This window comes from Platichthys flesus, chromosome 6 (genome assembly GCF_949316205.1).
Source record: "Platichthys flesus chromosome 6, fPlaFle2.1, whole genome shotgun sequence".
Lineage (NCBI taxonomy): Eukaryota > Metazoa > Chordata > Actinopteri > Pleuronectiformes > Pleuronectidae > Platichthys > Platichthys flesus.
In genome coordinates, this window is record NC_084950.1 from 19,446,671 (window position 1) to 19,655,457 (window position 208,787).

General features: G+C 41.2%; 4 protein-coding genes and 1 long non-coding RNA gene across 12 annotated transcripts; 4 read left to right on the top strand and 1 right to left on the bottom strand.

The window, feature by feature from the left end:
• The first annotated feature begins 32,204 nt into the window (after positions 1 to 32,204).
• Positions 32,205 to 52,977, top strand: LOC133955080 (protein inscuteable homolog). The gene is made up of 12 exons (XM_062389732.1): positions 32,205 to 32,295; positions 32,972 to 33,363; positions 34,086 to 34,138; positions 34,227 to 34,350; positions 35,527 to 35,640; positions 41,862 to 41,987; positions 47,388 to 47,559; positions 48,296 to 48,474; positions 48,703 to 48,769; positions 49,707 to 49,862; positions 50,840 to 50,916; positions 51,938 to 52,977. Exons 1-12 carry the CDS (start codon positions 32,205 to 32,207, stop codon positions 52,064 to 52,066), a joined length of 1,680 nt encoding a protein of 559 aa, XP_062245716.1. The 3' UTR covers positions 52,067 to 52,977.
• Positions 52,978 to 68,663: 15,686 nt separating this feature from the next.
• zgc:113516 (uncharacterized protein LOC541449 homolog) lies at positions 68,664 to 100,715 on the top strand. Of its 5 annotated transcripts, XM_062389408.1 has the most exons (10): positions 68,967 to 69,031; positions 70,185 to 70,231; positions 71,758 to 71,834; positions 72,358 to 72,620; positions 73,901 to 74,053; positions 80,567 to 80,715; positions 81,199 to 81,282; positions 82,838 to 82,998; positions 86,298 to 86,371; positions 97,759 to 100,715. In XM_062389408.1, exons 4-10 carry the CDS (start codon positions 72,451 to 72,453, stop codon positions 97,889 to 97,891), a joined length of 924 nt encoding a protein of 307 aa, XP_062245392.1. In that variant the 5' UTR covers positions 68,967 to 69,031; positions 70,185 to 70,231; positions 71,758 to 71,834; positions 72,358 to 72,450; the 3' UTR covers positions 97,892 to 100,715. The 5 variants fall into 5 exon arrangements, with proteins under 5 accessions (XP_062245388.1, XP_062245389.1, XP_062245391.1 ...); XM_062389407.1 differs by lacking the exon at positions 70,185 to 70,231 and having other exon boundaries at positions 68,907 to 69,031; XM_062389404.1 differs by lacking the exons at positions 70,185 to 70,231; positions 71,758 to 71,834 and having other exon boundaries at positions 68,664 to 69,031.
• A 79-nt stretch (positions 100,716 to 100,794) lies between these two features.
• Positions 100,795 to 201,815, bottom strand: LOC133954866 (transcription factor SOX-6-like). 4 transcript variants are annotated; one of them, XM_062389402.1, is made up of 16 exons: positions 201,470 to 201,815; positions 185,953 to 186,022; positions 165,205 to 165,421; positions 162,620 to 162,830; positions 147,120 to 147,209; positions 138,759 to 138,931; positions 135,945 to 136,013; positions 128,158 to 128,278; positions 127,016 to 127,098; positions 119,588 to 119,737; positions 117,769 to 117,943; positions 115,982 to 116,178; positions 109,287 to 109,395; positions 108,149 to 108,319; positions 105,558 to 105,771; positions 100,795 to 103,715 (listed from the first exon to the last, which is right to left on the bottom strand). In XM_062389402.1, the coding sequence occupies exons 3-16, from the start codon at positions 165,418 to 165,420 to the stop codon at positions 103,373 to 103,375; spliced, it is 2,322 nt and encodes a 773-aa protein (XP_062245386.1). In that variant the 5' UTR covers position 165,421; positions 185,953 to 186,022; positions 201,470 to 201,815; the 3' UTR covers positions 100,795 to 103,372. The 4 variants fall into 4 exon arrangements, with proteins under 4 accessions (XP_062245386.1, XP_062245384.1, XP_062245387.1 ...); XM_062389400.1 differs by having other exon boundaries at positions 109,287 to 109,398; XM_062389403.1 differs by lacking the exon at positions 147,120 to 147,209 and having other exon boundaries at positions 109,287 to 109,398.
• On the top strand, positions 161,340 to 165,387 carry LOC133954869 (uncharacterized). The gene is made up of 4 exons (XR_009920834.1): positions 161,340 to 161,474; positions 162,666 to 162,791; positions 164,327 to 164,390; positions 165,268 to 165,387. It is a non-coding gene; the product is annotated as an uncharacterized LOC133954869 (long non-coding RNA).
• Positions 201,816 to 203,903: 2,088 nt separating the features above from the next.
• c6h11orf58 (chromosome 6 C11orf58 homolog) lies at positions 203,904 to 207,839 on the top strand. The gene is made up of 5 exons (XM_062390379.1): positions 203,904 to 204,082; positions 204,968 to 205,051; positions 205,192 to 205,252; positions 205,472 to 205,581; positions 207,355 to 207,839. Exons 1-5 carry the CDS (start codon positions 204,029 to 204,031, stop codon positions 207,577 to 207,579), a joined length of 534 nt encoding a protein of 177 aa, XP_062246363.1. The 5' UTR covers positions 203,904 to 204,028; the 3' UTR covers positions 207,580 to 207,839.
• The last annotated feature ends 948 nt before the right edge of the window (positions 207,840 to 208,787 follow it).

Below are 208,787 nucleotides of genomic sequence, written 5' to 3' on the forward strand. Positions count from 1 at the left end.
GGCCCTTCAAGTTCGAAATTAGATGGTTCGTATAAGAGAAAACTGAGAAGCAAGCCCCCCATCTCCAGAGGGAAGATTTGCCACTAGTCCAGTTCCCAGAAATGTTCACCACAAATGCTTTTTAAGACCTGAGGCTTTGGAAGAAGCTCCTTTTTAATGTTTAAACATTTTGGGGAAAGTAGAAAGTCAAAAGTTCTGACGTCAAATCCAGACTGGCTTATTTTCCACAGCCCGTCTTCCTGGACTTTACTTTCCTTATCCACAGACAAACTGGCTTTAGCAGTAATACTTACTATTGACAACTGAAACCAGAAGAACCAGTAATAAAACTACTCTAATTTAGTTCCAAATCTCACTCTTTCAGTCCCTGTTGCTTCTCGTTGGTGAGTCCAAACACGTCTGTAATATACTGCTACTTTTTAATGTTTGACTGCTACTTTGTGTGCAGAGTGAAATTAGAAATCTTTGTGTCCATCCGGTTTATCAAGATTTTAAAGTTAATCTTTGGGATCTCATTGCCCTCTATATATTTTTTGCAAAGAACTTGTGTTATATTATTGTTTTATCTATTTCCATAATCCCTTGACTATCAAGAGTTAAACCTTGACAACACATTGTGTTCCCCCTTGTAGCTCTGTGTTTCTTAAATTGGGTCATGAGGTCAAATTTTCACACAATTTGGTTTAACTCCTGAACTGACCAATCAGCATCTTACGTTAGAAAAACTTAGGAACATTCATATTTTTTTATTAAAGTCGAAATCGATAAATAAATGACTTTTTTGTCGAAGCAGGTTTAAACAATGATTTGTGCTAAGCTCCATTTCATCCAATTCATGGAGGATTACCTCACTGTGGTATTAATATACAGAGGAAAGCCTGATGGGAGGCTAGAAGTGAACTGTCAAGACTTTCTTTCCCATAATATTGAACTTTTTCCTCTATTCCTCTATCTGTCTCTATAACAAAATAAATACAAATGTTGCCTGGCAAAGGGTTACGATCAGGTATATGGAAATGTGCCTTCATTACCATTCCCTTGATGCTTTTGCCGGGAAATGAGGTAACCTTTGTCAGGAAATTAGTTGTTTTCATTCAGATTTAAGCTAAAGCTAATATTTATTGACTCTATACGCTGTAACAGGCCCTTGTGTGCACATGGGAGAAAGTGTGTGGTACACCCCCTACACATAATCACATGGTAATTATTCACTAAAGAATACACAGAGATATTAACTGCAGCGGCACAGACCAGCTGAGTCTTGCTCATAATGGGAAACAGCCGACTGGCGTTTATATTTTCATTTTCCTTCCCCATTTTTAAAGCCCCCAGTTTTTCCATAAGGTAGTCATTTCCAAGGCTGACGTGAAACCAGACACCCGGGAGCACTCATGGTTAAGGGCCAGAAACAACACGAGGCCGGGCCCGACATCCTCTCACCTACCCCAATCCCCCTTCCCGTCTTGTGCGAATGTTCCTGGGAAGGTAAACACCTCTGTGCCGTGTCAGAAACGGGATTTCATTCTGCTGTCACGGCAGTTCCTTAATCTGGCCCACGTTTCTGTCCCGCCCTCTCTTTCTTCTCCTCCCCTCACTCTCTCTGCCGCCACATCTGGAACCCAGCCTCCCATTTATTTATGTGGTCTGTGTTGTTCCTTCTCTTATTTTTTTTTAAAAGTCTTATTTAAAAGTCCTTTACCTTGTCTTGCTGGCATCTCCATTTGATGAGGGCTGCAATTACATCTTGCCATAGCTGGTCACTCTGCAATTACATGCTGCACCACAGAATCTTTCTCCCCCCCTCTTCTTTGAGCAGCACCACTGCTCATATGGCAGACCGAAATAGAATAGTTTCATGTCTGTTTGGATGGCGGCCCAGCTGCAACTATGCTCCGCTGCTTGACTGACAGTGGGATGTGAGCTTTTTTCTGCCGTAGAAAAAAACCTTTAAGGCCAGTCACGTTTAGACGTTCAGAGCAGTCTTACTCCGGCAGGCTTCGGTGGTGGTTGGCCCCAGCTGGGCTCCAAGAAGGGAAACTGCAGGGCAAGTCAGAGACGCAGTCAGAGTGTGTGAAAGAGAGGACAGAGACAGACAAGCGGAGAAGACAAGAACCTCGAGCTGAAACCATGAACCCTCCTGGGAACACTTAATCTTTTAGTGGCCGACAACGAGAATGGGTAAGTTTGGAGACTATAGTTCTGTCTTATCTCAACTTCTGGGAAAGGAGAAATTATGCTGTGAATAAGTTTGGGATAACAACGTTTTTTATATAACTTAATATGCATAACTCAGTAGTCCAGCATTTAGCACTTTATATATGAACGTTAATGCAGGATATCCCTGTGAAGTCATCCAGACATCCTCAGTGCAGTTGTCCACTGGTCCAGGGGGCTGACAGACATTACAACAGAGCATTTTCTAATTGGAGATTTAGTTATGTTGTTGTGCTAAAAGCTGGCAGTACTTTCAAACCCCTGCATTTACTGTAAATGGGCGCTGAATAAATTGATGTCAAAGCACTTTTTCTTCATGAGAGTGTTCTTGACCAGAGTCCAACTCAGCTTTTTACCACATAAACCTTGAAGATTTTCTAAAGATGTCAGTGGAATTCTCGCGTAAAAGCTTGTGATTTAAGATGGCAGCGGTACTGATCATCTGGACACTTAAAGGTCATATGAGCCCCTCTGGACAGGACTCGTTCTTTTTGTTTGAGTTCAAGAGGCTCTCGAGTTTTATGCTTTACAGTGTCAATCTTGCAGATGAAAAGCATAATAAAAGAAAATTATAAAACCAACTTGTACAGAGTGGAGTAAAACAAATTAAAAGAAAAGGCAGTACAGTTCAGTAAAGTTAGCCATGAAGTGATGCCAGTGGTAATAATTTAAAATCTTTAGTATGGAGGGTAGTATTTCAGTGAAAATTACGGCATGTAACGCTAAACACATCAATTCCATACCACCATCTTTCAAAGTTGCGATGGCCAGCATTTAGCAAACATGGTGTTTCTGGCCACCTGTTCCACCAATATCGGTCTCTTTAGCTGCTAGCATGCTCCACAATGTTTACTGTTAGTTGCTAAGTTTGTCAGTCTGATCGGTTGGTTGCATGCAGTGGGTTCAAAAGAGCTACCTTCTTCTGCCGGATATGATGAGGGTGATGAGAGCTGCCAAAACAGTGAGCTGAAAGGCGGTAAAACTGCTGAGTCATGTGCAGCGTCTCTTTTCAAGTTCAGCTCCTGGCTTTGCGAACATGCATTGGCATCCAAACGACAAGTCAAAAGCTTGTTGGTCTTTTTGTCTTATTCCTCATGATAACCCTGCCTGCAGTCCCTGATAGAAGTGATTATTTCTCAAGACCTGCAAAGTGTTGGTGCCAGTTGCTAACCAGTTTGTCTGGGTGAGAATCTGTTCTTTGGCAACTGAAACACAAAGAACTGGCTCGAGATAAAGCACTGGGGCTGGACCGGTCCTTGAACTGCCTTGGTGGGAAAGGGATGATGTGAGTATGCAGCGTCAAAGCTAGCAAGATCAGGCTACACTGACCCATCCGATGCAACCCAAACATACCAACACCTTTTATTAAAGCTACGACCCCAAAACCCATTGATGTGCACAACTGCTAGCAGGCAACTTTTTGCCATGAGTCCCTTGCAAACTCCTGTCCATGGTCTTTGCTTCAGTGGTGTGTGTCTCTCCAGCTGAGAACTCCAGTCATTTGCAGTGAGAGCACTACAGACAGGAAGCTCAGTTAGTGACAGACGGGCATGGCAGGTTGTGTTTATTACAGTCCTGTGAGGGCCACAGACGCCATCTTTTTTTTCTTTCAGACAACTTTAGTTCTTGATGTGTATCTGTAAGTGGATTTCAACAAATAAGATCAATTGTTTTTCATTAACAACTTAGCAACCCTACATTTAAGTTGTGTAAAGCCTTTTCCATTAAAGGACTCTACCAACTTTGCAGTGTCCCATCCTTCTGTTTAACCCAGTGACAAAATTGAAAGACTGAAATTATACTTGTGTGGTAAGTTGGTTAACTCTCTATCAGACGCTCAACCATGTCAGCTGAATGCACCTGTGTGTTAATCACTGACACAGTGTGGTAAACACCCATCATGTGAGAACTTGATCTTTCTTACTGATGCTATGGAGGTAAACAAGAACGTTCCCTTGGGGATGCTGCTCAGTGTTCTCAGTGGGAAAATATGTTATGCATTTGTTCTGAGTCATGCTGGAGCTGAAAACCATAGTGGTCTATAACTGGAGTAAAGGCTGAATCTGGTTTAAGTGGGAGTGGTGGTAGCTGAGACTGTGGAAAACAAGAAAACAAGAAAGATCACAAAGAGGCTGACGGTAACGATGAGCACACAGTTACCGCAAATCTTTACTACAGGCTTCTGTGTGTGTGTTGCAGAGATGTGTGTGTGAGAGCGAGAGACAATTAGAGATTTCAGGAGAGCTAAGTGATGATGTTTTTCTCCACATGTGCTCAGTGTGCATATCAGACAGTTAGAAATTATACATTTGAATGGATATACAGTGTAAGTCTGTACACAGGTGAGGGAATAAGACTCAGATATTTACATCTGATCTTCATCAGTCCATCATCTGCTCTTCAAGCTGTGATCTTTTACACACTTAGACGGACAACACCTGTTATTTCAGCGAGTGGAAAAGCAGGAGAGGCTGTAAATAATTGCAATATATATATGTATATATATCCCTTGTACCCCACAAGGGGCGGTATGTCTTCCCTCTCAAACTCTGATCCTCTACCTCTATCTGTAACTCTCTAGGAGTTTGAGGCTTCTGCCCAGTGTCTTAGCTTTTCCTGACCTGCGCTTGTCTGGAAAGAGGCTTCAGATGTTGTACCTGGGATCGGCTGGAGCCACTCTAATAAATGTTTCTGGCAGACACTGAATGTTTTTGTACAAACATGTTTTTTCCCTCCTTGAAAGTCTCCCCCAATGCCACCATGAGGTTGACATTTTCATTTTTTCATTGAGATAACTTGACAACGGTTTCGCAAGTTGCCATTACACAGTGGCTTACACATCACAATTCCTGATTCAGTAAGGTGCCCATTTACGTCATTCCTTGTTTACTGTTAGCTCTATAGCTTTGAGCAGAACACACATCTCTGAATATATATTACAAAAAAATGTTCCTTGTTAAAGCACATTATGAAGTTCAAAAAAGATTAGAAAATAATAATTCAGGACTAGCTAGGGCCAGTGACTCCTTTCTCTTGGATCCGCCCGGCTCCAATTCCACCATAAAATGTTCACGTTCCCATTTTTCAGTCCCAACTGGATATAGCTTAAAAATTACAATTTTCATCAACAGTTCAAAAACATCTCCAGTTCTCAACTAAACTAATGTTGTTCCATTAGCGTCAGCTGTCATGTTGTTGCTAAATAGCAAATATTGACAAGCTGTCATGCTAAAATAAACCGGGCAATGTTGGTAAAGCAGGAAGAAGCATGATTGTGGTGTCAATGTGAGAATGGTAGCATTCTGATCTTTGCATGTTCCTTTTGGGGAAGTTGAGGAATATTGTGATGCAATCTGTGGATTTTACCTTCCATCAAACTCTCATTTGGTCAGATCAATCACATTTTGGGATTTGGACATTGGACGACTTGTGGGACATGACAGACTCTGAACTTCACATGAAGAAGCAACTGAACCATCACCACTATCTTGCTCTGTTCTTATTTGACCCGTCATGATCCTTACACATTGACAAGCCTTCAATTTAGTGACTGAATGCTTCGCACAACTTTTAGAACATGACTTTAAACACTTAGATATGATAATATAATAACCCTACGTGACGCCATCCAGTATATGTGATGTGTGGCTTTCCTAATTTCTCAGAGGAAATTACAACGTAGCATCACTTGTCCTTAGTTAAATAAAAACAGGTCCGTCCGTGAAACTGGTTTAAACGGCTCGTTTAACGTCAGTTGATGACAAGCTGTGACAACCGCTTCCTTCAAACATCTGTAGAGCTATTCTATCTAATAATACATGACTGGTTGAGGGTAAATGTGGATGCACAGTGACTCTGCCATGCATTCTGCTCTTGCCTGCCTGGTGAACAGCTGAGGAGGGCGTGGCGTGGTTAACACAAACCGCACATGCAGGTGTGGCCCTCACTGTGCCGTCAAAATGTTTAATTTGTTTTTTTCTCCAGAGGCACGAAATCTCAGAGTAACGGCTGTTAAGGTCTGAGCTCTCCTCGTTCTAATTGCTGCAGTCGTTGTCTGGAGATGTTAAAAGAGTGCAGTGACTGCACCACTGAGGGTGTAACTGGACTTTGTGACTACAATTATAACAGGAAACACGACGGCTACACTTGGTTCCACACAACTCTGGGTTTTGAGGAGCAAGTGCCAAAGCATTGTCTACTGAAACTATACTGGTTACACTGAATTGGCTTCATGCTCATTATATCTGCTTCAAGACACACTCTAACCTCCGGATGATCGCCTGACATTATCCAGAGTGAGAACGCAAATGTCAGTCAGTTTCTCTGGACAATCTCCAGAGTTTTCCTGCCAGTCCCCTTGTCGCTCAGGTTTATGTCCTTATGAACCCGTGTGAGAAAACAGCAGGAGATTATCAGGAGGATTCACTGTGAGAGAATTCGATGACGTTTCAAACACACGGCGGACGCCTATTTAAACTGAAAAAGCAAAAAAAGAATATGTATACGACGTACAGGATCAAAAACAGGGGTCATAGTAGACACAGACAAAGAACAAAAACATAAATGTTCTGGAGATTATTCAGTTTTGAAAGTATCCAACTGGAGATATCCTGCTGCGTTGTTCATAAGCGATGACAAACTCCTCACAATATCTGGAGACCATTGTTTGGACATTTTTCCAGAGTTCTGGACAGCTGCTGATGGGCTGATTCACAGTCAAGGACTCTACACGGCTGAGATCTCACTCTTGGAGCTGTACAAGTGTCTGTCTCTCTGCATTAGTAGCCTCTTTCGTCTGGCTGATGTGGTTTCTTTCTCTCTTTGTTGCTATTTTTCCCTCCTCATTGTGCCTGTGTGGCCTCGCTGGAGTCAGGGCTGGGTCATTTTGGTTCTCCTCCCACAAGTCCCCCAGACGCTATTTCTCAACAACTCGGCCTCAGTCTTCAGACTGTTTCGATCCAGAGACCGAGTAATTGCATTTTCTTCAGGGAAAACAACAGCGTCAAGATTGTTTTTTAAATTATTATTATGTTGCCTGTACTTTTCTTTACTTTTTTCTAACAAATGGAAAATCTTACAAGTGCGCAGCCAGTAGCTTTAGAGTGAGTGGGCTGACTTTCAAAGTGATTTTTAAGATGCTAAAAACAGTCTCAGTAGGTAAATGTATGAATTTATTGGAAGTTTGGCCAAGTGAAATATTACAAACTTACCTTTTGTTCTAAAGCTGGATGCGGCGGTGAGTTATCATTGCAGAAATGTAGGCTTCTTTCAGACATGCACCGAACTCTGGACATGTTCCTGAAATCTTCTAGAGCGGCAGTATGTGGAAACATAAATGTCCGAGCCAGTCCGGGATGTCAATTAAGATAACAACCAATACATTAGAGAGCATTTGGCCATGACGGCCATTGCCAATGTTGATGTGATGTCATAAAAACACATGATTTTTGCAGCAGAATTGATAGGTCATGACCTCCCTCTTGCATGCTCTACACAGGCGCCACCTGTCACCTGAATCTTCTGGACATTTTCCTGTTGTAAACAAATCTGACCAGGACAATTTCCTTCTACATTCTCCATATGGGAAACGGCTCCTTCAATCATTTCATTCGAGATGGCTTGGTCATTGTCTGTGTCCAGCTCCCAGAAATAACATTAGAAGACGTAAAAATGTTCGTAAGAGAACAACTTTTACAAATATTCATGTTCTTCCTGCTCCATCAACATCTCATTCTGAGGAAAGGTACTTTTCCTCAGCTCATACAATGGTTTCAGCTGGTCTGTTTAATTCCTATGCTACCCATTGCTAAGAAGGATTTCCATTTTATCGCATGAATTCTACATACGTCATTCAAAAGGTTTCTGCTGCTTGCTACATCTTGGTGCCATTTCAAGATGCCATAACAAACCATTAATCCCCCTAAGCCAGGACATTCTGTGACAAGAACTTTTACATTTCCTTTGCATCTCTCCGGCAGCATCAGTGGCTCTGGCTGCTACCATTTAGGTGCTGACCTTTGACCCTGGCGGAGTACAGAACAACATCTTCCACCACATGATGCCACCCGCCTGGATTGACATTAATCACAGATGCAGCTTTTGTCACTTACATGATCAAAGATCAAAGAAAGGTCTAAGAATAGTTCAGAAATAGTAATGAGAAAGATGTTATAATTTAAAAATTGCGAACACATTAGTCAGCAGATTTTTGTGGGTAAGTGTGGACATTTCTGACAGGCTTGGCAGAGATGATGACATGGCATTTAAATAATGTGGGAGCGAAATGTGAAGCAACGCCCATGAATCTCACGAGAAAGCTCCACTTTAATCTTCCTTACATCGCAAAATATAGACGCTGCATGTGCGTCACGTGTGCATCTTTGACGCTGCTTTGCTGTGGGTAATGGTGGCTGTCGACACGTCTCCGCAGTGGCGATTGTGACTCAGTGGAGGTTCTCTCTTTGGAGTGGAGACTCAATTAGGAGAGTGCAGGTATAAATTTGTGCGTAGGTGGGCCCAGTATGGCAGCCACTCTGGGGCCCAAGGCTGGGGGATAAATCAATATCAGACTGGTTGGAATTAGAGCGTCAGCTCAGAGCGTCTCTTAAGTTGACCTCTTTTTCTTTGCTCTTTTCTTTTCTACACATCTCCATCTGCTAATTGGAGGGAGGTCATGGCTTTGTGAGCTTCAGTAAATGTATCTGTCTTCTCTGGGATTGTTGTCTAACACATTTGCTCTGTGGCCCTTGTTACGGTTCGTTGGGGAGATCATGAGAGGAAATGGAGGCTTCAGTACATCTGTGCATCTGTTTGCTGTGTGATCCACAGAAGGTAGAAAGGTCACCACTCCCTCCCCACGTATATGTCTTATTGCTGTTGAGAGCACATCAGGGAGCCTTGAGCAGTTATGACTCCTTCTCTCTGGTGGTGTCATTTTCTGTTTGGGTAACCTCCACACCAACACTACTACTGTCTACTTTGGCTCGTACGGCTTCATACAACAGCAATAGTAACTGAGGAGAAGACAAATGTGAAACCAAACATTTTCATTGAATTTTTGGAAGGTATTAGATAATTATGACATCCACACAGTCAATTTTGATTAGGATTCTAACTTATAGAACTTCATCTCTTTATTTACAAGTCTTACAGAGCCACCTTACCTTTACTTTAATAATTCAGTTTGTCATAAATAGCTACAGCAATTATTTAAATTACAGATTCATTTATTATTAATCTTCTCGATTAATTGGTTACTCAGTAAATGATATCTCACAAAATCGTGAAACAAGCCAAGGTGATTCTGTTTGTAAGACTAACTTTAAAACCATTAAAAACGCTTCAACAGTAGCACAGTAAAACAGTTACTTGATTATCAAAATAGTTTTTCGTGGATTGTATAATTGATTAGTTGACTACCTGTTTTCGCTCTTTGAATATCTTTTGTACCTTTGTGTCTGTGGTGAATCGACCATTTTTGGCAATAAAAGCCAAATATGTTGTGAGTATAAAGGCTCGATGAATACACCTTTAAAATAACTTATATCTCATTTTGAAATCACACTTTTAAAGTATTTTTTTCTGAGGGTATTCTTTGTATCTGAAATGAGACATTGCATTGCTGTTTTTCAGACCTAATTACCCAGAAAACCCTCATGTTTACTTTGTGCTTGAAGTGGAAAAATAGCACTGAAACGGCTTTTTTGCAGCCTATATTTACTTATCACCCTGACCCCATGTGTATCTCATTAACCATTTGCCTTAGTTTGGCGTTGGAATAACAGTCGAAGGACAACGCCTTGAAAAATTCCACCCTGCCCTGAAGTGCTGCCTGTGTTCTTCGGCTTAGATCTGGGCAGCAGACCTATCCTCCACCCTTGATTCTTATTCTTCCATTCTCCCCCTAAACCCACCCACATGCACCCAGCCCACCTCATTTACTCCCACCTCCTAATGTCAAACAGCTGTAGAGTCGACTTGCAACGAATTGCTGCTATTACGTCCTCCTCCCTTCCCTCCCTGCTCTTATTCTCAACCATTTTGTGTGTGGCCCCTAATATCGGGTCACTCATCTGCCCAAATGTGGCGTCTACACCAAGCACCCATCCGAGGATTTATTTATGATCGTCACGTTGGATATGAGGTCATGAATTTACATCATAGGGGCCTGTGTGGGCGGAGATGGATAGAGAGACAGCTGGCTATAAATCGTGTGTATGGATCGTGTTGGACTCCTCGTAGCGTGGTCTTTCTGACATGTAAAGCTGGGCCGTAACTGGTCAAATGCCTTTGCCAAGGCACTCCATCTAACTGAAGGACCTGCGTAACATAAATGCCAGTGAGGTCATTCACCGCATGATTGACAGGAGAAGATCAGGCAATGATGCTGGAGGGTGGAGAGTTCCTGCTGCTGTCAGGAATCTGCTTCAAAGGTTTTTGGCCAAGTGATTGAGGTCCGACCGACAAGCTGATGTTCACAATTTCTCAAGAATTTATCGCTAACTTTAAAACTTTAAAGTCAATGATGAAAATGCAATAAGCATGTATAGTACTGATAGCTAAATAATAAAGCAGCCCCAAATTAATCAAAACATAGCTTATAACATAAAATCAAAACAACGTGTCCAAGACGTAAGACATCGGATAAATGTGTAAACAATGTTCTTGACCTTGATCAAACCATGTGTTTGGTTTGGACAGTTCATTTAAGTCGATTTGAGGTATAATTTAAAAAGGCAAATAAACTCAATACTCAGGTGTTTTGGAACCAAACAAAAGGTCGGCTGAGCCTCGTTGTTCTGTGGTTGTTTTTATGGGGTTTTCTCATTCAGGTTACACAAGGTCTTGCTGTTTTATGGAGAACTCATGCAGCTCCACTAAAGCAAATGAGAGACCATGTGCCCCTTGATAGCACCACTCAGGTAGAAATCCGCTGTGGCTGTTGAGCTGACATTTTTTATTTTACTCTGTGGGACGTCACCTTGCTCTGCTGCTCTGCTGAGTTTTGAGGTGATCCTGCTGGCAATACTACAATACAATACTTTTAACCCCCTGTTGGAGCCTACAGGTGGATGCTGGGGAGGTGGAGGGGCTGAAGCAACTGGAAGCAATACTGCAGCAGCAGTGCGAGCAAAGGGGGTGATGGGCAATTTCTCTCTGCTAGACCACCTAATAGGGTGGGTGTGTATTATAGATGGTTGTGGAGAGTGAGGTTTGTACGGCTAAATGCGGGAAAAGGTTGTGGCTATGGCATACAAAACATAGAAACGATAGGGCCACACAACGAAAGAAACACTTAAAGTTGAGAAAAGATAACGGATACGGTTAATGAACTTTAACTTTTTTGCTAAGGGCACAGAAAGCTGTGCATTGCACCAGAACTTTGGCAACACATTGGGCCTCATGCAAGAACCATTCGTACAAACAGACGTACAGCGTGACATATAGGAGAATTTGCAACATTCACCAATTTTCTCGTATTTTGAGTTTTCTTACAGAATTTATGAGTGGTCCTGACCTGTTGTAGTAGGCACTAGTCTGCTAATTGCTAAACTCACTTTCCTCTCTGGATCTCAGAAATAGGGACTTAAACCTCTGAACGCGTAAAGTTCTTCATTCTTCTCTTTGATCCCATTTTCATGGATGAACCCTTCTGACATGGGGCAGGTAGTATGGCCTTATATGGTCTCATTGGGGCATAAATATGGTCATTTAATTATTCTGTCTATGTGCATGCTCACACAAAGGTAGAGTCAATCATGTTTACATGTCAATTACCTTTCTGAAATTAAAAAGCCTTTGTTGAATAGAACGTGCCATGTTTGTACAAATTCACTGCACAAACAAATGCACGGTAAATTAAAGTTAAGATGAAGAGATTTAGGATTAGCATCCTAGTTTTCTGTCCAATTCTCATTTAGATTTGATTTTGGATCTGATTTTTGAAGTTGAACAGTTGAAACCTGTTAAATCATATCCATCTGGAGCCGTACATCCATGTTTCCCAAAACCAGAATATGGTGGTTTCCCACCATTTAACCAAGGTTTGTGTATATACACGCAGTGGGTAAAAACACCAACTCCTTGGTGTTGTGCAAAATTGTTCTGCAATTTAACTGCATAAATAGTCCTCTTATGATTTTAAAATATGCGGGGAACTAACATTATATTATGTTTAACACATATCGTTTTTTTCCCAAACACCAGCCGCATTTCTCATTAGACTGTGGTTCTATTTGGTGCTGGGTCAGTTTTGGTTTGCTATCCTACATCAGCGTGATCTGGGTTCTGACAAAAGGCCAGTCAGTAAAACCACAAAGTTTCAAATTGATGCACTTCTGTCTCCTGATTTTAACCTCAGTGTTTGTTGATACTTTCCCGGCTCCAAGATGACTCAGCTGATGTTTCATAGGAGAGAAGCGGTTTCTACTTTTCTTACATGGAGCTGGCGGCTGCTCACCCCTGATTTGGTTTTCCCCTCTCCTTTGAGTGTTGCATCTCAGCCAATCATATTCTCTTTCTGAGCCGGGTTGGGTTAGAGTGCCGTCATACATGACAACACCCATTCATTTTGTTATTTTCGACGCCACACTGGGTTTTAACTTGCTGACTTCTAACATCAAGTCTGTTTTTATGAACTGCCGTCACACTCAACATTAATGGAACAAAGTAAAAAGGAGGTTTTACAAGACTAGTGTAAACGGCCATGTGTTACATGCAGAGTTGAAGGGTGGTGACAGAACACTTCGTTAGCTGCATGTGTCAAGTTGCTCCAACTGATTATAGTCGTACGCCCTACTTTACCTGACCATGCTGTAAGCCTGTCTCCAATTATGTCATTCTGACTCCCCATTAGCCATGTGGTGCGTGTTTGTGCCTCTCTGCAGGCCTTACTCCTTCATTATTAAGCAGCTCCTGATGTTTAGCTGGCTGCCACCGCTCCGGTTTCAGGTACCCACATGATCCCCTTCAGTGAACCACACTGTGCAAGGATCCAGTTCCAGTCCCTGTGACCCGCTGGAGCTGCTCCTGAAGCCACGGCGCTCCACTCCGAAACCTTTTGTTGGCTATGGATGTCCTCTCTTCCCCGGTATTCATTCGGTTAACTGTCGTCGAGCCAGGAAGCTTAAAATGCACTTGGATATTTCTCTTGGCCTGACGCTGGGGCTATTTGAGCTCTGAGGAGGTAGGGTGCTGCTATCGTCTCTTTTTTCCCCTGAAAATTTGAATTACGTGTACTTTTATAGCTGACCATAAAGTACCAATGCGACAGTGCATTTAGCAGGCTTGTGGTAAGGCAGTGTTACTATGTATGCAGCTAAATTTAATGTTTCTGGGGGAAATGTGTCACAGGCTCCTTTTAGAAGAATGGGGATTTAGCAGAAGCTGGTCTGATTACTCCTGCACTGAAGTGCAAAGAGCAATCTGTCCACTTTTATTAGTGTGACATTAAACAGGGTGGGTGATCTTGGACCATGCTTGGGGTTACAGGTCTGTTTGTGTTTGAGTGTGTGTGTGTGTGTGTGTGTGTGTGTGTGTGTGTGTGCAACTTGACTCCATCTGATCTCATCTCAGTAAACTAAGTTTGTTGCCTAGGAACTCCACGAGGGCAACGCATTCGTCCTCCATGTTATTATGCCAAAGGATAGAATGCCCACCGACCCTAAATAGAATGAGGAGTTTTTGGCCTTACAAGGGAATCTCCTCATTTCATCCAGTCAGGAGTGTGACGGGGATTACCCAAAGCTTCCATATCTCAAACCAGTGCACACAGAGACTCTAGGTTAATTTAGGGCCAGCAAGACAAAACCAACATTTCCAGTTAACTTTTTTATAGAGTGCTTTTATTGTATGCACTGCTAAAAATATACCTCTGTGTGTTATTTGTTTGGATAGAAAAAAGAGCATTGTGCTGTGTGCTGTTGTTATCATGTTGACGCAGACTGCTGGTAAAATTCATCAGTTGATTGTGGTGTTGATTTTGTAACTGAGCACATGGTTCATTTTGTTAAGACTCATGCAGATTGCTCCAAACGACGGGAATATTTATAGCTGCTCCACAGTCTTGTTAACAATGGACAGGTATGAGTAACCCAAGTATAGTTAAGCTGTCAGTTGAGCGGTTGGGAGCATTTCATGTCAACCAAGTCCATCTTGGGTTCAGAGGCTGCTGACAGATGCTGAAAGATGACAGTCAGAAAGACTCAAATAACCCATTTGGAGACATCAATACTTTCTCAGCACCTCCACCATCACTTTCCAACAGTTCTTACACTTTTATGTTCCAAAACCGTCAGCAGTGGAACCAATATAGATCAATAGAAACTTTCTACCAGCTCTAATTCACTCATCATTTATTTTTAAATCATAATCCATTTAACTATCTAACTACATGTAACTACAGAGCAACATCTAACTATGAAATCCTTGGAAAGGGACCAATACTTCTTGTTAGTATACTTTATAATAAAAGTACTCTTTCATTCAAGGTGTTTAAGCAGCATCAGCTTTGAAGTGAATAGTTGCAAACATTAAAAGACAGTTGAAAGATAATTAGAATTCAAGTTAAAGTCTCGCCCATAAAAGTATGTCTGAGGAATGGACTGTTAGCTGACCTGGTTTCCTCGGGCAGATCGTTCCAGAGCCTCAGGTTCCGACTGTGAAGGCTCTGTCCACTTCAGTTATCAACCGGGTCGCTGTGACAGATAGCAGACCTCTGGATCTTAAGCTATGAACTGTTGAGTAGGGAACTAAAAGGTCAGGTATTTACTGCAAGGCAATTCATTTATATAGCATATTTTAACAGCCAGGCAATTCAAAGTGCTTTATATAAAATATAAAAAACATCACAATGTACTTCAGATGCCACATAAAGCAATACAAAAAGGAATTTATGAATAGAAATCAAAAAGAGAAAACAAATATGTGACGCACAGGCAGCGAGTGTGAAGATCTCACAACAGGAGTTGTATGGTCCACTGTTTTTTTTTTTTTGCATTTTCAATCAGCTGCAACCTTCTGGTCGATTTCTTTGAGAGACAAGAATCTCTTACATTCGTTATGTTTATAAAGTGGTAATAAGCTGAATTTGTATTCTGATTATAAGTAATCGATAAAATCTACTAAAATCTGCTTAAGATAGCACACTAGTGAGTCATTTTCATGGTATGATGGAATGTACTGCATGGTGACTTGCTTGCTGCAAATAAGAGGTAAATTATAAAGCACTTTGAATAAAGGCACTACACAACTGCGGTCCAAAGCAGTTTTTAATTATAATTTTTGTAAGATTTTCTGCAGGATACAAAAGATGATGTAGAATCCTGTCTTATTTCACTTTTGAGTAGGAGTCTGAGGCTTTTAAGGATGTCAGCATCTTAGACACCAAAGTCACCAGGAGGCCCCTCGAGGCAACACCTTATGAAATATTCAAAATATAAAGATGACAGCACATCTTATGTGATGTGAGGAATAGAGCCAGACAGCCCAAAGATAACCTGACTCTTAAAAACAAGTATAACACATCTGATCCTCTCATGCTGAAGAAATATTTTGGCTTTTACATAACTTTACTTTGAAAACCCCATCTATTTGGACAAAGGCTATTGTAGCAGTAGAAGTGTGCAGCCCCATACCCACAGTCCATCCCCCACAGTTCCCCTTGTCATATTCCTCACTTCTGTCGACTGCTTCAATATCCTTTCCAAACAAGGTAGAGTCACTTTTTATAGTAAAAGTTATGGAAACGGAAGCAGTGCTTCCTCTCCATCCGCCTACATATTTATTCCTGATTCACTCAAACCTGTGATGCGCCTGAGCCCCCGTCCCCGCCACCCTGAGACGTCAACCAGATGTCAAGATAGTGACATTGTTTTTCTATCATTAGCCACACAGCTGTGGAATATAGTTCTGTGTGACTTTCAAGATTATTTTGTGTTTCAGTGTCTCTAAATGAACTAGAAGAGCTACAAGATGATGCAGACTGAGACAACACACAGCTTTGAATGTAATATTCGGGGGCTGTTTCATCTACACATTAAAACAAAACTCATGGAATGAACCTGGAGATACCTGCGGAAGCTTTCAGTGTTTTCAGTGGTGGTTCCCAGTGTGTTTGACTCCGGTGTCAGGAATCATTGAGAAGAAGTGTGAAGGATGTTTAAATTATTATTATATCTTTATTTAACTTTGTTAGCAAAGCTAGTGTCAGTCTGGCAAAACAAGAACCTAACTTAAAATAAATTGCCCATGCCAGTGTTATCTGTGGAATGCTCTGCATTTAGACTCACTGTGATAATGTGGGCAAGAGTGCTGTTGTGTCTGGAGAGAAAAGTCTGGCTCAGTGTAGAATAAACATATAGATGCATGATTTAACAATGTGTGCATTCAGTAACATTAGGATGTTCATCATAGACTCTGGTGGTAAAATCCAGTCAACTAAGGGTGCATTAGTTCATGCTGTTTTAGCTGACACAGCTCCTTCAATATTGTGCTCTCAGCTGGTACACATTATCGCCACCAATTTTTCAAATATTACAGGTTTTCTTAGTATATTAGCAATTATCATAGCTATTAGACAGCTTGCTTTAAGGTTCTAAAATATCAATCAAAAGGGAAATATTATGCAAAGTAATAACCATGACACAGTGAAGTAATTAGTGGAGTGTAAAAGTAGTTTTATTATTGTAATATATCAGGAGAAACTTGATCTGACTGACACACACTCAAGCAGTAGCAGTTCACAGCAGGCAGTATCTGCTGGCCTGTGTGGGTCTCTGTCCAAGCACAAGAGCCAAGTTTAAGCCAACCCACTCTGTGTGGGATGGGAATGTTGGGTCCATGGCTCAAGCACAGCCTGCTTCCAGCTTGTTCCCACCCAACCACCCATGTGGTACCCAGCCTGCTCTGCCTTTCTCTCCACATGGCAGTTCTGTGGTGAGACGTGTCTCCTCCTGTGAACCCAGTATCCAGCTCACTGACTGGACATGAGCAGTGGGGCACCCTCAAGTCGCAGACCCAGAGCGTGTCGACTGTATTTTAAGGCCAAAGGCCAGAGACGACTTCTTTAGTCAACGCTTTTTTCAGTCTGTGTGAGTTAGGACGGCAGCAGGAGGAGAAACATTTTGTACTTAATCAGCAGTTTTGAAATCAAGCCAAACCATAAGGAATCACTCCTGAAAAAACATGGATATTAAACTCACTCCATCCTGAGCTCCATCACATTGACGCCACTCGGTTTTGGCCCCCTCAAATGGTGAGTGGCTTCGCTTGTTTCTTCCGTTTGATTTCTTGTGTTTTTGTCAAATAAAAACTGTATTGCTTTTGGCACAACAACACAGCTAAGCCCTGATGGAGTGCTGCTTTGTTTTCTGCAGACCAGTCTTTGAATTCATTTGGTGGTTTTGCCCAGAATCTGTGAGAGGCATTCTACTTCACCGCAGAATGTTATAAAAAGCTCTGGAAATGTATTTTAACCAGTGACTGTGCAGTTATGGAGCACCCTCACAGTGAGGTCAGTTTACAATGAAATCTTGGTGGTACATTACCATGCACATGTGAGCATTTTATTTGTTGGGACAAAAACAGTGGTTAAGATTTTACAAGCATTTAGAGACGTAAAAGAAGAAAGAAAAAAATTAATGACCAGTATGTAGGTTTTAGGGGGATCATTTGGTAGAAATTGAATACCATAACCAGTAAACGATTTACTGATTTCTACTTCTTATATGCCCCGGTGTTGCCCTCCCTGTGTGTGTGTGTGTGTGTGTGTGTGTGTGTGTGTGTGTCTGTGTGTTTGTGTGTGATTTTCACAAAATTTTGTGTGAGAATTACTGAGTGTTTTCCCAGATTAACAACTTTTGGAGCCACCTGGTCATGTCTTGGGGTGTGTGTGATGACACCTCTCCAGAACTCTATAGTGAAAAACAAAATGAGTTTATTCTAAATCTTGCCTGCCTGCAAAGGACGGTCACATCTTTATGGATGTTTTAACGAAAACTAACGCAGTAGGACCTGACTGTGACAGAGAGAGGAGGAAAGAGTGCACTGCTCTTTATCTTCAAACACCACAGCTCTCTCTCTCTCTCTCTCTCTCTCTCTCTCTCTCTCTATCTCTCTCTCTCTAAAGGGTGTTTGGGGAATTTTCTGTTATTCAGGTTTCAAGCGGATGGCTACTCCCCTCAACCCCCTACAGATTGGCTACCATTTGCTCAACAATCAGCTGCTGGTTAGCTTTGTTAAAGCGACATGGTTATTGTGTCCATCATGGCATGTATCAAACTGTGCATAAACTTTCTCTTCTAGGAAAAGGTCTGAAGGTGTGCTATTGTCACAGCTACATTGGACTATGGGGTTTGGCTACTGCAAATTGCTTTGCAGAGCTTAGAAATCCGCCTGGCTTCATGCTGTGTCTATCTTGGATCATTGACACCAGAATTATGGTGATATCAACAATCATGGACAACTCACCTCAGGCAAAGACCAAAGGTTGATGAACATAGACAACGCACAGTAATTTTACCTCTTCCCCAACAACTATGTAATTACACAGCCACACTGAGTTTGCACATGTTTCCTAAGTTGTTTGCGTCACTACCATCTCTACCATCAACCCCATGATGTGAATTTGTTATCGTTTAACCTGTGGCATGTCATGAGTACACCCAAGTTGATAAATATTAAATATTAAATAAATGCTAACATTCCCAATGCCCTGTCAAAAGAAAAAGGGTGGTGAAAGGGTAAATCTATAGTCCTCGATGTTGTGTAACTTTTGTTATCTCAAATTTAATTTAATCTTTACACTATTTAGGCCTTCTATTATTACTATTACCAAGCTTAGTTAGACTGTTGAACTACACAACCAGAGTATGCGAAGGCTTGTGGGCTCACATCAGATATATCCTTTTACTTAATGCAAAGTTAGCATGACTCTAACTAGGACCGGGCATCACCCAAAACATTATTTGAAAACTGCAAGTGACAGTAACATGCTCACGAAGACACATCGACATTTAAATCCCACCCTGCACACATGTAAGGAATAAATACCAGTGCTGCAGTAAATCTGGAACGCACACCCAAGTGATTTCCCTTACACACACAAGTCACTGAGTGGTTGTTATTTTACCCGGTGTGTGACATGAGGCTGAGACAGAGGTGTCCTTTGTTTGGCTCACCTACTACCGACACATTCTCCACGGCAACCGACGGGGTAACCCGCGGGGCAACTCAGGTTTCAGCCCAGACATGAAAAGAAATGTCGAGCACAGCGAGAAAATTAGCCAGGATCTGGTCAAAGCTGAGCATCTGCTGAGGAAACTCGTATTTCTGTAGCACTTGGGGGATGTTGTGCCTGCAGCTCCATGAAAATGTGGTGTTCACTTAAAACAAGATGGCTCAGCTTTAGCTCTTAACAGTTACATCACATCAATTATTACAGCCCATTCCTGCACCACAATCATCCGGAACACTGTGATGGAAACCGTCTCAGAGACACAGATGACGAGATGTGATCTTTGACTAAAGCCTTTCTCTCTCCTCCCTCATGTATCGTTTGCAGTGGCAGGCCACAGAGATCACCTCCAGTGAAATGGTCCTTAACACAGCACTTAGTGGCGCATTCACAGTGCTCAGGATAAAATTACTTGATTGGGCAACTCATCTCCATTTGTATGGTAATCCACAGAAGAGCGCTGTAACGAGCTGGAGGCACATGTAATGGAATCTGCTGGATCTGTGTCTCGTTGGCCATGACCCTGTGTCCAATTATGATTTACTGTAATTTATCATCACCTCTATTGTAATAATCTAATGGTGCAATGCTAGTATGCACTTATTCAAGGGTTTTCTATTGAGCTCTATTTTAACTGCAAGTGTTCGATGTAGGCTTTTCCCCAAAGACAGTTGTTTTACTGTCAGTCGTCCCGGCTTCCATTGTCCGGGCACAGAACTGATATCATTTCTGATTCGCTGTGATGCTCTCTCTGGAAATGGCCCCAGAGGAGCCATGCCAAGACTGCAGTTACAGGACCCCCTCCTCTCCCCCTCTCTCTACATCTTCCGCTCCCTACTCTCTCCCTCTTCTTTTTCTGCCTGCATTCAACTATCTCTTTCACCTATTCATCCATCTGGGTGTGTCTTTATCGAAGTCAATGGCTCAGTCACACCCTGCCTAAAAAAAAAAATCGTATATTTCTTTATCCATCATCAAATAGTTCCCTTGTAGCTAATAATTATGTAACACGGGGAGTTTCGGAGCCATTGAAGCAGTGAAACCAATTCGGTGATTCCGGTGACTCCACAAAGAGGATCAGTTGTTCTGTCATCGAAGCGTCTCGGCTTGAAAGCTGTAGCACTTAAAAAGCAGGTCAACATGGGATGGAACGAGTTACTGCTCGCCTAAAGCACTCTGGTCTCACTTGCTTTATTGCGAGTCCTCCTGTTTATGTATGAAATATTTTGTGTAATAGCAGTGATGCAGAGCTGAAATCTGCATTGTGCATTGCATTGCAGGGTGTGTGCATTTGTGATCGTGGGAGAGAGATAGTCTCACTTTGTAACTACCTGCTAATTATACTCCACAGTAAACATCAAATTTGTAACCACAGCACTGCAGGATATCATTAACTAAAAGGATTAGAGTGTGGCTCAGGCAGGAGGGCATCCATGTCTTGTCCCGGTTGAAAATGGACTAATCTAAATGGGATACATCAATAAAACGGTGGAATAAAGTTGTGGGCACTTAAGAGCGTCAGCCTCTTTTTCTCAGGCTCAAAGTAGAGAGGGGAGTCACTGGCTGGCAGCCAGCCAATAAATTAGACGTTAAGAAATATTATTCCACTGGCACACCAGCGGCTTGCAGCTATTTAAAACAGGGAGGTTTATTGATAATTGAATTACTTGGAGGGAAAAAAAGACAAGACAAGAATAGAAAGGTTGGAGGCGGATCAATAACACGATATTGTAGTGGATAACGCTGCAGAGGCAAGCAACGCAGCCAGGAGGAGGCAAAGCATGCGCTCCTCTGTGAGTGATGCTGCATTCAAAGTGTGTATGGTGAATGTTGCTGTTACCTTAAATGAAATAGAACACTTCCCCAAACATATTCTCACAGGAGAATAAGTTGATTTGGAAGGTGCCACCTCATTCATATCCCACAGTGTTGAGCTTTATCTTGCACGTGTTGTGTTTCAGGTGCTGAGCTGAAGTAAGATGGCCTCTGACAGAATGGCGACTCCTCAGGGCAGCTCCAGGCAGAGCAGCTCGCTCTCTTCATCTCCCATGAGGCAAGTAGAAGCAGTAGTCTGCCCACTGTGGACACACACATACACAAGACAGTGTCCATCAGTACAGTGGCTAGTCAGGGAATAGGTCAATCAGAATAGGCAGGGTCATTATAAATGCAATCTTAGGTGAGAAGCAGAAATGAAATATCCTGAGAAATGCAGTAAGTAGTTGTTTGTTATATATCATGTGAAATCCTGTTGAGAATATGTACATTAGGATAGTTGCAGGGAAAAAATGATTTTTAGTTTGCTCATTTATTTACATACATACATACATACATATGCGTTGATATTTTGAGTGCAGACATATGTTCAATCTGACACGTATGGCATTGTGCAGTACAGCAGTACCTAGATGTTGCAGCTCTGGAGTTCAGACAAAAGCCAGAGAGAAGACCCAGAGGATCTCGCTACATTACTTGGTTACAATAAACTCTTCAACTGCTTCTCGTTTGCGAAGCGTCTGATGTCAGCTTGTAGTGACAATGAAGCTCCTGGCAACTCACCTTTGATAGTGCCATGCACGGCTTGTAAAGACAGTAATTCTCGCTCAAACTCTTCAAAACTCCTTCTGGTGTCCTCCTGTGTGATGTAAATATCTTCTGCCATATCCGTTATCCACTCGCAGCTTCAAAGTCTCCCTCTGAATGGGGCCTCAGCTTATTTGCTTTTAACTTGCCCGCTACAGAACCTGCCTGCGTAACAATGACTGTCACTCTTCACCATGTTTAAAGCCATTTTCTTTGGACAACCCTCCAGAGACACGTTACATACATGTAAAAACACACATACACACTAAAACAACATTCTGACAATGTTAACGGTGATAGTAAGAAATAACCCCACAATTTTCTGGTAATGCACTGTAATGGTGGCTGTTGTGTGAGAGACACTGGTTTCACGGCAGCTCTGACTGGGGCAGTGGTTTTCAGAGGTGATGGGGTCTTGTTGTCTTGTCAGTCATCCTCTGTGGTTCGTGCAGAGATGTATGATGATGAATCACAGAGATGTTTGGTAACAGATTAGAAAAAATGCAAGGTATAGCCAGTCTTCAGTCAGGTTTGGTTTCCAAGTGGTTCATGAGTTGGAAGACACAGAAACATACACACACACATATTTATAAGGAAAATACGGGAATGATCAGTAATCAGGGAGAGCCACAGAGAACGCAGCAGCAGAGCTACGCTCAGGTCTGTAGGTTTAGCTGCCAACAGCCGCTGCATTTTTTCCACACAATCACCCTGCGTCGCTCCACATTACCCAACACAAACCACACAACATTAACATTCATTCAGAGTCGCGGTTTTGGTGACCCTGCAAATGTAAGTCAGATGACTTTGGAGGGGTGAATATGAAAAAGGAACTATAGCCTACTCATTAGCTGACAAATGGTATATTCACTAAATAGTGACTTTGGCTCAGGTAGCCCGCAGATATATCAGAGCTGTTCATGTGAATAGTAATGTTCACACAGAAACACTGTTACAGGCCAGATATCCAGCATAGGGCAGAGAGATGTTAAAGGGATAGGTCACAAAAATTGTATTCACTGATTATTTACTTATGACTTTGCCAATGGAGGGTGAAGATTCAACAAACATTTTTGGAGTTTCAGGGGTGGACAGTGTTGCAGCCAAATCTAATACAATTTACGTAACTGGTGACCATGTCTTCAAATTAAAAAAAACACCTGAAAAAAGAAATAGCAAGCTTCTATGCTGCTGGTGTGGTGTCAACCCAGGCTTCATTTACACCATGTTTTTAGACTCTGATATCTCTCCGGTTAAGTTGAGGTTGAGGGATGAATCCATGTGGGTTCGTCCTGCATTGAGACTTATTATCTCCTGACATTCTCCTTATGTGAGTACGCAAATGACATTCTGCAAAGTTGACTTGCCGCGCATCCAAGTGCTCTTGGTAAAGTCCAAAAGTGTCCATGTGAGAACACAGCAGGAGAATAAGCGATTCAAGTGGGAGCACATTGATGATGTTTCTTACAAAAGACAGATGTGAAACTGAACCCCCCCCCCCGTCCCAAAAATAATACAATTATCTCAGGGTGACAAAGAAGTGAGACTCTTAGAAGACAGCAATGAAGATGTCAACTTGCAAGGATAAGATTCGCCGTCATTGTTGTGCACGTGTAAAGAAAAACACGTTTGAAAAATGCATTTGAATTTATACATTGTGTCCTGCGTGCTGCATCACTCTTTTCCTAAAGCACCATAGATGTTGGTGTTGATGCGAACATGTCTTCATCTGTGAAAGGCAAACTGCGCAAACAATAATAATACTTTATTTAAATAAATGTGTTATGATCATCATGGAACTGAACGAAAACTGAGACCAAATGAACTTTACTTGATTCTTCATTATGTTGAGAAAGGCTGGGGCTGCTTGCTCTTATTAAGCAGCCTCGCCTTCCCAGTAACTGCCAGGGGAAATATTCACCGGCTAATGTGTCAATAGATTATTTGGTTCAACATCCCCAAATCAATTGATCAGTCTTAGTCGCCCTTTCTGGATAACACGTGAGAGATAGACAATAGCTAGAGGGGCAAAGGTCAAAACCTTAGTGACAATGCAAACACATTCGCCAACATGCACCTTCTCACTCCCTCTTCACGCACACACACGGGATTTCAGTCTGTTTCTTGTTTGAGGTGCACATCGGCACAGGAGAACATCAAATTGCAACCAAATGAAAACCTGAAAAGTCTGTCAGACACATGTTTCCACAAGATACAAAAAAACCGGACAGAACAATCAGACATTGAACTAAAGACAAAGCAGCTGTGCTTCCACATGGTCAAGCAGTCACGGACAGTTGTCAGGAAGCACAAACCTGCCAGCTGACCTGAACTGGGCTCTCTGCATCCATCCAGTGCTCTGCCTTCATGACCAGCTTGAGATCTTTCAGATATAAAAGTAAGAAATCTGTCATTTATTTCATTTCACATCTTTCTTTTTCATGAAAAACTCATCTGAAACCCACTAATGTGTTTTCAAACCTTCATGGCTACCAGTCTTTAAAGATACTGCTGCTCTCGAAACACACACAGTCATAAACCGCCTATCACACAGCGGTGATTTATATCTTAAATCGCCAGATTTAGATCTTTCTTATTAAAAGGGAAAATTATCTGCATCATTCTGCGGTAATTGAGAATATTAATACATGTGATAATACATTTGAATATATTTCTTCTGACAGTTTTGTGTTTTTCAAATGCTTACATGGCATTGCAGAGGATGCACACTGAATGCCCTCGCATATCAAATCTGTTAGGCCATGCATGCACACACACACACGCACGCACACACACAGACAAACAAACAAATAATCTCTTACTTGATTTCTCTGTCTCTCATACACACACTCAAACATCCTATTCGTGCTGCACATGGTTGTGAATCAGATGGGGAAAGAAGCCAAATGACTGAATTGTATTAAAATAAATTGCAAACACAGATGGAAAGCATACGTGCACTCAGCTGACAAACATCTCCACAATAGAACCAGTGCTTTGCCCATGATCGGCTTGTCTGGACAATCTGGGCTTCAGGTTACAGTCTGAAAATGGCTGGAGAATCATTACACGGTGAGCCTGGCAATCCAGATTTCTGTGCCGTCAATTACTCTGTATATTAGTCTTTGTATGTCGCTGCTTTCTGTTTGCAAACCCTTGTAGGAGTGTTGGAAAAGTAGCAAAAGTTCGGATTTGCTGATGCAAGGCAAAGAGACAGAGAGGAAAAAGGGAGCAAACCAGAAGAGTCAGCTGGATGTGGTTTGAAACGCATAAAGACACAGAGCGGAACCACTGAATAATGTCTTGCACATATGCCTGCAATGTCTGTATTTGAATTCCTACAGTGCGTGTAAGCGTGCACGTGCTCTCTGTGATTCAGACAGACAGAGCACAGATAGCAGAGGGAACGGGGTTTTGACGACTGGGAAAGAAAGAAACAAAGTTAGTGTTTGCTGTTCTAGGTGAATCGGGTCTTGGCTGCACATCAGAGGCCATCTGAAACATCTGGAAATCAGATGTCTGCCCCTGCTGCCAGCCGTAAAGTGTGCCCGTCTGTTGCCACAATATCCTCTTACCCTGTGCTACTTCAGGAGGAGTGCAGACTCCACTTCCACCCAAGAAACCAAGGCTTGTGTTCCCTAAAAAGTACCATGAACTTTATTCTTTTACCAGTTTCTTAGCTCGTATGCGATCTTTCAATAGAGTGAGGCTGTGTAATGTGAGTTTTCAGTGGATCTGTAGCCTTGAGTTGAGCAGACGAGGTATCCATTAAATCCTATTTGGACTTTCTGTATATACGCCTGCATATTTAATTCTTTTTGGGACAAGGGCGTCCTTGTTTCCTCTGTCAGCTGAAGCCAAAGCCACAATGGTCTGGTCCTCAAATCTCACAGCTCATTCTGCCCACATTTCCAGTCACTGTGCTCGGCTGGACTGTGGTTCTGTTGTGGTATCTGAGAAATATTTCCATTTCTTCATACGTGACATCAGACATCACACAGTCATGCAAATCAAACACTGGACAACAGTGAAGGGCATCTTCCTGCCTATTAAGTGTGGACTGACAACACAAGCGAACACTCTGAACTTAAGGCAGTAACATCCGGCGCAGAAAGTAAAGCATGTTTCTGTCCAAACACGCTATTTCACTGGATGGTGCTGCTTGCAGCTGGCAGACCATTCCAGATGTTATTTGAAACCTTTTGGAAAATAATTGTTTTGCAAAAACTCCTCAGTGTGCTGTACACGGAATATATAAATGTAATGAATGGATTTTATAGTTTAATACAGGAACAAACCACAGAAACTGTTGTTTTCAATTAAAAGGTTTTTGTTGTATTGTACAAAGACAGTAACACAAAAGGTCAAAACATTTTAATTTGAAAGCGTGAAAAAAAAACAAGCCTATTTGGGCAAATTGAAAAAGTTAATTTAACCTGAACAACATATTCAAATCCCCAAGTTGTGTTGACTCTTGATTTATCAACATACAGGAGATGAATGAGAGAGGTCTGATGGAAAATGACAGAATGGTAACTACTGGGATTAGTTTAAGTCTGAGGTGCAACGGACATACAGAAGACACATGGCTTCACTCTGCACATACAGTCAGTGTGTAGACTTATGTCACAAGCTAACAGCTAATCTGATTTATCCACGTAAAGGAGAGGTAAGTTTCACGGTCTGAATTTCTCATTAAGTAGACAGTCAATTTGATCTATATTCATATATTAGACTTTCTCCTGCCAGCCCACTTGTGTGAATTCAGAATAATGTCAGAGTGAGCCTATGTGAGATTATAGTGATTATCTGGAGGATTCAGCTCTAGTGATTGTGTGTGTTGATGACGTTTCTAACACCTGACACATGCGAACCCCAAAAAGAAATTGAAAAAAATTAAAACATCTCAGGATGAAAACGATGTTCACATTGAAGACACTAACAAACCTGCAGTAATCTCCTGCTGCTTGGCTCATGTATAGAAGGCAAATACTGGAAAAAGTCCTGAGTTCACGTCTAGAAAAACTCAAAAAATATGTTTTCATGAGCTGAGGTGAAGCCAAGTCAGAGTTAAATGGCTTAAACATATCACTTGAATTCTTTAATCAGGGATGCAACAATTACCATTATCATTGGCAAATGAGAATGTTTAATTAATCAATCAATTGTTGGCCTGTAAAGAATCAGAAAATAGTAGACAGATCTTAATCTCCTGAATTCCAAAGGGAAGTCATCAAACTGTGCATTTCATCCTACCGGCAGTCCAAAACCTAAAGATAGGGTCCTTTTTTTATTTATTTTCTCACCATACATGACTTGATATAAATTGATAAACTTCAGAAACAGTCATTACTATGACAACAGTTTGTTTTGTCATTTGACTGAAGAGTTCATCAACTAATTATTCCAGCTAAGTCACATTTAAATCTACCACAATACCCTTCTAAAACCTCCTGCTGTTCACCATAACAATCCACAACTGTGCATGGAGCCCATTGTATTTTTAGGTCCTTGTCTGATCTTAATATTTGGATATGGGATGTCTTAACCAGCCTGAGCTACACAGAGAGTCTCCACTTTTACTCACCACCATTTAACATGTGTAGGGCCCAAGACAAAGAGACATTATGTAAGGTGTGCTCAAGATGTGTGAAGTGTTGTTCACCGTACCTGACTCCCCAGAAGCCTCTAGCGATATGAACAACCCCTGTAAAAGGCAACCACCCCTGAAGAACAAATGAGTTCCTGCTGTCCAATAACTGCTTCACTTGAGTGACACCAGGTGCTGTACCGTGTGGCGTGGACCCGCCGCCTGCTGCTCCATAACTAACAAGCACTACGCCCCACTTTGTTAGCTGATGCAGTGAGTGAGGCAAACGTGCGACTGTCACTGTGGTTTAAAGTGCATGTTTACTGTAATTTATTTTCATTATCTTCATGTTGCGATCAGTGAATGACCCCCAGACAGCACACGCTAGGAGAGGAACACTCACAGTGTGTTTTCATGCGGATACAGCTGCTGTTTTTAGCCTCAAACAAAGTGACTCACATCGTGTGATGAGACATTCTCTAAGAGCTTCATATGTGCGCCACATCAAGTGTCGCCTCCGTGTTTTCTTCCTCTTTGCTCAGCGAGGGTTTCCCTCAGCACCGAGCTGCTGTCAGCAGAAGATTCCCTCTGTAAAGCGGCCGGATGTCACGGAGCGAAAGTTTTTGAAGATGCACTGGGTTGGCGTTTGGTTCATACGAATGACAAACCGTTTAAAGTTTTTAACTTTTAAGCATGAAAATGGGTAATCTCCTGAATTTTCACTTGGTAGTCTGGAGCTGGTTTCACCAGCTATTTGTAAAGGTAAAACTTAGCCTAGTTATAGATTAGTTATATTCTTATGGGATTCACAAATCATGAAATTAAAAGAGGTTGCACCACACAAGCTGACAGTTACAACCGTAATATTTCGAGGAAATATGTGTAAAATATTAGTGGTTCTCTGCAAAACATTTAATGAAATGTAAATTGTCTATTTGAATAAGTATCATTTACTCACAGTTTTGCATTTATTTTGCAGTTTTTGTTCAGCAGCTACTTGAACTTTTTTAATTGTTTTAAGTCTAGGCAATAGTTACTATTCAGTAATATTTGTACTGAATATGATGCTAAACTGTTGTGTTGGCGACTGAACCACATTTCAACAGTAGCCTGCTAATACAATTCTGTAGAGAGCAAATTGGAAGGTAACATATTTAGTCTAACAAAAACGATGCAGTAAACATGATGGAAATGTGGCATTTAGCCAGTTTGTGTATGTGTTGACATGCATTAATATGCACATATATCTGCCCAATAACTTAGAGTCTTACTAACTACTTCAGCTACTTCAACCTTCAACCCAAGGGTGATCTTAAATCTGACACACACCCACACACAGTGCTCTCCTCTCTAGCAGCAGCGTCTCAGTGACTCATCCCACAGAACAACTCTATGTGTTAGAAAAGAGAGAATCATCTAAGAGCCTGAGTTATCGTTTCACCTGATGTGTTACAGGAATCGTGAGCCCTCTGTGACACTCACTGAACACAGCGACCGGGATTCTCACGTCGGTCTGTGTGTGGGACTCGACCGTCTCTGATGCTGAGCAGCCAACTGCTGCAGACGTTTCCATTTGAAAGTTAGATCATTTCTATACCTGCAAACCTTCACTGCACAAGTTCAGGAATATTTCCCCCCCCCCAAGGTTATGTTTGTTATAGAACACGTTGGCCCCTACACCAGCTTCATCTTAATTGTATTAATTATTTATCATCAGTATTAAACATGTTATTACTTTTTTAGAACGCAATCCGGAGCATTACTTTTAAATAATAAGGAAAATTATCATCTTGGTTTTCCCTTCTGTCAAAAATATATATCCTAAGGTACAAAAACTTAATATGCGTAACAACATCTAGTACTTCTAATACTTTATATCCTTTTCTGTGTATAATGTCCTTTACACCCCTTACACAGCTGCAGGATACAAAACTGGTGACTGAGAATGTCACTAATCCCCTTCTTTAAAATACCCCCTAATAATATATTTTGATATGAATAAATTTAACATTCAAACTGATCCTGATTCACAAAACAACACAACAAGTCTAATACGTTTTAAGTACGGTACTAACACTGACTTAACATCTAATTCAATATCATAGAGAGAACAGCACAGTTAGAAAAAATATTGCAATCGATTTCCAAGTATCTTAGAAAAAACATCAACATTTTGCAATAACCTCTTTCCACAGATTCCAGAAATATGTATCTGGATTATAGAAATAAATATATATATTTTATTAAAAGAAAACAAGCGCGTCTCCTGCAAAGCGGCTCGTGTGTCTGTTGCTGCCTCTGCTCCTCGGTTCGGTGTCAGCCACCAGCTGATGAGGACGAGCGGTGCTTCATCTCCACAGAATCCCTGTCTGGGATAATGGAGCCGCTGTCGCCTGACCCGTCTCTTGGCCCTGCATATAAATATTTGTCATTCCCAGTGAGCTGAAGTGCACTGCTTCCCCTCCTTTGGAAAACAAACCTATTATTATAATCTTTTCTTTTTTCCACAGTGGTGAGGGGAGCATTGTGTGGCTTGTTTGGCGAGTAAATCAACATCGGTTCATCCTTGTGTAATCCTGTTATATAACTGGGGAAATTATGGTTTAAAATTGCCACATCGGGACTGATATGAGGAGAATGTGACGTGTTGCTGGACATTTTCATCCCCAAGATTGATTTGGTTGTTTGTTTATGAGTTTTCAGAATCCCCTTGAGGGCCATTGGGACACATATCACAGATCTGTCATCAGAAACAAAGAGATGCTACAGGTTAATTGGGGGAAACATGGAAGAAAATTATCCCAATTATCAACAAAGGGCTCTTTCCTTCTCCTCTTCAGCCGAGCCTTTGTCAGGCAATCAAACCCTTTGTGGCTAATTTGATTCACTCAGTTTTAGTCCCAGTGTTTCTTGGGTTATTCATCTTGAACAAGAGATATTTTCAGAAGTGGAGTTGGTTTTAAGAGCTTGTCCCTTTTGTGAAGTAAAAAAAATGGAAATGAAGCTGAGTTCAGTAGTATCGTTTTTGCAAGGGACATATAGGAGAAATTAATTTCTTTAATCACTTAGCGTTAAACTGAAACTTGCATGCCATCCATTTTCAGAAGTCATGAAGATCACCATGGAGCCATTTAGCCCACTTAGCAGAACCGGCTCCACATTAATGATGAGCATGCAGTGGAGCACAGTGCAGTTATTTATTCTAGTCTACATTCACAGCTAATTACGTCTTGATCCTCTTTCCGGATGGAGGGAGATTTATTTGCTGGAGAGTTTTGAACTTGTGAGCTTACATCCTGCTGTAACCAGCAGATTATGCTACTTTTCATTGTTAGGTCACCTCTTTAGCTGACAAATGATCGACTCACTGTGCAATTTATATGCAGTACATATGTGCATAGCGTTGCTCTGTGTAAGTATGTGCAATTGTGCCATATACGCAATTTTCAGGAAAAAAGGTTCCTCTCTTTTTTGGAGACAATGTGTTGCTAAAGTTCTTTTAAATCTAAAGTGAACTGGAAATGCAAAACTAATTTCCCATACATATAGATATTACATTAATATATTCTAATATATTTATTTCTATGTTTAATCATTTTAATTTAATATTTTCTTCAATGTCAGTTTGTAAGTATTTATAAAATGTTTTTCATCTTTATAAATGTGGAGGCTTTATGTTTGTGCCTGCAGTTGCCAGATGGTTTAATATGCCTCAACTTTTAATGAGACCTATTTCTACACTAAACAAAACAAAATATTAATTTTCTTCAGTAAACAGCCTCCCCGCTCATTGTTTGATATTTGATTGGATATAACTAAAGTTGTGGCTTTTTAATGACCCGTTTGCCCAGCTCTGACTTACAGTTGAAACCCGATACCTGGCTTGAGGATATTGATGAGGTTGTTTACTGCTGCTCAAGGAGAAACGATTGTTTTGAGTGTACACACAACCACAAGGCCTCTCATCAGACCAGAATATCCAATATACAATACGATTGCAATAACCCTACAGGTCTCAGATGACCTGCCATCTCCCATAAACTGCTGACAGTACCTAGAGAGGCCACCAGGGAAATTATTTCATTGGTGGCTGTTGTAGCCATTGACCTGTCCACTTCAGGGAGTTTGGATTCACTGGGCGTAGGACTTTGAGCTCCCATCTTAACCCCACCTTAAGCCGCTCAGAAGTGTGTGTGTGGGTGTGTGGTTTAGAGGTAGGGGGCTAAGGGTTGTTAGACAGCGTTAATTGACCTCCAGTACACATCATTGATTTCAGTAATGCTCATTTCTCATTTGTGCGCTGTGGATCAACATTTTATAACGTTTTTACCCTGGGCTCATCTAATATAGGATCATCTGGTTGGAATGTAGATTATATTCTGTCCTTGTTCGTTGGGTTTTGTGATGTGATAAAACCCGGTGGGCTCTTGATGAGGGTTTGGCGGACAGGAATGGCAAACTGACCAGCAGGCAGGTAGTGACTTGAGGCAAAAAAGGGCAGTGAGTGTGGGAGGGCAGACAGAGCACTGAGACAGAGATATAGAACTGGAGCCAATACAGAGTCGATACTATAGCGTGCCAGCTATGGACCCGCAGAGGGAAACCACACCCATGCGCAGACCTGCCAAACCATTCATACACACACTGACACTTACCAAGAATGCCAAACCAATCAGTGAATCATACATTTGAACACATTCACTCAGGGGCAGCCAAGGTGTGGATCATGACACCCTAAAAATCCAGCAAGTGAGAAATTTGGGTATTAGCACAAAAATATCCAGGAGAGAAAATGAAAGAATACAAAACAAAATAATCTGTTAAGTCCAATCTCTATAAAACCTCTCTCAGTTAGCCAGCTACCTGAAAAGTCAACAGGTGCAGCATGTGTAGTTCACGTTCAACATGCTGCCTACATTTTCTATAACAGAACAATTTCCTCATAATCAACCTCTTTACCTACAGACATATCTACTCCAAGCACTCAAACAAATAGAGATAGCTGCTTTGTTCAACTGGATAAAAAATGGAGAATTGACAGCGAAAAAACAATGCCTGATATTATTTGGATGTGTTTCATCAATGTAACTAGAATCAAAAAATTTGAAATTCTGACCTGAGGTGTCTTCTTTGTGAGTTGGTTGGTTGACAGAAATCCATGCAAGTAAATCAAATTATTTATTTGTGTCAGTTATTGCCTCTTTTAGTGGAACAAGTTTTTATCATGCTCACCGTGCACTAAAATCCTAATTTATATCCTAATTGAAAGACTGGTGTCTAAGTCTTATCTTGATTTGGGTACACACAGAACACAACTGTAATCTAACACAAAACCTTTCTTTGTTGATAAGCTCCTAACAATGCTTCCTCCCCCAGCACCCGGATTCAATCCTTCCAGGTCGACTCTGTGCAGCGATGGATGGAGGACCTCCGCCACATGACGGAGGTGGAGTGCATGTGCGTCCTCCAGGCCAAACCCATCGGGGTGGAGGAGGACTCCCAGCAAGGAGAGCTGATCGTGGGCGCCGGGGTCGGTGCAGGGGACCATGTGGCCAGGAACAACCTGCAGATCCTCCTCCGCCGAGCGCTGGTGGTCAGCACCGAGCTCGGCAAGATGTTCCAGCGGCTGGAGAAAGGACGCTGGCAGAGAGTCCACAGCACGGCCGTACGAGCCAACTGCCACGTTCGCTCGCTGGTGCATGAGTACAGCGCCGCCAGGAGTACCCCACCTGAGATGCAGAAGGTAACAGGGGGGTTTTGAAGTGGTTGAACTCTACAATGTACAACCAGCTTTTAAAGTTAAGAAGGAAAGTTATAAGTCTTCCTGATATTACGGTATACACATTTTAATACTCGTACATACTGATCCATTTATATCAGTCCACGAATAGAGGCCTTGGTAGACTTCTCCAGGACCCCAACATTTCCCAAGTCTGGTAGTTTCTCACGTCATCAATTACTAAATACCAATATGGAAAAATACAATGCAAATCTGATAGTGATCAGACCTTTGTGGATGAATAATTATTAATCTCTCTGGGTTTGTACCAACTTTTTGATCTCAAAGATGGCAGGAAAAATAAGTTTGACTGTTACATTGGACATACCTGAAGCTGATGATGACAAAGATACATTTGGATCTAAATGTACCTTCAGAAGAGATTAATTACATTTTTAGTTAAGATGAAAAGTTAATTGTGTTAATAACTTTTCTTTCTAATAGTTATCCCTCTGCTGTAATTTTATTTACAGATGATGAATTGATTTTTTTTCATCTGCAGTTTTACAGCAAGAAAATGTGAAACCTATGCATCAGAACTGAACTCACATTAATCCAGTCCACTCTTAAGTTGTCTACATTAGTTTGCTTAAACAGTCTTGTTATGTTCATTGTCACTGATCAGCGAGAAATGTTCTTCTATTCATTTTGGCGTGTTTCTTTTCTGTGTGTCTCTTTTGTTGCAGTATGAAACAACTTTACTGGAGAAGTGCATGGAGCTCACTAATATTACAGAGAGGTAAAACACTAATAAGAAAAAAAAAACCTTTAAAAGGGGATCGATGAAGGGCATGCCTCCTAATGCTAAATCTCTGCCTCACCCACAGGTGCCTTCACACCGACGATGAATTCTTCCTTAAATCCATGAGAGAGGCCATTCATGAGATCCTCACTGATGTCAGTGACTCATTCAGCAACATGATCGACATGGCCTTAGCCAATGAGATCAGGGTATGTAATCTGTACACGCCACATATGCCTCTAATAGACAAAAGGTTTATATTCCTAGGATCAGTTAACGCACAAGAGTTTGTGTCACGTAATCACCTGCTGTTTGCAAAGGGAGGTTGAGCCCCTCCAGTGGACCGTCCAACCAGCGTTTGTGCTTGGTTTATTTTGGGGTTTCAGTCGGAATTAGACAATTGCGTGTGTTTCCCAGTTCAACCAACATGAAACGGTCGAGTAGAAACGCAAACATGGGTTCAGCATTGTGTGGGCTGCGCTAATGGATGATTACATCATCTTTGTATGACTTGAAGATTTAAGGTTAAGGTTGAAGACTATTTTATTATGTCAGTCAGATGATGGATGATTGGATTTCATATCCTGGATGTTGTACAGTGGGTCAAAGGCTATTTATATGCACTCACTGTGTAATTGTCATTATTTAAAGGTCTAATGTTTGAGGATTGCCTGACATATGAGTTAGCCAGCACATGCAGCTCACATAGCTGAGTGGAAAATCAACCACTGATGAGACAGTGAGACGCTTGGCAAATAAACTCAACCTTTTAACCCTGACATCATGTGGAAAACAAGTCTAAATTATCTTACCTCATGAGATGAAATTTCTTTCAGTGTGCAGAACTTTTTCATTTGTAACACTTGCAGAGAAATCATGGATAAACTACCTCTGTGGTGCCAGTGTCATGGAGTGTATGCCAAATTATGAATTATTATTAATTTGGGTGGAACACAACCTAAGGAAGAACCCATTAAATGTTGGTGTGGATCCATATAAGGGGGCAGATCCGGGCTTTTTAATTTTTTTTTATTTTAACATTGTGAGATAGGGTGATTTTCATCTGTGTGCAATTCAGTGCAGATTAAATTTAATTTCATTTAGCTGACGCTTTTATCCAAAGCAACTTGCAATAAGTGCATTCAACCCTGAGGGTACAGACCCAGAACAACAAGTATCAAGAAAGTACAATATCTTCAAAAATAAAGCAAAACTACAGATCCAAGTAATCTAGTATATTATAAGGGGACTGTTGGCAGATGTGTTGCACTCTCATGTCGTTCTAGTTTCTTATCTGGATTTTAAGAATTTTGAAACGTTTGCCAATACAAATACATACTATATTAAATTTGTAGAATCACACAGAATATGGAATCTTCTTTCAGGTCCTGATCAAACAGATTGAATCGTCGGACAGCGTTCACATCATCGGCAGTGCCATTAGCAACCTGTTGTCCCTCACTCAGGACGGACCTCAGCTCTGCAGCATCATTGCCAAGGTACTGTGAACATACTGTTGGAATCTGTCCTGTCTTGTCCGTCGTTAATACTGTGTTTGCTTAGGGGTTTGATTTGAGTGGAAATTCATCTCACGACTGGGACCATTACATTGAAGTGTGTCTCTTCATTGAGATGTGCGCCTGTGATTAATGCTCCTTCACTGACGCCTGTGATCGTGCTGAGACCTGAGGAGTGAGATCCTGGCGTCAGTGACACGTCAGCAGCAGCAGCGTGCATTTTATTTTTATGGTTTTCTGTCAGACCTTCCACAGAGTCTTTGGCTGAGGTGACTTCATTTAATACTTGGTCTTGCTTCCATCTTTCTAGCTGCACCCCTGTTATGCTCTGCTCCACTTCAACGTCATCAGAACAGCAGCCATCTCTTTATGCATGCCTCTAAAGAGCTAGAGTATTGTGAGATAAGACGGACCAGACAGCAAGTCTCAGTTATCCATTAGTTAGCTGCCCGCTTCCAGGATAATCTTGATAAGACTCTTCCTGATGCCCCCGCCCACATACAAACACACACAGACACGCACACACACACACACACACACACACACATTTGTTCCCAGGTTGTCAGATCAATTGTCAGCTCCCATTAGGAGTAAGCATTGATCACAAATGCAGGTTGTTCAGGCGTCTTTACCGTTCAGTCCGCTCTGAATTGACCTCTCTCTTTAGCTCCGCCGGTCGACCAGTTAATGAATACCCAATACAATACACCGTCCACCTGCCACCAAATTAAATAGCTTCCATGCACCAGGCTGTCTGTCACACTGTCCCGTGCACATCATCTACAGTGTTGCGCATCATCTGGCTCTTCTCCAAGCTCTTCACTCATTATCATTTTCCGCAGCTTGCACACACTTGTTTTGAGCAACAGCAATTAGCCGTTGAAATGCTTGGGTGGAGGACCGGGTATGTCGGCCTCCTCTACCCCTTTACCTGTGCTGCTGCTGACAGACAGTGCTCAGTGAGTGAGCAGTGTGCGGGTGTGGAGAGCAGAAGGGAGGTATAGGTTGAATATGTGGTACTGAAGCAGACAAAATGAAAACGAGAGATGAATCAGTGTAAATATATCCAGACTGGAGTAGATTTGAAGTATTATTTATTTAACTGCATCCTGGATACCTGACAGTTTAAGGCAGAGGCAACTCCTCAGGATAAATGAGTCTGGTCTCATATTTATGTATCATTTTGTAATTTACAGCCAGCTTACATGATGATGACAGCAGATCACTTTTGCTCACTTTGCTTGTTATTAGTTGCTCATACATTAGCGTGTAAGACAGGCTTGTCGTAGGTCATAAAGTGTCTCTCTGGGTTTAGTGGAAAAGGACCAAAAAAATCATCCTGTCAAAGGACTGTCGAGCAGGAACCAAATTAAATGAAAAATCTGGGTGATAATTATTGAGGTAGTATATTTTTGTGACACTTGAAGGCATCAGGAAGGCCCTTTTCAAGCTTAACATTTGAATTATTTGTGGATTTGTGGAATCTTCCATCTCGAATCATACTATTTCATAATTTCAAAACATTTAATATTTCATTATAATGTTATCATATAGCTCATATATGAGGTTTGAACAAAAAACACACATCTGGCATCTTGTCAAACTGAGTAATACCACAATTGTGAAGGATTTTTAACAAGTGAATAAACCACAGCCATCTGGTATACAAACAAATGCTAAAAACTACTTTCGATTCATAGAATCTTTTTCACCTGAACTCTGGACTCTTTAGCAAAAACACCAAAAAACATCTGTGTCATGATGTACAAGTGAGTTTGAGTGTTTACCTACTGTCACGATGGATACTGATCTAAATGTGTCCATGGCAGACGCCTCATGTGTGTGTCCTTGCTGTCACACACATAAGATTGCAGGGTGTGGGGCGGCGTGATGTGGCAGTAACTCAGGCCTACAGTTAATCTGTCATCAGAACTATACGTGGGTAGAGAGGGAAGAGGTATTTAGAAATAAAACAAAAGAAGAAGAATGAACCTAGTTTTTTGGGGGAGCGTTATGGTTTCGCTTCAGATCCAGACTTAAACTGCCTGCATCCTCCTGCAGCTCCAGAAACTGCTGCCTTTGTCTGAGCAGAACAGAGTTGAATTCAGAAAATGATGAGATGTAAAGAAATTACACGCTGTGTAGGCATTTGCATGCAAGCCCACGGATAGAGAAGCATTTATAGATGAGTAGTCAAGTTTCAAATGATGATGTTAGTGCAGCAAGTAACAAAATGCATGAGTGTGAGGGGAAATGTGCTCTGTGGGCTTCGTTCAGGGGATGAGTATGAAGTCAGCGGAAACGATAGACTGCAAGTTGTTTGACGGAGAAGGGAAAGCCCAACGACAAGCTCAACGATCTGTGAAGAGGAAACACACAAGAAAGTCAGATTGTCTCCTTGTGTCAGGGTTTTATTTCCTTCAGGTCTATTTTTTCTATTTAAGGAGGATTATAAAGGTGGTCTTATTGTGTAAATAATAATTTATTGATGGTTGTCTTCGTGTTTAACTTTCACTGATCAGGCTTATGTAGCGGTATCACACATGTCCCATATATCTTATGCTGCTGTAGCTAAATTATCCAATCAGACAACTGAAGAAATAAGGTAGTTCAAACACGAAGATGAGGTATTGGCCGTTCAGAAAGAGACCAAACAGGCCGACTAGGTACAACAATACATTTAGCTAAATGCTTACACCAAAAAGATTCTCAAAATGACAATGTGAACATGTGAATGCAGGTAACACATTTGTCATGGTGGTTTTTTTGTGTTTGTTTGTTGTATTAGCATACTAACATTACTATTACACAAACTGTAGCACAGTACAACTTAGGCTGATTGGAATACCTCCAGACATCTTTCGAAAAGTTTCCAAAGGCCCTGTATGAGAGGACATAATTGTCCGAGTCATTTGCTATGGACATTCGCCAGAACTATTCCTGGCCATTTCCCCCCCCCCCCCCCCCCCCCCAGCTTAATATCCAGTGGGCGTGTTGACATTTTTTCCAACAGGTGAGGGAAAATGGGAAAAAACAAAAAGAATACAAATGCCACACATGTATAAGATGCTAATGAAGATGTCAACTTAGAAAAATAACGAGATTTAACCACATTGAAGAGCTTTTGATGTTGCGGACTGACCCCAGTGTTGATGTGCTGGTTTCCACAGTGGAATTTAAACATTATGTTCTGCCTTCGGCTCTACCCCACCCCTTGCCAGAATATGCTGGACATGTTCCTGATGTGAACCCATCTGACTCTCTCCTCCTGCATTCTTCATGTAAAAAACTCGCGAATTGGGTGTGGATGTGTGGGAAAATAGTTTATTTTTGCAGCTAGGTGTTGTTTTGTCCTAAACCAAAGTATATTGGCATGGGATGAAAAGTCAACATCTCAAATGATTACAACTCATCCTACGAGAAACAAGAATGTGTCTACCACATTTCATGGCAATCCATCGAACAGCTGTCCACAGTAGTTCACTCCAAACCACAAATGTGAACCTCATGGTGACGGGAGAGGAAAGGTCAGGGGAAAATGTGAAGAAACCATGCTCTGTGCACTGTAGGGACATCTGCACCAAAGTTCGTGGTAGTCCATCCCAGAGTTGATAAAATGTTTTAGTTTAAAATTAAGTGTGGAAAATAATACATGAAATATTACATCGTCAAAAGCTTGAACGTGACTATGTTAAGGTTTTCCAATATATTTGATTAGTATTTTGATAATGATGGAAGGATAAAATGAAGCGCAGAATGCTTAAATTAGACAAATGCAAAAGTGTCCAGTTTGACATGGTGGTTCTACTGTCATGTGTATTTCTTTAAATCTCTTATACCCAGGGGCAGCTGAGCTTCTCCACGGACTCACTTACTTTTGAAAGCTAAAGCAACATTTGCGTCACATGAAACATCAGGATCAACAGTCTCTTCGTCACTCTCTCTCCGGAGGTTCACTGAAAAGTGTCTGTCCGTGTTGGCAGTTCTTCCTGTTGTGCCGGGCCAATATTGTGTAGGCAGTGAACAGGGAGGCGCGGTCAGGCTAGAGAGCACAATGATTAGCCACTCCAAGCCCCGGCAGCATGGCCTTCGCAGAGCATGAGACATACCAGCCCAGTATAATGGCCTTATTAGGATAATGGTGGTAGTTACCGGCTTCGTCTTCCTCCTGGTAATTCTGCACAGTGAATAGATTTCAATACCTGCAAGTGTTTTTTTGTGAGGGATGCGTTAGTGTAGACATGGAGCCAATACAAGAGCTATTTTTGTTTGTTTACACCAGCATAATCCAGCAGAAAATAGAAAATGCTCAGCTATTACGGCGAGCAAATCATCTTTTTTCCTACTCAATGTTTTCCATTCATGAAATGTGTATATTTTGGCCGTTTTTATCCGTCATGATAAATTGCCTGAGCCATTTGATAGGCTCTGGGGTTGGCAGGCTCGCTGCGTAAAGCCGGCCAAATCCATCGGTCATTTCGGTTCCCCTGGGCTCTTTAAAACCACCATGCTGCTATTGGCTTAGATCTGTGGGACCTGATGAATGTCACGACACAGTCTAGCATGAAGCAATGTGATCCATAATTGTGTACAATCACGTGTGCTTCAAGACCAGAGCACATTGTGATGTGGAAAATTTGGTGGCATCAATCCTAATATCAGGCCTTTGAAAGTTTACGAGAAGTTGAAGTTTAAATGAAAGTTGTTTTCAAGACCTAAACACCTTCATGTCCTTTAATTATGCTCCTGAGACATACAAATAATTCACTGCAGTGAACACTGTACGCTAAACCAAAAGCTCACAAACTAGGAGACACCTTGATGGGGTCGAATGACATACAGGGGGGGGTCATGAATTAAAATAAAATGTAAAAAAAGCGTAATTTAAGTTACAAAACATAATAATAGGTCAACTTAAGATAAGACCATGCAAATTGTTCGACATTTCATCAACCTGCTGACTCTTGACAGATTAGTTATGGCGTCAGTTGCAGCAGGTAGATTTAGAGCATGATACGGTGCACCATTTGAACAAAGGAGATTATTTTTTGTGAACAATTTCTCTGACATCACTGGCAGAATAACTCTGGGGGTCAGGGCTTGAAAGTTTGGGAACTCCTGCAGTAGACAAATAAACTAATTTAAAACCTGCTTATGCAACAGCAACTCAAGAGACAAAACATCAAGTATGAATATGATACACACATTGCCCGTACAGGTGTCAGGGATATGTGACCTGTTTTGGGGCATGTAAACGGTGGGTGTCGCGAGCTGGGAGCCAGGTTGTATCAAGCTGAGGTAGCAACCACAAATTAAAGTCAAGCGAACAATGCTGCTGGAGGAAAGTAGAGCAGCAACAGGGAAATTTGGGACCGTATGACCTCAACGTTTAATGCTGTGTGATTGTTTAACAACGGGACTGGATTAACACACACTTAACTCCAACCTGCCTGTGCTGAAGAAATACAACACTGCCCAGCAAATTATTATAGCTTTGATGCTGTAGTAATGTGTGTGTACACTCACACACACACACACTCTCTCACAAACACACACACACACTTGAAAACCAGATGATGAAGTTCAAAAGTGTATCCTAATAAACTAACCTTGCCACCACCCCACACACCCACATGTTTGCATATAGGTATCCTCATTAAGGTTTTCCATTGACTTCCATTCTTGTGGACAGCCAAATCCAAACATATTCCTTGACCTTAAGAAATTGAGTATAGTGAAATTAATAAAACAAACAAGAGGCAGCCACTTCAAGTCTGGTAAAGTGTCTCACTGTGTCTCTGGTGGAATACAAAAATGAAATGTACCTTATGAAAACACTAAATTAAACCTGTCGATACGGTTTGTGTATTTACTCATAAAGGGGAAGACAAATCAAGTAGGCTTAATCACATAAGGCTTGTGAGAACAATGAACATTTATGGGTGAGGTAAACCACATTCAATAAGACTGAAAGCAAAACATAATTCATCCGTACTGCATCATATCCATATTCACATTTAACCATGTATTGACAAAAGAAAAAATTGTCGTTTCACAATTAAATAGAACTGATGGCAAACCACGGATCTGGCTGGATTTACCTGGATAAAGTCACCTTAACCTCAAAATGTTGCATGATGTCTAAAGACTGGTTCCTAATTTCCAAAGGATTAAACATAACATTGGATTTTGTCCCTCCACAGGAAGGAGCTGTGGTGGCCCTGTTTAAGATCTGCAGGCAGGACCGCTTTAAAGACCTCTACGCTCACGCTCTGAGAACTGTGGCCTCCATCTGCTGTGTGGAGGAGGGCATCAACCAGCTCGACAAGGTAGGTTATAGCAACGTTTTAAGTCAACCTAAAACCTTAACGCAGTGTGTTAAAACTGCTCATTACATAATTATTTTTAGGGAAATAGGTTTTAACCAGGGACAATGCCAGCAGATCACTGATAAAATGAGCCACGCTTGGCCTTAAAGGCAAGTTGTCATGTGAGGTTCGTGGCCAGATGTGAGAAATCAATTGAAATAGAAAGGGAATACAATTAGTGGGAGTCAAGGGAGTACATGAGTACTAATCCAAGTATTCTTGTCATAGAAAAAAATACAGCATTTGGATATGTATGTGGGGGGGGGGGGGGGGGGTAGAGAGAAAGAGAGAGAGATGACATTAATCAAAAGTAAGTACAGTACTTCCAGTAAAATACCTTGGCTACCTCCGGTCCAGACTGATTATATTTACACTAATCAGCTGAAAGTTGTAGCTCAGACAGGCAGTTGTTCCTCTTCCCAGCAGCACAGTATACTCTGTCTCGCACATACTCAGGCCCGCTCCCACTCATGCTAGGATACGGGAAGCTAGGTTGGTTTTCCCAGTCGAACGTGTGCCAACGATGGAAGCAGCAGCAGGAGGAGGGGAAACAAAGTGTGTGACCGTGGAATCAACAGCTGGATGAAAGAATTAACTGGAAAAGAAAAATAGCTTTATTTTTAAATAAATCCTACAGGCTTTATCTGCAAAGGGGATTTTATAGTCAATGTGTAGTCAAAAAATGAAGCAGAATTCTGCTTATTACTCATCATGTATGGTTTATATATAATTTTATTTGATTGACTTATCTCCTGTTATTTATTCATACATTACATGTCGGCTATTTCAGAAGTCTGTTAAGCGAACAACACAAATTGCATACATAAGCTCCCAACTTTTCAGAATAAAAACTCTATAATTCAACTGAAAGATTTCAGTGATAAAATGAACATTGCACTTTTACTCTGAAGACAACTTGCTATAGAGCAAGTGTTGTTATGAATGCTGTTGCCATTACAGAGATCGTCACTAACGACTCCTCGGAATGCCTGTGACCCACAGTTAGTTTCAGTTACTGCCTGTTGTTGTTGTTTATCAGAGGACGGAGATGAAGACATGCTCAACTGGAGGTACACGGCCCCGCCCCCACTGACTGCTACTGTTTATTACATTTTTGAGAATATTTAAACGTATTATGTATCTAAATCACATCACACTCGGCCCTGCACTGTCCCTGGCAATTCACAAGAGTCATGGCAAGTGTTAAACCGATTAGATGGACAGATCATGAGATACATGTTCCATACACAGACAGACTAACTGACAGAATAACAGACAGACTGATGTTTGTGGAATTAGCAGGCAGACAACCTGTGCCAGTGCAGCTGATGGTAAAGTAAGTACACTTTTCTTAAACCTTCTCTGATTACTGCAGGAGGACGCATCCTCTGTGGTCATTTAATCTTAACTAAAACAAAAAATGCAGTGTAGAATCTTCTTGCCAAACTTAAAACTTTATTTGTTTGTGTCTTCTCATAATGAATAATTGATCACTTAACTCCTTTATAAGGAGACAAACATTGACTCACACAGGCTGCTTGGGTTTATTACTTTACCTCTGTCTTTGAGAAACTTCCAACTGCGGCAGCTGAGTTTCCCAGCTGTCTGTTTATTTGAATGGATGACTTCACCCAATCCAGTCACCTCAGGGTTCGTGAACCACCATTAAAATCTCACTGTATATAATTGCAGGATGGGAGGCGGTGAGAAAATACACGTCACAGTGTGTGAGGTCAAACGTGTTGTTCTCTCCCTGCTGACAGAATTCTATAGTACACACAGATGAGTCATGGGTTACAGTGAGGCTCCGGTATCCAGAGAGGACATTATTAAACCGGACCTCCTGACCGCTGAGCTGACCGTTTAGACCTGCATGACTCCTCGCTGTGTTTGTGTACGTGGAGGGAGGAGAAAAAAGAAGGGGTGAGGCAGCGAGAGAGAGAGAGAGAGAGAGAGCTAATGATACAGCCTTCTTTGTTTGTCCTTGTCTGTTCCCTTTTGAGAATTCTACCAAAATAAACAACAGACGCACCTGTGTCAAGCAAGCGTTTAAAGAGAGACAAATATAACCTGATTCCGGCGAATAATGATGCCACAGCGGTATCTGTGTTCGCATATAGAGCAGCTGGGACGGCATGAATCATCCAAGTGTGAAAAGTTTTTAAACAGGAACCAAAGTCCGCCCCAGATTAGCAGCCCCGTCCCCCGGGGGAGAGGCTGTCAGGCAAGTCTGCGCTACCAAGCGCTCACTGGCGGCCGCTCAGGCTTGAGAAACACAACTGTCACTGTCGAAGGGGCCGGTGTGCACCAGCACTGTTCACTGGTAAAGATACAGCACACTACTTAGTTTTAATTCCCCGCAGGAACATTAGGCAATCTGAACATGGTGAATGGGGAAAGTATTGATTCAAAAAGAAAAATACCCCCCACATGATATAGAGGATTGATGTTCAGTGTTGAATCATTTGACATGGCACACAACAAATGTGATACAAACTGAATTCAAGTCGTCAGGGTATGGAAACCTGGATGTGGCGAAAAAAGAATCAATCAGTCAATCATTAATTTGTATTTGTAAAAGCCTGTATTCACAAATCCCAATTTGACTGATAGGGCCTGACGATGTGGAACATTTCTTTGTCTTTAACCCTTGACAAGAGTGGTGAAAAACAGAGAGTGTTACAGAGCAAATCAACAAAATAACATTATTAACTAAATTCATGACAAAAGATTGTGTATAAATGGAGTAAATCTTAGTTGACGTAGAGGAAAAGTTACAGATTTTCATTTTGTGTGTATGTTTAAGATCCCGAACTTTTCTGCACTCTCAAAAGTGCAGAAAAGTTATTTCTGACGAAAAACTGAATGAGATACATCCGTTGTGATGTGAGTGGGGAGGTATAGGGAACATTCTATTTTTGGGAAAGAGGGAAAGGGGGGGGGGGGGGGGGGGGTGAAGAGTGGATTGTTCCACGTCAGTGGGTTGTGCTGTCATAGTGCCAATGACGTCCAAACAGACTTAAACAGGGAATTACCCTGTGAAGCTTGGTGCCCATCAGCAGGTATAGGGCCTTAAATGTAGATTTTCAGGGGGAAGCTTTATTCTACTTAAAGGAAGCACCGACAGATAGAGATTATCCTTTGTTCCTTCCAGAGCTACTTCAGAATTATTCCTTGTCTTTATTTAATTTTCCTAAACAGTCTATGGCACAGAGAGAAGAGGAAAACTTTGCGTCTATCCTACCTGGTTTATCTGCAAGGATGAATTTACCCTCAAAAACTTTCATTACATTTAACTGAATTTGATTTATTACTGTTCACGTGTGGGGCTCAGATATAAGTTTGATTTATTTCCCATTCATGTCGTCTATTTCAGAGGTCTGTCCAGCAAGAGACACAAACTTCAAACACATGTTTACAGCTTTTCAAAAAAAGTTTTTTCTCATTCTTTCAATTTAAAGCACTACAGCAATGAAACATACATTGTGTTTTCACTTTGTAGACAAATTGCTAAAACAGTTGTGGAATCAGTAGATAGATACCTATCATTATTTCTTATACTATATGATGGCTGTTGACTAAAAAACTAATTGCCTCTCAAGGACATTTCTGTTTTACACTCTACTGTAAGACTGTTAGGTGTGGCAGCTGAGAGCTGACCCATGTTTGTCTCTAAACTTTTATGTTTCAGCTGAGGTGGCTGGTGGTGACAGAGCACCAGAGGTATTAATGTACTCATTACTAAATGATATCAATAATGACAATGAGAGCAGAAGTCAGTGTTATAAAAATGAATGTCATGCAGCAGGTGATGCATTTCATTCGCCGGAGATCACCACCCTGCAGTTTATGATAGTTAATGCATTTTTATTGTTGGAGCATTTCCAAAGTATGTGCAGATTTTCACACTAATGCATAAATGCAAGACTTGCTCATGGTGCAGGGTCACAAACAGCAGCAGTGAGAGAAGCTGTGCAACACTGTCCCCAAGTGGATAAATATCTGTTCTACAGCTCCATCATTTTCTGAAGCGTTGACGCATGAATATCAAATCACTTAGCCGATCACAATGATTAAACACAATGATGCTGGCTAGAAGACCCACTATTCATGGTAAATGGTCTATAATTTACCATTTACTAATGGTACATGTTTTATATACATATATACATAATATGTATATATATTTACTATAGTCTTATAGTGTCAATGATCACTCAAAGTACTTCACAGTACACTTTTGCCCTTCACCCATTCACACACACACATACAGTGCAAGTATGAGCAGAACTTTCTCTTTAACACATCAATCACACAATGGCAGCACAACCATCAGGGAACACTTCTCTAAGGACACACATAAGAGACTGAGATCGATCCGTCGGTTAGTGGATGACCCACTCTTCCATCCGAGCCAAATATGCGCACTCACACTCCATGTTGGCAAAAAACATATAAGCAAACACAACACTTGCTCTGGTCTAATGGGTATTAAAATGCAATCATGGTCTTGGTGATTCATTGACACCAATATGCACTCAAATACTAAAGTATGGTGATATATTATTAAAGTTCCACTATCCTGGCAACTTGTGGCTTTCATTTAATTTCTCACAATATAGAAATTTCCAACTAGTACAGACATCAGACGTAAATGGAGGCTCAGCAGTTCAGACAGGCACTGATGTCATGTATAGTCACATATTCCATACACCCTCCACTCATGTCCAACTCCAACTCCATGATCTGTCTCTCATTATAGTTTTTGTGAGCTTATTTAGTCTGTTTACAACAGTGCTTACAGAGAGCTTTCTCCGGTTCGGCTTTTTTTGTGTGATTTCAGTCAGACAACTCACATTAAAAAACACAATGAGCTTGATCGAGGAACAAATATGTGTGGCTTTGCTGAAAGGAATGACTTAAATGTGCACCCTGCTGAATTAGGAACTGTATATGGATTTTGGACATATAATTGACCCCTCTGTGTAAATTATGGCCCCTGACTCAGACAAATCCCATAACCACCACTGTGTTCCTGCTCAGTAAAATGTTTTGCAGCAGGTTGTCTGTTGTGTCCCGACAAAAAAATATCAGAAACGAATCGAGTTTTGCTTTTTGCATTTTAGTAAATATGTAAAGAAGAAGTAACTTCCACATAGATCACACACACCAGAGAAGACTGATGCCTAGTATTGTTCAACATATCTCAAAAGAATAATCAGGCACAGAAGTTACAGCTAACTTGTAATTAAATCAAGATGGGCTGATAAAGGTCAAAGTGTCACAAGTTGACTGTTCAAACATAAACAGTTCATGGTAAATTATGATGTGGGGCCTAATGTGTATTTATCTAATTTGCAGGTGGATGGGATCCTGTGCCTGGCGGACATCTTGACCGATGACAGCAGTGTGGAAGCAGCCCGGGCCGAGGCGGCGGCGGTTGTGGCTCAGATCACCTCGCCTCACCACACGTCCACCCAGCACCTCGCCAGCTTCCTGGAGAGCATGCACGACATCGTCACCTCGCTCATCAGTGAGTGGACTTGGCACTGATGATGTCACGGCTGACCATTGACTTTGACAAAAAAAAGAAACATCATTGAGATTTAATTGTGGAGGAAATAAAATGATAGGGTTGTTAAATTCTTTATTTATATTTTTTATCGCAGCCTTATCATTAGTAGGGATTTAGTGTTGGAATATTTTGTGCATAATAACAGAGGTTCAGAGCACGTATTTCATATGTACAAAGACGTCAGTTTATTAGGTACATGTTCTAAAACGAATGCAGTCGAATTCAAGCCGCTAGTTTGTGGTGCTGTTAAATTATATTATATTGAGAAGCGTTTCAAAAATTATGGCCATGCGACTCTGGCTCCAAATGCACCAGACAGATGCATTCTGCAGGATATTGTGGTTTCATTTCTGGAAACTGGGAAGTTTCCATTTCTTTGATACAGTCAGAATAGAATCTCAGGGGGTGGTGATCCTAAAATTATAAACTCAATAAATAGACACAGGATTTTCTACGAGAATGAACTTTTACCTAGCTAGACCTAAAAAAACAGGGTATTTGCCTCGAATCTGATATTCTGTAATAATACAAGTACAATTTACTATTTTCTTACAATGAGTGAGCAGCCTCAAACTGATTTAAAGACTACCGTACTCAGGCAGTACACCTCCAGGCTGAGGCTGTTGTTTCAAGTTTCCCCTGGCATTACATTTGTTACTGTTTTTGGTTGAACAGTGAGCGTTTATTCCCTCAGAGTTGTGTGAGAGCGCCTCCTGTGGAGAGGTGTTCCTCCTTGCATCTGCAGCCTTGGCCAACATCACCTTCTTTGACAGCATGGCCTGTGAGATTCTCCTGCAGCTCAACGCTGTCCACATCCTGCTGCAGGCCTGCAACGACAGACAGAGAGTCGACACACCCTACTCCAAAGACCAGGTGCAAATATGCATTCAGCTTGTATTTATTCATTGCTCTTAGGGACAGTGAGTGCGGAGGAACTCAAGTTAATGGTTTACATGAGCAAGTCCGCAGCATGTCACGATTTTATTTAAATTTAAATGTACATGTAAACTGCTGTGAGACAAAACATCTCGAATTTTCAATGGCGTCTGTATGTTTATATGTCATCATGTTGTTTTGTATTCACTGTTGTTTCAATCTAAGGTGGTGACCATCTTGGCGAACCTCTCAGTCTTAGAGCAGTGTGCTGCTGAAGTCCTGCAGGAGCAAGGTAAATAGTTTTGCAAACCCAAATTTTAAGTGGAATTCAACATAACAGTTCCTTATTTTAGGCAAACATTTTTAAATACATTATAAACATCTGAAGTACTCACGAATAGCCATTTGGTGAGGACGAGTGATAAAAGTTTGTGTAATTCTTCTTTAAACCTCAAGATGGAAGCACCAAGCAGTAACTGTGAAGCAGTGTTACAATAATGCATCAACCAGTGAGCAGGTTCATACTCATTATGCATTTGCTTTCTTCAAGTTAACAGTTTATATTTTCTGCTTTTATACAATTCATATATATAGAGGATAGATATGTTTTCAGTGTGAGTCTGGGTCATTGAGTTATAGCCTGATTGTGCCTGTATCATCACTATTCTTCCATCTTGTCAGTAAGTATTTCCAAATACAGTATATGTTATGAACAGATAATATTACTATTCATATTATTGTACTGTAAATTATTTAATTATTCTGCACAATTTATTTAAATATCAGTTTGTTATTATCTTTGTACCAGCAATTAAAAACAAAACATTTTTCAACCAAATTTAAGTGAGCTAGAATGACACTGCTTCCACCAAGGCCCAACACTCACATTTAAATACACTAGATCAAGTTTTTTATTTAGATCTACACCAAATTTCACATTCAGAAATATCAGTCCTGCAAACCTGCATTTCTTTCATCGAAATAATCCATTAATTATTGTCTAATACTTCGACGAAAGTTCGTACCGTAGTTTTTGTGTTATGCTGCTTACTTACAAAAAAGCTAGATTTTAGCTGCCTTCATTGTAACGCTAATCTAAAATGTGTTCTTATGGTATTGCGTCCAATCTGACTGTTTGCTGTACCTGTTTTCCTCTCTAGCCTTCCTGATATCCTTGTCTCTTTGGTTTCTTGCTTGGCTAATATGTATTGTGCATTATGGTGTTTTAGGAACTGAGCGGTTGCTGCTGCTGCTGGGAGAGAAACCATCCTCCTCCAGTCCATCAGAGGGCGCCGCCTGCGAGCGAGTCCAGCAGAAAGCTGCCGTCACTCTGGCCCGTCTGAGCAGAGACCCTGATGTGGCCCAAACAGCCATCCAGCTGAAAGGTACTTCAGCTTTTTAGTTTTATATACACAGGTAGGATAAGTACGAAATAAACGCAGAAAACTAATTTTAATTGCGAAGGATTAGCACAACATACTGTATGTAATATTCAATTCTAACTAATATTTTCTCCTGTCTTCAGCACCGTTAATTACAATTTGGTTTGTATGATTTGTATTATATGACTTTAATTGTATCTATTAAATGATGGTCTGGGGACCATTAACACTTAAGCTTACAAATATGAGAGACAAAACAAGGGAAATTTATCATAAAACAGTTTATTTTAATTGAGGAAGAAATTATTTATTGGGATGCTCGAAAGTCTGACCAAGGAGAAGGCAAAAGGATCAATGAGCATAATTACGATAAAGGTGGATATTGAATGGAGCCTGGAAAATTGTAAGAAGTGAGGCTAAATATACAAAATTAACAAGTAGACAGGATTCTCTGATTCTAATGGTAAAGCTTCTCTTGAAGATTTACAATTTACTTACTTATTAATATTAATATTATGAATAGTATTCATATTTATTTACCTAACTTTCAGAATAATTTCACGGGCCGGTGAGGTCTGTATCTGATCACCGACATACTGAGCATACTGAGCATACTGTGTATACTGTGCATACTGTATGTACTGTATGTCCATTCCCCTGCATACCTCATCGTCTCATGGGAAGCAGCTCTTTATAAATACTTGATGAAACCTCATAATTTTATCCGCAGAGTTTCACATACTTTACAATCCATAACGAGTCACACATGAAAAGAGTGACTCTTCTTTGATTAAGAAAATAACTTAAAAGCAAATAATATCACAGAACTTGAATGCACCGGAAAACTAACACAATTACACACAGTAATTTTAGAGTAAATACCTCCTGGAAACAAGTAGAACTGCTTTGCACATGCATTTGACATCAATATCTGAGAAGGTGACAAGATTTTAACTGAACATTTTTCCCTCTTGTCTTAGCGGTTCCTCTTCTCATTGAGCTGTGTCGTTCCCCTACTGAGAGAAATAACAGCGATTCAGTGCTGGTCGCCTGCCTGGTGGGTGTACAGTGTGTGTGTCCATATGCTTGTGTGTGCACAGACCCTCAGATATGTATAAATAACTCCATGTCCAGAATACAAATGTGTAATTTAAACATTCAAACTGTCTATGTCAGTTGAACCCCTGAATCAACATGCTCAACTGTGCTGCGCTGCTCCGACTTCAATAGAACAAACTGAGGGCATTATACCACCGGCCTGCATGTGTAACATCAGTGCAGCAATTGACTGTCCAATTTAATTACCTCCAAAGTGAAAGAATATATATCACAACCTCAGTATCTTTGAGCTACGTTGAGAAAGCTGACTGATTCACATCATCTCAAATGTCGTATGTTTAAATATGTACATATCATGAATAATATCCCTGCTCGCACGTATAATTCCCTCAATCTGGTCATGATTATTAAAACCAGTTCTTAAGCCCGTTGAGGGGATGCAGAGCGCATAATGGTCGGGAGCTTAATTGGGCTGCCTCTCCGCGCTGAGCGATGTCCTGTCTTCACTGTAACCACACTTGTCAGTCCATTCAAATTAATGGGATTCTATTTTATCCTTCTAGCCAAGGGTTAAGTAGTACACTTGTAGGTGTTGAATTTTCATCTTCAAAGGACACGGCGCTGTCACTGATCGTTTGTAATCTTAAATGTAAAAGTTGGAGGTTCTCCTGACTGAATGTGCCTGAGACGTCACACACGCTACTCGTCTGCTTTAGAACAAAATCACGCTGCATTACAGAGCTTCTGGTCAAGAAGGACTGAACTCATTTTTACAGTTTCATCAGGTAGAACACTATTACTAGTTGGTGGTTTGCTGCTTAAATAAAGGATAATATTAGATTATAACATATAAATCCTATAGAGTTACAGTTCTCCAGTGTTGTAAAAAATATGCGATTGCATATGTTTCTAAATGAGTTAATGTTTGCACACAGCAATCCTGTGAAACGCACACTGTGTATGTCTGTGTGTTTTTTGTCGTTATGCACTTTTACTGACGTGTGTGTGTGTGTCTCTAGGCTGCCCTGAGGAGACTGGCAGCAGGGTGTCCAGACAGCATCGAGGCAGCGGACCACCAGCAGCTCATCAAACCGCGGCTGGTCGACTCCTTCCTGCTGTGTTCAAACATGGAGGAGAGCTTTGTATGACGGCCTGCACACCGAGCACAGAGAGCGGAGTGCTGAGCTCGTGCACCAGATCATGTACACATAATGTTTCATATCACAGAGACGACTAAATAGCAGGTTCACTCCAAAACATTCTGAGTGAGAATTTGTTTTTCCCAAAATTGCCTCCTGGACCCTTTGGATTTGGGTAAAAGGAGCGGAGCTGCAGCAGATATGCAGATCTGTAAATGTACATTCACGTTCAGCCGAGGGCAACTCAGTGGCTACATCAAATCCAAGGAATGTGTGCGAGTTCAGTAGTTATGTTTTTGATAGTGGTTATTCAATAATTATTGTGTATGAGGGGGTGCTACTCTTTGAAAAAAGGAACGTATAAGCTGTTGTGAGTGAAACACACTTTACCACTGTGGAATGTTTTTGTTCCTGTCTGAAGATGTTGTATCCGAATCATTTCAACTATCTGAGAACAGGGGACGATGTTGACTTAGCGAAGTGGATGATACAGTAACATGCCTCCGTTCATCGTCTGGAGCATTAACCATTGATGGTGTTGGTCTGAACTATTTACTCTCAACTGTTCATAAGCAGGTTTGTTAAAAAACAATTAGCCACTTTATTCAGTCAACTCTTAAAAACTAAATTATTGCAGTTAGAACTATTATGTGTTTCCAGTATGTTTGTTATCTGTGTATATTAATTGACAAGGCACTATTAGTATTTAATTTTTCAACTGAAGCATGATCTATTTGTCCTGGCGTGGAATATATTGGCTCATAAAGAGCTTTGAATGGAATTTTGAACTTAATTTTCCATAATCTCTATTCTGACATATTTGCTACTCGAAAATGAATCTTTTTTTATAAAGTCTTGGTTTGAATATGAAGTTGCATTTTATTTAAATAGAATTACCATTATTGTATGCCATACATGGAATAAAGACAATCATCCATCTAAAGCTCAGTGTGTTTCATCATGGTCAATAACTGCCTTATTAAGCCTTTTTAAATGTTCCATGGGAACATGTGCATTTTACTTTTGGAATTTAAAACTTTGGCCAAAACCTTGGAACGCATTAAGAATTTGATTGAACAAACGTTTTAGGGATTTGTTGAATTGCATAGTACTGATGATGATGGTAATCACTAACTTGCTCACATTACAATATTAGAAATCTTTTAATAATAAACGCTGTAGGTAGATTCCAGGCACAGTGAATACTGATCAGCTGAACATTGGTTAATATATGGAGATTATGTTTCACTCCTGTCCATCTGTTTCCTGGTTTGTTTGTAAGTACGATCACACAAAAATAACAATGGATCTCCACAAAACTTGGTGGAACGATGAGACACGGGCCAACAAAGAACTCCTGATTTCGTTTTGGAGCACGGATCAAGGATTTTATTTTCACTTTCTAAGACATTGCGAGATAGGATGGGTTTTATCATTTTCAACGTTTTCCCAGAGGATAATTCATGGATCTGACAGAAACATCAGGCACATCCAGTGAACTGATGGTTCAGCTTGATTGAATCAAAGGGGACTGTTGTGCACTACAGAGATTTAATTCTGAACCATCAGTTACATTTAATCAAACTTAATAAAAAAATCTTATTTTGGAGTCTTATATTTGTTGCTTTTGTGATGTAAAGGCTGGCACGCCTCTTAATGTCATGACATACACAGTTGATTAAAGCATTGGCACTGCAAGGTCCAAGATGTGTTTAAACACTAGGTGGCCTTAGGAGCCGTGTTCAACCAATTTGGTAATAAATTTGATATTAAAACCCAGCAGTGATGTATTCCATAAAAGAACAGTGATGTAATTTAGTTTAAAGCTCAAAGGAACACATTTAAGTGTGCGGTCTGTCTTTAACTCTACTCCTCTCGTTGCATCGTTTTCAGCAGCAAGCAGCTGTTTACAGCTTCAAATAGCTCCTAGCAGCTGAAGAGCTGGACATGTCCCTCGGCAAAACAGGGGTAAGAGAGAGAGTATTAGACTTAACATTCACCAGATGGACACATCTGAAACACAACTCTAGATAAATTATAATGTTGCTCCACAACTGTTGGATGTGGAAATGATCAACTCTCTGCTAACTACATTATTATATCTAGTTGTATACTAGCAATGACTTGGTTACACAACCTTTTTCTGCTGCCCCAAGTGGCCAGCACTTTAAAAAAAAGAGTCTGAGGTTCAACTTGTGCTTATCTCTACTGTGGTCACACAGAGCAGTGCTGAACAACTGGTATAGCAGCCAAACAAGGTCAGGGTCCATGCAGCTAAAGTCCCACAGTTGGCCCCAATGACCGGAGGCTCTCTTTCGAGGACCTACACTGTCACATCTGTCATGTCACAAATGCAGGCATAGGAATGAGAAGAGCCTTTGAAAGAGAGAAAGAAAGAAAGAGGTTAAGAGCCTGAGAAAAGGTGGGCCCTTTTGGTGCTGCATGATCCACCAAGGGCATTTGCTATTTAAGCCTCCATTTTCCCCCCGAAAAATTGATTCTCGTCGGGAGGAGTACCAGGGCACAATGCCGCTGTGCACATTAGAAAAAACGATCAGCTTTTCACGGCGAGACTCTTGCATTGATGCACAATAGCTTTGAAAAAGGAGTTTGCAAGCCTACGCGCTGGAGGATCTTTTAGTATTGTGCGACATGTTAGCTCACAAGTGACTTGAGACAAGATGCAGAAGGTGATCAGAATCAACATGTGAGGGCTTGTCTGCGAAACTTGTCCTTCGTATTGTCATCTCTCTGATGAAAACACTCTCAGGGTTTTTTCTCACTCCAAGGAGCCTTCCACTCCTTGGAGAGACAATTGAGGGCCTTCTCACTCGCTCTGTAGCTTCTTTTTCACCTAAGGGCACAAGCTGAGCCTGGACTTGTTACACTCTTACACCCAGTGTTGGGACAATTGAGCTGCTTTGTGTGAACGCGCGTGTGTTGTCCAGCATTCACGTGGGACCCTGTTCAGAGGCCTTTGTGATAGAATATGCTCCTGCCTCGCTTTGTTGAGGCCCAATGAAATATGTATGGACGCAGAGGAGAACTAAACAGAGGGCCTAAAAACACAGGTTCCTTTGATGTTGTTTTGGTTCGAGTTTTCAGCTTTTCTCAGTTTCTATACTCTTCAACTTTCACTTTCCTCCTGCTCCATATTCATGTCTGTTGTTGTTATCCTTATAGTTTTCACTCACTGGCAATTTCAGTTTCTTATTTTTATATTTTTTATATTTATACTTGCACATAATACACCACAGCAAATTCCTTGTGTGCGTAAACCTCCTTGGCAATAAAACCAAATTCTGATTCTGACCCTAAATAGATAGATCCATAGATTGATAGATACATACAAAAGAACAATTTTGAAATTCCGAGTGTATATACTATCACTATCAGTTTAATATAGGAAATATGCATCATAAATAAACTTCATTAGTCCTTAAGAAGGGCTAGTTGTAGTACAGAATTGTTTCTGTTTCATCTTCAGTTTCTCAGACCATAAATCAGAGGCATTTTGTGTAAGAAAAGGATCTGAGGACTTGTAGTCTAATTGAAGAAGACACTTCACTGTGACTCTCCAGAGATTTTAATATTTCATGTGTCACATCTTTTGCTTCCGACTTGGAAAAGTTACTCTCTGTCTTGCTCTTATAACTTCAGGGGGCCAAACATGTATGGAAATGTCTTCCTTCTTTTAAAACTGCTTTCAGAGGTTGATACATTAGATTTTACTTTTGCTCACAAATTAGTATGAAGTAATTTGGCCAAACTTAAAAGTCAAACTCTGTTGGCCAAGAGATTTAAAGTGGTGTAAGACTCATATGTTTAAGAGGCACACAGAAAACTGTAGATCTCTGTCTCTACTTTAACTGTGATGGACTGGACCGTAACAAACCCTTCAGACAAGTTTAAAAAAAATCATTTAAGTAGTTTTTGTGGAATCCTGCTGAAAAAAACCCCACTAGAAGCAGCAGTGCATACCACTGCCAACGTCCTCATGAAACCACATTTAAATTCACTAGATCTGGATTGTTTTGGCTAAGTATGAATCCATCCAATCAATGGCAGGGTCACTGAGGCCACAACCTCCAAAGCCATATATAGTATATTGGCTCTACTGCCCATTTGTGGTATTTGTAATGCATCCATCAAATTAAGTTGAGCTTTTATCCAATAAACCGACCAGTCCTGTTGTCTTGGCTCTGAGTTCAGTCGGCTCAGCTCAACATGCAGAATGATCTGATGACCGTCTCATCCTAGTGTCATTTCAGCTCATTTCCCACCAAACACCAAATTTCACAATCTTGAAGAAAGTTTTTATTTTCCCTTAGCACATACCCCGCCCTCCCACCAAGTTTCAAATCATTTCAGAATTTTTCGCATAATCCTCCGAACAGACAAACAGACAAATGGATTAATGGCAATGAAAACACTAAACAGTCCCCATTTAAAAGTACATTAGAAATCATTTCATCTTGATTTTGTTATGGATCAAATTGCACACACTCACAAATATTAGTGTCATCGTAAAAACAACAAATACCTGAAATAAATTACAATGTTAAACAAAAGTGAAAACCTGGATCTGCACAAAAGTTGATTGGGTTCCTTTCCAAAGCATAGTGCATCTTTCATCCCGCTTGGCAGCTGTGGCTCAGGGGGTAGAGGGGGTCATTCACTAAACAGAGGGTCAGCAGTTCAATCCCAGTCTACCCCCTTCCGCGTACTGACATTTCCTTGGGCAAGACACAGAATTCTGAATTGCTCTTGACAGCTGTTCCATCAGTCTGTGATCGATGAATAGAGAAAGTGCTGCAAATAGATTTACTGTACCAATATGTGTGGATGACAAAAGAGTACTGTTAAGTGCTTTTGAGTTGACTAGAAAATGATTATATATAAATCCAGCCCTTGCACCAAGTTTTGTGATAATTTCCTTCAGTAGCATTTGCATAACCCTGCGGTAAAGTAACAGACAGACAAAGAAATGTTGACAAACGCATTACTTCCTTGGCATAAGTAAATACTAATCCCATCACCCTCTGTCTCTTCTTGTCCTTATAAAGCAAACTCTTATATTAGGAGCTCACAGCACACAGACACCTGTTGGACAGCCAATTAATAGTTTACTGATCTCTGTGCTCCAGTCCCCAGCTGACTCCTATTACAGGACCCACTGGGATTTTAATTGCTCATTTACAACCACAACACGCAGTGTAAATTAATATCAGGACTTTGTGCTCGCAACTTTTGGCCAAAGTCAGTGAAGGGTAAAGGCTTAATGCCAAAAATGTACTGTGGCTTGTGTATAGTGGTCATATGGATTCATCCTTTAGCTGCCATGCATTAGCACATCATCTTCTTACCCAGTGGACCATAGAACTCCACTTTCATGATTTTATTCTTAGTGTCTTTATACTACAGATAAACTTTTATGCAATAAACTTTCTAAACCAATTTTGCTGCTAAGAGGGTTAGCAGGAGTTAATTAAACCTTCACTAAAAATGCCACCATCTGTGTATATCTCTAAGCATCTCCATGAAATAATACATTTAAATCATTCTGGATTATTGTTATTGGCTGAAAACCCTGATGGAAGAATGGTAGGACAGGAAATATGGAAAACATAACAAGGAGATATTGCTCTGTATGTGCATATTAAGCTCTGCAGGGGGTCAAATCACCTATCCATAAAAAGCAGTTCCAAGATTATAGTTGCCTTGACACTTACCTTGTATGTTCCAGTCCTTCAGACTTTTCAGTTTGTACAGAACCAAAAAAACAAGTGTAAAAGAATGTCTTACACGCGCCCTGAATAACAATATGAAAAAAAAAGACATTACACAGGTTTCCATTCTTGTTCCTTAATAATTTTGCTTATGTAGTTTACCACAGGGAAAAAGTATTAGTGATCACAGTGTGTACTATCATTATTATGCTGATGATACTCAGCTATATCTATCCATGGCGCCAGATGAATCTGATGCTCCAACTCAAATGATAAATAGCCTTTCCAGCGTGGAACAATGTATGAGCATTTTTTATCAAACAATGGTCCTACCCATTGCCTCAGGTCTAGGATATTTAGCGAGCTTGCTAAATATCCCCAAAATGATCTACAAAAGGATTGGGGAAGCAGCAATCTGCTGCTATGCACCAAAGTTTTGGAACACACTCCTTCCCCACATCAGACACGCTACCATCTGTTGATAGTTTTAGAACTCTCTATACCCTTTTCTAGTTTTAATCATTGTTTTATTGGGAACGCATTCTTATTGATCTATCTTATTTCATGTCTTTGATTTATTGTAAAGCACTTTGAGTTGCATTTTATGTATGAAAGGTGATATATGAATACAATATATTCTTATTCCTATTCTTATTATTATTAATTTGTGCTCAAACAACCATTTAAAGCGAGTCAGTAAGTACGTGCTTTACACTAAACTTTACTTTCACAGACATTCAAGGTAAAACAAAACACCTTCTTTTAAAACAGAATTCCTGGTGGACTGCCATGAATTTGTTCAATTGTTGCTTGAGTGCACCTTAATTTGTTTGTGGCAGGCAGGACGGTGGGAGGTTGCTCTGTGTGGGTCAGAATTGACTCTCAAATAAAAGCAGCGCACCAAGGCTAAAGCAGCTCCTTTTTGTCTCAAGACATGCATCCTTGATCAAATGTTCGGCACATTCAGGGCTGCAATTTATTTTTCACATTGTAAAGTAAAAGATAAACAAAGGTGATTAATTTTCAGAGAAAGGAAATGAACAGTTTCAATCTTTTTCTTGCACTAAAATAATTTGTCGAGCGTGGTGTACAGTAGCTTATTGGACAGAGAGCTTGTGGAGAAAAGGAATGAATTAATGAAATGTGGTGATTAAAATGTGAGCACCCACAGTCTTGATAGTTTCAAAGGCTGTTTTTATTACGTCTGTATTTTTGCATTTTAATGTGTGTGTTTGTGAATGTGTGTGCCTGTGTGTGTGTGTGTGTGTATGTGCATGTGTGTGTGTGTGTGTGTGTGTGTGTGTGTGTGTGTGTGTGTGTGTGTGTGTGTGTGTGTGTGTGTGTGTGTGTGTTTGTGTGTGTGTGTGTGTGCGTGAGCGAAAGAGAGCTGAGAGAGACCGCTGCTCTTTCGGGACTGGAGCAATTCCAGCAGAGAAAAACTGCTTTGAACATCTAATGTACAATCACACAGACACACACACACACACACACACACACACACATACACACACACACACACACACACACACACACACTCACACACACACACACATTGGTTTTAACCTTTAAACTGATGTGGTTTTAGTTACAACATTTATTGTAATCCTTCAACTTTAACTATCATGCTTTGATAACACAATTTTTCCTCACTTAACTCCAATGATATAATCATGTATTTATTAGGAAAGATTTGGTTTTGTTTGTCCCTGCTTTCAAATTTCTCTTTCAGATGTATTTTGCTCACCATCTGAAATGTGAGCAGTGATGCAACATTTGCGTCCTACATTTGAACCTCGTCCTCCAAACCTCAAGTTAGCAAAACCCAAACATACAAGCTGCCTTACTTCCAGCCTTAAAGTCTTCACTTTGGGTGCTGGACTTTCAAATTGAATCTCAGATCGAATAAGTCCTCTCATACCTGGGTCATTTATCTGAAAGCTGTTTCACTCTTTTTCATAGAGCTGTTAAATCTATCATTAGGGTGCTGTTCAAAGAAAAAGTTGGGATAACCTTTTGCAGGTCATGGTATCCCAATGGGAAGGTACTGGAGCAGGTCAGTCTTTGACTTGTTGAGGGGTTGCTCCTCAGGCAACTTGTTGTCATACACCCAGAAGAAAGATGTAGAGAAAGTCTTGCTTGTGAGAGTGCTCAAGGATTGTTGGTTTGAGGAGAATTGAAGGTCAAGGTGCAATGTCCAACAGACTGCTCTTCCAAACTCTTACTTGCTATTTGAAGTGTGTTCAGTGCAGTATAATAACCTGGATGGTACACTCGAAACAATCCAAAAGTTGGGTGTTAAATGATGGACACAACGTTGGCCATCTGTTCTATGTAGCAGAAAGAGAGGGTCCACCAATGTATTTTCAAATTTGTGAAAGTTTTCATACAATGGTCCTGTTTGCATTAGGATCCAGTGAGAATTCACACTCCATGCCGACGAGCACACTGTGTTGTGTAGGCTACTGCATGTGTCCGATTTGAGACACGGTATGAGAAGTGCTGACAGAGAACTTCCCAGTGTGAAGGGGTCTTGGTAGCGGGGTGGTTCAAATCCTGACCTTTGTCAAGACCTGCTCTGGCCTCTGGAGAGTTAGAAGCAGGGGATGATCTTGTGGAAAATAGTCTCCAGTCGGCCCAGCACTGTGCCCCCACCCCATTGTAAGCAAAGCAGGCCTGGATCCGCATTCTCCCAGTTCACTGGTCCACTTTTGGTGTGTGTGTAAGGATGGCCAGATTTGCTGCTGGATAGTTATGCAAACACACACACAAACACACACTCATCCCACTCTGGTCCTCTGAGCCCCCCCCCCCCCCCCCCCTTCATTAAAAGGCCACCGCAGCACGCCTTCTCCATTTAGTTCCTGCCGTCTGACCAAACCCCCCTTGCACACGTACACACTCGCAGACTCTTCTTTCCTTTCTGTCTCTGGGGATTTCGGGAGAGATTGTTTCTCCTGCAGACGACCAGGCAGCAGAATTGTATTTGTTTTTTCTGTACCGCTGCCCACGACTGCAGACGGTAGCAAACCGCTGGACTGTGTGTGTTAACTGTCTGTGTCCACAGTTATGACGGCGTATATCATGTAACAGCCTCGAGAATTCCTAGCCTTTAGGTTTTACAAGTCTAACAAGCCAGAGTGTCTTTGACACAGTTTAGGATTGGCAGCGTCCATTTCTGGTCTTGAGGGCATTTATACTTTGAATGGCATGTTGTGTTTTCCAAAACTTCACTGAATGCCAATTGCTTAAAAATGCCCGTGTTTTTTTTTCTTTTTCGTATAGTGACTTTTTTCCTTGTCCGAGTTGGTTTTGCTTTAGCGTTTGAATGATTTTTGCTTTGAAGTAGCTTGAATCTCATTTTTCCTACTTACTGTTATGTTTGGATGCTTAAATGATGCACATAATAATGACAGTTTATTTTTGTATCTTTGTAACCCTTAAATGCCACTGCTGGTTAAATATTAAAAAGGATGGCTGATAGTGTTTGCCCTCTTGGAGTGTATGTTTGAACATATGTGTGTGTGTGTGTGTGTGTGACTGTCTAACTGTGTGTACAGATATTTCCCCATCAAGAACTCAAAAAAAAGAAATAGAGATGTGTTTGTGACAATGTCCTGATGAATAACTGATCAAACTTAATTTGTCTATATTGGAATCAGACTCAGACTGACCATGTATTTCTTTAACCTGGAACAAGGGGCCAAACAAGACTAGTTACATAAACATGTATTACATTTACTCACTATGTTTATAGTACCATTCAGCATTGTTATGTTAAATATCTCATACCAGGAATTGAATTCATCGCAACAGGAATAGAGAGAGAAACAGAAATACAGCTGTTCCATTACATAACCTTTAAACAAACAGAAATGTCCAAAAACCTTAAAGAACTTTTCCAGGAAAGTTCTCGGGTCATTGGGACTGAAAGCTTACGTAATACATTTGGTGCCAAGGAGATAAAAGTGGGAACTATATATTAAAAAAATCGAGAGAAAATAATCCAGTTGTCAAATTCCAAATATGGGTCCCCATTTTATAAAAAATTATTGAGACCAGAATTCAACTTCTGATAGGAGCTTCCTACCTTTTTGAAAACCATTTGACTCCCAATACCTGATGGTCATTGATTTTACTATTTTCTCAGCTCTTGCTTTGTAAAACAAATGCAGTTATATTTCAACATATCCCAGTAAAAAGTATCTGTTGTTGAGCTCCGCTGCTTCCTCCTCAGAGACGTTCTGCCCTGCTGTCCAGCAAGGCATCGACGTTACCATCTCCGCGTTAATCGCTCTCGAGGGGGGTACGTGGGATAGACGGGGCGGCATGTTTGTTAAACCCCTCTACCTCGTCCTCTTCACCCTGACAGGGGAAATTACAACACTCGCTAAACAGAGCACCGGTTTTGGCTATCAGAGGCACTTATAGACAGAATATAAGAGTCTTTCTTTAAGAGAGGAAGTGAGTGAGTGCGAGAAAGTGTATGTCATGTGATTAACATATCCTCACAGATGTTGCTGTTGCAGATGTTGTATAAAAGGGAACATGTCTATTATGTATCCTGTTAGTACAGATTCCTTCAAGTACTCATCACTCTCTTCAGGTATGTCATGCAAACATCAACTTGGCTCCCCCCACATCTCTGAAAGATTAAATCTGAGCAGCACTTTTTACCGAAACAGGTAAGGACCAGAAGATAGTAGAAAGGGCACTTGACAGATGCTTTTCAGTTACAGTGCAGCGCTTTTTTCCTTCCATCAAAAGAGACCCAACAGCAGCATTGAGAGCAGATCTGTTGATTTTCTAGCAGATGAAAGTGAATATTTAATTAACATGCTATAATTGCTGCCAGTCTCTCTTTTTATTTCAAGATGAAATGATACGAGCTCTCTCCAAAGCCAAGGTCAGAGGCCCAAGCCTATGCATTACATGTTTAATTGAGGAAGACAGAATGTGAACATTCATATGTGGCTGGATCTTGGGCTATACTGTTTTTTAAATATCGCCCACAGCTGATGTTGCTCATTTTGGCCTGCGGAATAAATTAGCCAGTCAAATAAATCCCTGCATAGCATCTTTACACAGCATTATTTATCATGTTCAATGTTTCATTAATAAGACATTTCTTTTTTTATTATGCGGGGCGTAAATCCAGAGAATGATTGTTTACTTCCAACACAATTCAGTAGCCCGACCACAAATAGAACGCAGTCTACTTCACATGAAAGCGATGACGTGGTTTTGTGGCTCATTCTTTTCATTCATTTCTAGATCGTTTCAGCCATTAAAGTTATTCCGCCTTGTTCTATTAATGCTGCCCGACCACCACGCCGCTGCCTGCAAATGGCATCACAAGCACCAGCTCTTTATATGTACTTCGAATTTATGAGATTTGATTCAGCTTTATGAGCCGCCTCTAAGAATCCATGCAGGCTGAGACAAGACAGCATTGTTGGATGGTGAACACCCCCACAAATACTGTGGTGAGAGATGGAGCTGGTTAAGCGTCTCGCTGCCAATATATCAGATTAAGCAGAGCTTTCAGGGCTCGTCCGGTGCTGGCTACACAGATGACCTCATCCGCTGCGGCTGTGTGGCTTGGCAGCGAGGGACCGTGTATAAGCTGTGGCAGAGGATGACAGAAAGCGCAGCAGAGACGTTTTCTGCAAAAGGAAAAAAAAGTTGGTGCTGACACTGGTATCAGTTTGTTTCTTAGGTGCTTGATTTGGTTAAATTAAGTCGACAAACAGAGAGATATGCAAAACAACTAAGTCAACCAATCGCTTCGTAATAGTGTGTCGATAAAGTAATTTGTTTAAATTGATTTCGAATAATGTCCTCTATGTTCTTTTATCTGATCTCTTCAGCTAAGTTTCTAAACGATTCCTTGATAAAGAAAACATTGACTATAAAATTACAGCCATAAACTGTAGCATATTTGTGGTACATACAATAACTGTTACAATGTTTTGAATTTAGTTTATCATTTTTTCAACAGTGGAAATCTGGCACCATCGATTTTTTATGGATATGTTTTACAGTTAATTATATATCTATTTGTAATCCTCAGACATTGATTATCTATATTTGTCTTAATGAAGATTAGTGACTGGGCAGGAATGATGATGGCTAGACGTCAATTCCAAACAAAGTTTGATTTACAGGATATTGTCGATCAACCAAACCTGACCAAAATTAAAATTAATTAGTAATCAGGAAATGCTGGTTTTCTTAATTCTCAGCAAAACTCTAAATTGTGGTAAAAAAGTAAAGACTGCAGTGCACTGACTAAAGAGGGGAGTTTTTCCCTCCCAAGAAGTGACAAAGTAAATGTCACTTAAATGACAAACAGGAACTACAAGCACAACAAGTATCCTGTCCTCCTTCAAGATGTGACACACACATGTCCCAACCACAAACAATTAGGGAGTACTTTCTTTCACCATGAACATAAAAAATGTCTTGGACAATTAGCCCCCTCTCCCAAGGGCGGAGGCCTGAATCCTGCTTTTCACCCTCTTCACATAATGAAGAGACAGAGGGTGTCATGTCTGGACTTGGCAATGTGCTCCAGACATTAGAGTTAGAGTATTAAATGGACTAACTGCCAGCTTTATCGTCGAGGAACACCGGTGTCTGAGCCCCATGATTACAGCGGCCCCACACAAAAATGACATTTGTCTGACAATAAAATTGGATACTAACCTGTCTGAAAGCTGTCTCCATTTGCCTAGAACAAATGTTGGCGTCGCTGAACAGTTTGACACACTTTCCCCTTGAATACATAGAGAAGGCGAAGCCATCCTTTGGCTCACGGTAATGGCCCCTCATTGTTGGCCGCAAAGGATGTGGCGCTATTCATATTGATGATTGAAAAGAAAATTGAATCCCTTTTGATGTGATAAATGTGTCTATTACTGCATTTGCACACAAGCTGTCCGTGGAAATTATAGTGGGGAGGCAAGGCTCAGAGGGGAAAATACATAGGGATGGCATATTTGCTATCCTTGATTTGAGCTGAAATATAAATATACTGTACCGGCAGATGAAATGAGTCCAGCCTCCCGGACTTTTCCTCAGGAACTTTACAAATGAAAGGCCTTGAGAGCCCCAATTGTAAGACTATATAAAAAGGTTAAATGTCTGCATAGCTCTTTCTATATTTTTCTCTCCAAAGAGCTGTCTGATAAAGGACACCAGCAACTGTTTGCCTCATAATAAAAGGGAATTTTCTCCTTTCAGAGACGTCAGATGAAGACGTGTACACATTTCTAAACACATTGGCATCTCATCTGCACACATTATTTTTACGTGGGGACAACACTGGTTCATACTTTGACTAATGACATGCACAAAAAGCAACCTTCTCCTTCAAAACACACCTCCACTATATTTTAATAACCATTATTCCATCGGAAAGACTCTGTTTTGGTGTTAATGAATCTAACCTTCCCTTGAATAAGAGTTCAGAGTTGCCTAAAAACTTTTTAAGAAGTTTTCCCCAAAGAATGTCAAGCAATAATCAACATTCACAACATTTTAATGTGCGAGAAACAATTTACTCACAACTGGACAGGATAACTGTTGTTGTTGAAAGATCAAGGTCGCCCACACAAAATTCTTCATTACAGTACACACCCACCATATTAACCAGTACAAGTCCAGTATGACCTCAAAAGCAAATAGTAGATTTTTTTAATATTACTTTAAAAAAATGTTTTAATCAAATTATGTTTTTCCCCCCCTTTTTCTGTTTCACAATTCAAATCTTTTATTTTCTATCATTCTAATCATCAGAAGTGCCACTTTAAATTTCTAACAGCCAGATTTAACATCAGGGTTGTTTGAAATATCTGAATGTGTGGTCATAACATGAGGTGATGCAATAGGTTGGCAAATAAGCAGTGTTGGTCAAGTTACTTCTAAAAAGTAATTAGTTACAGTTACAAATTACTTCTCCCAAAAAGTAATTGAGTTAGTAACTCAGTTACCACATTGTTAGAGTAATTAGTTACTCAGCAAAGTAACTGTGGCGTTATTTTTCATGTTTTATAACGCTGTTACGTTCTGTAACATCTTTAACATCAAAGATGTTCATATTAACTGATTGAAGAATAAAAACACTATATACAGTATTTTAGAACATTTGGTATTTATTTGAACTCAATAGATTGCAGCCTGCCATATGATGCATAGAATTAAATCATATAAAAATAAATATTGATGTGTTGAATGTGTGTAAATAGCGTGTTTATGTTTACGGGGCCGCCATGGTTTGCGGGCTCGAGCACGGGGATATGTGGGATTGATGTGGGTTTTGTTTAAATACACTTATAATACGCAACCTTTTTGTGTCGAATTCGTTTATATTTATATTTATTTAATTAGGGGTTAGACCGATAACAAGGTCATCCGTCCAACCAGGGATCTTTCGTTTATAATAACTTGGTCGGGCAGCGCGCAAGGTACACAGCGGGTCGAGTCTGCCCGTGTCCTTAAAATTAAAAGCGTAGAGCATTTCCCCTGGGGTTTGAACAGGGTGATTTGTAACAACCGCATGCTTCATTCAACCAAATTGTAGTAACGCGCCACTTTACATTATCAATAACGATAACGGCGTTGTAACGATGACAAAAGTAATTAATTAGATTACTCCGTTACTGAAAAAGAACCCCGTTAGTAACGCCGTTATACTTAAACGCCGTTACTCCCAACACTGCAAATAAGGCAATTGCCTCGGGCCCCAAACTGAGAAGGGCCCCATAAAATGGCAGTCCAAAGAAACAACAATATTGTTGAAACCCCTGAAGAATCAATGATCAGCTCGGAGAGGGCAACAACACCATACATTTTGGAGATTTGGTCGAAGTCTAATGTCTTTCATGTAAATAACTGTTTTATGGATCAACAGGAAATGGACCACAGATCCATCCTAATGACCCCTTTTTTTCATAACTGACTTGTTATCTCAGGCCAACTTTGAGTTATATCCAAAATTCTTTACTTTTTGTACCCATGACAAAAACCTTAAGGCATTTTCATCATCCTCAGCCTACTCTGTGTTTAATGTTACTTAGCAAACTTAGCATGCTAACAAACTGATGGAGGACATGGTGTTCTTGTCATTCTCTGGGCTCATCTGTTAGCATTTTCGCTGTATTGTATTGTATTTTTGTTTAGTGAATTTGTTAACAATAACCAAAGTATGGAATATCATTCATTTTACCCTTTAGAAAGTCAAACATGAAAAACTGCTGGTATATGAATTTCACATTTATAGACTCAATCGTTTGTTTATCCAGAATTCATGGACAACAGTTTGTTTCCATATGAAACAAAAGTGAGTGGACATAATATTGTATCAGCAACAACATACAAACTGCAAGGAATTAAATCACACTCTCCTCTTGTTCTTATTGTTTTACTGCAACACTTTGCTCAACAGACATAGTTCATGATTCATTTGCCTCATGACCCTTAGTCTAGGTAAAGTTAAGAAGTCAAGAGAAAACTCCAGCAACATTAACTTGTACTGGTAGCCTACTTTGTTGATCCTTTCATAAATGATTAATTTTCAAGGCCCAAAGGCTAAATGTTAATGTTTGCATTCACCGTATTACATCGAGTGAGGAAGAAGAAAAAGGAGATAAGCCACACATACAGACAGAGAAGTGTCACAACAGTTTATAGATGTGTCTGCATGGACGATATGTGGTGAGAGTATGTTTGTGTGTTTGTCGTCTTCCTCTTGTTTAGATGTACTTGAAAGTAAATAGTGTAACAAGAACACTGACTCCACTATTTTATTCTGCTGCCTGCCCCTTACATTTTTAATCGAGACACTCATCGCTCCTTCAATACACAACATCTTTGATGATGAGATGCTCTTTGATGGCAAGTGAATTTAATTTGCGTCTAAAAGCTTGCAATGCATTCAGTTCAAGTCCATCACCACATTCGTGACTTTCAGGCAATTATGCAAAATGGTAAACATTGGCCCAACTTCTAAATAATTTAACAACTGAAAACATGCTGCTCCAATGTTTATGAAATTCGTTTTGTGTTTACAGAGTGATCATGTTGAAATGTTCCATGGCATTGCGCGAGGATAAAAGGCCATGTTTGAATCAACTAATTGTATCATACTGAAATGGGTGCTCTGGATCACACGATGACTCAGGTCAGACAATGGACTCCACCCTGTGTCACTGCTGGTGCACACAAACCAAAACGAAACACATCTGCAAAGCATTTAGAGACGAAAAAGTCATTTTGTTGGCCTGATTTTGGCCTAGACTTGCTCTTTAGCTTGAATTGAGTTAAATGAAGTAAACTGTAACCTAAATTCTGCATATGGCATGACACGCTGTAGAGAGGTTTGCAGCGTACTTAGTTGGATGTGGTGGGGCTGTGCTAAAAGTGGCTTTAGAGAGAGTTCAACTTTAGGAGAGAATATTAAGCCATCACACTGCAAACTGCTATTTGTTGGAATACATACAAACCCTAACCAGCAATGAAGAAAAGTTAAATAATTGCAGGTCTATATTTTGTTTGTATGTGGCAGTTAAAAGAACACTCAAGTTCTTTTTTCTACCGATTCATTTTACATATTGTTTTTTGTTTTCATTGCCTTCTTTAAATTATACAGTAAAACCTGGTCTTTATTTCATTTAGCACTGTGTCTCCATCATTCCTCTGTTAATTGCACCTTGGAATGGCATCGATGCAGCCTGATAGAGTAGTTAGGCAAGTTAGTAAACACTAATGTTTCATTCCAAAAGTCAAACTCAACATTTGTGTCAGTGTAACACTTTACGTTGCCTGCTGCAGAGCTCCTACCAGTGGTGGTTAATATGTAAACTGTGCACCAGTTGGGATGAAGATGCCCATAGGAACATTGGCCACTGATAAGCAAGCTGGGCGGCCGCTGAGTCACTCAACACACAAGGGGACAATTTCAGTGACTTGCAGACTCCACTGACGGCTCTTGAATAGTTGTGACGAAGTAGATGTTCGCGCTCTGTTGTCTATTTTCACCAATAACTCAGCTGGACATAGAGCAGAGAACGACTTTGGTCTGAAGTTCTGGACATCAAAGATTTCTTTGCTGAAAATGGATGCTGGTGCTGGGAAAAGGCTCCTCCATGTGGACATCCATATCGATGAGCTTGAACCTTGGAGAGGAATCCTGGAGCTTCTCAGCAGACTCCGTCCCCATTGGAAGGCACAGGACATTCAGATGAAGGTAAGTGAATGTTTGTTTCTCCGAATGTATGTGTCAATGGAATTCGTTGAATCTGTCTCTAATTTTGACGAAAACATAGAGTTTGTAAGTAATCAGTTAGCAAAATATTCGCCGGTTGTTGGTTCAAGTTGAAGAACATTAACTTTTTTTTTTTTTTTAAAAGACGGGTCCTGGAATAAGTTTTCACTTTCTTTAATATAGCAGATAGGACGTTAGATTTGCCTGAGGTAAGCGGTACGCTAAATAATTAATGCAATTGACTACTTTCATTTTGATACTGTATCTTAGTGTGAGATAAATGCCAGCTGTCGTACATCTGCAGCCATTCTGCCTAAAGTTTGTTGATGTCCATGCTGTCGTTGAAGTTGTGTCTCAATCATGAAGACACTGAATTAAAATTACAAGTCAGAGGCTGATGAGTATAGGTTTTGATAATATGACAAAATTATTTAGGAATCCAAATGTTTTCCTTTTTAATTTGTTTTACCTGATATCGTACTCAATGTATGAATGTCCAACAAACTGTGAATTTAAAACAACAGAACACATGACAAGGCATTTGTCAAATCAATTTGACTGAAATGATTGTTAGCCTATCTATCTTCTATCCATCTATCTATCTATCTATCTATCTATCTATCTATCTATCTATCTATCTATCTATCTATCTATCTATCTATCTATCTATCTATCTATCTATCTATCTATCTATCTATCTATCTATCCATCCATCCATCCATTCATCCACCCAACTATATATCTATCAATCTATCTATATATATATATATATATATATATATATCTGTCTATATATATATATATCTATATATATATCTATCTGTCTATCCATCTATCTCGATAGATAGATAGATATTGATCCCGGTTTTAGTAGAAACCACTGGGATGATTGGGTTTGGGAGCTGAGAGCCATTGGTGTAGAAATCAGAAGATATTGCGAAACACTCAGACAAAGCAGTGGCCTCAGAGTACAGATAGCTGGAATTGTCTTATGATATTAATTAACATGAGATAATACTGTAGATTTCTGTGTTGAATACTTGAACAACTGATATTTTCGGTTAAATAAAAATAAAATGTTACATTTAGTTTTCGAAATAGAAAACCTATCTAATGTCTCATATCCTGGTTGCAGTTAATAAAAAGAAGCTTTGAAAATTGTACAAAAGCAGAAAACCCAAGGTAAGTTCTTTTTTCTTTTCTTCTCTAAACCCTGGAAACAGATGTGTAGATGTTGTCAGAGCATCTGTTCAGAACAGATTAATCCCATTCTGGTCCCATGTGCAAACACAAGGTCCAATCTTTCAGAGAAATTGGGTTTATGTTTGTTAGGTGAAAGCACATTGGACGGGTGACCTCTCAATCTACACCAGGTCCAGTAATGTACACAAAGGAGTAGATGTTTCCCTTCAGCCGTCGTGTCGCAGCAGCCTCTTTAATGATGTATTGTGCTCATCTGATTGGAATATGCAGGGGGAGGACAGACACGTCCTCCTGCTGTGCCTGTGCTTTTAAATCTTAGTTCTTTCTTTCAAATTACACTCTGTAATGGTATGTATTCATATTTCAGGATCAGAGTCAGAATGAAATTACTTTATTGATCACCGGGGGGGGGGGGGGGGGCATTGTTTAATATTCAGAGATTTCCCCGACCTTTTTTTCAATGCGTTCCCACAACACACATTGTAATAAAGACAAAGACACAATATATCAAACTCTAAGCCAAGTCACTTTATAATTTTGAGTGTTTCATACACGACATTGTAGGCATTGTCAAAGATGTTACCTACTTAAAATAATTTGTTTTTAGAGAGATTTAAATTATAACATTTACATTTGTTTTACATAATTTATAAATGTTTATAAATACAGTAAAATTAGATAATTTTTCCTGTAAATATATACAATATCTACAAGTCGTAGACAAAAATGTTTTAAATAAAATTGTCAAAGCTGGTGGATAGGATCAAAGTGACCCAGAAATTCATTCTTAGGTCTGTTTGATAATTTTCCATCTAGATGAAAACCTTTTATCTGCAGGTCCGATCAGAGGCTCAGAAAATGCCTCGGAGACTGTGGCAGAGAATGAGAGACTTAGAGAAACCACTGAAAGACAACAAATGTGTGACAAGGCTTTGGCAGGCAAACAGTGGTCAATGTGGGAGTGCTGTGTACACACACAGAGCCGTGTGCTGGAAGTGTGATCTTTAAAGACAAAAACCAAGTTGAGGCAGCAGCTCGAGCTGGATGTTATTAACACACTGTATGATATATCTGTGCATATGGTTCTGTTTTTATGCATGTCAGTTGAATCCTAATATTATATATTAATGCTTGTTTTTTGCTTCAGGTTGGAGGAAAGAAGAATAAATCAATTCAATAATAAAGGAGTTGTGCAAGCCTTTATGTGTGACAGGTGTTTCGATATTTCAGAGTATAGTGATTATCACTTTCCGATTTTTTATTCAGAAATATACAGCATGTTAATTCCTGAGGTTATTGTACTTTGTTTACATATTATTATGTTACTCTTGGACATTTGAAAATGATATGATAATAATATAATAATACTACCTCAATATTTCTTACACAACTTCTAATCCTCCCTCTCTGGTGGACATTGTATTTTGCATAATAGCGAATTTAAGGATAAAATGTGTTCTTATGCTAAGTACACTATTCATGTCTTTTTTTTAAATGATGTCTAGGTCTCTGTTGCATTTCTTGTTCTTTTTGGATGGCAGCATGGTGAAAAAGTTGAAGTAATGAGTCATAACAGTGACACGTGAGTGGCCTGTTAAATGATATTGTACCAAAAGCTTTTAATTCCTGAAACTACACATATGGCATTTGTTCACTCGATCATTTGTTCATCGTATAAAGCTCTGTGTTTATTGTGATTTTCCCAGATTGTTATGGATAAACAGTAACTGAAACCGTGTTTTTTAGGAGAATGACTCATTCTACTTTACAAAGTAATTACATTCACTGCCTGTCATATTAACTACATATAGGAGAGTTTGTGATGTAATTTATTGTCCACATGACAGTAATTTTGTCAACGCTATCATAGTGAAGACCTTCCCCTTTGTTACAAGATGTTGTATTTTCACTAAATTGTCATTATCTGTAAAAATACACATAAACACCACTTTACAATGTTTTCTATAAATCAGCATTGTGTTCAGGATGCTTCGTTACATCTACTGTTTGTTGAAATGTATGCCATATTATAAGTGATTTGTTTGTTTTGTTCCAAGATGAAAGAGTTTCTTTGCATCATTAAGTTTGACTTTCCTTAATTCCAGACGTTCACCGGGGGCATCACCAACCAGCTGATCGGCTGCCACGTGGGCTCTTTTAAGGAGCCCGGTTGTGTTCTGGTGCGACTCTACGGCCGGATGACGGAGCTCTATGTGAACCGAAACAAGGAGGTGGAGATGTTTCAGGTCTTCCACGCCCACGGATGTGGTCCGCAGATCTACTGCAGCTTCCAGAACGGCATCTGCTACGAGTTTGTCAGAGGAATGGTCCTGGAGGATGAGCTACTCCGACAACCCTCCATTTACAGGTCTCTGCCAGGAAACCCTCAACATTTACATTTATTTATTTTGCTAAGTTGATTTGGTCAGACAACGATGTGCTGAGATTGTATGTGCTTTCAGGGATACAGTCCTGCAGCATGTTCATGGAGCAATATGATGACTGAGATTTAAAGGAAAACAGGGTGAAATAAAGAACAGACATAGAATATATTATTTATCCATAATTCATTGTTCTCAAAAACAAATCAAACTTATATTTAAGAGAAGTATAAAGGAATGAAAAAATGATTTACCATGACATCGGAAAAAAAACATTCACATACACTAATTGAATGAAACATACCACTTAAGAGTTTAAGAGGTATACAAGGTAAATAAAATACTGTCATATATACTAACAAAATTTGAATAGTGGCATTCACACTCAAATGTTTCAGATTATATAGAATCTATTATGTTTGTTGTTTTTTGAGACTGACTTTTTGCCAAAAGCACCTTGAATTAAGTGCAATTACACCATTATCTGAAACAAATCACTCAAAGTCAATGACCTGTGAACTGATAGATACATCTAAACAAAACAAAAATTTAGTCATATATTTAAACAGACAGATAGAATAGCCCTATACTTATTTGATGTTTCAATTTAAATATAATATGGCGTTGAAGATATCAGTTACTCTGCACATTTGATCATTATTATATTATTGTGGGTTCTATTCTGTGGTCAAAGCTCAACAGGTTTATTGATAATGATGTGAAACCTTGAACATTTTTTGTAAGAAAACAGCGAGAGGTCATTGTTGGGGGCATTATGTGTGTGTTTGTGTGTGCATGTGTGTGTGTGTGTTGGGCATTTGAATTGTGCTGATGCAGGTGTTTTTCTTGATTATTTCCGTTGACTGATGTTTCGTGTTGAGCAATGTTGTTTACCCATGGCCCCTGTTTCATTCCTCATTCTGATGATAACAGGCCAGCATCATTATTCTCACCACAGGCCAGTAGGATACTACCCAGTCTACCAAGGCTGATGAGCCAGGGCCATGACAGACATCAATCACCTTGCTTTGCCTGATACCCTCTGTGGGGAATACCCAGAAAACTTGATGTTACCACTAAGATGCCTAAAGAATGAGCACTCAAGTGGTCAAAAGGTCACAAATTCAGCATAGCCTCTTCTTTTTTCGGAAAGAAGAACAAGATAAGAGTGCTAAATGGGAAGGGAGTTGTGTCTTCTCTGATAATGATTGTTTGTGCAATAACAGCATCAGCCAGGCTCATCTGAGAAAATGTTTTCCCTCTGCAGATTGATAGCAGCAGAGCTGGGGAGAATCCATTCTATCCAGCCAAAATGTGGTGTGTCTGTTGAACCTCTGCTCTGGACAAAAGTGTCCCACTTTCTCACACTGGTGCAGAGCAGTATCAACAGCAGCCCAGCAGAGCAGCGCTGCACAAAAAGGTACAGATCATCACACAATTACCACAATGTATTTGTATTCAAAAAATATAAATTTAGGTTTGGAAAATTGATTAGTTTTTAGTGATTTGTTGGATTATATTAGCAAACTGTTTTTTTGTTCTATAAAATTGACGATTACTCTGGAATTGACTAGTTTATTATTTCACATTCGATGAAAGCGTGACAGTGACTGTGTTTATTATTGGCAGTGATGAAGCAAAAACTGAGAAGAGTTACTGCCAACTGATCATTTGCCAAACCTATCCGTTCAACGGCTATCGCCCAATCACGCCGTAGCACCTAAAACCAAGAACTGCAGGTCTGGCAAGTGTCCACATGCCAGACCCAACTTCCGTGAGAAATCAAACAGTCTGTGAAGGTGGTGCAAATAAGCTTGAACCATTACCATGTATAACTAACAAGCATAACACAAACTGTAGCGTTACTTCCAAGGACAAGGAACACATGACTAAGTACCTCTATTAGTTTCGTGAGTTACAAAAAAGTTCCCTTAACTACCCTCATACATGTTGCTACTTCTTTCTTTGCTCTGATTACGGCTTGCAAAGCTTATTTTTCGTTGTTGTACTATACACTGTAAGACACATTAGTCCTTACTTGGCTCAGCAGGCTGTCAAATTTTTGGTACAGGCCATGGTTATCTCCTGCTTCGACTACTGATATGCCCTACTGGCAAGCTTCCCTTCATAAAAGCAAAATCCATGAATGTACCGAAATGTTTTCGGCCAATCTGGTCTGCAAGCGGCCTAAACGGTCACATGTTACTCCTGTAGTCATCAACACAAGCTGACTCAAATCAAACGATGCCCAGTGAGCTAGCAAATACTATCAACACAGGAGCGCCCCCCTCTTGAAAACTTTCTAAACACTTCAAATACCCTACCATACCAAACTAGCCCTTTTTAGCCTGATCTTACACACTTTATCGTATGAAACATATTTAACATTCTGTGCTTGCCTCAAGTTATTTCTACACTATCATCATCTTTAGAAACATTCTCCTCTTCCACTTTACCACGTGTCTCACTCTCTTCCAATATTAGCTCCAAGGCCCTCTGAGCAGATAATCTTTTGCTCATATTGCTGGTGGAGGATTGTAGCTCAAGTGACCTACACACCTGTGCTGAGTTATTCATCTGTTTTGTCCCCTTCTGAAGTGCAAGTGTGAGGGGTGCTGTGCAATAGAAGGAGAGATCAAATTCTACAGCGTTTTGGAATAACTGTGTTAAGGTTACCACTGATGGAGAAAGAAACAGGAGAGGAGGGGAAAGCAGAAGCAGTTGACTTCTCTGTGCCTGTATTGATACAATGTGGCAGGTGGGTGTGATCCACTGTCAATGGGATGTTTGAGGGTTAAGACTTTCTTGAAGGATTAGGGTTAGAATTAGAAGTAGGTTAGGGTTAGGCTTTTATAGCTGTGATGGTTACGTTTAGGGTCAGTGAATGCACTGTGCCAAGGTGCCTATGCCAGTGAGTGTTTGTTTTTCTGTGTGTCCACATCTCTATGTGGGTCAAATTGACCTTGACATTGAATTAAGGGGATTAATACGTGAGGACATTGTCATAAGCTTTTCACGTTCTTCAAAGAAATTAAGCCAAGGCAATGCAGTTTCAGTTTTAACAATGTATACTTGTAAAACTGTTCTATTATTTTCTTTTAGTACTAACATACAGGTGAATTTTGCCTGAGCAGCCTCTTAGGGTTAAAGAAATACGTATCGAGATGTTGTTGCAAGGCTAACTCAGTGGTAGACATCACTATGATAGAAACCAGCCCCATTTTCCACATTTTTATCTTTTAGGCCACAGCACTTCCACTGATTGGAAGTGAGTTATCATTTTCTCGATAGCCAAAGACACATTTCTTAAACCTGCCCACAGTGCTTCTGTCCACCCATTTGTTGTCTTACAAGTAACTGGACAGTCTGTACTCAAGTTGTTATGTTGGCACATTCACCTCTCTCACTGTTTCGACGGAGGCTGTCTGCGAGCTGTCATTGGTCAGAGGGACGAGGCGGGGGAGTGGTCTTTGTGGCAATGACATTGCATTATCCCTGACACGGGTCACGGGGTGAGAGGTGAGAGGGCCCACCAGACACTACAAAGAAACAGACGCTTGGCCACAAGCTTCCTGCAGAGCTCTCCCTTATCGGTCAAACGTTCAACCTTGTTTACGTTTGCAGAGAAGAGGTCGGAAGTCGACCCAAACCAAAGCAGGAGTATCCGAGTTGCTGTTTTAAAGAACTTGTGTTTCTGCTATGTATTTTAGCAAGTGGGTAAAGCATTTTGTTTCAGACTGAGTCATCCATAAAGAGAGCCAATGTGGAGGAAATGATCTGTTATGATAAGAACTTTCCTGGATTCAAAAATACAAAAGCCCCACAAAGATCTAAGAGAACAAGAGGATGACTAAACTTCTTGGTCATGGAAGACAAAAAACAGACAGATATGTTATTTTCCAGGCAATATATTCTGCTGCACTTGCTTTCTTATCTTCTTCATTTTTGAGCACTTCTCTTTTATTTGTTTTTGTGTTTGGATGTTATTCAGGGATGCTTTTAGTAAATGCAACCTGCAATATATCTCAAGGTGTGTGAAATAGTCCCAATAATAAATTTCACCAAACATTGAATCTTCAGTTCAACATCGCAAATATTTAAAACAGTTAAATGTTTGATCTCTGTATCATTATCGAAAATAATGATCAATTAGCCTACGAAATGAAGAAACAAGAAATTAATTTTATTTACCATGTTTTCCTTTAACTGATACTCAAGATTTATCTTCAAACAAAACTTTCCAACAAAACTAACAAGTATTTTTTGTTGCATATCGCATAGCAAATGGAACAAGAAAAGACTTATAAAACTCAAATATGTATCTGCAGGAGCAGACTGCACCAGATTCAGAGGCCCAATAGATGGTGCTATACTGTGAGACATTTGTGTGACTCAGTGGGTTGGTTGACACACTCCGCTGCTGCTCAAACACAGAGAGATGCAGAGTGACTCAAAATGATTTGGAAAATATTATCTATTCAGGCTTGAATAAAAGTAAAGAGCATGAGAAAAGTATGATAACGAGATTGAAGAAGGCTACGGCAAGGATTATTTTAGATTTAAGACTCAAAATAAGCGATTTTAGAGGTTTATTTATGGTTACAGGGTACACTGTACTGTACATGATGTGTGTGTTTACACGTTCTTTGGCCTCTTGAGTCTGCAATTGTGTGACATGACAACACACACACCAAGGCACATTAAAGAGGACATTACATTGACTTTCATCAATTTCCTGTAGTTTATGCTTACCCCAAGCATAACTAATTAAACCTAAGCCGTACCCCAACCTTAACTTTCACCTATAGCGTTAACTGTTAAATATGTCTTCACACAGGCAGAGAGAGAGAGATAGATAGAGAGAGAGAGAGAGAGAGAGAGAGAGAGAGAGAGAGAGAGAGAGAGAGAGAGAGAGAGAGGGAAAGAATTGCAGACAGAAAAGACCAAGAATGGGGGAAAACAAGCAAAAGGCTTTTTAAACAGGCATCAGAGAAACTTTTGTACTCGAGCATGTGTGAGTGCTGCTATGAATGTGATCTTCAGAGGAAATGGTAAAAGAAAAGGCTGAGTGAGAGCAGGAAGAGGCTGCACCTGCAGAGGAGGTCTTCAGCTCCTAAGCCACCCGCTGTGCTAAGAGAGAGAGACAGATAGAGTAAAGAAGAGAGAGATAGAGGAAAGAGGCTCCGGCAGCTGCGAGGTTCGAAGGGAGAGAGAGAGACAGAGAGAGAGAGCATAGTAGAAGTCAGAGAGGGGAGAGAAAAGAAAGAAAAGCAATGGAAAGCAAGAGTGCAACCTCTTCTTCCTCCTCCAAAGGCCCCCTGCCACGTCTCCCGTTTACACTCCCAGGAATGGTGTAAAACCACAAAAAGGAAAGAAAAGTCAGCAGAGCTCGGCTGGTGTTTGAAATCATATGTAAATAAGGCACATGGATAATGAAGCGCCAGAGGAGGATATTCCACTAATTACCTTACAGGGACTTGACAGGGAGCAGGAGGCGAATGTACTTGATGCAGTATGCTCCATGAAAAGGACAGAAAAAGAGAGAGGAAAAAGATCTGATGGCAAGACGACAGGTTTCCATTTAAAGTCAATGGAAGTCTTTCATTTAGCCTTTGAGGGTTTCTATGATAAAGTCAGTTTTTTAAGTTAGAAAAATGAATGGGTTTGAAAAGGAATCAGAGTTATTCAACGTTAGACTAAGTGTTTTAATTCATGTCAGAGAGGAGGCTGGTAAACTATGCATTTCAGAGCAGGTCGCTTTCAAAAATTCGTAGGTGAGTAGATGTGAGTAAAAAAAAATGAAATTAGGAATTGAATATTGATGTCTTTTGATCATTTATTGGCTAGAAGAATAAAATAAAAGGTTTTTTTTTTATAAGAAAAAATCAGCTTCAGTCAAGTTTATTTCATTGTCTGGATCCAAACCTGATTTCATTTCTTTAGTCTCCCCTCATTCTGACTACCCACAGCAGGAAGAGAGGATGAGTGAATGAAGTGGAGGAAGATGATGCACATAAAGGACTTGTTGCAGATGTGTGGAGGAGGAGGCTGCGTAGCCCCGGTGGCACGACTATAAACAAGACTCAGCTCCTCTGCTTTTATTGTGCATTCCTAACAGGCCTCATTAAATTACGTCTGCTAGTGTGTATAATACCGGAGCGTCTCTTTCTTCCTATTTGAATATATAGGCAGTGTTTAAATTACTCTACCCTCTTGTTGTGGCCCGATAACTGGAAAGAAAAAATGAAAAATTAATTAGGAGTGGGATAGTTATTCAGCGTTTCTTCAACGGGCTTTTTGCACTGACGTCCAAGGACATTAGCGCCTTCTTTGATACATCAAGTAATCAACAGAGCGCAAACAAGGCCTAACCTTACAGGGGTCCCTGATCCGCTTCAGTCCACAAATACCTTCATAGAGAAAAAGTGATCCGTTCATGACAAGTTTGGTCTCCTTCTCTTCTGCAAACTTTATCGCTCCCTCCTCCAACTGTGCCATACTTTTCCCCTCCAATCGATTTATGTTAGGTTGGAGCAGCTCATACAAACTACAAAGTATTAGAGCCACTTAAAGGGTAAAAATATCAGCGATTTCCAGAATAAAGACATAATAATATGACAATAAAGACCTGCATGAAAGCCTCACCGTCAGCCGCTCCCAAACATTTCCTTCTCAACAAAAGCTGCAATTTCCTCTAAATCTGTGTGCTTCTATCTTCAGAATAGACTCAGTTTATTACACAATCCTTCCAGAGTTATGATTATATAATATTATGACTTAATTTGCATACATGTAAAACTTCTTTTCTTGTAAATTTATGACCTCCAATTTTCAAAATCTCTGATACAGTTTTTTCCCTTTAAGTGCTCCCATTTCTCAATCGTTTCTAAGTGCAGGTGAGTCACTGCATTTCAGTGGAAAAAACAGGAGTCGACAACGAGGCAGAGAATTTTCTAAATGTTTTTCTAGTTAATTTACTTATTCTTTCAATATTGTATTTTTTGTTCTCTTTTTAGCTCAGTTGACATTAAGCTTGATTGAGAAGAAAACTATCTTTGCCAGAAAGAACTGTTTCGCTAAAATATGTAAGAACTGAGATAATATGTTAATGTGGCCACAGTTAATGATTTGTTTGCTGATCACACTTTACTTAAACTAATCAACTCATAAAATAGGAAAGTGTAATGTCGATAAAATTAGATTATCCAACACTAGATCACTGGAACAATCATGGGGCCATTTGCCTGCAATGATGTTTAATATTGATACTTAAAATCTGTAACATTCAAATGGTAACACAATTTAATGTTTTTTCTCAATGTTGCATTTTGAATCCAAGATTTTTACCTTTGGAATTATTTATATGAAAAGAGTGTGCATCGATCAAAATTCATACAAGGTAAAATGTCGGTAGGCATCCTGTAGTGGAGGAAAATATGTGGCTTGCAAGATCATCTCACTCTGTTACATCTATTGAAGTAAGATGTTCTCTTTCACCACCATCCACTGTAAAATAAACCACCAGGGTTGCAAGGGAAGAAAAGCTAGATACAAAATTAGGCAGGGGTGTATTTTAAAATGTTAAGTTGCTTAAATTGTATTTTTTCCTTCATTGTTAATCCCCCAATAATGCTGCAAATTTTTTTAGAAGTGAAGAATACTGACTGATTGTATTGATAGGCTTCACTGTATCAAATATTCCACCCTAACCCTAACCCTTTGTTTAAGTGCATCTCACAGTGTATCGTGTTTGCCTCTGCGATTCAAAGCATGACACGTGGGCGATTTGATAATCACGAATGTGCTGAGTTCCCTTCAGTGACTTCCAGGTGTTGAACCTGTGTGGCCAATCTCGCCCCCGGCCTTTTACAGCTTCCAATCCAAATCTCTGCACTTTCATGAAACCTTGTCCACAACATATGGTATCTTACAGTTCTTTGACTCGAGGAGAGATGCCCAGCTTTGAGACTCTGTCAATGGAGATGGAGTCGTTGAAGAGACACCTCTCGCAGATCGACTCGCCGACTGTCCTCTGCCACAACGACCTTCTGACCAAAAACATAATATACAACAAGACAGAGGGTGAGGAACAGCGCCACACATCAGCGACAGTGGAGCGGGTGGTGGCGAGAATAGTGAAATGAAGTGATTTGTGGTGATGTTATGGGGACGTGAAGCAGATATTCATCAATCAGAATAAAATTTGGTGAATTCAGTCAAGAGTCTCATTCAACACTCTTAAATGGTAGATGAATTTTTTTTTAAATTGAGTGAATGTATCTCTTTTCCTCAGTTTGAAATAATGAAGTTCAGTCGTCATATCACTTCCCTTTATTTTACAGACAGAGAAAAACCTTTGCATCATGGAAAAAAAAAATTGTTTATCTTTTTTATTATGATTTTATTTTCCTCATCTCATTTTCTGAAGAGAGTCCACAGTGACTCTCGCTCAAAAGAGATTCCTTCGACTCCTGTTCTTTCAATAAAAGGAATTTGCTGTCCCCGAGATGTGTTGGTCATGATGTTGTGCTAACAGCTGCTGATTTCCCTCTCCTCCTCCGTCAGGAATAGTGAAATTCATCGACTACGAGTACGCAGATTACAACTACCAGGCCTACGATATTGGCAATCACTTCAACGAATTTGCCGGTAGGTGTGTGTTGTGGTGGTAGCAGTTCTATTATCTGGAAACATTTATCGAGGAACAGAACATTTAAGATTGGCTAATGCCGTGGATGCTGTGTATTCTCTTTGAGTTTGTGCTCTCGCTTTAACTATCACATCATTTTATCTTTATTTGCAGCGTGAATCCTGTCCTTGACAAATATTACTTTTATTCTGTATGCACACCTGGGGATAAAAGTGACATTGATGTATCAGCTGTGTCACACTAAAGCTTCAAACTATCCATTTGAACATTTGTGAAATTATCCTCTAAAATATAAGTTCTCATGCCAACGTTTGCCATCGCCAAATGATTGACCTCGGAGAATGATCAAACTGTGGGTTTCTAGACCTCCTGTGTCCTGGTGAATCATATGAAACTGAAAAAAAAATGTTTCTGTTGTTCAGAAACAGACATATATTGTGCAAGGAATTTTGTTTTTTAATTTTCAGCATATTTTAATCGTTATCCTCACATGCACGAGGAAACAATAGCGATGCTTGTAACTGAAGAAATGTCCATCTTAAGCAAACCTATGCTGATGTCAAATTATCACTGAACTAAGACAAACACAGATATTCACAAGTGGTGACTTTTTCTGTAACACAAGCAGCTATATTAAATTGTCTTAATGAAGGGACAATACAGCTATATAAATATTCTACTTCTAATACTTAATTGAAATATTGCTGTTTTCACTAAGATTTTAAAATCGGGTTTCAACTGAAAGTGCACATATCAATTTCCACACTTCTTACTCTCTGCTTCTGTATAAAATGTAAAAAGTAATTATAGTTATTTTAGTGTAGAGACTTTATTCAAGTAAAAGTAACAATAACACATTGTAAGATTACTTTGTCCAGCATGACAAAAATTGACACTTTAATATACGATGTAAATTAAATGCATGGAATTGTCCCAGTGAGTGTAATACATTAACTTTGTAATTGCTGTCGCAGTCGGTCAATGTTGAACTAATGTTGAACTAATTCAAACATAACACATAATGGTGAGTAGTTCTCATAACAATGCATATTATATAAGTAAACTCTTAATTTTAAAGTAATTAGGTACCGTAGCAGAATGAAAAGGAAATAGTTACTGCAATAATAACACTCAATAACAATTAGATTCTCATTTTTCTCTCATTTGACGAAAGTATTGTGAAGGTATAATCACCAGCTGTTAGTTATTTATACCAGAATGAGAAGGAATGAAGATTAAATAATCATGCCCATGTTTTACTTTTCATTTGCACCACATCAATCTCAAGATTCATAGTGAGCTGTATAAATATTACAATATAAATATAACATAAATCTATATTAACATAGACCATTTACCATGAGTTAAATGTGCTCAGTTGAAGTTCAGCTTTTTTGTGTTCAGCAATGTTTGTGTTTCAAATGAAAGAATTGTATTTGACTGAAAACAAGATTTCTGTGGCAAAACAAAACAAAACAAAAAATTGGGGCGGGGGTGGACTTTGTGTGTTTTTTTGTTTTTTTTTAAGTTTAATGTATGTGTTGTGTGTTGAAGGTGTGAATGACGTTAACTACAGCCTGTATCCGAGCCGGGAGCTGCAGAGGGACTGGCTGATGGCCTATCTGGAGAGTTACAAGCAGAGCACAGGGCGTGAGGTCACTGCTACCAAGGCAGAAGTTACACAGCTTTACATCCAAGTCTGCAAATTCTCATTGGTAAGTGTCCGCTCCCGTCGACTCTGTTGAAATGCTAATATGTGTCATTATGCAGCACCTCGGCAGTTTGTAGCGACAAATCTCTAAACAGTTATTTCCCTTTTTCAAGTTTGGCTCTCGGAGGGGCTCGGATGTGTGCAGACCTCTGTAACGTAATGACACCTCACCATCATATTTGAACAATTTACTTTTCCAGCAAAACAAAAAAAAGAAGGCTCCTCAAAGGGAAACCGATCCACAGCTGACACACCGCTGCTCAGAGTCTGATGGGCTCCATCTGACGTGATTACAAACTGCCTTAGGGGAAAAGTGAAAGACAGAAGCCAAAATAATTTTTTCTCATTACCACAATTTTCATTCTTTGGTGGCTCAAGTGGTGCCAAGCTATCCGTCTAAAAAGTGCTTCCACAACTCAACACAATATGTTGAATTGTGCGACCAATTTGGGGCTGGTGTGAATGTCTCTTGAAATAGCCCAGAAATGATGAGGAGGCATATTACTTTTTAAAATAACCCGTGCCTCGGCCAGACAGAGAGGGAGAAGTGAGAAACAGAGGGGAAAGAAATACGGCCTGGAATGGAGTGAGAGGAGCGATAACATCACGCTGATTGAAGTCAGGTTTTCTATGACAAACCGAGGAGGACCCGAGGGATGTTGGGGAAATTGATCACTGACGCTTAACAAGCCAAGTTTCCAGCTCCACTCGTTTTGACGAGCCGTGTTTCAAAGGGAGGGATACTGAGCCTGTTGATTGAGAAAATCACTGGGTGTGTTTTTCATGGTTTCAATCTGGATAGTTTCTGAAAAACAATCATGTATAACTTCATTTTGCCCAATAAATGTTGAGTTTATGTAAAATTATCCAGAGACAAAAGATACAAAATATCCAAGGTCCCTTTTATTGTTTCTCTTCTCATCTTATGATAATACCAAATATTATGATGACTTGAAAACAGTTTTTAGAATCAATTAAATGTTTCTCTTTTTTAGTGCCAAAAAATGCCAAACATTTACTGGCTCCAGCCTCTCAAATGAAAGATTTGGTTTTTTATGACGTTAAATTAAATGCCTGCAGGTTTTCAATAGTTTTCCCTATGAAAATAATTGAATTCAAAAAGACGGCTCCTGGAAACTGATGAACATTTTTCACTCTTTTCTGACATTGAAAAAGATCAAACAAGAAATCTTTTGGATGTTCTGATTAATTGCTTCTGAAAATAATTGTTATCGCAGCCTGTGTTATGCAGTGAAAGTCGTGTCCGTGCAGTATTTGACAGTTAATTTGCTCCAAATAGAAGATCTCATTAGATTTGAACATTTCTCTCATCACATTTGGTAAGAGCAGATTTTGTTCATTACTTTTTACCGACATTGATAATTTTTAAAACAGCCGTAATTATTAATTCAATCTGTTGCCTTTTTGTTTTTTTTTTATCTGTTTTTTGTGATCGTTCTTTTATGAATTTGATTAAAAGTAATTTTATCCTTTTGTATCCCTTTGGTGTCACTATGTAATTGCTCGTAGTAATCAAACTACATTGAATTCACGCAATAGTTCCGTCTCGGTAGATGATAAAACACATGAATGGTGAAAACTGAGTAGCCAAGGAAACCAGTGAGCTCTGAGGGAGGCTGTGTGGCTCCGCTGTGCGGCATTGACAAAGCCTGGCCAGATGCCAACACTTAAATCCTGGGTGAACTGTGCCAAGACACCGAGGGGTCTTTACCACTCATCCTGTCTTCCGCAGGGATCCCCTGTGATGTTCGGGGCTATGGCCTGGGGCTCTGTGATGTCACTCTCCCCACACGTCTCTCATCCTCGTTTTTCTCAATGGCTCCCTGTCACCGACGGCCTCTGCTTAGTGTTAGACTAATGCCCACTTAATGGAGAGTAGTTATTAATCATAATAGAAACACGCTCAATCTCTCTCTCTCCAGCTAAAGACAGAGATTAGAGATGAAAATCTGCCAGGGAGGGGAAGAAAGCCAAGGGGAAACCGCACATCGTTCTTCAAATATTTCATTCCCCCCTGTATTTGATTATCAAATAAAAATGTGATTATATCGCTGGGCCGCAAAACAGAGGCCTGTCTGGATCTTATTAGGACTCGCTATTAGTGGTCCTACCATGAAGATTTACAATAAGGGTGGAGAACAACAACAATTTATGGAGGCATGGAAGTCCGCAAGCCTAAGTGAGCAAAGCCATTAAGGAGGGAACCATTCAATGTGGAGGTTTGTCATTCTGACGGAGTAGCATGCGTCTGGAAGCAGCAGCTATAACACAACAACTGGAGGCCAGTGTAGCTCCACAGTTCCGGTCTATGGCACAGAGAATTGTACCAAAACATGACGGATATAAGTGAAACCACACAGCACCTGCGATATTTACCTAAAGGAAAATGAGATACCGCTAGAAAAAAATCTTCCCTAGAAACTCTCAGAAGTGTGCCACAGTGTATACCACCAACGTAAGCCAGATGTTACCACTTTAAACACATTCCAGTCCCATACTGCATGTACTTAATAATTCTGTAATTTAATTAGATGGCTCCTGTTCAGGTTGTGTGAGCGAGCACCTGCCCTGCTGAAGTGTTCTTGAGCAAGATGCAGACATGTGACCCCGCTGTGACCTCCCTGCAGGGGGGTCAAGAAGAAGTGTGTTTTTTTAGATTAGATTAAAAGGGTGCCTGAGAATTGCAGCATCATTACATTGTGATGTTTTATGCAGTGGTGGAAAGGAACAAAGTACATTTCCTAAGTCACGGTACTTAAATATATTTTCATCTGAACCAGTAGTTTTTAGTTTAGGTACTTCTCACTTTTACTCCACAACATATATATGAGCAAATAGTTAAATGCGTGAGCACTTCCTACACCACTGGATTTATGTTTTGGCTGTAGTTAATAAACCACAATAATGTAAAAAACAAAAACAAATGCAGAATAAAGTACTTCACTTAGAAGGCAAGCTGAAGCTGATGAAAACAATGCTGTGTAAATCAACACTATTCATAACATTCACACATATAACTTGCGTTGGCTATCTGTCTGCTTCTGCAGTGCTCTATGTAATTCTATCTTTTCAAATCAGTACTTACATGTATTGCTCTGCAACTTTGACAGTGACAAAAGCCGACGTGAGGTTCACTGCTACAGAGTATAGCAAGCACATTTTCTCTTTTCAAGAATTGTCTTTTTTTATAAGTGATTGATAACAGCCACCTTGACAACATGCTGTCGGAGCCAGTCACCAGTACTGATGTGGTGCTCTGATGTTTTCTATCTCCTCTTTCAGGCATCCAACTTCTTCTGGGGTCTCTGGGCCATCCTGCAATCACACTTCTCCTCTATTGACTTTGACTTCCAAAGGTTTGTACTCCTCACGCCAGCAGCTTAAAGCTCCCTTTAAACTAGAGCGTGTGTCTGGTTGAAACTTTGCATTAACTCTGTTGTATGGTTGATTATTATTCGTGCTCAATGCTGCACAAATCACAAAGGTAACAAACTGTCAGTGTATAAATCAACATCCTCCTGACACGAAGCAACACCCTCACATTAACACCACCTCAACAACCGTTTAATGTGGAAACACATGAAACTAACCATCTGAGTTAGAACCTCAGAATCTCATTGGACCAACTTATTGCAGTATGCTATAATCATACCTCACTCAATGCACACGAATGGAAAAATGCATCCTGCAGACGCGCTCAGTATTTTAATACAGTGTTTAGAAAAACAGGAGCTTCAAATAATTTGTTGGCAGAGAAATTCCAATAAAAGATCGAGAGCTTGAGCCCAGCTGAACTCGGGTGTGGAAATATTCAATTTTTTTTCCAGCCGTGTTTTAAGAATGTGTGTATCTAGAAATTGGCGTAAAACCGGCAGCATCAGCAGACGTCTTCAGCTCCTCTTGTCACTACTAAATGCAGACAAAATATTTACGCATGAAATTCTCTTTCCTCACTGGAAAGATGAAAGGCCGAGCTTTCACAAAGACTTTCAGAAAAAAAAGGCTTTTCTTTTATTTCTAAGTGTATCATGATGGTTATCTTTAAACAAGTCCAGGAGACATTCCTCACTACCAGCAACCAGACAATAAAGTTCAGGAGGGCAAAAAAAGTTTCCCCTCCACCCTTCTTTTCCCCCCTTTCTACCTTCTCTGTGCGCCCCACACCCGCCACAGTTGTGATGGTGATCATAATCACTATTGACATACGGCACCCTCCCCTCTGTGTGGCTTTCTCTGCCCACTTGTTAGATCAGCGACAGGGCCCCCGCCTCATTTCGATCTGGACCTCGGAGGAAATGTGATCCAGAGGGGTGCCGAGGCACAGAGGCACTATTGTTCCTGCGCCGCCGGTCCTCCCTTACATATACGTCTCTCATCCCCGGCTGAGGCCACGTTCGCCTGCTAGACGTCTGCTCCCCTAAGCTGCTGGCTGAGGTTGTCCTAAAGTGCACGGCGAGGGTCGGGTTACGCTTCTTTAACTGGAGGGTTAAACTACGAAATGAGCTCTTAGAGCACCAGCGCCGATGGGGAAGCAGACCTCACTTTTGAAGGTATCGCTACCCTGCCAACCTCCTTAATACAACACTCATGCTTTATGCCATTTGAACAACATGGACGATCAAAAATCTCTTTTGTTCCTTTATTGTTTGTGATGCAAATTCTGACTTACCATAGTCGAAAGATTCCAAAACAACTGGCCCTTCTTGTTTAACTTCCTGAATGAAGAATGTGTTTAGCTCAGCTGATTGTTGTTGGTGAGTTACTGAACATCGAATGCACAACGTTCAAGTCTCCTTACCGCTGCTGCTGGAGATGATGTTGAGAGCATTAGGATTGAACTGTAAAACCAAAACAACACGCTGAAGGAGGCTAAAAGGTTTGTGCAGAGTCAGGTAACAATTCTCTGTTTGGAAATCACTGCAGGAGGCCTCCTTCATTCATTTAATGTAATTAAAAAAGAATGGCTTTAACTACATTTACTTGTTAGGACTACAAGCTTTCCCTGAGCTTATCCATGTACTTTTATTTCCTTTATCTGCTGAAAGAAAACACACACAACACTGCTGCCTTATGCTTTTGTGATAAACAAGTTCTGTTGAGGAAAGAGATAAAAAGTTAGAGTGAGACTCTCTCTCGCTCTGTGTGTGCGTGCGTGCGTGTGTGCATGTGTGCGTGCGTGCGTGCGTGCGTGTGTGTGTGTGTGTGTGTGTGTGTGTGCGTGGTTTTCCTCCCACTGTTATCCCCCTGAGCCAAATCTCCGCCGCCTTCCCAACAAGTGACAGGCGTCGCCCAGACCTTGTGCTTTAACCAGGGCCAGATGTAGATGTGACAATAGGGAGCCACAAGGGGAATGCACACCCCGCCCTCCCTCCACCTCCCGTATTTACTTTCCTTGCATGATTTTATTCATGTGTTGAAAGTGTCTGCGAGTCAGCGGTTTAGATTTGTGGACGTGTTGGCAAGGCGAGCCGTAATTTGACAAAGACATTATTATGAGGAAATGAACGAGGAGGAGGCCCACTGTTTGGAATAGCCTCACTGCGAAATTGGGGGAATCGTGCACAAAAGCACATTGTGAAACTGAATACCTGTGCGGAAGGGAGTTCATTTTCCCCTTCTCCTGCTAAATACAAAAACATCTCAATTTCATCTCTGCTGATGATAAACGTTGAGCACGCCAGTTTTAGGTGTCGACCTCAATGAAGACACGGTTGAATGGGATTGTCTGTGAAGGTTGCTGTCCTTTAAAATGGTTACACTCAAGTATAATTTCACTTAGGCAGGGTGTAGATGTGACAATTAATTTGATTATCAGAACAAAAGGCTAGGACCAAAACTTCGTTATGGGGTTTTTCTTTTCTAGATAAGCTGACACTGAAACTCTTTTCACTTTACCGGAGTGAATGACCATTTAATGACTTTTATAGTTATCACGTGGTATTTCATTGTTTTTCATCTGCTAGTGTAAACATTATTATTCACTATAATTAATGTGACAGAGGGCCGGTCATTTGGTGTTTTGTTCAAAAGTCAAGTGTTTTTTATGCGTTTCTAACTGAGGAGAGGGAAAGAAACAGATCATAACTTATTATAAAGATAAAAACTTGTAGTGAACAGAATAATAGTGAATAGTGAGTTTGTTTCAAATCAAATATCTCAATGAGACTCGGTATTTGGATGTCTCTCTGCAAACCAACACCTCAGTAGAAAATACATTTTCTGTCTGTTCTTCATAGTATCTGCCACAATTCTGTTAAATCGGTCACAGTTACTGAGAAGTCAAGTTTGAGAATGATTACAGGGACAAACCATTCCATCTGTTAAATATTTAAAACCTCAATAAGTGGTTTTGGCTCTTTGAACATTGTGTTCATCCTAAATCCGATCCAATATTTATTTAAATGTTAAATTAATGTGTCTTGAACAATCAAATGAAAAACAATACTCCTACTACATTTTAAGAAATCTTCAAGTTTCTCCATCAAAATATCAGACATCTGGATATCAGACATTGTGTCACTCAAACCCACTGTTGTGATCAAATACTTTTCCACATTCACACACAAATTGCAGCAAGGAAGAGTGTGCTGCGACCAGGGGGGGGGGGGGGGGCGGAACACAAACACACAGTCAGGATCAGCATTTGATTGAGTTTATTTCAGTAAATACTTGTTCTTCCAGTCTTTTGACTAATAATAACAAGAGACTGTGATGTTCTTTGCAGAACATTGGCCATGAACCCTTAGCAACGGCCCAACAGGTGCTGCTTTTGTCCAGTCAGGACTCAGCTGTCAATCATCCGCTGCAGCACAAGGTTTACTTAGAATCACGACTGTCCAGAGAAAACACGTATCTCAGTTTGCCAAGCCACAATGAGCGAGGTGAAAACCGTCTGCTGGATCTGCACGGCTACCAGCAGGGATTTTTACCCCTCTAAAATTCTCTCCAACATGTGTAACTGAATAAAAACAACATTTCTAAGGGACTGGGATGAAGGGAGACGCATACTGTACAACATATCTCTATCAACATGACCCTTAAGTGAAGACAGTACGAGAGGGAAACTGCATACAGCAGACAAGAGTAGCCAGACTGACACAATAATTAGAGAGCAGTTTTACCCAGAGACACAGGTGAGGAACAGAGGGATGAAACACAAGTAGCTAAATGGCATGTGTCTGAATTATATTTCTTGTCTCACTGAGCAAGAAGTGAGAGAAAACGGATTCTGCATTGAAGAGTTCAATGAAAGCACTGATTAAAGGACAACCTCTCTGTACCTCCATTTTCTGTGCTTTTGAAACTCCACTTAATTTCAAAGGGTAGAGTATAATAGCCAAGGGCAACAGCATACTCAGACATCAAATTTATTGAAGCATTAATAATATGGTTGAAAAAAATAAATACAAAAAACACTTTTTTTTTGCAGTTAAGCTCTGAAATGCACCGAGGCTTTGGCAGAGCTGTCAGACACACGTGCTTTATTTAAGAGGGAGTTGATGCTATGTTTTTCAGGTTTTGCAAACAACAAACACAGGAGCACATTGTGCGGCAAGCACGGCCTCCTGTGTGACCGGTGGAGAACACTAGAAAAACACATCAAGGCTCAATGAATGTTCTGAAAGCTCTTGGGCTGTTAGTTGCAAGAAGAGGCGGTCAAAGAGATTTTCAACTAGTGCTACAAACATCAGATACACATTGAATTTATTCTACCGATTTAACATTTAGTATTTCAATATGTGTGAAGTGTTGAGACAAATGTCATCATGCATTTAAAATTACCAGGACCGGTCCTCAAATTCTAATATTGTTGTATGTATTGAAGGTTATTGCATTGCGTGGATTGCATATGATAATGATCATTATTTGATATGCTTTATCAGATTAAATACAAAGGAATTTTTCTTGATACATATTATTCTTGCTCATATTTTTGTTGTATAAAGTTACAAGCTAGTAATTAATATGAGAGTGTAAAGTATAATAAATAAGACACTAAGATGGTGCCTCCATCTTAAGGACCAATTACTTTTGTGGATGTCGCAATATTTACAAAGTGCAAATGTGGAGGATGATCATGTTCTCTCATCACGTTCTTCTGTCCTCTGCTGTCCTGCCAGATATGCCGCGGCACGACTAACCTTCTACTTTGAGAAGAAAGAGGAATATTTTGGACTGACAGCGAGCTAGGGACGGAAACCAGAGGCACCAGTACATTTCAGCATTACCTTTTCTGTTAATCCAAGGGTAGATTTCATTGATGTGAACCACGTCCATCTTTGATGCATTGTACAATATCCACTGCAGAATGAAAGGCGCAGACTGAGCTTATAATAGTGCTCCCCATTGTTTGTTGTTTGAGGCTGCAACGTGACTTAATATGTTTTCCTATCATTGTGATTCTTTAAATATTTGTTTACCACAGTCAGTATACCAATAAGGATATTTGGCCAATTGAAATTAAGCTCACGCCAGACACACATTAATTGTTCCCACATTTCGCCGGATCGCACAAAGCCACACATACTGATCCTGATCATAAAACCAATGACAGGGTTATTTTCTGCCTTGTTCGGTGCCTGTAACAATTCTGATCGAAAACAAATTTTCATTTAATTGAATTTCTATTTTAGTTCTGTTTCTGCCCTAACAATTTGTCTTTTTCAAATGTATCAACCCTTATTCAATAGTGTTTGAAAACAGTGTTAGAATAGTTTAAGCTGGTGTGTGTATAATGGTGTGTATATGAATCGTCTAAGCAGTGTGTTTTAAATTAAATAAGGTGACTGGAGGCAGCCTAGCTTTTCGTGTTCTCCGTGGACTGTTAGTGGGTCCAACAGCAGCAACAGCTGGAGACTCTTTGAGCCAAACAAAGCAAAACTATCTTTCACGTTTATTAGTCTGATTGAACAGTTATTGATTCAAGTTAGCATGTGTTTATAGAGCTTGTTTTTTTGGGGGTTAAATTAATTTGCTAATTTTGACGTATAAGAAGACCTTGAACTAGTTATTTAAATTGAATTGAGAAACCAGATATAATGGATTTACAGTGCAGGAAGCCTTTTATATGGCAAATACTTAAGCTTGGGGTTTGGTTTATTGCAGGAACAGTACAGGAAATCTTTTATAATATTAGTGACGGCACCAGTAACGTTCATTTGGGTTTTTTAAAAGAGCGGGCATATATTCCTGGCCCCCAAACTGAAAAAACATTCAGCTCAGTGTGTAACTGAAAGGCATGTTCTAATGATTGAGTCATGCATCTATAATGGTTGGAAAGGTTTAGCATGTTTAGATTGATGGCAGAGGAGGCGGGACTCTGTGTGTGTTCCTGAATCCCCTCGATTGTCTGGTTTTCACCTCAGAGGAACACACATGTCAAAGCTTTGTTAAACTCGTTCATCTATTTACATTTCTGTTATCTGTGCAGTGTGCTAACATAGCATGACCAATTAGAGAAAATGTCAGTCGCTCCAGGCAGTATATGGCTGACAGTAACATGTGTGAACTGAAAGCTTGAACAATATGTGTAGCCTACACGATACATCAACTCCAAGGCCAAGTGTGTATGTGTTGATATTTTACTCAAGTATGAAACTAAGTGTGATGAATAAAACTGACGACTTAAATACTGTGTCACAATATATGCTTCTTATTTTTCAAATATAGACTTAAAAAAAAGACTTTTATGAATTCATGTGCTCATCATTTTAAACAATGACAAAATGAACACTGTAACCTAAAAAAATGTTTTATTCTTCAGACCTACGTCAAATTGAGCGATTACAGATAAATAAAAGGATATTAAAAGACAGAAGTGAGCAGTGTAATTTATAGGTTTCACGTATGTCAAATTTTACTTTGGTGATCTGAGGCTAGAATAAAATTGAGAGTTCCTTTCCCCATTAGAAAACACTAGTTCTGAAGCTCCTGAAACTACATGTATGACACATCAGGATCATCATGACTTCATGTGACATCATAATCCCCTACAATTGCACAATTTACAATTACTATCTAGTCTGACATGCCCCCTAACAAAGCCAGGTAAAGTGAGAGCCGAAGCAGACATTTCCTACATGCACTGGGACAGGTTGACCAATTACAACAGAGTGGGCAGGATAGTGATGTGTCTTCTGAAAATAAGAGCATTTATACCTTTTCAAGTTATAACCCAAATTAAAATGAACAACAATTTGATCTAAAAATCATATTCACAAATTAAAATTTGTCTAATCGTGTTAAAAAACAATTGAAGCCCAAACAAGGGAGGAATCCCCCTCCCAGACTGCACAGAAGTGGATTATTTGCCACTTGTAACCAAGCACTTCAACAAAATGTGAGCAATATATGTCCTTTAACAAAGTTGTCAAAGCTGCTGTGTTGTATGAAGTTCACGCTCAAATCCTGTTGATTATGAATCATGCTCAAACTAGTTTTTCATACGACGTTCAGTAGGAAATGTAATGCCACCTGGATTATGTTGACTGATGATGGTTTTGCTCTTGTGCAGGACACAGTGCTGTTATACTGCAGTGAAACTTTGTGGGGAGGAAGGCGGAGTGGATGCAGACAGTACAAAGCTCATTAGTTCGACAGTCTAATCCTCCAAATCACCGCTGACTTTTTCAATATTCTACCAAGACCATAACCTTTCTCTATATTCAACAAAGTGCTTTGGTTGCCTAACCTTGTGATATATTTGTCATAACCACAATGTTTCCTGAACCTTAACCAAGTGCTTTCAGTTGCCTAAACATAATCATGAAGCCCTTAATCAGGCTTTAGTTGCCAACAGCGGATACTTAAAGGAAAACAAATGAAAAAGTTAGACAGTAAAACGGCACATGAAAGTTCACTCTTAACTATGGAAAAAGAAGTTGACAAAAACTCCCCACACAGTCCAAGGTTTAGTAGCTGTTCTAGAACTTTTGATCACATCACATGACATTTTTCATTAGAGGATGGAGTTTGCCCATTTGCAATGGGATTTTCGATGAAGACACTTTATCACCACACATGAATAATAGTTCTGAGTATCTTGATCCTAACATTATCTTTAAAACCATCTCATTTCTACACTGTTTGAGTCGTTGTGACTTTGGTTCGTTATCATTATTATGTTGTGTTATAATTCTCCAGTTCTTTTGGTTGTAAAGTTACCTTTAAAATGAGGCTGAGATTTACTGAAAACAAAAAAGTTTAAAGAACATCAAGTCACTTTGAAAACATGCAACTGATACATCCCACTCTGTCGCCCTCATGTCAAAGTGTTGAAAATAACTCTGGCTGTGAGCTAGCAGTGGTGCATAATATATACACAACCTACCACGACTTCAATTTCATTGTCGTCGTTAAATACAACTTCCCTCTCAGATCGTTGCTCTATGAAACAAGGTCTTTGGCTTTTGAGGCTGTCAGGGTGCCACAGTTCAACTGCAAGACTGGGGTCATATTGTTTGAACAATCAGGATGTGAGTAGAGAAAATGTGTCCCCATTTTTAATGTGACTCCCTCACAGTCTGATGTTGCACTTGCATATGTCTGTCCACGAGTTCACCAAGGTTCCAGAAATTGGTCTCCAAACCTGAAAAGACCCTGAAATGTTCTACCCGAACCCAACCCATGGTTACACATCTCCAACCCAGCCGGGAGACACAGACCTGATTGGACCAGATTTCGAACTTTGCTTATTTTGGACCACTGTACTTGCAGTTGAACCTTCACATTCCAAGCGTAACGCCTCTCAATTATCGCTTGAGAAATATTAGCAATAAAGGTTTAGGGTTAAAAGCATTGATTTTGTAGGAGAAAAGGGTGAAATAACCCAAACAGCTAATATGAAGTGTTGTTGTAGTGTGTTTAAATGCTGTTGTTGTCATGGGAAGAGAGATTCAGGGTTGATGTAACACAGACAATCCAAGGTTGTTGTCTACAAACTGGTAGCCTGTAGTGCTGGACACCATTTAGAATAATGAACAATAAGTTGATGAAATAAACACATTAGAGCATGCAAAATGGATGCAACATGCTCTGAAATGTCTAAGTTTCCTCCTCTGCGTGACTGTGTCTAGTGTCTTCCTCTGTGAGGCAAGCACAAAAGGATGACAGCAGGTCAAATGAGGGGCGCACTAGCAACAATGGCGTTCTTTACCTCTTCATGGTCGCACACAGTTCCACTCATCAAGGCTGCAGCCGAGTCTTTGAGTCAAACAATCCAACTGCTTTCAAAGTGGCATTTTTCGTTAAACATATAATATTTAATTTGCGGACTAATGCACTTAAAATGACAAGGACTTTGCCTCAAAAAGGAAAAAATTGGCCTTTTGTCCGTTGCCTATTTTCCTGAATAAGGGATGTAAGTTTTATTTTTTTCATTTCTAACTGCATTAAAAGAAGCTGTATAGTCCTTTATGCAATGTTTCAAAGACTGGGAAACAGAGACACAGCTGAAGCAACTCTTTTCAAAGAGTTTTTTTTATTCGATTTCCTTTTATTCAGGAGTTTCATTTAGCTTTTTAGTTATTGTTGAAGGCCTCCCAAGGCTACTGACCTTAGGGATTTTCATAAACCCCATCCCAATTTACAATCTTTGTCAATTTTCATTAGCTAAGAATTGTCCAACAATGCATTCAAGGGGAGGTTTTACAATGACGCTCACATACAGTACAGTGTTTCTCAAAATTAAAGTAATAAGTTTAGCAGTGCAATCAAATGAGGAGAAATATTTTTCTTTGGTCACACTTTTAATTTCAGGGATACAATAAACACATGCTTTATCCATCCCTTAATTATAATGCTTAACCTTGAGCCCACGGCCAGCTATCATTGGGCAAGTAGCCGGGCACACATATCATTCAGGTTGCCAGTGGATAACATGGCTTCAGACAACAACCAATCACGACACACAAAGGCAGGTGGGTTTGAATTTCTACTAATTGTCTGTAGCAATTACTTGAATTAAGTGTTTATATTTAGAGCTAGGGTTTGTAAGACTGGAAAAGCTAGCCAAAGCAGGCTGCACTGTGATCAGCCCTCATGTCATAGCTATGCCCCCATGCTAACATGAACGTGCACTGACTGACAACTGCTAGAGGCTAGGAGAGAGACCAAAGAGGAGCTTGACATCAACTATTCCGTGTCTGAATCACCTCAAAGAAAACATTTAACTCTATCATAATGAACCCAACCAATCATTAGTACTAAAACTAGCATGTTAGCATTGGGGATTTTTTTATTCATAATTTTGTTAGATGCTGTTACATATCAACATAACATTACATGTCATTTGGCTGACGCTTTTGTCCAAAGCGACCTACAATTAGTACACCATTTAGGGGTTCAGTTTCTTGTCAAGGAAACTTTGGCATGCAGATGGGGAAGAGTGGGGTTTGAACCGGCAACCTTCTTGTTGGAGTACGAGCACTCTACCCCCTAGGCCACACCGCCCCTATATATATATTTACCGCCCCTACCGCCCCTATATATATATTTACAGTCTTATATGACATATAAGGCTGACCCATCATTTCAGCCGGTCCAAATTAAGTTATTATTAGTGTTTCAGATACAATTTTGCAACCCTACCTTTGAGGCGATGTCAGGGTGTTTGACTGTCAGTCAGATGTGATCCATATCTTAGATTTATAGTTGTGTATTTATTTATTTAATTTGCAGATCTTCATAGTCCCCAGAGGATACTTACTTTAGTCTTCACCTGATCTATCCTGGAGCAACACCAGGAGGTGGAGATTTGTGGGTTTCAGTGATATTGGCTGGATTTCACTGAAGGATATTCTTAATTAATAAAAGCTAAACTGTTATCATTTAGGATTCTTGCATTCATGTTCCACCTTTGGTTGAATTGTTCCAACCTAATTTTCCTAATCTCTTGAGTGATCTACCATAGAGTTGTAAGTTTTGGGACGTTTTGCAGTAAGGTCCACGAGAGAACAATGCTTGGAACAGTACGAACTAGCAGTGTGATGTAAAGTCATAGGAAAGAATCAGTTCTTAACCACTACAACCAAAACCTTTTAGTGTTTTTGATCTATGCGTTACGTGGAAATCCATCATCACACCAGTTAGTCTTGATTTCAATAAATAAATGCAAACTTCTACTCTTTATCTTTAAAATCAAAAACACAGTGCTCATCCTGACATACGATAAACTCAAGGCAAGTGCAAGGGGTCAATTATTCCCTTTTTGAATCAAGAGCATTGAATGGTTAAGCATCATCAGCTCTCAGCTCAAAGAGGATGACTGTAACCAGTGAGTGTAATTTAATGACTAGTGGAGCCTCCATGATCATAAACAGTGTGGCTTTGATGCCTCATAGATGGAGCCTCCCCAACACATTTGAAGAGGGCTCCTCCTTTGTAATAGCAAATTGTTATTCTCTTGATCTAGAGGCCTGATCGGTAAGAAGAGAAAAAAAGATTTTGTTCTCTGTACTCTTCAAGATGATTTTTAGAAGCCAAAAAGTGAATTTGCCTGGGGCTTCCATCTACAACCGAGCTTTCATGAAGAAAGAGTGTCATTATGCCTCATCATCTCCACACATGCCAGAAACCTGTGAGAAAAGAAAGGTGAAATCAAAGCCTTTGTAATTACTGCTCAATTGATCACTATGTCAATGTCTTCCTCACTTGAGAAAAAAAAAATTATCCTGATAACAAGGCAAACCCTCTCTCTTTACCATGCAATATCTAGTTTTAACCTTTTTCTTTATTTGTATGTTAGGTATGAGCAAAGACCAGCCCAAGGCTGCGTTCAAGTTGCCCACAGCGACACCCCATTGACCTGCAGAGCTGCCAAAGGATCCAAGGATACTCTTCGGCAAGTTACTGAACCAAAATTTCCCCTGTGCCGCTAACGCTTGGTGCGTGTTAGAGAAAGTGTATAATGGTTCCACCATCATAAAATGGGTGTTATGTCCAGGGGGAAGCTAAATGCAGAACACAGGTACAAGTGATTAATTCATGATTGATTGAGGAGATGAGGGTTCTTGCAGGCGGAGGCTGGCGGCAAAGCAGGAACGGAGGTTTGCAAGATGGAGCCAAAGACAGCTGAGCTTTGAGCGGGAATGTGTCACTGGCCAGACGGCAAGAGAACCAGCAGATCTCTGAGTGCGACGCTCCGTAGTTTCTGCAGACTTTATCCACCAGACCTCCTAGTATATCGTCTGTAGAAATCCAGGAGAAGCCAAAGTGTGAATCCAGTAGGGGTTCCCCCTCAATCGGCTGCTCCACCTCTCGCCTGAATAACGCAGAGGATCTGATGCTGTTGAGAATACATCTGTGCGGAGAACCTTCCGCTTTGTTGTACATGTGTGAAATGCAAACTCTGGGTGAACTCCGTAGCCAATTATCCAGACTTTACCCATAGGTCAAGTCTGAAAACTGCGCTAGAGAGAGAGAGAAAGTTTGAATTTTCCGTAGATGTCACCAGTTACATGTGTAGTGATTGATTCACAAAACCTGGGCATCACCTGCGATTGTTTTTTTTTTTGTTAGAGATAAAAACATATGAATCAACTCGATTAGAATTTAAAGGATGGGCATTGTTGAATACAAAAAGTGTATGTGAGTTACTTGCTGTTTAAGAGTTAAGTTTAACAGTGAGCAGGCAACTTTGAATGAAAAAAGCTGTTGACATTTGGTGCGATTGCTGATTCTAATAATTCAATTCAAGATGAAAGACAAACACAAGTTTCAAGACCAGATTGGGATGGAGAGCATGATGAGCATCAGACTAGTCAAACAGGTACATGTGAAGGTAGTAGGGGCCAAGTAGTAGGTAACCAAACAATAATTAAAAATATATTTATATTTTAGCACATCAGGCACATGGAGTTATGGTTGTCCCTTTTACAGGTTGGAGCAACAGCCCCATTAAAGGGATGGTTCACCCAAAAATGTAAGAAGTAAATGCGTACCACTTCTTTAAATGTAAAAAATCAACAGGAAATAAAAAGAAAATGCCTCCATACTGCTCCTCTTGTGTCATCCGAGTCACCGTAAGCCCCAACATTCATGTTTGACTTGAAACAGTGTAATTTACACAATGTTTTTAGTCTAAACCTCTGATATCCTCCTAGTTACTGCTGCAGCTATCGTGATAACTTGTGAACAATGTGAGAACTCCAGAGAGCTGCACAGAAAGGCTAAAAACATGGTGTAAATGACGCTGTCCAGAGTTGAATGTGAATGCTGGGGCTCACAGACAGTGGGAAGGCAGTATGGAGGCTGTAATGTTTTTTTTTATGTTGATTTTAAATGTTTGAAGAAGGGGTCGCCATTTACAACAATTGTTTTTCATTTGGAAAATAATAACATATCATTTTATTTTATTTTTCATTTTTAACAAAGGAAATTCAACTTTTTGGTGGAAAACCCTTATTACTTTGTTTATGTGTCAAAACAAGCTGAATGGAATGTTAACCAAAATGTGTTGAAGCCACAGCTATGACATTAGGTCAACATGACTATTCTGCTGTTCTGACACCTAATCTGTATGTAGCAGCCAGCAGCTTTAACAACCGGGAAACTAAGTGGAACTTGAGGATTACATCAGTTTCTTTCAGAGATTAATAAAGCTTGTATGTGCAGCACATACTACGATTGTGAGTTTTGAGCAATTGCATTGAGCTAGTTTAAGGTGCTGAAAGCTCAACCAAGCACAAAGAGAAACATTCTGTTCACTTGCAAACAGCTAAATGTTCATCCTGCAGATAGGGAGAAGGAAATGTATATGATGATGACTTATTTAATGAGATTAACATTGCAACAGCACAAATCTGATTTTAAACACCCCTCCCAAATAAATGGAGTGTGTGACAAACTTGCAGGCGCCCCTCACAGGGTGACGCTACAGTTGATTTGGGAATTACAATTAGATTTATGATGTGGCTGCATATGGCTGAGCTCTCTGTTTCTCTCTCTGAAAACGCTGGGATTGGCTGCAGCGAGTGCCGGCGCCATGGCGTATACACCACAGCACATTCAGAATGTGTGGCGTTACCTCACACACACACACACACAATGGAACAATAGGCCACATTTACGGTAATGGGCCACCAAAATATAAGACCAAATGGAACAGCTTAATATTAAAAACAGAAATCCTTGTGTTGGAAATTATTAGATCCTTGGAAAGTTAGGGCACTATCTAGAGTAATGGAAATAAGAATTCATGCAGTTACCTGAAACGTGGGCACGGCACTTTCAGACACAAATGACACACTGTTTCACTGGGGAGATGCTGAGCCTCGCGTTGTGCACGCGCCGCCATCTTGGTAATTCACTGAACATTTGCACATCCACTGAACATTTGCACATTTGAACATTTGTACATTTGCACATTTGCACATTTGCACATTTGAACATTTGTACATTTGCACTTAACTTATTCCTACTGTATTATCCCACCTATGGTGTATTCATATTTTTATATATTTATCTTGCTCAGTGTATTCATCCTTCTTATATCATACCTTACCTCTTAATACTGTTTATATTCCATTTATATTTCCATTTATATGCCATGTATATTTCTAACTGTACTTCATATTTATTTACATTTTCATCTCTGCACTTTATTTGCCATTTTTTTGCACTTCTGGTTAGATGCTAAACTGCATTTCGTTGTATATGTACTTGTACCGTGCAATGACAATAAAGTTGAATCTAAATCTAAAAGTGTTTCACTACAAATAATCGGTTTCATGACATGTTCATTTCTCAATGTTGCACAAAAGTCAAAGAAGCATTTTAGTAAAGAAAATGTCACCTTAACTTTTTATTTATTTATTATTATTTTTTTGATTGTCTTTCTCACCAAGTTTGTACTGACACTTTTTAGAGCCAAAGCTGGCTAATAAATACAATGAAATGTTAAAACGCACAGTTGAATTTCAAATACAATACTCATCACAAAAACAAAAAAAATGTGTGTGTGACCAAAAGACGTCAGAAACTGGACACAACTGACAAGAGCATGAGGTTACCTGAAAGGGATCAGAGGTGAAGGGACCACTTTAGGCAACATCGTTTGTTTAAATAAATGAAATGCTTCTAGAGAAAATGGCATTATACTGGTGCCTGGCATGTACGAGGCTTCCTCAAAAGAGACTTTTGACTGTTCTAATTTAGCATGTTGAAAATCAAACAACAATTTCACATTAGTCAATACTGGAAAGAAAATAAAAAGGAAAAAAAAATACTATTTATATCCAGTGCTTAGGATGTGTATGACACTAACTGAAATCTATATGTATGAGACCTTTTCCCCGGGAGCAAAAACCAATGTAAGAATTGCCAGATAAGGTCACAAATAGTAATATGGAGTCAGAACGCAGCTGAACACAGCACCCGGAAACCACCTGAGGTCACAGGTGTCCAAAATGGAAACGTGTTCAATTTGCAGAGAGGATGGTGAAAATAGACAAAAGAAGTAAAAAAAGAAAAAAAACGTTTTAGAGAAAGAATGTGACATCTGAGTAAAATGGAGGAAAAAATCGTTCAAACCCAGCATTGTGCTAACCACTGGGCCTCGCCGCGACGAAAGAGGAACATCTCGCCCCAGACTGTGGAAAACTTGTGTGATCCCACCAATGGTTGCGACTGAGAGAAAATGATGCACCATTTTTTCCTCCATTCTTCTCTTAATAATTTACTTGTCTTCAAAATATACATGCGATGTAGAAAAAGGTACCCTTTTCGAAATAACAGACCTATAAGTACCATTCATTTGCAACTATATAATTTTTTTTTTCAAACAATTTGGTGTATCTTTCCCACATGATGCAGAGAAGACGTTAAACAAATATTAACAAACTAATACAAATATTAACATAATGAACATCTTTGTACCGATTGAAAACACAGTTAATAACTCTTATCCTACAGTATATGTTCTTCGTGGGGCTGCTTCTTCCCCTTCGTTATGATGCGGAAGGTTCATTTTTAAGACTGAATTATAATTATATATTAAGTGTATATTAAGGTAGAAATCAAACCATAGCATGACTCAACAAATGATCGAAGTCAGGCTTCAGTCCGCCATACTGCGCTGCATTTGTTGCATATCGTGATAAGTGTTTGGCCTCAAGGAACTATGGGCAATGTGGTTCTGGAAAGCACTTCTACAATGGAATAGAGGAACAGACTCATTAAAAATGCTACTCTTCTAAAAGCCGGAGGGTCTGCCACTGAGTGACGCGAAATGTGTGCATGTGTGTGAATGACTGAGGCAGTGCGATGAAAACAAATCTTCCCTGAGGAGGGAGTCCAGCAGGTACCAAGCAGGAATTCATCTCATCAGATAGAGACAGCTGATTGTATAAGACTTTTTTGCAGCATTAGAAGTTAAGACTACGACATCCAGAGTGAATGTGAATGGAGGTTTGGCACATTTTAATTAAATCCGTACAATGTCTGGGTACTAATAATAATAATAATAATAATAATAATAATAATAATAATAATAATAATAATAGATATATAAGGGATGTTGCTCCCCATATTTCTTGACAGTCTAAAAAAGTCCTACCACTCTTTTTATATGAACACAAACAAAACAAAACACATTCACAAGCTGGCACATCATACCTGAGCTGGGATATTTAAAAAAAAAGATCTAACAGTTATGTAAGCAGTTTGTCAGAAACAAGATGTCGATGCACTGTAAATGTAAGAAAACAAAAGTAAGACTATAAGATTACAAGAGCTAAGATTTATATTAAAACTTTTCAAATTTCAAGTTCCGACAGTCCAGAGTTTGTACAGGCAGTGACCTGTCAGAAAAAAAGTCTATAGAACAAAAACAACAACAAAAAAGAAAACACAAAAAATGTAAATACATAATGATAAAAACGAATTCACTCCTTAAACATTTAAGACCAAATAGAGTTTGAAGACCAATTCCTGATGCTTCAAAATCTATGCATGCTCTTTACAAACCACACAGCAATGTGTTTGTCGTTCATTTGTTCTGTTTCCCATTCTCTCTCACTCTCGCTCTCCTAGCTCTTGTTTACTCCTGTTAAGATTGTCGGCGTGTCGGAAAACTGAAGGTCGTCGTCAGCTGGATGTCTGAGTGTCTCTTCGGCTTGTGCTCTCCGGTCACATTCTCCAGCCGTGTTCTTCAACTTGACATCCATCAATAAACTGTCCATAACTTTCTGAGCATGTCCGCTGAGTGTGTGTCCTGTGTGGGCATGCTCAGCGCATGACGCAGCATGTCCTAAATGTTTGCCTGAAGGTCTCTGTAATAAACTATGTTTCTTAAAAAGTGTTTCTGAGTATAACAGGAGTTTTAAACTTTTCTCTTTTTACAACTCACACCCTGAGAACACTCAGTTGGCACTGATGACCTCCCGCGTCTCACGGTCACTGCTATAGTCTGACTTCGGCTCATCATCGAAGTCTTCGTACATGTCCATGTCCTCGTCTCCATTGGCAGGATCGCTGGGCAGAGCCAAGGCTCTAACTCTGCCGCCATTGCTGCCTCCAACTGGCTCGGACTTCACCACGTATGTGCTCTGGATGACGGGGATGGCCGGTTCAGGGCTGGCTGAGTTGCTGGAGCAGTCTGAGGTCAGGTGTGGGGAGGGCGTGGCTGTCGTCGCCATGGTTATGGCACCGGGGTAAACTCCTACCCCTACTGGGCTGTTGCCAAGAGGAATTTGTGGCTGAGGCCTGGGAAACAGGGGAAGATAGAAAAGGAAGGATGTAAGGAAAAAATGAAGGTATTAGACAAAAATTATTATATTTAATTAAAATAAAAGAAATATTAATAAAAGAAGTATACACATCCTCAGGGGAACTTGAATTTCTGTATATAATTGCACGTCAATCGATGTGACATGTGAGGGGTGAAATTAACTCACACAAAATAATAGGTAACACACAAATCAATTTAGTTCTTTCAAATAGATTTAACATCTGCATTTTCTAAATGTAGGTTTAACAAATTCAATTCATTTGTGTGTTACACATTGGAATGATTTTTGGAGTTTATATTATTTGGCTGCATACAGAGACATAGTAACAGTTGTGCTACAAGGCTGACAGCTTTTGACTGATCTGTGATCCACAAGTCTTTTTCTATGCTTTGAGCCGAGCCCTTTGAACAGAATATTAATTCCGAGGCCACTTAAGTTAACAGCGACGCTTCTCATCGGGTCGGGCATGTCCTGACACCGAGCTCTTCCTGCCAGCTCACAGCAGCATGGAGCTTAATAACCTGTTAAGATACAGTCGGAATGGGGGTGAACGTACATCACTCAGCCCGGCCCTCTGGCTCCTCAAATGAGACGCATAAAGCAGGAAGATTGCTGTCACTTTTCTCACCTCACACTTCTCCCTCCTCTGTCTCCCGAAACAATTACCGCCGCACGGCCTGACAGACCCATTTGCACATTAAAACAACACTGGATTACTTGTATGGAATGCGCCAGAGCCTTGCTGTGTACCGGCTCCTAGACGCTGGGTGATTTAGCTTTGATTGAAAGTCCAGGCCTAAAGAATCATAAGCCCAGTTTCTCTTGCATTTCCTTGACCACACACAGTAAATGTGGCATTTAGCTTGTGACGTCTGCCTCTCTCTTGTTCCCTCTCAAACATCTGCTTACATTTCATATTCCACTATGTCTGTCTGTGTTCAATTTCACTGCCCGCAAGCGCCCGGCATTGTCCTAATTTAATAAATGACAAGCTATTAAAAATCGCTCCTATTCAAAGCCGTGGCCTCTGGTAAATCCATCTCGAACACAGGCCACTGTGATGGCTTTAAACACATCCATGGCTGGTTCCCATTAAGACAATGCCACTGTTATTCCCCTCGCCGCGCTCGCTACACTCGAAAAAATGTAAAGCTCTTCAGAAAACGTTTAAAGGGTTTTGCAGATAGAACCACAGGAGGCTCAGAGAAAAACCTTTCATAACGGCTCCATGAACCCTGATAGTCAGTCCACAAGCCTCCAACAAATGGATAATAAAATAGGTAAATACATAGTGGATTATATGTTGGTGCTTCATATTTATCTCTGCAATTCTTTCCTTTTTTTTCCTTTTTTTTTTCAAAATAGCCCTATTCAGGCCAAAGAGGCTGACAGGAAGGTCTGTTTATTAAAGAGACGACCGCACTGAGAGGTCACAGGTGCAGTAAGAGAGTCACGGTCTTCTTGAGCAACACACAAAGCCAGTCTGTGATCCAAGGCTCGTGTCTGTCAATGCACAATGGTCTGTGAACTGTGCAAATGGCTTATGCATATACTGCAGTGATGGACAACGTGTGCTGGACAAGCCACGTCTGAGAAAATACACCTTGTATTAAAAACAATACTGATGTAATACAGAGAATTCAGTTGTTAACAGGATACTGTGCTGTAATTCTGCTCTATATATATCCTCAGTAAGCCGATCACCAGGAGAGAAGAAATATGCTGAACGAGCGGCTCCTTATTTTGGGATATAAATCAAACGACAATTTTAAAACCACACAAAGAGGGGGGGGGGGGGTCTCGCACTGCTACTCACCCCACAAAGAACTGCCTCATCTCCTGACGTCGTGACCTCATCATCTGCTTGTACTCTCCGATGCGCAGCTTCTTGCCGTCGATGATACAGGTTCTCTTGGGCCGCGGCTTGTACTTGTAGTTGGGGTATTTCTCCAAGTGGATCTTGCTCAGGCGGGCCTGCTCCTCATAGTACGGCTGCTTCTCCTGGTTGGTCATGGATTTCCAGCGAGAGCCTGGAGCGAGGGGTTGGAATGGGAATTTAGTCTTTGGTGTCGTTTTACTTTGAATAGCTATGTTGTAAAACATTTGATATCTGTGTAATACACTTTATGCACATTGAATGTGCACAATTTTTTTTTTATATCTGTATATTAGCTGCCCTGTCCATATGGCAGAATTGACTTCGAGTTTTGAGTGTTGAAAAAGGTTTTGACAAGCTTTTGTAAACAGTGAGTCTGCGGTGAAATAGTTGAAATGGCCACTGAAACAGCGATCCAGCAGTGCTAACACACTGTCATTTCAGCTGCACATTACCTCAACCCTTCAACGGAGGCCCTGGTAAAGACACAAAAGCTGGCGTTTCTCCCGGTTTATCAAGGTGGAAAATTATCATGTGAACAGACACAACTGACTCTTGAACCAAGGAGGCTGTTTAGAGTCAGGAGTGGATTACACTCGGCTCCCTCTTCGCCTAAGAAGAATGATTCATTGTGTACTTGTTATATTCCTTGGTGAGAGCACCTTCTGAACAAGTGGACGGGGCCATTACTGCAGGAATGCAGGACATCTGCGAAGCACTCCGGCAACTCATTATACACGCTGCCTCGCTCCTCTGTTTATCAAGGTTTATCAAAAACTGCTCTTGTACTTTTCTGACACAGGAAACAGGGAGGTGGTTTTTTTTAAGCGAACCACTCCCGGACATCCAGCTGTGTTATTATATTGGAAAGACGTACATTGTGCACACACACATGCAGCGATGTTCAAGTACACAATTGTGCACTTTGAGCTCTGCTTTTTGTTCCAGTGTTGCCACAGACGCTTGATGATTATCCAGAAAATTATCAGTGTTTCATACCAGCGGGAGCTCCTTGTTCGTATTTGACTGTAATCACGGCTATTTGAATTCGCATTTGAATTTGAATCCTGTCACTGATATCCTTGGATATCTATAAATAAGTAAAAACAATTTATTTGCATGACACAAACCTTCCCTTCATCAGAGCCTGTTCGAAGCTGTAAGTCAGTACCACAGCCCGACCTAAGAAAAAGCACTTTGTTAACGCTGCTCAGGAGGAGCATTTACATTCAGCCACCCTCAAGTTCACTGGAGCCCTGCGCTGGACAGTGGAAGCCTTACCAGCGTTTCATGAAGAAACGTTACGCTCGGCACCGTGTGAATGGCTATCTGTGTCGAGGAGGTTAGTATCAACACGGCTGCTTTTTAACTGAATGCATCCATCACACTAGTCAGGCCGACACAGTGGACCTCTGTGTGTGGAGCGTTTCAGGTCGAACAACACTGGTGCTTCTTATAGTGCGCAGAATATTGGTGAGAAACCCTGTGAACTGTAGAAAATGGTGGCAGAGTGAGCTAATGAGCCGAGAGGCCGACCTTGAGAGAAATTCACAGATTCGAGGGGACATCAGCGGCCCTGTCATTGAACAGGATAATGGAAGGATGCAAAAGCACTCCTGTGGCCCAACGGTTTTTTGTTCATTAAGTGTCTGTGAGAGTGCATCTGTAAGGTGTGCAGCGTATGAGAGCATTGTTCTTGTTTTTATCCAAAAAGTGTTTCAATTTGTCTGGCATCATTCATTCATATTTGCAAATGGGTCCCTCTTGATGGTGGATTCGACAGACCACTCCACATCAGGCCGCCATCTTGGATGTAAAAAAAAAAGCCTCATCTCCACTCCCATAGGAGCAGCTTAGAAAATGCATCAAGCGGCAAAATGTTGGCGCACAAATGGGAGGATAATACGAATGGGGTGTTGATTTTGTCCCCTAGTTCTTCTTATAAGTAAAAAACAAATAATTAAATTACAGATTTATTTCTTTAATAACCAAAAGAAACACTTTAAGGTCAAAGCACAATTACTTTACCCCATTAGAAACTCTGAGAGCACAAACCTTGACTGGGGCAAATCCCCTATCCCATGTCAAAGCAGTGTTTCCCATTAATTATCTAGACTGTGGCAGACCGCCATGTTCTAATTTGTCCTGCCACAGTTTCATCAAAACAATTTTGACACTTCTCATTATAACATAACAGATCTCTAACTTGCTGCTTTGCACTGCTGCTACATTGTTAAGCTGTGCGCCTATTCAATCTGCTGTGTGTTCTGTCGCACTATCATCTTAAAAGGTTTGTGTGTCCAGCTCAAAATTTCAGCTGAAGTTGTTCACGTACATGTCTCTGTCACTTGATAACTTGTCTTTCACTCTTTGGTCTGTGAACCTATCACTCAGAATCTGTTGCATGTGAGAGGCTCATTTGGGTGTGTGCACGTGCACCCCCCCGTCCCAACATAGGTTGAAATAATTCTGTGGGAAACGCTGCAGAGAAAGTTTCTGATGCTCTTTCTTGTAAAGATATAAAATCTCACCGAGGATCTTGCTGATGTTAGAGTTGTGCATGTCGGGGAAAGTCTGCAGGATCTTCCTCCTCTCGTCCTTGGCCCAAACCATGAAGGCGTTCATGGGCCTCTTGATGTGGGGCTCGGCGCTGTTCCTGCCTCGCGCCTCCCTGAACACTCGGGCCTCCGTGACATTATTCCCTATGTGACGCACAGAAATGTCATTTTCTACATGTTTGTCACCGTCACATACTTTCACACTTTGAATGTTCAATGCAGCAATGGTAAGGATGAGCTCTTCCTGTTTGTTTCTTCCCTCCTGAGGCCCCTTGTAGGAGGATGTATAATAAAAGTCTGATGGGGGTCTTGTCGGGATGCCCTCAACATGTTTGCACAAACAGACGGTATCTCAATGCCTATGCTCCCATATTTACTTGTCGGACTCTAAACTAAACCACGACGAGCACTCCTCAACCCTGTAAACAGTGGTGCTTTATGAGAAACAGATGGGTGGAGGGAAACAGCCAGTGTCCTCACACCACTTTCAGTGAAATACAGTGACATAGTTCTTATTTGCGCTAAACTCTCTGGACCAATACAGACTCGCTGCCTGTCTTCACCTGCTTTTGTTTGCATATTTGTACCGGGTGGGATCTTGTGTCACAAACATTAGCCGTGGAGAAAAGGAGGAGAATTCAGCCTCTTGTGTACTCGAAGGAATAATAACAGTGTAAAAAAAAAAATGTCAAGAGCGTAAAATGTTGACATTGAGCACTCTGTTTAGCTGTGGAGGGTGTCCTTCACCTTCCTGTCCCTCCTAGCTTCCTGAGGAGCACAATAAATATTTGTACTTGCTAAATACCTGTATGTTCTGGCCCTTTGTCGTCATCAAAGCTCCATGATACAAAGTCACTAGAAATAGGGCCTCTTCTGTAAGGGGCCCACTGAGTTAAGGGTCACTGGTATTAATTTAGTCTGAACAGGATGCGACTGCTTCTAACTATGCTCCTCAATAGTCCAGCAACTCGTTTCCCTTCAGGCTTCCATTATCTGTCCTGCTTTTTGGAATTCCAAATTACCGAGATTGTAAGGAACAAAAACGCAAGAGACAGATGAGGATAAAAGGGAAAGGGCAATAAAAACCCAGATGGGCTGCAGAAGTGCTCACCATCCAGATCCTCTGGTCTCGTCAGGTCGATGACCCGGTGGACCATCTTCCCAGCATCCTCTCCGAGCTTCCCCAGGTGCTGGCTCAGCGTCTCATAGTGCAGCCGCTCCTGCTTTTCAAGAAGAGGTTTCAGGGGTTAGCACATGCAAACTGAGAATCTGAATCGAGTGCTTAGTAAATGTCCCCCAGATATACATCTTTATGAAGTTTTCATTTTCAATCAGTTGCTTAATATTTAGTGTCTGGATCAACATGTCTGGCATCTGTTCGTCTGGGGGACCCCGGACGACTTCAATCGCGATGACAATATAACTAATTGCTGGTTTGAATTGGCATGGAGGACATTTTTTTGTTACTGTATCTGAGCTAAATGAGTAATGATGTTGGTTATGCCATTAGCTAATAGACAAGTCATAGCTGCTTCAAAGTGGTGCTAATCATCGGCGTCCTCCCGAACCTCTCTGGCTCTCTGTCCTCTTGCCTGCCACTTCGCTTCTGAGACAAATAACTTCTACCAGCAGCCTGCCTCAGGGCCTTCCAGCTAAAATTACCCCACCACACTCCCAAACTGTGGTGGAAAACATCGAACCCTCCGCACAGCCACCGCACATCCACACTCCTCCTCTGCTCTCCCCTCATCTTCTCCTCTGCCCCCAACCGCCCCCTCAGCTCTCCTCCTTTTTTCTGGTGACAGAGGCATTTTGTTTGACGCAAGGAATGGTTGCCGGATGAAGTCATGCCACGGTAGCCGCTGGCAGAGTTGGTGGAACTTAAGCGCTGGTGTGTATGTGAGTGTGTGTGTGCGCGCGTGTGTGTCTGTGTTTATAGATGAGGAGTCGGCGCGGGCCAATGTCAGCACTACGGCAGGGCTGTAATCAGGCCCACCACAGAACATGTGCCTGGGCAGTGCCATGCTCACCGCAGGAAGCAACCGCCTAACAAAGGACTAAAGAAACGGGAGAAAGAGGGAATGACAGAATGAGATGGAGAGAGCGGAGCAAAAGAAAAAAAGAAAAAGGAGTGGAATGGAAAACTATAGTCCAGAGACAAGAATAGGGTTCAGAGTCGAATGAGAAGTCCTTTAAACGCTTGGAGTGCTAAACAATAGCTTGGGGAAAGAGATGACTCCTCAAGATGATGCTGTCTGACTTCTGGAAGTGAGTCTAGCTTTGGTTCTCTCCATTAAATCAGATTATAAATTAATGTAGCTTAAAAAATGATGTTAATAAAAATGACCAAATTGTGCATAGAATCTCTGTCGCACCACAAGACATCCTTTTCAAACCTATAATAAGTTTTGAGACTGTTGCTGGTAACTGGGAGGAGGCCGACGGAAAACTAATGCAGAGTATAAAGTCAGGACTTTGGAAAAATGAACCAGGACAGCTTCATCGGAGGTGGACCGATCCAAAATGCAGATTAACAGCAGACCTGGGTCAGAATTTGCAAGTATTCTCTGCGGTTGGTCGACTTTGGTCTACTTGAAAGTCCTTGTGGCGTATGCAATAAGGAACTGTCTTTGCTTTGTTAAGGCAAAATTGGAAAAAGGTCTGGCTCGTGTTGCCTGCCGGTCTGATACTGGACAGCTGCCTTCTGGACCAACATTACAGAGCAGTTTTTAAACTCCATTTGTATTGTCTGCTCTATTGAATAAGGCTCCACTTCTTTAACACTGCGTACAGGGGAAACTTTTGCCTGGCACCACTTTGGCTTTGGCACGGTCAAACTCACCCACGGCACGTTTGATATTCTGTCATTATTTAAGCCAGGTCTGAATTAGCGAGCGCTTAACTTGGAAGCTGACTAACCAAGGACATAATTAATTAAGCACAATGAGGGACACGAGCATGAGCAGAGATGAATGAAACCAAGGAGAAGACTAATTTAAAAACATCAAGTTAAATTAAAAAACAGAAGTAAAGAGAAGTTTCCCGTTAATCAGTACAAACAAGTACTGCAGAAACAAATCACATCTGCGCTGCTCACGTATTTTCAAACACACTATTCCTTTCACTGGGTCCGGAGATTAATATTGCTGCTGAATGTATATTTCTAAATTGAAGAGACACTCAACTCTTTTTGTTCCGCCCGGTCTCTCCTCGCTTTGGCATTTGCTTCTCTCCCGTTGCTGGGGCGACGCGCTAAACTTCACTGTATTTCTTTTAATCCAGGACGTATTGAGCTCATTACCACAGTTACAACTCGCCTACCGCCAGCACGGCCTGCCTCCAACTGACCCGCAACCGTTTACTGTCTCCTCCCGGACCAATCAAGTTTGGCAACCTTGTCTGTACCCCCCTCCCTGCTCCCAGCTTTCCCTCTCTCCTCTCATTTTCTTCATCTTTCGTTCTCCATTTCCTTCTCCAGACTTCACTGTGTGTCGATAGAGCTGTCAGTCAGCCCCGGACTGTTTTTTTTTTGTATCCCCTCCATCTACTTTTCACCATTCCTCTTATTCGTAGCCCTTAACACCCCAACGCCAACCCTCCACCCTTTGAGGCTCCAATCCCAAAAGAGGTAGACGCTCAACAGTCTATTTGCAGGTGCCAGACGCAGCTTTGTAGTGTACATATATCGTTCAGCCCTCAAATACAGCAACATTACGTCGACCTTTAATCAAGACTTGGAACCGTCTGAGCTGTCGGGTTCACAAGCTCGCTTCCTCCAAAGACCAAACTTGCCAGCGGAGCCAATATAAACGTCTATACAACCATTTCCTCCCTCCCCTCCTCCTTCCAGACGTCTTCCGCTATTCCAACAGAAACTGCAAGCATGCTGACCGACTTAATTTAACAGGATACAGACCAAAGACACGGGACAAAATAAAATAAAGATTATTACAATTTGAGAGATGTGGTAAAGTTTCAATCTTAAGAATACAAAGGTTAAGAACAAAGTCATCCGGAGTGTAAACCTATTGAAAGTTACTTAAAAGTTAATTGATGAATAAATAAGTGAATTTATTGTAAAAACAGAAGAAAAAAAAATAGATACCTAAAGAAGGATGGAACATGTCAAGTTTAATTATACAATTTTATTTTAGGGTATATTTTTTCCATCTTCACATTTCAACCTGTCCAAACCCTCAGCCTCATCTCTGTGCAGCTGATAACATCGATTCTTTGGTCGAATAAATGTATGAGAATGGTGTGTGTGTCCCCATAATACTGTACAAGTGATTGTGTTCAGGACCATCCGGGAAAAAGCTGAACAAAAGTATCCTTGTTATGTGGCCTGTAGATTTACCTAAACTCCGTCTCCCATAACCCCCAATGTTCAGCTCACGGAAACAGGAATAGTAGTCCCTCCTTATTCAAAGTAGTGTATTTCCGTTGTTATGCATAGCCCTTGACTGTCACACTATAATCGGAGCTGGACTCTATTCCATTATATAGAATTTACCAGGGACACATGGCACATTTTGTTGCTTTTATTCCAGACATGAAAAGTGAATTTTGTGCCAACCTCTCCAAAACTTAATGTTTTCCTTCAAGTGGTCTTCGGGAGTGTTTTGTGGGTGTTTAGAAAAAAAGTCCTCGTTCTTTTGCACACACACATGAAGGCAAACAGACAGAAACATACATGCACACACCCACACAGTTATACACAGTGGCTATTTCAGTGAGCTTTCGCAGCCGCAGGCCAGCTGGAAGCAACGTAAGCGTAAGGTGATACTCAACAATGCCACTAACTGGCCAGGCCTCTTGTGTGTATACCGGCTATAATGACATTAACATGGCCAAGGCCGGTACAGAGCCAGTACACACACACAAACACACACCAACACCCGCACACACACACACAAACACACACACAAGGGAGTCCGGGTTCTGTTTCAGCTCTCAGAGAAATGTCTATGTCGTCTATGCCTGAACTGAATGCTGTGGGCCAAAAATACACAAACAGAAAGCGAAATAAACACATACACAGACACACGACACATCGACGACCCTCTTTGAGTCAGATCAGCACCGGCAATAAATAGCCCGATGCTCTCAAAGATACTGTTTACAGCAGTTGTCTCATTCCAAAGAAGCTGAATGCGCTGTGTTAGTACAACTAGAAGACGTGGGCACAGCTTTAAAGTTTCAAAGGGGAAGATGTGAGTAACAAATATATGCAATGAGCAGCAAACAACACAGAAATCCAAGGTAAAGAGAAGGCGCTGGTCTTTCTGCCTCCCGAGGTGGAACGGGTGAGTCACACTCTCTGTATCCAGCAAGTTCCATCCATGAATTGTTTAAGACAGAGCAAAGCCTTTGAGAGCTTGAGAAAAAAAGAGACACACGTGCAAAAAAAAAGCGTCTCCATCCCAAAGACAAATTTATGTATTTAAAGCTAAAAGAGTCTTTGAGCTGCTGTTGTTAGGGAACGAATAACAAACTGACAACAAACACCGAGGCCTGCTGTCATCTTCGAACCGGAAATAATTACTTTGAGAGTTTCCAAATGAGCTTTTTATTAGGAGACATGGAGCTATAAACCAAATTACTGCATTGCCTTGGTTTTGTTCCTATAGTTGGAAAGTATAGAGCTTGAGAAGAGTGTCGGGCTCTCCCTGGAAAACACTCACCTTAATCTGTGATCTTTTCAGAATCAACTTTTTGGAAAAAGCTCTTTTAAGCACAAACTTGTTTGGAAACATTGCTCTGATTTTTTTGTCAGACCTGCAGCAGACAAGTCACATTAAATTTTAATAAACAAATTATTAGTAGAGGCAGTTGTATAATTTATATTTATGAGCTTCTCAGCATGACTTGTAAAAACATCGACTTGGGATTGAGGGTAAGTGCAGCAGAGATATCTATTTTCCCATATTTTTGGATGTTTTCCTCTTGAAGATGCAAACAAGTCCCAAAAAATTCACAAACAGCCTATCCTTGGAGTGCACCAGTCATGACCTACTTGGGGTTGGTGGGTTCAAAGACTCCACCCCTAAAATATTCATGAGTTCCTCTCCTCCTCCGTCTCCTTGGCCTCGCAAGTAACGTGGGATCAATGGGGCAGGAAAGCTGTCTAATCATGTTGCCCCTTTACTGAAATTCTGATCCTTCGAATGTGTGATTGGCCGATCAGACTGATTGAAGATGTTTTGGGATATGGATTTCCCTCCGGATATAAGATCCTGGTACAAAGGCCCTGTCTCCTTCAGCCCAAGGGGGAGATGGGCTGGGGATGAAGAGGTGAATGTGGAGGGGAGAGGTCCTTTCCCTAAGAAAGGCCCATTAATTGGGCTGAAACCCTGAGGCCGGGATCCCCCCTTCCAGGACAAGAGAAGAGAGCCGGACTGTATAATACACGTGCACACACACGCAAACACAGACACACACACACTCTGAAGCTAACACCATCTCCCCTCCGAAGAAACACCCACTCGGTCTCAGTGGAGGCAGACACACAAACATGTCCACACGCCAAAACCATCACTTGTCATTGGCCCAGCTGCTCCCTCTTCAAAGCAGTTAGCTTCTGGGTGGCCACAGAGATGAGAGGAGAAAAGAGAAGTTTTTGAAAACTGCAGCTCGAGCCAAACGACACCAAATCTCAGCCATGAATATTCTTAAGATTTGTGTAGGAGCGGAGAAGTAACCTTGAGGAGCCAGCAAATGAAATACTGGACAAAGTGTGACACATGCAGGAGCAAGGAGATCTACTGAGGTGTGTGTGTGAGTGTGCATGTGCGTGTTCGTGTGTGTGTGATTATTACATGGATCTTTATGCTATGTATGAATAGAAATGCAAACCCCCACACTTCTCTCCTCAACACATTAGTCTGCATGCTCTGATGAAGTGTTTTTCTGATGAAGTGTTCACATGTTTTACTGAAGGAGAAATTGTGATGCCACATTGTTAAAATACTTGTTTACTAGTAAAGGCCGTAATCAGTGCCATAATAAGTAGAGTGTAAGAGTGTATTTCCAAACAGTATAGTCGGTCAGCACGCTTGCAGTTTCTGTTTGAATGCTTAACCTAAGGATTAAATTTGGCCCAAGTTGAATATAACTTTTTGTTGATAACTGTTGAATTTTCTGCGTCGGAGCTGTGTTTTGTTTTAAAATAAATAAAAGCCCTGATCGAAGCCTTATATCGGAAGGTAAGATTACAGTTCTTAATCGTTATAAGAGATGCTAATATGTAAAACATTATTTTGAAATTGTATCTATGGATTACCATATAGCTCAGCACATCACTAGTGGGAGTACCAACTGCCTTGATTTCTGTGCACTGCTACTTCTTGTGTCACTATTTATGTATACATCCTGTGTAGTTCTATTTTATTCTATTCTATTTTACTTCTATTCCAAATTTCACAAAAATGGGAAAAAAATATAAAACCTGTAGCTTTTCCAACAGTTAGAGGAAGACATTCACCATATAAAATGTGAAATCGATTTTGGGAAGCACGTCCCCAATTAAGTCGAGGTATAAAATCTCTTTTCCAAATGATGGGCTGTATTATTGTTGTCAAAGTCTCCCCAACCCTTCTTATGTAATAGATGTAACAGAATAGATTCTGATTGGTTGGCCTTTATTCACAAATTTACAGATTGAAGTTTGTGAATTCTTGAGATACTTAAAAAGGATGAGGAAATAGACACCTGTGAAAACTGCATTGAAACCGTGCGATTCTTATTGATCTCATCAGTTGGTCCTCTTGTGTTGTCACATGTGACCTGACTCTCCGTGTCACTAACCTTGTTGCCGTTGTTGAGGGTCATGCCGCTGAGGGCGGACAGTTTGGCCTCCAGACTCTGATGTCCTGCATGCTGCTGCTGCTGGTGGAGCTGCTCGCGCTGGATCTGCTCCCTCATGTTCCTCGCCTCTTGGATGGCCTTCATCACTGCGTCCTGGTCCCCAAACAGCGCGGTGGGGTTGAGGCTGGACAGGATGTCTGTGGTGGGGCAGGACGGGACAGGAGAGAGAGGAAACTGAGAGTCAGTTTGTCTGGCATGACAGTAAAGTCGGAATAAGTGGGTTCGTCAGGTTTGACTGAGCCTGGCAGCAAAAGCGACAACTTTTCAACTGTCATCATATTCTGATGAAGCTGAATTCTGGTGGATCATAACTTGGTTTTTCTGAGGAGCCCTGAACCAATTGGGAGATCTCGTATATGACATAACCAAACTTATTCATGTCTTGGAAGGAAATTCTTCACAATGTATAGCCCCCTTTCCACAGAGCTTAAAAACTTATTTATGAAAATATATGCAGTTTTGAAAACCGGTATCAGAATATTGCCACTCAGATTTTCCACTCTAAGGCACAAGGCGAAAATAGTTTGGTATTTGAATTATGTTTTCATTCTCCAGCATCTTTTTATTTGAATTATCAGCTTCAATAAATGCCCAGTTTTGTGCTGGTCTGTGACTTTGTGACCCTTACTATATGTTATCCAAGCTTTAAAGACAAAGTTCTGAAAACCAAACAACTCATCATGGTAATGCCCATTTCCTGTTATAATTTAAATTTTAACATCTAAAAGGAAATGATGAAAATACCTTATCAGGCAAGAATATTGCTAAGTAGTTTTCCAATCCACTTGAGTTCAAACAGGACAGAATCTCCTCCCTTTGTCTAATTGTTTCACACTTGTTTTTTAAGCTGGTGCACATTTGAAGAAGAAAAAAAAAAAAGAAGAAATAAAAGGATGCAAAGTTTCCGTTGCCCTCCTCGTCTAATTAGCACACAAGTAAGAAGCACTGCATGCTTGGGTGGCCGTTAAAATGGGCAAAAAATAACACAAGCGACGCGTCCTCAAAGCCACTCCAGAGGAGCTGGTGAAATTGTTTTCTGGAGGGATATAATGAGAGGCTTGAGATTGGCCTTAATAACAGATAGCAGAGGTAGGGGCATAAAAGGTCTAGCGCAGGCAGACAATGATGTGAGGAAGCTCTTAAAAACCAAATAACGTGTGCTGGGTTTCACTGCTTCCGCTGCTGGGGTTTTCATTGGGGCTAAATACAGGGCTTTTGACTCCTGTAAAACACAATCACACACACACACACACACACACAAACACTCACACACAGGTCTGCCCATGAAGCTGAGTTGTCTGCAGCCTATCAGCCGCATGCAGAGCGGCTTGGTTTGTCTGTGTGTGGCGGGGAGGAGGGAGGTGTTTGGGTGGCTGATGGTTTGTTTTTCCGGTGGAGGGGGAAGATCACGTTTTACACTGGAGCGAGGACGGACTTACTCCGAATGTACAGTACAGATGCAAAACAATACGCTGATATAGGAAAGAGTAGGAGTGTTTGTTTGTTTGTGAGACATTGTGTTTATATCCAGTGTTTCCCATAAGATGTATGTGTTGGCTGGCAAAGCATCATCAACTCCCTGGGATTCTTATTGAACAAGTCAGCGAAGCCCGTGCTGTTGTACTTCTTCTAGGCAGCGGAGCGGGGGGCTTGGGGGCCCATGCTCTCCACCCTATTGGTAAAAGGACACACTGGTGTTAAAGTGCACATACGTGTATGTTACCTACCGAGAGAGTTCCTGCCCATGATGGGGGTAGGACTGGGGATGCGGCCCTTGCCCATGCCTGTGGGGCTGTTCTTGTGTCCAGAGAACAGACCTTGCGTCGGGGACGTTGAGGAGCGTAGACCCTCAGCTGTCTTAGGTCTGGCTGAGAGGTTCAATGGCTGCGTGGATCCTTCCTCCTATTAGTTAAACAGATGCAACAGTATTTAATATCTAAGTGGAAGCTCCTTATCCACTGGTCAAAAAACCAATGGAAGCGAAAGCCCACAAATATCCGGCTTTTGTCTACAATGGGAACTAATACAATTTTTATTCAGTCTCTGGTTTAATGATTCTGCAGTAGACACTGTTTTTTATCAGTTCCGGCTCTGATCGGTATATTGATGAAAATTTTAACATGACTCACCAGGGAAAAAACTCCTTTAATGGCAATGGGAAAGGAGTCAATCGCCCTTTTTGAGCGGGTTAACACTATGTGTCTGCTGTGAAAATGTGTTACAAGTACAATTTTACCTGACTGGACTCAAGTCGACCACAAGACCTGGATTAAGTTATTGTCCAAAAATATGAAGAGCTGTCAGAACATTAGTGATCAGTCGTCCCTATCGGGTTTCTGCCCATCGACAAATGAGTTACACAGCTTTACCTCTGTGAACTTGACAGGAGAAAAAAAACTCTGTATCCTACCTTCTACTCTTAACAATGGCACCTTTGTTTCTGTGAGACCTCTATTTCTAATCAAAGGTTCGTGACCACACTGATTCATGTAAGGAAACCTTGAAAAGAAGTTTACTCCTGCACATCAACACAGCCTGTCTGGGGCTCCTCCGCTGACGGCAAAACGCTCACTGAACCTGGAGCTGGTTTTGAGGGAGTCGTTGAGGAGTTCAGGACGTGCTTGGTGGAAGGAGGGAAGAGGGTTTAGGCTGCGGGTGGCATGCAGAATTGGGACTGGGGGGGGGCTAACCATATGTTTGAGGGGGGTTAGCGGAGGCGGGGTTGGGGGGTGGGGGTAGATTGGAGGGCACAGCACTACTGTTTGAGTATGGTGAGCTCTGACGCCGGTCTATTGTGACGCCGGTTGCAGCTGTGCCCCATGCACACATATGGCTTCCATTACTGCCTCATCGTCGAGCGAAGGCGAGGCGTGTGCTCCCAGTGAGGGGATCTGGGCTCCTGCCAAACAGCAGCCAGCGCCAGTGTCAGTTTGTGTATTTGCATGTGTGTGTGTGTGTGTACCAGTGTGTGACTTTAAAATAAGCAGTTCTCTAATCAACGGTGAGGAGTGCAGGGCCGTGAACAGATTGATGGTTCAAAGACAGCATTTACAACCTCTCGCTTTTACATATTTTCACTGTCATTATTCGTTTTCTTCATTGTGGTCAGAGTTTCTCCTTGTGCTGTTATCTTAAATCTCATCAGAACATAAATCCATCGCATGAAATGCAAAACTGTGTCCACCTTGCTTTTGCATATCCTCCATAAATATGTCATTCACATAAGTTGGCTGTTTACAGGGGATCAACTGGAACTAGTTTACATGCTGTCAATATGCACTGTATGCTGTAAACACCGCTGTCACCATGGTTACGGTGTAACTTGGTGCTATTGACACCTGCTGTATAAAAGTCAGGAATGTAAACAAGGTTTCTTTGGGAGAGAAGGACACACTATGGTTCCCACCTAACCATGTAACTTATCACATGTACAGAAATACCTGGGCCACACTAAAGGAAATGGGAAACCCTGAAAAGCATAACTTTAAACAATTCTGTGACTACACATGAACGATTCCTCAAAATCATATACAATAATGGGCTCACCTTAATCTGAGTGATGGGACTGGATGCTCGCCTCTCACTCTTCAGTGCAGAGGGGGAGAGGGGACCGGAGGAGTTGGGAGCTTGTGGGTGGGGAGTCATCTTGGCTCCTGGAGACATCTGCATGCTTGCCAGCTGGGCTGCATACAGCTGCTGCAAAAAGGGAAGAAACCAGCAAAACCGACAGGCTATTAAGATTGCTCGCCAGCAGCTAGTCAGTGGCTTTCCTCTTTCATTCTCTCTCCTCTCTTCTTTTATGGGTGTGTGTCTGAGCCAAACAACTCCTATGGAAACAGATGTGCGTGCGCACACACACACACACACCTCGATCTGAATTTGACAGGATTGTCCCACACAAATGGAAGATTTGTTTGAGGAGGGCGAGTATTTATCAGAGTGGCTTTCCAGCAAAACATTTTCATTTTAAATGATCTACAATCCATCTCTGACTGTTATTCTTTCAACAGATGCTGGGAGCAGCTCGTACATCCATTTACATCTAAGAAATAAATCCAGATAATAGCTAAAGAAGCTCCTGAACACATACTTGTATCTTGTTTAAGTTCAATGCTCACTATTGACAAAAACTATGACTCAGGTCTGCACAAATATGTGTGAACAATGAGTGATTGAAATAAGAATTACAAACAATACCTGGCTGAGTATAGCTTACAAATAACAACTAGTTTGCTTGATTTTTCAAATAAAAATATGAGCCACAAAGGAAAAAAGCTATACTGATCTTTATTGTTATCCTGGCAATTTTTTTAAAGTTTGGCTTTTAAGCCAAGAAGTAATTTTAAATTGTCAAATCCGAATCAAATCAAATCAAATTTAGCCTGAAAAAAATACTTAAAAGAATAATCTTGACGCAAATGCTTTGTCCTATTAACAACTTAGACAATGGAGTTTCTTCTTTATTCAAAACAAAAAACAAGAGTCCGATTACAATTATGTCTTGGGTACCAGGGTCAGTTGAATCACATAAAAATAATAACAGACCTAAATTCAATGACATGGAAAGTATAAGCCAGTCTTCAGGAATGAGACAAGAACATTAAATGTAGCAAAAAAACTGTAGGCCTACCGATTTTCCATCCAAGGTACTTAACAAAAATCAAAGAGTCAAATACTCGGCCCACAGTCCAGGGTCTTCTAAATCAAAGCTAGCTGGCCAGACAAACCGCTGCCTGAAACCACTGTCAACCCCTGTCTAAATGCATTGGAGTGTGAGTACTGGAGAATCAAAGAGCCTGTCCTCAGGAAAACCACCCAGACGTGGCTGGCCTTCGCTTCAGACTCCCTCCTCTTTTCTGCTTTCCTACTTTCCGAGGATTTTTCATTCCTCTCACCTCATCTATACTCTCTCCCTCCTTCTACATTTCTGTCTTTCTTTTGTCCTCTCCTCTTTTGATCTCCCCCTAACTCTCTTCCTCTTTCTCCCGTGCCTCAGTTCTGTTCCAAAATCATTCTTCACATCTTCTTCCCCATCTCTGTTTCAATCTCTGGTTCTTTCTGTCTCTGTTTTTGCTCTCTGGCCCCTCCGCCTAAAAGGCCCCCAGTGTTGTGAGATCTGATTTCCCTGTAGTCAAAACTGCAAGGCCTCCTGGGACTGGAGATCCAACAGCAAAGAGAGTGCAATGGGGAAAAAAGACAGCGAGGGATGGGGAGTGCTGCGCTGCAGACACACAAGACCACCGTCACTTCACCGCCGAAGCACCAGGCTCAGCGGTCGGGGCCGGAGAAATTGGCTGGCCCTCTTTCCACTTCTCTCAGAGCGATATTAAACACAAACAGAAGGGGCCTCGCCGTTAAAACAAAGCCCTGATGTCACGCCGCTTATTTTCCTTGGAAGGCAGGAGGAGCGCCCGGGCCAACCCCTGGCGATATGAGATCCCTGTAAGAATGTGCCTTGAATGGCTGGTGGTGAGGCCTCTTGCGTCAATCAAGCCGACCGCAGAGTTACTTCTGGTGATGCCTGATATTCTTACGGCTCTAAGGGGAGCAGGAGCTGGGGCAAACACATGGGTCTTTGAGGTAAAACACACAGTTAGGATCTCAAACCCGCACACACACACACAAACACACACACACACACAGCTATTGTGCTGTGAGCAGCGATTCTGCCAGCGATTCCATATAGGAAAAAGGAACTGTTGAACCAACAAAAGGTTGAGAATAAGAGCTCTTGCCTATTTTTTGTATCTGTTTCTTGAAGACACCCGGAGATTGATTGGTGACTCGGGAGGCCAATGTGCAGCGTAAACAATCACAACTACAGCTCTCGCCATTCGGTCAAACCCCAAGGGAAGACAATGCCGCAATTTCCTAAATTACAAATTGACAAAGAGGGTCTTGAACTGTGCCTCAGCTGTCTGGATTATCTGACTGGCCTCTGGATGTTAGTGCTAATTTGACTAAAATCCAAATGATTAGCCCATCATTTTTTATCCTCCTCATTGCCAGCAGTTTTCTGTTAAATAGCCTTGGCCCACTTTAGCGTAATCTTTAAGAAAGCAAAGAGAAGGTGACGTTGTTGTGCTAGGGGTGTGGGCAGCACCTCCTCCGTGCCTGTCCCATTAAGACTGAGTGCAGAGAATCCCTTCAGCTGGCCTCTATTAGTGTTGAGCTGCCATCGATCTCAGGCACAAAACAAATGAGGGTTTGTCTTTTTCAGCAGGTTTAAAGGGGGAGGAGGACGAGGAAGTGGGTGAAAGAGATCGACTGCCTCTGAGCACAGGAGGAGGATGGAGAGTAAATGTTGCTCAGGGAGGGGCGGCTGGGTCCAAGTCGTTGAAAAAGACATACCGAGAGACAGGCTGCAAAAGTCATCTCAATTACAATTTTCTGACGTGGAGCAAATCCTTATTTTTTCCATTTAAAAAAATCTGATGCGGTCAAATAAATGTCCTCTTTCTTGTGAAGGATAATGCCGTCCTGACAATGAGGGCAGAAACCCCGTCTCTGGGGCACAAAGATTTGCTGCTCACCTTTGTGTCCGGGCCTTGGACACAGAAAAAGGAATAGGCTGAACATAGTAACAGACAGCGAACGATGTCTTATGATTTCAACAAGAATGTCTGCTAAGCAACTGTATTTCCCTCGCATTAGCCGCACACAAAGGGGGCCTTTCTTCAGCAGGAATCCACTGTTTGTGAAAGGGTCTACACCGAGGCTCTGGAAACAATTGGCCTGATCAAGTTCCCACGCCGATAGCACGACATTTGTTCAAAATCGTAAAGGTCGGGTCGCAATGTGTCCTCCACAGTGGGGCAGCTTTTGCCAAATATCTCTGTTATTTTTTTCTATTAGATTTATTTTCTTCAATTAATTTAGGGCATGAAAACAAAAACAAAAGATCAATTCTCGCATTGACAAATCCCGACCCTTTTGCCAAGATCCAGGCAGGCCTATTTTCGCTGCTTGAGAATATGCGCTCTCTCTATATGCCAGTTTATGCCTGCGTTGACCAGAAGTGCCAGCCAGCTGTCGAACAGAGTCCTAAAGGGTTTGGCTTTAAAACATCTGGAGCAGTCTGGACACAGCATCTGTCCACCCTGTACTGAGCGGAGGCCTGGCGATAAAAAGTTCGATATCAGCTGGAGTGTACTTAACAACAGTGTGCAGCAGAGGAGACTTCTAATGTAGAACTAACACGGTGTAATTGTGAATTTACAATGCTTTTTTATAGACGCGCAGTCTATCACAGACTGCAGTTAAGGCCATTGTGAGGTGAAGTGTATTACTGAGACTAATAAGTCAAAGTCACTTTAAAACAGACAGGATCTCAGTCTGTGCACTGGACTGCTTTTCTAGTACATTACAGAGGACTTCACAGAGCCTTGTTTCAATCCTAATTGACTCACCAAGAGACTTAGTTATTTGGTACATGACAGAAAAAAAAAACAGTCAATTGATCACAAATACCTTAGTCATGTTAAACTCCCCCCATAATGCACTTTCCATATTGGGTTCTGTAGGTATTCAACGAGTTCACCAGTGCTTTTGGCTGTCACACATCTCCAACGAAACAAGCAACAGACAGCACAGGTTCAAAGGGTCACAGTCAAAGGCAAAGGCCAGAGACAGAGTTCATGCAAGAAAAAGAAGTGATGAGTACAGGAAGTTAGCACAAGTATGTTAGTGAGGCACCTGGTAATATATATGCATTTATATATATATATATCCACTCAAAATCATTGTGAAAAAACAGATTTTCAATGCTGCCAATTGTCCCTCACCTCCCAAAGGCAGAGCCCATGGAGAAAGCAGAGCCAGAGCTGAGAAAGAGAGAGAAAGTCCACTGTGGCACTACAGCGTAACCGCATTGGCTACATGCAGGCCAAAGGGCTTTAAGATAGTGCAGAGTGTAGAACAAGAAATGCATGCTTCTGTTCTCGTCAGATTTGTTATATTGGTTTTATCCGTTCATCATTAGTTCAGAGTTGAGGAGATAAAGAGGTCCCATCGATGAGGCTCTCATTGATGGATCACATCATACAGACTGTACATTTACTGGAGGAAAACCTGTTATTGTCAGGTTCGTCCATATACTAACAAGCAGCTTGCAAAGAGATGCAGTTAGTAAGATGGTTGGTTAGGTCGACATTTAGATTCACTCCAAGCTGTTGGACCGGATACCAGAACACTATGTTGGCGTTTTAACTGTGTCTGTGCAATTTGAAATTCAGTTTCTTGCAATACTACAAGCCCAACTACACCGTATAAGATGCATGTACAGCACAAGTACATAAATCCCATCATGATTGCGTCTGACAAAGACTCCTCAGATGATCGTCCTTTCTTCTTTCCTAAACACTTCCCCACACTCTCTGTCTTCCTCCGTTCCAGCCGACGCCGCGAAGAGGAGCTTCCTCTTTCATTCAGGTTTCTCTCTGCCTCTCATTATTCCACGTCTCAGGCAGTGTTTAGATGTGAATGACTTTGCATCTCCGACATTATTCAATCCTCTCACCTCTCACTCACCGTACGGCTCTTTTGATAATTTCAAAGCCTGGAGTGGAGATAGGCAGCGCCAAGCCTCCGATCCCCTGAGCGCAGCACGGCGCCTTGCTAAGTCAATAGCGGCTAATGAGGGCATCAATAAGCGAAAACCACAATACGAAGTGAATAAAGTGAGACAAGGATTCTCATAACATCCAAAAGCCATGCTATGGTAATGGCTGACATGATGAGGCAACATTGTTTGCAAGTGAAAAAGCTTTTGAGGGCTTTTGTTCTTTCCTCTAATGGTAGGTGCAGCGGGAGGTGTGGCGGGCTCCTGTTGTGAAATCCCGAACCGCCTCCACCGAGCGAAGATTTCATTTTTCTTTTCTTCTATTTGGTTTTGCTCCTTTTTCTTTGCAAATATGCTCAATGATATCCATTATGGATAAGTGATATTCTCAAACCACAGGTGTCAAGTCGCAATAAACCATTTGATGACTTGCCGGGGCCAGGTGTTGTGCTGGTGGGGCGGAATTCCTCTGTGAATCATCACGAGAGCTTTTGTTTAACACAGCTGACTGGCAGCAGATAAGGGGGCTAGCATGTTAGCGTGGGCCTGTGCGGCTTCATCTTTAACCGACGTGTCACACTGTTTTATTGGGAAAAGTTAACTCCATTAAATTTCATTAAGAAGAAAGCCTGTGATCTGAGCTTGTTAATGCATGCTGGGGCTCCTCCAGCCTCCATGTGTGATTCCCATCCATTTAACAGAGGTGTTATGAGGAATTTACGAACCCTTACTGCATCATGGAGCATCTGACAATATTTCTTGGTTAAGATATTAAAAATGAGGGTTAGGGTTAGGGTTAGGGTTAGGGTTAAAAGTTAAAAGTTAATTTCAATAGCGTCTTTCAAAACCAGAGTTTCAAGGTGCTTCACAAAAAAAAATATTAATAAAAAAGTGCAAAACTAGAAAATCTTTGAAAAGATTGAAAACACTGAGCAATACAATAGATTAAAAAATGAACTACAACAAAACATGAAAAGAGCAATATTAAAAACGATTAAATAAAAAAACATTTTATAAATTATTAAAATGAATTAAAAACTATTAGAATACGAGTCTGAACAGGTAAGTTTTTCACTGCTTTCTCAACTGAGGCACAAAGAATCACAAAAGTGAGGATCTTAGAAATGACAACAGACAAAGTAGGATTTGTGTTGTTTTGCTCATTGCCACTGAGTAGCTGCACCTTCAAGAGGTCACCTGTCAATCCAACATATACCAGTTCCTTTTTGGAGTTATCCCTGTGACACTAGCTTATTTAACTGTGCCGTCAAGATGTCCATCACTTTTTGTGAATAATACTTTTAATTGCAACTGAGTTTCTTTTTTTGCAAGGTAACATCCACCAGACATGCCTCAGAACAGCCAAGGCTCTAGATCTACGCCTACTCACATACTCTACCATTACTGACAATAACTCCTCACCTCACGTGTCATTACTGCTCCCTTCATCCCTATCAGACATTTTCTTATGTACAAATAATAATCAATGTTGTAAACACTGTTATTTTTGCTTGGGGTTCTCAGTTTCACGCGACATGTATTTCACTTGTGTCGGCCCTTGGAGATGACATTTCTATACCTTCTTAAGCCCTATGAGACAAATTTGGGTTTTTTGAATATGGGCTTTACTAATAAAATTTGACGATGGAGTTTACCTGACAGGCAAAACATAACAGGTTTCATGCACCAGGTTTACAGGAACTTGTTCTTGGAGGTAGTTTCATTTAATGAAAATGTTGCAGTTTTTTTCCCACTCGAACTCAGTCCTTATCTCGACTGTCCTTTCTATTTATCTTCCCACTTCTGCACAATTGTCTTGGGCTCTTGCGCGCTGGCTACACCCTCAGGATTAGAGGCATATGTACTCTGTCAGTGTACAAACCCTCACCCTCAAAGCTTTGTCTTTGTTCGCACTGCTGTTCTGAAAATCCATTTCTGCTGCAGCTGTTTGTTTGGTTGTGAAACCCTCACTCGAGTCATCATGGTAGATATTGAAGAGGCACTTCTTTAGTTTGCTATGCTGACCTTTACTCTGACACAGCGCGGCCACAGCACAACAGCATAAAGTTGAGGAAAAAAAACATTTGGGCTCGGCTTGGAGTTTTGTCTTTGACGAAAAAAGGGAAGTTGCGGTTTTGGTCGTGTCTAAATGTGAGAATAAATAATAGTATAAACTTACACAAGATGAGAAGTGAGTCAAAGTGAAATTGATGCATATATCCAACACTAACAGACACATGACATGAACTTCTAGCCCTTACTTTATACCACTTCATTGTATCCAATCACATTTGGAGAGTCAGTTCACCACACTTACATTTTCCTCTATCTATCAAGGTAGAGACAAGTTGGTGTTTTTCAGCCACTCTGGTGATTTCGGTGAACTTTCATGAGACCAGCTGTTTCGATCTTACCTGTAGTTGTAACGGGCTCAGTCCAGATGCCGCTGCAGCTGCCATTGTCGATGGAATGAACTGCATGGGGTAATTATCACCTGCTGAGCAACGACAACAACACATACTGTTAAGAGAGGTGGCGGAAGATTACTGCACAAGAGCTAACCTGCTTCTTAGTTTCGACCAGCGCCTGTCTGTCTGCTGTCTGTCTGTCTCCCTCTCTCTGTCCTACTCACTCTTTGTTCCCTTTACGTTCCTCTCATGTTTTTATTCATATCAAATGAAACACTGAGGGTCACGAGTGTTTTATTCGAAGTTTAGTAACGCTCATTGTCCGTCCATGTGGGTACTTGAGGCCAGGACGAGCGGAGTTCAAATGCAGAGCTCCCTCATAGGGATGCACTCATATATTCATAGACCAGCACTGTGTATCACCCCTACTGTTTGTCCCTAAAAGGCTTTCCATGTCCGAGCCTTTGTTGAAAACAGGCTAAAGTCAGACCAAGGAGCGTGCACAATAATGGCTTTAATCCTCTCCTTCGTTTTCCCTTGCACCCTCGTGGGAGTGTATGCTCACGCAGCAGGAATAAACATGGATTATTCTGTATGAAGTATGGAGGGTCAGTGCTGTGCAATAGCAGGCGTGCACCTGGAGGAATGCATGGAAGACAGGAATGTTGTGTGAGGGCCGATGAGAGAGGAGGAAAGCAGGTGGCGCAGAAGATCCTTGTGGATTTCTGAAACCTGCAACATTCATGCTTTCCTTTGTGTTTTGTTTGTGGTTCTGGGAAAGTATACGATTGGACTGTATGCATCACACTTATGTGTGCATTGTTAGGGAGGTGTAGCAGGAGACCATGCTGGAGAGAGTGTGAGGGTCTGTGAGAAAGTGTGACATTCCATGTTGCAGATGTGTTGTGCAACAGACATGTTTTCATCACGCCATAAAATAGACATTCCAGGCCGGGCTGTGTCCAATGTATTGTTGCTGACTTGAACAAGCAGAGCTTATAAATCTCTCCGCTCATTTCCAGAACATTCCTCACCTGACACACCTCATTAACATAGACTGGGATTCCAGTGTTTTTGTGCATGTGTGTGTGTCCAAGGGGAAGACATAGTAGGAGAGTGTGTTTATGTGTGTGTGTGTGTGTGTGTACCTGGCTTGTAGGACATGCCCTGTGGGAAGAGGAAGCCTTGCTGTGCAGCAGCGGCAGCAGCCAAGGACCGCTGGTCATGAGGAAACACTGGGATCATCAGCTGAGACATGTGACCCTGGACCTGAGAGAGAGGGGGGGTGGCAGGTTTGCAGTTTTAATCTATAGCATTTGATTAAAAATAGTAAAATGTAAATTAACAATCAGCCCCTTGTAAAATACACACAGTAACAACATTAAAACAATATTAACCGAGCAAAGATGAAAAAGAAAAAATGGATCCCCTTAAGTACATGTGAAAAAAAGCAAGGCTGGGGGGAATGAAATTAAGGACCATTGTTGAAGAGATAACAGAAATGACAGAAGATGAAAAGAGAACAACAGACTTTAACGGAAGTCAAAAAAGTTGAAAGGAGATAGAAAGAAAAGAGAAGAAAAAAAACGAAAATGTTCATTGGAAATTTGGTAATGAATAGAAAGTATACAGAGGAAGTAAAGTGAGAAGGAAAGAATGAAACAAAGGAAAGAGAGAATGTAAGAAATATGGATTTACGGAAATAAATGAGAGAGCATGAAGACAGAAACAGAGTAAAATACTAAAGAATACACACACACACACACACACATACACACACAGATGAGTCTGAGATTGAAATAATCAGCGGAGCTGAAGAGACAAGGTTAAACAACAAATGAAGACATGGATTCTTGAGAGACAAGTGAAGAAATGTGAAGCAAAAAGCCTTTAAAACAACACAGAGGCTAACAGCTGCCTTTCATGTCGGTTTGAAAGACTCATAAAAACTGTGGGTTCGACTGAGTTAAGACGCTGTGGGCTCCAACTGAAGAGAACATATCAAAGATGAGCCTGCGGGAGTCTGTTAACGCTGCCTGTCTTAACCGCCGGCCTGCCTCACTCTCTTCCCTCCCTTTATCTCATCCTCTTCTCTTTTTAGTTTTTTTCCGTGCTGTAAAATTGTTTGTCTCTCACGTCTCCCTTTCTTGTCATTTGCTCTGTCTCTATCTCTCGTGTGCGCTCTGCTTGTTCTTTCTCTCCCTCTGACTTGATGAATTTCTGATGGTTTGGCAGATATCTCCGGTTTTCAAGAATGATGAAGGAATTAAAAATTACAATTTGTTCGAATTAGGTGCTTTTGTGCTGAAGAAAGGACACACCGTCAGCTGACCAAACCTTCACATTTCAAATCAGTTAGGTAGAAAAATGCATCACAAATGGGTTCAACTACAGCTGTCTATCACTTTCTCTCACACGGAAATATATTCATGTTTTTATTAGTCTCCTGTTTTCTCTTTCTCATCTAGTGATCTTTCCATTTCAATTCATACATTTTCATTTTTTACTTCACTTTAAACTGTCTCAATTATTCAAATTGTACTCTCCTTTCTCTTTTCATTCATGTCTAATTCCCCCTCTTCTCTTTTAATCCTTTATTCCTACTCTCTATCTTGGATTTCATCTCTTCTACCTCGTGTCCCTCTTTGAGATGATCTCTCAGCGACACCTCCTTCCGTTTTTTTCTTTTTCCTTCTTCCGCTCAATGCCGTCCACCTCCATTCATCTCCTTTACTACCAATTCATTAACCACCCACTGTCCTCCTGGGACAGTTCATCATTAGTGGCCAAATTTAAGCGATCAGCATGTTGTTGTGTGGTTACAGTGTTCCTCTGCATTTGTACTGCATGGGTTACGTTGCTGAGTTAGTTAAATAAGATGACCGGCCTCATGGGATGTTTATGGTGTGTGTGTCTGTGTGTGTGTGTGTGTGTGTGTGTGTGTGTTTGTCTGTCTGTCTGTGTTTGAGTGAGAGAGAGGCAGTGTCAATGGATTTGTAGAAGAGGTTCAAAGAGCATAACTGAATAGAACAAGAGAGAGAAGAAAAGGGCCATCCTTGACTTGTGTGTGTTTACTAAAATAATTAGCCTATCAATAAGAACAACAGAAAATTAATTAGCAGCAGTTTTGATAAACATTACAAAAAGCCTTAGCGAATTCCAACTTCTCAAATTTCATGATTTGTTTTGTGATTGAATTTAAGTTTACAATGAATATGGTAATATGTCATATGTCATATTATGAGCTGTTTTAGGCTTATGACTTGGTTTTAGGGTCAAAGTCAATATTGTGAGATTGTGTCAGTGTGTGTGTGTGTGTATGTGTGTCTGTGTGTGTGTGTGTGTGTGTGTGTGTGTGTGTGTCTATGTGTGTGTGTGTGGGTTGAGCTGATGTCTCTGTTTATTTCCTTGGTAAGGTTGCAGCTTCACAGGTTCATCACCTGACCAGCTATTCAGACAACATTGTTTAAGTCATACTCCCAAAAAAGCCAGATAGCCCTGGAGGCCCTCATCTCTCTCTCTCTCTCTCTCTCTCTCTCTCTCTCTCTCTCTCTCTCTCTCTCTCTCTCTCTCTCTCTCTCTCTCTCTCTCTCTCTCTCTCTCTCTCTCTCTCTCTCTCTCTCTCACACACACACACACACACATACTGGAAGTTCAGGGTACTTTCGGGGCATTCCCCCCACACACACACACACACACACACACACACACAAACGCACACACAAGTATCCCGACATCTTGTGACATGCAGAAAAGAGAATGAAGAGAGAAGAAAAACAAGTCTGTGTGTCCGAATGACAAAAAAAAAGAAGAAGAGAGAAGTGGGGTGTGGGGTGGAGGGTGTTATAGAGTGGGACAAAATGCTCCCATTCATTGTATTCCTCTGGGAACACTGGGACTGACTGGGGCTGCTTCACTAGCACAAACACACAAAGATCTCCTTTTACCGACGGGAGGGGGGATGGTGGATGAATGGACTGGTGAAGGTGGTGCTGCGGGGGCCCCCGCTCTGCACAGCCCCTAAGAAAACACAAGTCCCCCTTCCTCCAACTGCCCACCAGACACAGCGATGTACACACCTAGGCACAAGGAACATGTGTACACACGCAGACACAGAGTCAGAATTAATGGTCCTCTTGTGTATGGGCAGCGGGGTCATGGGCCAACGAGTATGCGTGTTGTGTGTCTGTATGTTGATGTGTTTGAGAGAGAAAGAAATGTCTGGTTGTGCAGTTGGCAGGTAAGTGCACACATCTGGATGCGTGGACCTTCTCTTGAGGTAACAAACTGCCAGCTCACTCAGTAAATAAGGATTTGTTTCACTCTGTAGCCAACTGAATAAGGAATCATCAGATTCACAGAACTGGATTAGTCTTTGCACAGTGACACGAGAAATGTCACAATGTTGACGAGTTGGTTCTTCAACTGCCTTCACCTGCCTACTAACACTTTGGAATATTTCTTCCACATCTATGTGTCTCTGTGCTGTGTTAAATCACATTAACCTGACTGATGTAAAACTATTTCAAGTACACACCTCTAGAAAAAGTCCACAATATGTAATAAGCCAATGATCCTTTAAATGTTTGGTCTCATAACTCAGTATAAAGTGAAAGGGACAATAGCCTGAATGATCACCGGTGACAGCAGTTGGATTAACAGCTATGTCCCCATAGACCATGATGTAGTCTCCAAGATTTGAGGAGGTGCGTCATATTAGGAGTGCGGCCGGGAGCCTGCATGTTGTTTCCTTTGACATTTTCAGGGTTGTGCAGATGAGGAAAAATGAGGAAAGGACCTAAACTTTAGCACAAACACAATCTGCCAATTTTAATCTGAAAGGGCTTTGACTTGTTTCAGGTGCACTTTTTTTATTTGTTTGCTGTTTCTCTCTCATCTAGTGGCCAGAATTTGCTTAATGCAGCTTTAAGAATGACAATATAACTTCAAATAATTACACTTCTTACTTTGTCTCCATCTTGCGCCACCCGTGTGAACACAATGACATTAGAGTGATTTTAATTGAAGCACACAGAATTTCACTACGCTTATAGCATTTTATTTCCCACAGACTAACACACAGGTTAATACACTGGAATGAGAGTCATTTTAAAGTCAAGAGTTCGCCATTCGCCATAGCTGGTGAGTCCAATCGAACTTATGGGCCGTCCATGGCTTTCCGAGTCATTGTGTCTGAAGCTGGATTTGCTGACATAGGAGCTGCCTGTCTATCTAATGACAAATCGCATGCTCCATTAGTTCTTCTGCATGTTTGTGAGTGTGTATCTGTGTATGCATGTGTATGTGAGTGGATGGTTGTGTTAGTGTCTATTTCGCTTAAACAAAGGTTCAGCAACCCGACCATTCACCTCAGCTAACATCAGCATTTTATTGACAAGAGAAAATCCTGAGTCTTCGCATCAGCCATGAGGACATGAAAGAAGTTTACCTACAAGACTTGTGGGATTCTGAATCTACCATAATATGCATCTCATTTAACTCTAACACACTTCCAGGTCTCTGTCAAAAGATCAGATTAAGACTTCTGATCAAAACCTATATGAACCTGAACTAGTCACAACGTCAACAGCTAAAAGAGTCATCTCATGGAATTTCAACAGGGGCCAGAAAACTAGATCAGCCACATACGAAAGCAATACAGTAGGATTTGATACAAAAATAAAAAATAATAAGAAAACAACACTGGGGCAAGAACTCAAAAGAGAAAAAGAGGAAAGCCAGCGAAGGAGGAGACAGAGGAGTTATAAATGAAGAACAGAGAGAGGGAGGAGGAGGAGGAGGAGGAGTGCGGCTTTGCAGTCATTAATTAGCCCGTTAGCTAGGGCCCGGGCGGTGCGGTTAGGGCCTGCGCCTTTGTGGGCCCGAAGGAAATGGGCCACATATGAGAGCCATTATAGGAGCTGACTTAACAAAGACACATGCCTGTCAGCCACCAGGCTGGGCTGGGCTGCTCAGCCTACAGCGCACAAAGGACCCACCACCAGTGTGTGTGTGTGTTTGCATGTGTGTTTGTGCATGTGTGCAAATGTGTTTTTTAAGTGTACATGCATGTGTGTGTGTCCGGGAATGTCCACGAGCTGTCCATTTCTTTATGCATTCATTTAAACTGTCTCTACTTTGTCAATGTCAAATGCCTATGATATTACTTATTTGTGAGCATGCTTGCATGTATGCACATTTGATGTATAGGAGCATCTTATCTTTCTTCTTATTTCTTTCTGGTGCATGAGTTTCTGCGTGGGTGTGTGTTTGTGTGGCTGTGGCTGTGTGTGTGTCTTTGTGTGTAACGATATCTATCAGAATGGGGCCTTCGGAAGCGTTTCTTTAACCCGTGGACATCCCCCGCTGGCTCTCCACACCATTTAAAAACCACATGACAGGAAACCTGGGTCACTTTGAACTCTGTTCCCCCCCGACAACACTGCACTCGCTGACAAACACACTGACACCATCCGTGGACAGAAGAGAATGTGGCGAGAGGTAGAAACAGAGAAATGTGCTAAAAACAGCGTCCCACTGGGTTTTTATTGTCTCCATTCATAAATCAGAAACAGATAATACTCACATATTAACGCTGAGCTATAAAAGTTTCAAAATTATACTGCACACACTGGGAGTTGCAGCAAGACCTTTTTCTTGTTTTCATATTTTTCCATCTGGACAACATTTTGTGTTTCAAATGAAGATGTGAACAACAACTGGCACTTCTAAAAAGTGGTTTTACCACACTGAAGCCCATTCTTTTCAGCTGAAACAGTAGCATTTGGTCAGCTCCTCAGAGTAATGGCCTAAGAGGAGCTCAGGTCTGGATTTGATAAGTGGAAACAGACTGGTGCAGCGCTGCCTGTGTGTTTAAGGCCAACACACATCCGACACAGCGTAAACAGCCTGTACCCCAGTGACTAAGCCCTGGAGCTTAGCCATAATAATTCCAAACCTCTGTACAGTAGATAGACCATATGCTTCTTACTAAGCTGATGCGTTTGTATGCCAAGAAGTGCTATTGTTGTAAAAACAACTTAAATAACGTGAAGTTTGCTCACATGCAGCTGTGATGTTTGTTTATAATACATAGCAACATTACAATTAAAGCAAATTCCTTCTTTTCATCACTTTTGTTAATTCATTTCTGTATCAAAACTGAATGCCAGATTTAAGCAGTTCTGGCAGCTTTAGATTAAATCCAACATGAACATAAGTATGAAACATGAGATGCCTAGCAATTCCAGCTTTCACCTGCATTTATATCACATGGTTCTGAAGCTCTACATGATAACAAGCTCTCCGTGGAGCTATTTTCTGCATATCCCTTCATCCTCAAAACCAAATACGACACGGTATCCATGCTTCACAGCGTGGAAGAGGATCCGTGTATAGGAGCTGTTTTTTATGGTCTCTCTCTCCCCTGGGGCTCAGAGGCCTAATGAAGTCCAATCCAAGCTTTATTAAGATCCAAGGGTAGGGCCTCATAAAAAAAAAAAAGAGTTAGAGAAGGGGAGGGGGGGGGGAAGCCCTCGTTAACTGCATCGCAACTCCGGAGCAAAGGGGGATCCAAAGCTTCGGATCAATGGAGATAAACAGAGTCCTGGATGAGACCGAACCAGGCACAGCTGCAAGTGGATTCAGATTGTGACACAAATTGATTTAATTCAGTGGCAATCCAACCACTTAAAAAAATAAACAAATGAAATACAAGCTGGCCAACGTCCCACGTGGCCATCAGGTACACGGCACAAATGTGCTAGCCTTTGACTCACAGCTGGTGGTAATTTCTAAGTGAGTATTAATGTATACACAGAGCAACGGATCACACATCTCACTGCATGAGGTGGCTCGGTGAATAATATGTAGGGATTAAAAAAGGGAAGAATGTGGAGAATTTAAGGAATAGCAGGTGAATAAAAATACAGGCAATATTTCTTCTGTCTGAATGGGTCTGTCTATTAGGAAATAGATTGTTCCCGTCCTCCCCTTTCTTGTCAAACAGATATAATTGTTTATCGTAAATAAAACACTAGATAAGGCTGAGCTCAGAGGGGAAGGTGCATGTAAAGGAAAAATAAAGCATTTGATTGACACAGATGCAGAGAGAGGGATGCATGGAAGAGAAACGAGAGGAAACACATGGTCATAAATAGAAAACTGGTAACAACAAAAAAAAAGAAAGAAGGAGGAAGCCCAGAGGAGGCTGTAATATTGATCGCAGGATGATCAATGCAAAAGTAAACGATTCCGTAAATGATTTAGTGTGTGTGTGTGTGTGTGTGTGTGTGTGTGTGTGTGTGTATGTGTGTGTGTGATTCTTAATGTTTTTGTATAAATGCAAGGTTGTTGTGGTGTAACTGTCCCACCTTACAATAAGAGGCAGAAAATAGATAAACAGGTTACTACCACTTATGTCATTTTCCAATCACACAAGAGACGCAAATTACTCAGCTCAAAAAATGTGAAGAATGTATGTGTGTGTGTAATTGTACTTATATCTTTGTGAGGACCACTTAGCATGGGCCTTACAGGGTGAGGACATTTTTGGAAAGTGAGGACATTTGACCTGTCCTCAGTTTTTCAATGGGCTATTTGAGGGTTAAGTCTTGCTTTTAAGGTTAGGTTTAGAATTAGAGTTAGGGTTAGGCATTTAGTTTTGATGGTTAAGGTTAGGGTGGGGGGCTAGGGAATGCACTATGCCAATCAGTGTCCTCACTAAGATTTGAGTACAAGAATGTGTATGTGTTAGTCATTGGGGACAACTTGCCAAATTGATGAGACAAGCTGTGTCCCCAGTGGGAAAACTCAGGTTTTTAAGTCAGGGGTTAAGACAAGGGTCCCCGGGAATTTAACACAAATCTATGCAGCGTCACACCAAACTGTGTGTGTGTGTTTGTAGTTAGGCAGCAAGGTGTGGATGCCTACTAACCTGGATCTGTTGTTGGAGAATGTTGATCTTCTGCTGCTGCTGCAGGAGCTGCTGCTGTTGTCTGGCAATCTGCACACACACACACAGTGAGAGAAAAATATGATAACAGAAAAAATCTGAATGAATATTGGATATGGTGCTTCCACACATACCAGACCATTGAGACCTTTATTGAGCAAAACTATGAGTTTCATTCACCGGGGACTGAGAAGGCAACATTATGATCAAATTAACAAAATATATATTTTGGAGGCTATATATTTTGCAGACCATTTAATGTAGTATTGTTTGGATGAACCTTCAAACTAAAACCATCCCTGAACACATAAGCATTTCCGTTCCAATCCCTGTCCACACTAACATGCCTGAAAATGTATATAGACCGCTCTCGCTTTATGATTGTGCACGTGACGGAAAAGATTATTTGCAGAATAAAACGCCTTGAAGTTTTTCAAACTAAAACAGCTTTTCCAAACTTTTCTGTTGGACTCCGGAGTCGTGTGGAAGCCAGTCTTATCCGAGTTGATCAAAACACAGACTTTAGCCTAAGACTCTCAGCGCACTTTGTTTAGGAAAAGATTGTCGTATGATTTAATGAAGAAAAGGTGACTTCAGACCCGACCTGTATGTTTACAAAGAAAAACAACAATATTTTCCTAATCCTGCTTCACTTGCCTAATCCTAACTGCAGATTGACCACTGGATATGAACCCTGTCCTCTGGTGTAACAGTCGCATGCCTTGGTCAGCTCCACCACCCGCTTCAATACATTTTTGGTGCCTCTGCAATTAATGTACTGCCTCGTTCATCCAAAAACATATTGCCTCTGATCATAATCTAGCTGGCGACTATATTTACTCCGAAACATATTGTAGTTGTTATTGCAGTTCAGTTGTGTAGAGCCTAGGAGACAGTGCTGGTGTGACGGAGGGTGCAGCTAATTAATGCAATAAGCGCTGCGAAAAAGTTCCTGAACAGATCCCTTAACTGACAATGAATCTGTGAGACTGACATGTTTACGTCCGACCACCAACATCCAGCTCGCCTCTGGGATACACCGACACTCATCAACACTCATCAAAAAGGGAGGAGGGGGCTCAAAGCTCTTTCTTCTTTTGTTGTTTTGATGGGAGATTGTCTTGTGAAAAACATGTGAAGTCAAATGTTAAAGGGTTGAGCTGCATCCAGCGACGGGTAGCGGGGGGCCGGTCACTCATGTGACGTTAAAGTTCCTAAAAGGGTCAGAGCGACATTTATTTGATCCTGCCCACTGCAAGTCAGAAAAGTAAAGCAGCTGCCTCTCTCTCTCTCTCTCTTTTTTTCTTGAGGAGTCGTTTAGTATATTTATTCTGAAATGTAATTACAGGCTGCTGAATGGGAGGCGGCGCCCCATTTGCACACATGTCATATTTCATTAAAGGCAGATTTCTTAGGGTTTGTCTGTAGGGCATTATCCTATCAAGTCTCAACAGCAAAATGACTGGCTGATATTGGAATCTGTCTTTCTTTTCAGCCTCTCCGTCTTCCCAGGTCCTTTGTGAAGCCGTGAAAGGTGGAATGTGTTGTGATGGGAGGTGTGAACTTGTCCAAACAGAGCCTGTCGTATGCCGACGTACAGTAACGTGTCGGCAAAAAACGAACACAAAGAGCAGCTCACCTAAATATCTCCCTCTCTCTCGTTCTCTGTCACATGATTTTTTTTTTCCCTATCTCTGTCTGACACCTGAAGACGTGAATCGGCGGCAGTAACTTTTGAAGTCACGCACGCACAAACAACACCCGCATCAACATAGTTTAAGGAAAATGTTGTGATTACTTTTACAGCACTTTCGACCATCATCACTGTCAGTTAAGTTGGCATTTTGTAAACAGAAATTAAGCAAAAACTCTCGATCAAAAGTCGAACAGATAAATGTCAGGCATCATACAGGTTCCACACAGAGTTTATCTCTATTATCTAAACCAGTGGTTCCTAACCTGGAGACCATGTGCCATGTGACACTGGATGAGTACCAGTGTACCAAGAGGGAAACCAACACTATCTTTTTTGCTAAGAAGTGTTTACTTAAAAAAAATGTTATATAATTATCTAAAGACAATGGTTTATTTTAACTGGTTCCAAGCAGCACAGGTTAAGGAAAACGGACCGTGTCATTGTATTGGGAGGTAAAGCCAGTCGTTAGAAATGTTGAGTACTAGTTAATGGTGACATAGCAGGTTGTTCTGCAACACCCAATGGCTGGCAACCCATTTAGAATGGATGCAACATAAGCATTTATATATCTTTGAGACCGGGTGTGATGTTTGCATGTCTCTCCCTTTGGAGTCAGATGAGATGTATGCGTCTCATCCACGATGTCCTTGCTTTCAAGACATTACAGACAATGGCTGATGAGCTACGCGAGGTGAGCAATATTGAAGTGGATTATAGCTTTTATAATTTTCATTGACAAAATCAATGATGAAAAAAATTAATAAAGAAAAAAAAAAGATGAGGTTTCTGCCGATCGGCTGACCAAGGCTATGTCAGTATTAGAGAAGTTTGAGGAGGATGACGAAGAAGAAGAAGGGGGGTTTTAGGTGGCGGCTTTCAAATAACACTTAGGTATTAGAGAGCATTTATACTAAAAGCCTTAGATATTAATGGGTTGAAAAAGACAGAGGCGACAATGGGATTATTCACCTTTATCATGATTTGATGTGGGTTTTTTTTTCCTTCTTTCTCATTACTTTTGATAATACATTTACCAACGCCACCCAATGACACTCACAAACACACACAGCCTCTTACACATCCTCCAGCCCTCCCTGTACCTGCTCCTGCTGCTGCCGGGCCAGCTCCATCTGTTGCCTTTGCTTCTCCAGCTGCGAGGCGGCCATCTTTTTCTGCTCATCATGGGCAGCAAGGAGCTGCTCCCTCAGGTTGATCAGCTGACCAATCATGGTGGAAAGTTGGTGCTCCTTCTCCTCAAGAGACTCTGGCGTACCTGGACAGGAGATTATAGGGAAGTAGAAGGATTAAGTGTTGTTGTTCATGCCATGATAAGTCAGCTTGTTATCCTTTTAAATGGCACATTGGCTGTTGACAACCACAATTCAAATTCAAAAACTTCGCCCACCCCTCCATCGACATTGTGGTGAGTAGATAATAGGTGAATTTTCCTTTTTCAGTGAACTATCACTTTAACACTGTATAAAATACTCAGTACAGGAAGAGAATAATCACAAAATCACACTTTCTCTGTTAAAGTGATTGTTAGCAGAACAACTATTGATTCACTTTGCACTGAAAACCTTTTTCAATTACAAAACAACATTAAGAAGAAGACATTTGGTTGAGGTCCAAGATGATGGTTCGAGACTTCAACAGGTTTTCTCCTTCAGCTTCCATAACCTTTTCACTCAAACCAAATTCCCACACATGTTTGGCCAGCACAAAATAACAAGACCTCATTCCCATAATTCCCATAAATAATCTGGTTTGTGGTTACATCTCAGTACTTATTATCCTCTGCCTTGTCTCTACATGCCATCAGTGTTTATCACTTAGTGTCTGCTCGCAAGAACAATAAAAATCGGTTTGGCTTAACCTTTGAAAATAAGTAGGTGTCTCAGGCTTTTGTCGGTTTTACGACGTAGACATTCTTGGGAGGGTTTAGGTAGACGGGCTCACGTTAGACGCTGTCCTATGACTGGATTACATCACAGGTAAACGGGGAGAGCGTGGCCTAGGGGATAGAGCGGGTGCTCTGCAACAAGAAGGTTGCCGGTTCGAATCCCACTCTGTCCCATCTGCATGCCTAAGTGTCCTTGGCAAGATACTGAACCCCTAAATGGCCCCTCAAAAATGTTGAGTGTTCTTAAAATGTAAGTCGCTTTGGATAAAAGCGTCAGCTAAATGACATGTAATGTAATGTAATGTAAACTATCATGACAGGCAGAGATGGCAACACCAACAATTTCCTTTCATTTCAATGCTCGCTAAATTATAAACTCTTATTTTATGTTCACTACAGTTCACTCTTCCTCAAAATATACAACCAGTTTTTTCCCAGATATATGGGCTTTCTTTCTTCAAGAGTTATTGATTTAAGGTTCATGCTTTGACTAGCACTCGAATAGCTCCCGCTTGTTCTCAGATTTGCTCTGCGTGTGCTCAAACTTTGAACTTGCACTCAGATATTTTGTTGCTTGGACCGATTTCCTGAGCTTCAACTTCACCTCTCCTTGTAATAACACGCCTCTGTGCAAATGTGAAACGTCTGCAAAATAGAATGCTAGGTTTAATGTTGACGAGTAAAATTGTGCTGTTGTCATTGCAGCAAGCACAAACAGGGGCTATTTGAATGTGAGAGCAGAGATTTGACTGAAAGCTTTAAAATATCTGAATTAGGGCTCCAACACCTAATCAAATTAATTGATTTTTAATCGATTATAAAATAACTAATTTAGCCATTGTTTAGTCAGGTCTGTTTATCAATACACAGCAAACACTTTGGAAACCTCTCCCGAGGTGGGGGCAGTAAACCAGCCAATCCCGTGCCCTGTTTCGCTCACGTGATGAAGCATCTCCTCTCAGGAGTAAACGTTTGAAAAATGGCGGAAAAGAACAAGGCTTATGAAAGCGGAGAAAAGTTGTTAAAAGTGCAAGAACAAGTCTTCAAGAAGATCGTTAGCGGCAAACTATGTAAAGCTTATTTCACAGTGAAGAGCAGCACAACATCACAGTGGTTTGAACCTCAGGAGAAAACAGGTTTCCTCATCTTCTTCTCTTGGTTCACTGGTTGCTCGTTAACAACTTAAGGTTCATACCCCAGTGATGTTGTGCTGCTGTTTCATGTGAAATCAGTTTAACACAGGTTTTCTTTCAGGGTTCTAACGTAAAATGTTGACTCGAATGTCGCTTCCTCCGACTCACCAAGGTGAGATAGAGAGAGAGAGAGAGAGAGAGAGAGAGAGAGAGAGAGAGAGAGAGAGAGAGAGAGAGAGAGAGCAGCGGTGGTCAAGAGACCAAATGGCTGAATGAAGCGAGGGAGCGCGAAACACAAAGCAGTGAAACAAAGAAATGTAATTTTGTATTTGTTTCAAAAGCACAAAAACAACCTGCTGTAAGATTTGTATGTAAAAACATGAATTCAGCTCAGAGCTGTGTTGAGCGTGATTATCCACAATTAACTAAAGATATCAGTGACGTCATACTTTCACACATTACTCTTTCAACATATGTAATTACATAGAAAGATTCAACCTAATTCCTGCGTGTTATTTCAATGTAAAAATCGACAATTCAGTAGAATTATATTATACTATAGTATACAATAATCTTTCATTCCAGTTTCAGATATACACAATGTCATTAATAAAACACTATACTTACTAGTTTAAACTTAATTTCAGGTATCTTGAATTTTGATGAATTTGAGACATCTTGAATTTGGATTCAGAAATAAATTGTAGATATTTGAAACTGGAAATGTAGTCATAATTAAATTGACCCTAACCCTATGTACAACAGCATTGTTCAAGAAGAAATGTTGGAAAGGTTAAAATAAGCTTTTTGTCTCTTTGGTGTTTGTGCTCTCTTTACGTCTTTGGCGTGATTTAGATTAACTAATGTTAAGGCAACACAACACTGGCTGACCCTGACACTACTTCTGTTGTTGCTGTTTCTGTTGCTGTAGCTGTTTGTGTGTGTGTGTGTGTGTGTGTGTGTGTGTGTGTGTGTGTGTGATTCTTCTTGTTTACTGAGTTTAACCACTCGTGGTTTGCAGAGTGTGTGAAAGAGTTTTCTGCTTAAGTGAATGGGGACAAACACAAACACGCAAGTTTGTTGTGTTCTTCGGAGGCTTTGTATGTGTGAGTGTGTGCATGTGTGGGACATGAACTTGCACACTCAAGTTTGTCTTCTTTAAAAGTTCTTGCTCTTGTGCATGTGTGTGTGTGTGTGTGTGTGTGTGTGTGTGTGTGTGTGTGTGTGTGTGTGTGTGTGTATTAGTGTGTAAGGTCTTGCCCTGGGGCCATGTGGGGAGATTGCAGGGTGGCCCCAACACTACCTGCATACTAACAGAGTCTCCATTGTAGTCCTGTCAGGGCCCTATTGTACCCCGGCCCCCCGCCCCCCCACACACACAGAAATTGCCCCTCAGCACCCCTGTATCAAAGGCAACATTCTCCTGTTCTTGTCTCTGTGCTTTCATTCTTCCGATCTTTTTTAGTTTTCCCCGGACAACCTCCCCATCAGTTACTTTACTTCCAAGTTCAGATTCGCTCTCCCCTCCCCTCCCCTCCCCTCCCCTCCCCTCCCCTCCCCTCCTCTCCCCTCCTCTCCTCTCCTCTCCTCCTCTCCTCTCCTCTCCTCTCCTCCTCTTAACTCTTCTCCATTCCCTCCACTCGTCACTCTCATCACCTCCACCCTACTTTCATCTCCTCTCCTACAACTTTCAACTCCCTCATCTATCATGCCTTCTTCCTCCCCTGCATCACCTTTCGCATATACCCCCTTTTTTTTTCACAAGGTAATCTCAATCGCCTCGTTACTGTTCCTCCCTTTTCATTCTTCATCACCCCTCCCCTCCCTCATCTTGTCTCATCTTATCACCACTCTTCTGCTCCCTTGTTTTTTTTCTCCCTTTTTTTTTAACCCTGCCCAATTCTTCTTCTTGCAACACTAATGGATACTTTATAATCCTTTCGTTCCACACATACACACAGAGACACATACGTACGTACAATCACACACACACTTCGAATTTCCCTACATTCCTTGAAGTGAAGTTAAGCCTATTGTGTAATCGCAACAACTGCGATTACAGCACCATGAATCATCTTTGTGGATTATGGGTTGTACATTCCAAACTCGACGCCCTGTGTTCCGTCAACACTTCTGGCACCAATAATCATCTTAGACGTTTTCCGTTTTCCATCCATCAGGATTATTCCCATCAACTGCTGAGGGCACGAGTCAGAACAAAACACCATTAACTGTTTTCTGAGTCTGTTTGGCAGGTCTGGATGGTCTGTCTCTAAAACAGGACTGGAGCTTAATTTTCAAAGCCATCCTACTTAATGAGACAGTGTTTAGTTGTTACTGTTTGCCCAGTGATTTGATTCATGGAGATATTATTAATTTATGTGATTCAAGCTATCTTGTATTATCATTATTATCACAATTAATAAAATAGTGTTGCCACAGCTGAAAATGTATTAACAAAGTATTATTAACAATGATCCATCTAAAAAGGTAATAATATTGAAAATATCGTAACATGTTTTCTGTTTTACTTGGATTTTGCCTTTATTAGCTTTTTTTCCCTTTTACTCTCGCTGAATTTGTGAAGTTTCCTTAATGTTATCGACATGTTCCTATTCACTTTGTGTCCTTTTGTATTCACATATTTGCTTGCATACTTATTTGTTCTTACTTTCTTTATAAAACGTGTCAATCATTAACATTTTTAACAGTCTATTTAGTAATTAGAAATAATGGTATGGACAAATTTACTTCAGTTATGCATTATATTCAATTCAGGGTAAATTAATGTTTATGGAGTCACACACAAACGGCAGTTTGTCTCATCAACTTTGTTTTACACATACTCACAGACACACCTTGTAACGAACACATACCACGACACACACACACACACACACACACACACACACACTCAAGCACAAAAGCCACGCATTGAAATCATCAAAAACTCATATTATCATACCTAAATCTAACATGTTGATTGCTCCAGGTGCATTGGGCCTTTGCCGAACCATCATGCACGATGAGGCTGAACGTTTGCCAACCTCTCTCCGAACCCATATAAACTATGGCATATACATGAAGATATAAAGTAGCTGGAGATAAGATACCTGATTTAAGTGACTCAAAAAAGGATTAAAACATGCTTTAAATGAAGCCGTGATATGAGTTATATAAGAGCTGGTGGAACAATTGACAGTAATTTGTATAAATGTTTCTCACAAGTTCTTTTAAAACTCACTTATTTAACTATTATTTTGGCATCTAGGTTTACTAAGAATGCAGCAGAGGACCAAGCGGCTTTAGCTCCTGTCAGCTAACAACATCGTCACCATGATAAAGTGAGCAAATGACCACAAAACTGAAGAGATGTGTTTGTGTTAGAATGTCACCTGGTTCCCACAATTGGCCAGTTAGAGCAGCAGCAGACGAATGCAGTCGCCCTGGGCAGACAGCCCGATGTGTATGAATGCAACACTGTGTGTCTATGTGTGTGTGTGTGTGTGCGTGTGTGAGTGTGTATTCTTATAAATCCTCTCTAGATAAGTAAGTCAAAAATGTATAAACTCTCTTTAGGCTATATATACTGCACATTACACAAGGTCTTTGTTTTTTTCCCTCTTGAAAATAAGTGTAAATGAAAAATTAGGTCCAGGTTGTTGTGTGAGGAGTCACAGAGCCAGAGTTGAGTTGGAGTCTTTAGGTCAACTTCATCTCAGCCATCATTTAATACAAGACTTTGATGCTTGAATTCAATCAGAGCCACAGAAACCAGTGTGTGTTTGTGTGTGATGTTCATGAATCAGTAGGTGCTATGTTTATGTATATTTATCGGCTACCACACGAGAAATTGATACACATCATATCCCAGCTTTGTGTATAGGAGAAGCATGCTGTTGAGTTGTGTCTGGGCAACTGCACTGATCCTCAGTTAAAACATATTTGAAGATGAAAGAGTTTCTGTTAAACCAATAATACAAAATAAAAGGTATCTCTCAGTTTTAATAACAGATACTAAAAGCTGCTCTACACCACAATAAAGATGATTATAGTTCAATCTGGTCAGAATATCATTATTTATATTGTTAATAACCTCTTCAGGCTGTAGCAATTTTCAGAGTCAAGGATTGTGGAAGGAAATTTACATTAGTAAGACCCAATCAGAGTGCAAACATAATGTAAGTGGAAAATTGAATGAGCTTCTGTTTTTAACCATCAATAAAAGCTTGAAAATAGAGCATTTGAACGTTTTTGGAAAAAGGACTTATTAACTTGTATTCACTATAAAAAGTATAAAGTGAAATATATTGTAGTTTGAGAGACTGAGGTCAGCAGAATGAAAAGGACTGTAAGAAGAGTGATCTAGCACTTGAACTGGATTTAGAATAGATATCCCTATTTACATAAAAATAAAGATAACTTTGAAATGAAAATAAGTATTATGAAGTGAAATGTCCACTTGAAAGATAAAGAGCGCATTGTGTAACAAAACTTTTTAACGTCTGCACTGATCAGTCTCTTAATGAGTTATCGGATATGCAAATGTCCTGGTGATGCTTTGAAAAATGTGTGTGTGTGTGTGTGTGTGTGTGTGTGTGTGTGTGCTAGAGAGAGGGCGAGAGAGAGAGAGGAATCTCTGTCCTGGAGTAAAAGTCAATGTCAGTGCTGTTCTGCTCTAGAAGCCTCTCTGTTCTCTCTTTTTTCCACTCTCCACAGAGGAAATGCTTTCCATTTCAACGGCAGACCATCACAAACGCTTTCTGTCACTCAGAGGAGCTCGACTGCAGCGCCGTTAGCGACTAATGTTACGGCACAAAAAACAGAATTCACTGTCGCTCAGGGAATGGAAAGAATTTCTCTGAGTAAATATGTCAGGTTTATTTTAAGTTAGATGTAGTTTACCACTCTATAGTTTTTCTCCCATTCAGCACCAAAATCATTGAAAATGGTGACAACACAATTCATAACTGCCGCAGCTCTCGTTATACACATAAATGTAATCATGTTTATCAAAATATGAACATTTCAGGGGATAAGAGGCAGACAAGATCAAAATGATCTTACTTTCACTTACTGGCCATGTCTATTTAATCAATAAAAAAACTGTAAAATATGAATGGTATAATAATACATTAATAAATATTGTAATAATTATAATATAGTAACAAGGAATTTATCCAAGTTTAAAAAATGTAGACAGAAATTGCAAATGAGCCATACATTACTCACCAATTATTCTCAAATTAACAACAATAAAAATGTCTATACTGTATATGGTCATCTTAAGAAGTGTTTGCTGTATTTTTAAGTCAGATATACAAAATAAACATGAAAGTTACCAGATTCTTACATTAACATGTCCATTGATGTGCCCCATCTGGAATATATGGTGATGTAGATAATGATGACGGAGGTGGTGCAGTTAAATTCATAATTTACGTAGGCTCTAGTGTTTATTATGTAAATCACTTCTCCAACTGGGTAAAACCTCAACTTAAACCTGAACGATTTTCAGACAGGATATTAATCTTTCCTTTCCTTTCTCAACAACAATTTACTCTCAATGGGTGATGGGTATTAGATTTCGTCTCGGCTTGTTCCTCCTGCTGCAGCCGCTGACTGAGACACCATGAGATCCCCCACAATGCTGCTATTTTCACTTTTGTGAATACCAGAGCAGGTCAAGAATACATTGGCCTTGCTGCGATTTATAGCTTCATAAATGCTATTTGCTGACACAGAAAATAAAAGAATAGTGGAGCATGTGCAGCCTCTCCCCTCATACACACCCTTTAATCAAAGTTACAATTACAACCTGGACTGTTTAAAAGCGGCCGTCGGGGCTCTTTCTACTGTGACAGGTAGACCAGAGAGATATGCAGAAACATTCTGAAAGTATACACAAGGAGAATAATAGCATATTTAACTGTTTCTCCCCTTAAATTTAGCTTTGCCATTTATCTCTGACATAACACAGTGTCCCTTTTAACTGCACACCCCATTAGCTTGTTTCATAATGGTGGTGTTGCATGATCGGGTCAACCAGAAGAAACAAGAAGAAAATCCTAAGATGATGAGGATCCGCCATTATTATAATATGATTATTCTAGGTTTATTATTATTGAATATATAACGCTTATCCAAATCTCACAAATTCAATACTACACTTCTTCATGTCACTACCCATGCCAAGTGTACAGATGAAGAGATCCATGGTTATACAGACAGTCAGATGTCTGTCTGTTGAACTGAGTTGTTCTTTATCAAACCATTGTTTACTCAGGGAAAGGGACGGAGCATTTAGCTCGTTTACAGCGATGCCCTTAGATTGCATTCATACCCGCAGAGATAATGAAAATATCGCATACAACTATTTAAAAGGGGACTAGCAAGAATGAGTTGTATTTCTCTTCAACTCCTACCTTTGACCTCCTCCAGCAGTTCACTGGCATTCAGGCGGTCAACGCGCTCCTTCCAGTCCTTTGAGAGGAGCCTCTCCATGCACGATGGTTCTAGAGCAAGACAGAGAATAGTCCCCTTCAGTTTTGGTGTCTTTAAACACTTTTCCCTGCAGACAAGCAGCCTGTGATGAAAGTCACGAAAGACCCCGAACAAACTAGACGCTCAGATACCAGGAAAGACCGGAATAAAAACAAGTCACAGAGCAAAAGTACAAGAGAGAAAAGAACCAATCTCTACGAATTGTTGGTATTTTTTGTTCTTTTTTAATAGATCAAGGAATTGTTTCCTCCTCCTGATTCCCTTTTTTTTTTTTTTAAGGAAAAACTGCAGCAGCTGACCAAATGAGAATGTCTGCATTGTTTTGATATGGGGTCCTATTTGTAGCTTGTCTTCTTTCTCACAATGTGCCTCATAGCCTCAGGGTAACAGACATCAGAGACATGTGGTCTCATAAGATTCATAAGGTCTCATTTGTTCCCTTAGAGTTCTGTTGTGAACTTCACTTCAACAATGGGAACTTTCAATTCTTCACCAGGCTGAGAACCAAACAGTGAGACAGATATCTGCAGGCATGAGTGTGTCAGAATGCTTGTGTGTATTACACTGAATGAAGTCTAGTATATGCATTTTATATGACGAAGAGGATTAACAGCATCCAACAACGTCGACGATTGTTACCATTAGACTTTGTTGTTATGAAAAGAGCATCACAAGTATTATTGTTTTAACTGTTTTCATTTACATGTTAACACATATCTTTCTTTGGCAGGAAAGAGGGGCCTCTTGTTGCTGAATATAATGACGATTAAGGTCTTTCAAGTTTCATCTTCCGGTGTCAAGATAAAAGTATGTACCTGGCAGATCGCAAATCAGTGAAACGTTCGGAAACAACATTTGTTTTCTGCCAATACATCTGATGTTGCGGTTCGATATTTGTTTATAGTGTCAACTTTTTGTGGTTGTATTTCAGCAGTTGTTTCGGTTCAGAGAAAGACTGTGGTTAACTTCCGTTTATCTCAAACCTCAATCTTTCCTAAATCTCAACCCAAGAGCTTTTGTTGCCTAAACATAACCACAGATTGGATTGTGGACACTCTGGTGTAGTGTGACAGTCGTGCACTTTGAACACCCGCTACCTAGCCCAGTCACCTCCAGTCTACCCCACTGAGCCCAACGTTGCCCCTGATGGCTGTGCCGGCAGTATGTGAGTGATGTGTGGTAGAAAGTGATGGACTATATAGTGACACTATTAGAGTGTGTGTAAATGGCAAACATTACTTTCAGCCATCCATTACCTGACTGTATGTGTCTGCATGTGAAACTGCTTGCTTTAACTGTATATACTGAACATGTTCATCAACTCCTTTTCATACCAGCAGATGAGACACAGATGGTGCCACGATCACCACGCCACAACCTCTGAAGACTTTAAAAAAGAAAAAATCACAAACACACACACACATACACACACACACACACACACACACAAAAAGGAGAAATTCATGGTGACTGCGTGGAAAACATGCCCCTGAGGGCCTGCCTGATTTAGAAAGTTAAGTGAAACAATAGTTCATTTGTGGTGCCTTTATCCTGACAAAAGGCGCTATAGGCTTTCATAGGGGCACATGGCCTATTGTGAATGGCTTAATGTTTCGTTTGTGCGTATGGGCCCATTGTGTGGTCATGAGATGCCGTCAGAGCACAACTTCCTCATTGAGTCCATTAAAGCCTTGCATGTTTACAGTCGGATTATGATTGTTGTAAATAAGCTAATGCAGCTGTCCAGATCACATGGGATCAATGGAAAGGAAGGGGGACGTATAGGGGGAAATGGCAGAGAGGGGGCAGCGACAACACATACAAACAATAAAAAAAAATTACCAAAAATGCTGAAAAGCCTGGTAATTTCCAATATATGGGAAAAGCAGTGGGTATTTCCAGACAGATGGTCCGAGTTGCAGTAAAATAAGGTAATTAATACAATTCCCCTACCCTCTGGACAATGGAATCCACCGGATTCTTCATAGATTTTCTGGACAAGCGGCTCGTGTTTGTGCAGGATATGTGTTTGCGTACATTTGGTTCAATGGTGATATTTACAGCCGGTTAAGGGGGAAAGCTGTAGGATGGGCCCGTGCAGGATGAGAGGCTTTTTTCTCATCAGAAGACCTCAAGTATGCTTATTCACAGAGCCTTGAATAAAACTAAATTAGGGTGCACAATTTATGGGAGCACTTAGACAGGGAAACACAACCTGTAACTTCAGGATACATCTGCATCGGCCAACCGTGTGTGTACGCTGATGCACAATTTATACCCCCCATACCAATAAACAGATCAGACGAGGAGACAGTGGGGGGATGGGAGGGGTAAGATGTAAATGGGAAGGGGGTAAAAGGAAGATGCGAAGAAGAGAGGGATGAGAGAGGATGAGCAGGAGATGTTTTACCCTAGATGGCTCTCTATTTGTCCCTGCGGCCGAGTCAGGGATCAAGTGCTGTTTAGATTGGAGGTTGGATAAAAATTCCTCCCTGTCCGTGCACCAGCTCCTTTATCAAGTGGAGAAATGTAGAAGACGGATGAGTTGAAAAAAGAGCGGGGAGAGGAGGGGAGGAGGCAGCTGAGGAGTGAAGGAGGGGTGGATGAAAGAAAGGAAGTGGAAAGAAAACGATGTGGTAGGTGAGCTGAGGAGTGATGTGGTCAAGATGCTCGTTTCATCCCTTGTTTTCATCCAGTTTTCTAAGCGCTGGTAGAACATTTGAAATCCCCTGAAACACTAATAAACCAATGGATACTGATAATATATCGATTTATGTCTAATGCTCTAAACTACTGGTGGGAAAAACTCTACAATTCCCTGATTTATTTGCCACCGCGAATATTGGAGATGAAGGTTTTTCCCTAACCCTTTATCTCTGTTTGTCATGGTAGTGATGGTTTGAACTCTAGCAGGGGAAGACAGAGAGGAGATACAGACGGAAGATGAAGGAGATAACAAGTGGTGAAAGGCGCAGAGTCTGAGTAAATCAGCACAGTGGTAGAAAGTGAGAGTGTTTGGTGTAAACACAGTTTTATCACCTGTCCTTATGCCAAGCTGCCAAGAGACAGTGTTTTGGGTGTTTTACATGAGCCAAAGGCAACTTAGTGTGTATTTATGTGTGTGTGTGTGTGTGTGTGTGTGTGTGTGTGTGTGTGTGTGTGTGTGTGTGTGTGTGTGTGTGTGTGTGTATGGTAGACAAGCATCGACACTCCAAAAGAGGCACTGCCAAGAACAACAGTGTGCCACAGGCTTTCACTCAGATTGAGTCTCGTGTTTCTTTCACTTTCACTGTTTCCATGTGTAAAAAAGATTCTAATGAAATTTAAGTAAAACGAGCAAAGTCGACCAAAGCTTCAGAAGAGTAAGTGTGTATGTAGTAAACTGTAATTTGATTACCGTAAGCATTTCTAGCCATAACGTAGGCTCTACTGGTAACAGGGTTAATGTTATGGCACAAGGGTTAGGGTTAGGGTTTCCCAATCTTTACATTATTTTGGGTATAAACTAGTCACTTACTAACAATACTAACAATAAGTATAACAATATAGGATTTTTTCAAGAAAACTGTGTGCTTGAACACATACATTCAATGATGTGTGTCTTGGCATAGTAGTAACAGCAAACAAGGACAATGAATGAATCAGAAATTACGCATGGATGTTGGACGTATAACCGGCCCCTCTGTTAAACTATGGCCCCTTTAAAGCACCTGAGTTTGAAACAAATCTTAGATCTGTTTGGGCTTTCCACTACTTCTTCGGTTTGGCTGATGACTCTAAATACCGGCCACAAGCATCAGTGTCATTAATCCCAAATTTGATTCAAAATCAATTCCGGATCTGAAAGTGAGGAAATTCAAATTGCAGGATGTTTTATCGATTTACTATGTGAGCATAATCTTTATCTACCACATGTTTGTGAGGCAAACATTTGTTTCTTAACAGAACAAAGTACCAGGAATAGGAGTTAAGGCAGTTAGACGTAAAGACCCAAAGACTTAAGTATCCCTTTGACTTATCATCTTTATTTACAATGGCTTTTGCATTACAACACACTTTCCATGCTATTGGTTTATGGTGGATAACACTTGGTGTGTGATGGTATAATTCAGGTTTTCATTTGTTGGCGCAGCTGAAGAGTTTCTGAAAATGTCATCACGTACATCTAATGACAGGAAAATCTCCAGTGGTGATTGGCTTATACATTTTTCTGTGTTTGAATTTATTCATTGAAATTCAACAAAGAACAAAAACAATTCCTGTGAGAGGTAGTTGTCTGACATTCGGTAGTTTAACACTCAAGACCCCAGTGTACGTCTGTTTTATCTGTTTTATATTTCATGATGTTTCAATTATTTCCATATAATTCACTTGACATTTGAATGGAAACATGGTGTCTCTTTCACTCTCTCTCTCTCCCAGACACACACAGTGTGCTATGCCAGAGCTCAGGAACTCTCCGGTCCGCAGCCGAACGCCAAGGTAAAGAGAAAAAACAAAATGAATCTGAAAAATTATTTAATGTTAAAAATAACAAAGGCCAATGTTCTAGTGGCTGCCTGATGTTTGCGTAACACACGCGCGCCTGAAAAAGAACATTTCGTCTTTGCTACTGAAGGTGTGTAAATGGAAGCTGACAGCAACACTTTGCACTTCCAAATTTATGTCAGCAGTGTGACTTCAGCTGCAAACCCCACAGCAACAGACAGAGAGGAAAGAAAGAAGGAGGAACAGGATAGAGAGTGGAAGAAAGATAAATAATACGATTCAGAGAATAAAGTGAGAGCAAAGGAGTGAAGGAGAGGAACAGAGCGAGAGAGCAGCTGTCCCAACAGCTGGCCGGCAGGATTGATGTCTCAGTGAAATAAAACTCAACATATGTCCAAACATGAGAAGACAGGCCAGCCAGGAGGAGAAAACACACACATACACACAACACACACAAACACACACGCTGATGTGAGAGCCCTGTTGCACTCTAAAGAATATACATGCACACCTCACAAACTGATTAAAGAACGGCACTCCAATGCTGACGCGTTTAATGTCACAGAGGGGGTTTTTATAACACACACCTTCACACACACACATCGGTATGACACACACACACACCTTGCACTGCTAACTCAGTGTTGTAAAACCATTAAACTGCAGAGTGGTTAGCCTGGCTGTGTGTTAGCACGGTGTGCATTTCACACACACTATTTTCATCTGTCAGATGACACCGAGACTCTCTTGTCGCAGAACATGGTCTGAGAAATCAGCCAGGCCCTACTGGGTGTGTGTGTGTGTGTGTGTGTGTGTGTGGTGTGGGGGGGGGGGGGTTCCGACAGATAGTAGCCCTGCGTAACCCTCTTTTTATACATCAACACAACACACACACTCACACACACACAGTCATCTGTTTGCATTCGAGGCCCAGCATTATGCCCAGTCAGACGGAGTGGACCACCTGTAGGAACCACATGTTTGCATTTCGTCATTAAGCTGGCTTTTTCATGCCAGTTGACTTAAAAAAAAGAAAATGACCCACTGTTAACTCCAAACTGGTGCAACAAAACCCTGATGTAAGACGTACGAGATGTAAACTGAGGGGCTACAGCAAAGTTAACTTCTAATTGTGTTTTCAATATATTGATTCATTTGTTGGTCTACAGGGGAAACAATGATATAACAAGTTCCCCAAACCAAGAATGGCATATTTCAATTTACTGAACCTGTGATGCAGAAGCAGCCTCTGTGGGGCGGATCACAGCTGACATTTAGTGAGTAGATAATGAGTTAATTTAAATTTTTTAGGTGAACTGTCCTTGTAACCATTTTCAGGTTTACATTCTACTTTGCATAAAACTGCAGCTCTTGCATTTGCCCTTTAACATTTACAAAATGTAATTACTATATTTGACTTAGCCTGCAGCTTAGAGAATTAAATCAGGCATCAATATTACTTGGCCAGGGCTTTAATTCCCACTGAGGGCCGCCCGGGTTAAAAATACTCTCACAGTACTCACTCCTGGCAGTGTCAAAGGCGTAAGGTCAGAAAACTGCAGCCCTGAATTAGACAAAGGACAGTGTTCCTACTCAATGTGTGAGTTTAATGCTAGAAAAGCCTGACTGCTGATCTCTGTTGTGCAGCCGGTGAGGTTGGGCCTGTGCTGCGTTACAGCGCTGGCATCAACCAACACTGCAGCCTTATAGGAAACCACAGCGTGGAGGTTTGTCCACTAAGGGATGCAAAGAGGCACAGAGTTTAAATAAACGACAATAAGGGTAACAAAAGGACTTTTAAAGGCCTGATGCGGGTGGTCTAACTAACTAAGATTGCACTCCAACAAATCAGTCTACTGGCTGATTTATTTTCACAACCAATACAAGCCCAGACATTTTTCAGATATTTTCCAGATTTTCAGCCCGAGTTCTTTGTGCCAGAGGTTGAGAACAATCAAGTAAGTGAAAGTGACTGACGAGCTTTAAAAAAACCTTCTGTAGCTTGGGCATGTGATACACCCCAACTGCAACAAGGTCAGTTCACTTTGGATTTAATTAAATGTAAGGTAAAACATCTATTCACTGAAAATAATTGAATACACTCTCGTATTTTTGTCTATTTCTTGTAATTTTCTAGGTTAATCATTTCCCCTTTGTGAGAATATGATTAATGTAAATAGTGTGTTTATGAATAGAATTTGTCTTTTTCTCTAAAAATCCTTCGTATATTTTCTTCACAAAGACAGTAAGTTTAACATCACACATTGGAAAATCTTTTTTAATGATAAAGACGTTGGTGTAGATTGAGATTTCTGCACTCTAACATTCTGTATAATTTTTAGATTTAATGAAACAAACTTGAATCTAAACACACTCGCAAATTGCTTCAAAATTGCTTCTTTGTCAAACGTACACTTCCAAAAATCCAGTTCAAGACCCAAGCTTCTGGTTCCACTTTAGGCATGATATACGAAACCCTACCTACTTAGCACACACACACACACACACACACAGACACACACACACACACACACACAGACACACACATGGACAGAGACATACACACCTAAGTCCACACAGCACTATGTGTGGTTCAGACACAATAGAAGCGTTGTTTTGGTTCGCGCCCCCGGGGGATCCAGTGTTGGGATGGGGGGGTCTGTGGTTTGGGTCGCAGAAGAGAGATGTGAGGGGGATCAGTGGAGGTGTGGGGGGGGGGGGGGGGGGGGGGGCTTCTGCTCCACAGCTGACCAGAGAGGGGAAAAGGCAAGTGGATCCCCTCTGTCCCACTCCTGATGCCATGGACACGTCCGTATAGGAAAAATAATCTGTGCAGATTGAAAAATCTGTAAAGCAAAAACTTGCGGTCTTGTATTAAGACTTTAGATTGAGATAAGTAGATATAAATATATTTTCTTGGAATAATACTCATATTTAAAAAATAATTCACATAAATGTTCTATTTCCACCTGCTCACATTTGCTATGTTTTCATGTGACCAGAAACAAATTCTGCCTGCAGTTAAGTCAATATTAGAGAAATTGTGCCTGTGCTGCATGAATGTTTTTTAATTTTGTATGTCTTTTTATCTATTATAAATTATAATATTTTTATTATTGAAATATCAAGTTTAACACACCTTATATAAGCAGGATTTTGTCTGACTAAAAAAAGGTTCATAAGAATAGATTTGGAGTTGACTGGAGATGTAGTATACTGTGTATTAAAGACATGCGTGTGACGATCTGTTGGAAACAGACAGATTTCCTCACAGTTTGTTTTTCAGCAGATTTCAGTTCATATCTTTGACAAGTCAAACACGCTCCACTGGCTTCAAACATGATCCATCTCGGCTGTGACACAGACAGTACTTTTTTATATCATGCCTGTATCTTGGTTTTCTTTGCCAGATGAAAAATGATCAGGTGAACAATTTGTCTCTTTACTGAAATCCCAGTTCAAAAAAATAAAAAAGGGCAGGACTTGATAAAATCACAATTTAATCTGATTCTTTTGGACCACATTCAAAACTGCTCCAGCAAACCACATTGCATGCGCCAGTACCACATGCTGGCTGGCCTGCAGCCAAGCTGAGCAGGAGAGGTATATCCCACTGACTGTATTTGTAGTCAAGACCCAGAGGTTGTGGCTGATCATTAGTTAAGAGATCCCTATCAATTACAGTGGAAGAGATTGAAACCAACCTCAAGACGTCCAGGGGGAGTTGGCCTGTTGGCAAAGCCGAGGAGCAGCACTGACCACCACATGCAGCTACAGGACGTATAAAAGGAGATTAGAGCTCAAGATTAAAGAAAAGTTTACGTTTGGGAGAAAATACAGGCACTCACACACAATATATCACAACAAGTTTTGACGGGACTTTGTTCAATAATGCTGATCTTTATGCCCACGCGCACACACATACACACATACGCACACACACAGACAAAGTCTCTGCCTGCACACAATCACAGCTCAAGCTGCCAATCCCATAGAGGACGGCAAACATAGTGCCAGAGCCAAGACCTTGTTAATTAGCCAATGAGCTTAACTCTGGGGGCCAACCCAACTCGCCTGTTAAGCTGTCATCACAACTACTTCCACCTGAGTGTATGTATCCATAAGCCCTCACATGCACACACACACACACTCACAAACACAGGTCAGGCATACAGGGCTCACAGGCCACATGGAAGTCCGAGGTTCTGTCATGCACTATAGCCTCATCTGCAGCTCAGGTGAAACGGCCTGCAGATGATTTACCCTTCAAACTGTGTTACTGACAGGCCCGGGCTGCCAGCTGAGCTGCTAATTGGTTCTGTTTTTGTTCTTCTATAAAGAAAAGGGAATCTAATGCAATGTTACATTCCAGGTGGAGCATTGATTAACTCTTAGAGCACATGCTCGAGGATGCACACGTTTGCACGTCCCTCAGAGTCTGTACACCAACAACGGCCCCCTCCTCGAGAGAGAGCGCGAGAGAGAGAGAGAGAGAGAGAGAGAGAGAGCGCATACTTGCCACAGCTTGAGTGGCAGCAACAGCAGAGATGTTGAAACAGGCTCTCAGCAGCGAGAGAACAAAGCGAAGCCTGGCAGAAAGTCTCTATTGTCACAGAGCGACAAGGGTTAGAGGAAAGCTTGGCCTCCCTCTGACCCCCTCTTCCAGCTGGGGAAGCCATTATATGGGTGATTGGGAGCCCAGCTCTGGCCCGTCCTGAAGTCAAGACACAGTGCAGACTCCTCCGAACTGGACAAGAAGTCAGGCTTGAACACACAGTGAAAGGACAAGGCTCATAAAACTGTAGCTGCACAAACAGCTGTGTAACAGGTCTCAAGGCAGAAGAAGTGTGGATAAATACAACCATTCAAATGTTTCCCATTGCTGTATATGGATTATGCCAGGAATGCATTATTAATCAGTGTCATTAATCTGTTAAATTCAGACACAAAAGCTCTATATAAAATACAAGCTTTCGAAAGCCCATATTTCTTTAAAACACATCCTGAAGTTTTTGTTTCTCCAAGAGTTTGAATCCGAGGCAATCTAATCCATCGGGACCGTGAGCGCATTTTCCCATGAGATCTTCAACCGTGGTTGGATTTTGATTAAAATATTGCTGAATTCCAATTAGTGAATTTGTGACGCCTTTTTTTTTTCAACCAAGCCGTTCACAAGTACACACACAAATATAGCTCTCTCGCAAAACAAAAAAAAAAAATCTTATTTCGTGAAGAACTGTTTTGTGCGGCCTGATTTTCACGGCCTTTAATCATTTTTTAAAAAACTGAGGCCGGCATTTGGGGAAGGAAAGAATGTGGGGAAGTACAGCGGAACCATGGAAAAGATTTTGTGTTTTACACCTAATTATGAGCTATTATGAGCTCAAGTTTCGTCCAAAAAATCATTGATTTAAGTCGTGATGACTTATGAAAAGAAAGCTGGGTTTGTTGGATTGTAGAATGCATCATCATCTTGCCACTAATGCCAGACTGGAAGCTGTGATGTCGCCCGTTTCCATATGATGGGAGGGGCAGCTGGCGGTGCTCACTAGTCTAAAATGATATCATTGGTTTGAGTTAATATGAATACCGAGGGTAAGGATTCCCTTTTGTTGTTTGGATATCTGTAACAAATACATACAAATGATGTAGTTCAAATCTCCCACTGCTGTGCATTCAGACTGATGGGTAACTGTCCAACAGTATCAGACTCCCTTTCAACATTGTCATTGTTCTAAAAAAATGTATCGACATGAGAGCAATGTTCCTTTCAGTCTATGAGTAGTACCCCGCCTGACTTTGAGAACTCATTCATGTCACTTTTACTCATTTGAACCCCTGCTGAAAAAGGCTGATATGTGTTGTTCTTGTGATTTTTTAGAACTTGAAGATGAAGGCTATGCCCTTGAGGGGTTTTCTCATTTTTTTTCCGTTGCGTTGCCACGCGTAGGAACCTTGCACACTGGGTCTGATGCGTTTTATTATTCAGAAATTTCTAAGTATAGGAGAAGATAAGGAGTGAAGCAGTGAGGACGATTTTTTGATCCTGTCACACAAAAGGAAATATTAGGTCCATCCAATCCTGAGAGGCCGTTTCTTAGACTGCACATTAAAAAGTCCTTTGATCCAGCTGATCTTGAACATTAGCTGGCAGATAAGGTATACTGGTTCTATGTCTGGCTCAGAGTGCTCAAACACCTCTCTGGAAACACCTCGGACAGAATGCGAAAAATGCAGAGGAAGAGTGAGGTTCTATATATATTTGAACGTGCAGAAAAAAGAACTCGGCTTGCAAAGACTTTAACTCAGCTCTCATTTAACAACTTCAAACAAATTCACAAATTAGTCACACAGGTGTCTGTTTTGTATTTCCACAAAAGCACTACAGTGTGGTGGTCATCAAGCCCAATCTCACTTTCAAATGAAACACATGAATTGTACAGTAATTTATAGGAGCCCTGGTGGAAGCAGGGTTTAGACAGAGCCAGAGCTGCTCTGGGCACATTAGATGGCTGACTTAGTTGGCATGAGGGCGCTGCGGCATTAGCAGGGGGCTGTTAACAGTATACATATATATTTAAATTATATATATACTATACATAGACAGAAAGGAACATTGTTATATAACATATATATATATATAAGGTCAAAGAAACGTATGTTAGGTTCAAATGTAATAATGCTTTTGCTTATGTGTGAAACATTGTTGTTTGGTTCATTTCTCTGTTTAGTCCAGACGTTCACCTACATGTAGAAGAGCATCTCTATTCAACAGCATGTCCGGGGCCCACATTCTTTCTTCTCCTCCCGGCCTTGAACATTTTATTCAGTAAGCAGTCTACCAGTTTAAGTGCTTCAACAGTATAGAGGAAACCTTTTGTATGCAGCAAGCCCTTGTAACCGCCACACAATGCACACACAACTCAAAGAAAATGCTAAATTGTCAAGAAAACAGTGGACCTTCACCCTCTTGGCTTGTATGTTGTGAAAGTCCAGGTGAAAAAAAGGCAATTTGCAGCAATTTGACACAATCTTAAAGAGTTCTAGGTAGTTTTAAAAAATGAAGCGGCAGTTAGGTGGAAAAATAAATAAAAAATGGTTGCAAAGCAAGGCCGTATCTATTCATTAGAACTGTCGCAGGCACTTACGGCTCCTCTGAGCAGTGGACAGCCTACAGTGTGCCAACAGGGGGTGAGCACGGCACAAAGGCTAAAAGCGACATCATCCACACTTTAGCTCCTGGCTATAGTGCACGGAGGGGTCAGCCATGTTAGGCTAAGTGAGCGCTCAGTGGGTAATAGGGTCTGTTCCATTTGATCATGCAGCCAATCTAACCTGGGAGATCTCAGCTGACTGGACCTTTTCCAGCAGGAGGCGGTGCACAAAGCGAGGGTCGGCATTGTTCAGGCTTTTATGTGCTTGCTGTTTGAGTGCAGATGATCAAATCTGGTCATACTGCAAGAGGATTCAGATCAAAACCCTGTTTTAAGTGTCAGAAAAAGACGACCTGGAACAAATGCTGAATCAACCTGTGGAGCTCTCTGCCAGGCAGCGCTTGAAACACAACACAATCTCTCATCTGTGACACACCAGCAATCAGTATATAAGCCTATTTACCAGATTGGCCTTGCACTCCTGTGTGCATTTCATTCGTTCTACAAAACAAATAAAATCTAAGAGCTTACGAATTTAAAATGCTTCACCTTTACCATTACCTCAAAACAAAGCTTTAAATCAGGATTCATGCAGGGTTGCCTGATGAAGAGGGATTCTAAACATGTTCAAAAAAGTGATTTGAAAAGGCTTCAGGAGTTGAAGGATAGATACAGAAAAAGGGGGAAAAAAGTAACAGTAATCCCATCATGTGGAGACAAACAAAATTTAAAAAGACAACAATACAGTGAAGGAGAGACAGCTGAGATTAAATGAAGAAGCATTCGTCAAACAAATTAACAAATGAGAACCAAAGGGTGTGGGGCTTCATTGCCGTCCATTTTGAATGCAACTGTTTACTGCTGAAGAACTCCCTTAATAAAGCATTCAGCCTCAGCCATCTATTGATCATCTCCTCCCATTTCAATTCAACTCATTAGGAAAAGACGCGGGGGCACCTGTCAGTCTCCATACGTGGGGCTACATTAGGCTCAAAATGAAATGCATTGGCACATCACCACATGAAAGACACTTTTACAATGCGTCCTCAAGGATCACAGCCATTCACCAGAGTATTTACAAGGCCCGGAGACAGAGTTATTATTCCCGCTGACGCCGTATGAATGAGTGCGCCTGGTAGTATTGCACATGTTTATCTCGTTTGTTTTTGTCTTAGCTAAGTGTTTGCAGCGTGATCAATGCCACTTGTTAGTCCTCGGGGATAGCAGCTCCGCTAATTAGCAAAGGAAGAGCCAAACTCGATTTATTTGTTCCTGCTCTGCTTTTTAGCCCCATAACGGAGGGAAACTGCACAGGAGATGGGAACCATTTTGCTGTGTTGCGGTGCTGCTGAGGCACCGTGTGTGTAAAATCCACTGCTGATCTGTTGGCTTTTATGCACAATTAAAGTTGTTTAAGACACCCCAACTCTATCAATTGTTTTAAATGTTATTTTTATATTGTTTACATCTTTTATTTTGTTTATTTATGATGAAGTCATAAGCAGTGTGAAAAATCAGGAATAAGGGCACCTCGAATTCAACTCCATGCTTTTGTTTTCTAAATGTAGAGACATGCATCCTTAACTTGCGCCACACAGATAATATCACGTCATCTTTCAAAACTGCTAAAGCATTCGAAAGCTAGAAATCTAATAGAAATGTAATTGAGAAAAATAAAATGCATCGCTTGTCGCAGTGTTTCTCCAACACTTTTTCAGAGTTTCAAATGTATCACTGTTTACACAGAAGTTAATGCCCCAGATCCTAGATAAAGAATTCTTGGAATTTCAGATCATAGCTGCAACTAACAGGAGAGGAGGTGACCATCCACAAACAATTTTAAATGCAAATTTTGCAAATTATATTTATCCCATTGACAATATCTGACATTTATATGAAAATAAAGAAACTCCTGAGAAGCCTGAAGGTAGTTTTGTTCCTTTTTACAGTGATGAGAAAAACATTGTTCTGATGTATTTTGCTGACTGAGAGAGGCACGAGCTCAGCAGGGTCCAACCTGCCCGGTCGAATGTGAAAGCAGAAACTTAAGCAATGGATAATGGAAAAAGGAAAAAAAAACAAGACATGCACTCAAAGTTGCATGTTCCTTCACTCACATCTCCTTTGATTTGACGGGCAGATGTCACAGGACTTTTGAACACACTCACACACACGCACAGGTTTTTCCTTTCAAACCATTTTCCGCACAGTAGATAAGAAGCGAAGCTACCTATCTTTCAACTAAAGACACTGTGTACTGTAGTACGCCTCTGGCTGTTCCATTCTGGCCCACTTTACTGTATCAATAACAAAGTAAAACCTCTAAATGAGAGAGATCAAGCGCTCCTCTGATATCATCACGATTACTATGTGCACCAAACAGTAAAGAGGGGTGTTAGATGGTTTTAGATCTGGCTTGCTGTGGGGTGGGAAGGGGCAAGCTGAGGCATGCTGAGAGGCTCCAGTGCTTTTCTGTGTTAGTGGTGCAGATCAGACGAGCAGAGGAGAAAGGGAAACCGGTGTTTTCACTGATTGATATTGTGATCTAACGAGCGAGGGATCTGTCAGTTGTAATTTTAGATGTTCAAAGATCCTCTGGAGAGGATGTGCTCGGAAAGGGAAAACAAAATACAGGTAAGGTTGCTTTTTGCTCTACGTGTGAGCGAGGGGTAGACGAGCAACATCCTGTCGATCAGATATGAGGAAATAAGCTGTTTCAAAAGCCTGCGAGTCCTTTTCTATTCACAGCACCACTGTCTCTGTTAAAATAGACAATGTGCCACGGATAGAGCTTATTGAGAGTTATTATAAGGTTAAAATATATCTTTAGCTTATTTTGTTATATATATTAATTGGTTATCTGTTTGGTTCAGACATCGCGACCGGCACGTTTCTCGTCTCAATGGATTTTAGCTTTAACACTTCAGATATTTTGCAACAGCTGCACAAGACGACAAGAAACAACCACAAAATGACACTGAAGAATGAACAGATCGGACTCTTACACAAATCACAAGCTTATGCAGTAAATTACGAAATGACCTAAATGTAGTAAAATCAATTATACAAAATATAAATGGGTGCTTGAATTAAAGGTTGAATTTCTGCTGCAATCCATGAATGAGTAATGTAACTTCTTCTTTCAGCTTCTGTCCATCTGTCTGATGGAGGTGTTTAAGCATGTACTTTTCCCTTTTCTATAATGGAATACATTTTTTAAACTAACATGTAAGGTGAATGATCAAAGGCTCCTCCCTGGATTGATATCATTGTGTAAAACTTTATACAACAAATTCTCTCAAATCCTTTTAGAGAGAGATTAAACTAAATTACAATTCATGCATTTTTTGAGGAATGAGAGGTTTTCAGACGACTATAGTGTTGAACATGTCGAAAAATTTGTCTAGCCAGGTCTTGTATGTATGAGTATGAAGGTTTAATAATAAAAAAAGTGCACAATGAGTGCAAAAGTCTGTCTCCTTACACTGCCAATAAAACCACACACACATTTTTGTACTTCTATAATAGTGTGGACACTAATTAGAATAATGCATTTGCCAGCCCTTTGCCCTATCCTTAACCATCACATCTACATCTCTAACCTTAACCCTGACCTAACCCTAATTCTAACCCAAACCTCGAAAGTGAAGACCAGTCAAAGTGTGCTCACTTTCCAAAAACGTCTTCACTCCATAAGGTGTATGCTCAAAATGGTCCTCAAAAATATATAAGTCTAAGTACACACACACACACACAAACAAAGATAATTATCGCCTTACCGTCTTGTTCTGTCTTTGTCAGCTCCACAAGCTTCTTCTGTTTCAGTGTGTCCACCACGTCTGCCAGGCTGCCTTTGCGGCGCTCCGGGGTCCCAAACGTGAGGCCGATCATGGGCTCCCCGCGATCCCTGGAACCCTCCTCTGGCTTGTGTGGAGAGGTAGAGTTAGTCTGGTAGGAGTAGACCGAGCAGATTTTATTGCTTTCATTGTCCTGGGGAAAAACAGCACACAAGAGTTTAAAGTTAGAGGCATTTGATTTTTGAACTTCTGTGTGTCATCACCTGATGCATTCTGGGAGCCCTGTTATTAACTTTTTGCACATGCTTAAATGTGCTTTCATTAGCTGGCTGGCATGACATTAAAAAGAAAGTCAGCAGTACCAGATCAATCATGAGGAGACCTGTCTTGTCACATGATTGCATAAGTTAAAAGGGGCTGGGCCGATATATGTTATTTTACTATAGGGTTATGTGTCTGTGTCAGTTAAAGGTTCCAAGTTATCTCTCTGCTTAAGTCTTAAAACAACTAAATACAAAACATAGTTTGGTCAAAGTTAAAAGATATTTGTAGATTAATTCAAATAATTCAAATAAATATAATAAAACGTTATACGGAAAGAAGCATTACATTTTATAGCCTCCAACACACAGAAATCCACCCAAAACATACACACATTTGATGACAGTTGTCTGAGGTAGTGCTAACTTATGCTGGAGGGAGTTAAAAATCACTGAGGTTTTCTGTAGTTGTAAATCTGAAGTAATTCAACTTTTAGTGAATTCTAACTCATTCCTGTAACAGTGAAAGTTACACAAAGCCAGTAGCTGAAGTCTTGTTGATAGCAGATATTTGAATGGCACTTTCTATTTTGTGCTTTATGACCAGCATGTTTATGTCCCACTGTTGCTGAGTTAAGCAACAGGCACAAGGAGGATATATTTACAGAGACAGAAAGCCCTTGTAGACGACCACATTGTCCCACACAACAGACACTTTAGCACAGGTGTTCTAACACCAGGGCTATTTCTGGACGGTTTCTCCTCCTCTTACAGAGTGGGGGGATCTCCAAGAACTTTAGGAGGCTTATGTTTCAAAGACAAGGGGCTTTGGCTAACAGTGACATCTTAAGACGCCCTTGAAATGGCTCCAGGAGGCCGTGGTGTGCACTTTGTCTTTAAGCGGAAGATGCCTCTGTAATGAGGATTAGGAGATTGTGTGTCACTCGTGGATTGTTCAGGTGTGACTTTTCAGGTCCATAAAGCCACCCTGGAGTTATACAAGCGACATGATGCACTCAGGAAGGTGTGAGGGTCAGCGCGACTTATAGACTGAAAGGTCACGCATTCACTCTCTGCAGCAGACAGTTCTTGGGTAAACCTGTTGCAAATTGTCCTTGAGTAAAGCACAAAACCCTGATCTGGTCCCTTACCTGGGTGTAAAGACGATATGCCTGATATGAAATGGAAAAATATCTCTAAGTACCTCAAAGGCTTGGGTCGATTTATTATGTCTGTATGAAACACAACAGAACATGGATAATGCTCCACCTTTTCTGACACAAAGTTGCCCATCCTGCATTTCTTTCTAAATTAACGATATGCGGTGCTGCCATTTTCTCCTGCTGGCTTCATGCTCCGAGAAAATAACCAATACTTGATTATTTTCTTTTCTGGTTCTAAAACTACCTTTTCTTATTTTCTTTTTCAGAATCCATTATTTACACGCTATCAGTCTCCTGTGGTTGCCCATGAGGGACAGTAGACATATTCAGGTTTGAAAAGAGTATTTGATAACTTAACAAAAAGGAAAAGAAGAAAAGAAACGTGGTGAAAATGGAGTGAGCCTTCACAACGTATTCAGGAACATTTTTGCCTCAAGGTCACTTTGAACCCGGACCATTAAGAGATGCTTAATAAGTTTGAAATAATTTTCTTTGATAGGCTCGTATTGTGCGCTAATTACGATTGATCGGAAATAAGTTATTACCTCAAAGCAGCACATAAATATCATTATGTCCAGTAGAATTTGGTATCATGGCCACATTCAAATAAATTTAGAATGTGAACGACAATTTTTGTCCGAGTACTGTGTTCTGCCACAACACCGATACCTGAGGAAACTTTCCTCTAAGAACTTTATCCTTTCCTCAAAGGCCAAAGTCAAACACGCCTCGACCATTAGGGACAGACAGAACCTGAAGCCAAGTTACTACTCGGCACACACACTCACACACTCTGTCTCACACACGGACCCAGGCTCTGGAGAAGAACTAAGGGGTATAAGTCTCTGGAGGAGAACCCTCACTGGGCTGCCCACAGCACTGCCTGCAGCACACAGACCAGAGAGAGGCACTGGTGTGTGTGTGGGGGGGGGGGGGGCTCTCCAATAGTGCACCATCATCATTATGCATGAGAATTTGTACACCCTGTGTACTCCTTCATGAGTGTTTTATGAGCTGTGCGCCCTGAGTGTGCACACTGTGTCTGCACACTCACCACATTTGTGTTATAAATTTGAGTTATAGGAACATATCTCAAGATAGAATATGGTCAATTTTTCAACTCTTTGCATAATTCACTCCTCACCATCACAGCAGGCCCAACGTTGTCCCACTCAATATCTGTCCTCTTTTCTCTGATTGGCTGCAGCTCGTCAGAGTGGGTTTGGTCATGCGAAGAGGGCGATGCCGTCTCCTTTGGGCTCTCTCGCTCGTGTTTGGCCCAGGCCGCGTCCTGACCGGCCACTTCCTCTTCTTCAGACTGTTGTTGAAATGGAGGCGTTGTTCGCATGGAAGACATCATTCTATGACAGAAGAAAGTAAAAATAATTTTAAAATGTTGCCGAAAACTGTTTGCGATTAGTGGTTCGAGGAGAGGAGACAAGCGGACAGGAGACAAGAGGATTCTAGGTCACCATTGAAATGCTACAGTTGCGCTTTCTGATTTCACGATTCTACAACGTGATGAATACTGATCACTGATTCAAAAGTGATATATGAGCTCCATTCTCCATTCAGAAAGTATATTTTTGTTCATTAAGTATGTATAAATCTATGTATGTCTCTAAATGTTTTAAAAATAACAGTATTTTGGGGGGGTATTCCTTATTTGCTTTTATAAATAGTGCTGATTAAACAAGTCGTCATGTGTTTGTTGAAGGAATTCTGCATGTTATCTGACTTAAATCCCTTTAATACTTCACTTCAATAACACTTATTATTGATACTTATATACTTTATGTATGGTGGGTGTGCTCTTCTATTTGCTTATGTGTATTTATCAAAAGCTATTTTTATAAAAGACACAGTAAATGGCGGTGATGCACCTTGACGTTGTTGGCAACCTGCCAATAAACCAAACAAACAAGAAGAGGAATTCATTATAGGTGAACTACTTTTGTGTTTCTATAAATGGATGCATATTGAAATTTGAAATTGAAATTTGTATCCTCCTGGTCGACAACTGAGTGAAAGGATAAACATTCATTTACTGTGAGACTTCTTCAAATAATGAAAATATTATTATTATAAATATGAAGCTTCAAAAATAGTGGCCCATCTAATGTCTGCTGTTTAAAGACGTATTCTTGACTGCTGCTATTGCTGCAGCTCATTCATTGTAAATAAGCCATTTATAACTTGTACTGTATAGATTGTTGATCTATAATCTAAAACTCAACTTTCCCCAAAAGAGTACTCTGCATTTAGAATGCTAAGAGCTTTCCTATTTTTTCCACGTTAAGTGAATATTAAGGCCACAAAAAGCAGCTGTTAATTTCAGAGCGTCATTTAAAACGCAGACATGAACGTTAAAGGTGTAATAACAGCTCACTCTCACATGAGCGATTAAAATACATATCGCATTTATGCTATCTATTCTAACTCAGGGCAAGCTTGAAGTTCCTCAAACACACACACACACACACACACAAAAACACACACACACACACACACACACACACACACACACACACACACACACACACACACACACACACACACACACGCACACACACAGGACCGTAGGGATAATCTACTAAGCAGCATCAAGGCTTCTCAAGCAGATGCTGTGCTAAAGAAATTTATTTTTTTCCTAATGTGAGCCCCAGCCTGGGGGAGTCATTAGGGCTAATACATCATTTACTTTAATGACTTCCCTTTGTTGCACTATACTTATGAGGACTTTCATTAACCACAGTCATCCCCTAAAACTCTCCTCTCCAGTCAGTTCTTCATTCAAATCTAAATACAAGCCCAACTTTGGAGGGTTTCCCTCAACGTTCTGTCTTCACGCAGCTAATTGGTCCCTGTAAGTCATCATACACAAACACAAAGGCGTACACAAACAATGTCATGAACACACACACCCACATAAAATAGTGCAGTTATAACTGACGAAGGGGAAAATTCCAATGAAAACTGTGTCAGACTGTCAGGAATTGTTTTTGCTCTAATTTCCTGAAAACAGGATAAGAAATCCCCAACCACATACACACAAACACAAACCGCACACAAGTGCAGACAGACAAACAACTTTTGTGAGGTAAAACAGATTGCTACTTCAGCGCTCACTAAATAACGGCAGGGTGTCTATCTTTGAAATATGCAACCTCCTGCTAGTGCCCTCAAACATAAATCTGACCCTCAGTCAAATGTCTGAAGAGAAAGTGCAGGGCCACAGAGTGAAAGTGTCTGTGTGTGTGTGTTTGTGTGTGTGTGTAGGGGGGGCAGCAAAAGGTGTACATAATATACATTTGGAGTTGATAAAGAGATAACAGCCTGAAACCAAAAGCCAGAGCCAAGCAGACTGAGAGACAGAGAATGAATGTGTGAAGAAGATGTTTAAAATCTGTGAACAACAGAGCGACAGAGAGACAGAATAAAGAAGGGAGTGAATAAGAAGGAGAAGCATCTGTGTGAAGCTTAGATCTAAAGTGTGTGTTGAGTACTATGTGCTCTCTAAAACTCGCTGTACCCACTGATACGCGCAGGTGTAAAGTAAGTAGTAATGTAACATGAGGGCTTTTCTTAAAGTGCACCTGGAGGTCGCGAGGTTCTGTGCAATGTGGTCTTTTACTACCTGGGTTAGAATGCAGCTCCCACTGACTCTGCTCTGCAGCTTAAATCAGGGGTGGCCAGTGTCAGGGCATGAAAGCTGAGACTTGCGCCCCTCTGACCTGAAGATGCTGCAGAACCATTAATAGAACACTAATATAACTACGTAACTTTCTCCCGTAGATTGTCGTTTGCCAAGGAGGTGAGCACAAGCTTAACTCTGCTTTAAGCAATAAACTGCAAATAAGAAGAACCTGACTATATTAAGCAGCCAAAGTTGATCTGTAGCTTTTGTTTGTATTTTGTTATTTAAGCCTCAGATGGTAAGGGGGGTTAGGATTAGGGGGACAAGGGAGTGTGTATTTTCTTGTTCACCTGTTCAAATTGTTTGACTGGTTTTAGTCATAGACAGGAGTAGGGCTAGGTTCTGTTGGCCGTCACATTTTGCTTTCAGTTGAAATAATAATAAAGGCCACAAAACAACATCTTGGACTCATGAATGCATTTTTTTAACGCGGCATCTTTAAATTCTAAATTGACAACAGTTGATATATGTAGCTTTTCTCTCAGCTCTCTGGAACTTTTTAGCTTCTTTCAGCTCCTTGTTTTGATGTATTCACCACATATATTAGTCTTTTAGTTCAGTCTTGTCAGTGATGTTTCCAGATATAGCTGGCGGCTGTTTTGAATGGAGAAACTGTACCAGACTGAGCAGTTTTCAGGTAGTGAGCGTTCCTGTGTTTTGGGGGCTTAGCTTTAATGAGAGGGCGGATGGCCAGGGGTCTATTTTCTAAAGAGTAGCCTGCTCTTGTTATCTTTTGTAGGATTAACAATCCTGGTTTTAGATTCAAGATTATAACCTGAAGGAATGGCTGAAATTATTCTAATCCAGCATCCTCAGCGGTTTGATAATTCAAGTTGCTAAAGGAGAATTTCTCTACAGATTGTCATTAATCCTAATGAGAGATGTGGTATTAAACAGTTAAAAGACTGTTACTACTGAAATGTGGAGTTTAAAGCCTGTTTGAGAAGAACGATTCAATTGAGCATGTTTTTTTTAGGTATGCATAGTTAGAAGGCCTGATTTTTTGCATTTGTTACTATATGAGACCTCCACAGCTCCTGTAAGTGAACAAATTATATAAATTTAATCTGTTTTGAGTCTCCAGTCGTGATTTATTTATTTAGACAATTTTAACCGGTGCTATACGATGCTCCACTCATACACCTGATTGGAATATTGAAACAGCCACAGCTGTCGGCACGAGGTTTTACATTTCTCCAGACCTTTGTTGTTTGACACAGCGGTATGAGTACATGAGATCATAAGACCCCAGACAACCAACAAACAGCGAATCGCTAATCCGCGATCAACTCGTGCAATCCACACTGGAGCGACGGAGAGCAGGAGAGGGAGAAGACAGAGGAGAGCCTATATTTAGCGGACAATATTGCTGGTGCTGTGTTTACAGGGGGGGCTTAGGACTTGGGTTTCTTGGAACTGGTGTCTCATATGGCCAGGAATGCCTAGCCTCATAACTCGCTGCCACCGATATGGTTTCATCATGCAACAGTATCAGGGTTTGTTGGTAAGCATGCCACAAGCCCTTTTGTGGTCGGTCCGTGTACTTCATGCAAAAAATCTCATTACCGGAGTTTAGACGAATCCATTGTTAGACTCACATGGCTGAAATGTTATGGGCTGGGTTAAGGAGCTACTGTGGTTTTTTTGGTCACATGACATGTTGGTGTCAGTGATGATTTCATTTTAACACTGCAAACAAGTTTTGGGTTTGTTTTGCTTTGTTGCTAAAGCTGCTGATCATTTATAGTAACCAAATTACAGCTGATTATCAGGTTAGTTATCTGGCTGTTCACAAAGTAACGGGTTGCTGTGTATATGGACAAAGGCAAAAGTGAAATGTAAGTCAACACAATAATTAGGAGCAATAAAGGAGCAACTATCATCCAGCCCATTTATGTGTTGCCACCAGCCTGCAGCTGTTATTGTCAGGATACGAAGAAAAACAGAGAGATACTGCTCTGTATTTAGGGATGACAACAATACAACACTGTTGTTTGGCCTGTTCAGAATCTTTGTAGATGATGCTTTAAAAAAATGTGTGGGTGTTATTTATTTGTCTTAATTTTCCGAACAATGTACTCTCTTGGCTGCAGCAACTCAGCCTGAAAATATCCGGACATCCTCTTTGAGATCCAGGAAGAAATTGAGAGATTATAGCAGAAGGAACAACCTTCTCCCAGAGAGTCCAAACAAAAAACGTGTTTAGATACAGGTTGATGCTCTGAGGAAACCGTAATGTGACAATAATGTGACACTGACAGTTGAAAAATAAATTCAATCTGCACACACATCTCCCTGAGGCGCTCCAGAAGCCTTTTCATATTGTCAGACATCTAGAAAAACATCTACTTGTTCCCCTGAAAGTGGTTCTCCTGTCTGAAATATTTCTTGGTAAGTGATACAGCTGAGATTGCCTGGTTGATAACTACACACAGCACGCACTGTTGAGTGAAGAATTACAATTTTCATACATTTCAGAGTTTTTATTAGTGTGAAGTCAGTAAGATTACGCCACAAGTATATGGCTAGCAGCCTGATGATACAATCTCAGTTGAATGCATGTTGTGTTGTGTTGTGTAATTATTATAATAATAGTATATTCAGCAATGATACTTCCTGTTCCCTTTGAGCATTTTGGTTTAGGTTCTCCTGTTTCCTTCGCTGACTACAGACATTCTAACAGACTTTGATTCAAAAACACATTCAAAAAACTGATGCTGGTGGACAACTAGCTAGGTCCCCCGTCTGAAACGTGGACAGTAACTTAGAATCCCTTTGTGAGAGGAAAAAAAAACGAAAACCGGGGTCAGAATTTGGCAGGAAAGCGTTGTTCAGATCTGGCCTGAAACCTGGCGACTTGGCAGAAACAATCAGGCATTGTGGAGTGTGGACGGAGAGGGACCTGTGACAGATGAGAGCGGGAGAGAGAGGGCCCCCTCTTAGAAAAACAGTACACAAAGCGCCATTCACAACCCAGGTCCCTTCTGCCACTTGTGGAGCAAGAGAAGGGCTCCGACAAAGGCCTCCGACTCAACCAATTGGGTGTAAAATCTCCAGCAGTCCCAGCTGGATAGCTGAGGAAGTGGGAAATACCAAAGAGAAAGAGAAAGAGAGACACTGAATGAGAGGACAGAAAGAAGACTGAGGACTTTCGTTGAAATTGTTCATCTGTGGGACCGTCTAAAACAAGGGGATGCACTGTTTGAGTTTTTAAGGTCAAATAGAAGCATTGCTCTGTGCAGGCACTGCAGCAACACAAGCTATGTTGTTTTTAGATGTGTAGCCTATATAAAAAAACTGCTGTACAATGCCATTTGATTTCTTTTTGCAGCTTGAGTGATAATTGTTGTAGATTCACAATTTCTAACTGTCCTATTAACGCAGTAAGAGCAGCGATGTGACACATCAACATCGAACTAACATATTCCCCTGAGGCAAGAAACAAACCGTCATAGTCATTATATTTACCATTGTATTTGGAAAATGAACACACCAATAAAGTCTGCACAATTTCATACAAAAGGCAAACTTGCGATAGGTAGTAAAGCTTAAAGTTAAACCAGCAGTCAGGTCCAGTCATTGTATTATTTTTCAAAGGGCTAAACTGCAGGGCTGTAGTGCTTCACTTCCAGAAAGTTGAGAGACATTAAAGAGACAAATACAAATTTGAATTAGAAAAGTCCAAATCCAACCATTAAAGACTATTGAATTAGAGCTGGAGCTTACCCTTCCCATAATGCAACTTCATGGCGTCTAATGAAGTCGCCTCCTAAATGTCTGCTGCTTTTCTAACTGCTTCAGTGACATTGTTTGGTGGCCATCAGTAGAAGTCTGTGGTTGCACCGGGCAACTCCCAGGTGTGAACGAGCAGCAGGGCGTTGCTTAAAAGAACATGTGTGCTCAGTTATTTCCCTGGATAAATAAATGAAAAAAAAAAAGGCTTGAAGAGAATTGGCCTTGTGTGAGAGCGGCTCTCCCTGCTCCTAAATCTTGGGTCTGTCTGGACCTTCATTATATCATCGCACAGCGCTGCAAACAGAGGGCACTGTCATAGGTCAGACATGTGGAATGTGAACACACACACACACACACACACATGCTGCCCTGTTTTCTCCCAGAGATTCTCCTCTGCCCAGCTCGTTTTGCCCGAAATAGACACATTCAATAGCAACACCAGTTACCCCCAAACCAGCCCAATGCGTCACTGCCATAATAGCAAGAAAAGCAGTTTTGTTTCCTGAAATTCCAAACCATTAACATGGTTCTCACTGCCAGCAGAGCCAACAAGTGGCTGCTCTATTTCAAAGCTAGGTGCTTATCGCTTGCAACTGTGCCTATTCTCTGACATTTTCATGGCTTAAGTGAAACAATGAAGGGAGGTGAGGAGAGGCCAGACGCAGGGCGAGATGGTCGGGTCACAACGGCGCGCACATCAATCAGCCGTCACGACCAAATCCCCTCATGATTATCACGTAAACAGAAGGCATTGTGTGGACATCAGCGTTACACTGAGAATCTCTATGTATTTATGTCGTTAGAAAGTATTAGCAACCCACAGGCACTCAGAGCAGATGGGCATTATTCAGGCAGGGTACAAGGTATGACTGAATTATGTCTTCGTGAACTGACCAATTTCTTTCTAAAAGAGTAAGATTATAATGCAGTTAAAAACTTAAACATTAGTATGTTCTCTGTTTTAACCTCGGTTAAACAAAGTTACCTTATATTTCTCTCTCTTAATTACCTAGAGTTACAGTTTATGTCCCCATCATCAACACTATTACATTACAGAATATTTAATAAAGTACCATTTCCTCTGCAATATGTTTTTCCAGGGAAAAATGCAAGTAAATATATCCCTATTTAGTCATTTTTGTATAGCCAGTTTCTAAATCGAATTGAAAGGAAATTGCCCACCTAGTCCTCATAGCTGTCCAGACAAAGAAGTGCTTCAAATCAGAGGGCAAAGGTATCAGAGTAAGGCCCACTGTGACTGACATGTAATGTCTGGGACCCCACACCAATACAAACATGAGTTAGTCACTGGGTCAGTGATTCAGCTACATTGTACTGGATGCATGAGGGAGATCCTCCTAAAGGATGATCGTCCCCTGACACTGACTCTTCAGGAAAATTGTTGTTCTAGAAGTTTCACTTTAATCTCCTCAGTTTTAAGAAAAGTCTAAAACTGTCAACAAGGCAAAACAAGACTGTCTAAGGTTGAGCCTTTTTTAGGACAGAAGCCGGAGTTGGAAGTTATTGGATATTGTGCAGGATGGTAACTTTTCACTAGGGTTATACTCTTTAATTTCAACAATCAAATGATATACACTAAGTAAAGGTTTTGAGGCAGAACTAGGTTATAGAATGTTTTGTTTTGAAACAAATATTGATTGAAAATTGCAACAACAGACTTTTTTGCAGTTTCCACAAATGATTCATTAATCATCAGGCAGACAAAGCATTGCGATGTAAGGATTTTGTCTCTCGTTGGATGGACACCTGGAGCAAACATGGGATCTGATGTCTCCATTAGTTCCACTGATGGAAAATCTCAATTAAAGCCAATGATTGAGCACTCAAAAAATGATGAATGCGTCGTTTGTACAGTGAGTTTAAACACACACCACTATGCTGGCTCTCTGTGTCCAGGCTCTGTACCTCTGTACCTTGAGACCAAAACCGCAGACCCTCCGAAATCCAGAAGCGGCCTTATTGACCAACACCCTCCCTTGTGCTTGTTATTTTCCCTGGCACGCGAACACACCCCTTGCTAACACAAATACAGTACACATATACATTTATCTGCTTCATGGCAACGATACAGAGTAAACCATTGAAGAAACCATTGAAGACCAAAGTCAACACTCGGTGGCTCAAAGGGACTGTTTGTCTGGAAACTCGCGCCCAGTTAGAACTTGGTCAGTGTGAACATTTTGTTTCTTAATCCTTAAAGTAGACCACATTATCAGGCATGCCATCACTACCTATAAAACATCAGACACAGAACCATACTTCATAGAAATAACCCTGATAAATCGGCACAAGGCATCTTTGTGTGTTGACAGCCAAAGTATCACAGTCAGAAACAACTGAACTTGCTGTTGATAATGAAATGTTTATATGAATCCTATTATCCGGTGGTCCTAGACCTTTAAGCCCCAATCAAATTAAACTGTGAACCACTGAAAGACTTCAAGATATAGTACTTTTATGTCTATGTAAAAACAGTGGTTTGTGAAGCCTCATCTCACCATTGCTACAATTGAAAATAGATTAGACTAAACCAAGACTAGAACCCTGATGAGCCCCCTAAGTGTTGATTTTCAAAATTAGAACACACCAAAATAAAATCAGGAGCAGTGTCATATCTGTATTAATATATATAACTATGTCACAATCAAAGGTAAAGTTAGGGCTCAACATTAGATGATACAATATCTATTTTAGACAAATATCATTTCACCAACTTGAACATAGTCTGAGCATAACATTTGAAATTTCAGGAGGTGTTATTTTACCCTAACAAATCAGGAACTTAAATATGTTATAGGTAAGGCATGAAGAAGGAGAAGGTAGCTTTTAATTCTTCAACAATGAACATTTTGTGCATCTTGTTTCTTCATTTAAATCCACACATCGACATTTGCTCTGCTATCCTCTCTCTCATCAGCTCTTCCTCCTCACCTATTTTCACCTCTGATCTATATCAGCTTAAAGCATATGCAGCTCGTCATTTGTCAAACTCCTTACCGGATGTAATACGCATCAGCATCTGATGTAGCAGCTGACCACCAACTGTCCTCTCACTTCAAGCCACTATCCTTATATCACACCGGTTATTGCTGATCTCTTTGTGGACCGACATAATGCCACTGTGATGCACTAATAAGCTTCTTCCACAAGTTCTCAGCTTTGTAGTGCTTTGACCTTTCCATATAGTTGACAAGGATGAACAGTAAACAAGGGGGATCTTGTATCCCTGTCGCAAACCAGGGGGAATCCTATGATCTTGAGAAAAGAAACTATTGCAAATGTATTTTTCCAGGCAAGAAAAACATCCAATGGTTTGGGAATATATGCAATAAAGTTTCAATATTTGTTCAAAACGACAATGTGGATATTTATATAAAGTACCTAAGGAATGCAAATGTGTTTACTGTGCTTTACGTCAAATAAAATATCCAGATTGAGCGTTCAAAGCAGGATAATGTTGCAAAGGCTTAAGTTTCAAAAGTGTCATTGGCAGTCTATTTCAGGGTGACATCAACAGTCGAAAGTCATGATAGAAGCCTGTGGCAATGCGACAGCTGCCCTCACACATTTTTCAGAGTGACTGCATTAGCCCTGAGGCTAGTGGCGAAAAAATGTGATCTTCAATAAATCATTACAGGGCACATGGGTCTCAGTGCAGCTGAGAACAATAATCAGACGTTGTTTAGTGTTCTTCAACGTTTGCTAATTTACAGCATTTGTTCAACCCTGTTTAACATTTATAAATCAGGGAATGTAGACTTAAAGTGACATGATGGCACAGAGGGACTGAATCGCTCTCAAACACTTTGCACAAAGTGGAGAGCGGTTATAATAAATGTCAGTTCTTTGGTGACACAAACACAGAGCGGAAGCATCATTGACCATTCACATGTTTGTTATTAGAATAAAAACCAGACACTCAAAGATGTTCGACTACAGAGTACAGACTTTCAAAGGATCAGAAAAACTCGTTGTCTAAACTTTTATTTTAGCCAATTTAAAATGATCTACAAAAACGACTATGAATAATTCAGCATGTATTAAATCTTTAAAATGGTAGCACAAAAATGATGTTAAAAGTAATCGTAAACAAAAGCATTAGAATCAAACAAGAAGTCAGGGTGTAGCATCATCTGTCGGAGCGTCCAAACAGGTGGCTTTCAGAGCACCCAGGAGCCTTGAAAGCCTGCTAATCCCAGATTAAGACTGACAAGTCATTTCACTGCATGCCCCCATTGTAATCCCAGTTGCCTCTCTATCCTCTGACAATGAGCTTTGTTCCCTATCTGAGAAAGAGCTTTGAGGACTTCCTCAGCTTTCCTAACATGAATAGGCTGCATTATTCAGAGACATGCTACTTTTGGTTAGTCGATTAACAACACATTTTTATTCAATTATTGACCGGGCTGAATGTGTAATGTAAACAGATGGTTGTAACAAGTTCTCTGTGCTATACCGCACAATATAAGGAAAACATGCGATATGCGATAACTTTGTTGAATAGTGCGTTGATGAAATGACTTGCGATAAATAAACAAATGCTTAAGGATATGCTGCTTAAGTCTCACTGCTTGGTTTCACTGATAATAGGGACCTAATCAGTGAGTAGCTTATGCAGACACTTAAAAAACATGAAAAGCATCATTATCATTCCAATAAATTCCACCTGGCTACGGCTACAGGGACCACGGACAGCTCCACAGACGAGGGAGAAAATTGGGGTCTTTTCATGCATGTTTGGATCATGAAAATTATTTTTTACTGTTTATTTATTTATCATCTTTGTCATTAAGCACACCGCCATCTCCTCCAGCTCCGTGAACTTTGACCAAGTTTACAGATTCTGTTGTTTTTACCAAGTCTAAGTTTACACACATGTCCGATGAGACTGTTTGTGTGTGTGTGAGAGAGAGAGAGAGAGAGAGAGAGGGAGAGAGAGAGGGAGAGAGAGAGAGAGAGAGAGAGAGAGAGAGAGAGAGAGAGAGAGAGAGAGAGAGAGAGAGAGAGAGAGACACACACTGACGCACAATAACAGATAGAGAGAGAGCAGTAGAGTCAGTGTGTGTGTGCGTGCGTTACTTTCCCTCTGGTTATGGGACTATCATAAATAAGCTACGCAACTCTTTTATACAATCAACCACTTATAGTGATGAATTTGACCCTGGACAATTTTCCGCAGTAGAATATAGCCGAGAGCGAGATTTGACCGAGCCGTCTCGTAATTCTCTGTTCTCTATCTATTCTCTTCTTCCAGCAATGATTAATTGACACAAAAACCATTCAACGATCTGAATATCTTAAATGTATTACTTAGCAGCAGGGCTCCATCTGATTGGCCAAATATAGTGACATGCAGAGCGTGAATATGGCACCATGGAACACCATTTATCCATCATATTTGTCGGTCTCTTAAGGTAAAGTCTGCTGTGTTCAGGTTCCTAATGGTTTGTTTAAATGATAATATCATGTAGAAGTGAAGCTTCTCTTGAACTCCCTGTGACTGCTGGGGGTCATGCACAACCAGCCCTGGAACACCATGAAATCTTCTCTTGTCCAGGAGCAGTTGTCTTGTTTGGCAGCTGGAGGCACGTCAGTGTCCCTCGGCATGTCGAGCTGTCACAATCCACACTAATCCCCCCGCGGTGTGTCCCCTGGACTCACTGAAGCCAAACATTATCGAGTGCACATGACAGTGTTTAGCTGTATGTGTGTATTATGGGAAACAGGCGGTGTGATTTGAAACACTTATGTGCGAGTTGATAAGATATACCTGATACCATGGAAGAGCAGCCTATATTCAATAAACACATGGCAGAAATGTTGAACAGGCAGTTCTGTGACCAGTTCATACCAGCCAAGAAATAACAGGCGGGGAGAGTGAACACTCTAATACACGCTCTACCTTTTTCTGCAACACAAACATAAGCAGGCATATATAAGAAGAAAAAGAAATGTACACAAACACACACACACATACACACACACACACAGTTAAAGCCTTGAATGTCGAGAGATGTGTGTGTTACGAGCTCAGTCTCTCTTTTACACAAGTGAATATACATTGTTCACAGTGCACAAAGCCAAGCCATGTTAATCAGCCTGTCAGAGCGGCTGTTATTCACATGGGCCTAAGCCCTTGAATCAGGGCAAATATTTAAGACTCAGGTGGAGCTGTTCAATCCGACATGACATGACGTCAACAGAGGAGAGTCTGGGAGGTGTGCATTAGGCTGTGAGCTTTTCATATCAATAGTGTTTTTTTGCTGCTCAGCTTCATCATCTTCATCTCATCAGCATTTAACACTGTTGTGATTCTGTTGTACAAATGGTTCAAAGCTTTTACACTTGTTGTGTACGAATAGGAACAAATAAAAGAGAGAACCTTAACAACAGGAGATCAACAAAACAACCCAAAAAAATCTAAAGACCACACATCACAGTTCTGCGTGCACTGAAAATGCTGATTCACTACTTGCAGTAAAAGAACCTGGAACTGTACGATTACTGCTTTAAGTTAATGTATAAATATCCCCAGTCCTCTGTTGTTGATAGGACCGTGAGTGGAACAGTTAGTCGTCCAGCTGTTCGGATTTTTGTCGCATTAAGTATCTTATCTGGACAAACCTCTCGTGAGACTCACACAAGAATGTCACAGTTGCTGGAAGCAGCGTTTTTAATATAGCAGCGGACCCCCTCTCTCTCTCTCTCTCTCTCTCTCTCTCTCTCTCTCTCTCTCTTTAACCATCTCTCTCTCCATCGTAGCACTGGGCTGTAAATCACAATTAAGAGGTTCGTTAGATATGGCTGATTTATTAAGACCCTGGGCTTGTCTCTGGGCCTTTCGACCATATATTAGCCGAATACAAGATCTCATACATAGTTATGAGACATGCTGTTTACTGTATGGCACATAGGGTCATATGCCAATAGACATTAATTATTGAGCAAGACTCCATACGTTAAATTATTAGCATCCAGATGATAAATCATTTGCGTTTGTATATATGTACTCCCTGTGGTGACGTCTGTACGCAGCAGTTTTCACTGCATATCTAAACACGTTTCTTTTATTAACAACAAATTGGCAACGGCATCAAAACTCTGTCTCTATTATCAGCGAGTGATCCAGAATTTGAAGGGGAGCCAAGTGTTTTGGAGCCTCGTCCAAAGGCTTTAACAAACACTCAAACACTGTTTGCCCTGCTCAACACACACACACACATAAATTTGTCTTGGGTTCATATCACAGTTACTTCAGTCTAAAGTGTCCCTGGCTCACATAATACCATATTGTTTCCCCTGAAAATCAAAGTGCATTTATCGCACTGCGTATCAACTAGTGTCAACAATGGCCTGTAAACACACAGGAGCCTGATAAGGTGGTGTATATACTATATTCATTTCAAAACGTAAGGCTCTGTTAGTGCGCATACAATTCCACAATCCCTGACCCGCTCTTCCTGTCCTGCCAAGACTGACTGACTGTGTCCAATTAATTACAACAACATGGGAAAAGCGCTGGAAAAACATCCTGAAACCACAATCTATACATTTTGATTTCCTAAACGGCCTTTTAACATGCTAGGCCTGCATCCCAAATCTTTCTTTCCTTTCTCTCTTTCTTTACATCGTTCTCTCCAACATACCAGCATGCCTGCTCATCCCCTAGCACCTCATGGCCCCAATCACTGAACCTCAAGGGAACTGTAGAAATAGTTCTGGATTAGTTGCAGCTTGAACAGGTGAGTGCCAACTTGTTCAGGCCTATTTATAGCGAGCATGAAATCCTATTGTCAAGAAGGGAGGAGGTAGAGGGCGGTTTACAGATACAGCGTAGATGTGAAGGGGAGATAAAGAGAGAGAAAGGGAGTGTTGGCTCAGTCAAAAGCCTTCCTGTTCTTAATCTAGACACTGATCTCAACTAGCAAAGATCAATTAGACCAAGTCCATGTATTCTTGTAAAGTGACATAAAGACAGACAACACAAACAGTCGGTTTCAGGTGTGTCTATCTGGAAAGAATAATGAACTAAAAGGAGAAGCCTTCTCAGGTTGTTCTTTCAGCTTTAAGATTTCCTCAGTTTTTTTTTCTTCAGCTCATGAAATAAAATGTTACAATATTCAACAGAATAAAAGATCAACCTGGATTGACTCTCAGGCAGCAACTCACAACTATTTTATTTTTACCATCATTAGGGAAATTGTATAAACGTGAAAGAATAATAAAAACTACCCGTTAAATTGACTTTTTCGCCCAATGAACATCAAGTATCACAGATACTCAATGTACTGTGTTGTATTAGAAATCCAGCAAATATTCCCAGATGACAGCTTGCTTGAGAAAATGACATCTTCCCATCGAGTAATTGTAAGCAATACCTTAGACACATAAATACATACAGCAGATACATTAACAGTTAAGTCCAGAACCCCCCCCCCCCCCCCCCCGCACACACACACACACACACACACACACACACACACACACACACACTGATACACACTCGCACACACACACACAACGCTTTCCCCTGGCTGACTCCTGGTACATGACTAATTGATGGTGACAGAGAACAAAGGAGAAGATTATGGGATTGAGTGTGTGAGACACAGCCACAGGTCAGGAGGCGGTTTAGTCTCTAACTGTGATTACGGAGGAGCAGGTGTCACCAGAGGACGCAGCCATAGCCAACACTTCCACACCCTGCTGGGCGGCTCCCTGTCAGTCCCAGTGAGTCAGGGCTGCTGAGTGCACGGCGTTTGTGTCACTTTGTAAAAACCTGCAGGACATCGACGGACACCTAGTGTCGGCAAGACAAAGTAAGGTGCTAAACAGACAATACACTGTATCATGGGGCTTTATAGGGCTCTTTACATGTGACCCCTCCAGTCAGAGATGGCATTACATGATTCAACTTTATAATACAGTCAATAGCAGGCATCAGGTTTCAATGCCTTCCTCTCTTCGAGGGAAATATTCTTCATGCCTAATTAATTCAAATGAATTTAATGGGTAAAATCAAGCAATCTTGACAAATTATAAAGGTAATTTGTTCGTATGAATTGTGGCTCAATTGTGACTAAATTGTGATCTTGTCAGCTCTGAGGAGCATCGTGTCATTAGCTTTCCTCGTCCGACCCTTTTATCAGCGCAGCCTCTAATTGCTTGACGGCTCAGTTGATTTTGAAGCTAACCAGGAGCGATGTCATCCCTCTGCTCTCGCTACAATGGGGCTCATTGGATTACGTTCGAGCAGGCTTTGTCAAAAGCTGGTGCAAATCTAATCAAGCAAGAGACCTCAATTATGTTAGCATGTACTTAAACGAAGAGATCACTGAGAATAGAGGCGGGGGTGGCCAGTGTAGGAATGCAATCAGCAGCCATTAAGGCCAGTTCATTTTGGCTAATGCTTTGAAGCTTACAAGTGAGACGCAGGAGTTTTACTGTACTGAGAGTATTCCAATGAGGACGTGAGGTTGTTTGCGTTGGTGTTTGGTGGTAAGCCACATTCAGGGTCAGTGAAATAGTGCTCACAAATGGGAAGCTGCCACAAGTCTCTTAGAAACAGGTGTTAGCATTGCAGCCGAGGGGATTGTTGCAGAGAAGGCACTTGGTGCCCTGGCCTTCCTTCTTTCTTCCTACGTGGGCACCACTGCATTCAAACACAAAGCTATTTAACCCTCTGCTTTTTGATAAGGTGTTGACAGAAGCCAAACATCCTCCTCCACCTGTGGCTCGTTGAAGAATGTGAAAAGTGAAGCATATTGTTTGGAGAAAATAATATGCTGGATGATGATCTAAGGACCAGGTGGCGTCCCCCTATAACCCTGAGCACACCAGCTGAAATTGACCCTGAACTTTGACCTTGTCGACCCGCAACAGTTAAAACAGGAAGCAATTGTCCCGAGTGTCAGCAAGTCGGGTGGCATTCCTAAACGGGAATCCTGAAGTGCGAGCAGATAACAGCCGTCACAAAAGAGATGAGATTCAAAATTTAAAACGTGAGCACCTACTTGTAGAAAAGACGATAAGCTGAATTCATGTTTGTGTGAACGCAGGCAGATACACGCAAGCTGGATCGCTATCCAAATTCTTTTTATTGCTAATTGGGACATGTATATACTACCTAAAATTTTGTTGGTAAAGGTGATTCAGCTAACAGTTACTTTAACCAGTAGTGACAGATTCTTGAAACAATTCGTATTATTCCTGCAGATGTGATATCTGTGTGTGTGTGTGTGTGTGTGTGTGTGCGTGTTTGTGTGTGCGTGTGTGTGTATGTGTGTGGGCCAGTGAGTTATGTGCTTGTTCCAAATACTTTGGTAAAAAACGGTTATGTGAGAAGTCGGTCGTACGTCCTGTCAACAGAACTTTGAAGGCATAAAGAGAAAACTCTCTCTTATCAGGCAGAGGAAGGAAACATGCTCAGTAAAGGATGTTTGCTGATCCCTCTGATAATCTCTTCAGTTACATTTGTTGGTGCATTAGCTGCTGTCACACTCACATTGAGTCGAGATATTGTGAAAACATTGCAAACATTGATCTGATTTTTTTCCTAATACATTGGAGAGGAACGGTGACAACGAGAGATTGAACCTTTAGAGGTTTGAGTCCAAAATATGAACAAGGCTTTAACCACTTAGAGTAGCACGTCAAACTGTGACATATTTCACCCCAAAGGCTTTGATACAACAGTACCATCCATATACGTTACACTGTATTCCACCTACAGTAACTACTCCAAATGGACACATATGATGCTATGATGATGCCAACCAGCAGCCACCACTTTGATAACACACTGGCCGGGTTTAAGGAGGTGTGAATGTGCGGCCTCCAGGTGAAGCAGATCATCACAGAGAAGGAGCCTGCGTCTTTGAGGATAAGTATTTCCCTGGATAAACCAAAGGTTAAAATATAGATCAAACTTCAAGCTGCTCACCCCCCCCCCCCCCCCCCCACACACACACACACTCTCCCTCAGCCTCCTCATCTAGCCTGTACATTACCTCATCAGAAGAGGATCTGCCTAAAACCACAGTGGTCACACAACAGACAAAAGCGCTCATCTCCAGGAAGCCGCTGCCGCTGCCTTGTGGTTTTGGAGAGAGGAGAAGACAGGGGAAAAAGTGACTCAGCCCCACGGCTCCTTTCTTCTCTCTGCCGACTTAGGGATAAATGGAGGGATAAAGCGCAGGGGGAGATAATATTTAGAGCAGGCCCCATTTCAAGGGCAATAGAAGAGAGAAAGTGGGGTATGAGCTTGGGTGGTTTGGGAAGTAGCCACGAGGCTCGGCCTGTACTGTTGCTGGCAGCCGGCCTCGTACCGTGGATTTATGTGTAAGTGGGGAGGAACCGCCGCTGGCCGGGCCCTGCCTTTAAGCCTCAGCCGCGCTGCAGCTCCACGGGCCTCCTCAAAGCAAACCAGATGGGCCTCAGACGGGATGTACATGAGGCATGAGTGTACAGAACACAAACACGCATGCGAGCACAAACACAACTAAATGGACACAGACTCAGCCTGACAAACAACTAAATGCATAACACACAAACATATGTACTTATCGCACATGTGCTGGTGAGCCAATGTGCTGACCTTTGAGCGTGGCTGTAGCAGATGGCTGAACTCCACTTCTCGTTTCCCACCAGCAAATAAGCTCCTTGCCGCAAACTTGCAAGGCATTCTCTCCACTCGGGACCTAAGTGGACATTTCATATGTGTGGACAAATCAGATCAATTAACCCAATGTCCGGGTCAAGAGGACATAATAGCTTACTGTTAACATAAGGTTAAGTACTGAGAAACTACACTAAATTTTGTTAGACGCTGCCCATTAGTGGCACTGATTCGCCTTGCACTGTAACACAGTGAAGTTCACTTACAAAGCTGAAGTAAAAAGGAGAGGAGCAAAAGAGAACATTGTTTTGAGGGGAAGCCAAACAGGTAACCTCAGTGGGCTCATTAGCTCATTAGCTCATTAGTTTACCACAAATCATCCCAGTGGCTGCTTGTTGTCTGGTCACTATTCTAACTCTTTGCAAATGACTGCCATTACTGCAGCCATGTGTAATGAGAGAGTCCGCAAATAGGCCGGTCGTAACGCGTGAAGCCGCTGGATTTTTTTTCTCAAAGTCCGTCTTAAGCTGTATTTGTAACTGTGCAGTTTCAGCATATGCTTATATATCTGATGAAAACACATATATCTATAAACGCCCTGCTAGAGTACCGCATGAGATCTAATTCTCCTAATTTGGCTCTAAACAAACTTGGATTCACAAATAGAAAATCTGAATCAATTTTTCCGCACTCCGACGGTAAAACATACTCAAACCATTAAGAGCCCGTGTCAAGATAGATTTTTCGAACCGTCCACTGACGTCAGATCACAGGGAAACATTAGTAGTTAGCCCTTGATTCTGCAAATCCACCGAGGCACAGCGGCGGCCGTCTCTCTGCCAGAGTCCATCAAACAAAGGTACCATAAATCGCTGCTGTCACGACAGGATCTGTGCCCTGTAAAGACTTTAATTTTGTTAGGACCGCTACCTGTCATCCCACCGCAATGTAATTCAATTTGAGAACCTATCGCATGTTAACAGAGGCACAATAATGTGATTTCAAGTTACCAGATAAAATGATAAAATTAAGGCAGTTTGATGGAATTAAAAGGGAAGATTAGTGTTCTGTTTTTTTCCCAGTCATGACCAAATTCCTTTCTTTAAACGCGGTGCAATTAGACAACGAAATAACTTACATTAGGTCAGTATTAACTGTCGTGATCTTTCTATTATTTTACAGCAGCTAAGGGATCAAATATAAATTACTCAACAATGTAGAAATATTTAGAGATCCACTATTTGCTTAATTTCCTCTTGATCAGTGTTTTCCAACTTCTTTGACTCTTTGAAACAAGTAATTGCAGAATCTTGTCACCGACCTCATTGGTGGTTTGTGACCAGTTCAAATAGACTGAAGCCTCCTTCTCAAGTATGAAAGAAACAATAACAGTGGAAACGTCCAGCCTCCCTATATTAATGAGCAGCAACCCCACAGTGTTATTTAATGCCAGCCTAACGTCCGGGTTTAGAACCACAGCTCCACATTTTGATACAAGGTGATTTACACGAGCCATAAATCAAGTCCTTGAAACTGAACTCGATGACCAGGACACAGATTATCACCCACAACAAAACACTGACGCTCATCTGTCCACTCTGCAAGAACGATGCCAGTGAGAATCAAACGGACCACTTGTTGACCCAGCAGTGACACAGCTCAAGAGCCACTAGAGAGGGCCGTAAGAAGTATTCTTAAACAGGGGGATTAGCCAGATGGTCAGATCACTCTTTTCTCCAACCGCTCCCATCTGTACATTTCATATGTCTCCCTGTCGCTGCTGGAACCATCACGATCGGCCTCACCAGCTTCATTTGAGCTAGTGTTACCTACAGCACTATTTGACTCTAGATATAATCTTTATTGCTCACAGGGAGAAAGTCCATTAAAAGGCAAACTGTAGGTCCTGGTGTTGAAAGGTTCCTGGGGTGATGCCTGCGAGACTCTTTAAAAGACCCTTTTCTTCACCCGAGAGAAAGCAGCCATTGAGCGTGCACAGGGCAGAATACTAACTGGAGTGGAGGTCTCTCCATTGCTGTGAGACAAATCAGTAGGGTTCTGTATGTGCCGACGGAGGGGAGTCGAGGTAGCGGACATGCACAGAGCTGACTTCTGTTTTGTTGGCATGGACTAACACACATACACACAAACACACACTATAGTGCAAACACTCGCTGCTCGGCTAAAACAACCACTGGTGCAAAAAGTGGCATGTTCAAACACCGGCAGTACTGCTCCGCTCTGCTCCGAGGAAACAACCAGAGAGCATCCTGTAATGGGATCACACCAGCTGTGATGCCCTGTCAACACGCTGACGTCCCGACCCATGAGTACCCAGCATTCATTACTACATTATTACATGAGTACTCAAGACTCATGGGCCCGACCACACCCTGTCTTTAAATGCGGGCCTCGATCTTGATCTCCAAAACCTGACTGCGTTATGCACGGTTGTGATGCTATTGTGTTGACAAATCCTGTCAACAGACAAACAGACTATATTCCACTATATCCACAGACCTCATTTCACCATGATCACTCAAACACACATACGCACGCACACACACACACACACACACACACACACACACAAACATACACACACACACACACATACAAACTGACAAGGTGAAAACAATACAAGCTACGTGGTTGCTGCTGGTAATAATGGGTTCTCTCGGTGAGCTTATTATCTGCCATTTGATGGAAGTAAACCTCCAGAGAGCAAAACAGTGGCACAAAGGCAGACAGTAGCTTGCTGTCTTACAGAATACCTGCAGAAATCCATTTCATTTTTATCAGACGATGAGGCAAAAACTTACAGAAATAAGAGACTTCAACTCCAACACCCTCTGCTCACTTCTGGATGACTTTGAAATTCATGAATGTCACCTGAAAGAGAAGGAAACAGAAGAAAGAGATTAGGTTGTAGTCAGCATTAAAAAAGGGTCAGTTCCAACTTATAGAAAATAATATCTTGCATGAGTCGTACTCAGATTTCATACAGAAAAAAGTGAAAGGGATTTCATATTACTGTAACTTTTCTCCATAGAAATGTTCTACCAATGAAATCTGTTTTGTGCAAAGCCCTGAAATGTAAGTGCACCAACCCATTGAAGGACGAGCGTGTGGCCATACAAATCAGGAAAACATTTTAATGAACACTGACTAAATTCTTCACATCGCTCCAGCGTTTGAATTGGATCGTGTTCTTCCTGGAGCGCGGTGAACACCCTGTCGGCTCACCTGAAGCCGCTCTGCAGTGGATGTTCAGGACAGAACAGAGGTCCTGTGTGAAGAACCAGCAGAACCAACAGAGGATCACTGTATTTCCCTCACAGCAGTTTTCACTGAACAAATAACGGCACTGGCTCAGCCACGCAAAGTCGAAGAAATGACAAACAGAGTGATTCTTGCGAGTGGCTTTGAAGTAAAACAGGCCGCAGTCTCTCTTAATCCAGTTAATGAAGTTCTTTTTACGAAAATTATCCCAATGAGAGCAGGAGCAAATACTCAATTCTCCATTTCTGGCCTGTTTGGATTCAACAGACCATTCTTACAGTGAGAGCTTAACTGGGGTCAGCCTTATTATAGCTTCACATGCACACAGCCCCTCACTACAAACAGACGTTCTCCAAAGAAGGGTTATAGAAGACACATAATAACATTAAAGTTGAAAACTGCAGATCTCTTTGAAGGTACGCTGCTCAGGACAGGAAGGCCCTCCGAGGGCCCCAGATAGAGAGAGGATGGGAGGCAGTCTTAATTGAGAGTGGAAGGCCGCTAATGAAATAAAGGAGTGAAGAGGATATACACAGACTAAGAGAGGCTGTGTTCACACAAACAGCCAATAAAACGCACACAAGGGCATTTCTCTTACACTATGCATCATGGCCGCGCCTTAACACAGCATCTTAGTTGTACAAAGAGCACAACACAAACACGCCTTTGATTCCACAATTTGAGGCTAATTGAGAACAATGAAGAAAAAAGCCCACACTGGTCGTCTATGATCTTTTATTTATGCATTGAATCAACCAAATGATTCTCTTGGATGCATTTTTCCTCTCAGGGCACAATTAAGGGCAATTCTGACCAGAACAGCTCAAAGGCTTGCACGCTAAGAAAGTTGTTGTGATGATAATAATAATAATGATAACAAATAGTCGGCAAAAACACACTTCTAACATCCCTGCAAACATTACTGTAAGACGTAACTTCTTTCTCTCCCCCCCCCCCTTCTCTCTCTTTCTCTCTTGTAGAAGTATTGTCCGACAAAAGTTTAACAGCTCAAAAGATTCCAGGAGCCACCTCTGCAATCAAGCGACTGCGAGTTGGAATCCCATGCGCCACATTGGTACTCGTGCAGCTCTCGCTGACCCGTCTGAACATGTTCCAGCTGTCTTCGAGACCAGTTATTCTGTCCCGCTACACCAGCCCGCCCCCCCCCCGACCCCCCCCCCCCCCCTTATTCTTCCCTCCATTCCTGCGCTCCACATGCCTTGCCACTCATCTGCCGATGGCAGATCTGACACCTGGAGGATGCTGGGTAATCAGAGAGACAGCTGGCCGCCCAGCGCAGAAGGAGCCTCAAAGTGCACATGAAGCAACAGCCTCGTGTGCAGCCATACAATCCCATATACACACTCACATGCATCATGCAGAGAAGGTCCCTTACATTTTATTTCCATTTTTTTTGCATATGGTGATATGTGCGTAATATGCTGAACAGATACAAGCAACCGCTTTTTTTTTTTGTGGAGTAGAATCCAACTTTGTTAAGTTGAAGTCACCCACCGAACAATGCAGTGACAGGTTTGGTGAGGATGTTAAATATTAAGATGTTTTTATCAGTTATTGCTAACTGTGTGAAGGAGTGGTGCCATATTGCTGTGACTGAAGGTGTGGCAGGAATCTTCATGCATATAATTTGCGGAAATTCAAGCTTCTACATGTGCATATTAACCCTTTGTGAGCCGCAGCCTCCAGACATATTATGCTTGTTTGATAAGATATTAATTGATACGATCATATTGTTACAAAAACAATGAACACATTCATTTTTCTCCCGATGTGAAACAAAGTTGACTAAATGTCAATGTTATCACGTAGAAAGTGATATAACAGGACACACCACAGACTATAACTTATACGATACATTTAATTGCAAATATTTGCCACGTAATAAGATATGATGATATAAGAAAATAACCTGATCTTATTATATTCCACAGCCCTGAAGTGTGATAGAGAGAAAGACACTTCAGAAAGTAGACCGAATGCATCACTGAGTCACAGACAAGCTGACACAAACTCTCAGACAACAAGCCCATTTCTTCTTCTTTCTTTTGTTCCCTGTACTTTGCATACTCCCTCTTAAGAAAGCACATTATGCCTGTTTTTCACAAGGTTCTTTTCTCTCCCGGTCGCAACCACTGCTCTTCTCCTCCACCTCCGAGGGGAGATGACATAGGAGAACCCAGCAATAAAGCCATGTCAGGCTCCTCCTGACAACTGCAGGAAGTAACAGCTACCTTTTTGGCCCACTGTCCAACAGCTGTAAAATGCCACATGTTACCATTGAGCCAGCAGCAGCAAGGCACCTGTCTGCACGGGATCCTGACAGCAGCACAACGAAAGGCCAGAGCCGTCCTTTTGGCAAGAGCGAAGCCGTGACATCATAGCTTCACCGATTGTAACAGGAGAGGTGAAGAATATGGCGCACAGCGAGGAGATGTACTTTATTATACTCGGAGCAAGGCCCTGCACCTGCACAATGAATGCACGCATTGACACAACAAAATATGCACAGTCCCAAATGCTGTCTTGTTGCAGCTGTCAGCAGCACTTGTGCAGACGCGGACACACTGGAGTAAGAACAATGGAACTCTATGAGACAGAAGCCCTCTCAATGAGCCCAACGCCACATGAGGCTCCGTGCTGCCACTTCCATGTCTGCACCGTAGGAAACGGAGAATGGTTCCAGCTAATCATATGCAAGAGTGGATTTCCGTTGACCATGACATGATAAGCTAATAACACATGTTGACTCTTGGAGGACCTCATGTTTTATTACCTCTGTGTTTTCACACAGGGGCGACTCACCTTCCAGATATCACTGAGCTATGTTCACACTTAGTCTGGTAGAATAGGTTCCCACTGGATTTAAGGATTTTGTCATTAGGCTTTAGATAAGAATCCTTAACAACAAGATAATCTGCTTCAATAATACATTTTGAAGAACTGCTGCTGGATTATGTTCACTGTTAATGTGTTGGAGGGGTTGATCCTTGCAGAGTGACATCCTAAACACCAGGGGTATGTTCGAAACAAACTAGTTCATAGGTCATGTTGTCCGGGCTTGTCTGAAGGCAAAAATGTTTATAGCTGTTCTGAACAGCCACACGCGAAGACAGGCTGAGAACCTGGCTGTCGCAGGAGAGGCCTGCAACACAATAAACATTCAAATAAAAGAGACAGACGTATATTTAAAGCGCTGCTGCTGCTGCCGAACTCATTCATACGAAAACAATTAAAGCAGTTGTGTTGAAAAAAGAAAAGAGCTTATGACTCTCAACCTCTCGCGTAAGTGGTAGTGATTGTCAGGTTGTCGGTTTTATACAAATAATTATAACCTTTCAAAAACTGTTAGTTGCAGAAACTGCCAAATCTGACACCGAAGATCCAACGAGCACTTGAACTGACTCGTATTGGCCCCTTCTCTCGTGGGTTGGGTGCAAAGTGCCGGACTTTGTTTGCATCTTGTGTCCTAAGTGCGGTTGTGTTCAGCTCTGCTAAAACCCTTGAAACGGTGGGGGAAGGAAAACATTTCAGCGTAACTGTTTTCGGGTTATGTAGATAAAAAGACGGGGTTACAGATATGCATGTGGGTGGGCAACCCGTCGCTACTCACGACACCTTTAATAAGTGGAACGAGGAAAGCGGATGTTCGCATGAGTGAAAAGCTTTTGTGTTTCCCTCACAAAAGCCCTAGGTGAACGTTACAGAGGCCTAAGTGACACCTTGTATTCTCTCCAAAGTCGCTGTTAACATGAAATATTGCTTAAGTGGAGGGTGGGAGGGAGCGCCAGGGTTGGTTGGGGCAAGCGCCAGCACATACATCTAAACCTCGCCCCTCCGCTCACTACCCTTAGGAGATTACATTATGGCGCTCGCCATTGTGCCGCGTCTTCAAGACAAAGCCTGTTCCACTGTGCAAACAGTGCGCCTTGGAAAGATTGTAAAAACAAGAGGTGAATGTCAAAGGCAGAAGTGAAAAGGATCTCTCCCTTCTTTTGTCAAGCCGGTGAGGTATGCACAAACACATCGCTGCGTGACAGAGAAGAAAGGAGGGCCTTGTGAGGGAAGGAGCCAGGAAAAGTTGGAGCGTCTTTGCATGAAAAGGCCAATACCGTGAGAAGTCGCCTGGCTGACTCCTGGGTCTATAGAAAAAGCCCCTCCACAAGTATTTGGGAGAAAGACCCCCAAAACACACAAGGGACATCCCGCTAAAGATGAAACCCAAGGGATGGAATGATAACCTGTTGCTGCAAAGACAACAACTTTCTGGAATTTAGAATTTAAATATGGATTTTTTTTTCAAACAAAAAGAGATCGCACAAAACAATGTTTTCATCAAGACAGTCCATTTCCTTTATTTGCTACAAAGTGATATCAGATGTACGACAACCAGCCAGCCACTGCTAAGCCTTTCACTGTCCCGGCCTGAAGTCAACTTTGTCACGACCCAAACAAGGCTTTAACTGTCAGGGGGAATTAATGAGGGCAACCTCGGCTCCCTCTAATTTACAAGGCCAGCGCCAGCCTGTAATTAATTGCTGCGTGCATAAATGTAAATGAGTCCGCTGGGGAAGCAGAGAGAAGGAAAAAAAACGGCTGTCAGGCCAATATTCCAGCAGGGAGCAATCTGCGAGAGAGGGAAATGATTTAGAGGACAGCGCACAAATCTGCTGCTCAGTGGAACACGGAGAGGCCGACTGTGAGTGGAGGCTCGTTGAGGTGGAGGGGGTGCTTGTCACAATTTGGCTTAAAAAAAAAAAAAACAGAAAACCTGTGGCGACAATAAATATCGACTGTTTCATCTCAATCTCCTCCTCCTCCCACCATATGTCTACAATTTGAATTCATAAAAGAAATCCAACATAGTTTATCTGATCTACCAGAGCTGAACTCCCGCACCACACACTGCTCTTACTTGTTGCACATTTAATTTGACAGGTACGTGATATGACTATATAACTAATATTTAGATATTTGTAGATGAGGATTTTGATTTTCCACGGTTGTAATGTTTCTGTGTCCCCGACAGAAACAGACTTCTCATCTGAAGGTTATTGATCTTTCAGGCGCTGGCTTTTTTTTCTTATTTGATTCCATCTCAGTTTGGAGCAGGTTTCAATGAAAACTTGATTGAGGGAAATTCGATGGATTAGCACATGAACACATTTGCAGCTGGAAGTAAAACTTTGTGGGCTGCAGAAAAAGCTTTGCAGCCCGGACTGGGCACTTTGGCAGGTTAGAAAAGTTAACTTGCACATTTTAGAATTATTATGTTCAGGTATTATATGTGTGATATATGTCAAACAAGTCCCTTTAAGAGGTCATTATTTTCTAATGAAAGTATTTGGGTTTTGTTCTCTTCAGGGTGACCACACCGTGACTCCCTCAATCCTCCCCGTCATTACCTCCACCAGCAAAAGACACGATGCCGCACAATCAACGAAAAATATGAAATCAAGCCGAGGCAGGCACAACAAATATGTCATAGTTTGTGGCGGCCATAAAAGCAGCTTTAATTCATAAATCTCCTGCATATAAAGCCAACACTTAACTCTCTTTGTGTGCACCAGGAAGAAACAGGCACAGGAGCTATTGTCCATTGAAACTTGCACAAATGTGAGGAAAACACACGTGAAATCCACAATGTATGGGTCAAAGTATAGTGACACATTGAGACCCACACGCACGTACACACACACAGCATGCCCCGCCGCAGCCACAATAGCGTCTTTATGACATAAGCTCCTTTTCACAACAGTGCTTTAGAGAAGGCAAATGAGATTTTTCCTATAGCTGGCCTCCAGCAATAACAATTGACATCACAGGCCAGCCTACGTACAGTATGTTTCCCACATTAAACCGGGAGACACAGTGTAAGCTCCTTGAGAATGAGACTAAACAGTTTGCTGAGGCAGCGATTTTCCCTCCTGCTATGGAAGCTGCTCCAGACGGGAACCATAATCTAGAGCGTGGCAAAGGGACATTTTATTTGGTTTGCGAGCCAAGAAAAATGAGCCACCTCTAACAGTGATGCTGATATGATTGACCTGATCGGTTGTGTCCGATATCGTCTCATCTCAGACGCAACAGTAAAATCTATAAATTTGCTCCCAAAAACGTTGGTAAACATCAGACGCACAGAAAAAGTACAGCAGCTGGGCGCCATGGAGTTGTTTCACATATTTCGCACACAGGCACACACACACACACACACACACACAAACACACAAACACACACAGTGCTACTATCACTAAGTATAATGTGCACTCCTGTGAAACCTTGGGGCACAAATGCCAGCAGGCCATGATGCCGCCGTCCGTCCACCATCTGAAGTGTGTTGGCTTACGTGGCGGAAACCTGAGGTCTGATCCCAGTCAGCGTGATACCCAAGACCAGTGCCACTCCCCTGCACGCCCAGCATCACTGAACACCACGCTCCGCGCTCCTGCTAATCCAGTAGCGTGTACAGGACACAGAATACCATATATACAAATAGACATGAGCCAGGAGCATGTAAGGAGCATGTCATTTATGAATACTGGCCCAGGCGTAACAGCCCTGGGAACTTCATGATATAGGGAATGAACCTGATGTGCAGGTCTCACAGAGACAGGCTGCTCTCAGAGCTGTCCGTCAAGCGGCTCGCGTCTATTCTGAGCCACATCGTCGATATTCAGCCCCCCTCATTTCCCCTCTTTCTCCTTTTATTTCCACCGTTGCCTTTATCTCTCCACTGCGAGCCCATGCGCTCACCACCATCTCATGATGACAACGGCTCAATTAAAGACTTCTTTGGGGCCAGGAAACCATGGCAACGCCCTACGCAGACAAGCTGGCTAGCGACCAATTGGATTTGGGCTTTGGCTTGGTGGGTGGGACCATGTTATCCTGGCACTCACTGCTTCGCCACAGGGTCATTTCAGAGGCCTCGCACCCCGAGCCGCGCTGCCACTCCCCGTTACTCCAAAACCACCGCGAGTGGTAAAGTGAAAGTTAGCTCGCCCGCCCTCAGAAGAGGGTGACGCTTCCACAGATGGGCGGAGCGGAGAGCAATCCAATGATACTATGTAAATATGAGCTGTGAGTACGATACCACCAGGCTTGTTTGCATTTGTCTGATCTTTTTCATCAATCTATTTGACTTTGTTTAGCCACATAAAAACAATTCCATGCACATTTCTGTACAGATTTCTGGAAAGGACGATCTAAGTTTTCCTCCGAGAAATCTTCAGTGCACTTCGTTAAGAGTGAAAGCTTTGTTTTTCATTTCCAATACAGAGTTATGATCTGACCTGGCATGCATACGCCTGATGTTTAATGATGATGGGGAGGAGGAGCTGTGACAAGTCTAAGAAAATAAGCCTGATGGTATCACGGTGATGTCATCTGGGTTATCAGGCTTTTTAATAAAAAGCTTGTGTTACAACCTGGGTGCATGAGGACTTAGGCGTTAACCAGGATCTAATGACAAGACACCATTGATTTGCATTAAGGGAAATGTAGCTTCCAGCTATTCTGGAGTTTTAACCAAACTAGAGTCAAACTAGAGCCACTGCAGCTACAATTCAGGCAATCTGTTTTGTAAGGCATCCCTCTATTACAAGTCCCTCAATTTCATGTCAACTGCATATATATATATATATATATTTACATTTGAATGAAATAAGATACTTGTCTCCCAGACTACTGGTTATAGACATCCGCTCTATTTTCCTATTCAGGCCTTTATATCCTCCAGTTACTATTTAACCTTGAGTGAAATGAGTATGCGCTAATGTCAAACTGTTTATGACTGAACAATGTGAAATTATACATGTCACATGCCACTTAAAAGAACAAACGTCATCCTTTCCGGGGTTAGGATGAAGAACCACAACCACACAAAGTGAGATACTGAACAACTGTGCCCTCAGTTTATTCTTATCTGTTTAGAAATGTGTTTGTGTTCATCTTAGAAAGCTTGTGTGTCCTTGCACGGTGTGTGCACACTGTCCAAGGCAAAGCACAAAAACACATTGGCGTGTGGTCCTGATTCGTGATACAGGTCCTTTTTCTTAGCCACAAACATTTCAGCGAATGTTTGATTTCTTTTCTATCCTCTGATAAACAAACAATCATGGTGGGAGGAAGTGTTGTATGAAAATGAAAACGGAAACCACTCACACAAAAGATCTTTGTCATTAGTGCAAAATGGTGACCACACTCTGAAGGCGATTCGTGCAGCATCAGAAGCAGACTTTCATCACAAGTTAGTGCAAATAGTGTTTTTTTGTTCGTTTTAGTCTGCAGGGAGTGCCAGACGGGTGGGGTTTACTTTGCGACAATTCAGAATGTCAGGTTGACTGCAAATGGCAGAAAAGATGAGTAAATCCATCTTCAAACACGTTCAGTGGATTGTAGAAACGTTCAGGCACTCGTATGCTCTTATGCAGAAAACCCCACCCATCGGGTTCAGGATAAAACAAACCAAGAGATGTTTGCTAATGACACTGTGTTCCCATATTGACTCATGGCATTATACTATGTACATTGCCAGTCGATGTTGAAGTAAGGCTTCATCTTAGGGCTGTTACTTAAAATATTTATATTTCTCAAATACATATTTCCCGCTGAACTTGAGATGGTAATTCTTCTGTGTGGAGTCCTATTTTCTAAATGCAGCTCCATTCTAGGCGTGCAAGAGCCATGGAGTGTATCCTCTTATTCTCAATCCCCAGAAATCAACAGAAGATAAACTCAGGAGCTGCTGAATTTCACACTTCAGTTTAAAAAAAAAAAAAAAACATCATGGCTTGCCCATTCTAAACTTAATAAAATATATCAAACGCTCCCAAAAAAAAACTCAGCTCCGCAAAAACAAAACAGCTCTTTGAATCAGGGCTGCTGAAACGCTCTGGACTGTGGGTGTAATGAACGACACTCAACCCTGAAAAACAGTGACTCAAACACTTCCAGCATAGACAAAGGCTCAGAGAGAGATTTTTAGATAGTTTTTGTTGTATGTCTCTTAAAAGGTGAAATTAGCAGAAGAATAAGAAACTACTTTTTGTTATTTGATATGAAAATCACCGATTGCCATTTTTGTTTTTCGTGAAAGTAGAGAGAATATTCATCCAGCCCTTATTTGATATTAAAATGAAGATGTCTGAGGTGTCCTAGATGTCGCTCATCTTTCAACGCATCCATGACGGAGAACATGGGCTCCTGGACATGCAGCCGGGCTTCACATGTGATTCCCCTCTTTTTTGTAAAACCATCTGGAGCAATTTGTAATTGCCGAAGCATCTACTGCTGTGGCTGCTGAAGTCCAAGGCCACAGGACTGACGGACAGATCAAGAGCCACTGGAGCACCGGGGTCAGTAACCTGGTCACCCTATGGTCCTGCTCGAAATACCAAACGCTGTGACCTGACTGGATGAGGCAGAGAGGAAGACCACAGCACTTTAATCCTCTAATTTATGTCCACAGATTAGAAGAGAATCAACTTTTGGAGGCAGCGTCTGGCGAAATGTCCATCGAGTGCAGAGGAGAAAACCCCTCGTCTGGGTTATGTCTTTGAACGATGATTTGATCTGCTTAAAGTTATGATGAGATTTCCATGAAATAATAACTTGTTCGACTGATGTACATTTAAGTGTTGCTTTTTTTCTTTGTTTACAGAACTGTTTTTCTCTAGAGGAAAAAACACATTTCATCAAGGTCACCAATACATCTTGTAATAAAAAAATGTTGTCAAGCAGGACTAAATCAATTTAATTTCTATTTTAATTTTACTAAAAATCTATTACTTCCTTTTCTAAAGAAACGTAATCAAATTGTTCATCCTATACTACAGGTATTAATTAAACTGAATATGACGGTTGGGGATGTATAACTTAAGTGGTTCATTGTTAAACTATTTCTCAGCTTACTATTCTTTGCTGGATCCAGTTTCACAAATCTTATAAGATTTTATCGTGGTTTTGTTTAGGTCATTTCATTCCATCCCTGTCTACAGCCTACCTCACTGGGATGCTTTATTTCATTTTATCGCGTTTCCTCGTCACATCAATGTGCAGATGTTTGCCGAGAGATTCAAATACTGTAGGAGTGCGGCAACTAGAACAACGGGAGAAAAGTAAAGCCTGAGCTTTTTTGATGTTCTTACTTTTTTTATTACGGGCAATGAACAAACGGCAGCACTCTGGGGATGTGTCGACGGAGAGGGGGATCATGAGTTTTTCCATTTGAGAGGAAAAAAGTGAGAGTGAGCGGAAAGAATAATGTGCCAAATTGTTCATAAATCACAAACTACACAGGGAAACAGACACATATAACACTACAGACAATATTGAGTCGCATAAGTCTAACATGGATTCGAGCCAGCCCTTGTTTTTGACCATAGGACACCAGGTTTGTTTTGTTGTCAAAGGTTTTGTGCAAACGATGCCCTTGTAAATTATACAGGGGCATGAGGGTTATTGTCGTTGTTACACACATGACAAGACAGATGCACACAAAGAAAGTCAGAGAGAGAAAAAGGCCAAGGAAGATAAGCTGTATATAAACTTCAGCCACCCTGCAGCCTAATGTGACAAAGACCCACCATGATGCCTACGTTATGTTTATAAAAATGCAGAAAGAAGAGGATGGAGGAGACGGTGTGGACTTATGTGTTAAAGCCGAGCTGTTGTCATCAGGAGCCGGAGTGACAGGTAAGCTCTCAGACTGGCCTTTGTTATTGGACGGTGGGGAGCAGGTGGTGGAGAATCGGCAGGTTACCCTGACCATTGAAAGAGAGGACGGAGGGGAATTAACGCGGTGTCTTGTTATTCTTCTCTTCCGGGAAAAAGGAGGAAGCTGTTTCCAAGGTTATGTGGTGGTGGAGAACAGAGGAGAGATCCAAAGAGTGGTACGCCCACACAGCAGGGTGTGCATGCACATGCACGCACATGCACACAAACACACACACTCACACACACACACACACACACACATACACAGAATAGAGGGAGAGAGAGAAAAAGTGAGAAAGAAACATGCATTTATCCCCTAACTAGAAAGACATGCATGAATACATGCAAACAGGTAAGGCCGTGCACACGGGCAAGAACACACAAACACAGACCGCACACACTCACACAAACAAACTCAACTCTCGTACAACACATGTAAAAGTACTCTGTATATAATGTCAAATGCACATGAGCACCCACAGAGGACAACTTGACTGTTTTTCTTTACAATGACAACCCAAAAGTCCATAAATACAAGCCCACACAAACACACTGTCCATATACACACCTAAGCTTGCATTGTGGTTGAGAAACTTGTGGGCATTTGCCAGCGCGCTTCAAGTGCTCATTCTGCCGGGGCCTTAGCCTTTCTTTTTCAGCAGCAACACTACAATTTGGGTGTGCCGTTGGGCCCAAGATAAGTACAGGCTGACTAATATGCACTTAGGACCCAGGGAGAAATACTTAGGGCTAAATGTTTAATTTGTGTTCGTACAACACATGTCCAATTTGGGGACTAGTGTCTTTTGCAAACGGCCCAAACAAAAATAAATAGGAGTCTCCAGATCCTCCACAGGCTTAAATGGAGGAGCGACCGTTTTTTGATGAAGGTGAATGAAAAAATAAAATATAAACATGTGGACTCACTTAAAATCTATGACAACATGGTCAGATGGAATTTAGCACGATAAGCAGTGAAGATAATATAGCAGTATCTATAAGAGGGGTAACAAATCATGAAGCATCCTAAAATACTGAAATTAAATCATTTCCTTCTTCAATATCACGATGTTACGGGGGTGTGACAAAGGGAAAATGTCACACTCTCGAAATTCAGACCCCCTCTCCACACACACCCTCTTCATCTCACTCTCTTCTTCTTCTCTCAGCTGTCAAATCTGCTAATCTTTTCAATTTTGTTCCCTCTTCCTGCCACTAAATAGTCCCCCTGTGCCACGCCGTGAGGAGAAGGCCTCTCAGGGGTCCAAGGAGTTTATGTGCCACATTAGAATATCATGTGAGCGATGGCTAGATTCCTAAGAATGGGAATCAGATCCTCCAGGTTGGCCTTGCATTACATCAACACCAGCGTGCACATTTTCGAGGCTTGATGGTGGGGGGGAATTAAATAAATGAATATTGACATTTACAGAATTTAGTTCATTATGTTGTGATAATTTTAAATGACAGTCAAACTTTAATTGATGCTGGAAAAGAGCAGAAGTAGAACGTGTGAGATTAAAACCTAATCAGCAAATTATATATATATCTATTATAAGAAATCCGATAAAAAGGGGGAAATCCTATAAAGTCATTATTCTAAAACATCCCTCTAACTTAGACTCTAATTCGTTTTTTATACTATGGAATTCAATCCGTAATTTAATTTAAACGACATAAATGTCCAACTTTTATGTCATTTTATCCGCTTTTTTTAAATCTTAAATGTCAAATATTAAAATATATTCCATGCGCATTTTACGCACGGCTCCGTGGCGGACCCTCAGTGGGACCACACAGTGACCGGCCGCCTGCTGTCAGCGGCAGATCCTCAGAGGAGAAAGGCAAAGAAAAAGAGAAGAAGAAGAAGAAGAAGAAGAAGAAGAAGAAGAAGAAGAAGAAGAAGAAAGGAAAAGAGCTGCAGGTCTCCCAGTGCGGAGAGCGCGGACACATGCAGTCCCGGGACAATGTGCTGAATTGGCAGCCTATATATAAGTCTGCCATTTGGACGCGCTAATGCCCCTTTACCTTATGAGGGAACTTCAACCCGCAGCACCTGCTCAACACAAAATGCCATAGGAGATCAACTTCAGCGACCCCCGCCCCCAGCCTCCTGCTCGGATTGTTTTTCAGACAGACACTCTCACTTGCAGGAGAAGAGGAGAGAGTGGGGGTGGTCTATAAATTGTTCTGTCACGGACCAAACAATTAAACAACTTGTTGGAAATTGTGATTTACTGCGTAAAGGCCACAGCACTGCAGGTCTCAACTGGCAACGGGAGGACCTGTCAAGCTGCGGCAATTACAACTGTGAACAGAGGAGCGATTTGATGCACAAAGACCCAAAAATGTGGATGCGTTAAAACAATTAGACTCATGCATCCTCTCTGAGAAACACACAGAGGATTAAGACACAGGCCAATGTCTCAGAAATCACAGAGACAATTATCCGGACTTTGCGTTTCCCTCTTTCAAACTCATCTCTCCAATGTGAGGGTCATTTCTCCTCGCTCTGTTTCAAAGCTCCTTATCTGCAGGCGAGCAGCGGCTTATCTCGGAGGTGTAGTGTGGGCTCTGAATGCGGGGAACACCCTGAAGTGACTCTATCAGTCTCAGCCAGGCCGTTGTCGTGCGCCTTGTCCTCCCGTACCCCCGGTCACATCCTCACCGTGCACCCGGGGGGAGCAAACTGATTGTGCGGGCTGCAGCATGCTCCTCGGGCCCGGGCTAAAGAAACTGTGCCCCATGCACGCATGGCTCAGGTCAATTCACGTGTGTCACTGCGTCTCTCGGGCTGCGCGCAGCGGACGAGTGGAGCTGACAGCGAGTGCCGAGCAGAAAGTGAAAAGACGCACGGTGCAAACTGTTCTGAGCGATGTGACACGAACAGAGGCACTGGTGAAGGTAAAGAACAGACACTTACAGAAGGATTCCTTTACTCCGGACTGGGACTCGGACACTGTTTGCTCCCCGGTATTGTCTCCCCCGCGGATCCGTGCGTCAGGACTCCGGGTCTATTTTAACGAATGACTCACGCATTCTTGTAGGGTCAATCCCCGTGAACTCCAGGGTTGGGAAAGTTAACTCGGGCCCTAAAACGCCCCCTCCTCCTCCCGCTGTTGTATCCTCTCGATTTCTATTTTCTCTCGATTGTATTCCAGTATACATGTGAAAGGGGGGGGGGGGGGGTACGCGGTGGGAAATGTGAGTCTATGCAGGCTGAGGACGCGCACGGGGACCTCAGAGGTCCGTGATTCTGGGCAGAAGGCTACCGCTGTGTGGCCGAAGAGAAAACTACCGAACATCATCACCACACACACACACTCACACACATACACACACGCTCGTAAATGTAACTGCTTTAAAAAAGTTTTTTATGATTTTAGACACAGTTTATTTACTTCGGAGACTCTTTCCTCGTGTCCCCCAAATGTTTTGTGAGATGATTGAACCGTTTCTCGGGGCCACACAACCCGCTGAACCACTTGTGTTATTAACGCGTGACAGGGGCGTGCAGTGGGAGGATGAACCCCGTTAGAGCAGGATTACCTTCTGCTTTCCTTGTCATAATAAAGCCCTTAACTTCATCTTTACATGGCTGACATTCATCCTGGAAACACTTACTTTAGGGTTCATGGTTTAAAAATTTGAACTGGGTGAACATTCATTAGTGAAGACAAATCAGATTTAAGTTCATATTTCTGTGCTTTTCCATAACAGAGATTAAATGTTTGAAAGTTATTCCTGATGATGTTTCTAGCACAAGCTCTAAGAGGACACTCAGTTCAAAGTAGTGAACATTTACAAAGTTTCTTTTACAAAAAACGGATTTCAGTTTATGCAAATCTGTCAACCACGTGCTTTCTGTGTGCCTTTCACATGTAACATTGTAAAAGAGAAAATAACTTTACTTTACTTTTGTCATACAATTAGTACGCATATAATAATAAGGTTATTGCTAACTAACTGTCATTCTTTTCTTACAAACTTAAGTTTGTGAGTTTTTGTGCCACTGACTCAAGTCTTAGCTATGATATTAATTAATAACACCACAGATTATTTTATGAACTTTTATAGAACTTTTTTTTTAAAACAGAGTTGGAGCGTATTATTCTGGACCATGTGGAGTGACCTGAGTCTAATCACAGCCAAGCTGCCTGAATCTGCTGCTGTCATCGCTGTTTGTTGTGCAGGAGCTAAGATAACCGGAGCGCGCAGCGACTCTCACAGCGAGCTGCCCGGAGGACGCGCCGGGCGGACGGTCCCGGGCGCAGAGCGGCGGCACTCCGCCCCTATCATGCAACAGGAGTTTGTCCTCTTACCTTGACCACACGGAATCGATCCTCGCTGCGTCTGTCTTGCAAAACCTGGCTCGATGCGACCGCGACGAGAGTTTCAGCGAAGAGACCAAAGAAGAGGAGTCAGTTCAAACAGCCTTCAAATCCCGTGCGTAAAGTCACCATCGCTGCTGGAGCGTGTCAGGGACTTTGGTAACTCCTCTGTCTGCGCTCCGCCGAGGATCACAAGGTGCGACAAAACACACCGAGGTCGGTGTCAGAAGAAACGCTGAGCCCCACGAGCTGTCATCTGGAGGATGTGTGTGTGTGCGCGCGTGGGTTTCTGAAGTCAGTGAAGTTACTTCCCGTCCAGCAGTGTGTGGAGGTTAAGTGAGAGTGTGGGGCAGTGTCGGGTAAAGAGGCAGAGGCAGGATAACCCCTCCTCTCTCTCTCTCTCTCTCTCTCTCGCTCTCTCTCTGTGTCACACACACAAACACACACACACACACACACACACACACACACACACACACACACACACACACACACTTACACTCAGACAAAAACACAGACACACACACATTCTTGTACTTCTATCTTATTAAGGATACTCGTCGGCATAATTGCATTTGGTATAATTGCATTTGCTAGCCCCTAACCCTAACCTAAACCGAATTCTAACCCCAACTTTAAATCCAGTCTTAACACTCAAGCTGCCCGGTGAAAAATGTCCTCACTTTCCAAAAATGTCATGTAGGTTTATGCTCCAAATGGTCCTCACAAATATATAAGTACAAGTATAATCACACTCTCTTTATTTGTCCGTCACTTGCTTTGTTTGATTTTTTATCCATTAAATTATAAAGCACTTTCTATTCACCAATGTTCATCAGTTTAGCAAACACTCATCACCTATTTTCTCCGTGTATGCGCGCATGTGTGCGTGTGCGTGTGTGTGCGTGTTCGTGTATGCATGCGCGCACTGGTCACCTGCAGCAGTTTAGTCTAAATAAACTAAATAAAGGCTTTCATTACTTTTTGTTATGGACGCACATTTTCTTACCAATATTTGTTCTTGTTTGTCAGAAATCACTCCAAATGAAAACGCGTATTCCAATGAAGATAGATTCTTAGATGGATTGAAAAAGGAAATAATATTGTGGACAGAAATGAGCGGATTCATTTTTTTAAGTTTCCCGGTTGCTAATTTTTTGCATATGTGATTAATTTCTCAACATTGCTTGTTTATAATTTAAACATTTTAATTAAAGTCTAATAAAATTCAAGATAAAGTCCGTAAAAAAAAATACACAATAAATATTATTTGATCGAAATTAGCACAGGGAAATATAACGTGTGGCCTCAGTTTGGTTGGACACAGCTCGTTAAGTCCATTGAAGAAGATTTCCACGGCAAACATAAACTCGTGTGCATGACTGTGCTGTGGGAAGGTTCCGTTGGATTGTCCTGTCAGAGGTGTGAGCTCCTCTGCGCTCACTCGTTATTACATCTACTCTCACGCCACCTTTTGGTGGTTTGACTGCAGGTCATCAGTGGAGGGTTCATTTCACACAGTACGTGTGAGGAAGGGGAATATAGAAAAAATAAAATACTAATATTTAAGCTGTAATTTGATTTGGTCCACGTGAGCCTATAATAAATTTCCGTCCACTGCTGGCTATTTATTTATTGATTTGCAAAAAATATTTAAATACATATATATAATAAATAATAATTTGTTTGTAAGACCTTTGCGTCCTTTTAACACAATGGTGAAGCCTATACACAGTATTACTACTACGACTACTACACAACTTGTACTACTTCTACTAATAAAAATAATAATAATATTAATAATAATGTTAAAAATCTAAATTTTTCTAGATGATCATTGAAATCACAGATATTTAATTAATTAATTACCCTTCTATAAAAGACATGTGTCGTCAAGGATATTTTTATTATGAGCCAAATAAAGTAGGCCTATTGGATTAGGCTACTGTACTGTTTTATCAAAGATTCCTCCCACATATGTTTTGAGCTCATATTTCAAAAAAGTTCCCAGAATATTGTAACCAACATGGCTCCCACTTCACTGCAAAGTCCATTCTCTGTTCTTATACTCGAGAGGCAATAGGCCAGTTACACTGAACTATGATCGATTAAAGTCAGCTGATTTGAAAACACCCTCACAGTGTCAGACTCTGCACACTGAAGCTCAAACATACACATGTAAATAATATTGAGCAATTTAAAATAATAAAATCAACAAAATTTGGACAGTAAACATGATCATTTATTGTGCTTTTCAAATTGCACAGGGATATTTAATTGTAAACATACATTGTAAATAAAAATGATGGAATGCAAGAGGTAACATACCTGTTATTATTACTTATTATTACAGAAGTTGTATTGTACCTAATAAACCGACATCCGAGTGTACTGTTGTATCACAGACCTCCAGTGGGCGGCAGCACAGAGGCTAGTCAGCAGCATCAGCGAAGAAGAAGACGACACTGAGCTGTGTTGACAAACCCAGCTAGCTTGTGCTAGTTCGGTGATATGGTGTTTTATTGACATTTTACTGAAGCATCGTTCATCATGAGTTCTCCGGAGGGCAGACACGGAACTAAGCGACCCGCTTCTCCGAGTGAAGTGAGTGAACCTATGAAAACTCTGAATGATCCGCAGAAAAAAGCTACGAGTTTCTTAGACGAGGCTAGCATTGTGTTAGCATGTTTGCTAACGTCGGAGCTTTACCTTAAAACCTGACCACGTTCCTTTTTTGGTCCTGGACAAAGTTGACTCATTATTCAAGTTGGTTTAAACTTTAATGCCCTTAACTTATCACACACTGTAATAGATAGAGTCAAGTCGATTTAAGATGAACCGTTAGTGTTTTTACAGCAATGAATAATGACTGGATCTTACATATCATCTGCTATTTACTACCTCTTACATTATGCACACATTTGTAAATGAAAGCATTAACACGGGTTTAGCAGTAAAAAATATAATGTGTGCAAAATATTTGTTGCTTATTCCTTAAAAAATATTTCAAATAAGGTACAGGTCAATGCCCTGGTTCCATTTGTCTTTACCAACGACACAGGTTAGCAGGAACAGCTAGCTAAAGCTAATTTGTTTACTTCTCCACTAACTTCTTTACTAATGTCTGAATTTGACAGTTCACACTCATTATTTTCAGGATCTCTTTCCTCCATACCGTCAGTGACTTTTTAATGATGGGCTTAACCCTTCACATATTTGACAGTTCCACTTTAAATAAGGTTCATTATTATCAAACATTACTCCAATAGATGATAGTAACTACCTCTGGCTCCAGCGGTCACGGTGTCACCTGTTCATCCACACAGTGAGAGACATCAGAGGGGAACAGGTTGAGTAGCCCTGTTGGTTAGAAAAACAGCCTGCACTGTCAGAATAGTGTATATATGAAAGCAATATATAATATAATTGTAAATTCATGAGCGCCCTGTTTTTGGTGGAATGTTGACTCCTCTCGTCTTTCCTTGGCAGGATGGATCTACCCAGTGGTCAGCAGCGGATCTGGGAAGCAATGAGAGGAAACAGAAGTTCCTACGGTTGATGGGCGCGGGCAAGGTCCTTTTTGCATTATGATCACTTTGAATTCAGTTCACATCATCGATTAAAGGAATACAATGTTTCTTTAGTTTGATATAGTCGCTCTAACTTTTGGAGAAGTTGTGACAGATGAAAAATGAATGTTTTGTCTTCTACAGAAAGAACACACAGGACGCCTCATCATTGGTGACCACAAGTCTACTTCCCTGTTCCGAAGTGGTAAGCTTCATTTGTAAAAGGCTTTATTTGTTGTGTTCGAGAAAAAATGTGTCCAAACTCAAACTACTGTCCCATGCCACTTAGCCTTGCTGCCTCATCATTAAACCCAGTGCAATTAACCTGGCTCTCCCACTACACATCCGCCGTACAGATCTATCCATGCATGGATAGGCCTGTAATGGCTGGGTGTGCCTGCTGTGACTGGTGTCTCCTCTGCAGGGCAGCAAGATAGGCAGATGAACGAGCAGCTGGAGATGCAGTACCAGCAGGGCATGGATGGGAAACTGTCCGGCCGGAACCGGAGACACTGCGGCCTGGGTTTCAGTGAGGTGAGGATTCATCAACTGCAGGACGAGGGGGCAAATAGAAAACCAGGAGTAGATTAAATAAATCTATATAGATCTGGGATATTAATATAAATCAGATACACCATATTGAAAAAAAGCATTGGGAGGAGCTTATTTAACATGCCGTTCTAAATTGATCGGCATTATTATGGAGTTGGTCTCCTCTTTGGCAGCCCAAAGGTGTTTCGATAGGGTAGAAGTCAGGGCTCTGTGCGGGCCAGTCAAGGTCTTCCACACTGAACTCTCCGAACCATGCCTTTATGGACCTTGCTTTGTGCACTGGGGCAGAGTCATGCTGGGACAACAAAGTTGGAAGAATAGAATTGTCCAAAATGTCTTAGTAAGCTGAAGCATTAAGATTTCCCTGAAAAACAACCCTATGGTATTACCCCTCCTCCACCAAACTTTACAGTTGGCACAATGCAGTTAGGAAGGTAAGGTTCTCCTGGCATTCGCCAAACTCTGACTCGTCCACCAGACTGCTAGACAGAGAAGTGTGACTCCACAGAACAAGTTACCACTTCTTCAGAGTCCAATCTCTGTACAGGCCTGCTTCACACTACTCCCTCGACGCTTGACATTGTGCTTGGTGATGTAAGGCTGGCATGCAGCTGCTCTGCCATGGAAACCCATGTCATGAAGCTAATGGTGCACAGTGTTTATGTTTATGCCAGAGGAGGTTTGGAAACTCTGCAGTTATTTACTCAGCAGAGCGCTGAATTCAGTGAGCCCTTTCGAACGACCCATTCTTTAACAAATGTTTGTAAAGCCAGACCGCATGGCTAGGTGCTTGATTTATACACCTGTGGCAATGGGACTGAATGAAACGCCTTAATTTAATCATTAAGAGGTGTGTCCCAATACTTTTGTCCATAAATTGTATGTAATTTAACATTCCACACAGACCTTTAATACATTTTGTCTTTTTTCCCCCCCTTTCTCTCTTTAATGTAGTGTCCCAGTGAAACACTGTCCATCCACACATCTTCTTTGTATTCTTTCAGCATGTATTCATTTGTGAGGAACATTATTCATGAGGTTCATGGTCCTGTGAAAGCCCTTCTGTCAAATACGATTTAATATTTGAATAGTTCCTATGTAAGTATATTGTGGTGACCTACGCAACATTCAGTATTTAAAATAGTGAACTACATAAAGCAAACATATGATAATGGATCAGAGTTGAATAGTAGACAGATGGCTTACGGGTTGCAATTATTTGACAGGTTAGTCTAACAATAATGAGACGTCAGAACCAGGGACAGTGAGTGATGTTTTATCTTAACCTTGATGACCGAGGAAGAGAAGTTGTGCTGCTCTGTCTCGAGCTGTCAGTATCCGCCTCACACAATTAAATTATAACTTAAAAGAGGTTTTTCACTTTCCCTACATGAGACAATGAACCTGTGGCATGAGAGTTAGGCGCCCAGTTCAATATGAGTCAAATTCTGTGTGCAGAATAGGGTGTGACTGCCAAAGAGCACACATAAACTTTCATAAATGGAAAGGATAATGTCTACGCCCGATATTAAATAAACCCAGAGGCTAAATAATTAAAGAGCGTAGTATAAATAAGCTCTGCCGTTATCACTCCTGTTGATCGTTCTGGTCGATTTAACCCTGATGTCCTGTCTGTGGACAAGTTTAAACATGTTTCTCATAAACTCTGATCATGTTGTCTCAGAGATTATTTGTGGACGGACAAAAAAATCTATCTTCAAGTTGAGAATCTCATGTTTTTGTTCTAATCCACAGCCTGAGCCAGAGCCAGATTCGCTCCCTGCTCCGCCAGTGGACAATCAGACAGAAGAGCCTGAGCCAGTGAAGTCCACCAGTGAAAAAGAGCCAACAGACGCCCAGGACAAAGACTGCAGTCCCGTCAGTAAGGAACAGACCTCAGACCTGGCTGAGAGCGACTCTGACAGCAGGAGCGAGGAACCGAAACATGGCTTCAAAATGACCTTTGTGAAGTCGGCATAGGGCAAACGGGAATTACTTTTTGTAATCTCAGATTTGTACATTTTGACATTAATTGTTAAACTGTTGTCCATCACCCATCATTGTAATTCTTTGACTATGTGGAAATGAGTTCTCTACACAAGCACTCATCTCATCGTGGTGTGCATGTTGGCATAACATTCAGTCTGCAGGTTAATTTGTGTTAGATCATGATTAGATGCCGATTGGTCCAGTTGTTATTTTGTTTAAACATCAATAAAGGGAGGTGTCGCTCAGGTGTACTTTCTGTGGACGCTCTCAGTTCGATCAGTATCATGAAGGTTCTGCTGGGGGAAAGTAAACTGAGCAGATATCCTAATGAATGAAATTATGTAAAATTTAAAATCATCAGAAGGCCTCTGCGGATTTCCACTACTGAGGTTGTTCGTTTTATTTTGACATGTATTTTGAAACTATTGACTGAGAGATGATAGAATATATTTTACATAAAACCTGTTAATGCAGATATATGTAAATATTGTGTGTGTTAACCAGTGCAGCCAAACGGACAATAACTGACATGTCTAAATTATTTCACGGTTGTGTACTTCAAACATATTTCATGAGTTTCTTAAAAAATTATGATCTGTCGGATTTAGAATTGTATTTTATCACCTTAATATTATTTTAAATGAAAATACAGTGAGAGCGAGAACAGGTGACTTTTGCTGTATGTGCATTTAGACAAGTGTATTTTGAGTAAGTGGGTTGTAATAAATAACCTTCAGGCCTAATTTCATCTGTGCCCCACATTTTCTGGGTTTCAGAGTCACAAAGCAGTTTGTAGGTAAACAAGTTGTACTCTGTTTATAAAATATAAAAATGCTAAACCATGAGCAGAAACATGTGGCAGTAAAGTGTGTGTTAGTGTGTGTGAGAGACAATTCTATCAAAAGAACTGGATGCAATTATATGTTATAGTAGGACATCAAAGCAAGAGTGCGCAACTAAAGCAATATCATTAACATTCCTCCTCAACTAAACTTATTTCAAATGTAAAAAAGCTATATTTAACATATTGGTTTTAAACATGCTTCTACTGAAATTCTTGATCTTTATTCACATGGTCAGTTCATGTATTCATGTTCAGAGTTTTTTCAATACTTTTACACAAAACCCTGCGCTAACACTCAAGTAGCCCCTGCTTGTGCTCTTCTCTTTGCTTGGAGTTTTTTGTGCAACAGAATGCA

Bases quoted from the DNA above. Each gene is read 5' to 3' on its own strand.
- LOC133955080 (XM_062389732.1), top strand. From the start codon at position 32,205: ATGGACCCGCAGAGGGAAACCACACCCATGCGCAGACCTGCCAAACCA. The intron at 32,296-32,971 runs GTGAATCATACA...TTTGTTGATAAG, and splicing joins CAAGAATGCCAAACCAATCA to CTCCTAACAATGCTTCCTCC. The intron at 34,139-34,226 runs GTAAAACACTAA...CCTCACCCACAG, and splicing joins CTCACTAATATTACAGAGAG to GTGCCTTCACACCGACGATG.
- zgc:113516 (XM_062389404.1), top strand. From the start codon at position 68,900: ATGGATGCTGGTGCTGGGAAAAGGCTCCTCCATGTGGACATCCATATC. The intron at 74,054-80,566 runs GTACAGATCATC...GGTATCTTACAG, and splicing joins GAGCAGCGCTGCACAAAAAG to TTCTTTGACTCGAGGAGAGA. The intron at 82,999-86,297 runs GTAAGTGTCCGC...CTCCTCTTTCAG, and splicing joins AAGTCTGCAAATTCTCATTG to GCATCCAACTTCTTCTGGGG.
- LOC133954866 (XM_062389400.1), bottom strand. From the start codon at position 165,420: ATGATGTCTTCCATGCGAACAACGCCTCCATTTCAACAACAGTCTGAA. The intron at 136,014-138,758 runs GTACAGGGAGGG...GTGTGTGTGCAG, and splicing joins CCCGGCAGCAGCAGGAGCAG to ATTGCCAGACAACAGCAGCA. The intron at 127,099-128,157 runs GTACACACACAC...GTCGTTGCTCAG, and splicing joins GGGCATGTCCTACAAGCCAG to CAGGTGATAATTACCCCATG.
- c6h11orf58 (XM_062390379.1), top strand. From the start codon at position 204,029: ATGAGTTCTCCGGAGGGCAGACACGGAACTAAGCGACCCGCTTCTCCG. The intron at 205,052-205,191 runs GTCCTTTTTGCA...TGTCTTCTACAG, and splicing joins GGTTGATGGGCGCGGGCAAG to AAAGAACACACAGGACGCCT. The intron at 205,253-205,471 runs GTAAGCTTCATT...TCTCCTCTGCAG, and splicing joins TACTTCCCTGTTCCGAAGTG to GGCAGCAAGATAGGCAGATG.